At 37.0% G+C, this 288358-nt stretch overlaps 2 long non-coding RNA genes and 1 other non-coding gene across 3 annotated transcripts; 2 read left to right on the top strand and 1 right to left on the bottom strand.

The window, feature by feature from the left end:
- Window positions 1-112117: 112117 nt before the first annotated feature.
- LOC120885000 (uncharacterized) lies at window positions 112118-231087 on the bottom strand. Its single transcript, XR_005727476.2, has 5 exons — window positions 230761-231087; window positions 148975-149105; window positions 147133-147253; window positions 121845-121959; window positions 112118-112926 (listed from the first exon to the last, which is right to left on the bottom strand). It is a non-coding gene; the product is annotated as an uncharacterized LOC120885000 (long non-coding RNA).
- On the top strand, window positions 121388-121460 carry Trnam-cau (transfer RNA methionine (anticodon CAU)). The gene has a single exon. It is a non-coding gene; the product is annotated as a tRNA-Met (tRNA).
- LOC144369398 (uncharacterized) lies at window positions 145769-180478 on the top strand. Its single transcript, XR_013429038.1, has 3 exons — window positions 145769-146034; window positions 152326-152506; window positions 177178-180478. It is a non-coding gene; the product is annotated as an uncharacterized LOC144369398 (long non-coding RNA).
- Window positions 231088-288358: the final 57271 nt, after the last annotated feature.

Raw genomic sequence — 288358 nt, 5'->3', positions numbered from 1 at the left:
CTAAGATACCATCTCACTCCAGTCAGAAAGGCAGCTATTATGAAGACAAACAACAATGAGTGTTAGCCAGAATGTGGTGAAAAAGGCACACTCATACATTGCTGGTGGGACTGCAAATTGGTACAGCCAATTTGGAAAGCAGTATGGAGATTTCTTGGAAAATTGGGAAGGGAACCACCGTTTGACCCAGTTATCCCTCTCCTCAGTCTATACTCAAAGGACTTAAAAACAGCATACTACAGGGACACAACCACATCAATATTTATAGCAGCACAATTCACAATAGTAAACAGTGGATCCAACCTAGAGGCCCTTCAATAGATAAATGGATTTAAAAAATGTGGTATATATCCGTAATGGAATATCACTCAGCAATAAAAAAAATAAAATCATGGCATATGCAGGTAAATAGATGGAACTAGAGAAGATAATGCTAAGTGAGTTTAGCCAATCCCCCCAAAAAACAAATGCCAAATGTTTTCTTTGATATAGGAAGGCTGATTCATAGCATGTTAGGGAGAGGGAGCAAGGGAGGAATAGATGAACTCTAGATAGGGTAGAGGTATTAGAGGGGAAGGGAGAGGGCATAGGGTTAGAAATGATGGTGGAATGTGATGATTATTATTATCCAAAGTACATGTAGGAAGACACAAATTGGTGTGAATATACTTTATATATAACCAGAGGTATGAAAAATTGTGCTGTATATGTATAATAATAATTGTCATGCATTCTGCTGTCATACATAAATTTTAAAAAAAATTAAAGAAACCACCACAGTACTGGATGGGCAGTCATTTATTTATAATCTGACTCTCATCCTGTTTCCATGTTTTAGCCACTCATGCTTGTGGACAGGTGTTCTCATTAGTCTTTTCTCCAGCAGGCTAAATATCCTCATATTTGCATCTTTTTTTTTTTAGTTGTCAATAGACCTTTATTTTATTTATTTATATGTGGTGCTGAGAATTGAACCCAGGGCCTCACATGAGCTAGGCAAGCACTCTACCACTGAGCCATATATGCATGAAAAAAATGTTCATCATCACCATTTGGCCCAGCTATCCCTCTCCTCGGTCTATACCCAAAGGATTTAAAAACATCATATATATGCATCTTCATAAAACTATTTTAGCTCTTTCCATCTTAGTCATTTTTATATAACATTCTAGTGTGACAGCAATCTATTAGATAGACTCTGAATGGCAACTGATAATGAACTTTTTATTATCTTTTAGGCATCCTTCAATATTCACATCTATATGAAACACAGATGAAATAAATGTACCAAATTCAGTTTCCATAAGATCACCAATAACTTGAATGGTATGTCAGTTGAGAATAAACAGTAGTAAACTATGATCTGATATAATGTGTGTACTCTTCATAAATTTCTTGGGGGAAAATGAAAAGTATGTGTACATACATATGCACAAAAAGTGTTGCACTGGATTCTTTGTATGGTGCTTATTCCTCTAAAACCCTATTTAGCACCATCATTGGCCTGATTTCCCACTGCCAAAGCAGGCAAAATTGGAAAGGGAGAAAAGGTTGGCTTTGGCAGGCCCAAACTCTTTTTAGCACCTTCAGCTGTTCCTGGCATCTTTGGTGCCCCACCGACTCCACTGTGAAAGTCAACTGTGCTTTCAGCAAACTGCCTCAGCCCCAGTGGGTGATGGAGGATGGACTACTGGATCCCGACTCCCAGGAATATTTGCATACTACGCAGTCACTACACACAAAACCATTAATGGCATTGATTCCCTCCTTTTAACTTAAGGCATCAGTTCTATAGTGGTCATCAACCGGGTTATTAATTATCTAACCCCAAAATAATATCACATACGATCCCAATAAAAACTGTCCCTGAGATACAATAAATGTACATTTTGATTACAGTAATAAAAGAAGCCCAGTAAAATTCTAGTAATTTAACTTTCCTAAGGTAATTCATATTAATAATTATATATATATAATAATTATATTCTAAGAAAGAAGTTTAGTTAGTATATAAATACTGAGCTGCACAAATCTGTGTGTGTGTATCTGAATAGCGAAAACAAATGTCTGAAATAAGCTGATTCAACTCAAACCCAATGTTGAATAAGATTTTTCCTTAAAATCCTGAAATTGGCAAATAAGCCAAAATCTGAGGGCTAAGAGGCACTAAGTACACAGCCCACATTTTAAAAAGCACCACCAAGGTCCCTCCTCAAGGGACCACAGAAAATGGCTTTACTTTACTACAAGCCTTTAGCACTGCCAGGTTTTGTGTGTTCAAGGAGCAGTTTCTGAAGCCAAATAGACATTGAGGAAGCTAGCTAGGCTGTACCCATTTTGCTAGTGCCCCTAAAAAGTTGTCACTAGGTACACACACACACACACACACACACACACACACACACGAAAAAAAGCCATGGAGTAAATATCAGTGGCATCAATATAAGGTCGGAGATTGGGTAGAAGAAACAGAGTTGGAGACCTAACCACCAAGGTAGGACACTGCAGTGAGAAGGCCCCTCAGGACCCTGCCACAAGGGGCTGCCCCACTTAAGAACACACACATGCGCCATGAGAAACCCACCATCTGAACACCTGCCTTGCAGAGGGTATAGATGGCCAGAGCTTTTGGCCAAAGAAGCAGCATTGACCCGAAGGAAGGAGACTATAATTGTGGCCACTGGTGTAAAGAAACCTCCTTCCTTCCCATCCTAGCACTCTGGACTGCTAGAGGCGAGCACAGGGAGAAGAGGAAGATTACTGTGAATGAGGTACTTAAACTGGATAAAACTATAAAAACTGAAAGTGACTGTGAAGTTACACAATACACTCAACTTCTGTTGAGGAACAGGAAAGGAACAGTCAGAAGATCCTACCTGAAGCCCCATGTCTCCATGTCAGCTTAGGAGCCAGAATTCCTCAATAAACTCCTAAAGTGCAAGAAGTATAATTAAGAATCAATGAATGTGATTGAACCAGATTAAAAAGCTCCTTCACAGCAAAGGAAACAATCAAGAACATGAACAGAGAGCCTACAGAATGGGACAAAATCTTTACCATCTGCACCTCAGGTACAGCATTAATCTCTGGGATATACAAAGAACTCAAAAAACTTAACATCAAAAAAACAAATAACCCAATCAATAAAATGGGCAAAGGAACTGAACTGATATTTCACAGAAGAAGAAAAATGACTGATCAACAAACGTATGAAAAAAATGTTCAAAATCTCTACCAATTAGAGAAATGGAAAATAAAACTATGCTGAGTTTTCATCTCACTCCAGTCAGAATGGCAATTATCAAGAATACAAGTAACAATAAAATGTTGGCAAGGATGTGGGGGAAAAGGTACACTCATAAATTACTGGTGGTACTGAAAATTGGTGCCACCACTCTGGAAAGCAATATGGAGTTTCCTCAGAAAACTTGGTATGGAACCACCATTTGACCCAGTTATCCCACTCCTCAGTTTATACCCAAAGAACATAAAATCAGCATACTATAAAATCAGCATACAATACAAATGCAGCCATATCAATGTTTATAGGAGCTCAATTCACAATAGCTAAGTTATGGAATCAAACTAGATGCCCTTTAACAGATGAATAAAGAAAATGTGGTATACATGCACAATGGAATATTACTTAGCCATAAATAAGAATGATTTATGACATTTGCAAGTAAATATATGGAAGTGGACACTGCCATGCTAAGTGAAATAAGTCAATCTCCAAAACTCAAAACCATTGTTCTTTCTGATATATAGATGCTAACACACAGCAAGGGGCTGGTAGAGGGAAGACTCAAAGTTCATTGGATTAAACAAAGGAGAATGAAGGTAAGGAAGGGGGATTGGCAATAGGAAAGACAGCAGAATGAGTCAGATATTACTTTACTATGTTCATATACAAATACACATCCAATACAAACATAAGAATGGGAAGTCATACTCCATGTATATATAATATATCAAAATACATTCTATTGCCATGTATAACTAAAAAAGACAAATAAGATTGTTTATAAAAATAACAAAATAAAAAGAATAAAGTGACAAAATAAATGGAGATCTTTATTTTAAAAAAAAAAAAAAAAGACAATTCTTGCCAGATACGGTGATGCATGCCTGTAATCCAGCAGCTCAGGAGGCAGAGGCAGGAGGATCATGAGTTCAAAGCCAGCCTCAGCAAAAGGGAGGTACTAAGCAACTCAGTGAGACCCCATCTCTAAATGAAATACAAAATAGGGCTGGGGATGTGGCTCAGTGGGTGAGTGCCCTGAGTTCAATTCCTGGGATCCACCCCCAAAAAATATCCTACTTGAAGATAATAGTAGATAAAATCTTCAACAGCATTTTGTGTTTTCTAGCAAAAGGTTGATAATGTTCAATGAATCATTTACTCCATTTTATTCTTAGTTTAACATTTCCTGACACAAGCAATAGTTAACAGCACAATGACTATAACACAATTTTAAAGGGCCTATTCTTTTTTTTGGCTCTCATTATAGTTAAGTTTTTCTCCATGGTTATTCTCCAATTTTTGTCTCATCACAATCCCTACCAAAACATTTCTGAAATTTCTAAGACAAGAAGGTAAAGGAATCTGAACCCGTTGGTGCCCTAACAATTAGAAGGATGAATTAGGAGAAGGGGAAAATCCATTTGCTGTCTTTGAGGGCCATATCGTTTGTCTTTCCTGTTATACAACCCTGTGACTCATTTTTGTTATTTTCAAACAATATTTAAAGCCATACAAAATACCAATTAAATTATTATATACTTTGCACTATAGGTACATAAAAATAAAAACACAAATACAAAATAGAGGACAAAACAAAAATTTAAAAGATAATGGAACCAAGTGCTGAAGATAAAAGAAGAGAGGTTTTTTGTTTTTTTGTTTTTTCATTTTTGTTTTGTTTTGTTTTTTGAGAGGGGTGGGGCAGGATTCAAGCATCCAGGCATGCTTCCTAGAGAAACATTAAGACTTGTTAAGGTAGTTAATATTTTCCTTAAGTCTGTTAAGCCACATACCTTGATAAATTATTTTAAAAACTAACATTGGCATAGTATGTATTTCTGCTGATTGTATTTCCCTTGAGCCTGAACCAGTTAAAATGCACCAGCAAGGAGACTTAGCTTACACAACAGGAAGAGAAATTTATGAGGACATTTCTACTGAAGAAAATCATTGGGGACTTCAAGCCATGGCATTTAATTACTTCATTTACTACCCAACTTTAACCAAGGAAAGCATTTTATCATGCAGCATAGCTTCTGAAACAGATAAGTAGTATCAGCTCCAGTACTGAAAATTCTTATGGGTTAAATACACCTGAACTGGCTGGGAATGTAGTTTAGTGGTAGAGCACTTGTCTAGTATGCATGAGACCCTGAGTTCAATCTCCAGTACCACAATTAAAAAAAAAAATCTGAACAGATTACTTTTGACTAATAATTTAGAATATTAAGAAGTCCTTGAGTGGATATGTCAATTCAGTACAGCCTGGCTTTTGATTCACATAGATTATTGCTTATGGTAAATCTCATGAGTTGGCTATTTCTTTTTGTTTATTATGGGGGAATATCTTTTTACTAAGATGTGTTTTATCACAATGTGTAATATTATTCTGTCTGTTTTTAAAATTTTACACAAATGTTATTGCATTATAAGTATCTTATAGAAGGATGAATTAGGAGAAGGGGGAAATCCATTATTCTGTCTGTTTTTAAAATTTTACACAAATGTTATTGCACTATAAGTATCTTTTTGCAATTTACTTTTCCACCCATGTTTCTGAATTACACCTCAACAAGTAGAAAAAGAAAGGAGAGAGAAGAAAGAGGCTTTTGTTGTACTTATTATACCTATTTATTTGAGAAAGTGGGTAGGAAGTTAGGAAGAGGAAGACAGAAGGTGGTGGAGGAAAGGAGGAGAAAAGAGTGATAGAGATTTGAAGCAAATATGGTCAAATAATATCCACTTGAAACAAGAGGGAGATGTGGAGGTATCAGTTCTATGATTTATGAATTTTTTCTTTATTTGTAGTACTGGGTAATGAACCCAGGGTCACATATATGCTAGGCAAGTGCTGTATCATTGCACTCCATCTCCAGTCCAGTTATAAATATTTTTATTTTTTTCTATATGTTTGAAATATTTCTTACCAATTAAAAAAAGTTAATATCATTTAAATTAAGCAATGTCATATGGCACAGGAAAAAAATGTTTTAATCAAAGTGTCAATTCTCAAACCCATATGAATAAATGATATTCTAATTAAAACACATTTCTAGAATACTTGTTAAAGCATCGTAGTAATCAACTTTTACTTATCTGAAAACTTATTTAGTACAAGATATGTGAACTTGGAGATAGTAAATTTCTACCCTTTAAAAAGCGCTTCTGGAGATTTCCTCCTCAACAGATTTAGGTGGATCACAATGAATTAGAACACTCAAAAATATTTTCATCTTATTCAATTTAATGGCTCTTTTGTAGAAACAAACTCCATGAAAGCATGCTAAGTGAAAAGACAAGCCTATCTAAAGTGAAATATGCCTCAGATTGAAGCTGTGAGATATTTTCTAGGATTTTTTATCAGGACAATGGCTAATAACTGGTATCTGTATCTATTGCTGATAGACAGATTAGTCATTTAGATATATCTTCAGTGCAAGAACTAGACCATTCCCTTAGAAACCATGTAAAGCATAGCTCCTCTTGCCTCCAATCAATGCGAACAAAAAGGCTACCTTGGAAGAGAAGGGTTCCCTTTCCTACAGACTGAGACTCAAGAACTGCCAGAACTTCCAGACCCCACAAACTACCACTAAACAAAGCATGGCTACACAGCAGCCTGTCTTCACATCCAATGCATTGCCTTCCTCCCTCCAAAATATTAAAACATGCAAAACTCCAATTTGTTGGCAGGCTTGTTATCTCCTTGCTCTGCCTGTGACAATCATGGGCTCCTCTGCACATCTTACTTCTGGCCTGATCTCAGGGCAACAGCCATAGGAGGCCTTATACTATTTTGTCACCTGTATAATGTGACACCTGGTCAGCAGAAGAAGGCTGTACTTTCCCAACTTATCTTCACCATAATCCCACACAGGCATACCAGAATTTCTATAGATTTTAGAATAATTCAAGAAAATAACAACTTAATGTAGGACTTAAACTTATATAACTTCCCTCACAGCTTTTCATCTTACCTGAGGTAGAAAAGGACCTACGATGTTAAAAAAACAAACAAACAAACAAAAAACCTCTGTGGTGGTTCCTTTGTCAGACAAAACAGGCATCTCTTGTCCTTGGTGATCTCTTTCCTGAGATTTTAAACTCTCATTTTCTTATCCAGGAGAATTTACATACACTTTATAGAAGTCCACTGAATACTCAGAGAAATGAATCTCACATCAGGATTCACCCCTCATTCTGCTAGAGATGTATGTCTACAGTAGAAAGAGATCCTTTAGCAGGCTATCAGCAATACCTATTGGTAAACTCCCAAAATAGCTGGGACCAGTGTGCTTTTAAAATTTCATGTGTGCATGCAAAAACACACATACAAACACATGCACACATATGACACATGAAATTCTGAAAGTCAGTACTGTCTAAATCCATAAAGAGTGTGAAAATTATTTCTGTAAATACCTAAAAATTCCCAGTATCCCCCCCTAAAAAATGGCCAATATTCTCATGCTTATTCATCATCATTTCAATTGTACCTAAATGAGAGAAGTGGTTTTGAACCAACCAATGCACCTTTTAACAATGGCTTTCTTAACTACCCAAAGAGAAATCTGAGAAATTTTCAGAAATGCTGAGTGAAAGAGCTGGCTTTGTGCTTGGGTTTAGTCCAGGGAAAGCAAAAGTATTACCTTTCCCCTATAAAATGATGATATATATATACAATCAGGGTTAAAAGATTCTTCCAGGTAAGTAAGTTTCTTTTAATATTATCACCTAAGAAGAGTTTATATCTAAAGCCATAACTATGAGAGCTTCAGTACTCCCTGTATCTCTAAGATCCTTAACATCATGATATAAAATTTATGTTATAATGGAGGGAAGAAAAGCCAAAATATCTCTTCTCAAGTTACTTAAGACTTTTTCCCGTTACTTTGTCAGAACTGGATATTATTGTACTTCACATTACTGTATTCCTCCCTTGGGACAGTGAGAGGGATATGATGCATATATTAGATATGTATTGCAAAAATTATTTTTATTTGAATATGTTGTTGATTAGCATGGATCAAAAGTGTAGCTATCAGACAAGGCTTACCTAAATGATGAATGTAAGCATTCCCAGGTTTATAGCTTGCCATCTCCACAAAGGCAAAAGATAACTGCTCACTTCAAAGTATTCCTAGACTTACCATTTTGTACTATTTCCCTGCTCTCTGTCTGAACCACTGTCATCTGTAACCTGAATTAGTGCAACAGTATCCTTGCTGTTCTCTTGGTATCTGCTCCCAACCAGGTGGCAAAAATAATCCTTTCAAACATAAATCAGATCATTTCACTCTTCTGCTCAAAACCCTTCAACACCTTCCCATTTCACTGACAAGAGCTCAAGTCCTGACTGTGGCTTATGAGGATCTTCCAGATCTTGCTCTTTCTTCTCTTGCTTCCTCCCTTAAGACATCTAACACCACCCTATTTCCCCACTCCAGTAGAGTAGCCTGCTGGCTATTTCTCAAACACTTCAAACGTGCTCTAACTCATCCTTCCTTCTGTAATGCTCTTCCTCAGGGTGGCTGAAGTCTATATCCCCTTCCAATATTATTTAAAGTTTGCTTTTTCAATAATTAATCAATTAATATGGTAAATTCCTATCCTCTATTCCAACTCCTAGTTCCTGGAGTAAGTAATTCCTTTTAACCTGTTCTATTCCTTTCTGCTTTTATGGCACTGACAACTCTCCCACTAAATAAGTTCCATGAAGACAGAGAATACTGTATATTTTATTCACTAATGTATCTCAAGCACTAAAACAAGGCTTGGTTCAGTCAGAATAAGCACACAAATAAAAACTGTTAAGCAAAAGAATGAATTGACAGTCTGCTTGCAGGCTGAGAAATTTAGCACCTTGAACTAACAGAAAATAAACAGTTTCTAAGAGGACTCTTCCCCATATATCTTCCTGGCCTTTTCAGAAACTCCTGTTAGAATGGAAAAGAAAGAGGGTAACTCTACAATTGCATTAAAGTAACCAGTTATCTTTTCTGTGTGTTTGGGAGTTCACTGTTGAAATCTGAGTTCTAGGGAATATACACTAACTTTAGCAAACAACCTAGAGTGGTGGTAGTATGCACCAGATCAGGAGATAAAATTTTGGTTTGGATGTTTTAGATGTAGCCAGCAACAAGGTCACAACCTCTTCATGGAAGAATGGAATACAGAGTAGAAACCTCAGAAGTGACTTGCCACCATGAGGAATTTGATCAAGGAGGAATAAGCTAAATGTAGTTACTGAAAATATTTGGAACATACACATAATCTTAGCAGAATCATATAACCTGCCAAGACCTCTATTTCCGACTAGTAATATTAAATAATTAAGTTAGAAAGTCTCTAAGGCCTCTTATAAGTCTACAAGAACTACAATTGGACTCTTTGAGGCCAGTGGGAAAAAGGATGATACTGAGAAAATGAATTACCAACTTGTGTCACTGGTTTGGTGGATGTGAGCATGCACAAGGTTGAGTAGGGAAGCCTATGATTCAACATCTGTGAGAGCAAAAGGCAAGACTGGAAGGAAGAAGTTAAATTGTGATGCAAGCCCAGTAAAGGCTCAGCCATTCTTTTGGAGATCTCTGAAAGTAGAAAGGCCCTTCAGTCCTGTCTTAAATTGGATCAAGAGATCTGGGATAAATATCTTCTGAAAGTCAATCACTAGAGATAGCTTCATTGGAAAGGAGATATAACCTTGAATTGAGCAGATCTCCCCCACTATAGCCGACTAACAGATGAGGGCTATGTGCCCCAGTACTCCTAGTAAATGACGGGGAGTCTGTCTGATTGGCACCACAGCATCCACTAACGGCCACCTATAGCCTTAATAGCCAGGTAATATTGGCCTTAAATTCTGAGGTAGAATTTAACCCATTAGTCATGGCTAAAAGATATCAACTCTAATGGTAACAGGCACAAGGACAAGATTATAGACATACTATTAAATTTCCAAAATCAAAATTACATTTCCCAAGTTCTAAAGTGAATTAACATTCAAATATTCACAGAATATGTTTATATATTGCCTCTTAAGCTGGTTGTTGAAGCAATAAAATTTGTCACAATATATGGTTGATTCCAGTCTGCATTAATCCTTCTGGGTGGATAAAAAAAAAATGTTCCCTGTGATTTCAGCCTATCTACTGTCATAGACACTGTTGTGCTGCCACAGAAATGTCTATTAATGCAAGTATAAAGCTAAATGCTTGATCACTTTAAGGGGGTTTTACAAGTTTAGGAATGTTTCACTTCCATTATGCTTTCTAAAATATTGAAAGTAGCCTGCCAGTTTCTGTTACTAACTTCAGGAACCTCAACTAGGACTTGCTTCCAGAAATCAGTACAAATCCCATCCAGGTGTGCTATTGTGCAGAGGGTATGAGTGGAGATGAACTTTCTAGGAGACCTGGGGAAAGGAGTTTCTCTGCAATGTCCCAAAGTTATATCACATTCTTCAAGGACAGAAGAGAAAATCTACATCACAACACACTATGATTTCACTAAAGAACACATAAGCTAACTTTTCAATCATCAATTTGTATAGTCAGAAGAAGACAGCACTTATTCCAGGAATCTGTGCCTTTGCTCTATCCTTCCACCTCTCCAAAAAAAAAAAAAAAAAAACCAGCATTTCAAACCTCTGTATTTATTTGATTCATTTGTAAAATATTATTTTCTTTCATGTCGCCATTATTATAGAGGTGGTAAGGTGATAAGGTTTGAAAACCATGTTTGAAGTTCATCTAATGGATAATGATCCTGATAATTCAAAGCAATAGAAACAAATTGACCTGAAGTGTTCAGAAGGTTGACTGGATATGTCATCATTTTTCTCCTTTGTTAGTGGTTCCTCGACTTGGATGACCATTTGTCATCATGGCACGGTTCTGGAAGAGAAATCAGAACCCTCTTTCTAGTTCAAGTTCTGGTGTCAAATAGCTGTGCCACCTTGAACAAGGCACTTAAACTCTCCTGATTTTAGTGTCGTTATTATTCAATATAAGATTAATTTATATAGCCCAATACAGTCGTGCACATCTGTAATCCTAGAGGCTCGGGAAGCTGAGGCAGGAGGATCTCAAGTTCAAAGTCAGCCTCTGCAAAAGCGAGATGCTAAGCAACTCAGTGAGACTCTGTCTCTAAATAAATACAGGGATAGGGATGTGACTCGTGGTTGAGTGCCCCTGAGTTCTTCCAGTATCCCCCCCCAAAAAATATTAATTTCTATATCCTTTTTAATTATAAAGTAATGACCATGCTTATTCTATTGGAGGAAAAAAGTAAGCAAAATTTATCAAGTAAGCATATTTAAAACTAAACTTCATCCTGAATGCTAGCTTAAAAACTGAGGCATTATATTTTCCTTCCATTCACTGCTTTCTGACTGTGCCTATATCTCTCCCACAAGAATTATATTCCATGAAGATAGACTCACTGGGTGTTTTGTTAACTAAAACAAACAAACAAAATAGTAATTACAAGTGTTCCAGGCCTGAAATTCATTTAAACAATTGCATTTGCACTTGGAATACACCTGTTTTGCTACTTCAGCACCCAACTACATTTGTGCTTGTTTATCCTGTTGGTTACAACCTTTAGGAAATTGAATTTAAGATTTTTTCCGTTTACTATAATTGAACTTAGATAATAAAGCATTTTTAACTACTTCTACAGAAAGTTCTTGATAATCTGCCAGAAAAGTATAAAAGTCAATATGTATAAAGTCAATATCCTTCCTAGACTTTCTTATATTGTAATCACAGCCTGTCTGTTCGTCTTTCTCTTTGACTTTCCTGATGAAGACCAATGATCTCAAGTGACTGAGGAGACTGGGCATTGGCTCTTAAATTCAGATGTTCAAATGTGGTGAGCCGTTTCAGCGGACCGTGGTTGCCATTACAAGATGGCGCCGGCTTCCGCCATAGTCTGAGACAAACAACTCCTTATTAGGGAGAGTTGGCGTGTCATTGTTTAACACCCTATGAGAAAGGTCCACGTGGCGGCTTTGCATTGGGGCTTGGTGTGCTTTATTAAGTGTGGGAGGCGCGAGCGGAGAGAGAATGCTTGAAGACATGTCTGAGTAAAGGCCTGAATAAACTGCTGAGAGAAGATTCCTGAGTTGTGTCTTCCTTGCTGGTGAGGGGTCACGACATTCAAAGGTTACATTTCTATTATAAATGTCCCCAGCAGGCTCAGGTGTCCCTCTTGGCCAGCCAAGTTTGGAGATCAGCAACTGCTTTTAGAGGAATAAACACCTGCAGTGGAAAAATTGGGGTCCATTCTGATTAAAAAAAAGTCCTTTATTTAGTATTTATTTCATTCTGACTCAAGATACCCAAATCTTGCCTAAATTTGCTTAGCATCTGGGACTGATTTTTATACCTCTGCTTCTTAAAGAGTATAGTAACCACACTTATGGTACAAAATTAAACTAAAGAAAAAGAGCAGCATGTGTAAACCACAGGATGAAAGAAATAAAAGGTCTTGAACCAGAAATCTTTGTCTTTATAGCAATACAAAAATATTTCACTAAACAAATGTGAGTGTGGACATATCATGAAGTAATAGTATACTGTAAAATATAAATGAATTTGAAAAATTAAACTTGAGGCTTCAAAGAATTTTTATATCAAGTTTTTTTTCCTTGAATGGAATTTGTTGATTTGTTTCTCTTATTAGAAATACTTCAGCAAAAATTTCAAAGGAAATATTACAAATATCTTGTATATTAATAACTCCTCTTGTGCTTCAGTACTTTGGAAGCATTTCCAGCATTGCAGCCTAATTATCTGATTGCTTGTCAGCCCCCAAAGATGAAGTCAAAGTCCCTGAAGGCAAATTCCCCAAGTGACAAGATTAATTACTTATAGTTACAAAATAAAATTCAACCTAAGTTAATGTGTCACTCATACTAAATCAGCTTACTTTGACATTTTGTAGGATTATGAAATGTAATTTTATGTGTTTCAAAGACTATAGTGTCATTTTTTAATAATCTGGTCCTATCACACTTGTATATTAAAATTCCTTTAAATAATGTGATCTTAAATGATGATGACATGGAATTTAAAATTGTTTAACATAGAAAACTATTTCAGAAAAGCAAGCTTCAATGTAAAACAAAACATTTTCACTCAAGCATGTGCTGTTGACAGTGCTGAAGTACAGAAAAATCTCTCACATTTTCTAGTTCCAAATGATCAATCTGGAAAGAAATACTAAAATGAGTGAGAATCATCAATAATAATAATAATAAATAAATAATAATAATAATATATTAGTTCTACTTGTGTCAGTAGAAAATAAATAATATTTTTCTGTTCAAAAGTGAAACTGCATAAAGAATATGAACCATTGCAAAAACTGCATAAATGTCTCTGTGTTTGTCTCTGCCTCCCCACCTCCACCCCCACCCCCATCCCCTAGTACTGATTGAACCAGGGGAGCTCTAATTCTAAGCTACATTCCCAGCTCTTTTATTTTGAGAGAGTTTTGCTAAAGTACCCCAGCTGACCTTGAGTTTACAATCCTTCTGCCTTAGCCTCCTAAGTATCTGGCATTATAGGCAAGCACTATCACACCCAGCTCTCTTCTCTTGGTATTAAAAGAATAGAAACAATCATTGTACTATCATATGTAACTAATAAAAAAAGAGACCAATAAAACTCATATCCTCCAAAAATACACAAAAACATATATAGAGATGAGTTAGGCATTTAATCAAACTATTATATTGTTTTCAGTATTTTTTTGTAGAATTGGCAGCTTTTCAAAATTTGCAAATCAAAGTGGTTTTTATTTTATTATGAATAAATATTCTCTTCTGTGCTTAAAAAAAGTAAAATGGTAGGAAAGTAAAAAAAAAGAATAGAAACAGAAATTTTGCCCTTTTTATTCACTAAAATTTTAACCTAAATGATCAATATTGTAGTTATTTTCTCAGAAAAGAATCTGTCCTGCTGCTACTTCACCTCTGCTTAGTGCATAACTCAGAGAAATGCAAGTTAGATATAAGGAAAATCCTACAGAGCTGTGATTGGGTACTTGAACATGTAACTTAGATGGTAACTATGGCCTCTCCAAGGCATTGAGTTTCAAACCTGATCTGCACATGAAGGACAGGCTGGGATTTATGGTGTCTCAAGTCCAAGCAACACCTATCATTTAGTCATTTTTCACTTTTAGTTATTAGCATTTTCTTTTCATTGTTTTAACAGTACTGGGATTGAATCTGCCTTGCTCATGCAAGGAAGGCACTCTACCACTGACAAATTACCAGATCAAGCATTTTCTTAAATTTATATATATTCTCAACCCTCAAGAATGGATAGCTAGCCAACAGTTCACAAGTTGTTTCCATATTATGTTTTTGTTATTACAATAATGCTTTGACAATAGGAACCAATGAGTATTTGATGTCAGAATATGATGGGTCATATTCTGCTTACTATTGAACTTTTTACTTTCCAATATTCTGATCTCTTCAAGGTCCAAACAAACTATATTTAGTTATTGGCAAGATAACTCATTTTCATGACCTCTTTTGGGGATTCCAGGAACCTCATCTGGAGTTTATGATTTCAAGAGTGACCTTTAATGATGCCAAATATATTTTGTGCATATGTCAAGATAAAAGCTGACAAATAAACCAGGTTACTTTTACTTCCTTGGAAAACTGAAAAAGGCACAATACTGACTCTAAATGTCACCTTCAACAGAAATGAATTGAGGTCATCTAAATGCAGAATCCCCTAAAGGTGAAATATTACATCAACAGAAGTACTTTCTACACCTACACTGAAAAGGTACAATTGGCATATAGGTTCATCAGTGGCCATCATGTTTTGGGAACATCTTATTCCCCTAGAAAGAACACAGTATTAACCTTATCAACCTGTTCACTAGCCTAATTGGGACACAAGAAGGTAGCAAGGAAGTGAGAGGAGAAGGTAATAATTTTCTTATGGAACAATACTGCTAGACAGAGCCTGTGATTCTTTTCACACAGAGGTTCTCCACTGCCAAAATTTACAGTTCCAGTTCACTCCTTCTAGTTGGGCTTATTTAGAACAGAAATTCAGTGAAACTACAGCAGGAAAAAAATGGAAGTCAAACTGGCACCTGGTAGAAGGTTCAGTAAAATTCTAAGGATATTAAGAGCCAGTTTTTATTTTTTTAAACATAAAAATGCCAGCAGCAATTGGCATTAAATATACCATGCTGCAATACCTTCATATGAAATTTAAAACTGAAAATGTACTCTTTAGAAGTTTCCTTACATATATACTGAGTAATTCAATAAGAAACTTATTCAATAGTCTGCAAGTCATAGTCCCTAAAAAGAAAAACAGCATAGAACTATCTTTTATTCAAGGTCCTTAAACATTTGAAATAATTTATAATGCTAGAAGTATCCCATTGTGTGTCTTCAGAAAAAAAAAGTGATGCTAGGAGCAGTTGGCGTCATTAATGTCATAAAATAACAGACAAGTAGTTTGTTTTACTTCACAAGGTGTATCTGCTGTGAGTCAAGTCATACCAGTTCAAGGAAAGTTAGCAAGAATAATTATCAGGATTTCACAACTCAACAGTCTTGCCATTTTAAATAATCATGTGTTCCAATCCACTTAGTTTCTTTAAAATATTTTCCTCTTTCAGAACTTTCATATTTTGGCAATTGTCAATTTTTCCTTCCAGTATGTAGGTGGTGGCCACAGTTTTATAAGCAGTGCACAGCTGCTTTATTCCTCTGCTCACTAACACAAATGATCTGTTGACCAGATGTCTCCTCCTGGATGCCAAAGGTATATGCTGTCCTCAGGATGAGCCTAGTAAAATTAAGTTTTAGCAACCAAGGAATCCAGTAATGCATTCCCCAATTCCTGGTGGAAGACTTCAGGGTTAAACAGAAGAAGTTAAACATTCTCACAGTGTTTATAACAGGGTGAACAAAGTACAGTAGGTTGGAGTGGAAGAAAAAAAATAGTAACAACAGAACTAAAAATGATTTTTAAAAATCAGAATGATAAATAATATAAACAAGCATAGTCATAAAAGATGCATAACATTTTCTTGGTTCTACCCATGGAACTTCCACTGGTGAATAAAGCTCTTACTTGATTCATCCTATATCCTCAACTTCCACATCTAGCAAATCCCCTTCCTCACTTGACTCTATATTCAGGTATCAAGAGAGGCCTGAGCTTGTGCTGCTGATCATAAAATAGAAGTAAAAGTAGATATTTGCCTCATAAACAACTGGATTCCTTTTGGATTTTTGCCAAGTGAGGATTTTTTAAATTAAAAATAAACTATATATGATTTCTTCAGAAGAGCTGTAATTCTGTCTTGCAACCATAGCATATGCAAGAAATGTAAAGGTAATGTGAAGAAAAGGGAGCTCAATTAAGTATCAGGAGTTATTGCTAAGCTGAGTCTTAAAGAAGTATAAAAGGATCAAAGGGGAGGGCAGGACCAGTTAGATAATTAGTGGAACTCAGTGAAAAATAAAAATGCAGAGTCCCTTCCTCAAAAATTATTAAGAACTCGAGATAGAAAGAGCAGAGCATTGAAATGCAGGGCCCATTAAGTGCAAGGCCCTACACCACTGCATACACACGAAAACCCTAAGAGAGGCATCCCAGGTGGGAATATGGCATATGTAAAGGTTTACATTCCCAAAGGGAAAATGGCAGAAAAGAAGGAACCCAGTGTCAGGAAAGCATCCAACTTCACAGAGGATGGCAGGGAGTAATAAGATTCCAAAGGAGATGACTAAGCACACAAGGAGTTTGGCTTGCCAAAACTCCATAGTTGACAGAAATAGATAACAAGGCTCAATGGATCAGAGAAAGGTAGTTTTTAACTCACAGAACAGTAAATAGCAGGAATACCAGCACAACAGCACCATTGATTATTCCACGGTAATGCAAAACGCTAAGAGCCCAGCTATACATAGTACAGTTACTTCATTGTAAGGAAGTCAGGGACTAAGGATTAGCAACTTTTATAGTACTGTAAGCACTACGCAAGCCAGTAGCCCTCCCCCAGGGAAAAGACAGTCATATGTAGTCGTGGAATTGAGGTCACCTTCATTGCCTAACCCACTAACTACAAAAATGGCTCAGGGTCAGAAGGTGGTAGACCTTGTATTTTAGCATATTCAGCAAGGATGCACACCAGGGCCCGTTGGGACTGCCTCTCCCAACACACACAAAGGGGATAATGTGCCCTTGAAGCAGGGTATCTGGTGTGTGTCCTCACCTCTGACACTTGCAAATATAACTTATTTGAAAATAGGGTCTTTGTAGATGTCATCAAGTCAAGATTAAAGTCATAGTTAATCAGTATGAACTCTTATCCAATGACTGGTGTTATTATAAAGATATAGGTGCAGATACACACGTGATGACAAAGAGGCAGAGATTTGTGTGGCTCATCTACAAATGAATAAGGATCAAATACTAAAGATTACTAGAAGCTTACTGAAAACCTAGGAGACAAGCAGAGGACAGATTTTCCCTATATTAGCTTAGAATGCTAAGCTAATATAGAAAATATTATAGACTAGGTGGCAGAAACAACAGAAATTTATTTTTATCAAATTCTGGAAGATGGGGAGTCCAAGATCAATGTGCTTATAGATTCAGTTTCTGGTAGGATTCTCTTCCTGGCTAATAGACAAACATCTTTTGTGTCCTTATATGACCTTCCTTTATAAAGAGAAAGAGGTCTTTTCTCTTTACGGAAGGCACAAGTCCCAGTAGATTATGACTGCATCCTTACTAGCTCATTTAATCTAAATTACTTCCTACAAAACTCTCTCCAAATATAGCCACATTGGAAGTTAAGGCTTCAACATGACATTTGGAGAAGGACACAACTAAGTCCATAGCTCTCCCTCAGCACCTCCAGAAGGAATCCATCTGCCAACACCTTGGACCTCTGCCCTTCATAACTGTGGGACCATAAATTTCAGTTGCATTAAGTCACCAAGTTTGTGGTACTTTGTCAGAGCAGCTTTAGGAAACAGATACAAATGTTGGCATTGGAAAGTTGGATATTGCTAATAACAAATACCTAAAAACTGTGCAAACAGAATTGGGTAAAGGGTAAAATGGAGAGGAATTTTAAGGGACATAATAGAAAATTCCTAGATTGCCTTCAGCAAAATGTTGCTAGAAACAGGAATGCTAAAGGTCCTTCTAGAGAGCCTTAGTTAAAAATAAAGAACATGTTAATTGGACAGTGGAGGAAAGATAATCCTTGTTACAAAGTGGCAGAGAGTTTGGCTGAATTTTGTTCTACTGATGGGTTGGGAAATAGAAATAATAGATGACAGACTTGGAATTTGCTGAGGAGATTTCCAAGCAAAGTATGGAAGTCATGGTCTGATTTCTCCTTGGTACTCATTATAAAATGTAAGAGAAAAAAAACTTAAGTAAAAAGGAATCAGACTTGAAGATTCCTTTTAGGAAATTCTTAGCCTTAATGTAAAATATAATAAAATAGAACACCAGTGCTGTTATGGTATTAGACAAAATTTTGCTGAAAAGATTAGACATATGAGTCATTGTACAGCCATTCAACCATCTCAGTGGAAATACCACCAGGATTGACTGAGGAGGACAAACACAGGACAAACTGAAGAAAGGCTTCTGGGCTTTCTGAATTATATTGGCAGGAAACAGGCCAATAGAGTCACATAGCTGTAGATATGTGCTCTTATTTAAGAATAAGGAAGAATAACACTAGCCTGAGTCAAGGCTGGTGGGACTTCTACTGTACTCACAGGCACAGAAGAGCCAGGATTGCCAACCCCTGCCAAAACTAGGAAAGTGGCATGTAATAGATTCTTTCTTCATGCCTCCAGGAGAAATCAATCCAGTTAATGTCTTGATTCTGCACTTCTAACCTCAGTGAATGATACAGTAGTTTATATTTCTATTATTTTAAGCCACCCAGTTAGTAGTACTTTGTTATGTTAGAAAATGAATACCATTTCCTTCAATATACTGAGAAAAAGGTAATAATTATTCTAGTGTAATGAGATGGAAAATCTCATATCAAGCTTTCTAATTACAACAGTCTTATAGACCTATCTTGGGTGTTTATTAGAATTCAGTTTGCATATTTACTTAGGGACATCCTGGCCTTAACTGGCAAGTATCCTTATACCCTATGGATTCAATGTTTAGAAAGAAATTAAGAGCTGTTGCCAAGATCTCTTCATATCCAGGGGACAGGAATGTCAGAACAATTTAGCATACTTGACTGATTAGGAATACTCTGTAAAGCAAAGAAAACTTCATCAGATGTCTCCTTCTTCAAAATAAATAAGCCAATGTATCAAGAAGCAGAACACTAAATCGTATTTAGAGGACACCATTTAAGCAGTTAGACTGCCCGTCTGACACTTTCTTTTCTGCAAACTACTACTCCCCCTGACAACCTCTGGTAATAGGGTCAGCCTCTGTTGCTGGGCTTCTAGCATATTTTATCAATGCTGAGCACACGAGATGAAGCTAAGATTTAGACCTCTGGCCTGCGTACTGAAACAAATTCTAAGACATATAAACTGAGAAAGGTTGAAATGGCTTCAGAGCTAGCTGGACCAAGGTATAGTGATGGCCAGTGAGGTCCCATCTGTGGCAAAGAACAAAGCAGAGACATTTCTTGATTTATGCTGGCACTCTTGGACCCAGGTCTGATTGTTCTTCATGTTTAGTTGTCCTGCCTTTGTGTTTTTGCAAAATATTTGTTTCTTCAAAATAAAAAATGTTCCCATTATTTTGAGTGAAATTTCTATTTATTCCAATCAGATATCTTATTTCTTTGAATATATATAATATATATGTATATATATATATATTTATATATTTATATTTACATATATCTTGGGTATTTATTAGAATTCAGTATATACATATATATGCATACATGCATATACATACATACACACACACACACACATACACACACACACACACTTTTCTAATGCAATTCAAAAGTATTTTGAATGATTTTGTTTTTAAGGAATGATTCCCTTGAGATAAGCGCCACTATAGATGGCCTTCTAGTGAAGAAGAGAGTGAAAAAATCACTCCATGCTGGCCAAGAGTAAAAGGACCACAGCACCAGTTAAGGAGGTCACCAAGAGAGCCATTGCCAATGGGAAACAGGCTCCAATGAGCTGCTAAGCCAAGGATATCTATTGCCAAAGGAGATGCTGAGAGCAGCACTGCTCCCCACCACCTACACAGGCCATAATATGATGTACAACCCATCTTCTTCAGGGTGAGGAACTCTTCAGGAAGAATGGGAATATGCCCCTTGAGAACTTAAAAGTACAAATTCAGGGGTTATTGCTCTTTGGTTATCTTCCTCACTTGGGAGTGATGCTAACATTGTCCTTTTACAGAAACTGATGCACACTTCAAGGGTGAGAAAACACAAAAAAGGAACACAAACAGCTGAACAACGTTAAGTTCATAGGCTGAGTTGAATTTATGAGATCTTTCCTTTCTAAATGCAAATGAAGAACTAATACATTAATCCATACACATTGAGGCTGCTCCTGCATAGGCAGCCAAGGTTATTCTAGTACTGAATATGCATCAAGTTCACTACAATGAATAGAGTATCACCAGAACTGTGAGCCAGACTCCGCAATTAAGGGAATGTTTTAGTATTAGAACTTGAAATGGGCCACAAAGTAGGAATTCAACACTTAGAAATTCATAATTCTATTGTCTACTGAACTGAGGACAGTTGGAATAATCTGTTCTTTATCAAGATCTTCACTTTTACCAAGAATTATTCATTTTCTTGCTTCTGATCCCAAAACATTGATAGAGCATAGTGTTCTCTGAAATTTAAACCCTGGTCAAGGATCAATTCTAAGGGGTACAACCTGCCTACTCTGTCACTATTTCAACAGAAAACAATGTTTATGTTTTGCTTTTTTCCCAGAGAGAGAAAAATAACCACTATATAAAAGTCCTTTCTAGTTTTTTTCATATAAGATATTTGTTGAATATAACATAAAGTCTGTTTTTCAAGAAGCACATCTCCCAAAAATGTTACTGAATTAATAGGCAGGAACACTTTTCCACAATGCAAGCCATGGACTAAAATCTAAAAATTAAATGGTTCTATGAAGCTTTATACCTGAATTTTTTCAATCCAAAAGCTCAAAATAAAACAATTTTTCACATCAATATGTGTTTATCTAGCACATGCAATTAACAGTATTATTTGACATTTTCCTGCTGTGACTCTCTTATGACAAGGCATTCATTTTTCACATGCTTTTGTATGGATTAGGGGAAAGAAAGAAAATAATGAAAAAGAAATTTTGACTTATTACCACTTCAAATCAAAACCATCATGCAAATAACCAAACAGCCCATTATAAGAAAAGAGTATGTGGGTGGGGCTGAAGGGGAATGCTTCAGGAGTAACTGTAAGCTTCATATTAAATACTCGCTTTATAAAACTAAAGAGAAAATTAAATTATATAAAACTTTGATATTTGGGGGAGAAAACAAGATGAGTTATAGATAATATGATAGAATATCTGGCCTTTTATGTATGTTTTCCTAATGTGCCCAATTAACACATTTTTAAGATTATATTAGGTCTGTGTGTTCCATTGTTTATTGGTCTGAAAACATAAATGCAGGTGAAATGAAGTAAGAGTAGTTAGAAAATCTTAATTGTTAAGATGGTGAAAAAGAAAACAGAATTGGAATACAAATGAAATTCAACAATCCATAACACTTAATGCAGTATAACATTTGAAATTTAACTAATGCCCAAATGCCTTTTAGAGTCACTAAACCTAGACATCTTGGAATGACAGCACTATTCTTACATAAAATGCATCGTTAAAGTCCTAATATTTCAAGAAAGAAAAGGATTGGTGCCCCTTACTGTATAGACAAAACGCATAATTATCAAGTGTATATGTGAAACCAAAACTTTCCTGAAGAGTTAATTGTCCTTTGTATTTTAACTTGGGTTTCTGTAATCTTGACATGCATATACATCAGTCACGAGCAAATGTTATGCTCCATCAAATGCTCACTCCAGATTCTTCATCTATTTTAAGAAGTCAATTTTTTTAAGTGCAGCCTCATTTTTGTTAAATTAAACTCTCTGGAAAGGAATGGTAAGTCTCTATACATAAGTTCTCTTTGTTACGCTCTGTGAAGTATACAGAATAAAGTTAATTCCACTTCCACAGTGAATAAGATCAAATGAGATTTTTCTGTTGTTCTCTTCTAACAAAGAATTTTAATCTTACCTGCATGAAAGAATATAAGTGCCTCTGATAGGTTATTTGTGCAGGGTCAGAAGTAGATAGACTATGGAGGCTGAGCACTTAGGAGGGCTACTGCACTCTAACTTTCACTGGTGAACCCAGCAGCTACCTCACTCCACTGCTACCCTCAAGGTTTATTTAATGATAAGAACTTTGAGAAGAAGTTTTCTTTACCTCTTTGCAGATCAAGTTATGTTCCAGCAACTTACTCCCAGGGTAGTTATTTTGACTAAAGTAGTCCATGCCTACCAAAGGCAAGCTTATTGTTTAAATTTAAGCATCTCTGATTCATAAAATAGACTTTAGAGCTCACCTTTGAAAACAGTTCTTGTTGACACATACTTGAAGACTTAGAAAATTACTATCATCATCCAGTCCCAACTATTTTGAGAAAGAACTTTGAGTCTTCACAGTAAGAAAATCTTTTAGGTCTGTAATTCAAGTTCATTTGCCTGGGATTATCTGTGATCCTAATTTAAAACAACATGGACCAATACCAAAAGCAGGATCTGAATTACTTAGAACTTGGGTACAGACATATAGAATCTTATTTAAATCTTATTTTAAACCAACATATATGCATACCAAAAGTAGGGTCTAAATTACTTAGAATGTGGGTACAGACATATACACAACGTATTACTTAGAATTTGAATATAGACATGCACCAATCTTATTGGTCTGTGTTCCTGTACAGAGAAAGAGAAAAACAAACTTGATAGTTTCAGTTTATACAATTTGAAAATTACTTCTATTCACAAATATCATTAATAACTAAGGAAAAAATATGTATTACATGTCTCTAAATATAATGGTGATCAGTTCAAACTTCAATCTTGATGGTTTTCCGTTTCTAATTTCTTTCTTTCTACCACTCATTCTTTCAAATATGTACTGAGCACCTGACCAAGCCAGCTAATTTTGGTGGCAATAAATAAGACAGATAAATCCTGTATTAATATAGAGCTTGAAGTTTGAAGGGAGACGTTGATAACAAAAAAGTTTAAAGCATAAGTTACTCATTTCAGAAATTAGAGAATGATGTGAAGAAAATTAAGCATAGGATTATGTTGGAGTGTTAAGGGGTGACTGCAGCTAGCCTGGGACTGAGGGTCAGAAACAGTTCTCACAGGGATGGCATTGAACTGAGACTGTAACAGGAAGTAGGCTCTCATGGATTCATAGTGTACTAGGCAGAGAAAGCAGGAAATGCCCTTCAAAAAATGGAAAGAAATTGGCACAAAAAGAAACATAACAAAAAGAAACTTGCAGTGACTATATAGTGAGGGTGGAGAAGAATGACACCAGAAGCATAAGCAGGACAGATTACGTAGGGTCTTGTAAAGTCACTGAAAGGAGTTGGATTTTATTCTAAGCACAATGGGAAGCCATTGGAAAAAATTAACCAAGGGAATTAAATGCTCTGATTTATATTTTAGAATTTCCTTATAGTTTCTGGAACCAGAGTGGTGGTTCAACTAGGTTTCTGCACCAATGGACTGAGAATCCAAGGAAACTGGACCTTCCCTGGACTTGTGTTACCTATGTCCCCATCCAAGTGGTTGGTGTGAGGGTGCCTCATTGATAGCTATACATCACAGGTGAGGCTCACAGCAGCCTGGTTTCTAGACAGGAGATATTTCAGGTCATTCTTTCTGCCACTTCCACATATCATTTCATGAAATAAAGTATAAGGAATGCATGGAAATCTACAGATTGGATAGGATGCAGCTGGACTGTAACAGAAGTTAGACTGTAACAGACATCCATAATATGCCAAAGAAACCTAGTATGCAGAGAATAGGAAGATAATAAATCCTGGTTTGCAGCCTTCATTGATCACGCTAAGAGGTAGCAAGTTAATCTGTACTGAATATAAATGTGAAACAATGGATTGTTGCCTAGCAAAAGGGTAAAATGCTTTGTCACATACAAAATATCTGATTGTTGCCTGGTTGGACTGTTAAGTGACTGATATTTCTTAATGAGTATTGTTTAAAAGGCATATTTTTATGGGCTCTAGTCCTGTAAATGATCTTTCTAATGGTCATGAATTCTCAACAAACTAAAGCAGGAAAAGAAAAACAGATCTCCAAGGTGAAAAAAGTTTACAGAGCCAATCACACAGAGGGGAAAAAGAAGAGAATAATTATAGTGTGTCAGGCACTTCTCACAGAAACCTACCAATAAAGGCACTGTCTCTTTATTAAAAATGGAGTCACTGGGGCTCACAATATTAGGAACTTGCCCACAAGCCAAGCCTCAAAGATGTCTCTTTAGTCACGGCTATCCAGACCCTGAGTCCTTTCTATTGCACAGAGCAAGGTCAAAGCCATCAATAAAGTAAATGGATGTAACATAAAAGGTTTAAAATATAAAAACATATAAAGAAGAAAATTTTATTAAGCTTTAAAATTTAATAAGCTTTAATAACCATTTTTAATATGCCTTACCTTGCATTTAAGCCTTTTCTGATCATTCCAACTGTCTAAATCTTCCTCTCTGCCCTTTAGAACTCCTTCAGTTTATCGACTGTAACATTCAGTTGCTCATAGATTTATTCAACTAATCCTTGACAAATGTCTAAGCACCTAATCTCTAATCATGTTAAATTCCAGAGAAGTAAACAGGAAAGACATGGTTTCTGCCAATAAACAACTTATAATTCAGTGTCTATAATTGTGACTTATTACTTAACGTGTATAACCTGCTAATTTAATAATTTGTGCATTTTATAAGTGAATATTGTCTCCCAAGTTAACTGAACCTCCTTGGGATCAGAAATCATATGCCAAGATGATCCATCACATAGCCACTACTACTTGTTACAATGCTCAGAGGATTCAAAAGGGCATGGAACTGACCTATGTCTTAATATCAACAACTAGTGTTATGTGCTTTCATATCAGACATGCTGGACACAATTCTGCACAACTATAATCCCAGTTATTAGGGAAGCCGAGGCAGAAAGAAGGATTGCAAGTTTGAGACCAGACTTGGCAAGTTAGTGAGACACTGTCTCAAAAAAAAAATTTTAAAAAGGGCTGGTGGTGTAGCTCAGAGTTTGAACACTTACCTAGCATGCTTGAGGAACTTAGTGAAATCCCCAGTACTACCAAAAAAAAAAAAAGCATCACTTATATACTTATATACTCCTATCAAAGAGTACATTGTTGATTTGTGAATATTTTGTTACATTCTATTCTATTTCATGCTAGGTCATTTTCATTAAAAATATATAACATAGTCAAAATTTTATGTAAGGATTACAATTTATATTCTGACCAGGAAGAAATGAAATCTGCTCTGTATTAATGCAGTTTCTGAGCAGCATAAAATAAAGAACTATCTGATCAGACACAATCAAAGGATGAGAAATTAGAGTTAATAGGTAATGTATGTTAACTCAGATCATGTGACTTGTAGTTACTGCTACTTGCACAGTAGCTGGTACACAGTTATGTAAAAAGTAATTACCTGATGAATGAATGATGTTGAAAGCACTTGGGTAAAAAAGGTAGTTATCTGATGAAGGAGCACTGGACTGTGAGTCAAATGACATGGGTTTCAACTCTTCAGATAAGTCCCTTTACTTTCTTGGGCCTTGGTTTCTTTTTATATTAGAGAAGGGCTTATATTACCCAAGATTCAAGGCTTGAATAATTATACAAAGCAAGCACCACAAGTAATATATTTGCTAGGCTCCTCCTAACACTTGAACACACAGATAAATATGCATTCTATATAAGATTTCCAACAGAAAACTGTTAATTGCAATAGTATATACAAATAAACTCTCAATATGTAGAAATATAGCATATCCTAATAAGAGTATTATGAACAAGATTTAGTATCTTTTTAGGTAAAACTTTCATCCCTTTATGATGTTCTCTGTTCATCTAAAGTTATCAGATTATTTTATGAACTAAAAAGTAAATTCTGTGTTTGTCAAAAAGAATATTGTCCTTATGATTTCCAGAAGGACTTTGAGTTTTTACTTAGCTTTTATTTTCTCTTTATTTCATCTCCCCCATCAGCAAGACTTTCAACCATCCATAACCCTTGATTCAGTTCCAGGGAAACAGAAAGCAAATCTAGACATATCTTTGCCATTTGACATTCCTAGATGTACTAGTGAGAACACACAAGTGAGAATAAGACGAATTCCCTACAGAAAAGTGCATATTAGATCACTATGGAAAATCACAGACCCATATTTTTTTTCAAGTAGTCCTCTTATTTCTGGTATCAGGCTTGTTCCTGACCAGATTTCTTATCAATCCACCCCCAGGTTTCCTCAGGTTTCCTGAGCCCCCATACATGGTTCTTGCCCATAGTGACCCTTTTGCAAAAATTCTCTCCCAGCCTGCCTTTTCTGCTTACATTGTTCCTGTTCATCTTTTGGAATGCAACTTAGGTTGAGTACCTGCCCAAGTATGCATTGGGATATCCTCCCATAGTCCTGTGCAAACCTTGTGATTGTCCATCTCCTTTTGTTATTCACATTGGACTAGCTCTTGGAAGTCAGGACCATCTCTTATTTGTCTTCCTCATCCCAACACAAAAGCACAAATTTCAGAAATGATCATTGCTGAGTGATGAATATGTCAATAATAAATGAAAAAAAGATTCTGTGTCAAATATATAAAGAAGAAACTTAAAGAGAATAAACCAGACAAGCCTCAGTATTTTTTTATTTCCCATAGCATTATCTCCAAATAGTGAATTATTTTTGTGAGCATGTCCACTATACTACAAACTTCATGAGAGCAGAAAATTAATCTTTTGTGCATTTTTTGATGGCTTACACAGAATAGAGAGCTTAAATATGATTTAATGAGAATTACAATTTATAACCCTTTCCTCCATGGGCATTTAAAATTCTTACAACGTAAGGCTCTGACCCATGTACATATGACCAACTAGACATTGACCTGGGGTAAGATGATAATTTACCTAAATGCTCTTTCCAAACATGATGCATATGAGTAGCCAAAACCACACATAGAAACACAATCATAGATTTTTAGCACAGACCATAGGAGAGCTTGGAATTCAAACTCTTCATTTCACTCATGAGGCCAATGACACAGGTTTGGGGTGAGTTGTTCAAGACTACATTGCTGGTTAGTTAGAAACCCCAAGTGGAAGTAGCCATAGGGGATTAGCAGCTTTCCCCAACTTAGCTGTGAACAGGACCCTCAAGATTTCCCAAGTGAAGAACCTTGATAATTTTTAATTCCCCTGTTGAATGTTTATTCATTGGTTTCTTAAATCCTGATTCTTTTTCTCAATATTTTTCCAAATTATACACTCAGAGAAGAATAAGAATAATTAATAATAATTCAGATAAAAACTTGGTCTTACATACAAAGAACTTTAGATGATACTTGAACTTGAAGAGTTGTTGGGCAATATTAAGTGGTATGGAAAAAGGTTTATAGAGAGGCTCCAAGAATATTTGTGAAGTTACAGTAGCACCTGCTGTTCTTAGAATAAGTGCAAGAAAAAAAAAACAGGAATCCAGAGTGTTTGAAGTTCCTTCTAATATGAGAATTAAAGTGATATCAGAGGATGACTGGGTTAGCCATGGCCTCAGTAATGCCAAATAATCCATGCTTAGACTCAATAGAATGTAGCAATAAGCTTTCGTTACGCTCATGAGTCTATAGGTTGGTTGTAAATTGGCTGATCTAGGCTGGGCATGTTAAGCAGCTGTTTCAGAATGCAGATCCAGCTAGTCTTGGTTTCTCAGTACAGGCTGGGTGAAAGGGAATGGGGCAGGGATTTTATTCTGGAGCCCACACTGAAGGAAAAGCGGCTTCCTAGGGGATATTCCTCTCACAGTGATGACAAAAGGGCAGGCTCTGCCTCAAAAGCCTTTGCTCACTTTATGCATACTAATATACCATTGACCAAAGCAAGTCACATAGCCCAGACCAAAATCAATGAACAGGAAGTATACAGAAGACTGTGGAGGACAGGTTATGGCAAAGGGAGGACATGAGAAGCACAACTGACCCATTCAGTTAATAATGATAAAACGTCTTAGTTAACCCCAAAGGTGCCCATCCAAATTCAAATGGCCCATGTAGGTGACCCTAAAATTGTATTGGGGTAAAAGTTTGCTAATTATCACCTGTTACAAGAGGACAGAGGCAGGAATGGAAAGATTCAGCATTATTTGTTCTGGTCATGTGTAACTAAATAGAACAAATAAAAGCAAAACACAAAAAGAAAAAGAAAAGAAAGAGCCCAAAGGAACAATGGCATCATCAGATCATATCTGCAAGAAGGAATGAGGTTCCCCCAAAACTTCCAGTGGAGGATTAGCTCCGGCAAAATGTAAAGACCAAGGTGCATTCATATTCATTTCAGAAGAATTTTTTAAAATCCTGGAATAAATTTAACACAAGTGAAAACTAATAATAATTTGTTCTGGACCTAGCAAAACAATGTTAGAAAAATCAATATATTTTCTTTTTCCCATTTTAGACCATTAACTCCCCTTGATGTGACTCTCAGTACCCCACCAGGCCTATCTGCTTCCCACTTTAGATAATATATGTCTTTGAATATGGGATTATCATATCTGTAGATCATCACTGACATTTAGCCTCACTTAGATTTTGGTGGAAACCAATTAAACGCTCATTGTGTTCAGAACTATGTGAAATCACATTAGCATTTTATTTGTATAAGCATACTAATTATTATTTACATTTGTCCAGTTCTAACAACTTCTTTCCCAGTATCCTTGAAATAATTTAACTGCCTTTTGTCAGATTCCACTACAATAATATATTATGCTTATTGAAATTGTTTTCTGGGTCAGTTTTTTGAAATTCCAGAGATGTAGGCATGAGCCGAATTGAGAAACAAAAATCTCTCAAGTGATTTAGGCCTTCATTTGATAAACAATAAAATCTTTAAAATATGATTAATTCTTTCTTTGTTAACCATCCTACTGTCAGAATTTGGTTTTAATGCATAGACTCCACTATTCAGAAATATTTAGACATTTTGTTTCCAGTATGCAAAATCATCAGTATTTCTAGAGCAATATGGTGATAATGATTTTGTCCAATGCAATATAAAATGAAATACACCACCACTCCCCACACCAAGCCTGACTGGTTTTATTCATTTGTTTCTTATGTTATGATCACTTCTTGTTCAATCAATTAGTGCATTGTGTTATCAATCAGATCAAACCAATGATCAGGCAAACCATATAAAAGCAATGGATTACCTACAATATAGACTGAACACAGATACTTTAAAATAGGTTAAAAATATCTACAAGATCAATACTATTTTTTAAACGTTCTCTCCTGAAAGACCTAACTGTTTAGTGAACACACTTCATCTCCCTATTGATCTTTAGACAATGGAGATTGTTTCTATATTCTCTCTTTAGGAACAACCAGAATTTTCCTTTCATTTCCAACCCATTCCAACCCATTCTTTATCATGGGCATGCTTTTAATTTTGACGATAATTTACATTTGATGCTTCAACCATGGTTTTTCTGTTTAATGTGCCTGCAGAACACCAGTTGTATTCTTGAAAAACCATGATGATAAGGTATCACAGGAGAAACCACAGCTAAGTCCAGGAAATGACAAAACAAATTATCTTGTCAATTGAATAAATCAACATTTTATCTATGTGATTAAAGACACAAACAGTCATATCAACTTGTGGTTTCATTATAGAAAAAAAATAACTAACGTTGGCTCTTGTAGCTTGTTATGATTGGGAAGTTGTTGTAAAGGTTACAAGTATGAAATCTAGGACAACTCATTTTTAAATGCTATCTATAAAGCTAGAATCTGATGCTTATAATTAATAGATTGTATCATCATTAAAGAAAAGGAGGACAGTAGGTATCAGGTCCCTAAAATACTCCCGTTAGATTCTCAGGAATCTTGTCAAGACAACAAAAATGGGCAGACTAACTACAAAATGTCTACCTAGTGGTATTTTAAAGAACTTTGACTTTCTCTCATGTGTGCGGGAAAGTTAGTGTTATCTGCAGAAAGATGTTTTCTCTACACATATGCCAGAACAGCTGTTCTTTAGGATGCTGGTCATGAGAACAAAGCAAACTAATAAATTTAATGCTATTGATGTCATTGCTTCTTTAGTTTGACTTATACAATCCCTCTTCCTGTGGTAACTAGTGTGGAATACAGCACCATGGTAGGGAAGTGCTCAGCCAGCCTAAGGCCACTTGAAATTTCCAGAGAAAAACCAGAGGCACTATGTAAAACAGAGGGGTACCTGTCCAGCACATTGCCACTGAACTCTGGTGTAGCAACATCCAACCCATCACCACTGGTATCCTTAGTGAAACACAGGCAGATGCCTGTGGCCACTGGAACTTCCCTATGAGCATTTTCCAATAAACCTTATTATCTCTTACCCCATGCCTAGGTTAGTTCCATAGCTTAGCTAGTGTGAATTGAGCTGGTATCAATATTCATGTGGCTGGGTTACTGCAGTATGCTCATTTTAACTCCTTTGGATATGTATACCGAAGAGTAGGATAACTGGGTCAAATGGTGGTTCCACTCCAAGTTTTTTGAGGAATCTCCATACTGATTTCCAGAGTGGTTACATCAATTTGCAGTCCCCCTAGCAATGTATGAGTGTACCTTTTCTCCCACATCCTCATCAATATTTATTGTTATTTATATTCTTGATAATAGCCATTTTGGTTGGAGTGAAATGATATCTCAATGTAGTTTTAATTTGCATTTCTCTAATTGCTAAAGATGTTCAACATTTTTTCATATATTTATTGACCATTCATATTTCTTCTTTTAAAAAGTGTCTATTTGGTTCTTTTGCCCATTTATTGATTGGGTTATTTGTTTGTGGTGTTTAGCTTTTTGAGTTCTTTGTATATCCTGGAAATGAATGCCATATCTGAGGTGCAGGTGATAAAAATTTTGTCCCTTTCCGTAGACTCTTTTTGCTCTTGATTATTTCCTTTTCTGTGAAGAAGTTTTGAGTTTCATACCATCCCATTTATTGATTTTTTAATTTTATTTCTTATGCTTCTGGAGTCTTGTTAAGTAAGTTGGTTCTTAAGTCAACATATTGGAGTGGTGGGCCTACATTTTCTTCTAGTAGGTGCAGGGTTTCTGGTCTAATACTTAGGTCTTTGATCCACTTTGAGTTGGGTTTTGTGCAGGGTGACAGGGTTAAATTTCATTCTACTACATACAGATTTCCTGTTTCCCAGAACCATTTAATGAATAGGTTACCTTTTCTCCAATGTATGCTTTTGGCACCCTTATCTAATATGAGATAATTGTATTTATGTGGAATTTTCTCTGTGTCTTCTATTTTATTCCACTAATCTTCATTAATGCACACATATTTTAATCATAAGACACTATGGAATCCTAGATAATACAAGTATGGGACAAAATAGTAATCTATGATGTCCCAGAATAAGAAATCTCTATAATCACATATTCTAATTAACAAGTACCATATAATTTTCTGTGTGAGTATGCATAAATGTAAATGTATATAGTAGTTTTTATTTGAATTTAATACTGAATATATAATAAACATACCCAATTCTTTAACCATTTATATATATATCACATCAAAACCTCAAAATTCTGAGATTATCTTAAAAAAAAAACACAATAGGTTCACAGCAATGCAAGATAACAAGTACAGAAAAAATGTGGTATTATGGTTTAGATATGAAGTATCCCCCAAAAGTTTATGTGTGCAAAAATGCAAGAAAGTTTGGAGGTAAAATGATTGGGTTAAATTAGTCTGAACCTAATCAGTGCATTAATCCCCATAGGGATTAACTTGGTAACTGGAGGCAGGTAGATTATGGATGAAGTAGGTGGGTCCCTGGGAGTGTGCCTTTGGGATTTATATTTTTCCTTGTTGAACAGAGCTTGCTCGCTCTCTGCTTCCTAATATGATGTCCTGAACTGCTTTCCACACTCTTTCACCAGGTACTGCTTCACCTGAAGCCCCAGGGAATAAAGTCAGCCATCTATGGACTGAGACCTCTGAAACCATGAGTCCCGAAATAAATGTTTCCTCTTCTAATTGTTGTTGTCCAGTGTTTTGGTCACAATAGTGAAAAAGCTGATTAAAATACACTGATACACCAGCTTTGACCATTAAGTGATGTTATAGCAACCTTTGTTTTCACTCTAACAATGTCCTCTTACACACACACACACACACACACACACACACACACACACACATCATTCTGTTATTTCATGGACTAAATGAAATTTTATAAAAGAGAAGTCTAATGGGTTCAAGGTTTCTTATACTGGTGAAACGTTCCAGAATTAGATCTTGCTGACAGTTAAACGCTTTTTGAATAAACTAAAAAACTACCCATTATATACTTCAAAGGGATGAATTTTATTGTCTGTGAATTATAGCTCAATAATAATGTAATCATTCTTCTCCTTAAACAACATATCCTATTTAATATTTTATACATAAATAAAACATAATTGATACAAAATTCTTATTGTATAAACTATAGATAATTTGAAAAATGACATTTGGGGTTGATAGCAAGAGGAGCAAAGAGTTATATGTTGTTTTGTGGAGGTGGGCAAGGAAAATAGTGCCACATCAATTGTTACTTTAGACGCACCAGAAACCAGGGGCTAATTTCAAAAGGAAATTCAGTGAAAGCACATTAAAATTATAGAAAATTAGCCAAAAACAGATCGCAATAACAGAAAGCAAATCAAATAGAACCTTTTACGGTGGTGACTACAGAAGTAAATGTGCTTTTGCTAATTTTAAAAACCTCACAGTGTTTTCAAAGCAAATCTAATTAGCATGGTGATTGCACTAGTCATCATTGAAAATGATTGATCCCATATATTGGTCCCTCTGAAATCTTTTAGGAATGAAGAAACATCAAGCAAATGTTATCAATTACCTTTTATCAGGTTTTGGTGCTTTCTCATCCTCTCAATGTTCAAATTTGGACCAACTAAACAGATATTATCAAGAACTAAAATAGTCATTTAGTTTTTCCTTGATTTCTTGAAGTAGAGATATCATTGAAAAATTACAAGACTATAACATAAAAAGCACTTAAAGCTTCTATATTGCTTTCCATTAGCTTTGTCACTATGATATAATTCTCCCTTACAACATTTAATAGCACATATAATAGTAGCCACAATTAATCAGAATGTTTTAGGAAAATAGCTTCTTTATTAACTATACTTTTTTATTAATTGAAAATATTTTAACTCCCAAAACTTATGGTTACAAATCTCTATCTTAAAATGTTTGTGTACACTTGTCTACATTGTCATATAGTATAACCATAATTTAATAGTCCTCAATAATTACAAGTAATCATAAAAATACAGTGCATTATAATTATAGGTAAATTTTAATAAATTCAAAAAATTTGAAAGATCTTTATTTAAATATATACATATATAGCTTAAATGAAATTAATTTTATTGCTTTATTATTTTAGCTTATATCTAAATGTGATACATAAAAATAAATAAAAGGAAAAACTAAAGTATAAGAAGTTATTATGACACTGATAGAAAAATGTAAAGGTAAGGTTGTATTATAAAACAAAAAAGAATTATAAGAAGTTGTAGTTCATAGAAGAACAAACTGGTTATAACAAAATATTTTACTTGTTAGAAGCTCTAGTTACAAAGTCAAGTCATAGACTGGAAAAGCACTAGAGATTAGCACCTGCTCATAACTTGATTCATTGGTTCTTAACCTTGAATATACACCAGAATCAAAACTGCTCCCACCTTCATGGGTTGTGCCAATTCCACTCCCCAACTAACCTCTGCCACATTCTTCTCTCTTTCTTGCAAACCCATAACTCAGGGGCCCAGTCATTTCATACAATCATTAAAATATTCAGAGAAGGCTTTAACGCATTTTTAAAAGAGGGCTATATTCATAATAGACTATTTGTAACTAACAAAATTAGAACTGTAAGATCTGAATTATCTTTGGTTGACTAAGACTGCCAGCTTCCTGTGGTTTATTCCATACCTCTATGTTTTGTCCTTGAATAAAAAAAAAGGACCACTCTTCATTGTATTATTGATTGTGTTATCTTTCACATCGAATTCATCATTGTATTCTTTCACAGGATGTACTGTTCCAATTCAAGTCAATTTAATTCATATGACTTTTTCATGTAATGCTATGACACCACATGGCAGCTATATTCTAAGTGTCATATTATTTCAGTTTTGAAAATGCCATCTTCAGTTGTAGACAATTTAATATTTGAAACTGTGAATATTTCAAGTAATGGTAAATTTCCTTTCATGGTGACAGATCATTTCTTACCTGTCTAAATTCAAGTATTCTAGATTTGTCATCGGTTAAGATAAATGCATACTTTCCAGCTGTCTTACAAATAATAAGATGAGTAACTTCTTAAAACCCAACAAGAATACAGAGGCCAGTGTCTTGAAGGACTCTAGTCTGTCAGCTCAAAGAAATAATTATCAGATTATTCGGAGAGTATAGAATAAGAAACATCAACTATTGATTATTTGGGCTAAATCAAATGGGGCGCAGCTCTGACCATGACATCCAGACCAGAATGCAGAGTTTGGAAGTCAGAGTGAAAGAAGCAGTATCCATGACCCCATTCTGGCCTTTCAATTCTATTTACCTGCTCTCATGGCCTTAGGAGGTAATGACTGAAAGTTCAATAAGGCTCTCTCTAATTCTGTGCAACTGAGACTCTTCTTGGTATCTTAAGATTCCTCGTGGTCTCACTTATATCTCAATTCCTCTAGACTGCCCCATCCCCAAATTACCATTTTGACTTGAAAGAAAACCATATAAGGAAATTAAAGCAGATAAATCTGAAGATAATTTACATCCTGTCATTCCTAGCCATGCCCTTCCTCTGAATTTACATATTTTCTATGCTCACCTTTCCATCTCACTTTGGGCTTCCTTATCCATTTGTCCTCCAAGCTTATGCCACTCCTAGACTTTTAAACTCCATTTTCTGATACACACCAGTTCCACTCCACACATGTATCTCATCCTTGGTTACACGCGTGTGTGCACATACACACACACACACACACACACACACACACACACACACTTCTCTATGTAAACCCTCATCTCCACCAAGAGACTACTTTCCCCAATAACCCTCAAAATAGACATTTTCTCCAATTTTCTCAAAATTTAGGCACAGAAACAAGTCAGAATTTTTTTACTTCCTGAAGGCACTGCCACATCATTAGTTTCTTATGTTCTTAGAAAATAACACTTATGCCAACAGAATAAAGGAGAGGGACCAAGGAGAGTGAGGAGGGAAAAGAAAGAGAAAGTATTGGAGAATGAAACTGGCCAAATTATATTGTTATATTATGTACATGTACAAATATGTAACAATCAATTCCACTATTGTGTATAATTATATTGTACCAATTTAAAATACAGCCAAAACAAAATACTTCCAAATTTATACTTGGTTTGGTGCTCCTACCATCTCATTGGTTTTCCTCCCATGACCACTCTGACATGGTTATGGTTTGGATCTTAAATATCTCCGAAAACTTATACATTGAAAGGGCTATCTGGAGGTGTTGGAACCTTCAAGTGGAGCCTAGGAGAGGGCACTTAGGTAACTGGAGGTGTGCCCTTAAAGGGAATATTGGAACTCCAGTCCCCGCCCTTCTCTCTCCCTCTCCCTCTTTCTCTCCTTCCTGGCCACTGTGAGATGAGAAGCTTTGCTCCACCACACACTCTTTTCCAGAATGTTCTACCTCACCATAGGACCAAAACAATGGGGACAATCATTGACTGAAATCTCTGAAACCATAATCCAAATAAACCTTTTAAGATGACTAACACATCCATGTTGACTGAGATGATTGACAGTCTTCAGCTTCGAAAGTTATTTTCAGTGACTCAGACTCCAAGTGAAAGACACATCCATCATTTACCACTTGGACTTCACTGAGTTTCACTTCCTGTTTACCCTGCTCCCAGACCATGGCCCTGAATCTGCTATTTTTTCCAGGATGGCTCTGAAATCTCAAACCCCAGTTCCAACTTCACTCTCAATTCCAACTTCCTCTGCTCTAGATCTCTCACCCATTATCCCACAACACCTATTTTTAAGCTCTTCAAAATTTCTTCCCAGTCTACCATTTCCTTCTACTCTGTCCAGTTTTCACTTCCTTAGTTCCTTTGCTTTACTAGTTCTCCCCACCTACTCTCTCTCCCCTCTCCTTCTCCCTCCCCCCCCTCTCTCTCTCTCTCTCTCTCTCTCTCTCTCTCTCTCTCTATATATATATATATATATATATATATATATATATATATTCCCCATCCCAACAAGTAAACACACATCCTGTTTCAAAAACAAAATATTCCTTATCAACAGCAGGTTCTTACTCACCACTGACAAACATGTATCTGTGCCTTTCACTTATCTCCTTTCCTCCTAAAGTGATAAGGGGTATGTCACTTTACCCATCTAAGGCTACTCCACTCAGCATCACTGACAATCTTAGCCCCTCAGTCTCCTCAGCAAATTTGCTCTATCACTTATTCATTATCTGCATTTTTAGCCACTGTCTGACTACAGCTTTTTTCATAGATAAGCATTTTAATACATTCAATCTCTCTATTTAAAAAAAAACAGTAAAACTTTTTTAATCCTATATTGACTGAAAATGCAATCCTGTGTCTACCTTTACTATGAAATCTAGCTTTCTGTCTCTTCCATACTCCCATTAACTCACTAATGCTCAACAATATGGTTTCCTAGGACTATCCCATTAAAACTTCCCTAATAAAAGTTAAAAATGATCCCCTTTTGTTGCTAAATATGTTGGACATTTCTTCATCCTTCCTTAACTGTTCTGAATCATTAACAATGATCTCCCATCCAGTCTACTTTGACTTCTATAACACAACTCTATTTTTCTCTCTACCTCTCTAAACACACTTTTGTACTTATCTTCCTCTTCTCACCCTTGACATATTTGTTTTCCAAAAAATTACACTCTTAGGACCCTTTTCTTTACATTTCATGGACTTTCATTCCCTTTGACAAACTTCTCAAAATGTATGTTCAAACATTCTTGATTTGGAGCTCTTGATATGTAACCCAACCAATTTCTGGATATTTCTAACTAGATACCAAAGAGGACATGTCCAGATATCAACTTGTCATCTCACACCCCAAATCCCTTTTCCATATTCCTTCTCTCCATGAAAGCAAACTCTACTCTACTATACACATGTAGCTAGAAGCGGAATTCAGGGCCATCACACACGAGTCCACCTCCTTATATGATATCAGTCAATATTCCCTGGAAATACATTCTCCTTGGTATCCCTGGATTCTGACATCATTCTTACCACTCACATCATCACATCTCTCTTAGATTGTGTTAAATTCTAACCCCAGAATTAAATACCATAAAATAGCACTCTGATCACAACATTTCCTATTAAAAATCCTAATCAAAATTTTAAATGAGTAAACAAAAGAATTAATATGACATACAAATACCTCTGTAGATGATCTTTGTTCATCACCTTGTAGCAAACATCTCAAGCATTATTCCATCAAGCAGTTCACCTAACAGTTCAATCTGGGTTAAGAACCCACTTGGGCTATTCATATATACTGTGCTTATAAGTTCAGATAATGAATTCCCATGTGCTGCATAATTCATGGTTTTCTTGACTTTCCTGTCATCTAAAAAGTGGGTCTCTCCAAGGCTAGTGCTACATCATCATTACATTTTAAATTCCCAACATTCAACATAATGACTGGCAGAGAGTAGATAATTGAAAAGCATTTTGTCAATAGACAAAGTGAACCAATATGTTCAATAAACAGTTAAAATGAAATAGTATTTTTCTTATATATTTAAAATAAGTATTTGGAAAGTTAAAAGAAAATAAGTTGGGTAAGGAAACAAATTCTTCTAAGAGGTAAGAGTAGGTGTATTTAAGGACTGAGAAAAGTCCAACATTCTCCTTCAGTTTAAATTGCCACAATGGTAACAAATATGAAGGCTTTATACACATGATTCATTTGGGTCTTTGTTCCTGAATCCTATATGGTTGATCACAGCACAGAATTCTCTTGAAATTCTGAGCCTAGTGGCAGAATGAGCTGGCAGAAGTATGAAATCTTTCTTTTTGCTCCTCAGAACTAAGAATTGTTTGCATTATGCTAAAAAGACAAAACCATTTTGCAGCTCTACTCTTCATAAATATGCACGATACAGACTTGCTGAACACAGCAAAAATATAACATCCCTTTTCCCCTGGATTTCTCTAGAGAAACAAGAACACAAATTTTAAAAGAAGGATTTTTTTAATAGCTGCAGAAATCTTTGGCTTAAAAACAAAGTGTCAGAAAGTATGCATGAAATTAAATCCAGTCTATAGACTAAGATTAAAGACTTGTCAAGGCCACCCTTTTCATGGACAGTTAAGTGATCAAACACAACAGACATCTATGAACTTGGAGCCAAGTAACCTTGATTACATGTCCTTGCCTTGAACAAAGCATCCAAGTTCTTAGAGCTCCAGTTTTTGCATTGAAAAATAGGGATATCCACTCAACCTGACTCACAAGATAATGAAATTCAAGTATTTATCTTGACAAATCCCTTTTAAATGTCACTATTCTCTTCATCAATGAACAGTTATAAACAAAGCAAAGTTCCAGCCCTCCTAGAGCTTATATTCTAGTGAAAAAGACAAGCAGAAATTGAACAAGTAGATGTATTTATACCTTCAGGAGGTAATAAGCACTCACAAGACAAACTCGGGTAGGGGAAAACAGAATAGCAGTGCAATATAGCATTTGTAGAGAAGGGCAGAAGTGAGGACATTCTCTCAGAGAAATTGATTTCTGATAGAAATTTTGAGTGAGGTAAGAAGGCAAACTATGTCAACATCTGTTAAGAAGAACCTTCCAGCAGAAGATCTGGAAAAAAAATGGTTGTTTTTGTAGTTGGCACATATTTAATATTTTCAAGGAACAGTAAATAAGTGGTTAGAGACAAATTACAGAAAGAAAGGAAAAGAGGAAATGACGTTGAAAAGAATTGGGGCTAGATATGATGTTTGTGTGGAAGTATTTTGTAGTTCATAAGGTTGATTCACTCTCAAGTGGCGTTGAGGACTGACATCATCTTCATTTAGCAGTTGCTAAATTCCTGCAGCTTTGAAATAGTGTATCTCACTGCACTGGTATGGATTATGTCACCAGCTGAGGTAGCTTTGTTCACACGTGAGCTTGAGCTTATTTGCACACTTGTGTACACACCCATATGTACAGAGATTGTTTCTACCCTCTCTGTTCCATAATTTTAACAGTCTTGGATTTCTTATTAGATACCAGCAACAATGGTATTAGGAACAGATAGCAATATAGAGACTCCAAAGGTCACTTCTTTTCTTGATTTTATAGCAATAGGCAGACCCTTATAACAACTGTACTCGACTCTTGGTTCCACCATCAAAGAAGAACATTGACAACTTAGAGAGGGGTCATAACAAAGCAGATCCGGATAGAAAGCCATAAATGACATATAAATTAGCTAAGGCAGTCATGGAGAATATGAAGAACCGCAGTGATAAAGAGGGCACACCTCTTCTACAGTTCAATCAGCAATTCCCATTGAATGTCATTTGCCCCCTGTCCTTTTTCCTCCCTCTCTCTCTACCTTTTGCCTTGATAATTCTAGTGGCCTCTCAACATGCCTCTCCCATTAGCCCCTCTCGTTTTAATGTATTTAATAAAATGTTGCCATAGGCTTTTCCAAAGCAGACCTCTAATCAGGCCATTGACCTCCTTGAAAATTCTTTTAAAAGCTCTACATAGCTCAAAAGATAAAAGCCACACTCCTGCACCTGATATTTGAGGCTCTCTCTGCTGGGATCCAAGTCCATATCTTCAGCCCTTTATACCTCTTCTTTTTCCCCTCTACCACTTACTCTACTCCAACCTGAAAAATGGCCCACAGTCCCCTGAACAGGTCACAGCACTTCTCTGCTATTCTTCATGTGCACCACATCATTCATCCAGATTTCCTCCATCATATCCACCTTGTAATGCCCTACCTCTATTCTAAAATCCAATTCAGAATATCACATTAGGGAGTAAGTCCTCAAAAAAATGTGATCTCTCTGATCTGATTCTCAGTACTACTGTAATCATTCATCCAGCAGGTATTTAGTGAGTATTTACTATGTTCAATCATATGTCACTTAACAATGGGGTATGGTCTGAAAAATGCATTGTTAGGCGATTCTATCATCATGCAAACATCATAGAATACACTGACACAAATTAAGACAGATAAAACATTAGGAGGCATTATAATTTTATGGAACCACTGTTATAAAGGCACATCATCATTTATCAAAACATTCTTATGCACTGCACAACTGCATTTAACTCACATCATGGTTTCTTGTTTTCCTCTTTTCCCTCACTCCCACCTTCCTCATACCCTATTAAATTGTAAGCTCACTGAAGACAAGTATCTTGATAGCTTTATATCTTTTTTTTTAGAACTTACCACAATGGCCAACATCTAGGAGACTAAATACATAATTGCTGAACAAAAAATATGATTTATTCCAGTAGCCTAAATGGGAGATGATCTCCCAGCTCTTTTTTAAAAAGTAAACAAATGGCAAGAAGCTGCCATACCCTCTCTCCATCTATGTTAGATTTCTTCTCTCTCAAAATCACATGTGGTATGGAAGGATGTGATCTCCTTCAGATTTATTCTCATTTCCTTCTGTTGAGAATCATTAGAGTGTGCCTGAAAAATGCACATGGATTTATTTGTTCTCGCATCTATTCTAAAGTCATGTCTTAGAACCAAGTCAAATCACAGGGATGCACAACATACAGTGGTCATCTGGTAGGCTCAGGCTTAACAAGGTGAGCAGAATGAAAACCTTTGACTTTGAGCTCATCATCCACTGCAAGATCCATGAGAAATGGAGAAACCATGACTGGTCACCCAAGTCCTAGAATTCTATACTCAATTTCTAACCTCTAACCTATGAAACATGAAATTTGTGATAACAAGAAAGAGAGTACTAAGAGATAGAGATAATATAAAGTTTTAAATATCAGAAAGACATGGAGGGGAGAGAGAGAGAAAGAAACATAAATGCTCATTGGAGTTAAGGAAATTGGATGACCTTTTTGAGAAAACATCAAGCTTGTTCCATCTGTGACTCCAAATCTACCTCAAACTCTAAGAATACTATAAAAATATCAAAGGACAAGTTTGTAAAGAAAATTAGGCAAAACTAGAAATCCATACCAGCAACCAACTTGCAGAGTGATTATACAGCACTTACTAGCTACCTTTCTAGCTGAACTATTCAAATACTCCAGATTTATGAACATTTGATCTTGAACAGTACATAGATATCCTTTTTCTACAATTTAACATGTTCAGGTTATTTTGTAGTCACAGTTCCTGGTACAATGAAAGGTTATTTCCATTTTTCATTGCTGTTCCCTGACTTCAGATATGAACTAAGAGTTAAGAGTAATGAAATATTCACTTAGAATTTCATGTGCATTCCCCTGATTAATTATACTGAAAAGGAATATCTGATGTATCAGGAAGAAAAATCAGTCATGTGAAACTGTACACAGCCTCAAATTTTAGATGAGCATTCTGAATCTTAAAGCACTAAGCTTGATACCCACATGATCCACAGCATGAAAACTTTCTGACCTTCAGATGAAGCTCAGCAATGTTTTACATTTACTCCATAAAGCACCAGAAAGAAAGACACTATACTCTTGCTTCCCTGAGGCTTTCATCATTCTCCAGTGTTTTATGGAAAAATTTGTTTCAATTTCTGAGCAGCAAAGGCAGAATGGTGTGACCAAAAACTATGGGTCATATTTTCTTTGTATTAGAGAATATATGGATTGATCATCTTTTTGTGTACAGTATATATCAGGATGGCAGGGAATGTTTTTCCACTGTATAAAAACTTTCCCTAACAAACACCCTCAGCAATATATAGTTTTTAATACCTACGTAACCCAAATGCAAGCCACACAGAATCTAACAGTTCATAAAGTTCAAACTGTTCAAGAATTTTTGAGTAGTATAGTCTGAAACTATGGCTCACATGGTAAACAGGTAGACACATGTACACATATACACACACAAAAAAAATGTTAAACATTAAACACTTCACCAGTGGATCCCATCAGTAGGTTCTAAGAAGAAAGCAAGGCAAGATAAATCTGTGGGTGTGAAATGAGACGCAAAGGAGAGTCAAAGAGAATATTCTAGAACAGAGGTGATTTAGGAGTAAAAAAAAAAAAAAAAACTATCCATGGGGGGAGGAAAAAAAAAACGGGTAATCAAGTGACAAACTATGCCCCAGAAGGAAGATCTTGCTTGGGAAAAGCCTGAGTGGTGGAAAACTCAGACCTGAGTTCCTAAAACTCAAATACATAAAGCAAGATCACTTCCTCCTATTGGTAAGGAGGGAACTCATCACTATGAAGGCTAGTTACACACAAGGTACTCATTATCACAGCCTAAATGTCCACCCTGAAAAAAAATCATCAAGAAATTTGTTATATCCTCTATAGATTGGTATGCAGCTGTAAACATGTTAAATCTTCCAGTTACATAAGGGAAAGCATACATTTGAATAATAAAAATGAAGATAGAATCTGAACAAACAGACTTTTGCTGAAAATAAAACTATATAATAAAGAGAACTGACAGATAACATCACAATTTTAATTAAGATATAAGTTGTACTGTTTTTCATTGTTTTTGTTTTGTTGTTTCATTTTCTATGTACATTTTTCTCTTATTGTGTATGAATTACTTTAATCATGAAAAAAAGACAAATAAGTCTTGTTTATTTTCTGAGTTATGAAGTAGGAGACAGGGTCCTCTCACAGTAGTTCCTTGATCCAAGCTGAGATGCAGCTGGCCCCACATCCCCTCACTCACTGCCTGTCAGGGAGCCTGTGGGACCTCGCTTTGCCTCAGTTCACTTGGTTTCCCTTCCCTTGCAGACAGCAAGGAGACTCATGCTGTCATAAAAGAGCTCAGGAGTGGGAATCAGAGTTTCAGCACAAAGCTGTTGCTATGCAACCGTGCTGATTTAGGCAAGTCACTTGACATCTGTAATAATAATCATCATTTATTGACCAATTAAACATGTACTTTATATCACATACTTCCCTGGATGCTTTGCCCACATTATTTCATTATTACCATCAATAAAGTAGATAGATCTTGTTCTACAGTGGTGTAGATGAGAAAACTAAGACTTTACAAAATTAAATAACTTCCCAAGATTCATAGCAAATTGTAGAATGAGGAAAAGGACTCTTAACCAACTGTGTCTTCTGATCTTTTCACTTGTAAAATTAAGAGTAAGCTGTGCTTCTCAAACTTTATACTCAGAATTTGAGTTCCCACAAAGTCAGAGCTCTGTTCAGTTTTGCTAATTGTCTGTCTCAAGCACTTAGACTATTTCTTATACACAGTATGTACTCAGTAAACATTTGTTGAATGAAAGTACAGCAAAGACGATTGAACTCACATCTTTCAGAGATCTGGAAACAAGGTTCAAAGTCACTATCCACAGCTAACACATTTTTGACATCTTAGAGTTAACTTAAAACTTTATGTGGACTTTATATTCTGCTTCATAATTCCACAATATGTCTTTTAACTTCAAACCATTTTTTAGTAGTTTCAATAGTTTGAATAGTTTCAAATTATTCAACCCTTAACTAACTCTCCTTTCCCTCACCAAACACCCAAGTAAAATTGGTGTCTATGGAAGATTCAGCATATTTATACCATGGCTTCTGGCCTGCCTGGCATACCTTGCATTCTAACAAGAGTAAATGCACCCAGGCTAAGAGGCATGTATCTAAATGGCCTCTGATGTTCTCACCAGTTTCAAGTGATACATTTTCAGAATGCAGCACAGTTCACCAGATACAACTGAACGAGTAAAATATACAATTGTTCTGGACATAATGATTTTATGTCTCTAGTCGAAGACTGCATTAGGGATTTGGCAGCTGAAATAAATTGGCTCATTTAAAACTTGTAATAAACTAAAAGCCCTAGATCTTTCCTCTAAGAACACTGCAAAATAGATATCCCCATCTTATACTGGCATGTTTTACTTTTTAACCTAGAAGCAATATTTTATTTTTTTTTTCCTTTTGTGGTTTGGATCTGGAATACCCTCCAAAGCCCTTATGTTGAAGCATTGGTTCTTAATGAAGCAATGCTCAAAGATAGATCTTTGTGGAAGTGATCAGATACAAGAGTTTTAACCTCATGAGATTAATCTATTGACAGCTGAGAGATAGTAAACAGCACAGAAAGGTGGGGCATGGTTGAAGGAAACAGGTTACTAGATGCATGACTTGAGGACTATATCTTGCTCCTAGTCTCTTCCCCTTTCTCTCCCTCTATCTCTATTTCTCTATTTATCATTTATGTCTCCATCATCTCTATCTCTCTGCTTTCTGGCTGCCATGAGTTGAGAAGCTTTCTGCCTTCATGATGTTTCTGCCTAAGAGTCAGCCAACCATGGACTGAAACCTTTGAAAGCATGAGTCAAAATAAATCCTTCCTATTGTGAATCGAGCTGCTATAAAATTCACAATAGCTAAAATGTGGAAGCAGTCTAAATGCCCTTCAGTGGATGAATGGATAAAGAAACTGTGGTATGTATACACAATGGAATATTACTCAGCATTAAAAGCGAATAAAATTATGGCATTTGCAGGTAAATGGATGGAGTTGGAGAATATCACGCTGAGCGTAGTAAGCTAATCCCAAAACACCAAAGGCCAAATGTTCTCTATGATAAGTGGATACTGATCCATAATGAGGGGGATATGAGAAAAATAGGGAGGAAGAAGTGGGGAGGGGTATGGGGGCAGAAAAGATGGTGGAATGAGATGAACATCATTACCCTAGGTACATGTATAATTGCACTTGTGGTGTAATGCTGTATCATATACAACAAGAGAAATGAAAAGTTGTGCTGAAATTGTATACATTGAATCAAAATGCATTCTGCTGTCATATATGCCTAATTAAAATTAATTAATTAATTAATTATTTTAAAAAGGAAATTGAATCAGGACTGGGGTATAACAGTGGCTGAGTGTTTGCCTTACTTGTGCAAGACTCTGGGTTCTATCCCTAGCACATAAAAAATTTTTTTTAAAATGGAAATGGATTAGCTTTAAAATAAGTAGACACATTGAACTGGAGTGACAAGTAATGATTCATCAACATGTTAGACACTATTAATTAATTACCTGTGAATTCAGCCATTTCCAACTTCATCTATCTTGTCTATAAGATTAGGAAAGTAATGTAGGTGCCATGAACTCCTTAAATCAAGATTTTTGATAAACTACTAGTAGTTATATTTTTAATGAGGTTAATATGGCATTATTTAGAAAACTTGTACTGTTTCATTATATTTTACTAATATTTCAAAAATAGTGGGAATTTTTTTCTGAAAATTAGTATCCATTTTGTTATTCTAAAGGTCCTGAAATTTACATTTTTCCCATTTTTAAAAAATAGGACTAAGTTTATCTCTCTGTAGCATAGTACTTCTTCCTCTAGATCCCCACCCATACCTGCCCAGCCTTCCCATTCCCACATATTTCCTTCGTATCTTCCAGAGGTCAGTCTCTGCCAGGGGAGCCTGCTAGACAGCTGAGCAGGCCAGGATTTTCTTCAGGGCATCCTAATGAAAAACTAAGTTTGCTGGATTGGAGATACCCTGGCTGATCCCCCCTCCACAAGGCAACATTTTTCAATCTCCCGAAGGACTGCAGATGGAAGAAACCCCATTTCCAACAGAAGTAATTTACTCATCAATGCATGTTTGTTTGCTTTCCTGCCTCCCCTTCTCATCCCTCTACTCTCATTCTGTCCTTTCCCTAAACTTCCCCAAAACCTCCTTGCACCAAAATCATTATCTCGAGCCTGCTTTGGAGAGAACCAAATCTAAGATACTTTATCCAGTCTCCTGACACTGCTCCTTCTGTGTGGTTTTTCTAAAACTACTGAAAGTAGTTGATTGCCTAAGCACATCAACAGTGGTTTCACTACCCATAGATGCAATTTACTTGTACTTACATTTTAAAAATCATTGTAAACCTATGTGCAGTTAATCTCTAACCAGTACTCCATCTCTTTTGTACCTCAATATCTCTTGATTATGTTTATCCTACCTTTACAGTATGAAAGTTATTCTCATTGGAGAAGAGAAAAATAAAGCTAAAGTAGCATTGTCTTTTTCTCTCTTAAGATACTTCAAGACCATGCTAAAGTCTTCAAAAAGGACCTGAAGTTACAAAAAAAATAATGCTTAAACTGAACAATATTCAAATGATGAGTAGAAAATTAAATGAATATCTATAGCTAGTTACCATCTATTTATAACATTCTAAGGGATTAAGCAGTTTGGCAAATGTGAGTATTATGGTTTTAATATCCAAGCTATCTAATTTCCAAGCTGAGATTCTATTATTCTTTCAACAAACACTTTTTTAGTTCCTAGTTTGTGTCACTGTGCTAGAGAATGGACAACCATATCACAGAACAAATATACTCCCCTTGCTACCAAGAAGCCCATATCTGAGAGGACAGAGTTAGAAGTAGGGGCTGGGCAGGAGCAACAATCCATTTGACAACTTCACATCTTCTAGAGTCATTCAAATAGAATATTGAATTTCTCTCTAAGCCATATCCCGTAGGAGCTAAATTATTCTATATGAGCCATAGTGCACAGGAAGCAAATTATTCTGATATCGATATTTAATTCATACCCTAAACTTTTGGATTCTTTTATGGACTGGCATATTCCTCCCCCTGTACTTTATTACCTGAATGATAAAAGCAACAGAAGACTACCCACAGCTCTCAGAACTCCTTGTGGGGGTACCCTCTTCCACTGGGATGTTCCGTTCAGTTGAAAGTGAACAGCACCTCATTACAGGTTCAAGAGAAGAATGTGCTGTTGGCAGAGACATGGAACCTGTACAAAATAACTCATCTTCGTGGGGATCCTACCAGATTAACCTATTACCTCAAAATGACTTTCCTATGGTCAAGAGCATCAGCCTTAGTAAATACAACATGAAGGGCCAATTCTCTGAAGCTGCCACATGCAGAGCTATTCTAATCTGCTTTGTACCAAGCTGCATTAAACCTTATAGGGTTTGTATGGTATTTCTGAGGGAAGCTTTAGGGATAGTCATTTCAGCATGGCTTGTCTTTGGGAGAAGCCTTTTTAGGCTGAACACAAGAATGTTTACCATGGAACACAAATGGGTGAATTTTGTGAACCCATTTGTAATGACCTTTTTTCAGAAAATGTGGTTTACATAACTCATTCTTTTTTTTTTAAGACGAATACAGCAATCTCTCTTTTAGAAAACTGAGCTGTTAAAATATTTGTGTTTCAAAGAAGAAAACCTACTTCCTATTATGTATTCTTTCATTACAGTGAGTCAGATGTATAGATGTATCATTGCAGTTTAAGTAAATTTGTTTAACAGATTTGTTCTAGAAGAAAAACACATCAGAAAACAGTAAGAGTTCTTCCAGCCCTTGCTGTGGAAAAAAAAAATTCTTATCCCATTTTACTCTTCCATTTTGAGTAAGCCTGAGGCATTTATAAGATGATAACCTGAAGAAAAAGAGACTTTGGTTTTCTGCTCCTTAACTAGCTTTCTGGCCTGAAGAGAATCACTTAATACTACTGAAGTTCAGTTTCCTCTTTTTCAAAATGGAGTCTTCAAGGGTTAAAGGAAGTGATACATTTATGATGGCTGACTCACAGCTGGTATGGGTAGAGTAGCTGCTATATGTGGAGTTATAATTGCAATAGCAGCAGTTGTACCCGACCATCACTTGGTACCAGGGCTCTGCTCTGGAGCTCTTGCCCATTTTGTTCCCAGGTTCTGGTAGTCCACAAGTTTGGGATATTTCCCAATAACTTGCACTATTAAATGTACCTTGAACAACTGAATTTTTCATGCATGCACAGTGATGAGAGTCAAGAACAATAGCAGTGTGATATACATTGTGAGTCTGCCATCCTAATGACTTCAGCGTGTCTATATGCAATTCATTATTCATACAGATTTCTGTGCTTAGGTTGTAGGTAAAGGAAAGAGAGCCATGCCTATCCCAGAAAGGTTTCCTCAGGACATGAACTTGTCTGGAGAATATTGTTAATGGTGACATCAATTTTTGCTTATGAAGTTTTATTCCTTGTTCAAAATCTTATTGAAGTAGAAATTGTTTTAAATGTAAGTCCTCTGATGTGGCTGTTTTCTAACAATATTAGATGTTGGGAAATAAAAACCTGTCTTGTCTGGCATACAAAATGTTTGATATACAAGTTAATGCCAAGATATGTGACCCTTCTAAGCCAAGAACCAATGTTTGTTGGATTGTTTTACTTTTCAACCACATAATGGTAAAATATATTGTCAAAAAGCATTTCTTTGAAAGGGCATCCTTTCATTGGCTTGCCTACTTTGGCTCTAACACTAATTAGCTGTGACAATTAACATAGATGTAAGTCCTAAAAGAAATAGGATTAACTGAAATGAAACCATGCCATGCCACATCGTTGTAATAAAAAATAAACATGAGGCAAGCACAGGCAAAATGTTGTACTTCCTCAGGCGCATGGCCACCAAATGCATTCTTTTTGACACCTGTCAGGCAGATAAACATTTTGGGCGCTGGTAGCTTTTTTTTTTTCAAAAAAAACTATGCAAAAGGCATTTTAAAGTGGAAGACAATCTAAATTTATACGTTTATACATTTCAAGGAAAATATTCAGATACTATAAAAGAAGTATTTTTAAATATTTAAATATGCAAAATTCAAAATTTGCAACAAGGAAATCAGTATAAAACCTTATTTGTTTAGTGCCTATGAGTTCCACTTACCAACCATAAGCAGAAAAGAATTTCTCATTCTTTGTCCAAAAATGTAGATAGACTCTAAACACGTATCATAAACCTTTTCACACACTGGTTTCTCTGGTCTAGTCTGTGCAGAAATGTTTCCCTATCTACATAAAGCACTTAGAAAAAATGACAATCTGTTATCTGGTCTTTCTGCACCTCTCAGATCTTTAAAGGGCTGTCTCTGTTGGTTAATTGTTATGTTTTGAGGGCTCATTGGAATACACTGTTTCCTCAGATTATGGATCTCTTTTTTTTTTTGATTAGTGAACACATGAATTTTTCTTTTCTCTTCTGGGATTGAACCTAGGGCCTTGAGCATGCGCTGCAAGCACTCTACCAATGAGCTACATCCCTACTCCTTAATAGAAACTTGAAAGGGTATGAACAACAAAAGATGAGGTTCTACTTGTGGGAAAGGTCATGAATATCAATGTAAGTTTCTTCTTTTTAACCAAGAATTAGGATAAGTTCATGGTGGCTTGAAAATGGATGAAACTAAGCAGAGAAAGTTGTTAATGTTCAACATAGGGCTGTTTTACCAATTTGCAACCCATCTTGGTATCTTATACACATAGGAATTGTCTTCCTTTCACTATGTTCACTATATGCACTATGGTATTTTTAAAGCTACATAAAAATAAGAAATTAAGTTCTGCTATTTGCCCCTGAAGCAAGACAGATGTTGAAAAAGTACAGTTAACTTCAATACATGCAAATATTATTTTTTCTAACAGAAAAAAAAATTGCTAATGATGTTCTTGTAAGTACTAACTTCTCCTCACCTAAGAAAGTCATTTCAGAAGGATTACTTGGTACTCAAAATGAATACAGAATTAGTGCAGAACACTCTGAATTGTTTCTTGAGCATATTACTGTAATGATGGATAAACCTAAGGAAGTTTACTGAGAAAATTTCATTCCAGGAGATTCCAGTGATCAGCTTCACTGAGTAACAACACCCTAATTACTCAATATGCACACTCACTACCCTCCACTTCTGTTCCTAATAAGTTCTGCACCAATTTGGTGAGCATTTTCATTATCTTACTGTGTGTCTTAGAAGTAGGAATTTTTCTAGAAACCATTAGGTTTGAGATATTGTACCTGTTTCAGAAAGATTAGAGTTTTAAGAAAAATAGAATTTATGGAATGAGTATAAATATGGTAACATCAGTACATTGTTTTGATTATCTACAATTTTAAAAAATCTTAATAAAACCCTGAAAGCCTTGTGGAATGCTATTTCAATGTTTTGTTGAGATAGGTCCTGAGTTCATGAAAAAAATAAACTACCAAAGTCACCAGTAGCTAGAAAGTATTATGTAGTAACAGATGGGCCATTAACTTCATGCATGATCTATACCAACATTTAATCCCTGAGGGGCTCAGTGTCACCATGGTACAGGACATGGGGGTCTTAAGATCATTCTTCATATTTAAAGCTAATAAATATTGGGATTATTATCATAAATTTCCTAACACAATAACTTGTTTTTCTATTAATACTTTAAAATATTTATTACAGTAAGAGGATAGTGATATCTTCACATGTAATTAAAGAAAAGCTCAGAAAACTACATTAATAAACAGTCCTTGGACAGAAATATTGTGCATGCATATGGGAAGGGAGCACCAACACTTGCTCTTTAGTCATTTTAATAGCAGCCATTCTATAGGGAATAAGTTGATATCTCTTTGTGGTTTTGATTTGCATTTTCCTGATAATTAGTTATGTGAAGCAAATTTTTGTTTACCTTTGGCCATATGTAAGCCTTCTTATGATAAATGTCAATATATTCATTATAGAAAACAGTGTGGAGTTTCCTCAAAAGAGTAAAAAATAGAACTATCATATGATCCAGTAATCCCATTACTGGTACATAGATAAAAGAAATAAAATCAGTGTATCGAAGATATATCTTTGGGCTGCAGACATAACTCAATTGGAAGAGTGCTTGCCTCACATGCACAAGGCCTTGGGTTCAAACTCCAACACCACAAAAAATATATATACAAATAAATAAAGATACATCTACACTCCCATGTTATAGTAGCACTATTTACAATTGCCAACGTGTGTAATCAATCCAAGTATCCATCAATTCCTGTACACTAGAGTATTTAACAATGTGAGATAGAGTTCAAAATAATTAGAAAAGAGGAAGTTTCCCAACACATAAAATTACAAATGTTTTAGAAGATAAAAATGCTAATTACTCTGATTTGACTGTTACACATTGTATATATGTATTGAGTTATTGAACTATAACTCATAAATATGTACAAATATTACATATCAATGTAAAAAGAAAATATACCATCATCTTTGAGATTAGGATTTCAGTATATGAATTTCAAAAGGACACAAACATTCAGACCATAGCAATATGTCACCAGAGAAGTACACATTAAATCAATGTTGAGGTACCACTACATTCCTAAAATAATGGCTAAAATCCATAATACAACAAAGGCTGAAAAGGATGTAGAGGTATAGGAACTCTCATCCATTGCTACTAAAAATGCAGAATGGTACAGCCATTTTAGAAAATAGTGTGGCAGTTTATTATAAAACTAAATATACTCTTACCATACAATCCAGCAATTGGGCTCATTGGTATTTACCAAAGGAGTTGAAAACTTATATCCACACAAAACCCTACATATGGATATTTGTAGCAGCTTTATTCATAATTTCCAAAACTTGGAAGATGTCCTTCAAGGTGAATAGATAAACACTTGAATATTATTCAGTACTAAAAGGAAATGAACCATGAAGTTATGAAAAGATGTGGAAGAAACTTAATGCATACTACTAAGGGAAAAGCCAATTAGAAAAGGCTACATACTGTGATTCCAATTATATAACATCTGGAAAAGGCAAAATTATGGAGACAATAAAAAGATCATCTTTTTATCATATGTGGTCACCAGAAGGTAGATTGAAGAGAACAAATAGGTGTAGTAAAGAGAATGTTTAGGCCAGTGAAAACACTCTGTATGTTACTATAATGGTGGATATATGTCCTTGTGTATTTGTTCAAACCTACAGAATGTACAACACCAAGAGTGAACTCTAGTTTAAATCATGCACTTTAGGATTATGATGTGTCTGTGTAAGTTTATCAGCTGTAACATACACACCCTTTGGTGTGGGATATTGATAATGGGGGAGTCTGTGCATGTATGAGGAAAGAAAGAATGGGGGAAATCTCTGAACTTTCCTTTCAATTTTTTTGTGAACTTAAATCAATAAAGTATTAAACATTAAGTTAGACTAAATAAAACATGAAATTGCTACCAAATATTAAATCTAATAGTTTCTTCATAATTACTATTTTTAATTTCAAATAAAAAATATTATTTCATAGTTACACTAACACTATGTAATTCTTTTTCAGAAAATATTTAGGTTTAAAACCTTAAGGTTCTCTCCTTTTGGTCTACTTATGTTAATTTCTGCTTAAATTCAAGTCTTATTCACCTCTCACCTCCTTCTGCTTCCTTGGTTTTTCATCAACTCCACTTACTTGCATAGTAAATTAATCATGTTCACGCATCTCCCTTTTCTAGGTCCCCAAGAGACCTTGACCTAACTCTATTTTTTTCCCAAATTCTTAGCATAGTGCCTGGCGTTGGGAGGAGGCTTTGTGTATTTTATTCAGAGAACACAGTATGATTGGATCTATCATTCTTTGAACTCCATTGAAGAACTTTTTATGCCACTAAAAATACCAAGGAGAAAGAAAAAGTTCTATGGCAGATCATAAACATATGCACCTATGGAAAGCAACATTTGAGCTTTGTCAATGGAATTTGTTAACCAAATAAGGCTCCAGTTGCTAAATGGCTATTTCCTTGGGCTTATTGAGTATATTCATATTCTTTGACAATATTCAAGGAATTATATCATCTAAATTTCTTTAAAAATTTTTTCTAGTACAAAATTTTAAAGTAATAGCAATTTAGTAAAAGGTAATAAGTATTGGATGAATGAAAACAGTAAGCAAAGAACTGTAAAATATGTCTTCCTGTACACCATTATTGGGATAAGCATCAGCAAACAGTCCATTTATCACAAGAGGAAGCAGAGATCCAATATTGAAACAAAGGGACAGTTCTTTTGTAATGAGTGGTATTTGAAATGATCCAGGAATCAGAAACATGGAATTCAAGTTTCCTGTTTTATCACCCTCTTTGTGTCAATTTGGAGAACTCACTTTCCCTATCTCTAAAATAATATTTTCAATTCCTATTTATAAGATTATTGGATAGATGCCCTGGTATTACAGAAAAACAGCTCAACTATTGATTCTATATGGACATAGAATGTTATTTTTATTATAGGAATTTCTTCATAATTCCTCTCCCCTGGCCTCCATGGATCAGGCAGAGGTAACATGATGCAGTGAGACTATTCTAGTGAAGAACCACGGGTAAGCCTTCCAGTCCTTGCTCCTCTCCTTCCTGACTAGATATTCTAAAATAGTGCCTCCACCTCTCTTTGCTTCATTTTCCTACTAGAAGAAAGAGCTATGTTCACATGGTCTAGAGATATTTAAAATAATCAAATTTAAAAAATAGTTGCACAAGGGCTGGGGATGTGGCTCAAGCGGTAGCCCGCTCGCCTGGCATGCGTGCGGCCCAGGTTTGATCCTCAGCACCACATACCAACAAAGATGTTGTGTCTGCCGAAAACTAAAAAATAAAACATTAAAAATTCTCTCTCTCTCTCTCTCTCCTCTCTCACTCTCTCTTTAAAAAAAATAGTTGCACAAGACTTTGCAAAGCAAAACATTTTTGTCTATGACAGGCAAATTTGTGTCTTAAAAAATGTGTGATAGAAAGGCTGTATTTCATGCTAGGATTTCAGCTTACTATAAGAAATTAGACTACCAACTAGTCTACCCATCACCTATCTGAATAAACAGAAATGGGGCTGGGCATGTAGCTCAGTAGTAGAGTGCTTGCCTAGCAATCCCAAGGCCTTGGGTTTAATACCCAGCATAGGGAAAAAAGATGAAGTTATTTTGAATAAATAAAAATAAATAAATCTTATACCTTATTGTTCAGAAAAAATATTTATTGCACCCTACAAATAGAACCTCTATTTTCTAATATAAAGAAATAAAACAAAAACTTTTGCTATGCATAAATACATTCATTTGTTTTTATACATCAGACATTTCTGTTCAGTTATGTTTATTATGAAATAAATACATTTTCGCTATGTATCTGATAATGATATCACTGACTACCTCTTCATAGCAACTATTGGTTTCCAGGCTTCATCTCCTTTCTATTAAAACCAAAAACTCTTTATTTCTAAATGTTTCAATATAGTTGCTGTTTTTCCTGTTTATGCAATGAAGATTTTATTTAGAAATTAATACTACATTGTTGCCCAAAATGTTCTTCGGCCAATTAAGGAAACTAGTATAAGTTTCTTGCAAAGTTTCTAATGAATTTATATGTGAATTATTATTGTTTATTTTTTATTGGCTTGGATGTTTTTAAATTATGTCTTACTATAGGATAAATTTCTTAATGTTTTGGAGATTTCTACTGGAGCTCAAAATAAAGGTTTTAAAACACTAATAAATGATGAGAATTGACTTTTTCATGTTAGCTAAACTGTGTTATATTGTGTCTCTTTTGTATTCATTTCTCTTCCCAGGAACAGTTTTATGCATTATTCAGATTTAATATTATGATATACAAAGTGGTTCCAAACAAGATAGCTGATTCTTATTTAAAAACAATGAAATTCAAAATACAACTTCACATTAACACAGTGTGTGAAACATCACTCTATTATGTGATTACTTCCCATGCTATGATTCTGGTTAACATCTGAAAGGAATAGTCAAATCATTACCAGATACTGTTTCAAAAGAGCTTGCCTTTGCCACATTTGGGACAAAACCAATGTTGGAAACTTCCTTTCTCCTTCCATTATGACACTCTCCACTATCACCCTGTACTATGGCTATTTGTTCACATTCTCCTCCAACACTGATCATCAACTCCTTAGGGCAGGGTACACACACAATCCATTTTTATAATCTTTCTAATTATTTTTTAAAAATTGTTTTAACTAGTTATATTTGATAGTAGAATATATTTTGACACATTGTACACAAATGGAGCACAATTTCTCATTCCTCTGGCTGTACATGGTGCAGAGTCACACTAGTAGTATAATCATAATGTACAAAGGGTAGTAATGTCTGCCTCATTCTACTGTCCTTCCCATCCCACAGACCCCTCCCACCAGTCACTCCCCTCTGCACAATCCAAAGTTCCTTCACTCTTCCCTACCCACCCCCACTACTCTGGATCAGCATCCACTTATTAGAGAAAACATTCAACCTTTGTTTTGGGGGGATTGGCTTATTCTACTTAGCATGATATTCTCTAGTTCCATCCATTTACCTGCAAATACCATAATTTCATTCTTTTTTAAGGCTGAGTAATATTCTAGTGTGTGTGTGTGTGTGTGTGTGTGTGTGTGTGTGTGTACACACACACACACATATATATACACACACACACATATATATATAAATTTTATATATTTATAAATATATATATAAAATTTTCTTCATCCATTCATCTGTTGAAGGGCACCTAAGTTGGTTCCATAGCTAGGCTATTGTGAATCGAGCTTCTGTTAACATTGAGGTGGCTGCATCACTATAGCATGCTGATTTTAAGTCCTTTTGGTATAAACCAAGGAGTGGGATAGCTAGGTCAAATGGTGGTTCTATTCCAAGTTTTCTGAGGAATCTCCATACTGCTTTCCATAGTGGTTGCACCAATTTGCAGTCTTCCCAGCAAGATATAAGTGTACATTTTTCCCCACATCCTCACCAACAATTATTATTGCTTGTGTTCTTGATAATTTCCATTTTGACTAGAGTGAGATGAAATCTTAGTTTTGACTTGCATTTCTCTAATTGCTAGACATGATGAACATTTTATCATATATTTGTTGATCCTTTGTATTTCTTTTTCTGAGAAGTATCTATTTAGTTCCTTAGCCCATTTATTGATTGGGTTATGTTTTTTGGTGTTAAGTTTTTTGAGTTCTTTATATATTGTGGAGATTGGTGTTCTATCTGAGGTGAAGGTGGCAAAGATTTCCTCCCATTCTGTAGGCTCTCTCCTCACATTCTTGATTGTCCATCTCTATAAGCTTAAAAGCTTATGGATTTGAGTTTACATGACAATGACATCTTCTATAATTTTATAACTTTTTCCCCTGTATTATTAGTCTCCAATGGGGACTGGAAAAATACCCCAAACAGAATTACCTCCACCAGTCATAAAGGTTTACATGGTCTTCCTCCTTCTGAAGACCCCATACTTATTAGCCCTATCCCCATACTGGCACAACTACATAAACCCTTGCTAGAAAGAACCAAACAATCCCAAAGGTGAGAAGCTAGCCTAACCAGATATACTGATTTTCCAGGTGCAAGCCTTGTCAATATGCATTCTCCTAGAATCCTGTTTAGCTTAGTGAATCCCTTTTACCCTCAAAGCGATCATTCTTTTGATAATAAACTACACAATCTGAATCAAGTGTTATGCTTTAGCAGTATCCTCTTATTTTCTACTTGGAGGAGACCTTGAGGGTTAGTTCTGAAAAAAAAATCATTGGCAAAACCATCATTACATAGGGAGTTAAGACAGCATGACAAGAAGTAGAGTGGGATTTCTTGTTGCTTCTGAATTTTTACATAGGACCTAGAATTGAATAAAGAGATAGAACACTTCATGTTTTAACCATAAGTGCTATGTTGAGGGTCATAAAACTGTGTCAAACCTCCAAATGTATTCCAATATCCCCATGTCATTAATCCAGGCCCTCCTAATTTCCCTAACCCTTGCCCCACTGCCCCATTTGTCCTATAAAACTTAGTGGACAGGAGACAAACACTGTGGGAGTCCTCAGTTACTGCCTGGCAGGTGGTATAGAAACCTGAGTGGAATGTACATTTCCCCCACCAAGAATGAGGAGAGGGCACATCAGAGAATCATTCAGAGAGGTGAGAGTTAAGAAGACAACATGATTTCATTTCCAAAGGATGTCTGCTCATGCAGACAGCTTAGAGATCCTCCCCTATGCCTAAATAACCAGGGCAAGTACACTGGCAAGAGGGCAGGATAAATATGAGAAGGAAATGAAGGAGGCCTGAACCCCTTCCTCCTCAGTTGGCAAGAGTTAGTGTTCTTTCAGGGTCTGTGGACACAAGAGAGAAAAGTTGAGCTTGGACTATCCTGCCAGCACCAGACAAAAAAAAGGCAGAGGTCAGGGAAAGTAGCCTGGCCTAGAGTGGGCAAGGATTGACTTCTAGCATCATATGTTCATGCCATACATATCAAATGGCATCTCTGGGATTCACTAATTCATATCAATGGGCTAATTTAAAAATGTCTGACCTATTGACTGAACCTGGCTGTTTTAATCAAAAAACAGGTAGAACTTTACCGTTTGCTTTCCTAACCAGTTTCTGAGGTCATGCTTTCTCTCCTCCAAATCCATCCCTTAGGCTTGAAATAATTCCCAGCAAGAGGAGGCACTCAACCAAGGGACTTCTCTGCCAGGTAAGCTGACCCCCACCATAAGGATTTTTTCTACCTTCATCTTTTGAATCTGCTTCCCTGAATTTCTGCAGGCACAATATTTGAGAAAAGGAAAAGTTTTCTCATAAAAATGTGGGGCACCCCTCTAGGGAAATGTAGTCTAAGGGCCACATTTGGACTGTCAGAGGATACTCCTTTGATAGGTTATAGTTCATATGTTTCAACAATGGCTCTGACTTAAAAAAAAAAAAAATCCCGTTCCTGTTCCTACTTGATTAGAAAGAAGTTTTCTTTGAGCACTAATACGTCTCCAAGCCAGGCTCACTGTGCATTGGTTCCTGCCAGGCCAGCGGAGTAAAAGGCAGCTGAGCTCAGTCAAAAGCTAGTTAGTATTAAAGCCTTATTTTACAGTGGGTGCCATTAACACTTTCTACTGTCTTTATCTTATTCTTGTTTCTGTGAATCTCATGGAAAGTTCTTTTAAAATTCATGGTTGGTCAGGGTTTACAGCTCTCTTAGTTTCTGACTTTATTCAGGAACATGGAGCACACCAGTTGTTCTTTTCCAGGTTAGGAAGTCCTTTTTCCATGCTTTTCCCACCATTTGACTCACTAATGTTAATTTAATGTACACCTATGTGCCAATCTTCTTGGTCCACCACTGCCCATAATCTCCATTATGAAAGAAGGATCAATAACAACATATGCAAGTAGACTAGCATACATTGAAAAGAAAAAAAATCTCTATACATTTTCTTTTCAACACTTTCACACTATACAGGTAGCCATAAACTCTGTTTCCATGTGGCCAAGCCTTCAACTTTCAAAGAATGATGTCATCTTAACTTTGGCCCAATGTACATACACACCCCTACCCATCCCCATGACCACCACTGCCATTGTGCCAGAGGCACATTTGGAACATGAAATACTAAGTTCTACTACTTGCAAGAAAGCTAAGAAACATTTTGGATAGAAACTCATTTAGCAGAATAAACCACGATGGAAAAGCATGTCATAAAATGTTTGAATAGGACTTTAATCCACAACCTGAATCAATATAATTAATTCTGGTGTTGGAAATTTTATTTGTCTGATAATCTAGACATTCTTCAAAAAGAATAAAAGAAAAGCCAAATACTACCCCACATGCACCCCTAATCTGAAATGTTAAGAATACAGCCAGTCTTCTTGCTACCTCTCTTCCATATCACTCTGTCTTTTTACCACCCCACATAGTCATACTCTCAAAGAAATTTTTTAGAGAGCCAAAATATCTTTAGAAAATTGCAGCATGCAATTGTTACATTGACATGCAAATGTTACATTGACTCTAAATGATATATGGGAGACAAGCTAGCATATAATAGTGTTTTTGATAAATGCTTTGTATATAAATTTGTAGTTCATTATTAAACTGAAACTGAGAAGCAGTTTCTAAATAGCATTTTAATCATATAATAATCATATAATGATACTTACTATGATTCAAATTTGAAGTGTCTTGTTTCAGTAGGTCTTGTTTCAACAGCTTGGCCCTTTTCATGATAATTTTCAATTGTTTACCCTTTTGATTTTGACTAGCAATTGATAGATTCTTATTTGGTCTCTAAAATCACCTGAGGAAACAATGAAAAGATTTGTTTGCACATATTTCAAAACATAATCAAGGTTCTGATAATCTTCTAGGCTGGCAACCCAGAGAGAACATAAGGAAAAAAGGTAATGGATAAGGCATTGTCTCCCTGTTTGATCACATTTTCAACAAAACAGCAAAATTCAGCACTGTTCAGCAGCTTAAAATTTTTTAACAGTTTATATTATAATGGAAACAAGAAACTATTTCCAGAGACCTCTTTTTTTTCCTTTGTTGAAACAATCTGCATGTCTAAGAGCTACACAGAAATCACATTTAGCAATCAACAGTCAAGGATGCAGTAAGAAGTCAACCAAGATCCTTGCTGCAGTGACAGATAAGAGTGAGGAAAAAATTGTCCCCCCACCCCTTGCACTCCCCATTCCAGAGAAAACCCTCTTGTAGTCCAGTTATAAATTTGACAGATGGAATTGTTGATTTGAGAATCTGAGTGAACTCTGATGACCCCCTATTCTAGCCCCTCATTACATATGGAAATTTCTCCTGTAGCATACCCAAACCATGCCTCCCCATATGAAGGGACTATGTTGACTTCCTCCCAGGTAACTCATTCCATTCTGCCAAGGCTCTGAAATTCAGGACAAGCCCACTGGAAATTTTCCATCAATAGAGGAACTTCACAAAGTCTGAATATGAAGCTACTTGAGGTCACACAGGGAAGAAGTAGGGTTCTAGAACTACACTATGCCCTAATTAAGGTGCCTATTACTGTTGGTAGCGATTCTACCACATGCAGATGATGGGCCCTCCAAATAAGCCCATTTTCATCAGATAAGTATGTTAAGGATCAAGGACAGTTAGGACTTCCATCAGTTCTAAGGACTCTAAGAAGTGGTTCAACCTGGTGGCTGAGCCTGATTTTCAAAGTAAAAGAGCATCCCTACCCTCTTTCTTTTACCTTTCTTTGTCTAGTCAATACCTTATTGCCCAACTGGGCATGAAGTTTATGGAGCTCAATCCTAGACCAACAGTGCATACGAAACCTGAGGCAAGGCAGACCTCCTCCACAGTTTTACATCACCTGTGATGAAAGGAAGTTCCATCTGGGTGTCTACATGTACTCAACAAAGGACAAAGTGGAAAACTTGTGTATAGCACCGGTTTTCTTGCCTGTTGACTTAATGCTAAGAAGATTGGTGACTTTATTATTGTCAGTGTACATCAACATATATATGATGATATACAGCTACATCATTTTGTGGTTGAGACTCAAGACTTATGAAAATGAAGAGTGGAATTCCTAACCATGTTTTCATTAAGTTGGGTAAACATTGTCTGCAAGAAGCTCTCTATAATTTTCTAAGTATATTTGTGTTTTCTCATTGCTGGTATCATATGGACAGTTTCATATGAGTCAGTTTTACAATGCTGAATTCCAGATGCTTTGGGAAAAAAAGTCTGCCTTACAGACTTACCTAAACAGATCTAGTCACAATACTTGGCACATAAAATCTACTCAATAAATGTATTAAAGTTTAATTGAATGCAATCACATTTTTTTAAATCTACCATCACACATGCCCTGGGATTGCTTTTTTCATTACTTCTCATTCATTCTAATAAATTTTCTACTATGTTTCACCACAATAACTTGAATCCACTTTAATGTTCTTTTGCATATCTGAAGGCTCTTGTCCCTCAGATCTTGTCATCTTAAATCATCATAAAGAGAATACACCTTAAAGACCCTAGATAGTTCCTTTTTTTTAAACCCATAGTTTGGAAAAGAGCCTTCTCTTAAAAGATGAAAAAGTTTGCAGAGTATAAAATTATTAGCAAAATCTTCTTTCAGTCCAACTATACACTTCTAATAGGGTACCTCTGTTCTTATATGATTCTACCTGCCATGGTTGATAGTAATATTAAACACTGAACTCTAACTGGGCTAATCAAAATAATTCCCCTAGAATTTTTGGTTCTAGTACAATTTTTTTTAATTCAAAACCTAGATGTGAACATATGTGTTCCACATGACCAAGTCTCCAGCCACAACAATGACTTGATCTGAAAGAATGAAAATACACAAAGCAACAAAATATGGAAATACTAACAAAGAGAATCTTGAGGGTATTCAAATCTTTAGCTTCTATCCTATCTAAAAATCCAACTCAAACCCTGACATTTCTGTGGTTTATTTCATTCATTGAACAAATTTAGTAGGCACCTACTATATGCAAGTCACTTTGTTAGGCATTAGAAATGTGACTGTGATCAACTTGGCATGACCCTAACTTTCATAGTGCTTGTGAGCCATTAAATCCACTTCCCCTCCTACTATTATTACTTCTTTGCTGAAGTTAGTTTGAGTCATTTCCAAGAGAATTCTAACTTGCATTACAATTTAAACTTCTGTGTGCTCCTATATGAAATTAATTACCACTATAATTTTTATGATAAAATTTGCTTCCCAAACAACTAAATTACCAACAAATTTTGGATCTTGATTTATGTCTAAAATTAATTATAATTTTCCTGAAGAAAACTAGAACACTAATTTCTGACTTGCTCAACACCTAAGCAATCTCAAAACTTGCTTTTATTATTTTTTAATTCCATGTTTAGGGATACTATAATGCAACATAAAGTTTTGCTTCAAGTAATATTATTCTATTTCCCTACACTAACTATTCTGGAAACAAATTGTAGAGTTCTACCTCTTTTTCCCTACTTGGGTTCTTTTAAGACAAAACATGGAACTTTCTATGCCTGTATTAGATCACATCTTAAAAGCTCTCCCAGTGCTAATATTTGAAGATGGTAATAATGATGATGATATCTATTTTTAATGTACCATAGTACATTAAAAGTAAAATCGGTTCATCTCCTACAATCTGACATTTCCAGATATGAAGAGGTCATTCTCCTGTTTAATGGTTCACAGGAACCCAATTGCCTACAAGATAAAGTTTCAAACCTTCACCTTGGCATGAAGTTCTTTTGTCCATTCTCTACACACCACTCATTCTTGTAATACTAACCCTTCACAACCGGGAGAGTGATGGTCATTTTTTCCTTCCACTTGCAAGAGCCTCCCTCCATTCTTGAAAACCTAGAGAACCTTCTAAAAACAAAAATGTTTTTCCTGTGAAAGCTTCAGTAATCCTTCACACTGATACACCAGGAAGAATTAGTCCATCCTATTCTACCATGATTGGATTTTGTTTGTGAAACTAATGGAGCTTATTTGCCATATTATGTTTCTTCCCTACTAGGCTGGGACTCCTCCAAGACCAGAACTGTGTTTCATTAATATTCTCATTACCGGTTTCTAACTCAATGTCATATACATTGTTACCCACTTAAGAAAAGGGAAAAACCTGGGGAATTCTCTGTGTGACTTCAGATAAGATTGAATCTGGATAACTTATATGATCTGGATGAGAGCAGGAGGCAAACCAAAATTCAACGAATCAGATACAAAACTGTCTCCAAAGGCCCAGAGGGAAATAGCGCATCATGCTGTCTGACCTGGAACTACAACCCTGAGACCTGGAAAGACTCTCATGGTCCTCAGAGAGGTAGCATCTTACAGGGGTTGAAAACACACCTCTGCTTTAGATAATTCAAGTCAATCACAGCTTTTTTACAGAATAACCCTATGATCTTGGGTAAGATATTTATCTTCTCTATGACTTTATTCCCTCATTTATATAATTTGATTGTAATATTAGTTCCCATTATAGGGTGTTAGGTGAAGACTAATGAAACAGAGTATACATAGCATTTAGGTATTACTAGACACTTGGGGAATATTTGATAGATGTGAACTATCATCATTGGCACCAGCATCATCATCACCCTTATTATCAACATTATCATAATCCTCACCTAAGACAGCCTTTCCTTTACAAATGAATAAGTTTTAAAGCAACTTTTCTGAGCATTGGTGCTAACATATTGCAGTCACTATCAACATACAGTAAGTTATTTTTAATGATACATATTTGCTAATATCTGACAACTTTTTATATACACAAAATATTTTCATATGGTTCAACTAGATTTCAAATAATTCTTTTAAAAATACAAATTAGACTACATTAAATATTAAAACTATCCTAATATCACTGCCTCATTCTTAGATTTCTTTCTTATGCCAGTGATTCTTCATGCTGGGACCCACACATCAGTATTGGTAAAGTTTCCCAGGTAATTCCAGTGTGGAGATTTCTTATACTTAACTATGCTTAAGAAAACCCCTGCTTTCTCACATGGGAGGGAAAGGAGGACAGTCAAATAGTGTCCAGGAGTCATTACTGGTTTAGTCCAGTGCTTTTCAACACTGAGAACCTTTTAAAATCACCTGGAGAGGATTTACACACATGAACTCCAGACACCAGCCCAGGATGTGTAAATCATACTAATGAGGAGGTATTGTTTGTCAACCAGCTCATTTCTAAAACAAGCTAAATTCTTTTTCACTTTTATCACTTATGTTAAGGTGAGATACTATTGTGTTGATTTTACTGTTTATATACTTCATGTTTTCTGTGCATTTAAAATGTTTTCTCCTATGTCTTTGAATATATTGAAGACAATTGAAGAGAAGTAATTCAAAAGAGTTGCAAAGATAACATTGCAGATACTAACAAGATTTTTTTCTTCTATATATAAATAAGAACTTATTATTAAGGAACAATATAATATCAAGACCTATCTCATAAATATTCAGTGTCAATGACCTCTAAGAGGAGGCAGAGGAGGAAATAGAACCCTGTCATATTCACAAATATTTATATAATTTTTATATTCACAACTATTTCTATAATTTTATATATATAAATTAAAATTCTAATTTACCCATACCCATTTCAGCATCTAATTAAACAAAATCATTGCTTCTAAGTCCTACATAAATCTCATATATCTTTCTGCTTCACATTAATTCCAAAATTTGGTGTTTATTTTGTGGTTCATTTGTTTAAATTGATTTTCATTAAGAGAAATGTGTAAATAATTTTAAAAGTTTTCCAGAAGTCAAAATTTATCTTAATCAATTCTTACACCTCATGAGGGCTAACCAAGCCTTCATGACCTCTTCAAACCCGAGCTGGTATCTGATATGACAACTGTGCAAACCACCATGAGGACTAGGATCTTAAAACAGATGGCTTTTTCTTTTCTTGTTATAAGACAATACTTTCCTGCATATTTTTTCATAGCACTAGATTGCCTCCTCATCTACAGAATGAAAAAAAAAATAGTTGCAAACTATTCATTCAACAAGGAATTAATATCCAGAGTATATAAGAAATTCAAAAAATTTAACACCCTGAAAACAAATAATTCAATTTTAAAGTAAGCTAAAGGTCTAAATAGACATTTCTCAAAAGAAGACATACAAATGGCCTCTAGATATATAAAAAAAATGTTCAGCACCATTATTCATCAGGGAAATGCAAATCAAAACCAGCATGAGATATTATCTCATGCCAGTTAGAATGGCCGTTCCCAAAATGAAAAAAAAAAAAAAATCAAATCAAACGCTTGCAAGAGGTAGAGAAAGTGGAACTATTGTACACTGTTGGTGGGAATTTAAATCAGTATAGCTGTTGTAGAAAACAGTATGGAGATTTCTTTAAAAACTTAAAGTAGAGGGCTGTAATTGTGGCTCAGTGGTAGAGCACTCACCTAACATGTGAGAGACACTAAGTTCAATCCTCAGCACCACACACAAAAAAAATAAAATCATTAAAATAATGGTATTGTGTCCATCTACAAATTTTAAAATTCTTTTATTAAACTTGTTTATTAATTTTTCTATATATGACATAAGAATGCATAACAATTCGTATTACTCATATAGAGCACAATATTTCATTTCTGGTTATATGCAGAGTATATTCACACCAATTCGTGTCTTCATAAATGTACTTTGATGTCCATCATATTCCACAAAAAAACTCAAAGTAGAACTATCATAAGATCCAACAATCCTACTGCTAGGTAGGACTGAAGGAAATCAAATCATTATACCCAAGAGGCAGCTGCCCTCCCATTTTTATTTACAGCAAAATTCACAATAGCCAAGATATGGAATCAATTAAGAAGTCCATAAATTGATGAATGGACAAAGAAAATGTGGTGTACACACACACACACACACACATTCATTCAGCATAAAAAAGAGTGATATTCTGTTGTTTGCAGCAACCAGGATGGAATGGAAGATCATTATGTTAAGCAAAATAAGCCAGAAACAGAAAGACAAATTCCATGTTTTCACTCATTTGTAGAAACCACAAAGTGAATCTCACAGAAGACTGTAATGGAACAATGGTCACTAGAGACTGGGGAAGACAGGTTCAGGATGACAGAAAAAAATTAGAAAAATAAAAGACCAAAACACAGAAAGGAAGAATTAGCACTGGTTTTTTTTATAGCACAGTAGATTAATGATTGGTTCTGATCTATCATTTATTTCAAAATAACCAAAAGAGTAGAAATAATTTGAAAAGAAGGAAATGCTTAATACCCTGATTTGATTATTATACATTGAGTACATATATCAGCTTACAATTGTTTTCAAATAAATAACTTTAAATAAAATAAATATATTAATTTAATATTTAATAATTTAAAATAAATAAAATAATAAAATTTTAATTAATTATCCCCTAATGGAAGATCAGAGAGAGGAAAGAGTTAAGGGTGAGGGAAGCAATAGATTCTGGCCAATAGTACTCCTAGATGGCAGCAAATTAATTTTCTTCATCACTCTCATCCCACACTCTGATTCAATAAGAGTACTGTTGGTAGATTTATTATTGCTCCAATAGACATTTAATTTTAACTTTGTGATAAAGAAAACACTTACTTGTAACTTATTATCTATTAAAGGATGCTTAGTAGTTATTTGAATGAGACATTTATTTTCAAGTGTTTTAAACTCTGATTTTAGTCATTTTACCAAAGGTGGTCTCTAGTTTGTTGTTGTTGGTGGTGGTGGTGGTGGTGAGTGTTTTTGCAGAAAAAGGAACACACAGCCAGAGTAATTCTCCACACCTCTTGAGTTGGCTGAGTATATTCATTCTATTTATTTATCCATACTAAAAGGTGACCTGTCCTAATACTTTTCCCTGACTTGACAGTTAGGAATCATCAGGAACGTGATCAGAAAACTTCAGAGGTATAGGAGCTAGAATTGAAATGATGATGTTAAGAAATCCAAAAATAAAGTTGATGTTTTAGCTCTTTAATTTTAATGCAACTTGTACTCACTGCTTCATGATTAAAATGTTCCTTTGACCTAAAATTGACTTTCCCCCTCTTTCAGCAAAGAAATCAATGACCAGAGTTTTATTTTCTGTCTGCCCAAATTATCCATTTTCATCATTCCACTGATGACCTTCTAGAATAGTAACACATTCATTATATAGGAAGCTTAACTTCCTATTATGAACTATAGATGGAATATTATGGATATATAAGTCAATAAATAAAATAAATATTTTTACAACCAGAGAAATAAAAGGTTCTGCTCCATTTGTGTATAATGAATCAAAATTCATTCTGCTATCATGTGTAACTAATTAGGACAAGTTTTAAAAAATAATAATAATAAATATAAAAATAACAATATTTTAAAAGATGAAGCAGAGGACAGAGCATTATTTTCTAACTACTATAAAATAAACACAACTCACTCTCACCAGACAGTACTAAAAGTTATAAAAACCTTTTTGACATTTGCCTTGTATTCTCTAAATTTGCCAAATTCGTTTACCTTTCCCTGTTTTACTACTTCTGATTGCATTTTCCTGGTCCTTCAATTGCTCCTTGGATCTCCACCCATATAGGCACTCACATCCACCTCTAGTTTTCAGCTGCACTTTTTATATCTAGTTTTTTCAACCCAGCTCCCTTCATCAATTACCCAGTTGGGACTCACTGCTTAGACTCAGGGATATGACTTTTATCTGTTCTGGATCCCTGAGTATTCCCATAGGTAAAAGTGTGTTCCCTCAGCCCTGAGTATACACAAGTTGAACTGTTCTACCTCACTCACTCAACAAAGTGGGGATGGGAGGACAGATGATTATCTAAGCTTGTAAGGAGCCATAATTGCAAAGATCAAGATGACATAAGAAAAAAAAAAGAAATAAGAACTTAGGAAAGGAAAAAATGAATTAACACATGCTATTTAATACTAATCCATAATGACAGATCTAATTTTTACTCCAAATTAAAAGACATAAAGAATTTGAATAAGTTGCATAGGCCCATGAATATTTTTAATCTTTTTAACATCCTCTGAACCTGTACATTTGAAAAAAAAACTATTATGTTAACACATCTAATTTTCTTATTTGCTAATTTCTCATATCTTCTCCAACCCAAATTGTTCTGCTTCCGAAAGTCCTACAACTCTTTGCTCAATCTTACTTGTTTTATTCACATCACAGTATTTGTGCTTTTAACTACAAAAAATATTCATCATGTAAGCAGAATGTATAATGAGTACTCATGATACTGCAAGATCCTATCCTAAAAGGCAAAATATGACCATTTTTATGTTCTCATGTGCTCCCAGGTGTACACCAGCTCTGTGTGTCTCCCAATATGTTCCCAATATTTTTGTAGTAAAATGCATTAAGCCAGCCAATGTCCACTAACTATTGATGTATTGGTGGAAACATTTTATAATTATAATCATTGCTGGACCAATCATCTTGGTTCACATGAAGACTAGGAATGGTACCTGGATCATGAGGTTAGCACAAGTTGAGAAAATGTCAAATAGTTTTCCAAAGAGTCTTTATTAACATATTCTGTCAATTATTAAGAGAAATTCTCTACATACTTTTCTCTCCTGTCCATGTCTGCATGTGGCTTTGTCTTTAAATTGGTAGAAATTTTGAGCCAGTACAATTTCCTAGTGACTTGAAACTTTATGAAGTAGCAATCTTTTATGTTTCAACCTTTTGCTTTCAACTTTTCATTCTTTTATGCTTCTGGCATGTCTCTTATAAACACACTGCAGCTGGATGCTTTTATGTGATCCGAAATATTTTCTTTTCAACTGGAAAATTTAATCAATGTACAAGTGCTATTATTTCCTCCTTTCCAATCTTTATTCTTCTAATTTATGAAAATATTTTCACAAGTTCTGTATTGGTGCCTTCCTTCATTTTTTTCTCCTAGATCACTTTTGCCAGATGTTTTGCTTATTTCTTAAACTTTTCAAAGGACCGACTTTATTCTTTGTAGATCATCTCTGTTGTGTCTGTTCTCTATTTCATTGATTTTTTGCTCTTGTTGCTGTTCTTTCCTTCATCCTTCTCTCTTTGGATTAAAGTTGCTGTTCTTTATTTAATATCCTATTATATACTAGTTTACTAATTTCAACTTTTCTTTTTATTTATGTAAACATTTAAAACTAAAAATTGTTCTCAAAACATTACTATTTTTGCATTCCATGAGTTTATCTGAACTATTATTATCTTTCATTCCTTAGTAACTATTAATATCCATTTTAACTTGTTTTTGCTATATGAATAATTATTAAATTCATCATTTTCATTTCCAAATATTAAGAGAATTTTTTAAACATCCTTTTGTTTTTAAGCTCTGCTCTGTGGCTAGAGGTTTTGGTTAAAACAATAACTTTGAAATGTGATCGAAATTTGCTTTTCTATCCAGTATGCAATCAATTTTTATAAATGTCATTTATAAAAGCTTGATAAGAATGTGTATTCTCTAATATTATAGAGTTCTGTTATATGTTTGTTAAATCAAATTTTTATATGTCTTTCCTAATTCTGTAAAACATTTATTTTTTCCTCTCCACAATGGGGAGAGTAGATTGAATCTCTCCTTATAATGTGTGGGTTTGGTTTATCAGTTCATATGTTTTGAAGCAATTTTCTTTGTTGCACACATATTTAAAATTGTTATATCTTCTTGATGAAACCAAACTTTTCTTATTTGGTTGTGACCTTCTGAATATATTAAATATTTGACTTGAAATCCTTTTTTTTCTAATTCTCGCCTAATCATACCAGGTTTCTTTCATCAGTCATTGCCTGATAAACCGCAACTCTTTCAACTTCAACCTGTGTGTGTCCTAATTCTTTATATGTGTCTCTCATAAACAGCACTTATCTGAATGGCTTATCTAATTTTCAGTGTCTATTGTTCAACCAATGAGTTATCTTTGTTTATCTTTATTACAATTATTGACATATGATTTTTATATTTTTTTGTTTATCTCACTTGTCTCTTTTTTCTTACCTTTTTTGAGTTTTTGTTTTACTTTTTTTTCTTTAAAGTACTTTTTTACAAATATCAATTTGGAATTTACATATCTTATTTTTATTTTGCTAGGGATTAACCTTAACATTTTACCATGCTGGCTTAAGTTAACCAGTCTAATTTTAAACCACCCATGAATGATAAAAGGCTTTTAAAACACATTAGCATTGATCATCTCCTTCCTAGACTTAATAGGCTACTGTTACCCAGTATTCCAGATTTCTCCTTCCAATTCTATTATCAGACACTGTTGTCATAATTTTATTCAGATAATGTTAGGTGGGGTTTTTTTGTTGTTTGTTTGCTTGGATTTTTTAATTTTTTTCTTTTATTTCTGTCATTGTTTCTGCTTTTTTTGAAACCATTCTAATGGTAAGTGCAATAAATCAGGTATAGAAAGACAAATATCTCATGTTTGCTTGTTTGTTTTGTTTTTGCTTTTTGCTGTTCTGAGGATGGAACTCAGGGCCTCATGCATGCTAAGCATTCATTCTACCACTGAGCTACCCCCCCAACACCCACATGCTTTTTAACTTATATACGGAAGCTAAAAACTTGATCTCACAGAAGTAGAGAATAGAATATTGGTTGCCAGAGCATGAGAAGGATGTCATAAAAGGGAAGATAGAGAATGGCTAATATGTACAGGGGTTTAGTTACATAGGAAAAATAATTTCTAATATTTTATGGCTTAGTAGGATAACTATGCAGAAATAATTAATTGTATATTCAAAACAGCTACTAGGATTATTAATATTTTCAAACAAAAAAAATAATAAATTACTGAGGTTATGGATATGTCAATGACCCTGATTTGATCATTAAACACTGTATACATGATTGAAATGTTACAATGTGCTTCATAAATATGTATAATTTTGTCAATAAAAAATAAAAATATATAAACAATTTTTTTAAGGATACATGAGAATGAGTTTCTTGGCAATAGGTTCCTTCTGTTTTTTGTAATCTGGAAATGTCTTTTGTTAGAATATATTTTACATCATTTACATCATTTTTAATAATAAAAATGTTTCCTCATTTTAATTGCTTTCACCAGGGTTTTTATTTAGGGTAATTTTTCCTTAATACTTGCCAGAGACAGAAAAATTATTCATGAAAACCCTTAAGTATTTGTTTGTTTGTTTAAGGACCTCAAGAAGTAAGATAGAAAATACAGACTTTTTACAATAACTATCATCTTCCACGTGACATAAAAAATGATCCACAATTTGTAGAGCTTGTGTTTTGAATTAGAAACATTTGTACAGCTCTAGCCCAATTAGATGCCCTGTTTCCCAGGTGGCCACTGGCACAGAAAACTGAGTTGGAAAAGGAAAATTATACTCAGCCTTGAATCAGAGCCCAGGTAACTGGCCCCAGATGAACACTAAAGCCAGAGCCTTGGCTTCCTCAGCAGCACATGCTGACCAGCTGTGCCAACTAGCAAAGCTGACTGCCACTAGCAGGTATTTCCTGAAGGAAATAGGCTGATCTGTATCCCAATTTTAACTATAATAAAGATGCAAATGCAGAAGAAAACTTGCTGACAAAGGCAGATCCAAAAACGAAAGCAGGAAAACACCATTTCCTTCACCAATGTAATAAATGACCCAGAAAATAATTGTCATTGGATGTCAAAACAAGTGGTCAAAGGTTCAGAGATAACAAGATACATCTCATAACATTCCACAGATTATATATTAAATGCAAAGACAAAATTTCATTTCTTAATAGAGAAATTAACAGGGTAATTTCACATTCAAAACCTTAATCAAATGTGGAAATTTGGCATTACCAATAGTGAGACAACCTGATGGTTCATTGTCTCAGTGTGATGCAATAAAAAAATACCAACATCATCTATGTGGTATCTTGCCAAAAATGCTCAGCTTGATTCTACTCAGGAGAAAACAATCTAAAAACTTCCAAATGTAGGACATTCTACAAGACAATATGTCTATGCTCTTTAAAAAAATAAAAAGTCAATGTCATTAAAAACCAAAAGGAAAAAAAACAGCAAAATATTTCAGCTTGAAAGAAAGAGACTGGGATAATATAACCAAATGTAATTTAAAAACTTTGATATTACTTTTTAAAATAGTTGTAAAACCTATGTAGAAACATTACAATAGATGATATTTTTGAATTAATATATCTTAAAGTGTGAGGAAAACATTCTAATTATATAGAAAAATATCTTCATCCTTAGGATTTAGGAGCTGAAGTAGTTAAAAGTGAAGTGCCTTAATGTTTGCAACTTTGAATAACAGAGAGAAGAAAAGAAAAAAGCAAAGAAGGAAGGACGGAAAGAAATGTGATGAAATGCTAACAACTGAATGAAAGATATACAGTAATCCCCCCTTTATCCTAAACCTCAGGGATACATTCCAAGACTACCAGTGGATGCATAAAATCATGAATACTATAAATTCCATATAATCTGTCTTTCTTATACATTATATACCTATGGTAAAGTTTAATTTACTAATTAGTCACAGTAAGATACTAACAATAATGAAGTACAACAATAATAACAATATACTGCAATAAGATGGCCAACATCACTACTCTTTTGCTTCAGGGCCATTATTAAGGAAGGATTACTTGAACATAAACATTGTAATATCATGACAGTCAATCTGACAACTAGTAAATCTGATAACCAAGACTACTATTAAGTGACTAATGGTGCATTACATATACAGTATGGATACACTGGACAAAGGAATGATACACATCCTTAGTAGGATGGAGCAGAATGATACAATTTCATCACACTAGTGATAACAACACACAATTGAAAACTTATGTATAGTTTACTTCTAGAATTTTCTGTTTAGTATTTTCAGACTACAGTTAACCAAGGGTAACTTAGAAACCATGGGTAGCAAAAGCATGGATAAAAGACTACTGTATAAATGACCATTTTCTTTAGTCTCAAAATGTTTCCAAATAAGAAGTTGGGGGAAATAACATACAAGACAACATATTTTCTTTCCTTACTTCTCTAAACAAAAAATTCTAATCCTGAAATGTACCCTAAGAGATTTAGATTGATTACATTTCATAGTAAAGGCTAATAAAAACTGAAACAAATTTCTAAACAAGTTGTGGCATCTCCTGTGGAGAGACTGTATAACCTAGACTAGGTATGCTTGTCTAGGATGATTTGATATCACAGTCACTCAAGGAAAATGTCTAGTTGATAGCGAACCTCTCAACGACCCCTCCTGCTTAGGAATCTCTGGTCATTAGCAAACTTCCAGGATACTCATTATCTTGCAATTAGTTAAGAATCATGCAGGAAAATAATATACTATTAATCATCTGTAAAATTATTCAGTTTCAAAATGTGGGGCAGCACAATGATACAGTAGGCCCCCAGTAACTAAGTAGTGCTTCTCAAAGAAATTTAAAATAGAAGCCAATTGTAAAAATAATGGGTCAGGGAAATAAAATTTTCCCAAAATCTAAAATCAATTTCTTGACATTCTGGATTATTGAGCTAATTTATGCTAAAGACATTCTCAGCTGAGATTGTGCATTTAGTGTGCACATTGTACTCTCTTGGAAGAACTAGAGAATTATGAGGTTGATTATAGGATTAATTTTATCCTAAGTACTGGCAATATGTTAGGAATCATAGGAGTTATCAAGGCAACTACATGTTTTGAAGGCATACAATATTGTTGAAGAGTGAGGTGGTTACAAGGGAAATTATGAAACACAATGTGAATTTAAATGAATGTTGATTTTTAATTTTATAAATTCTCATTTACACTGAATACAAACATTAAATGAGTCATTCCTAAAACTACCCAAAATAGCTGCTGTGATTACAATAACTAGTGATTTAAACAAACTACAAAAAAAGTACCTTTAAGTTTCACAGATTGAAAATATGAAAGTTTAAAAAAACCTTCTTGCCTAAATCATTTATACAATGAAGAAAATGCAATTATTTTACTGAGTGATAAATTTATCTGTGACACTTCTTAAATGACCTATGGAGATATTTACTCATGGCTCAAAAGAAGAGCAAATACTTAAATCACTTAAAGAACTTTGATTTTGTTTTTAAAAATCTCCAGGTTGCAGATTTGTCTTTTTAATTAGCACATTTATCACCAGGAGTTTCTTCCTTTTGTTTACACTAGTTATCCTATGATATGGTTTGTTTTTTAAAAAATATTTTGTTAGTTATAGATGGACACAATATCTTTATTTTGGTTATTTAGTTTTTTTGTGTGATGGCTGAGGATTGATCCCAGTAGTGCTCTACCACTGAGCCACAACCCCAGCCCTTCATGATATGTTTAATATTATTTTTCTTGTTTAAACTGAGCAGGTCAAATGATGTACTGATAAAAAAATGATCATACTAATCAACCCTAAGTTATTGAAATTTGCTTTAAAAGGATTCGTCTTAGATTCTGTTTTCTCGATTTCCTATCTTTCTTGCAATAGAATGATTAACTAGAAGACCTGGAAAGATCTTTAAACCACATTATGGTTTAGATATTAAGTTCCCTCAAAAGCTCAGTGGGAAACAATGCAGGAACATTCAGAGGTAAAATGATTGTGTTATGAGATCCTTAGTAAATTAATACCCTGATGGGGTTAATTGAGTGGTACCCGAAGGTGGATAGGTTGTGACTGGAGGAGGAAAGCATCAGAGGCGTGGTTTGGGGATGTTATATTTTGTATCTGGAGAGGGGAGTCTCCCTCTGCTTCCTAATCATCATGTAAGTAGCTTTCCTCCACCACATTCTGCCACCATGATATTCTGTCTCACCTGGAGTCCTGAGGAATGGAACCGGTTGTCCTTGGACTGAGACCTCTGAAACCATGAGCCCCTATTAAAATTGTTCTTGTCAAGTCTTTTAATCTTAATCACAACATTGAAAAAGCTAAAACAGACCAATATGGCCCTGAGAAGCCTTCACAGTTTTCACAAACACACTGTCTCAACTAGCAATCCAGAAAGCTTCCCCAAACACTGTCATTTGCAGGAAAAAAAAAAAGAAAGAATTGAGAATTACATTTGATGTTCATGTATTTGGTTGTTCCCTTTTATTTAATTCTTAATCTTTTCAATATTTTTTATTTTCCTCTGTGGACCATTAATGCTAAAGTTTCTGAAAAAACCATCAAATTTATGGACTGTAAAATTGGACATATGGATATTCACAGGAAATTTATAGTTTTCAAGTGAATTGCTGACCAAAAAGTAATTACAGTAAAATTTATTTGTAATTTATGCCCCAGATGTTACAATTTGGTTATTTAGAAAGCCTTGGTATATAAAACATGAATAAAGAGAATAAAAAAGAAAATTACCACTTTATTGCTTATAAAAATAAGTTCACCAGAGTAATTACTCAGTTTTAATAAAAAAAATGTTTGGTTTTGTTTGTTTTAATAATTTTTAAGTAAACAGTATAGTCACAAAGTTCAAAAATTAAAAAAATATATATGAACATCTCCCTCCCAATCAGGTCTTCATCCATCTGGCCCCCCACCCCTTCCACAACTTCAAATAGGGCAACTGACATTGTTATGTCTGTGTATCTTTCCAAAGAATATTTCTACATTTAAAAAATCAAGTACCAATAAGTATGTGTTTACCTTCTTCCATTCTGAACAAACAGAAATATTCTACACATGTAGTTTGGAATTTTTTTCACTTAATGCCTTGAAATACACATTGAAAATCTTGTAAATCCCTGGCATCCTTTCAGAAAACTACAAGGAAATAACACACATATTCTACTTCTAATTTTCATTACAATAACCTCCTAGAAATTCTCATAAACTAATCTATCATTAAATTGACTGTATTCCTCCAAATAACAATGTTATAATTGGGAAATGGATCTCTAACCAAAAAAGCACCCAAAAAAAGTTATAATTAAGACTCAAATATATTAAATCAAGGGAGAAAAATAACCTTTGAATTAATGTCAGTAGATATTAGTTCCTAAATATCATAGATTATAAATATAATGCAATTTTTCAAATGATTATATAAGCCCCAATGTATACAAACAGCTACATATGTTTCTTGGGTAAGTTTATCTACCTAAATACATATTCACCACAAACATATTTGATCATATTTTTCTTGTCTTCTTAAAATTTGTAAACACTTTTTTTTGGAGGCATGATTTTGATTCCCAGATTCTCCTTTGTACAAAGTCACATGTTTTTTTCTCTTGAAAAATATTTCTATAATATTTGGAAGAATTCAAAATCATTTTAGTGATATCATTCTTTCCAAAAATAGTCATTGAGGCATATTATTAAATCTTCTCAATGGAGAGTGGGAGAAGGAAATTTATGGTTCCTACTGGTAGAAGAAATCTTTCTCTCAATTATTAAAAACTACCTAAGTCACTGTGCAGCACCTTAACCTGGGTAGAAATTATCAAATAAATGGACAAATATGGATGAGCCCTAAAGAAATGTCTGGCAAAAGGACCTGAACTGACACTTCTCAGAAGAGGATATACGATCAATCAATGAATATATGAAAAAATGTTCATCATCTCTGGCAATTAGAGAAATGCAAATCAAATGCAAATGCTACTCTAAGATACTATCTCACTCCAGACAGAATGGCAGCTATTATGAAGACAAAGAACAATAAGTGTTGGTGAGAATGTGGGGGGAAAGGCATATTCATAAATTGCTGGTGAGACTGCAAACTGGTACAGTCAATATGGAAAGTAGTATGGAGATTTCTTGGAAAACTTGGAATGGAACGACCATTTGACCCAGCTATCCCTCTCCTCAGTCTATACACAAAGGACTTAAAAACAGCATACTACAGGGACATGGCCACATCAATATTTATAGCAGCACAATTCACAATAGCTAAACTGTGGAGCCAACTTTGATGTCCTTCAGTAGATGAATGGTTTTAAAAAATGTGGCATATATACACAATAGAATACTACTGAGCAATAAAAGAGAATAAAATCATGGCATTTGCAGGTAAATAGATGCAGTTGGAGAAGATAATGCTAAGTGAAGTTAGCCAATCCCAAAAAAACAAATGGTGAATGTTTTCTCTGATATAAGGTGACTGACTCATAGTGGGGTAGGGAGAGGGAGCATGGGATGAATAGACGAGCTTGAGATAGGGCAGAGGGGTGGTAGGGGAAGGAAGGGGACAGCAGGTTAGCAATGATGGTGGAATGTGATGGGCATCCTTATCCAAAGTACATGTATGAAGACATGAATTGTTATGAACATACTTTATATAGAGAGATATGAAAAATTGTGTTCTATATGTTTAATAAAAATTGTGATGCATTCCTCAGTCATGTATTTAAAAAATAAAAGCAATTAAAAAATGTCTGACAAAATGGAACCAGTGAAGTTTTACTTACCAGGAGTTGCCTCTTAGATATCACTCATAGCCACAAATTACTTATAGTTCTGAATTATTTTTTGTCATTTCTGCTGAAAATAATCTTAAATTACAATCTCTAATCTAAAGACATGAAAATACTCAAAAATACTCATTTTTATTTGATGATGTTAATGTAACATGAATTGATTTTAAGGCTGTGGTCACTACAGCAAAGATCTTAGAATATTTTTTGTTTCCTTTTCTATAGCCAATCTTCCATTCTGCTCCTCTTATCTATTAGTTCTTAGATTCTGCTCCCTGCCAGCCCCAGTACCTTCACACTGCCTCTGGCCCTCCACAGATCTTTACCCAAGACCACCCTGTCTCTAAAAGTTAGGAGCCTCCAAAATGGCCAGCCCATTCCCCAAGACCCAAACATAATACCCCTTATCCTGGGAAAGCTCATGATTTGGTGGTTGGAGAATTTAAAGTAGTCAGGAATACAGGATACAGAGCAAGTGGATGATCTGAAGAGGACAATGACAATAAGATGACATTTGTATTACTTCTACAATTATATGCTACCATTGACTTTAAACATACCGATGATTTGGTTGCAAAGTTGAATTCCTGACACAAAAGTTAAATGGGTGCTGATGGCCACAGTGGTGACAGTAAGCTTAAATCCCTAATACTTCATCTACATTTGGATAATGGCATAAAGGAATTCTCTTCACTGCCAGCTCCAAGGACTGGCCTTGAGTGTGGTTCCCAGAGATTTAGACATGGGTCTGAATCAGCCCTCTCAAAGAATTTTTCTAATACCATTTATATGTCTGTGAATTTGGTAAACTATTCAAGGTGAATTTTATTATTTGCAACTGAAACCTCTCACCAACAAACTCTACCTCATAGACTATAGTGAGGCTCAAATGAGATTCTGTCAGTCATCAACTAATGTAGGTCGATATTATGATAAACATTAAAACCTGTACTCGTAAGAGAGGATAATATTTCATTGTAGTAAGCACAGCTGACTGTATAACTCATTCCACTTTCACTGAATGGCCTCTTTTAACATCGCTCTATACAATTTGTGGCCATTTGGGAATAGTGAACAGTAACTAGATATATATTACATTATTGATTTTGCTATGAAGATCCTGACCCCCTCCCTGAAAAAGAAATCCTAATCAAAGTAATTTTCATCATGGATTTATTAATACTCAGCAATTCTGGCAGTGTTTTCTGGCTGTGAATCTCAAAGATACATGACTATGAGGATCTTAAACACAGGCACCATGTGCCATTCATTATTGTACCAACATTAAGCTTGACATATAGTAGATATTCAATAGATGTTCACTCAAATAAACTAAATTATAATCAGAAGAGCAGTAACCTGAACATTGTATTGATTTCATCACTGTTGGTAGAGGAATCTTGTGCATGTGTGAAGAAGCTTACACTCATCCATAGGTGTTTCATTTCATTTCCCCAGGTAATAATGCATTTTTAAAGTTCCAAATTGGTTAATAAACTCTCTAATTCTATATAAGAATCATGGATAAAAAAAATCATACTGAAAAAAAAGTTTTGTATTAAGCTTTAAAAAAGCACCAAAATTCATCCATTTTCCCCTATGTCTAATTATACATATACAATATGTGCAGCAGCTGAAGAAGAAACTTTTGATGTGTGGACCACTATCCTTCGCTTCTACCTGGACAGACTATTGTTATGGTTTGGGTGTGAGGTATCTGCCAAAAGCTCATGTATGAGACAATGCAAGAAGACTCACTGGAGAAATGATTGGGTTATAAGAATCTTAACCAAATCAGTGAATTAATCCCCTGATAGGGATTAACTGAGTGGTAACTGAAGTGGCAGGGTATGGCTGAAGGAGTTGGGAATTAGAGAATGGCTTTGGGGTATGTATCTGGAAAGTGAAGTCTCTCCCTCTGCTTCTGGATCATGTGATGTGAGCTGCTTCTTTCTGCCACACACTCCACCATGTGCAGCCTCATCTTGAGCCCTGAAAAATGGAGCCAAACTTCTATGGACTGAGACCTCTGAAACTCTGAGTCCTCAAATAAACTTTTCCTCTTCTACTGTTGTTTCGGTCAGATCCTTCAGTCATAGCAGTGAAAAAGCTGACTAAAACAACCATAAAGACAGCAGAAATGCCCTGTCATCCTTACTAAGGAACCAAATTTATTTCTCCTCAGTTGTTGCATTCTGACTCAAGAATTATGGCACAGTGGCAAGGCTAAGGAAGTGTGGGGCAAGGGAAGGATGCTGACTCATCTGTGAAAAGACCAGCCCTTACATAATAATTCTCATTCCAAGGGCCTTTCCCTGCAAATTCTACAGAAGAACATTTGAATGAAATTCTAATGAGATGATTCTGGGTGATGTGAACCATGAAATCACTAAGTCATTGAGTGGAGATATATATATATGACTGTCGCTTCCTTGATCCCCTTATTAGTCATGGGAAGTTATCCAAAAGCAATGAACTGTCCTACACAGATTCCTGTTAAAGACTTTACTTTAAAGATTATTTGATCTGATTATGAAGCAGAAGAAAGCCTAACTTTATTTTAAACATTTACTTTTCCATTTTTTCCAAGTAGAATTCAATTCCTAGCATGCATCTAGTTAGTATGTGTGCACATTTGCGATCTCTAACATTTCAAATAACATGAGGCTTCTGGTATTTACTTCCATAAGGCAGCCAACAGGATTTAGACAGTTTTGAGTAAACTCAAAGAATAGACTACTTTACAAATAAGGCCAGATTAAAGATTATGATTTTCCCACTAAAATAATAAAAGCCAAAAGTAGGTTTAACTGAAAATGAAATAATGTAAGTGATAATGTAGAGATTTCCCAATGTGACAATATGAACCTAGTGTCTTTTCCTTTAAACTCAATATTCTTGGGTATATAGAAATATACATAATTTTAGCATAGCTGAGAAATGGAAAAAAAAAGTTTCTGGTGATAAATCCCTTCTTAATAAGCTGTCCATTTCCTATTCTATTAAAATGCAGATTATTTGGACTTCTCAGACTTCTTATTAAACCAGAACCAGTCCTGGTTGGCCAGTGGGGGGCGGGGGGGAGTCACAATCATTGAACATTTACGCTACAATGCAAACTCTTGCATTTCCTTTATTCCAGACTTTATTCCAGAATGATTTGGGTTTTGTCTAGTTGGTTGGTTAGTTGGTTGGTTTTTTGGTTTTGTATTGGCTTGGTTTTTGTATATCAAAATTAGAAAGTTTTATAATTTAATTTTACTTTTAGTAAGTCAATAACCAGATGCTTCAACTATCACCCTTACTAGCAAAATTGAACCAAGTTTCAAACTCTCTCTCCCCATCAATCAAGACTAATCAATGGCTTCAATGGGCCCTTGACTGATGAAGCCCATCTGCACCATAGAAGCAAGGGGTTACTGGCAATCTGGGTTCTCACTCCTGTAGCAGTAAGGCTACCTTCATTAATTTGGAGACTTTTCCAAGTATAGAAAAAATGACAAAATATAATAGGTAAGCACAAATATAACAAATGTCCAGTACATAGTGATAGGGTTGGACTCTCTGACTCATTGTTCAGAGAGATTAATTGAGGTAACTAAGAGCACAACCAGGATATGGCAGGCTTTCCAGGACATGTTTTTTTCTTGTTGAATGTCAAAGTATCCCAAATTAATACTGCTAAAGAAAATATCCACAAATTAGATAACCAATGGACAAATTCTAATACCTAAAGGTTAAACCACTTACATATTCAATACCTATGTTCTATTTATTCACAGTGGCACATGCCTGTGATCCTAGTGGCTTAAGAGGCTAAGCCATGAGGATAACTAGTTCAAACCCAGCCTCATCAAATTAGCAAAGTCCTAAGCAATTTAGCAACAAGACCCTGTCTCAAAAATATAAAAAAAGGGGGCTTGGAATCTGACTCAGTGGTTAAGTGTCATGTGTTCAAACCCTGTTACAAAAAACAAACAAACAAAAACTCTGCTCTAACCTGAAGACAAAAAATAAAGTATCGATTTCTTGAAGTCATCACATGACATCATTATGTATTACATATCACTACAGCTCAGCATCTACAAAAGATTCAAAACAAGGAATTGGATGGAAGAAAGGATCCATATATAGCCAAGAAACTATAGTCATTGAATAGTTCAGATATCTTGTGGCATATTTGATAATTGTATACAACCAAGACTTCAGTATTCATGTGTGCAGGAATTTTATGTGCTTTATTTCAAACATAGATTGCAACTGGAAAGGAATTCTGTGTTAATGCTGTTCCTGTGGGCATTGGCTATGATTCTTCCTTGGCAGAGAAGAAAAAAGTAAAGTCTCTCTCCCAGTTGTCACTTTCCTATACTTGTCCCAGTTTGCAGGTCTGTTCTTGCAGAACCATTTTTAAAACTGACAACAGTGACAAAGCATATCAATGATGAATATGCCAGGAAGAAGATTTCCATACTACTGAGGCTTTGTAGATGCCCTGACATATGCAGGACAGGCATCTTTTATACTGAATCTTGGAGGTGGAACAGTCCTAAGAACAATGGGACTCAGCTACTTTCTATTAGGTAAATTAGGCTGAGAAATGTAATAGTAGATTTGGGGTCTCTTAAATATGGCTACTATTGTTCTCCAAATAACTTAAATGAAAACTATTTTTACCTACCTAGAATACAAAATACAAATTAATTTAAATAAGTATTAATGTAACTAGTAAAAGACAATTTGTGGTATGTAGTAATTAGGGAGCACAATGATTTTAAAGGACATTCATGCTGAGAATCTAAATGCAGACCATGGGTATCTAAGTCAAATTCCCTCTTAATATCAGTATAAAGAAGATTGGTTCATATTATGCAGAGTAGCTGTTTTTGTTTGACTATACTGCTCTGCATTTTTGCTGTACAGTTATACTGAAATAAAACTGGATTCTAGAAATAATTATTCAGATGACTATCTCTAACTATTCATTCCAAATCCCCTGAAAAAGTTATCAGCAAGTGCATTCAACATTTTTTTTAAAAAAATGTAGTCAAGCACTAAAATCCTTAAAAGGAAAACATTCCATTATCTGTGATTTAGCTGACTAGGGGTCACTTAGCAATTTTTAAATTAAAAAAAACTAATAGAAAGTTTCATGTAAATTTTTAAAAAATGAGCTGTTTGCATCAAGGCATTAAATTTGACCTCTTTATTCTGCTTCCATGAAACCTAGTTGTAAATTAAGCTAGAATATTAAAATTACCAAGAATACCTGGACATTCTTCTATATTTTATTTTGAAAAATCTATTTCCTTTGCAATTTTTCACTTGATCCTAGATTTTTATTTCATTATAGGCCCTCCACTCAGAAAAAAAATTGGAGATGATTTACTGAAAATATTATAGAAAGTGGGAGAGTAAAGTAAAACAGTAGATGAGAACAGAAAGTGCTCTCCATCCCACCAATAGTTAACTTGATCTAACTTTGATTTTTGTTATACTGAATGCCTAAACAAAGATCCAATTTTAAAAATCTTTAAAATCTGTGAGGGGAATTTATTTGCAATCCATACCGCCTTTCCCAGAGTCCTGAAATTTCTCGTCTTTTGCTCTTGCGACCTTCTGTTTATTCATTGGCAAAGAAATAAATCGTAAATGTCTTAAGGCTAAGGAAGTCCTTTTATTATCATTTATTTCTTTTGAATAAAAAATTAAAGCCTCACACATCACAAAAGAAGTCAAGAAAGCGACTTGGCTGGAGAAAGGGCATAGATTTTGTCCATTATTACTGAGTGATTAAAATGAAATAACATTGAGATCTAAGCCAAAAAAGCAAAGAATTCCCAACCACCAGTGATTTTCTACTTTCCTGCATGGCTTTTGATGTTCTTACATTTCACTTTTATGTTCTTATTTTTCTTTATGACCATTAAAAATATCAGTTAAACTCTAAAACTCTATCGGTGAACCACAGTCTAGGATCTGTGCCACTCAAAGATTTAATAAAAAGAAAATTTATTATTCAGAAAAGAAGATGCTGTTCTTATTTATTCTACAGAAATATGGTTGGCAAATTGCAAAGAGTTTATGACAAATGAAGTACAGATTATTGCACTAGATGACATTGGAACCTGGATAGCAGAACATACACCAAGGAGTTGATGGTAGTTCTCCCTGAGTGAAGAGACTTGTATTTTTACTCTTTTTATTAGTAAGAGTTTATAATTTTTCAACAAAAGCATATATTTTGTCAATAAAAGTGACACTTAATTTTTTAAACACAATTAAGATTTTTATCTACAATGGAATTGCAGAGATTCCCACTTTTGTCATTCAGTCCTATGGTCTTGCAGGATGATCAGGATTTAGGAGAAAGTCTTCGCAAGAACAGAAAAATCAGGGGGATGTTAACACAGTGTCATGGTCAGACAGACTCATTTCAAATTGTAGCTCTCCATGTTTAGCCAACTCTGCTAAGCACTCTCAATTTGGCCTCTCCTGCTATAAGATTGTACCAATGATACCTTCCTATAGAGTTCAAGGTTGCTATGAGAATAAAATGAAGAACTATGCCAAGGGGGCTGCAAGATAATATGAGTTTTATAAAAAACAAAAGAACCATTTAGTACTAATAATGATAATGAATACAATGACATGGCTAAAATTTATAGTCCTCACCATGTCGGGGCCTAATCTTAGCATTTTCACAACTTATTCCTCAAATTTTAGCCACAAACCTATGTGAGGAAGGTCATGCTGTTCTCCCTCTTTGTAGCTAAAGCAACTGCAGTACAGAGGGGCTTAAGTTCATGAGGTCCCCAAATTCATAACCACCACAATGAACAGTGTCTCACAAGATTTTCATGTTTGGGTAGTACATAATAATAATTGTATTTATTGATTTTGTTCATAGTAATCATTTTAGATATTGTGTATAGTGTTTTAGAAGCCTAGATAAATAGAAATCTCCTGGCTCTAAATTTTATGTTAATTGAAACATACTTCAAAGGCAATCCATGGAGGGCAATAAAAAGGAAGTTAATTGGAGAGTGTGACAGTGTGATTGATTCCCTAGGGTGGATGTTGGCTTTTCTTCCTGAAGCATTTGGGAGTGGGGTTTGTCCTCATTAAAGAAACAAGCATCTCAGGAGCTGTTCTACAGCCCCTCCACTGAGCATAGCAAGAGACCAACACAGTTTTAGCCTTGGTCCCTTAAACTAATTTGTCTTCTCAGAGTCCCAAAATGCTTCAACAACCTTAAAAGTAGTTCTTCTTTGAGGAGATGAAGTAGGAAAGTTGAATAATAAAATTCTAGAAAAATCTGGTTTGCTTGAGGATAAATGATGGTATTCTGATTTCTTTAAAATTTTCACTTTCTTTTTTTTAAGAATAAATGAACCATATAATATCCCAAATCATAACCTCTGAGTTTTGCCACTCAAATTCTTGTGAAATGTTAAGGAAACAATTCTACCATGTTTAGGTGTGTATAACTGAGTACCTTTTCACTGTGAATTCAGGTAGATGGTTTATTTTTTCTTGGTCACATAAAGACTGTGGATAGTCATCCTCCCTCTCCAAATGAGTGCACTCTGCTTTTCTCTGTAATGCAGAGCCTAATTTCAAGTTTTCTAGAAGTAGATATAAGTTACTTTTTAGGGCCTCAAGACATTCATATGCACCCAGGAAGCAGAATAATGATGATCACTTATGGAAAGAGATTCTTTTACAAATTGCAAAACTTTAATTCTTTAATTTACTCCTCTCTCTTGGAATCTGAATGATGATTGAATTCATAAGCTTACTTTCTCCTCTGGGAAAGTTTCTTACTGATTTATAAGGTGTAGAACTTTCATTCAGTTCTGTTCTTAGGATGATATTAATCAAAATCTAGAAGGAGATGGTTTAGATTAAGCCTAGAACTCCTGGATCTCATTATAGCTCTGCCATCCACAAGGTCATTAGCCTTGGAGGAGTTTACATTTCTGGGGATCAGTTTTATCAACTCTAAAATAAGAAGCTTCGAAGATGATTCCCATAAACCATTTCCAGTTCAAAAATTCCATGGTTTTTAAGAAATTGTTAGTTTCATGTATTTTAGTTCAAAAATGAGAAATCTTGACTGATCAAAGGCATGTAAACATCAAATTTTAACTTTTCAAAACACTAGTCAAATATTTTCAGTAATGACTATTTTGTTTTTTTCTTTTTTTATTGGTTATTCAAAACATTACAAAGCTCATGACATATCATCTTTCATACATTTATTCAAGTGAGTTATGAACTCCCATTTTTACCCCAAATACAAATTGCAGAATCACATCAGTTACACATTCACATTTTTACATAATGCCATATTAGTGACTGTTGTATTCTGCTGCCTTTCCTAACCCCTACTATCCCCCTCCTCTCCCCTCCCATCTTCCCTCTCTACCTCATCTGTTGTTGTTCAGTTCTCTCCCTTGTTTCCCCCCACCCTTTCCCCTCACAACCTCTTATATATGATTTAGTATAACGTTGAGGGTTTCCTTCCATGCAATTTCCCTTCTCTCTCCCTTTCCCTCCCACCACTCATCTCTGTTTAATGTTAATCTTTTCCTCATGCTTTTCCTCCCTGCTCAGTTCTTAGTTGCTCTCCTTAAATGAAAGAAGACATTTGGCATTTGTTTTCTAAGGATTAGCTAGCTTCACTTAGCATAATCTGCTCTAATGCCATCCATTTCCCTGCAAATTCCATGATTTTGTCATTTTTTAGTGCTGCATAATACTCCATTGTGTATAAATGCCACATTTTTTTATCCATTCATCTACTGAAGGGCATCTAGGTTGGTTCCACAGTCTAGCTATTGTGAATTGTGCTGCTATGATCATTGACATGGCAGTATCCCTATAGTACGCTCTTTTAAGATCCTCAGGGAATAGTCCGAGAAGGGCGATAGCTGGGCCAAATGGTGGTTCCATTCCCAGCTTTCCTAGGAATCTCCATACTGCTTTCCATATTGGCCGCACCAATTTGCAGTCCCACCAGCAATGTACAAGTGTACCCTTTTCCCCACATCCTCGCCAGCACTTATTGTTATTTGACTTCATAATGGCTGCCAATCTTACTGGAGTGAGATGGTATCTTAGGGTGGTTTTGATTTGCATTTCTCTGACTGCTAGAGATGGTGAGCATTTTTTCATGTACTTATTGATTCATTGTATGTCCTCCTCTGAGAAGTGTCTGTTCAGGTCCTTGGCCCATTTGTTGATTGGGTTATTTGTTATCTTATTGTTTAATTTTTCAAGTTCTTTGTATATTCTGGAAATTAGGGCTCTATCTGAAGTGTGAGGAGTAAAGATTTGTCCCCAGGATATTGGCTCCCTATTTACTTCTCTTATTGTTTCTCTTGCTGAGAAAAAACTTTTTAGTTTAAGTAAGTCCCATTTGTTTATTCTTGTTATTAACTCTTGGGCTACGGGCGTCCTATTAAGGAATTTGGAGCCCGACCCCACAACATGTAGATCGGAGCCAACTTTTTCTTCTATCAGGCGCAGAGTCTCTGATTTGATATCAAGCTCTTTGATCCATTTTTAGTTAAATTTTGTGCATGGCAAGAGAAAGGGGTTCAGCTTCATTTTGTTGCATATGGATTTCCAGTTTTCCCAGCACCATTTGTTGAAGATGCTATCCTTCCTCCATTGCATGCTTTTAGCCCCTTTATCAAATATAAGAAAGTTGTACTTTTGTGGATTGGTTTCTGTGTCCTCTATTCTGTACCATTGGTCCACTTTCCTGTTTTGGTACCAGTACCATGCTGTTTTTGTTACTATTGCTCTGTAGTACAGTTTGAAATCTGGTATCACTATACCTCCAGATTCACACTTCCTGCTTAGAATTGCTTTTGCTATTCTGGGTCTTTTGTTTTTCCATATGAATTTCATGATTGCTTTATCTATTTCTACAAGAAATGCCCTTGGGATTTTGATTGGCATCACATTAAACCTGTAGAGAACTTTGGGTAATATCGCCATTTTGATGATGTTAGTTCTGCCTGTCCATGAACAGGGTACATTTTTCCATCTTCTAAGATCTTCTTCTCTCTCTCCCTCTGTAGGGTTCTATAGTTTTCATTGTATAAATCTTTCACCTCTTTTGTTAGGTTGATTCCCAAGTATTTTATTTATTTTTTTTGAGGATATTGTGAATGGAGTGGTTTCCTCATTTCCATTTCAGAAGTTTTGTTGCTGATATACAGGAATGCGTTTGATTTATGCATGTTGATTTTATATCCTGCCACTTTGCTGAATTCATTTAGTAACTCTAGCAGTTTCTTTGTAGACCATTTTTGTTCTGTTAGATATATTATCATATCATCCGCAAATAGTGATAATTTAAGTTCTTCTTTTCCTATTTTTATGCCTTTAATTTCTTTTGTCTGTCTAATTGCTCTGGCTAGTATTTCAAAGAACTAAATTGAATAGAAGTGGTGAGAAAGGGTATCCCTGTCTTGTTCCAGATTTTAGAGGGAATGCCTTCAGTTTTTCTCCATTTATAATGATGCTAGCCTGAGGCTTAGCATATATAGCTTTTACAATGTTGAGGTAAGTTCCTGTTATCCCTAGTTTTTCTAGTGTTTTGAACAGAAAGGGATGCTGTACTTTGTTGAATGCTTTTTCTGCATCTATTGAGATGATCATATGGTTCTTATCTTTAAGTTTATTGATGTGGGGAATAACATTTATTGATTTCCATATATTGAACCAGCCTTGCATCCCAGGGATGAATCCTACTTGATCATGGTGCACAATTTTTTTGATATGCTTTTGTATTCGATTCACCAGGATTTTATTGAGAATTTTTGCATCTAAGCTCATTAGAGATATTGGTCTGTAGTTTTCTTTCTTTGAAGTGTCTTTGTCTGGTTTCGGGATCAGGGTGATGTTGGCCTCATGGAATGAATTTGAAAGAGCTCCTTCTTTTTCTATTTCCTGAAATAGCTTGAAAAGTATTGGTATTAATTCTTCTTTGAAGGTTTTGTAAAACTCCGCCATATACCCATCTGGTCCAGGGCTTTTCTTGGTTGGTAGTCTTTTGATGGCTTCTTCTATTTCTTCCTTTGTTATTGGTCTGTTTAAATTGTGTGTATCTTCCTGACTCAATCTGGGCAGATCATATGACTTAAGAAATTTATCAATATCTTCACTATCTTCTATTTTATTGGAATATAGGATTTCAAAATACTTTCTAATTATCTTCTGTATTTCCATAGTGTCTGTTGTGATATTGCCTTTTTCATCCCATATGTTAGGAATTTGAGTTCTCTCTCTTCTTCTCTTCGTTAGCATGGCTGAGGGTCTGTCGATCTTATTTATTTTTTCAAAATACCAACTTTTAGTTTTATCAATTTTTTCAATTTTTTTTGTTTTAATTTCATTGATTTCCTCTCTAATTATTTCTTGTCTTCTACTACATTTGCTGTTGTTTTGCTCTTCCTTTTCTAGGGTTTTAAGATGTAGTGTGAGTTCATTTATTTGTTGGTCTTTTCTTTTTTTGAGGAATAAACTCCAGGAAATGAATTTCCCTCTTAAAACTGCTTTCATTGTGTCCCATAGATTCCTGTATGTTTTGTCTGTATTGTCCTTTATCTCTAAGAATTTTTTTATTTCCTCCTTTATGTCTTCTGTAACCCATTGATCATTCAGTAACATATTATTCATTTTCCAGGTGATGCAGGATTTTTTTCTTCCTTATTTTATCATTGATTTCCAGTTTCATTCCATTATGATCAGATATGGTGCATGGTATTATCTCCATACCTTTATATTTACTGAGAGTTGCCCTATGGCATAATATATGGTCTATCTCTGAGTAGGATCCATGTGCTGCTGAGAAGAACATGTATCAACTTAATGATGGTTGATATATTCTATATATGTCGGTTAAGTCTAGGTTATTGATTGCGTTATTGAGTTCTATAGTTTCTTTATTCAGCTTTTGTCTAGACAGTCTGTTTAAAGGTGATAGCGGTGTGTTGAAGTCACCTATAATTATTGTGTTGTGGTCTATTTGACTCTTGAACTTGAGGAGAGTTTGTTTTATGAATGTTGCAGCACCATTATTTGGAGCATACAAATTGATAATTGTTATGTCTTGATGGTGGATGGTTCCTTTTAACAGTATATAGTGTCCTTCTTTATCCCTTTTGATTAACTTAGATTTGAAGTTGATTTTATTCTATATGAGTATGGCCACTTCTGCTTGCTTCCGAGGGCCATGTGAGTGGTATGATTTTTCCCAACCCTTCATCTTCAGCCTGTGTATGTCTTTTCCTATCATATGAGTCTCCTGAAGGTAGCATATTGTTGGATTTGTTTTTTTAATCCAGGTTACTAGCCTATGTCTCTTGATTGGTGAATTTAAGCCATTAACATTTAAGGTTACAATTGAAATATGGTTTGTACTTCCAGTTATGTTTATTTATTTATTTATTTATTTTAGTTTGGCTAGTTTTTCCTCTTTGGTTATTTTTCTCCCCCTTTATTGAGATACCTCCCACTGTTAGTTTTGGGTGCTATTTTTCAATTCCTCTTCTTGTAGTATTTTGCTCAAAATGCTTTGCAGTGCTGGTTTTCTGGCTGCGAATTCTTTTAGCTTTTGTTTATCATGAAATATTTTAATTTCATTGTCAAATCTGAAGCTTAATTTTGCTGGATACAGTATTCTTGGTTGGAATTCATTATTTTTCAGCGTTTGAAATATGTTGTTCCAGGATCTTCTCGTTTTCAAAGTCTATGATGAAAAATCAGTCGTTAACCTAATTGGTTTACCCCTGAATGTAATCTGCCTCCTTTCTCTCGTAGCTTTTAATATTCTCTCCTTGTTCTGTATGTTGGCTATCTTCATAATTATATGTCTTGGAGTTGGTCTATTATGGTTTTGAGTGTTTGGGGTCCTGTAGGCTTCCAGGATTTGGCAATCCATTCCATCTTTCATCTCTGGGAAGTTTTCTAGGATTATTTCATTTAATAGGTTGTCCATTCCTTTGGTTTGAACCTCTATACCTTCTTCTATCCCAATGACTCCCAAGTTTGGTTTTTTGATGAGATCCCATATCTCTTGGATAGATTGCTCGTGAGATTTAAGCATCCTTTCTGTGTTGACTATATTCTTTTCAAGTTGATAAACTTTGTCTTCATTATCTGATGTTCTGACTTCTACTTGATCTAGTCTATTTGTAATATTCTCGTTAGAGTTTTTAATTTGGTTTATGGTTTCCTGCATTTCTAGGATTATTGTTTGGTTTTTTTTTAATCTCTATCTCCTGGTAAAGCTTGTTCTTTGCAGTTTAAATTTGTTTGTTTAATTCGTTTTCAAAATATACTTTCATTGCTTGGACTTGCTGTCTCATGTCTTCTCTAATATTCTGTTCCATCTGAGTTAGGTATGCCTTGAGTTCTTTCCATGTCCATGTTTCTGATGCTTCTAGGTCCTCCTGTAGATTTAAGTTGTCCTACATTGTTTGTAATCCTTTTTTCCCTTGTTTTTTCATGTTGTTCACGTTAATTTCCAGCTCTGTTTGACTACTGTGTAACTGTTTTCTCCTATAAATTTGTTTTGGTTTTGTGTATCTCTGTTTCCTCTCCTTTGTGGTGGGAGATTATGCCTAGAAATGTTGGGCTTTATTGTACTTTAAAGCTGATTCATTCAATTCATAAAAGGCTTCCAGGTTCTGTATGCATATAGTGATTTGTTGTTTGTTCTTAGGCCTTTATGTTTAGGCTAGGTGCTATAGATGGTATGAGGGTTAGTATGTCTTGGCTACTTTATAGATTGCTCTACTGAAGGGGGATACTAACAGGTGATTGGATCAGTTTTTTGGTATTAGCTAGGTATTTAGGAGCCCTAAAGACAGCCTGGAAACATTCACCTATTTGCATTTAGACAATGACACATAATGGAAGATGTAATGCTAGGGATGAAAGTTGGGGGGTAGGGGAAGGAAGGTGCTCTTAAAAAGAAAGAAGGAGAGATTAGAGGAGAATGAAAAGAACAATAAAACTTGAAACGGGAAAGAAAGAAGGAAAAGGGAAGAAAAGTACAATGAGAGAAGAAAAAAAACAGAAAAACAAATTGAAGTCTTAGAGATCCATTTTCTTCTCTTCCAGTAGGCAGAGCTGTGCCCTCCGAGCCGAGCTTCTGCCCTCTACGTGCCAATAGCAAACCCTGTAAGGCGGACCCTGGGAGTCTCTCAATCTTGTCAGTCCAGAGCCATTTCACTTCTCTGGCCCCTCCCCGCCTTCCTCTTGTCAGCCAGCCAGCCAGGTCCTGTTCACCAGAAGCAGTTCCCCAAAGATCTAGTTACACTTGCAGCCCCTCCGCATGTCCCATTTAAGCCCCAGTGCTGTGGTAAACTGGCGGCTAAGACCTTGGGAGTCGCCGCTGGTGATATGGGGGGTTAGGGGTCGGGAATCCCCTCTGCTTCCCTACAGACACGTCCCCAGAGAGATCCCTGAGGTTTCTTGGCTGCTTGTATCTGGATGGGGTGGGAGTCACACACCTGCTAAAGTGGATTCCGCTGGGAAGGAATTCCGTCGGCCGAATTCTGGTGAGGTCACCTCTCTGCTATGGTGGGCCCCAGGCTCCTTGCCGGAGTGTCTGAAGGGAGGGGTGGGACTGAAGGCTTGGCTAAAGACCTCTTCCTGCCAAGCTGCATCTCGGAGGCTAGCCACCCAGTCACGGTGGCTACAGGCAGGCAGCCATGCCGCAGCACGCGGACAGCGGCTGGCGGGTCTGCCACTATTTTGTTTTTTTCATGCATACTGCCATTCCTCAAAAATAGTGTCTATCCCATGTTAAAAAAAATAGTGTTTATTTAATTGCATTAGGGCAAATATTATTCAGATGAATGAACACAACAAAAAATTTTCCTATAGGGAACATAAATTGTAAAAGGAAACCACGTTTTAGATTCTCTAAATTATTCTGACATTCACTCAGTAAACAGTCAATAGTGTTTCTTGGGTATTTAAGTATCACGTGATGCAGCTGATCTTTTGCTGTTTATATTATGCATTTAATTCTCCTTAAAATCCCAAGAGGTACAAGACTGAATATTACAGAAGTTACTTCTAGCTCCAAAATAAAAAGCTGATAAATGCTGAGATAGAATTTGAATCCAGATTTGTTGGCTCTGTGTCAAATATGTCTGGTCTTGCAGACCCATGGCCCATTCTTCACTACCTCCCCCTGAGCCAAGAGGCTGACCTGTTTGAATTACAAGAGTGAGCCAACAGCAGATTTCAGAAAGAGATACCAGGGAAAAAAAGGAATTGAAGACAAATGAGGTCCTATGTCCCACCCTCCCTCCTTTTAGGTTCACCTTGGTTTGCTGTGTCCCTAACGCACAGTTCAGTGTTCATGCACGTGGACCCTCCATACACATTTTTTTCTTTCCCTGACCCTAGTCAGTCCAGCTATGATAACAGCTCTGAGATCCTGTACTTCACTCATGATCTCTTAGATTCTACCTTTGTTAATGACTGGCACAGTCATTAAGATAGTCTGTTTTCCATTGTGAAAAATGCCTAAGATAAACAGTTTCAAGGAGGAAATGTTTAGTTTGGTTTATGGTTTCAGAGGTTTCAGCCCATGACCACTTGGCCTTGTTGTTTTGGGCGATGGTGTCACAGAGGGAGTAGAAAGAGGGATTTCCATTAATTCTATCAAATAGGCAGGAGTATAGGTATTCTTATATCCTGGCTAAGAAATATACTGGTACACCTCCTTAGTTTTTGTTATTGTTGTTGTTATTTGTTTGTTTTTGTACAGGAGATTAAACCCAGAGATGCTTAACCATGAGCCACATCTCCAGCCCTTTTTTATATTTTATTTACAGAAAGGGTCTTGCTTAGTTCCTTAGGAATTCGCTAAGTTGCTGAGGCTAACTTAGAACTTATTATCCTCCTGTCTCAGCCTCCCAAGCCACTGTAATTAAAGGTGTGCATCACCATACCCAGCCTAACCTTTTTATTTGAGTCAACTAAAAAATAAGCCACAAGGTGCTAGAATTTCTTTGCCTGCAGAAAGAAATGACTACTTATATTGTGGCAAAAATTGAAATGACTTGCTTAAGCATTGAAAAAGAAGTGTCTAGATTATGCATCTATAACTTGGGGTCAATTGATTTGGGTTTCCAAATATGGGTTTCTGGGAGTCTTTGAAAGCACTAAAATATGTGAAAAGGCTTGTGTGCATATACTTTGGATCAAAGAGACACCATTGCATTAATCAGAGTCTCAAATACATTTAAAAACCAAAATTAATACAGGAAGATGGGCAATATATCCACTTCATTGGCCACACCAGGGAAAACAGATTAATAGACAAGGACACTTAGATATTGTTCTAATTCCATACACTCCTCAGGCAACCTTCTGATTTTTGCTTTAATTTTCCACATAGGCTTTTGGAAAGATATATATCTTAACACAAACTTTTGCTTCTCCTAAAAATTAGTGTAATGGATTTGAAATAGATCCTTTGTGTTCTCTTTTTCTCAAAGCTTGAATTTCCCTGAATAAATTACTTATTAAATTTCCAGACCTATAGAACTAGAAGACTAGACCCAGGAAATGCAACAACAAGAGGACACATCTCATGCTGTCTTTAAGATCTTTTTACCACCAGTCATAACCCTCTGACCATATAACCTCTCACTACCACAAGTATAAGCTAGATATTTTAAAAGACCAGTACTAACATATTGAAAAGAACTCACATATTCTGATATTCTTCCCTTATATGTTTGTGACTTTTTTTCTCATCGGAGAACCAACAATGAGCAATTTAATGACTGTAAAATCATCTTTTTTGTGTTTGAAAAATAGAGGTCCTGAGGATATAATAAAGAACAACGTTTGATTAGTGAGAACAAGGTAATAATTGCTCCTTTCTATCCAGATGAGTGGATTTCATTTTTGTGCTATGTGGTAGGATGTAATAATGTATTTGGTCAGCTTTGTCCCCAAAGAGTTATTGACATGATTGTTAAGTTGTATTTTTCCATTATTATGTTCACATAATGGAGTTCTCTCTTCAAAGGAAATATGCAGGAAAGAAATTCATTATGATTCTGTAATGAATGTCCTTCACCAAAGGCAAGATAGTCAAGGCTACAACTCCAATTTTTTAATCTATGCTAGAAAACATTTTGTGTCTCTAGTTCTCAGCACAAGGTGCTCAAGAGCGCTTCCTTTAGGCACTATTTTATCCAAAAGAAAAACTCCCCAAGTTTCTTTCCAACTCTGTCCCCAAACCATCACCCATGCCTTACAACTTGCCATAGCCATTAGTCACTTATTAATCTTCATCATCTTTTTGCCGCTTATGTTTAACTATAGTCACATCCTCCAAACATACTGTCTCTTTGGTCACTGTTTAGCAACTCTCTGTTAGCTTCTTTTGGTCTCCTCACATGTCTCCATTCTTACTCACCCATCTCTATTACTAAACATTCTGCCTCTGTTCTATTAGACACCCAAGGATCTACCCGTGATAATTTTCTGAAGAATCTTATCCACCATCTTTATGTGGCAGCACCCAGATCAATAACTTCATATTAAGCTGCACTGTTGAGTATCTACATCCTGTGTAACTAACTATATTCCAAACAGGCATTCCTATACAGGTACCTCAGACTCATCTGTCCAAACAAGAGACCATTATCTCTACCAATTTCCCTATGGCAAAACTAGTTTCTTCCTCCTTAGCTTAAGACTATCACCACCCAGCCAAGTATTTAAGCTAGAGGCAACTGACTCTTCCTGAAATCTTCACATAAGTACAGTGTAATAACATTTGAGTTTGATCCTAATGAATAAACAGAAATGTACCAGTTTGGAAAGAGCATGAAATAGCATTCCAAGAAAGAAAAGACTTCCAAAAAATCATTAATCTGAGCATGTTTCTTTATGTGTTCTTTAATTTAAAGTTTATAAAATAAATAAAGGACAGTGATGGGATGAATCATTAAATCATGAAACAGCACATTGTGTTTTGAGACTGATAAACTATGTTGGGTTGGATTATAGAGGGTACAGGCATGAGATGAAATTGAAATCAGGTCATAAAGGATTTAATGGATCACGCTATGACTTTGTGCTTTATTAAGTAAGCAATAAGAAATCCCCATATCCTCAGAAAACTCTCCTTTTTAACAATGGCTTGTGATCTTCACATGCCTCCACTGGATTCCAAACTTTTATCATATCTGTCCTGAGCTATTCTTGGGAAATTTCTAATTCTCAAAGAGCCATGCAGTATCTGTCGTTCAAGTTTCATAGGGGTTATAATAGCATATAGTACTACCATTATACAAATTCTTAATAAGAACATTGTAATAAATATCTACCATGTTAGATAGCCATCATCCATTGACCCATCTTTTGGAAATAGAAATTCAATTTTCTTTTGAGGATCACCCTCTCCCACTGAAGTCTGTATGCTTCAATTGGAGGTGGATCTTGTTTCAACTCCTTGATTCTTTTCTCTTCCAATTGGGCCATTTCATCCTTCTGGTCACAGCTATTCTTCAGGGATAGACATGGCTCAATTCAACCCGACAGCAAATGATTATCAGGTGTAGATATCTTGCTTCAACTAGAGAGATGTTTCCTTCTTTATTGAAGTTGAACTTGAGGTATAGGAGTGGAGCAACTAGCAACCAATTTATTCCCACCAAGAGCCTAAGGATGAAATCAGTCTGAAGTAAAACAATAGCAAGAGATGATCATAGCCCTGTTGAATGCTGCAGGGTATACCAGGCAGTAAATATAGGGCCCCCACCTTCAATAAGCTTAAAATATAGTGAGGATACATAATAAACTACAAAAGTAGAAAGAAGAAAATTAGGAAACTGCCTCCCCCTATCCACACTGCAAGGAGACAAGAAAACAAGATAGAACTGCTTGTCTCTTCTCTCCTGAAACACGGAGGAGAGCCTGCCAACCTGTCTGAACTTGAAAATGGGGAGTCTGAAAGAGTGTAATTTAAGTATTTAGGCTTTAACTTTTTTGTTTTTCTTCTTTCTATCAGCTCACATTCCTAAAAATCAATGTGTCAAAAAATTCTTACCCCCTACTCTGCCCTGGCTTTATTATAAACTGTCATAGAACCACATCTTTCTGTAGAAAAGCAGAGGTGTTGGTGTACTAATTTTAGAACAGTTTGACAGGCAATGGAGAGTGAGACTGAGAAATGCTCACGTGATCAGCATATAATCCAAGATGATGACTGAAGAAAGATGCTGAAGAAAAGTGGAAACCAGGAGACCAACTGGCAGAGACTGAAGAATTGAGGAAGAACACAAGGAAATTTGGACATATCAGAGCAAAAAAACATCGGTAGGTAAAACCAACCAGGCATATAAAAAGCAACTAGAAGAGAATTATATTTATATTTTTTATCAAGCTGAGTGCACTTATTTAAGTGAGGGGGCAAAAATAGGATGAGACTCCAAAGGGAGTTGTTTTGAACTGAGCCTAAGGAGAAAACCTGAGACCAAGGTATAGAGCTGAATATCAGAGAGCCATAACTGTCACATTCTGTTTCTCTCTGGCTTGTGCTACAGCTAGTAATGAGGCCATCTGCTTGTAATGCTTGCTCTGTGTGTGGCTGTTGCCCAGAAATCTCCACGCCTTCCAGCAAAGTCATTTTTACACTGTACCTGACAGACAGAGCATGTGTTTGTGCTAAAAACACTGCAGGAAAAGGGTACTGGAGGAATCAAAAGAAGCCCTGACCTTGAGGGAAGACAGTCATGAAATCCAAGGAGGTGGTTTTAAAAAGTTAAGGGCAGTGAAATGCTGAGGAACCCACTAGAGGCAATTTGTTAGACACATTTCACAACATGCTAGGAAAGAACATCTGTTTTGGGTTGCTTTGGGGCAAGACAAAGAATGGTGGCCTCATTCTGTTTTTTAAATTACTTTGTTTTCTTCAGTATATACCTAAAAGAAGTGAAGCCAGCATTGACTTTGAAAACCTTAGTGGAGACGCCAACTGCCGATGGCTAAAGCTCAAATTACCGATCCTGATGCTTGGCAACCTGATCTCAATGTTGCCACCAACCAACCATACCTCATGCCATTTACTTTGATGAGCACCCAAATCTCAATACCTACAAATGTATCATTCCTTTTAATACCTCCATACTATTGAAAATGTAGTTTGTGCTGCCCATAATATGGTTTTTACTTGGCCTTTCCTTGATTCATTTCATTCCAAATGAATCAAGGAAAGGCCAAGTAATTTGTCCATGATCAGACAAACTTTAGTGTAGAAAGTATTATTAAATCTCTAGAAATGGAAGAATCTAAAGGAATAATATTTCATTGAATTGAGATGTTTCTGCAAGATGTCACATGTCATGGGTTGTTCAAGGTATTTCCTACAGTAGAGTACTGAACTTTGGTATGATGGCATCAGCCTATGTGAAGGGAACTACAGCAGATATTTTAAGAAGTATCCTAGTAAAATTTGTTCACCATGTTTCATCTGAGGGTCTTACAAGAGGCACTACACGTTACATTATTCAAGTTTCTTATGATAAGAATTCTCAGAAGAAATATTTTTCTGGTCTCCAGCATTAGAAATAATTGTCCTTCAGCTGGAAAGATGATGTGCATTAGCAGCTAAAATGATTAAAAAAAAATTATGGCCTACTCATTGTAAGTATATAGAATTCTACAGCAGGGGTAGCAAACTTTTGGAAAGGAACAGATAAAACTCAATGTCAAAAAAGCAAATAGCCTAACCAATAAATAGGCAAAAGAACTAAACAGAAACTTATCAAAAGAAGAAACAAAAATAGCCAACAAATATATGAAAAACATGCTCAGCAACTCCAGAAATCATGGAAATGCAAATCAAAACTATAGCAAGATTTCATCTTACTCCAGTCAGAATGGCAACTATGAAGAACGTGAACATTAATAAATGCTGGTGAAGATGTGGGAGAAAAGATACACTCTAAATTGTTAGTGGGGCTGCAAATTACTACAACCACTCTAGAAAGCAGTGTGGAATTTCCTTAAAAAACAAGGAATAGAATCACCATATAATCCAGCTATCCCACTTTTTGGTATTTCCCAAAAGATCTAAAATCAAGCATACTAAAGCAATAGAGACACTACAATGTTTATAGCAGCACAATTCACAATAGACAAATTATTGAATCAAGTTGGATGCCCGTCCGTAGATGAATGGACTAAGAAACTGTGGTGTACAAATACCCAATGGAATTCTACTCAGCCATACATAAGAATGGCATAATGGCATTCGCTGGTAAATGGATGAAAAGGAGAACATCATGCTAAGTGAGATAATCCAGACTCAGAAACTCAAAGGCCAAATGTTTTCTCTAATATGTGGATGCTAGAGAAAAATAAGGGAAAGAAGGCAGTAGGACAGGGGATCTGATGTCATAAAGATACAGGCAAGATCAGTGAAGTAGAAGAACAAGAGTGAGGGAAGGAAGAGAAAAGGGGAGAAAAATAGAATTTAACAAAATCATGTTATATTCATATGTAAAGGTACCAAAGGTAATTTTACCTTTATGCATTGTTTTAGTCGGCTTTTTTCACTGCTGTGACTAAAGGACCCAAAGAGAACAATTGTAGAGAAGGAGAAGTTTGAGGGCTCACAGTTTCAGAGGTCTTAGTCCATAGATGGCCAGCTCCATTCCTCCGTGCATCAGGTGAAGCAGGACATCATGGCAGAAGAGTGTGGTGAAGGGAAGCAGCTCACATGTTAGTCAGAAAGCAGAGAGAGAGAGACTCTACTCTCCAGATTCAAAATACATACCCATAGCCACACCCCCAGTGAACCACTTCCTCCAGCCACACCCCATCTGCCTCCAGTTACCACTCAGCTAATCCCGACATCAGAGATTAATTCATTGATTAGGTTAAGGATATACCCCGATCATTTCTCCTCCAAACCTTCTTGCATTGTCTCATGTGTGAACTTTTGGGGGACACTTCATATCCAAACCATAACATGTATATATAGAAGAAAGGAAGTTTAGCAAAGTAGAGGAGGGAGTAGAAGGAGGGAAGAGGGGGAAGAAAAAGAGGTGGAATAGGGATTGAAATCAAATTCCTTGCATGTATGATTTTATCAAAATGAACCCAAATACTATGTGTGATTATAATGCTTTAATAACATTTTAATCTTTGCAGGCCAAACTAACTTTGTCACAACTACTCAATTCTGCCATTGTAGTGTGCAAGTAGTCATAGAAAGTGCACAGATGAATGGATGTGTTATTCTAATAAAACTTTATAAGAATACACAGTAGGCTAGATTTAGCCCCTGCTGCAATCTGCTGATCCTGCTATGGCACGTTTTTGTAATAAAGTCCCAATCAAGACTCTATTCATTCCTTTCACTTATTTTTCTCCTTCATTCTTACTTTCCTGTATTGATATTACATCACTGTTTTGCATAACTTTGCTGCATTTCTGGTATTTTCTGAAACCAAGTAAAAAATTCTTAAATAAATGTTTTTAAGTTAATTGCGCCTAAGCTTAATTTGTGGTTATAATGAAACATTTCAGATAGGATGGATCATATTAAGAAATCTACAAATCTGAAGATAAGATTTTATTTTTAAGTTTTTCCTTTGTGTATGCACATAAAGAAAAATGTAGAGAAGGCATAGTGGAAGTAAGGATTGAGAGAGAGAGAGAGAGAGAGACAGAGAGAGAGAGAGAGAGAGAGAGAGAGAGAGACAGAGAGAGAGAGAGAGGAGATTACCAGGTCAGAAAAGCCTGGAAGCTGACAGTAGGCCATTCCTCCTTTTGATCTCTTATTTGTAACCGTGATATTTATAGCTTGCTGATTTTTATTAGTGTGTTTTTATCTTTCATGAAATCTATAACACTGCTGCACTCCACATTTAGTTCTACTGTAATTGTTCAAATATCTGAATCCTAAACTCCTTTTTGATTCATCCATTCAATAAATATTACCAAATATCAATAAACCCTAATATTATGTGCCAAGTGCTATTCCAGGCCACATGAATATAACAGTGAAGAAAAGAGATAATGTCACTACCTTCATGGCATTTATTTCCCAATGAAGATAGACAATGAATGAATAAATAATTATTTCTGGCAGGGTAATCTTGACATTGTATTTATCTTGTTGTTTATTTATTTGCCAAAAATCTCCAGCACCTAACGTTTCTGGCTAAGCACTGGATGGGGCAAGGGGAAAGAAAACAAAGAATTGTTGCCACAAGAGTGACTTATGATAGTTTTAAAACTTCAGATAGTCCTAAATCATAATTGATTATATCAACTAAGTATCTTCAACATAAGCTGCTTTAATAAATTAGAGAGAGAGAAGGAAGTTCTGTACTATTATTTTGTAATGGTATGGTAGCAAAAAATAACTCAAAAGTAAAATTTGAAATATTTTTATTACTGCTATTCTCCCTAATTCTGTGATAATATTTGAATTTGTATCATGAAAATTTAAACATCAACTCTAATAAAAATTAATGATTTGGAGGGAAATAGAAGTGGAATTCAGCCATTACATGATGATAGGCAGGTTCTCCCATAGCTAAATTAGCAATCTTGGATAAAGTGAAATTCTAGAAGTACACTATACCATGCCAAACTCAAACTATATTATTGCTTTTATTTTTATGTACCACAATTCCTGTAATATAAAAAAATATTAACTCAATGTAGTCATTTACAAATTTTAATATGAATTTTGGTTTTCTCCTCTTCTTGAATATGGTGTTTATTGTATGTGTGTGTGTGTGTGTGTGTGTGTGTGTGTGTGTGTGTGTATGCATGTGTGTCTTATCACAATTGTACAGGAAAGGCTTACCTCAAATAGAGGGAGAATACATCTATTTTAATTCTAAAATATTACTAGGGTATACAGAGGAAAAGCAGTATGTGAACTCTGTTTAATTTTTTGTCTGACGTTATACACACTTTCAGTTTCTTACAAAGATTGAAAATGTAAACAGTAATGCTAATATGAAATATTTTGAAGAGACAACATTATTCCAAAGTACAAAAATTTTAAAACTACCTCACTCTCAGTCAGCCAATATCTATTGAGTAATTAGGAACTCGGGCTTTTTATGAGACTCCCAAGAGTGTGAGGAAGAGCCCTTACCTCCAAGGTGCTTACATTCTGATCCAAATAACAAGTTTTCCCTAAGCAGAGTGCTACTTTCAAATAATACATACATAACATTGTTATTTGTAAATGTTATATATTCAATCTATAATGGATTATATAACATACAACATATAACATGTATAACATTGTGATGGGATTATATTCAGTACAGCACTTTTCTGCTTTGTATCTCACAGTAACCATTTTCTATCACACCAAATTCAGATGTTTTCTTGTCTTTCAAAAGCTTCCTGTCAAGAAGTTCCCCTATTCTTACCAGAGGACCCTAACTTAAGTCTTTTTGTTTCTCTCCCTCCCCACCAACACACATAAGACTTGTCCCCTGACTGTCTTAGATAGAAGATGCCAGTCCATGGGAGTGGGAAGTTTCTGGCACACCAGAGATAAGGATGAGTTCTAAGTACACAAACACACACCAATGTAGCTGACAGACAGCAGTAACTAGACCCTAGCAACAAAACTTGGGGCAATTTGAATGAGGAGGCCAGGAAAGGATAAAGCCTTTTAAGGTTCCCAACCCCAGTTCATATTAAAGAGAGAGCCGTAATGGTTATCCTGTTTCTAAATGAGGAAAACTGGCTCCACCCCTGCTCTTCCTTAGGATCCTAATTCTCATTTTTCCTTGCGTTGCATCTGGTGTCCAGAACTCACCACCTTCAGGTCCAGAACTCACTCCCAACTCCACTTCAACTTCCCCTCTACACTTACCCATTATCAGCAATGTGAAGATGTACAGGTGTGCTCTAGGAGACTGAGCAACTAGAGAATTATGTCGCATTGTACATGAGATTTTTAGGTCTATTCTAACATAAGGGAAGCCTGTACTGTACGAAAGCCTGTTGTGTGTATAAGTAGAGGCATTAGACTCCAGCACCCATGTCATAATTATTATGAATGTGAATTGCCTGAATATTAGTCATTTTCTTTACTTCTTTTGCAGTTGAGATATATGATTTATCTTTCTTATACAATGACATATTTGGTATTGTTCATTTGAATGTAGTTTTTTTCCTGCAGCATCTTGATGTAATTCATGGGGAAGCATCAGTACCCTCTTTGGCCTATAGTTTTAAATATTTAGGTGGTACAGTTCATGATTATAACCCTTTCTTGGCTATTTTTTCATCCAGTTTCATCATGGTGATGATAATTTTGCAAGGTGAGGAAGTTCTTTATAAAGCACTTTTGAAATAGAAAACTTTTCAATTTTTCATATTTTATTATCTTTATTTACATGCATTATAATATATTAGTAGTATGTTCTAATATAGCTCTCAAGAAATTTCATCTTGATGAAAATTTAATTTTCTGAATTCCCAATCCACAATGATTGGGACAAAGGGTTGGCAAATTATGACTATGAGAGTCTCATTCTGCATGATCAGATGTCTATCTTCAAACCCCCTACAATCTTCTATTCTACAATTGATATGGAAAATGCAGCATAGGAAATTCCTGTCATTTTGTTAAAACCAATTCCTGCTCTTTACTTCAAGACAAAATATTTTTTAGTTTTGGATTAAGATACTTCATTCAGTAGTAAAACAATATTAACTTCAAAATATCTTACTGTGCTACTTTTTATTAGGTCAAGTTTATGGTTTAACTGTAAATTTTCCTAAAGTAATGAGTTTCTTTTTAATTAGAGCATTATAGTTATACACAGCAGTCGGGTTCATCCTAATAAAATCATACAGGCATAGAATTCTATTTCAGTTCATGATCCCCCCTTTCCCTTCTTCTTTCCCTCCCCCTTTTCTCTCCTGTTCTTCCTCCCTCCCCTGTTCTCCCTCGTCTACTCTGCCAGACTTCCTTTCACTCATCTATTTACTTACTTTTGATTTCTGGTCTAATTCCTAAGCCTTCTTTTATTTATACATAAAGGTGAAACTCCTGGTGTTATACATATATATGCACATAACATGATTTTTAGAATTCATCCTGCATCGCCTCCCCTTACTCATTCCTCCACTCTGCCTCTCAATCTCCTTCTTCTAAACTACTAATCATCTTTTAATCTTTATAATGTCCTATGCTTCCCTCCTCCTTTCCTTTTCTCTAGTTTCTGCATATGAAAGAAAATGTTTGACCCTTGAGTTTCTGAGTCTGGCTTATCTCACTTAGAATGATGTTCTCCATTCCATCCATTTGCCAGCAAATGCCATTATTTCATTCTTATTTATGGTGTGTGTGTGTGTGTGTGTGTGTGTGTGTGTGTGTGTGTGCACGTGCGTGCGTGCACACACACGTGCAATGATTTCTTAATCCTTTCATCTATTGATGGACATATGGGTTAATTCCATAATTTAGCTATTCTGGATTGTGTTGCTTATACACATTATATGTGGCTGTATCACTATAGTATGCTGATTTTAGTTATTTTGGAAAATAACAAAGAGTGGGATGGCTGGGTCACATGGTGGTTCCATTCCTAGTTTTCTGAGCAGTCTCCATTTTGTTTTCCATATGGTTACATTAACAATGTAAGAGTGTACCTTCTTCCCTACATCCTCACTAGCATTTATTATTGTTTGTATTCTTGATTATTGACTTTCTGACTGGAGTGAGATGAAATCTTAGTTTTGATTTGCATCTCCATGATTGCTGGAGATATGGAATATGTTCATATATTTGTTGACAGTTTGTATTTCTTTTTTTTTTTTTAGAGAGAGAGAGAGAGAGAGAGAGAGAGAGAGAATTTTAATATTTATTTTTTAGTTTTTGGCGGACACAACATCTTTGTTTGTATGTGGTGCTGAGGATCAAACCCGGGCCGCACGCATGCCAGGCAAGCGCACTACCGCTTGAGCCACGTCCCCAGTCTCTGTATTTCTTTTTTAGAGAAGTTTCTGTTTAGTTCTTTTGCCCATTTATTGATTGGGTTATTTTGGGGGTTGATGTTAAGTTTTGAGTTCTTTATAAATTCTGGACATTAATTTTCTGTTGGAGCAATGACTGGCAAAGATTTTCTCCCATTATGAAGGCTATTTCTTTGCACTCTTAATCATTTCCTTTGTAGTGCAGAAACTTTTGAATTTGCTATCATCTCATTTATTCATTCTTGGTTTTATTTCTTGCTCTTTGGGAGTTTTATTAAGGAAGTTGGTATGGCACGTGTATGATGGAATGTCAACCCTATGTTTTCTTCTAGAAATTGCAAGGTTTCTGGTCTAATTCCTAAGTCTTTAATCCATTTCAATTTGAGTTTTGTGCAAGGTGAGAGGGATGTAGTTTGATTTTTCTACATATAGCTATCCAGTTTTCCTAGCACCATTTGTTTAAAGGCTGTATTTTCTCCAAAATATATTTTTTGCACCTTTTTTAAGTACCAGATGACTGCAGGTATGTGGATTTGTCTCTGTCTCTTCTATTCTTTTACATTGACCTTCATGTCTGTTTGATGATAATACCTTGCTGTTTTTGTTACTAAAGCTCTGCAATATAATTTATATAATTTCAGATCAGCTACTGTGATGCCTCCTACATTGCTTTTTTGATTGATTTGGTTTTGGTTTTGCAAATGCTTTGGCTTTTCTGGATCTCTAAATGCTTCCAAATGAATTTAAGGATTAGTTTTTCTAAATTCTGTAAGGAATTTCATTGGTATTTCAATGAGGATTACATTGAATATATATAGTGCTTTTGGTAATATGTCCACTTTGACAATATTAATTCTGTCTATCCAAGAACATGAAAGATCTTTCCATCTTCTAAGATCTTCTTCAATGTTCTAAAATTTTTATTGTAGAGCTGGTCTACCTCCTTGATTAGTTTAATTCCCAAGGTTTTTGTTTATTTGGTTTGGTTTAGTGTTTAGTTTTTTGTTTTGTTTTGAGGTTATTGTAAATAAAATAGTTTCCATGATTTCTTCCTCTGCTGAATCACTGGTGGAGTACAGGAATTGTCACTGGATTTTATTGAAGGATTTTTATGCATTTATTGAGATGATCACGTGACTCTTGTCCTTAATTCTGTTTAATCGATGAATAACATTTATTGATTTGCATATGTTGAACCAATCTTGCATCCTTGGAATAAAACCAACTTGATTATCATGTATGCTTTTTATGTGGATTTTAATGTGATTTTCTAATATTTTGTGAAGAATTTTTGTATCTATGATCATCAGGGATATTGGTCTGCCATCTTCTTTCCTTAATGCACCTTTGTCTGGTTTGGGTATCATGGTTGTACTGGCATCACAGAATATATTTGGAAGTATTCCTTCCCTTTCAATTCCATGGAGCAATTTAAGAAAAACTGGTATTGGTTCTTCTTTAAAGGTCTTGCAGAACTCAGCTAAGAATTCATCTGTCCTGGACTTGTTCTTTTTTGGAAGACTTTTAATTACTGTTTCAATTTCAATATCAATACTTGATATTGGTCTGTTTAGGTTTTCTATATCTTCCTGGTTCAATTTGAGTAGGTCAAATTTTTCAATGTCTTCTATATTTTCCAGTTTGCTGAAATATAAATATTCAAAATAGTTTCAGAACATTCTTTGGATTTCAGGATGGTCTGTGGAAATATCTTCTTTTCATTTCAAATTTTATTTATTTGGGTCTTCCCTCTCTATTGGTTAGTTTGGCTAAGGGTTTACCAATCTTATTTTCCAAAGAATTAACTCTTCTAACCCCATGAATCAGCCTCCTTATGTCAGAGAAAACATTCTGCATTTGTTTTTTGTGGATTGGCTAACTTCACTTAGTATTATCTTCTCTAACTTCATCCATTTACCTGCAAATGCTATGATTTTATTCTCTTTTATTGCTCAGTAGTATTCCATTGTGAATATTTGTCACATTTTTTAATCCATTCATCTATTGAAGGGAATCTAGGTTGGTTCCACAGCTTAGCTATTGTGAATTGTGCTGCTATAAACATTGATGTGGCTGTGTCCCTGTAGTATGCTGTTTTTAAGTCCTTTGGGTATAGACTGAGGAGAGGCATACCTGGGTCAAATGGTGGTTCCATTCCCAATTTTCCAAGAAATCTCAAAACTGCTTTCCATATTGGTTGCACCAGTTTGCAGTCCCACCAGCACTGTATGAGTGTACCTTTTTCCCCACATCTTCACCAACACTTATTGTTATTTGTCCTCATAATAGCTGCCATTCTGTCTGTAGTGAGATAAAAATCTTAGAGTGGTTTTGATTTTCATTTCTCTAATAGCTAGCAATGATGAGCATGGGATTAGAAATGATAGTGGAATGTGATGATCATTATTATCCAAAGTACATGTATGAAGACACGAATTGGTGTGACTATATTTTGTATACAACCAGAGATATGTAAAATTGTGCTTTATATGTGTAATAAGAATTGTAGTGCATTCCACTGTCATATATAAATTTTTTAAAAAAGAATCAACTCTGTTTCATTGATCCTCTATATTTTTTTAATTCTCACTTTCAATAATTTGGGCTCTCATCTTAATTATATCCTATCTTCTGATGATTTGGGAATAAGTTTGTACTTTTTCTTCTGAATCCTTAAGGTGGAGAATAGACCTATTTATTTGGTATCTCTCTAATCTTTAATGTATGCACTAAGTGCTATAAATTTTCCTCTTAGCACTGCTTTTATACTGTACCATAATTTTTATATACTGGATCTCTGTTCTCATTCATTTCAAAGAATTTCTTGATTTCTATTCTCATTTCTTCTTTGATCAATTATTCATTTAAAAGATTGTTCAATCTCCACGTGTTTATATGGTTTCCGTTATTTCTCTTGTTGTTGATTTCAAGTTTCATTGTATTTCTTTAGTGCAATTACATAGATTATACCGATTTCTTTGTATTTGCTAAGACTTACTTTGTGAGTAAGGATATGGTCTATTTTGAACTAAGTTCCAGGCACTGCTGAGTAAAAGGTAGATTCAGCTGTTTGGGGGTGAAATATTCTGTAAATGACTATTAGGTCCATTTGATTTATCGTTTTATTTAGGTTGTAAATATCATTATTGATTTTATGTTTTGATGACCTATTGCTGATAAGGGTATGATGAAATAATCCAGTATTATTGTGTTGGGATCATTCTGAGATTGATTGTTGTGGAGTTTTTGTTTGTTTTGTTTTATATAATTGGGTGTACTGACATTTGAGGTATAAATACTTAGTATCATTATATCTTCTTGTTGGATTATTCCCTTTATCAGAAATGCAGTAGATTCTTCTGATGAATTTTTGCTTGAAATCTATATTGACTATATTGTCAGATATGAGAAAAGCTACTCCTGCTTATTCTGAGGATCTGTTTGCAAGGAATATTTTTTCCCGTCTTTTATCTTCAGCATTCAGGTGTCTTTGCCTATAAAATGAGTCTCTTATAAACTGCATATAGTTGGATCTTGGTTTTTTTTGTTTTGTCTTGTTCATTTTGTTTTTATCCATTCTGTTAATGTATGTCTTTTGATGAGAAAGTTATGACCATTAACATCCAGTATGAGTTAGGGATATGTTTGTGGCTTGGGGTTTTTTGTTTCATCCTCTCTTGATTCTTATTTAGTGGATTATTATTCTGTTTATCTTCATCTATTTAGGCCATTTAGAATTTGTTTTTGAGTCCTTCTGTGTACAGTACATCTTTGAGTATTCTTTGTAGTACTGGCTTGGTGATCATAAATTCTATTAGTCTATTCTTGTCTTGGAATTTTTTATTTCCCCCTCAAATTTGAAACTGAGCTTTGTTGGGTATGATAATCTTGGCTGGCAGTTGTTCTTTTAAATCTATGTCATTCTAGATCCTCCTTGATTTTAGAGTATGAATTGAGAAATCAGACACAAGCCTTATTAGTTTGCTTCTAAATGTGACCTGATTTTTCTCTCTTGCAACTTTTAATATTCTTTCCTTATTTTCTATGTTAGGCATTTTGATTATGATGTGTCTTGGAGAATTTCTCTTTGATTAGGTCTAGTTAGGGCCCCATATGCCACCTGTATGTGGATGTCTATCTTATTTTTAATATGTGAAAAATTTTTCTAGAACTATCACATTTAAAATATTCTTAATGTTTTTAGCTTGTATCTCCTTGCTCTCTTCTATCCCAATGATTCTCAGGTTTTGTCTCTTGATGTTATCCCAGAGTTCTTGTCTATTCTGATCATGTTTTATCTTTTTTCCAGTTTTTGTTGTTGTTGTTGTTTTTAATTTATTTTTATTGGTTGTTCACAACATTACAAAGCTCTTGACACATCATATTTCATACATTAGATTCAAGTGGGTTAATGACTCCCATTTTTACCTCAAATACAGATTGCAGAATCACATCGGTTACACATCCACATTTTTACATAATGCCCTATTAGTAACTGTTGTATTCTGCTACCTTTCCTATCCTCTACTATCCCCCATCCCCTCCCCTCTCATCTTCTCTCTTTACCCCATCTACTGTAATTCATTTCTCTCCTTGTTTATTTTCCCATTCCCCTCACAACCTCTTATATGTAATTTTGTATAACAATGAGGGTCTCCCTCCATTTCCATGCAATTTCCCTTTTTTCTCCCTTTCCCTCCCACCTCATGTCTCTGTTTAATGTTAATCTTTTCTTTCTGCTCTTCCTCCCTGCTCTGTTCTTAGTTGCTCTCATTATATCAAAGAAGACATTTGGTATTTTTTTTTTAGGGATTGGCTAGCTTCACTAAGCATAATCTGCTCTAGTGCCATCCATTTCCCTGCAAATTCCATGATTTTGTCATTTTTTAGTGCTGCGTAATACTCCATGGTGTATAAATGCCACATTTTTTTATCCATTCATCTATTGAAGGGCATACGAGTTGGTTCCACAGTCTAGCTATTGTGAATTGTGCTGCTATGAACATCGATGTGGCAGTATCCCTGTAGTACACTCTTTTAAGGTCTTCAGGGAATAGTCAGAGAAGGGCGTTAGCTGGGTCGAATGGTGGTTCCATTCCCAGCTTTCCAGGTATCTCCATACTGCTTTCCAAATTGGCTGCACCAATTTGCAGTCCCACCAGCAATGTACAAGAGTACCCTTTTCCCCACATCCTTGCCAGCACTTGTTGTTGTTTGACTTCATAATGGCTGCCAATCTTACTGGAGTGAGATGGTATCTTAGGGTGGTTTTGATTTGCATTTCTCTGACTGCTAGAGATGGTGAGCATTTTTTCATGTACTTGTTGATTGACTGTATGTCCTCCTCTGAGAAGTGTCTGTTCAGGTCCTTGGCCCATTTTCTGTGTACTTAAGGTCCTGTCTCTATTTTCTATTTTATTTTCTATTTTCTATACCAGCTAATCTGTTTGTAATACTTTCAATACAGTTTTTAATTTGATTGTTTCCTTCCTTTCTAGGAGTTCTGATTGGTTTTGTTTTTTTCCAATGTTTCTATTCCTGTATTAAAGTGGTCTTTTATCTCCTGTCTTTGCTCTCTTAATTCATTCCTTAGATATTCTTTTAGCTCATTGAACATTTTAATAGTGCATTTTATAACCTTTTATGAGATTTTGTCCACTTAAATATCGGTGGGATCCTCAGTTGGGAGATTGTGAATTTGAGGAGAAGATTTGTTTGCCTCTTTCCTCATGTTTACAGAGGTCTTGGTTCCTGTTCCATTCCTCTTTTTTACACTTGTCTTTTTGTGTGCAATTATCCTATTTGTTTAGTGACTTCTGTTTTTGGTATATGGGTAAATGTCAAGGAGTGAGACTAGAGGTCCCTCTCTGATTGTTCTTTGTTAGGTTCTGGCTGTTGCTTTAAGAGGCTTGTCTCTTTATGTTTTAAGATGGAATGATGTTAAGGTTCAGGTGGGCTACATTGTGTGTGGGATGAGAATCACTATTGCTTGGTGGAGATGTATTTCTCAGCAGCAGGATTTATACTCTGTGATCTTGAAGTGTCCTAATCTCTTTCTAGCACCTCTTAGTGGAAGGAGAAAGCCAGAATGACACTAACACCAGCAACTAGTAGATGTCTAATGTCTACTTTGACATCTATAACACTTACTACAACCTATATAGGAATGGTGGGATAAGCATTTAACAACAATACCAAAAATTTAAAAATTGTGAACTAGATCAGTATTTGACAGAAGGTATTTACTATGCAGTCCATTGTATTAATAATCACAACAACTTGAATGGGGTAGTAATTACATGATCTGTGAAATTTCTATTATCTAATGGGATAAGTTTCTTAAGTAAGAGAATAGGGTAGGAAGACAAGAGAAAGATTGAAGTGTTTGAAAAGGTGGTCAGAGGAGAGGTGGGAGGTAGGAAGCAGGGTCATCTGTAATGAAGAAGGAATACTAGACTAACACAAAGTAATGCGAAAACGAAATAGAAGAGGTGGGAAAGGGAAAGTTTGGCTGTTGCTGAGGGAAGAAAGTGAAGAAGGGAAGATGAGAGCCCAGAACCTAAGTAAGAACAAAGCAGCAAATATGAGATGCAAACAACTCAAACCCTCATATAATTGTACCCCACCTATGTCTAATCTAGGATAGATAACACACACATGTAGGTGAGAGCTATTAATGTAAAAGTCATATGAATTTATGTACATATATATTCAAACCTATCCATGCAGTGAGAGAATACACATCCACACACTCACATACAAAATCATGAACAAAAGTGAGGGATACTACAATGATAAAACGATGCTTAAAATCGAAAAAAAAAAAGTTTAAAATTTTTAAAGTTAAAAAATAGACAATAGCAGACAAAAGAAATAAGAAAAATAAAAATCTTAATGATAGAGGGTTTGTTTCCACTGTGGTGATCAAATCTGTTGGCAGGTATACATTCTCAGTCTTTAAAATTTGGCTTTGTATTTTTGGCCACTGTCCTTGCATTCCTCAGCTCGCTGCCAGTTAGGTGTAGTAGCCCTTGGCTCTCAGTCTCCCAGTTTGGGGCAAGACAGACGACAGAGTGCTGATGAACTGTGTAAGCCTGAGTGGTGCTGATGCAGAGTTCTAGAGAGAAGTTTCCATTTGTGGGGATTTGGATTTTGGTGGGTTTGGGAACTCTTGTTGGTGAGCTTCCTATCTCTGTGGGAATTCGGGACTTCTGGGGCTTCCAGATAAATACACCTGAAGGATATAGGAACTAAGCCCCAACAGGTTTCACCTTCCCTGCTCTGAATGTGAATTACCCTTTATCCACTCTGGATCGCAGATGGTTTGATGGCCAACAGCTCTTATAGGGAGCCAACTATTATGTTTCTTTTCTCCCTTGAGATCCAGAGGCTGAAGTGTCCGGGTAAAGTCTTCTTTGTCTTTTTGGCTCAGGCATCCTCTGGATTTTTCCCTCCGCTGCTAGCAACCTCCTGGATGAGTTCCCAGTCCCTTCCCCCCATCCCCACAACCCCACACCCTCCCATCCCCTCTCTGTTCACACTTGTGCAGCTTCTGCCCCTGGAGCCGGCTCCTCACCTGCCAGGGCTCTGCCCTCCAGAGGGCTCAGGCCCGCCGCCCGCAAGGCTTTCACCCCAGCAGATGGCTTGCCCTACTAACTCTGCGTTCATTAAAATCGGCCTTCTTCTGGAATCCACAGGTCTCCCTGTGTCGGGTTTTGTCTATTTTTCATTTTCTTCACCCACGGGCCCCGCGTCTCTCTGGTCCGCGCTCCCGCTCCCGCCATGGCGGCCCAGCTGGCGCCGCTCTGAGCTGTTATTTCTGATGCTCTAGTTACGACTCTCTGCAGCTCTAGGAATTCTGTTTGTTTTTCAATTCAGTGTTCTAATGTGTCTGTGAGGTTCCCTGGACACTCACCTCGCGGAGGAGCCGTCTTCCGCCTCGGAAGCCCAGTACCAAGGAGCTGCTGGGCCTGGCCTTGCGGCCTGCTCCGCCATCTTGTCTCTGCCGGGAGCCAAGCGTCCTTCCCGCGCCGCCCAAGGTCACTGCAGCGTCCGTTTCAGAAACTGCTGTTGTCAAGGTCGTTGTTTCACTTTTCTTTCAGAAGGCCTATTATTTCTACTGTCCTCTTTCAATAATCCAGTTTTTTTCTGGTATCAGAATTTGCCCTTCTTATTTTTCCTTAAGAAACCTGGTGATTTTTTTGCTTTCCAATGCATTAGAGACTTTTCTCTCCAGTCTTCATGTTGTGCAACTAGGTTTCATGAAACTTGAATGTTGGAAAACAGAAATGATTATGAAGATGGCCATTTTCTTTTGCTTTCTTATTTTCCATTTGAAACTCTGTAAAAAAATGAGTTTTGATTTTATGTTGTATTCAATCTGGAGAAATAAAAAAAAAATCATCATTTTTCTTTTCATTGTTTTTTTATTACATGGTACTGCCATCTATGGGTCCTATTCATAGAATAATTTTGATGTGAGACCTAAAGAAATTTAGTACTTGAAACTTAAAAACAATCTAGTCCTCACCTCTTGTTTATACATAAGAAATGCAAGACTTTTAAGTAGCTAGATAAATATAAGTACATACCTGGTCCATACTAAGCTAATTAGCATTCATAGTTAATATTTATGCTTGTAAAAGTGGTTATAAGTTTGCATTTTGTGCCTCTTTTACAACTTGAACACGTAAAATATCTGGTTCCTAATACCTGAAGGTGCAAGCCTTTAAAAGTGAGGTAAAGATGACCTGTTCTAAATATATACACACTTAACCACTTAAACATCCTTGTTTTGGCTAATTAATTTACATATTTGAGAATTTCTAAAGAATAAGACAAGCTATCTTTTTTTATAAAATTTTAAATCCCATTACTTTAAGAAGATATTTATGTAGAAAACTTCACTAAAGTGTTATTCAAAGGTTTGAGAAATAAAAATTCAATGTAACCTTTCCTTTCTTTGTGGTGATCTCTAAACACAGGGGGATTAAGGAAGACAACAAAAGTGCAACTGTTATTTCTGACAGTTATTGCAAAACATTTTCAAAGTTTACTTACAAGAAATTCCAATGGGAAACTAAAAAATGTGTTTCTTCCTCCCCCCCCCCACAAAAAAAAGTTCAAATTTAATGAAACACATTTGAGTCTAATGATTTTGAATCTTAAAAAACCATATTTCTACTTCTTTTTTCTGACACCAATCCTCTTAGTATTCACCAGTGTGATGACTCTGATACATTTGCATTTTCAAAAAATCATGACATTTAATCATTTTAAAATAAACATGAGAATTTAAAGTCTGTATTTTAAAAACTGAAATTAGTGGTGGATCACCCCACACGCTCCCACCTACCTACTGATTTGTGACCTATTTTTAAATAATTCTCCAAGTTCATAGTGTGAAACAAGGCAATTATGTGGTAGGTAACTATTTATTCAGAGAGAATAATAACTGAAGTAACTTGAGCTGCTGAGCAAGTCATAATAAAAAGTGCTTCTTTCTATATTTATCTTCTAAGGAGACTTAATGGTTATTTTAATGATCTTTTGGCAGGTTGCAGAGAATTCATTTATTTCAGGAAATTCCTTTACTATGAAAGCTAAGCTAAACACTCTATATAGAAATTAACATTGTGCAAAGAATGGGTCTCAACACTCCCAAAGAAAGCTCATAATGAATGTTTATTGTAAATGGAAATATAAATCATTGCTCAATGGTCTCTATGTAGAATTTGTTTGTTCTCATTTACTAATCACTTTATTAAAAGGTGGGAAATGATGTGAAACTGTTTCAAGTAAATGTAACCAAATTCTACTAGCAGTTGTTAAAAATTTAATAATAACAAAAAACACTTATAATTAACATTAATGGTGTGCTTATTATGTGCCAGAGAGTTTGGCTCCTGAGTTAAATTCTAAAGGTAACATTGTAAATTTGTTTTAGGAGCTGGGGATGTAGCTCAGAAGTAGAGAACTTGCCTAGCATGCGCAAGACCTTAGGTTCAATACCTTACTATTACTAGTAAATTAATTTATTTATACAAAGTGTTGGGTTAGATGCTGCAAGGAATTATAAGTAGAGTAATATTCAGTCTTGATTCCTTGAAAGGTTATAGTCTCTTATTGAAGAAATAATTTTATAAAGTCGTTTTAAAATAAACATGGGAATGAAACACAAAGCAAATCTATTCTCAGAACAGACAGAAGCTAATAGCTATCAAAGTTTTTGGAAGAGATATCTTTATGGATTGAATTTAAAGTCACAGGTTGCATCAGAACAAAAGTTGGGGCTAAGAGTATATTACAGAAAGAAAAAAGTAAATCAAATAAAGTAAGTCAGAAATGTTGAATGTGTTCAAGTGATATGAAGTTCCCTAAAAGTGAACATTAACTTTTAGAAAATAACCTCAAAAAATTGACTTACAAACACTATGAAAGCCTTGTATATTAGGTTACATTTGTAACCAATTTTGTCTTAAAGACATTCTAGATAGGAGAGAACATTGGGGAAGAATGTGCATTAGTTTGAGTGGTTGGGATGGACTGAAGAGGGAAGCCAGAATGATGATAGTAGAAAGAAATGAATGGCCAGTACCAGGAAATCGAGATAATAGGATGCGCTGTGACTTAGCATTCACTGAGTGGGTGTTGGCAGGAGGGAGGAGTCAAATACAACACAAAGTTCTGAGTCAGAAGGACCCAGAAAACAATGCTGACATGAGTAATATGGTAAAGAGGAGGGACACGTCTAGATAGAAAGAAGATAAGTTTCTAACAACAAACGATATTTAACTTGGGGTACCAAAAACCACTCTAATGGATGTCCTAGAATGCAGGCGAGACTACAGTTCTTGAGGTCAGTACTAGAGAAGTTGTATCCACACTGAATTGGAACTGGAATTGCTTAGTTATAATACGGGCCAATGAAAGAACCATTGGGAATCCTTGTTTAAAGGACCCCAGGAAGAAAGGTCATTAAAGGAGGCATACAGAGGAAAGGAGAGAATGAAGAAAAATGCTACAGAGAAAAAAAAAGAGAGAGAGAGAGAAAGTTTCAGGGAGGAAATTGTCCACATTTGTCAAATGCTTTGACAACAAATAAGGGCTTCGAATAAACTATAGATCATCTCAATGATCTTTCACAGAGGATTTTATTAAAGACGCCTTCCAAAATATTAATTAAAGACATGTCTTTTACCAACAGTGTCAGATTGTGTTCTTTGTTCACAATTTTTCATTTCCTCCCCGCTTTTGCAATTTTTTCTCAGTAGGAGGAATATAATTCCAACTCCTCTGACTTTGGGCTTAGCTTTATGACTTGTTTTGACTAAATAATGTGAGCAGACATCTCTCAGGCCACCTTCTAGCAGGAGCATAAATATGCTTCTGTGCTAGGTTCTGCCCCTCTTGTGTGTGCTTACTGCCATGAGACCAGCAGGACCCAATAGACACCTCCTTCAGCCTTGGCCCTGGGGAGGAAGAACCCATGAAGCTAAACCCAGAAAGACCAGCCAAAGCAGTGCAGCTGACCTGAAGCTAGCTTGCAGAATGAATTAGAAATAAATGTTCTTGTAAGCCGTTGAGATATTGGGCATTTCCATTACCCAAGCAAAAGCTAACACCCCCTTTCAAAAACAAACTGTTCAAATTTTTTAAAATTTAAATGATATTTTGTGATGTACCTTATAGTATGCAAATTAAAAATAATTTATCTTACTCATGGGCATCAACCTGAGTCAACATTTGAAAAAAAAAAAAAAAAGAAAGAAAGTAAAACATGCCTACTAACCCTTGTTCGTTTATGTATTTGTAAACAGGTGAATCTTTGTAAACTATCTCCATTCATGTGATATACAAGGAATAAACAATGTTTTCTTTTAATCTGTCTCTATGGGCTCTTTAATAGTGATATAGCCACACTGTCTGTACTTGGATTTACTGAGGAAACTATTTTCCCTCTCAGTTATTGTTGGCAGAAGCTGCATCTTTCTGGTCTGTTCAGAACTCAACATTCTGTGCTGCCAAGTATACTATTACAATGTCTCTTAGGATTTCGGCTCCTTTGTTCTTTGTGCCTCCTTTGTGATTTTGAGTTGGTTTATGGAAATGTAATGTCGCTCTTGACATATAGGTACAACACATTTAAATTATCCTCATTTAAATAAATAATTATCATGTGAATATGCTTAGGCATTTTTAAATGTAGTATTTTTCCCTTTGAGTTGACCTGAAAAAAATAATGGCATAAAAATTAAAACATAGCACATTAGTATATAACACATGCAATTTTTCCTCTACTACTCCAACTTGTGATATTACTAGAAACTAAAATTGTGTCTTTAAAGATAGTGTATAGCTTTACAATAGGAGGGTTTCTGTTGTTAATCATGTATCATCTAAATGTTATCTGAAACATATGGATGCTTGGTTACCTTTTAAAAAATATTGATAATTTGATTCTTCATTTATAGACCATACAATATAATTAAATTCATGCAAATGTATTCAAAGTAAAATAATCAACAGCTGTACATTATTTACCTCTAAGATATTATTCGGGCAATGCTCTCTGGTCAGAAGCATGTGGCTAATAGTAATCTGTTACATCTAAAAAAGAACAAAAATACTTTCCCCTGAATGCGCTGTTACTGGGAATGCAGAGTCTCCTCCATTACCAGGGCTGACTCACGTAGGAGGCAGCAGATGGCACAAGGAGAAGAGCTGTTATGTCCGGGAAGATACAAAGAGGCTGGCATAGAAACATTAGTGAAAAAAGGAGAGGAATAAAAGGAAATAAAATTCAACAGCTTAAAAGACAAGGCAAATTGAGGAGGGAAATCTTTCCACTGGAAAAAACTTGGGGAGATTTGTTTTGAAAAATGTTTTTCATAAAAGAAAATCTGGATTCCAGAACACAGTACATATCCAAAAAATCTCCTTTCCCTGGTTTTATTATGTAAATCTTTAATTCTTATTACACAAGAGTAGTACATGATCATGTCCTCAAGAGTATATTCAATTACAGTTTCTATGTTCAGTGGTCATTAAATCAATATACTATGACATCATGGTAATACTATTAGAACACACTCAAAAAGCATAACCAGCTCAATCCTCAAATTTTCCTTTTTCATTCCCTTGTATCATTCCTTTTGCACTAGTATAGAGAAATATGGCATTTCAATTCCACTGCAATTTCTTCCTTCAGCCATGCAGCCCTGAAGTTTGCCTTTAACTAGGAACCTACTCACTCTCCTAGGGCCTCCACAAAGGCAGCCCTGATCTCTGAGACTCTTGATTAAGCAAGAATCATGCTTCTTGAGCATTTTTCCCCATTCAGCCTCCAATTTCCACTCTTAATTTCACTGTGAAAGATGAAGAAGACATTTTTCATGGAAAACCAAACAGCTTGCATGATACATCTGCTTACACCCTTGCATTCTTACTTCCTTTTCAATTACTTCCTGAGCTCTATAATTTTCCTTCTTGATAATGCAGCTTCACTATTAAAATTTTATATAAAATACTGCCTCTGATTAAAAATACTATAGTTTAGGCACCCAAGATGCTGATAAGTTCTGACTTCTTTAACATCCATGTTTTGATAAAATTCATCAGCAGAGGTCATATAACTTAACAATCAATGAGGTATTGTATGTGTTAGACATTGTCATTATCATTTTACAAATGGGAAAATCTTACCTTAAGTTAAAATTAGTAGGTGGAAACACCAGCCAGGTTTGACTGTGTCTCAAGATTGTGTTTCCTCTCTGGTCCTGTTCTGTCTAGCGATCCACATTATTCCCTGACCTTCCTTCTCACTTCCTGCTTCACCTCTACTTTCCCAACACATGACCATCCCAAACTGCTATGCACCTCTTTGTCTTTTCCCTCACTAATTCCTGCCTGAAAATTCTTAATAATTTTGAGGGGAAAGTACACAACTCAAAAAGTTACCATCCATGTTAGTCAGCTTTTTGTGACTGGCTAAAGTACCTGACAAGAACACTCAGCAACGTCTCCTTATGTTGCCATCAAGTCTGAGGGTATCTCATACTCAACTGCAAGTACAGGACTGATTTCCAGACTTGTTCACAGGGCTGTTGGCAGGTCTCAGTTCTTTGCTGGTTCATTCTGGTATATTTCTTTCTAGTCATGCTTTATGGATCTGTACCCTTTTTCAGCTTTATTCAATAAATATATTTGAGTGCTATGTGCTAGTTGTTGTGTTACATACTAGATGTGTAACATTAAGATAAAGCAGAAGCCTTCAGACAGTTCTCAATCCAGCAAATTATATCAATGTTTAAATAAGTAATGCAATATAATGTGTTAAGTGTGGGGATCTATAGGCCTCAATAAGCAGGTATCCTTCAGGTTGGACTTAAAGGATGAAGAGAGTTCTGTTGGTAAGCACTAAGAGAAAGGCATCACACTGCCACAGTGTAATGGTGTGAGTGAAGCAGACAATGAAGAAGGCAGGCAGGGACTAGCCCTGTGGAAGGTATCACATGCCATGAGAAGGAAGTTGGACATTCATTCCAGATACAATATAAAATCAGAAAGAGTTTTAAGTGGAAAAGTAATCTGATCAGATTTGCATTTCATAAATCATGCAAGGAGCAACAGAAAAAAAATTATTAGTAATGGGGACAGTCCTTGAGACAGTTAAGCCAGTTGAAAGGCCATAGCAAAGATCTAAGCAGTAAGGAAGAAGAAACCACCAATAAAGTCTTTGGTCAAAGTATATCTGTACCACCCTTAAAGGATCAAGTCACAGATATTCCTTCCAAGAAGACTGTCCAGCATTTCTCAAAGTGTGGGTTCTCCTACCCGCATTACACACAGATTCCTGAGTCCCACCTTCTTGAATCAGAGCAAAGCAATCTGATGTGTTAATCAAGCATCCCAGATTTCCAACCCTAAAATGTTTGTGAATAACATTACAATGTTAGCCCCAGGAAGTCTCAAGTTGTTACAATGTAGCTTTCTTTTCAACAGTCTGGAAAAGCAAAGTTAAGAGTCTCTGATCACTGAATAAAAAAGGAGTTCAAGCTACACCTGGGTAGGACTCAACACTCCATGTCCTCCCAGGAGGTTCCAGCTGACAGAGAAGGATTCAGACCATTCAGACTTTACCAAATTGCACCCTAGACAAGGGTAATCTGCTGGTAGTTGAGAGAAAGCATAAAAAATAAAAATTAAAAAACCTAGGAATTTGTTGCTCTGTCTCCTATAATGAAGTCTTCAAGATGTTGTTGATTTAGAAGACATGTTCTCTTAACAAGGTTCATGAGAGGTATTTATTCCTTGCATTCTAAGTAGTTGTCCATGTTATGAACAACCAGATGGCTTTCAATTATCTTTAGAGTAACTGAACTGCTTAACTAATCAGATTTCCTGCTGCACAGAGACCAGTAGAACTTCTAAGTTCCCACCAAATGCCTGAGATTTAAGGGTGTGATCTTCTGAGCTAGTTTTAGTCCTGTTTTGTCTGATGCTACTTTTTTTTTTTTAATCCTTGCCTTTTTCACCTACTTCCAATTTATGTTCTTTATTTTATGTATTCTTGCAAACTACTTTATAGTGCTTTCTGGAACAAAGCATGTTCTAGGCAGACAGATGGTTAGGTAAAAAGATAAATCCTTATGGACGTCATTTTCCTTGACTATAAAATGAAGAATTCAGATTAGGTGCTCACTAATGTATCATCTAGACTAAACCTAAAATTCTATCATAGGTTTTGGTACAACAATGAAATCTCCTCTTAAACGTATCATTTTTCTGATGTGTTATTGCAACATTTTTCTAACCAAGAGTCATAAAAGTGAAGAAATACCTACTTGAAAAGCATTTTATATCTAAAAAATATAATTGGTTTTCATTCTATCTGGTTTTAGGATAGTGTTTTATGACTTTATAAAAACAGTAAAAAAAATAGAAAAATCAGTGTCAGTTAAACAAAAACTCTACTTGATTTTAATCAACTTAGTTTATTCTTCAGTCTTCTACCAAGTTTTTGTTTTGTTTTATTTTTTTAATTTTGTTGTTCCCTCTGTTCCTTTCACTACCAGTAAATGAGGACATGAAATTTTGACTTAGATGCAATTGAGTTTTGATTGTTCAACATTTATCAATATCAAAACATTAACAAATGTCCAAAATTTAAATATTATATATATCTTACCACAATTTTTAAAATTAAAAAAAATAACTACATCAACCTGAAAAAGTGCTACCTTTACTCCTACCCTGAACATTAATACCTTCAAACTATTCTTTTACAACTATTGTTGAGCATATTCAGGAAACTATAAAATTATAGAGTGGATTTATAGATTCTAATCTCCTTTTAATTATGCTGCTATTTAAAGAAATACAAATAGCAGTTCATAAGAATACATCTGTCACAGAATTATCAGGGAGAAATGGTTGTCACCTAAAGAATGTATAACATTTCTGTTATTTATTATCCTTAACAGATTAGAAATATTATACAGTGTGTTTTTCCTAGGGTGTACCTTCACTTGAAAATATTTCAATCAAGCATTACCCTTGCCTAAATGACATAGTAGGTGTTTTGCAGACTTCTATTCAAACAAAACGTAATCACATTTCCTAAGAATATGTGGCCTTTGTTTTAGCTCAAAAAAGAAAGTCATATGTAGAAACATAGATGTAATTGGAGACAGAGATGGACTAGATATACAGTCACATATGCACAGAGAGAACTGTTACTGCCAAATTGAAAAGATGATTTGATAGGAACCAAAAGCATCAAAAAGACAACTTGAAGGGCTGGGGATATAGCTCAGTTGGTAAAGTGCTTGCCTCATATGCACAAGGCCCTGGGTTCAATCCCCAGTGCCACCAAGAAAAAAAAATTGTCAACTTGATTAGGAGAAAGGAAGTAGGAGAAATTTAACCCAATCTTTATGAAAACCTCTTACGTTTTCCTAAGGAGTTTGAAATAAAGTCTCACTGAATTCTCTTCTTCCAACCTCAAAGCAACACCAGCAGTTCAGACAAAGACTTGATTGTCCCTCCCTTCCACCCTTTTCCTGTTATTTTAACTTCCATATCATTTCCCTGGCTGTAATTCTTAGTTCCCTGTGTTTCTTTCAGGCCCCACATTTGACCTCTACTGATATACCATTTGAACCTTCTCTATAACATAGTTAGAGAAAAACTGGCACAACTCATCCTTATCACCTGCTTCCTGCTGATGCCCAAAGGACAAAGACACCCCAACTCCACCTGCCATGTCAGTCTCCCACGCAGGCTTCCTCTTCACGTGCATTTGCTGACAGGAAGTACCACCCAGGGCCCAGACCATATCCATGACAAAGGGAGAACCAGCTCTTTTCTGCCCCTGCAAAAAAAAAAAAAAAAAAAAAAAGACTAATAGAATATTTTGGGAACCATAAAACTAGGAATAGCAGCACTGGTGTCCCAGTCCACATCACAGTAAATTCAAGGATAAAGAAAAGCTTTTCAGACTTGACCTTGGTCCATCCCAGATGGACTGAACATAGGCACAGAGTGGGCAGAGGCTCTTTCCAGGGGACAACCACACAGGAGACCCTCTTACACACTGCTTGTTCTCATGGCCTCCTACCTCTCAGAGTTGGAAGCCCAGGTGCAAACCCTGGTAAAACAGCCCCCAGCCCTCACTTCATTCCTGGCCTATCCTGCTGGCCCAGGTTTGAGATGGAAAGAATGTAGGCACTTTTAAGAATTCACAACTTTGAATAAATACGACTAGTTGTCCAATTCTATTCTATCAAATATCACAGTTAGAAACTTCATTGCAGATACCTTGTGGTTAATTAACAAGTCCATATATTAAAGCTAATACCCAAAACAGAAAAAAAAGAGAGTCATAAGAGACAGGTCTTAAATATATTCAAAAGAGTCTACAAGAACAGCCTCTTCCAGAGTACATTTAAAGTCTTATCGAAACAGTCTTTAATCAATGCAATTTAATTCACTAGCATAATGGCAATTAAATGTTGTTACAAATAGGAAAGATGGGTCATCACATTGTTACAAATAGTTGTTGTTCCTCCTTTTATGTATTTGTAAAATACAAGGTTAAAAATGGTAATTTAATGCCTTTTAAACTGTCACCTAAATATCATGCTTCTTTTAAAATTACAGCCTCTCTTAGTCTTAATGAGTCATATGTCCATTACTGTTAAACCCAGGGCTCTGACTCCAGGTTAAAGAGCACCACATAGCTGATTCACATTTTCCATTTAATTGCTTTTGCTGGGTTCTTTCAGACTTTTAAGTGTGTCATTCATTTAATATATAGTGATTTTACATAGTTAGAAAAGTGAGCCAAGTTTTTTAAATGAAAGGTTAAGTTTTATTTGAGAATGTGCAGAATTCATCTTGGTCATCTTTATAAGGTTAGTGCCTAGTACAGAGCCCGACACAATACAGCAACTAAACAGTGCTGCTGTGAATTGAGAAAAAAATTGGGGGCATAAATGAGTCCTCCATATCTCTAAGCTAACATTGTGTCATGACCATGGCATTGTTGCTTAGTCCTGCCCAGAAAGGACTTGAAACCTTTAGGAGGATTGTTCAGTTATTGTTTGTTTGCTTCTGATTTGTTTGCTTCTTTGTAGTTTTCAAATTTTATTCATAATTGACATATAGTAATAATACATATTTATGGAGTACTCTGTGACAATTCAATATGTGCATACAATGTGTAATGATCAAATCAGAGTAATTAGCATTTCCTTGTGTTGAAAAGTTTGAGCTCCTCTGTGATAGAGAGATATATAATAAATTTTTATAAGCTATAGGCATCATGTTGTACTAAAGAACACAACAGTATCTTCCTCCTACCTAACTGTTCTGGTAACATTGTCTTACCTCTCATTACCTTTCCTCCCCCGACCTTTCCTAGTCTCTACTTTCTGTTTCTATGAAAATAACCTATTTAACTTCCACATATGATTGAGAAAATGCAGTATTTATCTTTCACTCTGTCCTCCAATTTCATCCATGTTGCCAGAAATGTCACAAGATTTCATATTTCTTCATGGTTGAATAATATTCCATCATATGCATGTACCACATTTTACTTATCCACTCATGAATGCTTTGCTTCATTCAGTATCTTGGCTTATGAATAGTGTTCTCAATAAATGGAGTGCAGATACCTCTCCTATTGTTTTCATTTCCTTTGAATGAGATTGCTGGAGGTTATATTTTAATGTGACACATTCTTCAATTCTAATATTCTGTGGATTATAAAGGAAATATCAGTTTAATTATAGCTTTTAGTGTAAATAAAGGAAAAATTAGCTGCCAAAGTAATTCACACATTCATATTATATGTCCTAATCTTATAAATGTTAAAATGTAAAAAAGAAAATTACTATCTCAAAACCAAGTGGCTAAAGTATAATGGTAATGACTTCTCTTGTTGTTATGATTTGTCTTTGTTCTATTTTCCAACCCATGAAATATAGTTAGAATAGGATGTGTGCTTTGACATAATGCATTGGGTTTTCATATCCATACCCTCTCCTTTTCTCCTCTCCTCTCCTAAGAAACAGTATTAAACCAGGAGTTGTGTTTTCCAATGGCCTTTCATTCAAAGTCTATCATACTGTGGATTTCTAAAAACAAGAAAGAGCAAGAATCTCATGTCAGAACATAAAGGATAATACTTGTCAAGCATAGGTATAAAGGTACCTTAAAAGAATGAACCTTTGAATGTGTACACTGAAATTTATATAATGGAAATGCTTCTATCTGAATATGTATGAACCAAATTAAATTTTAAATTGTCCAATTTTTTTCTTACCTATATCCTGGTCTGAATGACTCTATTTTGAAAACTTAAAACATTCACACAATTATCAAAGGCAGGTAAAATAGCCTGAGAGAATAATAAGGAATGGAGGGGAGAAGAAATGAGAAACAAAGATAAACTATAGGCAAAAAGATACTTGAGAACTCTACAACATCCCAATCCACATCACCAATTGCTTTTTGTCCAGTGCCAAATGCCTGCCTTGAATTTATTTCTGAAATTTTAAATGCCCTGAAATTAACATTTTAACAAGAGACACAAAGCACAAAAACCCATCACTGAGTTTCCTAAACAAGATGCTTCATTATACCTGGATGATCTTTAGTTCAACTTTTAATTCTTCCCTGTCATTTAATATGCTTCTGAGTTGTTTCTCCAAAATAAGAGTTTTCATATATCCAGGAAATGAAAGCTAATTTTAGTTCTCATCTAAGCAAATCAAAGAGAAGGATAAACATGATCCTGTAAATAAAATAATGCAACATATTCCAAATTCTAATCTCAATGTTATAAGGCTGCCACTATTTTTATTTGTAAATGTGAATAAGTAAAAGTTGATTATACAGCAATTGAAAAAACAGTTTTTTTAACTCCCAATATACATTTTAATGCCATTATTTATTTATATTTCAACATAATCAGTTAGAATGGCTATGTTTGCAGTAAAAAAAATGATTCTCAATGCTTACCCTCCATAAGTAAAGCAACAATATTTTAATAATGATGATAGTCTCATTAGGACAATTCCCAATTTTTCATTCCAATTTATGATTCTTACAATACTGACTTCATACCAAAGGAAAAGTTACATATTTGTTACTAGCTGAAGATCACTTAGTCTGTCCCCCTGTTTCTATGTTTTAGGTGCAAAACAAATTATAGTTGTATCTGTTCTTAAAAATATTTAGTGGAGATTCCACTGTCATGAACAATAATTACTTCTAGTTATCAATTTCTGAAAAAAATTTAAAGTCAAGTAATTTCTACTCTTGGCTAATCTAAACCCCCTTTGAAATGTTAAGAGCCCAGATCCCAACTTGTAAAATTCCTTGAAAATTTATTTCTCTTCTTAGATATGCTAAAAAAAATTAAAAATTAAAAAAACTGGGACATGGGTGAGGTAGCTAGTGTTCCCTGTGTGTTAGCTTCAAAGGACGGATCTGGTATGTGACCACATCCCCTCTAAATGACTGCAGAGTCCTGCAGTTATGCAGAGCTTCCTATCTGTGCATAATGCTTGCTCACATTCTGGCTTTTTCATGGATTCTTCACTTTAGAAATAACTTCCCAAGTGCTTTGCATGTACTTATTGGGTAAACTGGAAAAGAGCTGCAAAGCACTTACCTTGGTTATCATCCTGCCAATAAGTCAAACAAGACTTGGGAAGACTTGGAGGGAATCATTCTCAGAATTTCTACTTCACCACAACTATTCTCATTTTTTTAAAGAAATGAATATCTATAATTAGAAAAAGTTAGATCATGGGGGCTCTTCTCAATAGTCAGAAATTAAGAGACTACATTAAAACTTCTTTGGAAACAGTAAAACTTTTATTCACTAAGGTAAAAGAGACCAATATCCAGAAGTGACCACTAGGCAAAATTGCCTGAGACTTGAGACCAAATTAAGATAGCTAGATTATTCAGGAGAAAAGAAAATGTTTGATATGTAGTAAAAAGGAAGGAGGAGAAAAAGGAGTGCCAAATATTACCTGAAGAAGTACACCTGTATAAGAAACTGTGTTCCGACCCAACCAGTTCTCTAAAAATTGAAATTACTTAGTTTTTACTTCTGTTTTGTCAATTTTAAGAAAGCTGGCATAACATTTTTTTATTAAAGCAGTTTGTGGTTAATTCTCACCTCAAATTTTCTCTAGTGAGGATTATCAACTGTAATATTCTGCTACCACTATGGCACCACTAAGACATAGAAGCCTCAAGCTAACTCCTAACTGGGAGATGGCACTATTAGAGCTGTAGGAAAGCCATTCACAACAACCTAACCATGTAAGGAGATGTGCATATATAGTCCATTTATAAGTATGTACATACACACACATACATGGAAATTATGTATGTATATATTACATACATGCAGATGTATATATATGTATATGAATATGCAAATGTGCATATATAAATACATATACCACAAATCAGATCATTTACTAAATCACAGCTAAATAAAAACATTGTAAATTGCTCCCATCCTTCATGTCCTATCTTACTAATGGGACATTTTTTTTAAATATTCACAAAAGCATAACCAAAAATGGTATAAAAACTTCTCTTTTATGACACAATTGAAATGACATCTTTAGTCATAAATTTTGGTTGACATTGAATTTTACAGTGTTTTTGCATCTAAGCTCACAACTATTATGTTTTGATAATTTCTTTATTTAATTCTCCTATAAAACTATGTTTTCTCTTAGTATGGGACAGTACTAGTTTTTTAATATTTATAATCTTAGTTTGTTCTATTCAAAATTTTATTTCTTTTGAAAATATTTTGCCTTATTTTCTTAAAATCCCAAGAATATTTTGGAGGGAAAAGTAGGTTTGACCATTTCCAAAATAGGAAAGCAAGCAAATTATTTTTCCTGAGATAGTGAAATATAAGTATAAACCCATGAGGAGGCTGCTGATAAGTTGCTAAATTTTTCATTAGCCTGCAAGATTCATTTAAGAAGTATCATTAAACATGGTATAAATGCAAAGTCCTAGGTTAAAACTATGAATTTTGATAAGAATGCTGGTAAGATTAGCCACTCTCAGGTTTTGGGGGGTAAAACACTTTGAGGTTTTTCCTGTGTTCTGAAAGCAAGACACTGCACTATAAATAATTGTTAAATGGTTAACTTGTACATTTCCTGAATGCCATAATACACCTAGAAAATTTATTGGCTTAAAACATTTACTTATAGAATTTAGAAAATCTACTTAGAAACCATATGAACATGCTACTTTTAAAATGTTCTTATTTGGGCTGGGGATATAGCTCAGTGGTAGAGCATTTACTAACATGCATGAGGCCCTGGGTTCAATCCCCAATATTGTAAAATAAATAATAAAATGAAATGTTGTGTTTTTTTTTTGAAATGTTGTTGTTTAATCCTTACTTAACCATGTCCTAAAAACTGTCTGTTAAAGCATTACACACAGTAAAATAATTGGTTAAGTAGTATTATTCCCCAGTAACTGCGCCCTTTCTGGGGTCCTGGGCTAAAGTACAGGACAACAGTTGGTTTGTTTGTACTATAAGGTATTAGGCTGTATGGTCAGAAAGAATGTTCCCAGAAGAGATAGAAGTCAGGGAGGTAAGGGAGGGGATAGGGATAAGATTTAAATCACAAATCTTGTCCCACTGCAGAAATGTGTTGCCTTTGGGACTTCATTTAAATCAGATCTGAATGTCTTCTTGTAAGCTTTGGAAATCCTGTGATGAACTACATGCTCCAATTAGTACTAAAAAAGTTCCCCTATGGGCTTTGTAATCACCAACATCTTGGTGTGAAGATTATTGCTTAGATTCTAACATTGCTCCCCAATGTCCAGCTAACACAAAGAGTATGTAGATTCTAAAATGTCCAGCTGGATCTGTATAAATGTGCTCCAGTCCCAAAAGGTGGCTATAAAATATTCTAAAATAAAGAAGAATAGAATATTACACAAAGCATCACAAAAGCAGAGTCTCCCAAGGAGAAAAACAGAAGGAAAGGAAAGGTCTGCCTTCAAATATCTGTACATTATAATCATCATGCTTCCATTTTTAGTCCGTTGGCTCCATTCTTCAGCCAGCCCCTCAATGATTCATCCACATGTTATAAGGCCATTTCATGTAAACATACACGTCTCCACCTAGGTACTCAAGATTTATTCCAGTAACATTCTCTTCTCCCTTCTCCAATTACACCATAGCATCTTTCAAAACCATGTAGGAGAAGCCCACCAAGAAATTTTCAGAACATTTCAGTTCATGGTTGATAAACCAATAGAACAGTTATTCCATCAGACATCAGAAGTGTAAGAATTCTGATCTTGGTTTTCCCTCTCATATAGACAAAATACTTAATATTCTGACTTTTCATTTTTTTATGTGGCATGGGCCTTATGCTCTTGATTTCCTCATTACTTCCCTAGTTACTCAGGGCAACAATGTACCTGCTAAACAACCTTGTTTCTAGTCCCTCTCACTTGGTATCATGAAAGGACTAAATGTTGAACCCTAATACATAAGAAGATGTGCTATTGGGCTGAGGATGTCAGGCATCTTAAAAGACTATGATAGAGCTTGAAATTGCTCCTCTTTTGTATTTCTCTTGTTGCTGAGAGAACAAACACGATAACTAGTATACCTGCAGCCATCTTAAACCATGAGATAAGGAAAGAAACCAAACTCCAAGGTGGTGCAGCAGAAACATATAGACTCCTGGCTCCCTCATGGTGGTGGAGTGGCCACCCCATCCCTGAACATAATGCCTCCAAACAACTTCCACTGGAGAAAGAAACTTCTTCTTGGGTAAGCCTCTGTTGCTTTAGTTTCTTTGTTATATATACCCCAGGTCAACTCTATGTGAAACTGGGTTATAATTTTTTTTCAAACTTGAAATTTTATGAAGCCTCCTCCGTATTGACTGTTTTTTTAGATTTTTTTTTAGTTGTAGTTGGACACAATACCTTTATTTTATTTATTTATTTATTTTCATGTGGTGCTGAGGATCAAACCCAGGGCCTTACACATGCTAGGCGAGTGCTCTACCACTGAGCCACAACCTCAGCCACCATATTGACTTTTTGATATAACTATTGTCCAGAAAAAAATATACATTTATTATAGAAAAAGAATAAGTAGTGCTTCTAAAAGCAAAATCTTACCAGACATATTTTTGGTAGTTCTTTGTAAATATTTCTAAGAGATGGTATAACAGAACAGGCATTCGGAACTGTAGATCTTTGTATAACATTGCTTAAATGAAGCCCAAAGCAGAGTTATGAGGTTGATTCATTTATTAATGTATTACCAGGAACTCATTATGTCAACACCTACACTTTTTATTCGTTTTAATAGTAATTTGTCCATTCTGATCTCTCTTCCCTTTATACATTCTTTTTAGATGCCACTTCTATTCAAATTCTGCAACCACTTATGAGTCACAGACCTGACCCCATTAACTCAGCTATGCCAAGGAGCAGGAACACACTGCTCAAAGACCAATTGGTTTGCCTGAGTTTAAGTTCAGAGCCCTTTTCAATAACATTCTTCTCCTAGGAAAAGAGGCACGTTAAGATGTCCCTCTATGGAATGATGTGATAAAGGGATGGGATTTGGACAGAAAGCAGGAGAAAAGAGGTGGTTTGTTAAGAAGTGCTTTGACAATCGGGGTCCGGTGTTATTCTTTCCCTCAAAATCTCTTCCTGCCTTCTAAATGAAGTCTCTAGGAAAAGCACAATGAAGGTCACAAGCCTCCAGAGACAGAGCTAAGGTCTCTCAAGTGTGCAATCACTTGACATTTTGTCCTTGACATCCAAAACAAGAAAATGAGCTTGGTTATTACAGTCTGAGAATTATAAAATTGGTATCATTTTGTATACTTGGAACTTAGGTCATGCTTATCAACCCTATGAAACCTTCACTCTTATTCTAGTCAATGTGAGCTACTTCATCTTAGATAGAACCTTTTCACTGATGTTATGAAAGTACCTGATCTAATATTGGCATCCTTGATGTCCATACCTTGATTCTTTCTCAGATATAGCACGTCTGAGATACCAGTGCTACACACAGCTCCAGATGCCATAGTAGTCAGGATCTAGCCACTAGGAGATATAGATATATATCAAGATACTTACTGCAAGGAATAGGGTTATCCAATTGTGGGTGTGTCGAGGTAAGTCCAAAATCCACAGATCTGACCATCCAGAAAGGCATGCAATAACTCTCAGGCAAAGACTGAAGTCCACCAGCAAAATATGTTCTTTTTTTAGAGAAGCCTCAGATCTGTTCTTAAGGCCTTTGAATGATTGGATTGGACTCATAAAATTATCTAGCATACATTAAAACGCCTTCACAAGCCACTCCTAGATTAGTGTTAGAACAACCTGAAACTGAAGCCTACCCACAGTGACACATTTTTAAAAATAAAAATGAAAACACCCTTCCTTCACAAGCTCTTTGTCTCAAACTCTTAGGAGCAATCTACAAACTCACCCTCAACCCTGGATTTCTATCCCAATCAATAAATAATGATTTAACACAGGCCACACCTATTAGAAATTTTGGTCTTCTGATGGAGATTTGCAAGGCCTTTTCGTTGCAGTTCTCTCTTACTTTCTTAGCTTTTCATGCCTTAATTCTCCACAATTAAAACAGAAAATTAGAAACTGCCTACCTGGTACAGCACCATCTTTACTGAGGTGATAGCAAAGGAAAGAAAACTCCCCGGGTCCTGTGCCATAATTTTCTCAACTATGACATAAGGGGAAATAGGAGAATGAAAAGGAGACATGGATTTTCAGTTCAGCTAATCAACCTCACTTTCCCCAAGGCAAATGTCACCCAGAGTCAAGCTGAGGCAGTGCAGATCCTCTTTCCTCTCCTAGTCCTTCTACTTTGGGGGGATTCATCACAGCAAAAATACACCCATTCTGTCTTGTACCAGCTGTCCCTGGGGCTGTTGCTTTTCCCTCTCCATAGTATCCTAGCAGAATTAGCCAGATATTTTGCACCTTAGGGAAAGGATTAGAGTCCCAAATGAGGATGACTTTTCTATAAATGAAAATTATTTAGGTGTTCAGTTAACCTTCAAGGACTGTGGATGGAGCAGGGAAGGAGGAAAAACATATATATACTTTTTATTTTATATATATGTTATATATATAATAAAGGAGGTCAAAGCAGTGATGTTTATCTTCAAAGACATAGGATTAAGTTAAAAATTTCTTTCATATATTGATTGTATGACCTTTGACAAGTATTTAAACCCACTTGTGCTCAGCTCTCTTGCCTGTCAATAGGGTTACAGACTTAATAATCACTGCATTCTCTTACAGTGATTATCTTTGATGATCAAAGCTCTCTTTGATCTTATGGACATGGATATAGCACAGCATGGAGAAGAGCTGGCCAAAGAAAGAATAGGAGCGCTCTAGTTTCCATATACATGTTGAAGGCTTAGTCCCCAGCCTCTGGAGCTATTCAGAGGTGGTAAAATATTTAGGAGCTGAGCCTAGGGAAAGTGAGGCCATTGGGAACATGCCCTGAAAGGAGATATTGGGGCACCAATTTCTCTCTCCTCCTCCTCCTCCCCCTCCCTCCCTCCCTTTCTCTCTCCCTCCCTCCCTTCCTCCCTTCCTGTACCCTACCACCATGAGGTGAGCAGCCTCTTCTTAAATACAGTCCTGCCATAATTTACTGCCTCACCACAAGCCCAAAAGCAAGGAGCCAACTGACTGTGGACTGAAACCACCAAAGCTATGATCCAAATCTCACACATTTTGTCACAATAAGAGAAAGCTGACCAACATAAAATGTAACTTAAAGAATTAAATGAAAAGGAAAGAAGGAAAAGGAAATGAATAATGAATGAGAGAAGAAAAAGATAGGGTACTTAGGCAAAGTACAGAAACGTAAGTATGTATAAAAATGGAAATATGTGAAGTCTGGCAAATGGGAGAGTTCTTGACCCAACTAAAGAAGGTAGCTACTATTCATCCTAATCCAACAGCTGTCATGGAGAATATAGATCTGATGTCACCAGATTTCAGACTTTTCAAGGGAATCCTGAAAGCTGGACTCTTTATGATATCTTCCAGTTTTAAAATGTGGGAAAATGCGTTCAAATTTATGAAAATAGGATGCAGAACAAATAAAATGCGGTTGCAGGAAGATCATCATTTTAGGATGAGAAAATGGAAGCCCTCACCTCATGCATAATATTTGAGGAGGCACTGAAAACCTCAGTCGTCAAGATAATTGATATTGTATGACATATTTTTAAAATAAAAACACAAAATGCATTAAGAGCAATATATCAAAATGTAAAGTCAATATCTGACCCTGCACTTGCACATCTCACATCTTTTAATTCACCCTAAATCCAGCTCTGCATCCTTTAAAGCCTCTGCCCTAAAGGCTCATTGAGAGGGAGCAGGATGGTGTCATAAACACAGAAAAAAAGAAAGAAAAGCAGACTAGAGGGTGAGGACAATGAATTCAATAGCAGCCATTTGATCTGAGATATCCCTTGTGGGCGTGCTGGTGAATGAGCCTTCAAGCATATGAAAATGGGAAAATGATATCAGCAAATGGAAGAAACATTGATTCTCATTCAGTATCTATTATATGTCAGACAGCCTACATATATCACCTCTGCTACCAAAAATTCTCAGTGTGACTCTTTAATTATGAAATGTAATCTCTAGAGCTTTTTAAGTGGATATTAGATTTGCTGCATCAAGGTCAGATGTATGGTCAATGGTGCAACTGACTTTGTATGACTTCCAGGTCTGTCTGAGTCCAAAATCCATTCTTTCCAGTAAACTGTACTGCCTGAAGCAGGGCACATACATTTGTATGTCATCCATTAGAGGAAATGTTGGAAGCCCAAGGGTTGGATGAGATTCCCAAAGAGCTTAAGTGATCCTTGCTATTAATCAAGCCTGTTTCATTATCCTAATTATACCCTCCAGGATAAGAGCCCTGCCAATCCCCTTCTGAGAACTGGAGTCCTTCTTTGGGATAGAGCCTCTCCAATTATCAACAAACTTCCCCTGCAGTCAACTAGTCTTCAAGTATTAGTAACCTCTGAATTCTGTGCTCTACTCGCATGTAAAGTTACCAGCTTCCCTCCATACTTACTTACTATAGCATTTTTGCTAAAAACCAGTTTCTATACTCTCTGGAGCTTGTTCCCTGACCACCCATTTCTATTAGGATTCTGTCCACCACAGCCACCTGTTGCATGAAGAGTGAGTTCCAGAACATAACTTTTCCCAGTATGCCCCATTCAGAAGCCCATTAACCAGGGAAAACACAGCCAAGACTGTCTTATTTCTTTAACTTCTCTTAAATATATAACCTATTTTTAATGGGCTATATTCTTTTTTGAAATAAATGTTTTGTACTCCCCTCCATACATTTCCTACAGTCATGTCCTTCCTTTGGGCCATCATTTCCCCTCCACTCCACCTGTATGAATTCTATCCATTCTTCGAAGACTAGCTGACAGTCCACCACCTGCTGGATGGTGAAACATTCCTTCACCAGCCAAGACAACCAATCACCCTGCCTATGAATTAAAAATCTTTGTTTCTTTAAATGCTCATTTGCCATCTTTAATGAAAACCTATCAGTCTTACTTCCCAGACAGGATAGTAAGTTCCTTAAGGACAGAGTTCTCAAAGCTTTGAGAATATCCCCAAGGCTTCAAGTATATAAAGGGGCTTCAACAGATACTCACTGACTGATGTGTTTACCTGTCGGGGAATCCTCAGCACACAGGCCTTTTTTCCTAATTTCTCTCACTAAAGTAGGTATAGCATTCCATGAACATTCCAGGAATATTTTAAAGATAGTGCAGAGAATTTTGAAATATCAAATGATTTATTTTCTCTTTAGGTTTCCTTTCCATCATCCTTAAGCATTTTCTGCCCACAGTAAAGGAAAATCAGATCCACCTAAGGAAGAAGAGTATAAATAAAGGAAATCCCTAGCAGACAAGATAAAAAAATAATCGTAAGGTCCTTGCTTAGCATCTGGATGGCCATCATAAGTGACAGCCACCATTGTAAGGAAAATTTTGCTTTCCTGCCCAAGGGCTTTTAGAGAAAGGCTCACCACTCCCTCACACCAACCCAACCCTTCACCACCTGCATTAGGACTCACTCAGCTCTAATTCCTGAGCCTTCCCCATAAAAGTCCTGAACCCCAAGACTGTTTTGCCTCTCTCCATCTATGGAGATATATGCCTTTATTTGTCATCTCTGACACACAAACTCTACCTGATCTCCATCTTTCATATCTCACTTGCCCATCTCCTGGTTCTTTGCTTTCCTTTCAATAATAATAATAATAATGTCCTTCAAACCAAGACAAAAGGAACTAAGTAGAAAGAAATAGGTAGGAGGTTATTTAGTGCTCCTGTCTCCTGCTTTGTTCCCAAGTTACCCTCAAAATCAGGATCAAATTCAAGGGGGAATGATAAGAAGAGCTCAGAGAGGCCAGAAGGCCCCAAAGCAGAGGAATTGTGTCATTTTTTGGAATTATAGTCATAAAACCACCTTAAGGAAGGCCCTGAATGAACATAGAGCAAGAAAAGAGTCAGGATGATGTGATTTGGCCAACTCAGGTAAGCAGAGGATGCAGAACTCCTACCAGGTCCCAGTGAGATGTCAAAAGTGGCAGAGTTCCAGTTTGTGAGCTCAATAATGAAGTCACTCCAGATAGAGGGAAACTGATCCTGTGGTAGAATGCTTGCAGGAGAGATCATTCAAGGAAATGATCAAAGTAAAGTCTCATCTAGAATCTGGGAAACCATGATCAATGAGAGCTGACATATTCATCAAAGAGGATGATTAACCAAGAAAAAGGCTATCATTGTATCCTGGCATGCCAAAGAACAAACCAAGAATCACACCAGCTATCACCCATCAGCAGCAGAAAATAGATAGCAATAAGGACAGACTGTCACCCAGGAGCCATCAAAATAAATCCCTCAATGGGAAATCAATAAATGTTCATGGTGCTCTCCTTCAACTCTACATGGACATGGGTTCTTTCTCCAATATGAGAACTATCTTAGGCAGGGTGAGAAAGGACTTAGACTATTTGCAATCCCCTTTTAAAAAATCGTTTTAAATTGGAAAAAAAATTAAATTACTTTCTATTAAAAAATTAAGTTTTTCTTTTCTCCTAGGAGTCTAAGAGCTTGGGGACAAACTATGTGCTTCATAAAATAAAGACAAGTAGACAATTTTCCTTACATATCTGAGTTATAGTGTGCTAATATTGGCACATATGTACCCTCACAATAAATTTACAATGAATATCTTGTAGAGAACTTTAAGGAGCAACTTACATTACAAAACTAAGAACAGTGAGTCACTATATGTATTTTAATCACTTTGTTTTCCGGACTGACTTAAAGTAGGTTAAGAAAAAAAATTTCTTAACCAAGAAAAGGATAAAGATTATTATGACATGAGACTTCAGTGAAATTCTGCCCTATTAGGTTTTGCTAAGAAGAGGAAAGTGCCAGATGAAGGGATTTCAGAGATGAGTTATTAGATTTTCAAATTAGTGTAATGAAAATTACCAAGGCAGTACTATGAATTTAAATGAGCTGTGTGGCTTTTTTCTTAAGTTTTAATATAAAATAACTGTTCATTTCTTCAAAAAATAGTTAAGGTTGCTGATTCTTTTGCATAAATCAATATGCTATGATCAATAAAGCTAATAGCCCAGTAAAGTCTATAAAATGTAGCAGCATAGCTATCTGCTTCCAGGGCTTTATTCCAGGAGCTAAATAGCAGTTTCTATTTCTAGTCGACTACTGTCTTTATCAAATTACTTCCTTGACTCAGTGACAGCTTTCAAAGACAAATCTTATAAAGGAAAGATTTAATTTTTCATTTTTGTTCTTTATAATTGTTAAAGTAATAGCATTGACCATTATTATATTTAAGGGTATATTTCATAATATTGAAAATAATCATTTACTTATGAAACTAGTTACATAAAACACTACTCTTATGATTATTCATCACAGAAATATACACAGGTCTTCCTAACTTCACTAAGGTTATGCTACCATTCTTCCTAGTCATCTACAATATTAAGTTCTAATATATGCAAAAAAGCAGTTTTGTCCAATGAAGAATTATCTGTATTTTTACCATTGTGCTCTTACTCATGTGGCCTTTCCAAAAAGAGATCCAAAGAAACAAATAGAGCAAAGTATCATTAAAGAAAAACTTCTACCAGGGATGAAGGATAACCATCCTGCAATTTTAGATTATTATGTTACATGTACTTTATTAAACATAAGATGGTAATACTAATAGATGTTCGCCCCTCAGCTTCTTCTGTGGAGCAAAAGCACAAAATGTGTTTTTAATGAGTCTCACACACTGGTTATGTTTATCTGACATCTATTTGAAATTGAAATGGTTTAAAATATTATGTAGAAAGTTTTAACTCTAATAACCCAAAACCACTTTAATCAGAAAACTGCTTTGTATCTAATTACAGTGCAATGTTGCTTATTTTTATTCTAACTCTTTAAAGAGTTAGCAGAACAAATTGTTCATTATGCATTCTGACGCCATGATCATTTAAAGTCCCATAAAACTTAAACCAGATTTTTTTTTTTACTGTTGTGCAAATAAGGAAATTGAACCAGATGATTCTTAGGATTTCCAGGATTCTTAAATTAGCTACTCTGTTTTAACTAATTTTTAATGCTACAATTCAATCAGAAGAACATCGTCTTTAAAATGACTTAAAATATGGAATAGTCACGGCAGACACGCAGACTGTAGGAGCTCAGAGTGAGCTGAGACTTGGATTGTCCCTCTGCCATCACATTTCCTCCCATCCTAAATATGGAGAAGTCTGATAAGCCCTTCAGTTTCTAAGCTAACAGAGGCTGATCTGGGAATGGCAAGATTTAACCCTTACTCTCAGGGATAACCCAGAGTAGTCTTTGTCACAGAGAGTGAGTCAAAGGGACCATCAGTCTTATTTGGACCCCAGCACAGTCTGATTCATCTCCAGATCTGCCTGGGCATCCCAGCATGCTGACAGGGAACTCACCAAAGTGATTTCTGGAGGGAATACTGAAATTATTAATAATTAAGATATTTGTGTTGGTGTGTGCAAAACACATATACACATCCAGAGAACTTAGATCAACTTGTCCACTTTGAGAGTTCCATTTTTAACCTAAGAAATAAAAGGACAGCACTAGATGGTTTTTAAAGCCTCTGCTAGTTCAAAAAATACTATGATTTCTAGTCAAAGCCCATTCTTCCTCTCTTCAAAATACTGATGGAAAAGACACAACATATTTCAATTAAAAAAGAGTATAATTTTAGAATCTCAATGTATAATAAGATTTATTATACCAAGCCTAAAGTTTAAAGGCTTTAGTATTATTAGTTGTCCAAAGGGAGAAATCAATATGAACTCAAGGGCTTAAGTAGAAATATTTGGGGGGATAGTAGAGGATAGGAAAGGCAGCAAAATACAACAGACACTAGTACGGCAGTATGTCAAAACATGGATGTATAACCGATGTGATTCTGCAATCTGTATATGGGGTAAAAATGGGTGTTCATAACCCACTTGAATCAAATGTATGAAATATGATATGTCAAGAGCTATTTAATATTTTGAACAACTAATAATAAATAAATAAATAAATAACATACAAAAAAGTAGAAATATTTTGTTTTATTTCTGTCATTGGAAGTAATTCAGCTCAAAATGTTTGCTCCTCATCAAAATTCATACACACTCCTTTGTGTCAAAAGAACAATGAAATTTGAAAGTAATTCTTCCTATGCAAATTATCATGAAAGTAATACAACATCTCACTGTGGTCAGAAAGGACACTCTCAAAATGTGTGTGATGTTGGGGACAGTTTACAGGATTCATTGGCCACCTTCCAAAGAATCAAAAAAGAATAACTATAGCCAATTGATATAAAATGAGCAATTAAATGTTCATTATAGTGTGTTTTTATAAAAAAGAGGAGTAATTAACATAAAACTATAAAAGAAGTAATCCTACTAAGATAGAATCCCTTTGAGTTAATTTTAATATTGGGAGAAACTTAATATATATGATTATTCTGCTCTATTAAATATATAAAACATGTAAAACTACTGTCCTTCTCCTACATAAATAGAATATACACAAAGAATTTAAGTCAACAGTCCAAGTAATGACAGAAATTGTTCCAAGAACAGGTAAGGCTGGTCATTGCTAGTGGACATACAATAATCAAATGGAAAGATGCCCCAAAGCTAATCAGCACTGCTGTCCATACACAGAAAAACTGGGTTCCAAGAGAATGGATTAGTCTAATATTCTAAAAGGGAAATGTTTTTAGGCAGGCTTCTTCCCTTGTTTCCTAGGAGATGGAACTTCAACGACTTTGCTAATTAAAATAAAGTACTGATATATTATAGGTGTAATTTTCAGTAATGCTTGCAAAGCAGGTCGAAATAAAATCATTTCAGGACAATATATATAATATTCTCTAAGGGGAACTTAACCTACCATTTAGAGGCAAATACCAAGTTCTAAATAATCAAAGCATATGCAAAAAGGACATAGTGAACTTAGAAAGTTCATTACATAGCAGGTTTATTTCTTTCAAATGGAACTCAGACTAAAGCATGACATCTCAGCTTGAGTAATTGCCACCAGATTTCAATAGACGATAATTCAATATCCCAATAAAAAGTAGTTACTTGATAATTCAAAACACGTAACCTTGGAAAGTTCAAGATATAAATCTAACCCTAGGAAGGAAGGCAATTATAACAACAGTATATTCTAAGGCAATAAGCAGTAGACCTAAATCCACAGTCATTATCTCTATAATTCATTTAATAATGAGTATACTAAGTCTTATAATAATTTTGGTAATATATATATCCCTTTATCCTGATTTTAAAATGTTTAAATATTATAACAAAAATCTGATACACAAGCTTTTGATTTTAATTAAATACTTAGGAGAACCTGATGAAACACTTTTGTAATCAATATTTTCATCTCTAAAATTTTAGCAAGATAAATTTGTGTTTTTGCTTTAAGCTTTAGATACAAAGTAAATGCTTTATTTCTACTATGCACATAGGAACTTAAAGAGATGTTGCTAAAACATCTTTTTAAATAAAGGATGATTTGCTATTAAGCTTCAAGTTTAAGATTTTAAATTGTCAAGGAACATGATATTACAGAATAAAGTTTTTATTTTTACCAGACATTTGTGCAAAGTCATTTCTTAAAAGTCACATATTTCATACCTTAAATATTTAAATTTGAATTTGAATATTTAAATTAATTATCCAATTAATTGTTCATTTAATTTAAATATTGGAAATTAGTAAGAGGACAATAAAAATCATAATATCACAATGATGCTTATGCTTCAAATTATTAGCAATAATCTCTATTGATATGCTTTTGTTCATATGAAAATGCATGAAGAATTTTATTATAATTAGCCTTTTCAAAATAAGAATAAATTTGAACCATTAATTTAAAATATTTCAAAAGTCAAAACTGATGATTTCAAATTAATTTTAAAAAGTTTTTCAGGTGAATAAGTCTTCTATGGTCCTAAATTATGTATTTAGGGTCCTATTGTAAGTTACATTCGTATGTTAGTAAATGGTGTCTGCAAAACATGTACATTTCATCATTTGTTAGGTAGACTTTAAATAAAATGTTAAATGAATATATAATGAAACTATATGAATAAGACATAAATTTCCTATGTACATATATAAATATACCACAGTGAATCTCATCATCGTGTACATCCACAAGAAAGTAATTTATACAAAGAATAACTATGGGTAAATAGCAGAAAGATCAATAGAGAGAAGGGAACAGGGGCTAGAGAGAGGGAAGAGGGGGAGAGGTACTGAGGAATGAATTAGAACAAAATATATTCCATGCTTTTATAATTATGTCAAAATGGATTCTACAGTCATGCATAACTAAAAAGAACCAATAAAAAATGTTTAAAAAAAGAAAATGAGCTCTATTCTAATCTTTCAGCCAGTGAATTTATGCAGGCAGTTTGTGAAATCACTTTTAAACGCAAATACTTTCCCCTTGTAGTTCCTTTTATCAACATCTAAAAGGACAGTGTTCTCTGGCTTCCCTCACTGTCTATTATTATTTGTCAAGTATTTTCCCCTCTTGCCTGGATGGAAGTTTCCAACTTGCTAGTATTGACCCCAACAATTTCTATCCCATTCAAAAAATCCATGAAGCAAGAAAAATCAGCTTCCTATGATTGCCTTGAATCTACTCTATACTGTACTTAAAAAAAAAATAGAAGGCTTAACTTTTTTTTCCACAATATGGTGCACATTGTATCATAAATAACCCTCAGAATACAGAATGCTTTAAAATGTTAAATTCAGTAGGAGGAAAAAAAACAGAAAGAGGAAAAATGAGAAGAAAAGAGAAGAAAAATTAAACAGTAATCTATAGAGGGTAAACATTAGAACTAATCAGATATATCATATTTCAATAAACATGTCACTCTACATAAAAACTTAAAAATCTGACACAGAACATATATCTAAAGGGAATTAGAACTGTTTTTAAAAAAAACTGCTAGAAATCAGTTTTTTAAAATACAAACTTTCAATATTTTTTCCAATTTGATGATAGCATCATGATAGACACTTCCTAAAAACATTTTTTATTTAGTTGTAGTTGGACACAATACCTTTAATTTTATTTATTCATATGAAAATGCATCGAATCCAGGGCTCACACATGCTAGGCAAGCGCTCTACCACTGAGCCACAACCCCAGGCCCCTAAAAACATTTTAAGAGGAAAGAAACATGAATGGCTAATGAACATATCAAAAGATACTCAACCTTCTTAGTATTCATAAAAATAAAAAGTAAAATCAGAATAAGACAGTGTTACACATCAAAATACATTTTCAAATTTTCAAAAGTCTGATAATATCAAATTCAATAAACATGTGGATCAAAGGGAATCTTCCACATAAATGATGGCAAACTCTGGATTCAACCTTGACCCCTTTTCTCCTCTCACATCCCATATTTAATCATCTGGAAATACCTTTGGCTCTACTTTTAAAATATTTGCAGAAGTGACCACTTCCCACTCTCTTCACTATTCCCACCCTCTCTCAGGTGCATCACTTTAACCAAACCCATCTCCCCCCCAACCTCTGTCCCATCAGAAGCCATATCCAGTGTTTCCAGTGACTTCCCCAATCATAATAAAAACCAAAATCATAATGGCCTAAAAGGCCTAATGTCAACTGGTTCCACTACCTTTTTAAGCTCTTTTCTACAATCCTACATTGCACATCCAGCCACATTGAGGTCTTTGCTGTTCCTCAAACACACCAAGTACATACCATACACTCACATACACAGGCCTGTATAATGACAGGTACCTCTGACTGGAATTCTTCTCCCCCCAGAAATCACATGGGTAAATTTGTCACCTCCTTATCTTCACTCACATGCTATTTTCTCAATAATGCCTGCTTGTACCAACCTATATAAAATTGCTCACCTATCATTCCAATGCTCTTTACCTTGATCTGTTTTTCCATAGCATGTATCATCTTGTCAAATATTTTATGATTACACTTTCCTATTAGAATGTCACTTTCATGAGTTGACCTGAACTAAAAATGTGTGTGCAAGTAGTTCATTTAAAAGGTGATACTAAGCATCACAGTGAATGATCCTCAGTGAGAAAGGAATCGGGGGAAAGTCACAATGTGTGTTACTGAGCAGTTTACCACTGGAAAAACTGAAGTCCCATCCCACTGGGAAATCTTAGAGGAGAGAAGGAGAGTGTGCTTCAGAATCACCCCATACTGCACTGATTGACACTCACATCTGGGGCACTGATGCTGTACTGCCTGCATGGGCTACAGAATGTTCCTCAGAAGAAAGATGCAGGAAAATGTTTGCATATATGGGAAAGTCTGTAAGGACTTCAAAGTCGAGCCAAAGGGATGTGGACAGGTAACAACGGGCTTCACAACCATAGAGGCCCTTTGCATTGCTATATCCTGAAGGTCTAGAAAAGACCCTAACACATAGTAGGCATATAAAATTCCTGTGTTGATTGTCTAAAATGAATTAAAGATCAAAAAAATCACAAAGAAGCTATAAAATACAACTAAAGAGGAAAATTCCCATAGAACATAAATTGTGGATACATATAAAATAGTACTTTGAGATAAATTAATAGCCAAAGATGCTTATAATACTGAATATGACAGTCTAAAATTTAATAGTCTAAGCTTTCAACTTAAAGCCTTGGGGGAAAAGCAAAGTAAGCACAAAGAATGCCAAATAATGAAGTAATAATTAAGTAGCCGATAAAACTATCATGGAGAAAATGATTCAAAAGTTGGTTTTCAAAAAGAATATTAAACTGATAATCATCCTTTTTAAAATATTAATTTTAAAAAGAGAGAAGGGTAAAGTACCAATAAACAAAATGTGATTAAAATAAGAACACAACTACAGGTACAACAGAGAATAGTACAACAAAAGAACATTATGGGTGATGTTCTACCCACCTGAAAATTCCTTTTGTGAAATGAATTAATTGGTAAATAAGCATCTTCCATATAAAGAAATGCCACACCCAGATGACTGTGCAGGCAAGTTTCTGCCAAGTGCTCAAAGAATAAATGATTGCAATTTTGTGCAAACTTTTACAGAGTACAAAAAGAGGCAATTTTTAAGGAAGCTATTTAGTTATTGCTGAGAGAATTGCTCAGAATTTTACAAGCACAAGTGATTATATGGTGTTGGCAAAGAAAGAGGAAAGAGATTAAGAGAAGTGAGACAGAATCCATTAACAGAATTATGTGACTATGCAAGCATTTTCTATGATGGAGATTAGGCAGAAGGGTAGAAAGGACCAAGAGGGAGACCATGCAGGATCAAATGAGAAAAAAATAAAATTGAATTGAAGGGCATAAATAAAAAGAGCAAAACTTGAAAATATTTTAGAAGAAAATGTCAGTGAATTTCTTTATGAACTCCAGATTAGGAAGAATTTTTTAGCAAGACAAAGAAATGCAGGCCCTAAAGATTAAATAAATTCAAGTACTTCAGAATTAAGGATGAGGAGAAGTCAATTGAAAGATATATAATCTACAAAAGAGGTTAAAAACAAAAATTACAATTTTTTTTAAAAAAGAAAAACCTACTAGAAAAAGGGGCAAAAATCAAGCTTCACAGAAGCAGAAACACAAATGGCAAAATATAAAAAGGAGCTGCACTCATTAGTAATCAGAGAAATCTGTATCAGACCACAAGATTTCCTTTCAAGTCTACCAAAATAACAAAATTAAATACCCAAACAATACAAAGTGCTAACACAAAGGGGATTTTCATTCACTGCTGTGGAGAGTATAGGAAGCTACTTTGCAAAATAACTTATCGCTACCTAGCTAATTAGAATCCACATATCCTAAATTTCTAATTTCTATTTCTATTTCAATTTCTAATCCAAATATTAGCCTAGAGAAAGTTTTGCATACATTTACCAGGAAACACAAACAAATGTATTTAGAACAGCATTGTTTTTAATAATGAAGTAAAGAAAAACTAGAAACAACTGAAAAATCCTTTACCCAAAATAGAAATGAATAAACTACCAAATGTTCAAAGAATAAATGAACAAACTGTGGCTATATGCATCAACATGAATAAATCTAATATAAAAAGTGAACAGAGTGAGTCTTAAAATACTTACAATATGTTTCCTTTCATACAAATGTCAAAAAATGCAAATTTAAGCAATGTATTATTTGAGAACATAAAGAAATGTAAGGAACTGCTAAACACAAAAGAAACACTGGCCTTCTGGACTCACCATGGATCTATCACTCTCCACAAAGCCCTGGGAACTTTTAAATCTAGAAATCTCCCCCTGCTGGATCCCTTCTGATATTTATCACCAAGATAAAGAGACCTAGAACAGCTTCCTACAGATGACATCTTAACCTGACATTTTCTCTGGGGATGTGCAACATATTCCATAGCACTTCAAAAATATTTATGGTATTTTACCCTTTATTTGAATTAAAATTTAAGACTCTTATGTAAAGCACTTCAATGACATTGAACCTATTTTTAGACTAACTCAAAGAACTGGAAGTCAAATTGGAAGCTATTAATTGAGGAAAGGAAAATTGCTACCACAAGGACAGGCTTTAGGATTCAGCTGGGAAGTCCTCACATTATTAGACTAATAAAGAGGTGTTAGGTTTGACAATTTCTTACAAAGTCGAGTTTGGCAGTTACACAGTGAGGCACTATTGCTTATTTGAGAGATATGTAACAGTTTTGTAGACATTAAAATTTATAGTAAATAATAGATTCTATAGTGTTCCTTGTTGGCATAAATCATTGGAAATGATCTGTTATCATCAATGTTCTTAGCTAATCATGAAACTGAAATGCACAAACTTCATTCTATAAAAGAGGGTATTTAACTTAGCAGTGAAAGTTAAAGCAAAGGAATAAAATAAGCATAGAAGAGGAAAAACTAAGAAAGCCTAAATCCTCTAGTTTTATAATATAATTGAAAACAAATTGGTTTCCAACATAGAAATAATTAGTAAAGTATAATAAAATCAATATAGTGGATAAAATTTATTATAAACGTTCTCTTTAAGAGTTAAACTCCTCCCTCTCCTCGGTCTATACCCAAAGGACTTAAAAACAGCATACTACAGGGACACAGCCACATCAATGTTTATAGCAGCACAATTCACAATAGTTAAACTGTGGAGCCAACCTAGATGCCCTTCAATAGATGAATGAATAAAAAATGTGGCATATATACATAATGGAATATTACTCAGCAATAAAAGAGAATGAAATCGTGGCATTTGCAGGTAAATAGATGGCGTTGGAGAAAATAATGCTAAGTTAGCCAATCCAAAAAAACAAATGCCCAATGTTTTCTCTGATATAAGGAGGCTGACTCATAGTGGGGTAGGGAGGGGGAGCATGGGAGGAATAGATGAATTCTAGATAGGGCAGAGAGGTGGGAAGGAAAGGGAGAGGGCAGGGGATTAGCAAGGATGGAGGAATATGATAGACATCATTATCCAAAGTATATGTTCTGAAGACACAAACTGGGTATCAATTTACTTTATATTCAAACAGAGATATGAAAAATTGTGCTGTTTATGTGTAATAAGAATTGTAATGCATTCCATTGTCATTTATTTTTTAAAAAAAATCAATAAAAAAAAAGAGTTAAACTCCTAGTGGCATAAAGTAAGGTCAAAATCTAAAGGCAAAATACAAAACATCAGGTATCTCAACAAGTAATCTTGTATTATATGAAACACACCCCTTTAAAATTGGGTCTGACTTGTTCCAATCCCCTCTTCCACCTCTAGTTGTACACACACACAGAGAAAGAGAAAGAGTTTAGTAAGCCTTTTCAGGTCCAGAAAGCTTAGTAACTGCTTACTGAGAAATTAAGTTACTTAATAAAAGCCTCAGCTTTGTTAACAGGAGACACAGGATTAAGTTCATAGTGCACTTTGAAACTGATCTCATGCTGGAATCAAAAAAGACTGACAATTATTTGTTAGTAGTGACTATCATGTTTGTATGTACTAGGCTGATGTTAATTTTTTTTTCTTTTTCTTTTTTTGAGTGGAAGAGTACTGGGATTGAACCACCCATGGACACTGTACTCCTCAGCTACATCCCTTGCCCTTTGTTCATTTGGAGACAAGGTCTCACAAAGTTGTTGAAGCTAGTCTTGAACTCGCAATCAGTCCTCCTGCCTCAGATTCCAAAGGAGCTGGGATTACAGGTATGTATCACCAAACCTGGTTTGATACTATATTCTTAAAATTCATCACCCTGTGCCACTCTGGTCATGACAATAGATTTGGAAAGAGTTAGAGGTCCCAAAGAGACAACTAGAGTCAATGGATAGATGTTAAAGTCTGCCAATATCAGTGCAAAATGAGGAATTCTAACCCTCAAAGAGAGAAAGGGCTGCCCTAGGTCATTGTGAATCCATGAGTCAAAGCTAACCAAGATGACAACTTGCAGTGTTATTGTCAAGATAAAAAGTTAAGAGCATGTTCTTTTGTGTGACAGGGACTTTCATTCAGAGACCAGCTTCAACAGGGTCATGGAACTTACTACTCAAAGCTTTAGTTCTCTCTTAAGATTTTGGTAGGGACTAAATGGGATTGTATATGTGAAGAACTTACCAGAATCGGTGATACTCAGTAACTATTCATGTTGTGATCACAGGGACTACATTATTTACCGGAAGAACTAGCCACCTTAGGAGGAGATGAGGCTACCCAAGTGGAAAAAATCAAATCCAACCCCAATAGCCCATGTGTCTGCATAAAATGCCTTGCAGATGAAATGTGTATTTTGACGGGTGGTAAAAAACTGGGGTTATTTATTTTATGGTTTACTAATGGCATTTTCAACACTGAAAAAAAATAAAAACGTAGTTATTTTATTTAGTAAGAGAATTATGTGATCAATCATAAGAGGTATTTAATGTTGCTATTTTATCTCAGGCTACCAATTCACAAATCACCTTTCATAGAGCATTATATGACAATTAGTAAATAGTTCATGTCCAAGAGAAGGAAGTGACTCTTGAAAACAAATTGTCTAAGGTCATATCAGTCAGAGGTAAAAATAACCAAAGAATTCTAAATATGCAAATTCTGCTTGAACAAACCTACTCATCCAGTGACAGAGACCAAAGTCCTGTGGGAGGTATAAGACCAGAGGCCTTAGAGGCTCGGGCTAAAGAAAACAAAGAAGCTGGAGGAAGCAGAAAGGCTCATGAGAGCCTGGCCTCTGCCTCTGAAGAGCTTGACCTCAGCCTCAGAGAATGCAGTGCAGCCTCTCTTGGACCACCAGGACAAGGACTTACCTGTTCTATGCTTTGGATTCTCTACAAGAGATTTAACATGATCACTTCGGTTACTTCAGGACATGTTTCATATAATCCAGGCTAGCATTGTTAGATTTTCTTCTCTTCTCCAGGATAAAATCTATTTTTGGAAGCAAACATTTTACTATTTTTCTATATCTTACAGCAAAACTAGCATTATCATTTTTGCAAAATGATTGTGTCTCATTCTGCCAGGGAGAGAGAATCGGCAAGATGAGATTGCTTTTATGTTCTCATTTATAATTTTCTTCCATAGCAACAGAAATTTTTAAGGAGATTTTTTGCAGATAAACATGCAGACCCCAGGCAAACCCTAAGTCTGCAAGCTCACATCCAGCAATCCTTTCTACTTCTTTTGAGAGAGGTTGTTGGACTGTTTCAAATCAACATTGCTCACTCTAATATGTTCATTCACTCAAACTATTGTCATTTGAAATATTTTATTTCTCATTATGGAGCAAGAACTTTAATTTTGGTAAGGGAATATGACACATTGGGGAAGATGCTGCTGTGTATTTTGAAGGTGGTTGTACCATAAACAGGGAACAGTGGCATTCCATCCCTTTACTTTCCTTATAAAAAAATTTTTTTTTGGGGGGGGGGGTTACTGGGAATTGAACTCAGGGGTCCTGAACCACTGAGCTACATCCCCATCCCTATTTTGTATTTTGTTTAGAGACAGGGTCTCACTGAGTTGCTTAGTGCCTCACAGTTGTTGAAGCTGGCTTTGAACTCAAGGCTCTCCTGTCTCAGTCTCCTAAGACGCTGGGATTACAGGCATGTGTCAACGCGCCAGGTCATAAAAAATATTTTTTAATTTAAAAAATTAAAAAGCCATACCCACATTCCCAGGCTGACTGTGAGAGTTCAGTTGTCTTGGTCATTTTAGAGAAGTTATGGGACCAAATCAGAAGAAAAAAGTTGGACTCTTCTTCATCCTATAGCTCTCCCTTGTCTCATAGAAACACATTCCCTTTTCCTCTGAATTTATAAGTAAGTCCTTGTTGGCTTCATGATCTTGGAATTTTAAAAAATGTTTTAGAAGCAGAGTATTTTTTTAAGAAGTACCTTAACTGATCCCACTTCTTCCTCGGCTTAATTGATTCCATTGCCCTCATTCCCTAAGATCTTCAAGAGACTGGGCAAGTACTGCCAATTCTCTGTCCCTTTTATCAACGTTGGTCTGAGTCTCCTCCTGCACTCTGCAGTCCTAATGTCACTTGAAAACAAAGTATCAACTCCCAAGAAAAAGACCTTCGAGAAGAAGGCATCCATTCTAATCATCTCTTTTTCTTTTATGCATATTAAGAGATTCTACTCTGTGCCATGGACTAGTAAAGTTAATAGTGTCTCTTTTCCAAGACTTTTGAACCATCTATACCAACCAAGTCTGTGAAAATTCTGTTTAACATTATTAATAAAGTTTTTTTTAAAAAAGTATTAATTAATTATGGGGTTGGAATTGTAGCTCACTTGCCTTGTACACATGAGTTTCTGCATTCGATTATCAGCACCATATATAAATAAACAAATAAAATAAAGGACCACAAGCAAATAAAATAAAAATGTATTAATAAATGAGGAATGGATATGTAACTCAATGGTAGAATACTTGCCTACCAGGGGTGAAGCCCTGAGTTCAATTCTCTACACTGCAATAATTAATTAATTATTAACAAATGATTAACAAAATCAACTCACAGAAAACTGTTAGCTTATGGACCCTGTTAAATAATAGATTTGTGTTTACTGTATTGTAAATCATTAAGTAAAATCATACACCTTCTAACTTCCTAGTTTCTTGGGGAATAGTTCTCTTACCTGGATTAAGTGGCTGGAAAGAGAAGCAAAATTGAATTTTCCTCATGTCAGGGGAATTCAGAGAAGGTTCCAAATTATGGTGGTATTTGTGTAGCAACACAGCAGCACATTAGATAGATCATTAGAATCTCCTAAGAAGATAAAATCACCAGTGACATTTAGGAAAGAGACTACTTATTTAGAGCACTCTGAAATATTTAATTTGATGGAATTCAAAGAAAATTTTATCCATCTCATCAGTGGACTGCTTTCATTTAAACAGTGCCATGCACTAGCAAGTTCAATCCAGCCACATTTTCAAATTCTCTCTTCAATGTTCAGGCCCACAAAGGTCAAATGTGTCCTACTAAAAGCTAGGCTCATTCCAAATAGATTGAAATAATGGCAGCTTGAAGAGTCAAGAGGTTTCATAAGTGTCTTACATAGAAGATTTCCCATCTGAAGGGAATACATTCTAGGGCTTCCCACAGAACAGAAAGGCTGTAGGTTTATGTGACACTGACATAGAGTTCTTTGAACAATTATACCTCTCTTAGAACACCCTATGTTCCAATGCCCTGTCAGTATTCTGATTGTTGAGGATCAAATATTATTAGTACCATTTAAACTTACTTCCACCAAAGAAAGCATAATCTTACTAAATTAAAATCAGGAATATAAAGTGATAACTAGGAATAGAAGCAATAGAATGAATTGAAGGCACCCAGGAAAACCTGTGCCTTCAAATTCAAGGTATTTTTCTGTATTGAGATAGGGATAGATGTACTATGATAGATAGATAGATAGATACTAAGCATATGGAATCAGATTATTTATTTAGGCAATAAAGATTTATTTCTTCTCAACACTATTAAAGCCAGTACTATTCTAAGCATTTAGAATATATTAGTGAAATAAAGACTCCTCCTCTTATGTAGCTTCTAGCTGGAGGCAAGCATATAGTAAATAATAAACATGATTGATAAATAAACCACATAGAATGTAATAAGGTACTCAGTGCTAATGGGGGGCAGGTAGAGCCAGGGTAGGAGTAGGGATAAGAGTGCTGACTAGGGTATAGCTCATTTAGAAAAGGACTGTTATGCAGAGAGTGGATCAATTTCCAGTCCTTAATAGTAGATCATTCATTGGATAGCCAAAAAGAAATGAAAATTTTAAGATAGGTGTTTGTCATAAAAATCATACATATAAATATGTGTCTATGTACCTGTTTCCTCTCAATGGCAATATAGCTTCAGATGTAAGCATTTTGGCCTAAACACTCTTTATGGGGTATAGTTTCAATCTGATGTTTTCAACCTGACCTTTTATTAACACACTTTTTACTAGAAATATAAAACTCGAATGTCAGTTATTAAGGTTTGATTTTTAGAAAATGCTCTGTAGAGAAGTAAGTGAGGTACAGATTCAACCTTCTCACTGAACTTTTACTGGTCCCAGGTACTTGGCTAAATAGTGTCTATATGGCAAATTCAAAAATATAGGCAATGATCTCAAAGAGTCTGCAGTTTAGTACTATTAACTGTGATACTTATTAGTATACCACAGTTATTATCACTATGTCAGGTCCTGATACAAATGCTTCACTTGTTGGCTCCACTAGCCTCCACAACAAGGTGATGAGGCTGGTACTGTCATTATCCCTGTGTATAGATGAGGAAACTGAAGCCCAGAGCAGCTCAGTGATTTGCTCAAGGCAACAACACTAGTTAGCTGACGGGCCAGGATTGGAATCCAGGCAATGTATTCCTAGAGCTTCTGCACACTCTCCTAAGAGGATATTAATCAGCTCAAAGTGATGGTAGAAAAGCCTTTGCACATGAAGCTTAGGTCTGCCTAAATGGGGCAAGCGTCAGCATCCTCTTTGGCATTCTTGTGCCACTTCTCAAGGGAAGCCTGCATCTCAGCATGCTATTCTGCACTGCCTCTACAGCAGAGGTGGTAAATAAAGCTGGGAAGAATTTCAAGCAATCCAAGAAGGAGAAGGGACTCTGGCTCATATGGCCTCAAGAGCTTCAGAGTCTGCTCTGCCATCCCTCCCAGCAGACATATTCCCACAGGCTGGGACCAGGTCAACTCTGAAGCCATTACCCTTGGAATTGCTCTTGACCCTGATCATGACCTTTGACCTTTGCACTTTTACATGGTTTTTATTTTTCTTTTAAAATGTTTTCTTTTAAAATTCTTCTGGGCATTGTGACTACCTTAGGTATTTAATGAACCATCTCATAGACACAAATTTCCCCCAATATTATTGTTTCAGTATACTTAATGAGAATCGGTAAAGTGGCTTAAAGTTCCAACAGCTTTAGAGGGGGAAAAAAACAGCTATTGGAATTTGCATTCTAAGATTAATATGTGAACACTATTTATTTACCAACTAAAAATTAGTAATTATTTATAATGACAGAGCAGAGCTTGACTGAAGATTAGTAAGACTTGGACAAGGCAGTTACAGAAATAATAAATTATACAATCTATTAAATTGACATTATCCTGTTCTTTTTTGCAATCTGCTACTTAAACTCTGTTATTTAATTACTGCTTCATAGAAGAAAATATCTAATTAGGACCAATTCCAAGGGGCCACATTTGTAATCTAATATGTGTGTATATATATATATATATATATGTGTGTGTGTGTGTGTGTGTGTGTGTGTGTGTGTGTGTACATATGCATATTCATACACGCACATACTTGTTCCATATTTGTTTTCAGATTCATATAAGATTTTAAACAATATTTTTTAAAATAGTCTTCATAGACTGTCTTTAAGAGAGCCTTATTTATATTTTCATAGTAATAGCCAATGCATTTAACAGTTAGACTTTCAGGAATATGAGCCATTCAGGATACATAGGATTCAATAAGGGAGACTGTCATAAAGTCCAGGCAGATTGTTCCATAATGAGATATGTTCTCCTAGCAACTTCTTGGTAGAGGAAAAAAGGAGTATCAGAAGCAAGGATCCTAAAGAGGATAAAATAGAAGAGAACAGACAATAAAACAAACTTTACAAGACCAGCTATGTAGAAACACGTTGGAAAGGTGCCAACAACCCAATTATTTCTTTAAGGACTTTGCAATATAATAAGTAGTGTTCATAATAAAATACACCCTAATCATCAAGAAATGGTTGAATTTTATTCATTCTTCACTGGTTACCAAGAAGAAGGACATCTCTCTTTGAATGGTTGGAAATGTTTCAGAACATGAAGTTTCAAAGTACCAATACTACTAAGCTCCTGTGAATCATTTTCCCCAAGACACAACACAAACAAGATGAACTTTTATGATACCAGGGGAACTGGTCAAAATGCTAATTAGAAATCAAACAACTTGGGTTCTAGGTTCTGTCACTTACACTGAGTGGGCCCAAAGGATCTTGGAAACCCTTGCTTGTCATCTGCAGAAGAGTTAACTAACACCTGTCCTCCCTACCAAAGAAGATTTTTATGAGCATGAAAGGAGTTTTACACATGAGAACACTGTCGAAATTATGAAGAGTTTCCCCATCCCGAAATGTCATAAGTGAGTAAATTACCATAAGTAATTAATATTTTTCATTAAACCAATCAAATAATTTCCTTTTATAAATAAAAATGATAATACCTCATTCCTACCTGAAGACCATCTGGCCCATAGGTACTTGAGAAATACTGATCCAGTCAACAGTGACAAAACACAGAGAAGTTGGCTCTAGTATTGACTGAATATTTATAGTACTCATTAAATGTTATTTGCTCTACCCCTACCCCGTATTTGAAGGTGAAATATCAAACCATTGTCCTTTGTTATGATAAACCTGGAGTGAATTAATCGCCAACTTTTCATCATTTAATGGCAGCAGCTTATGAGATAATCCACCTGCTTTGGCATTTTAATGAAAATGAACAAGTTCCTTTAATGAAAGGAGCTAATTGCAATCCTCCGCCATGCTTGATCCTTTCCCTCAAATTTCCTCATTTTAATCTATATCCCTTTTGGACAAAAAAAAAAAAGGTTTCAGGTTGAATGTACCAATACTCCCAGTCATCCCTACTGTGATTAATCAGAGAGAAGGTCTGGAAATTCAGAATAAAAACTGACATGAAGTACAAAGCCAGAAGGAGTGGAAGATTCTGTGAGGAAGTCAGGGGGCAGTGAGGACTGCTAAGGCAACTTATGTCACCATGCAATAGAGATCTATGAGGAGAAAAGAGGCAAGACAGGATTAGAAGGCAACATGATTGTATAGTTCTTCAATTGCTGCTATAACAAAACATTACATGAGGCTTAATACGCCACACATTTATAATATTGCAGTTCTGTAGGTTGGATGTTAGGTGTAGATTATAAGGTAAAACCAAAGTGTCAGGGGAGCTATTTTTCTTTCTGTTAGCTCTCAAATCCACTTCCTTGCCTTCTTCAGTTACTAGAGGCCACTCACATGCATTGGCTCATGGCCCTTCCTCCAGCTTCAAAGCTAGCAATAGCAAGTGAAGTGCTTCTCACTTCACATCACTCTGACCACCTCGTTTGCCTCCCTTCTCCATGCATAAGGACTTGTGATTGGATAGGGTCTACCTGAATAATCAGGAGAACCTACTCATGTCAACTTTAATCACATCTGCAAACTCCCCTTTGCCATGAGACATGCATAGTCATAGGTTCCACAGATGAGGACATGGAAGTCATAAAGGGAGGGGACACCGTTCTGTAAACCACAGTGCTATAGGTACTGTTTTCTTTCACTCTAGCTCACTTCAGTCAGCCTCCCACACAGTAATCAAAGGGATTGACAACAATGACCATGTTACACAACTGTTCAAGCTCCTTCACTGAATTCCTGACCTTCAGAATAAAGCACAACCTGAAAGATTCTTCATAATTTCACCAATATATGGGAAATGTTTTTTGTACTGGTACCAAGAGTAAGAAATTTATTTTAAAATCATAATTATAGGTGTTATGGTTTGGATGTGAGGTGTCCCCCAAAAGCTCATGTGTAGGACAATGCAAGAAAGTTCAGAGGATAAATCATTGGGTTGTAAGAGTCTTAACCCAAACAGTGAATTAATCCCCTGGTAGGGATTAACTAGGAGGGTATGGCTGGAGGAGGTGGGTATTGAGGCGTGGCTTTGGGGTATATATTTGTATCTGACAAGTTGAGACCCCTCTCTCTGCTTCCCTATCATCATGTAAGCTGGTTCCTTCGCAACACTCTTCTGCCCTGATGTTCTGCCTCATCTCAGGCCCGAGGAATGGAACCAGTCTTCTATGGACTAACACCTCTGAAACCGTGAGGTCCTAAAGAAACCTTTACTCCTCTACACATGTGCTGGTAGGGTCATTTAGTCACAGCAGTAAAAATGCTGACTGAAACAAGAGGAGATATAGACAAGTGTGTCTGTGTCCAGCTCTCAAACAAATACTACTCTTAACAAAATCCTCTGCACTCTTTTCTTTCTTCCTTTTTTCCTGAATCCTGTTTGCAACCAACTACTGAACTATGACTTTCAGTCTGGAAGTATGGATCTGGCCCTGCCTTTTTATCTCCTAACACTGTACTGACCTCCCTCAGAACTGAGTACATTGACCTCCTAATCTCAGAATCCCTGAAGTTCCCCAGAACTTCTCAAGACCCAGTTCCGCACTGTATTGGGTACCTACAAAACTGCCCCTTACTCAGAAAGGCCTCCCAGGCAGCCCCACCTCTAATAACCTCTTTTCCCTCCACAGGATTGTTTTCCATTCCTTATCTTGCTTTAGTTTTCTTTAAAACACTTTAACACTTATTACTGTTTTGCCTGTTGTTCCCTTGTTTCTTCCTCCCACTAGAATAAAAGCTCTGCTGGGATATTTTTTTTTAACTTATTGTCTGATTTACTGAAGTATGAGCCAGGCTGCCTAACACATAGGCAAAACTTTACAAAACTCAGGTAGTAGGTAAATTAAGAAAATGTGAGTGAGAATGAATGAACAAGTAAATTGGAAGAGCTGGGACTATATAGGTTCTTTTTAAAAATTATTATGCCAGGCACAGTGGTGCATGCCTGTAATTCCAGTGGCTTGGGAGGCTGAGGCAGGAGGATAGAAGGTTCAGAGCCAGCCTCAGCAAGAGCAAGGTGTTAAGCAACTCAGTGAGACCCTGTCTCTAAATAAAATACAAAATAGAGCTAGGGATGTGGCTCAGTGATTGAGTGCCCTCATTTCAATCCCCAGTACCAAAAAAAGAGAAATTATTAGTATTATTATATTATAATTTATATAATTATGATCATTGATAATCATCATTTATTGGTTATCTCTACCACGCCAGACTAATGTGCACATTTGACATAAGTTATTTCTAGTTATTGCAACAGCTCTGGGAGGTAGTTATTTTTGCAGAGGGAGAAATTGAAAGTCAGAAAGGTTAGATTTCTAGTCCAGGGTTTACAACTATAAAATGGCCAATTTTGATCATAGTTAACGTCTGTTGTCAGGCACAATTCTTTGAATGTTATGTGGGGATACTGTTATTGTTTCTCATTCATAGGTTGTGAAATTCAGGTATAGGATGGGTTTAAAGTCACAAAGCCATTAAGTGGAGGTACCAGAAATCTAACTCAAGCAATCAGGGACTAGAATGACCTCATGACTGACACACTGGAGCTGCTCATAGTGAGGCCAACAGCAGCGTCACCTAGGGGTTTTTTACAAAGGCAGAGTCTCATGCCCCACCCCAGACCTCATTCCAATGTGGTCCCCAAAGGATTTCTGTACACAAAAAAATCTAGAAAACTCTTCTCTAAACTCTCATGCAGGAGTTTAGGTGCTCTAAAATCTCAGCTGTCCTGACAGGCAGGAAAGCAGAGATGCACAGAAATAAGTTTATGATATTAGGACTACACCATGAATAATATTTTAACTAGAAGTGTTAAATTTAATTTTACATGAATTTAACAGAAATAAAATAAGCTGAAGTAAAATAAAGGAATTGCAAAACTTCAGATAAATGACTCATTACTCTAAAATATTACATTCCTCTTAAGCAAGAAAAAAGATTATGAAGTACATTAAGATGTTGGAACCATTATGTTCTCCTTATTCATAACCTGGTGTTTCAGCCTTAGATTGTATCAACTGCCTCCCTGCTGTGAACAATGAGAATATTAAAATTGTTTCTTTCTTCTTCTTCCTCCTTCTCTTACCCCCACATTTATCTTAGTATTGTACTATTTTTCTTCACTAAGATATGTAATGTTTCCATTCTGTCTCAACACCACAATCCCCCGATTATTTAGTCCTATTCAATGTCTTTGGAATCGATGATCCTTTATCACCTCTTTGTTTCTGAGCTCAATATTTGGATTCATTCTTTGATTGACTTTGCTATTGTAAGGAAGCACTTTAGGGGAACCATAGTTGCCATAATGCTTACCTGTTGCCTTTTGATTAATGAAAACTTGGCTATTATTTTGAGGTTCCACATTCCTTCAGACCTCTGAGATATTGTTCCCTTGTCTCCCAGGGTTAGATGATGGGAAGATGTCTGGTGGCATTCCTAAAGCTCTCCTCTTCTAGATTCTTCCCTTCTGCCCAGAGGCACATTTTTCTCTCTTTCTTCCTGTTTCAATATATTATACCTCAAGCAGAATATTTCTTGATCTATTATATATATATATATATATATATATATATATATATATATATATATATATGACTTCATGCCAGTGAATTGACTTTATCATTTGTCTATTCTGCCACTTGCCGTTTGAGGTATTTTTTTTATCTGCAATGGAATTGTGTTGTCTCTACAATCATCTCTTGCCTGTAATTCTATTGCTTTATCATAATACCTTGGGGCTCTTATTTCATCAAATTCATAATCTTATTGGATTTTTCCAGAGCATAAAGCACATTTATAACATATTCTGTTTTTCTTTGTACAAGGTTTAATTTCAGATTCTCTTCAGCATGCAATGTTCTTGTTTGTTTCCTTTCAGCTATTTTATAATGACATTGTTGTCCTGCCATTTCTCTGCTTCTGCCTTAATCTATGCTGACTTTTTGGAGATTAAGGCAGAAGCAGAGAAATCGGCTTGGCAACCCATGTCCATTCCATAAATAGCTTGAAACGGCATTCCACTACATTGAACAAGGTTTCAATATTGTTTCATGCTGAATGAACACGTTGAGGAATGGGAGAGTGAGCTCAAGTTGAATGCAGTCTTTAACAAGAGAAAAGCACTCAGTTCTTGAGAATGTCTTTACAAGAATGGCTAAAACATAGGTTCATGAAAGTTTAATGTCTTTCCACACATGTATCCACCTTCTAATAAAAGTGGGTTCAAGACCTCACATGATCTCTTTTCTGGTAGCTTCTATACCAGACTTTGTGGTAAATAATTTTACTTCCATAGCTGTATCAGATTGAATTGGAGACTAAGGGATAAGCAGCCCATTCTGTTTTGGAGTATCTTCAGAGAAAACTGGCATAACAATAACAATATAACCCAACCAATCTCATCATCTCTCTGAGGAAGTATAAAAAGTGGTTACTTGAACACAGATAATGACTATTGGTAATGTCCTCAATTTTTTCTCTTTCTTTAGGAACTCCATGGTGTATGTGGTGTTAATTTTGCATGCTATGGCATGTTTTCTTGTATCCTTACATTCATCCACTGTTTAAAAATAGGACTTTCCTGAATTCCGATCTCAGGTCAACTGTTTACTCTCATTGGCACCCTTAAGCAAAATAAATCCTATCCAAGACTCAGTTCTCTTGTCTGCAATCTGAGGTTGATGACACCTACTTGACAGTTACTACAGAGATTATATGAAATAACACATAGGGCATTTGGCATATACCTGGTATACAATAAGCACTGGATATATTGTTACAACTAGTATTCCAGTTCAGAATGTTATAACAAAATACCATAGACTAGGTAGCTTAAATAACATTGATTTCTCACAGTTCTAGAGGTAAGAAGGTTTAAGATCAAGATGTCAATAGATTTAGTGTCTAGTCAGGGCCCAATTCTGGTTTTGTCTTACTGTATCCTCACATGATAAAGAGAGAGAGGGCTAGTCTCTTCCTTTTTGTTAGGGCACTGATCTATCTCAACCTCATCCAAGTCTAATTACCTCCTAAAAACCCCCTCCTACCATTACCATCCCTCTGGGGATTCATACATCAACATATAGATTTTGGGGAGACACAAATATTCACCTCAGCAATTCTTACCTCATATGTTAAGGTGTCATGGAGGTACTGAGGAGAGACACCTTATGCAGATTCTGTTAGGGGCTTTGTAATTAGAAACACTTTCATAAGAAGTGATATCTAAGCTTACTTACTACTACTGCTGATAGAGCAAGGTGAACCAGGAAAGAGAAAGGGACTTCAGATAAAGGGGAAAGTTTCTATTCATTGGTTTATTCATTCATTTAATAATTCTTTATTGAATGGGTACTCTATGCCAGGTCCTCTTCTAGGCCCTGGGAGAACATAGCAGTGAATAAGGTAGACAAAACATTTATTCCATTAGTGGAGACAAACAATAAATGAATGAAAGTGCACTATAATGGCATACCCTTGAAAGCATTAAGAAGAAAATGCAAGGCAAAATAAAGTGATAGACTAATGGGAGGAAGGACCTTTTTTGACAGTATTGCTGCATTTTGAGAAACAAAACTGTGGGAGGGGCAGATGTCATCTATGCAAAGCTGTGTGAACTTTAGCCTGCGCCGACCAAGAACTATTGAACAGTTTAAAGCAAAGGAATAACACAGTCGTCACTTGTATTTAAGTAGGTTACTCTAGAAACAATGTTCAGAGTGGACCTAAAACCATCAGACCTGGTGGAGGTGAGGGAAATCTATTGGGATACTGGAGACATTCAAAAGTTATTTCAAGGTAAAACAAGGATAAGTAAGTAGATGGATTAAATCAGAGTGCCAGGATCAGAACTCTTAAGAGTCAATGATTAGAAGCTTTGAGAGCTGGCCGTTCCCAAGGAAAAAAAATGGAGGGAACATGTAGGTCCTAGGAGTTCATTCTAGAAAAGAATAATAGGAGGAAAACAACAACACAAGGGCCAAGAAATAATAACTGGACCATAAGATTTTAAGCAAAGGAAAATTTAATTCCAAACCCTGTCAGAAGGCAATTCACAATTATTAATATACAGTCATCCTTCCAGTGCTGACCAGAACCAGAATTAGTCTGAGTTTGTCTCTAAATATGGTTGTTTGATTTTTTTTTCTGTCCACACTATAGGAGAGGAAGAGGTGAGGAGAAGCTGGGAGTGGGCAGGGTGGGTGGGGAGCAAACAGAAACTCACACAGACATACAAACACCAAAAAAGACTTTCTTCAGGACCCTTTATAAGTGCATCCCTTTATTGGCATCTAATTTATCCAATTTTTATATGAAAATCACATCATTTTTTTCATTTACCTTGGTAACTCCATGATAGATATAATTCTTTCCCAAGAAATTCTGCAGTTTTTTTTTTCCTGGTAATACATCAGCAGAAAAAGCATAGACTTTAGTCTCAGAAGATCTGGCTTCCAATCCTGTCTCTGCCATAGACGAGTTGCATTACCAAGAGGCCAAGCCACTTCTCCACTCTATATCTCTATTAACTCACCAGGAATACACAGCAGGGTTTCATTGTGTGTTACTGTGCCTAGTGCAGAGCCTGACACATAGTAAGTGTTCCATGACTATTCAATAAGTTTAACTAGAGCTTGGGATGTGTGTGGAGTAGAGGAGAAGAAGGGAGTGAGGAAGGGTCACCAAAAGATATAGATGTCAAACTGAGGCATTGATGAGGAGTTATTTAAAGATTTTAAGAAGGAAAAAAACATAAATTTTCTGGCAGGTGCCAAGTTAGAGCAAGAAAATCATTTAGAAAATATATGTGATCATCCATGCAAGAAATAATGAACTCAGGCTGTGCAGTAGAAGTAAGAATGCTTTCCTTACATATTTAGGAAGATAATTAGCAATAGAAATGAAAGAGAAAGAGGAACCAGGATATCTCCCAAATTCTAACCAGATCCATGATCCTATTTAAAAGATAAGGTACACAGGAGAAGTGAAGAAAAAAAGGAGGAGCTCACTCCTCAGGCATTCACTCTTTTTTTATTTTCTATTTTTAGTTGTCATTGGACCTTTATGTTATTTACATGGGGTGCTGAGAATCAAACCCAGTGCCTCACATATGCTAGGCAAGTGCTCTACCACTGATCTACAACCCCAGTCCAGGCATTCACTCTTGAATGTTTCCAGTCATTCCACAAGTATCAGTGGAGTGCTGCTGTAGCTAGAGCATGGAGCAGTCAGCACTGAACACACAAGGATGATCCCTGCCCTCATAGAGTTTACATTCTAGGAGAGAAGCTGACTCAAGAAAAGTGATCCAGGGGAAAAAAAAAAGTCTTGACCCTGAAAGAAATATCTCCTTCAAGGAAGTAAATGAGGCTCCAACTGAGTTAAGACAGGCAAGGCACAAAATGAGATGGAGAAGCTTCCAGATCATGTAGGACTGGGGGATCATTTTAAGGATTCAGGTTTATTTTTACAGTAGCTAAAGCCACTGATGACATACAGGTAGTAAACTAAAGTACAATCAGACTCAGATTTGGAGATTTCAATCTAGCTTCAGTGTAGAGAATGATTAGAGGACATGGGTATCCATTTGGCAAGCTAGAAGTTCTGAGAAGCCCACCTGCCACAGAACATGGAGATGGTGGATAAAATGGTGCAAGCATACATTTAAATGCATTGCCAAGCTAACAAGAAAGAAAGAGAAAAATTCTTTGCAAAGAATAAAAAATAAGCTTAAACAAGAATGGCAGGCAAACTATGAAGCCAGTGTTGCCCTGGAAGTCAATAGTTTGCTAATACTACAAACCTAGAGCTGTGGGGGTTAATGACTGTGTGGAGGACAGGATCTTAGATCTTTGGGTCATTCAAAGGAGGGCACTAAGATATCTCTTCAATATCTTAGTTTGAGTGGAGATGTCATCCCAGGGTCTTCTTCACATAAATTCTTCAGTGCATCAGGGTAACAAATAGGAAAAACAATCCATGATATATTTCAAAATGACAAGAAGAGTATGGAATTCCTAACACAAAAAAAATGATTCATTGTTGAAGATATGGAAATGCTTATTACCCTGATTCATCTAATGCACATTATACACATGTATTGAATTACCATAATGTACCCTATTATGGTTTGGATGTGAGGTGTCCCCCAAAAGCTCACATGTCCAGAGGAGAAATGATGGGGTTATGAGAGTCTTAATCCTATCAGTAATTAATCCCCCGGTAACTGAGTGGTAACTGAAGTGGTAGAGTATGGCTGGAGGAGGTTTAAAAAAGGGCGTGGCTTTGGCATATATATTTTATCTGCTTCTTGATCACCATGTTGTGAGCTGCTTCCCTCTACCACACTCTCCACCATGATGTTCAGCCTCATCTGGAGCCCTGAGGAATGGAGCCAACCTTCCATGGACTAAGACCTCTGAAACCATGAGCCCTAATAAACTTTTCTTCCTTTATAGTTGTTCTGGTCAGATCCTTTAATCATAGCAGTGAAAAACTAACTAAAACGTACCTTATAGAGATGTCCAGATTTTTTTGAAAGGATGTCTCTTCAAGATCCTGATTTTAATTGTTTTGGATATATACTAGAAGTAGGATTGCTGGATCATATAATAGTTCTATTTTAATTGTTTTAAGAAACCTCCATCCTCTTTTCCATACCTGCTATACTATTTCCCATTTCTACCAACAGTGTGCATGCAAGGGTTCCAATGTATCAACATTCTCTCAAACACTTATCTTTTGTCTTTTTGATTTTTTGTTTGTGGTTTTGATTTGCATTCCTTTAACATTCATAATGTTGACATTTCATATAAATCTCTTGTTCTTTCATATAACTTCTGCTTTGGAGAAATATATATCCAAATCTTTTGCCCATTTTTGAAACTGGTTATTTGGGCATGTTGCTACTGAATTTGTTATATAGTTTGGATATTGACCCCTTATGTTTTGCAGGTATTTTCTCCCATTCTGTGGATTGTTTCTCATGTCATTGACTGTTTCCTTTCTTGTGCAGAGGCTTTTTAATTTGCTATAGTCTCACTTGCCTATTTTTGCCTTTGTGGACAGTGCTTTTGGTGTAACATCCAAGAAATCATTGGCAGGAACAATATCAAGAAGGTTTCCCCATGCATTTCCTTTTAGGAATTTTATAGTTCCAAGTCTTTCATTTAATTAATATGTAATGAGTTGATTTTTGTGCATGGGGTAAGGAGTCCAATTTCATCCAGATTTTGGATAATTTTTCTTTACAATGGAAATATTAATGATGCTAATTTTAGACTACTTTAGAATTTGTAATCTTTATGCTTATTTCTGTTTTCTCCCAAGTTTCAAGCTCAATTTCACATTGCCCTCACTGTAGGTGATATTGCAAGCCAAGAAATTATAGTGACTGCAGGTTGGTTGACAGAGTAGGCCTGGCAGAAATCACATAAATTCTTGAAGTTTGGTGTGTGTAAACTTATTTTATTCTCTAGTCCATAGACATGTTGAAATTCTACTAGGAAAGTTCATATGCTACCCTTTTGACATAAACTATGTTATCTGAAAATTTATTATTAAAATAATCTGAATTTTTTTATAAAGGTTCTGGGAAGCACAAGGACATTCAGGCAATATATAACAGTAGTGATAATACCTGACAATTCCTACATGATTTATGGTTTATAAAATGCTTTCAGAAACAAAGGATGGAGTCATTCTCTCTCCTGGGAAGGCCTGCTCAGCTAATATCAACTCTGTAATCAGATACCACGTGGTCTTTCCTCCATGCTGTCTCCCAGAACAGTTGCTCAGCAAATGACAAGTCAGCTGTACCTTCTGCCCTTGTATTTTTCATGTGGATTAGAGAAATTTCTCTTCTTTTAGAGGTAATTTCCTATTACATGTGTTTCACGTGTTCTAGTATGAAAGAAAATAGGAGCAAATTCTGTTTCATAACATGTAAGTTGTGTGACCTGAGCATATTATTTATCTATTTAACCCTTAGCTTTTCATCTATAAAACAGAGAATAGAAACATCTACCTCAGAAGTGTGCTGAGGACCAAATAACACAAAGATTTTTTGATTCTTACATGGATTTAATTATACTTTTTGCAAGTTTTAGTGTTTGGGGCCTATTCATTATTCAAAAACCAAAGAGATATTCATGGTATGACTGTTCTAGATGTAAGCACATTATTTTTCAGGTTCCACATAAATAGGATTGTTACTTTTAAATATTTCTAAATTACCGTTTTGAATTTTTTGTTATTATTAGCTAACATTATTTTATTACAGTCAGAGGACGTGATCCATATAGCAGCCAGTCTTTGGAATACATTAGGACTTCTTTAACTTAGTATAAGGTCAGCATTCTTAACCAGTTATTCTGTGCTTGGAAAGAATAAGTATTCTCTATATTTTTAAGGAATGGGGACATACCTTTATCTCTGTGCCTTTGTTTCTGTTGATGTATCAGATCAAGCCCGTTAAATGCATCATTATCAAACTCTTCCACACTCTAAATTTTTTTTAGTTATTTGTTTCAGAGAGAACCCTATTAAATATCCTACTATGTTGGTAGATTTTATCAATTTGTCCTTGTAATTCTGTCAGTTTTTAGTTTATGTAACGTGAAATTATGTTATTAAATGTAACTAATAATATCGTGTTGCTATAGCCTCCCAGCAAACTGTTTGTTTTATCCATAATTATTGTTTCTTATGGTTTAGATATTAGATGTTCCCTAAAACTTCATGTGTAAGACAATGCAAGAAAGTTTAGATTGAATTATGAGAGTTTTAATCAATAATTAATCCCCTGAAATGGATTAACTGGGTAATAGCTGTAGGCAGGTAGGGTGTGGTGGAGGAGGTGGGTCTTTGGGGTGTGCCTTTGGGGTATATTATATATTTTGTTGGTGGTGATAGGAGAAGTCTTTGCTTCCTGGTAGTGATAGGAGAAGTCTTTGCTTCCATGTCCTGAACCACTTTCCTCTATCAACTACTTCCACCATGATGTTCTGTCACATCTTGGGCCCAGAACAAGGAAGCCAGCCATCTATAGACTGAGACTTCTGAAACCATGAGCCCCAAATACACTTTTCCTCCTCTAACATTGTTCTTGTCAGGTCTTTTGGTCACAGTGGCAAAAAAAAAAGCTGACTAAAACACTATTTTTCCCTACCATTGGTCTATCACTTCAAATCTTTTTAGTTTGATATTAATATTTTTATATGGTGTCTTTTGGTTATTGTTTCTCTGATATGCATTTTTTCTCTCTTTAGCTTTGGCCTTTCAGGTTTCCCTATGTCTTTTCTAATTAGGACTACAAAAAGTTTTCCTTTCAATCTGGGATTTTATATCTTGTAACAGATAAATTTAATCTAATTACATTTATTATGGTTATTAATACATTTGAATTTAAGTCTTTCATCTTATTTTGTGTTTTCCACAATTTGAATTGGATCTCAAGTTCAAAGAGGTGAGCCAATCGCCCATTTTCAACTTATAGCAATTTATCTTTAGTTTTGCACTCTTTAATTTTCCATTTTCCTTCTTCATATCACTCACTTCATCCACTCTAAGGTGATTGGAATACATTTTTAATGCCTAATGTGGTTATAACAATTGGTAATTGTGTTTGAATGTGCATTTTGCTAACTTAAATAAGCACTATATTTAAATAAATCTCATTCTGGTTTTGTATTTTTCACCCAACACTGTTGTCAAGCTCTATCCACGTTGCTACAGGTACATACATACATGCATCATTTCATAGAACACAGTCAGTATGTTTTACTTAGTCATTCCCAAAGACTGGAAACCATGGTTTTCTTCTACTTTCTGTTTCTATAAACAACACAATGAAAAACATCCCAGGTGGGTCCTCTTGTAAGCTGCAGTAAGAGTTTCTCGAGGACTGACATTGCTGAATAATAGACTATCCATGTGCTTAATTTCACTGAGTGAGAATTATTTTCCAGAATGGCATGAAACTTTGAACTTTTATTATTAGTGTGTGAGTCTCTGTTTCCTTGCAACCCTGATAGCCCTATATGCTAGATGTAGTTTTTGCAATTTGATTAATATAAAATGATATCCAAATATTGACTTCATTTATAATTTTCTGATTATTAATGATTTGGGACATTTTTTCTTTATATATTTATTATTTGGGATTCTCCTCCTCTGAATTACTTATCTGTGTGTCTTGCCCAATTTTCTATGGGATTTCCCATTTTCTTGAGGGCTTGGGTTTTGTTTTGTTTCAATTTTTTTTTTAGTTATATGTGGATACAATGCCTTTATTTATTTTTATGTGGTACTAGAATCAAATCCAATCCCTCATCCAAGATAGGCAAGCACTCAACCGCTGAGCTCCAGCCCCAACCCCTCTTTTGTTTTTAGCTAGGAAATGAACCCAGAAATTCATTTAGCACTGAGCTACATCCCCAATCCTTTTTATGTTTTATTTATTTATTTATTCATTTAATTTTGAGATAGTACTAAGTTGCTTAAGGCCTCACTAAGTTGCTGAGGCTGACTTTGAACCTGCAATCCTTCTGACTCAGCCTCCCTGGCTGATAGGATTACAGACCTCTGCCAGGATTGTTTTGTTTTGTTTTGTTTTGTTTTAAATACATTCTAGGTACTAACCTCATGACAACCACAGACATTGCAAATAAAATTTTCCAGTCTTTTATGTGACTGTTAATTTTGTAAGTCTTTGCTGGAACAATTTATCAATATTTACCTTACAGTTTTTGCTTTCAGGAACTTGTATAAGAGGTCTTTTTTAAACCAGAACACAGAAAAATTCCCCTACATTTTCATCCATTAGTTTCATGCTCATATCTTTCTATCAAGTTCTTTAAACCATCTAGAATGCAGGGATTCTACTTCCTTTTTCTTCAGATGAACTAGAATGGCTTTCTACAAACAAATCAGAAACTGACTGTAATTCTGACTGAGATTATATTGAATGTACAAAATAACTTTAGGAAAACTGTCTACTACATTAGGTAGACCTCTCCTGAAACGTAATCTCTCTACATTTAGATATCTTTTCTGCTTTTTAACTTGGATGTTTTTTTCTATGTAATATTGTGCATACTCTTTAATTTTTAGATACTTTATCAATTTACTTGCTATTATGAAGAGTAGCATATCTTTTTATATTTATTGCTGCTAAAGTTCAGGACTAATATTGATATTGTAAGATGACACTTTATATGGTAACCTTTCCAAACTTTACTGTTTTCAAGATTTTATTTTTTTAGAACAGATTTAGGTTCACAGCAACATTGAGAGGAAGGTTCAGAGATTTCCTATACATCCCCTGAGCCCATGCATGGATAACTGTGTCCTTATCGACAACCTCCACGGGGGGGCCATTTTTTTACATTTCAGGAATGTATGTTGACACATCATTAACAACAAAAGTCCACAGTTCACATGTGGGTTCCCTATCGGTGATGAACACTCTTTGTATTTGAACCAGTGTATGTGATGTGCATCCACCATTGTGGTCACACAGAGTCTTTTCCTTGCCCTAAAAATCCTCACATATGTCCAACCCTTTCTCCTCTCTAAGCTCTGGCAACCGCTGGTCTTTCAACTGTATTCATAGTTTTTCATTTTCCAAGTGGTTATAGGGTTTTTGTTCTTTCTAGAAGTTTTACTTGCTTTTGTAAACCTATATGTTATTTTTTATACCATCAGTACATTTATTATGGTTTCTATTTCTTTATTAAGCTCTATAAGCCCTTTAAACACATTTACTATATAAAACCTTTCAGATTGCTTTATTTGCTCCACTTAATGGGTACTAACTCTTCACCACTAATATCTTAAATTAGGTAATTTTTCTCATAATGCACAATTTTCTTACATAATCTTCACTATGAGCTCATTTTCAGTGAGGGTCATATTTTCTAAGATTTATTAAGGTCTCTGTTATAGAAACATCAATATAGAATACTTGTCTCTGAGGACTTCAGAAATGTCTAAATTATTTCATCCATAATATCTCAACTCATGACTTCAGTACTATAACAGTAACATAATTTAAAGTTGGGGTTTTCTCTTTTGCAACTGACTTTCTTAACCTAATTTAGAGCCCATGGTACCCACTAAAGCTTCATTAGTGCTCCCTCACTTTCCCCAAGTGTCCTTTCTATGGCCGGGGCAGCTGTCCAAACCTCTAATCTTTCTGCAAGAGCTCCCCTCAAAATCCCTGCAGTCTGAGTCCATATTTCTTGTTCTATTATGGATTGGTTTGAGGTTCCCTCTTTATTTCACACTTAAGTATTTTATTTTTCTATATCAGCTTTTATTATTTTTATTTTTTTTATTGGTTGTTCACAACATTACAAAGCTCTTGACATATCATATTTCATACATTAGATTGAAGTGGGTTATGAACTCCCAATTTTACCTCAAATGCAGATTGCAGAATCACGTCGCTTATACATCCACAATTTTACAAAATGCCTTTCCAGCAGATACCTGTGTTTGCATCCTGAAAGAGTACAGTGTACATCAGTTTGGTCCACTTTGGCACCAATAAGGTTTAGTTTGAATGCCTTTTTATTTATTTATATGTGGTGCTGAAGATCAAACCCAGGGCATTAAGTAAGCATTAAGACATTTTAAGACCTTATTCTCTGATCATGACCCCCCAATCTTGACATGAAATATTCCACTCAGTCATTCTCAGTATCTACTCATCTAATTTAAAGATACACTTAGAGAAAAGTTGAGCCGAGCAGTTCAGGTGATCCTGCTGAAATGTTCCTTGAATTCTTTGGGTCTGAATTTCTATGCACCTTTCAATTCCTAAGGTTTTTTTATTTCCTTAAGAAACAAAAGTTATACAAAGAAAGTTACTGTCCTTTTTAGTCAAAAATATATCTTCCTTGAGTCATTCAGTAATACTTTCATTAGGTTTTTATGCATAATGGCTGGATCTTTCCATTTCCTTTTGTGAGATTAACTGCCTAATTAAAAGAACCACAATATCTAATACACAGGTAATGTGTTTTACAGAGTCCAAATGAAATGACCATTGGGGTGTTTCGTTACAAACACCATCAGAAATAAAGATGAAGATTGAATCTCATATGCAAAAGGAAGTTTTGCTGTTTTCAACATTCCTCTAAAATATCATGCCCTTTGGTCAATAGAAGGTGCCATTTTGTGCAGAGTAATGTATTTAGAGTAATTACAACTCAACATAGGCCCCTATAGCAAGGTAATTTTTAATTAAATATTATGAATTATATGGGCTCATCTTCTCCAAATAATTACTAGTATTATAATAAGATCAAATATTATAAATGTATATAAATGCTTTCTTTTCATTTAAAAAATAATTTAGATGTCCTTTTAGCATTTTTCAGCATTCATCACATCCTGCCCTCACCAACCAGTATAGGAAGAGCAGGTCGCATGGGTTTTCTTACGCTTCCTTACTTCCCTAAGCAGGTGCTGAATCATACATGGATTGCTCACACTTACACATTTTTCCACCTGCCCACCTACATGCCCCTTAATAAGAGCATCAGTGCTTCCTCAGATTAATTCCCTCTTATCACTGCCATCAGTGATTTCTAACCTCACCCTTTGGCCCATGCTTTGCCCTGGCCAAAGCAGAAAAGGGATTAACTTTGAACGCATGATTGGATAGATGTTCCAAAATGGGATGAGTAAAAGCAAAACTCAGTCATACAGCACATTATTAATCTCTATAGTCACCCTACGTGCAACAGCACACTAGGACTTCTTGCCCCTGACTAACCCTAACTTAGCACCCACTGATGAAAATAATGTTTTCACCATAAAGAAGTGATGTTTGAAGAGATCAATATGATTATCCTGATTTAAACATTAAGCAATGTACACATGACATGTACCTAAACATCATATAAATATGATTTATGGTGCCCCATAAATATGTACAATGTTGGGGGTGGGGTTGTGGTTCAGTGGTAGAGTATTCACAGACCACATGCGAGGCCCTGAGTTCGATCCTCAGCACCACATATAAATAAATAAATAAATAAAGGTATTGTGTCCAACTACAACTAAAAAATAAATATTAAAAAAATATACATACAATGTTTTTGTTTTGTCTATCAAACAAAATATAAATATATTTTAAATGAAATGACTTTTGGCTTTCTAGGTGTAACTCACTTACAAACTCCCAATGTCTACAAAGATAAAACAGATTCTTAACCTAAACAAAGAGCAAAAATTCTATTGCTCTGATACAGCCCTGATGTTCTATTATTCAACCTTTACGATCTTTCTGAAAGAGTAACTCTTCATATATATTTTCTGAAGGCAAAGAAATTCTCATTGCTGATTTGACAGGTGAAAAACATGATAGCTATTATAAATAATACAAGTGTTCTTATAGACTCAATAAATATACAAGGTAATAAAACTCTAGTTGAAGTAACAAGCCAGAATTCAGCAATCAAATGATATTTCACCCCCTTCAAGCAGCTTGGCACTCATATTGCCGTCTTTGCTTAGAACATCTTTGGAGTTTCTCTTTTAGAATCGCTTTCAGGCCTGGTACACCTAGTTTTAAATAGCTTCTGGGAGCAAATCACCACCGTGGAAAAGTTTACTTTTTACCTTTTCATTTGCTTTTCTCTCTCTCTCTCTCTCCTCTTTCTTAAGGGACAGGTCTATTAACTTTATGGTTATTTTTTTAGTTTAAATTATTTTTTTCTAACAATACATAAAAACTACACACATGAGTGAGGTAATATGCAATATACATTGTCTAATGTTTTCATCAGGGTAACATCTCAAACATTTTTTGTTTCTTTATGGTGAAACATTAAAAAATCCCTTCTTCCTACTTTTTGAGAGCACATTATATAATGTTTATTTGCCTACTATGAATGGCACAGCAAAGCTTCCAATTCCCATTCAACTGTAACTTCCTGAAAGTCACAGTTCAAGTTGGGCAACATGTTAAGTTTTTGCCCGAATTCCAGGTAGTGTAATTATGGGGTGATGGGAGTATTTTCCTAGTGTATGTTATAAACTGATCACAAAACTGTGATGAATACCATAATTTGTGGAAGTGACCTCAGTTTCCCAGCAACAAAAATAAGTAACTTTCATAGTGACTTCTTTGAAGGGCAACGCTCCTCTCATTTAACAGCTTAGGTACTGTTGTATTTCTTGTGTGAAATTACATTTTGCTCATGGTTCATTTCTCCAGTCTCCTGTAGAATGTTTTAAAGATCTGCTGAAAATCTTTGATTTGAATGGGATATTTTTTAAAAATTTGTTTTGAAATGGGATTGGACACTATTTAAGGAAGGTCAATATTTTCTGGGGGAAATACTGGAATATAATCATTTGAATATTTTTTTCACTTTAGAGCAGATTTCCTTGGTTTCATAAAGTATGCAAACTTTTTAAAAATTTTAAGTCTTTTATTAAATTTCTCCAAAACTTATTAGCATGTAATAATGGTATCATAGAAACTTTAAAAGTAGTCCTCTTAAGAATAATGAACACGTTTGCTAAGTGTTCCCATTTAGGATTCATAATTCCATATAAGCCTATTTTGACCAAATTCAGTATTTCTCATTTACATTTTGGGAGCAATATCCACTTTTTTCAGCTTTATTAAGGTATAGTTGACACCTTAAATTTTATATATTCAATGTTTACAACTCAATGCTCTGATAGCGTAAACATTGTGAAATAATTTCTAACCAAGCTATTTAGCACAGCTATCACCTCACATAGTTACCTTTTGTAGTGGAACGTACACTATTAGCAAATTTCAAGTATTTTAATACATTATTTTTAACCATAGTCACTATTCCCATACATTAAGTCTCCACAACTTATTCATCTTATAACTGTGAATTTGTCCCCTTTGACCATGCGAGTATTTGTACAATGCTCCCTTTCCTGAGTCGGTAGGTGGAATGAAGTATAGGAAGAACCAGGGCCTTGGAGCTAAGTATCAATTCTCGTCATAACTGATCTTTTGGTTAAGTGACTTAAGCAGTCTCAGTCTATTGTTCCATAAGTGTGCTTATTGGCCTCTAATGATGGGGATTAAGTGAGGAGACTTTCGAAAGCCCTCTACAATCAGGTTGTAGCAGGAGACATATTCCCAGAGTTGTGGGAAGAGAGATCTTAAAATACTATTATGAACCAATAATTAGGATCCAGTTCCCTCTTAGGCTCTGACCCATCCCCTGAATTCACAGCCTCTTTGGAAAATGCTGAAAAGCTGGATGGGCAGGAGGGGGATTGCTGGAGTATGCAGTTTAAACGGTCACGGCAAGTAACCTAGAAATACCAAGGGTTTCAGAAATTGTAACTATAACCACTGATCATAGTAAACATTACCACCATAAAATTCAGCTACCATATAGACCATGTTGTATAGCTTAGTTTATCTATATATGCATTTTTTAAATCTGAAAATATATGTATTTTCAGGAGAGAGAGGTAATCTGTGAGTTTCTTTTTTCTTTTTGTTTGTCTGTATTTTCTAATATATCTAAAATTAACACATAGGACAATAACTTTGATTCTCATAAAAATAAAATGCTTGGTGTAAATGAGATCACTGTTAAAAAGCAACACTAGAATATAGGTCTACTGTCACTGTCTACTTGTCCCTTAATGGGCTGAACAAACCAGTCTGGCACCTGTGGTTCTGGGCAGCTCACTCTGCTTAGCAAAATTTTCAAATCAGTCAATTGTCCATATAAAAGTTGATTAAAAGACTCATCCATTATGCTGATATCAAGGTCATTTATCCCTGTGCAAATGGGAAAACAATGCAAATAAAATACACAGCCTGCATTCCTCTCATCATTCATATCTGTCTAGGCTAATTAAAAATAGATTTTTTTTTCCATTGTTTTGTACTCAGAAAAATTAAGGCTTTTGTTTGTTCTCTTTGTACTATCAAGAAGTAGCATGCATATAAAGCTTTCCAGCCTTGAAAAATGGTGTATTTAAATCTTAGAAACTGTAGAACTGAATTTAGTTTCTCATTTTTCCAGCCTTATTGTCATTGTTCAATGCTAAAATGTTCTTTGGAAAGTACACAGAAAGACCACATCCATTTCCAATAACCTATAGGAGAGTGGGAATCTCAATGAGCTTTTGCAAAGGGCACAGTGGAAGGAAGTACTTTTGAGTGAATTACTGTGAAAAAATTGCAGTATGTGAGAACTTCTGTTTGACAGTTTTTGACTTGAAAATTATAAGGTATCCATGTTATTTCTTAAGGTATTCATTTTCTTCAAATTAGACATTGGTTCAAATACTCTTTTTAAATGTCATTGCTTGGAGGTATGCATTTTCAGGGGGGAAAAACATACTTAACTGTGGTCTGGCATTATCACCAGCCTAATGGTGTCCATTAGCCTTACACTCCAGAATTTAATGAAAAAGATTTTAGAAAACTTTCAAAGCAACATGGTGAGAGAGGAGGTGGAATGGTAGGTGGAGGATACGGAAGAATAAATGGGACATGCTGCTTCTGGATACTATTTTAGCAGATTTTCCAAAAGAAATTACTTTTGCTCATTCTTAGCTTTCAAGTCATCATTTGGAAAATATATGCTGCCCTTCAGAGTGCTGAATTTCAGACTAATATATCACTCCTTATGTTAGAGCAAAATAAAAATAGCTTGGAGTCTGTAAATACCACATATCTATAAAACTGGTGTTTTTGAGGCCACTAAGCCCAAGAGATCTCACCCAAGGTCACTGCAGTAGGCAAAATTTGGGACCCCATGACCTTGCCCCCTTGTGTTATTCCTGTTCTTATGTTTTGTGCCTCAAAATTACATGGTGAAAGCACTCGCACCTATTCATCACCTGACCTTAAAAGACATTCTCTGGTATTACAATCTAATCACATGAGCCCTTAAAAGCAGAGATCTTTCTCTGCTCCTCAGAAGAGGAAGGTGGAGTTTCAAAGATGAGAAGGATTTTATATGCCATTTTTGGTTTGGGATTTAAGAGAGCCACATGTTAGGTAAATAAGGAGCTCAGTCCTACAAGGGTGAAGAACTGAATTAGCCACCCCTCAAATGGGCTTGGAAGTGAAATCTTCCCAGAGGCTCTACATACATACCCCACCTTGCCAGCACCTTGGTTTCAGTCTCTTGAAGTCCCGAGTAAAGGTCACTGCTGATCTGTGCTTTACCTGAACACCTGATCCACAGAACCAGGAGATAATAAAAGGGTGTCAATTTATGTAATCTACCTCAGCATCTATAGAAAACAAACCTTCAGTGACCATCATGTGGGTCCATCCCAGGTTGTGTGAACCTCTACCTCAATCAACAGTGCAATGCCAAACCACCCTCACACCAGTGGATGAACAAACCCCACCCTCCATGTCCCTGCCCACAGGTGCCTCTCTCTACCAGTGCCACTGTATCTTCTATGTAGCTAATGATATCAGTGCTGCTGACTCCTGGGGGAGCCCACAGTGTCCCACAGCTGAGGACATGAATACCATTTCTCTGCCTCTGCCCCCTGGGGAGCCCTGTGCCCTGAGTGTTGAACCACACAGGCAATGTCTTTGTTGTGTGGTGGGGAGTAGTCTGGACTGTCCATCCAGCCCCAGTGTTGGACATTACAGTTTCTCCAGAGTTAGGCAATGTCTCACTCTGTGTGTCATGGGGGAAAGAATCAGGGCTCTCCTCATTCCAGTCTGGACTCCTTGTGAATTGGGCAAGTTCCCTAACATACCTGAGATGGTGTTCCCATGTATAAAAGGGAGAGGGAAATGGCTCTGCCTCAAAGATGTCTGGGGAGCACTAAATGAAATGTACATAAGTTGCTTCCTGCAGTTTCTGGCATATGATAAATTCACAATTCTGTTATTTTCAAATTTTCTTCCCACCACCCATCATTAGGGATGTTATGCCCCTCCATCTTTTCCTATCACTTGATTAGTTAACACAATGAAAAACTTATTACCTTAAAATGGGTTTCACCTCTCCTTTGATTCAGTGCTTCCCAATCTTACTTAATTTTAAGAAACACCCAAGATATTTGTTATAAGTACAAAATTGCAGACTGTATCCCTAAAGCTTCTGTCTCAAGAGGTCTGGGGTAGGCTCTAGAAATCTATTTTCATCAAGGGCCTCTGGTGATTATTATAAGCTGCCCCAGTTACAGAGTAAGGTCCGTGTAATTCTGGGTGTTCAGTGAATTGATGCTGGATATGGGGAAGATGCGTGTGCCAAGCTGTCTGAGAAAGCTAACAACCTTCTGATACCATGGGCACTATCACAGGATTGCAAATTTTTATAAGGAAAAGACAATTTCCCCACCTGAGGGTAGAGTTTGCTGCAGCAAATTCACATTCCCTTCTTAAGAAAATGCTCCCTCCAAGCCATTCCCTGTCATTCAAAGTAGCTTGTTAAGGTTAACATTCTGTTGGGAAGGCATAAAGCAACAAAGCAGTAGCAAGGCAAATAGTGCCTGGCATAAAGTAAACAGCAAACAATTATTGGTTTGCATAAATCCTGATCCAATGTGTACAACCACATGACAGGATAGACATGCTGCTCTGTCTGCCATGTGATCTGTTGACTGCATTTGGTTAACAACAATTTTCACACATCATGTAAATATGTAGATACCTACTGTCATAGCCAAAGGTAGATTGTTATGAAACTAATTAAACTTAAGCCTCAGAAGGTTATTCATATGGTCATTTATTTTTATAAAATTTCCAAAAAGATGTCTGAACTCTTTTCCCAAAATTCTATAAGCTTCAGATTTTGTAAAACCTGGATTTGCCATCTCAGTTCTTCAAAGGGGAGCTTTGGACTGCTAAGAGCTCAGGAAAGTAGATGCCTGTAACCGCCACCCCACCTTACAATGATGGAGGCTTTCAACACCAACAGGTTGTACTCGGAGGGGACAACACAGTGTGATCCTCTGCCTTGGGCACAGCCAATGCCCTCTCCCCACTCTGTAGGGACACCAGAACAGACTATCCCTCCCTTGCCAGATCCCTGAAGCTAGAGGGAGTCAAGCACAATCCTCCACCAGCCCTACAAACTATGCAGACCCCCTTTTTTTAATCACTTCGGGGCTCAGGATTTCTCACTTCCATCTCCTGTCCCATGTGCCAAATCCATTTTGTCCCCAGTCTGGGCTCAATTACTCCATTTCCAACTCAGTGGCCACACTTCATAACCATAAGCAGCAAGGTGGCAATAAAAAATGCTGATGCCTTTTGCACAACCCCTGCTCTACAAACAGTCTGTGATTTAGTTTGAAATATTTGTTTTATGTAATTTGTAGATTTTAGCTATTGAACTAAGATCACTCATAGAAATAGACTGCAATTTACTGCTGTTTCTCCATTTTTTTATTACTGCATAATTAAAACCTACTGTTGGCACTGTGGGAAAATGTTGGTGTTACGCAGTATGCATTTTAATTGGCTGCACAACCAGCATCCTTTCTCCCAGCAACCCTGCTTCTCTGTAGTGATGTGTGTGCATGATTCTCAGACTCCATTAGGCAGCTGAAATTCATAGCCTTTCAAAGAACCTACACTCTGATTCTCCAGTTATCGACCCTGCAGATGCTTCAGGGTAAAGGGCCATGAACTGAGGGTATGGGGCTTGAGGAAGTTGTATGTAAGGGTAAGCAGGAAATATAAAGAAGCTCTGAGGGGTGGTGTGGTCTTTCTCCTTTGTACTTCTTGCAGCCATGGGGACTAACAACTTTTACAAAGATGGAGATACAAGACGGTAGCTCCCACTTATGCTGTTTCTCATTGAAAAAGAATACTCAGAGGATAATGGAATAAAAAAAGGACTTCAGACTCTTAATAGGAAAACTGCCATTTCATTCTATAGGTTCTTATAGTCAAAAAAACTTAAGACTGCAGAACTTAACACTGGAAAGGCATAGAAATGGATAATTCATAATCACTGTCCTCGTTCTAGTTAAGATAAATATTAAGATTAATAACCATGTCACCACCACAGGTTTTACTAGTAATATAAGGAGCTATTTGATATGATGTAAAGAACATGAATTTTGCAATCAGAGAGAACACGTTTTGAATTCTACTTTTCAATATATCCAGCTCTATCACCTTTGGAAAACTTACTTCATCAAAGGAATGTCACCTCCTTATCTAAAAAATAGCAACAAAACACTCCATTTTATGCATCATGCAAAAGGGCTCATGGATACAAAGAGGAGTGGCTGTTGAAAGTATCCAGCTCCCTCTGGGGTCCTATCAATTCCATTTCCCGCTTTGGGGAGCTGTAGCAGGGAATCCAGTGAGGAAGATTATAAATGACAGACATAAGTATGATGGCAGTATATGATAGGCATTTCATAAATAATAATTGTCACTGATGACAACTATTTCAGAGGTGTCACTGTTGACACCATTTCTTCATGTCCCTAGACTATTTCAATAACCATGGAACTCCAGACTCTCCTCCCCTGTTTGTTCAAATACCTCTGAGGAGCCACATTCAAGGCCACCTTCACTTCCCACCCAACATCGTAGTATTACTCTCTCTACCTTCCTATTTTCTCCTCTCCAATCCATTCTTCAAACAGTAGACAGTCTAGTTTTACACCTAAATCCCATCATGGCACTCTTTTTTTTCCCCCTCAAAGCTTCCAGTGGGGCTCTTCTCCAAGATGAAGTCCAACACTGACCATGGCCTCCAAGGCCCTCCCTGACTTGACCCTTCACACTCTACCCCTTGATCAATGTGCTCCAGCCACACTGGCAGGTTTATGGGTCCTTGAATCCCCAGCTCTTTCCCTCTTTGCCAGCCCCTACTGTCCAGAATGTTCCCACACCTGTCCTTAGCAGGATCCAGCCACCTGCTCAGTCTCCCTGGCTCAGCTCAAGGGCCACTTCCCTAGAAGCCCTCTCCTAATCTCCCACACAAAATCACAGATGGCCTGTTATTCTCCCTCAAATATTAATTAGTATTAGAATATTATATAATTACTGATATACAATATTCTCCCTTTAATATTAATTATAATATATAACTATTTCTTTCTATATTATATAATTGTGTATTTTTACTTAATGATCCTCTTTCTTTTGCAGGGCCAGAAAAATGTGATCCCTCTCCGCCTGAAACAAAAGATAGGTTGACAAGAGAAAAGCATAGCAAGTTTATTTAATCAAAGGCTTGTGTGACACAAATCTCTTTGGAAATGAAGACCCAAAGACCCATAGGAAACTTTCCATTTTTAAGCTTAGGTTCACTGAAGCTAATTGTATAGAAATGTCACTGGACAAAAAAGGAAATGACTGAGGGGGAAGCCCAGCAGTTCTGTCTGTTCAGATTCTTCCTTGCTTCTCTGTGTTGTATCCCCTCTCTTCCAGTATGGGACAAGATCCCTTCTGGAATGAAAGTCTTGTGACCTACTTAAGATAAGGTAGGTCAGAGAATTTCTTATTGCCAGCTCTTATACAGAAAGGCAGGTAAGATTAGAGTAATACTTCTAGGAGTTATGGCTGGGTTCAAAGGAATGAGGTTCCAGTTTCTTGGACCTACCTTGGAGAAGAGGAATTCTCATTTCTGTCAACTGCCTTGAGGGAGAAAAAGAAGCAGGAAGAAGGACAAGAGAAGTCAGAAAGAGACCTGTTCCTGAGGCCCTCCAGCACCCTTCCACTCAAAGTCCTCAACATGCCAACCACCCATATTTGGGATATTGTTTTCTGAGTCCCTACACTCTCTAGATTGGAAATTCCACAAACACAGGGCCATTTCCCCAAGCAGAAATCCCAGAGCCCTGCACAAGCATCTTTCAAGCAGATGCCTCCATGAAGGCTCCTTGAAGCCCTGCCTCTTCCCCCTGCACCCACACTTCAGCTGGGGCCTGCAGACTCCTCCCACACACATCAGTATGAGACAGGGCTTTGCAGTATTTTGTTTCTACATCAATCTCTGCCTACAAGAATGTGAGCTTCCTGACACCAGGGTTATTCCTCTGTGTGATCCTGGCATAGCAGAACATATTCCCTCTGCTTCCCTGTCCAGTATGAAAGATAACTCTTAAAGGTAAAGTGCTCCTAATTCTGTATATTAAAATATTAACAGCCCTGCCTTCAGGTAACCTGGTGACAAAATGCAATCAAAGCTTCACTCACTTCTATGTAGAAAAGGTAGTAAAAGTTTACAGTGGATGTAGGTATAACAAAAGGAAGGTCCATGGAGACATCCAGAAGAAAAGAAAATAAGAAGGACAAAAGGGGTGGTGGTACAAGTGATGAAATATGAGAGATCTGAGAAATATTTGGGGGATAAATCTTTCAGGTTTTGGTGACAAGCAAGACGCAGAGAGAAATAAGATGTCAAACATGGCTCCTAATGATCTGGTTTTGCAAACTGGTGGATGTGGGAGCCATGCACTGAGATGGAGCACCGTGATTCAGATCCTCACAGGGCAAAATGAAATGAAGCAATGGTCAGAGTGTCCTCAAAATAACAATGTGCATGAGTGGCCCTATGTTCTTCTCTTGGAAGAGCCATTTGGCCTGTTTATCTGTGGGTAGGGAGAACAGCTCATCGTCTGAAGGTCATATTTGTCTGTAAAAGACAGTAAAGTAAGAACAATATCTACTTAACCTGCTCTTTCTAACCCAAGGGCCCCCTAGCTCTGACTCCCTTGGCAGCCTGAGACCAGCAAGGGGAGGAAAGCTAATGTTCTAACTAGATGGCCTACTGAAGTAAAGATTTTTCTGTTTTCAAAGAGTATAAGGACAAACCCCATATTCTCTTTGGTAAAGAATCCAAGTAAATTGTCATAGAGATAATCCATGGATATTAACACCATTATTATTTCTAGCTACCTCCACGTGCATTGTTTATCACCTTCATACCTACAGAGTCTGGAAGAAAAATTCAGATGACAAAAGATTCAGAGAGACTTACTTACCTGAGGTTGCCTAGCCACTGAGTAATAGCACAGGGATTTGGACCCAAGTCTACATGAACCTGAGGTCACTGTTCTTTTTAATAATGAATCTCTTTGACTGAGCAATCCTTCAACATTGATGCTCCCCACCTCCATGCAAAAGAGGCATTTCCAGGTGTTAAACACATTGAAGGTAAGGCCTTTGGCCACACAAAAGGAACAAAGTAATTGACCTCTGCAGAGATCAAAACCACAATTCTGTTCTTATTTGATCATTCTGTCACTTGAGTGCTTAAGGCAGACAAACACTAGCAATCAAACAGTTATAAGGTTTTATTTCCCTGCATATTGTATAGGTTGCTTATTTATTAAAACAGACCAGCCTTCCAAAATAAGCCACTGGACAGCAGAGAGGCAAGGGATGCTTCTATAAATTATCAATAGAAAGTATTTTGTCAAAAATTCCCAGGGCTTGAGAAGTGGGAGCTAGATGATGGAAATCTACCTTGGAAATGTGCAGAACCTACTCCCCCATCCAGGTCCTCAGGAATGAGTGGCCTCCTTAGATCTTGCCACATGCTCACACTGCCACCTGCTGGACAGAGTGCACATCTCCGCTTCCCCTGACTCATGTCCATCTGGAAACCCCTCCCTGATATCTCATAAGGTCACCTCCTTTTCATATTTTAAGGTTTGGTACTCAAGAGGAATTTTTACTTCTAACCAAAAACTCTTCTTAGCCTGATACCAAAGAAAGGCAGGTAGAATCCCCTGCATGCACTGATGGTGGCTGAGGAGGCTGTGTGAGGGAACCAACTAGGGGAGGAGGAGGCTGTACAGGTGAGCTGGTGGCTGAGAGAAGCTCTCCCACCAAAATTCCAATTGTGTCATTTTCAAAACTCTCAAGCCTTTTCGACCAAAATTCTCAAGACAAAACCTCCTCAAATCCCTTTTAAATACAGTGAGGAACATTCCCCCCTGTATAGTTCTTTTCTTATAAGCACAGCTTGTGCACCTAATGGCAGGGCAGGTTTCCAGCTTGAGAACATAGCGCCATTATTTTACGAACCCACAGGCAGCAGTCTTTCTTTTAAAAAGAATTTCAATCTTCCCCTTTCATTCACTCACAGCATGAAAATAAATCACTGTGCTTGAGCATTTTAAAAATTAAAGGCTTAGATGGCACATGCTGATCAAAAGCTGATCTTCAAATACCTATTTCCACCAGCTATTACATTTAACTTTTCCTTTTCATTTTTCCTTTTCTTCACCTCTGTGTGGCACGACATAGATGCAGCAGAGTGAATAGTGCATCTCTGTCTTCAAACTAAATAGAATGCTAGACCCTATTTCTTTTGGATAAGTTTAGAAGAGAAAGATGGGCTAGGGAGTATGGGAGGTAAAAGTCATCTACCTAGTAACGTGTCTCTCGTGTATGTAAAGTTCAACCACTCCGCAATAAATAAAACCATCCTCTGATTCCACTTTCCAAAGGAAAACACTGAATGTCTCTCTGAAGGAATCTCACTTGCTCAGATTTATAGAACTTCTTGGTAACTAGAGAGGACCTGGGATTTCTCAACTGCTGGCAAGTTTTCAGGTTTTCTACATCATTCACCAAATATCCTGCTTTCACATGTAGATGTGAAATATCTACAGCCTGTCTCTCCCCAGGTGCTCTTGTTACTCCCAAGGCTTCAAGCACACAGAGTGTTTGTGACTCCCGGGTGTCTGTCTTCACTTCTAAACACTCACCTGAGGTCTAGACCCCATCTCTATGCCCATTCTTTACACCCTGAAAGTCCTACAGGATCCTTTGGCTCATTGTGTCTACCCTCAACTCTCAGCCATCAAGGATCTATCTCACAAACCTGCCCTTAGCCTTCCTGTAATGACCTGGTAAATAGCAAAACAATGCATTCAATTATGCAAACCTAAACTTCAAATACCACTTATGATACCACCCTCTCCATGTAATTGATCACAAAGTTCTATTAGGTCTTACTGCCTGGTGGTAGTATCCCCTTGCTCCAGGTATCCTCATACTTCAGCCTTTCCACTTGGACTGTCAAAAAACCACACAACCCTTCACCTCTCCCTGTGCTTTCTGCATGCCCCCCCACACCCATCTTTCACATTCCAAATATAAAACTGATCATGTCCTTGACACCAAAATTGCAATAAATAAAGGTTTGGTAAATTGGGCTTTATCACAATTTAAAACTTGCTTAAAGACCCTGCTAAGAAAAAGAAGATGAATTATAGAATGTGAAAGGTATTCACAAATCTCATATCTGACAAAGAACTTGTACCTAGAATATACAGAGAACTCTCAACACTTAACATTACAAAAAAAAAAACAGTTAAACAACCAACCCAACTTAAAATATCTTCAAAAGATATGCACAGACATTGCACAGAAAATATAAAGATAGCAAAGAATCAGATGAAAAGGTGTTCAACATCATTAGCCATTAGCAAAATGCAAATTAAAACTCTAATAAGATACAAATCCACCTATCAGTGTGGCCAAAATAAAAACAGTGATAATATCAAGTTCAGGGAAGGGTTAGAGAAACTGAATCACTGGTGCAACCAATAGTGGCAAAATGTGTAGAAAGTGGTTTGGCAATTCCTTTTTAAACTAAAAATAGACTTACCACACAACCACAAAGTTGCAGTTGGGAGAAACTATCCCAAAGTAGTAAAAACGTATGTTCATACAGAAATCAGTACACAGATATTATAGTAGCTTTACTTGTAGTAGTCAAAATCCACCCAAATGCCCTTCAATGTGTAAATGGTTGAACTGTAGAACATACAACTCATAGAAACATACTTAGCAATGAAAATGGATGAATTATTGATTATACACAAATTGTATGAACCTCAAGGATATTAGACTGAGTTTTTTTAAAGGCCTGTCAAAAGGATACAAATTGCATGATTCTGTTTATGTAACACTTCTGAGATGACATAATTATAGAGATGACCAGATTCATAGTTGACAAGGGTCAGTGATGGAGGGAAGGAAGTGCTGGTAGCTATTAAAGGGTAGCATGGGGGAGTCTTATGGTGATGGTACAGTTAAGTAGCTGGATACTACACATGTAATAAAAGTATATAAAACTATAAACACACAAGAGAAACAGTACATATACTAAAAATCAGTGTGTGTATATTTAGAAAAATCTAAATAAATCTTATGGGATACACCCACGTCCATTTCCTCCTTGATTATTAGATACAATTTACGCATGAAGTTCACAATGACATAGGCTGGGTAAAGGGTACAGCAGGCCTCCCCTGCATTTCTTTACATCTTCCTGAAAATTGGTGATTATTTCAAAATAAAGTATTAAAAATACCAAGACTGCTCCCTTGTTGCAGTTATCTGCAGTTTTCATTATTCTAAGAAAAAATATACACACCTCTGCACACCCCTTATAGGGTCCTCCATTTCAACCTTTGGATCCTCTTAAGTATTCTTGTTAATTATGATTTTGCTGTTTTCCATCTCTTTATTCAATAAGCTAAAATGTCTATGATTTTAAAACAATGTTTGCCTTTTCTTTTCATGTTATAGAAAATGTATGCATGCAGCCTGAAATTTCTCAGATTTGCTGGATTTAGACATTCTAAGCATATCCCACAGTGTTAGCAAATCTTGCATGCCCCAGCCAGATTATTCTGTCAAACAGCTCTCCATTTTGGATGCCACACGCTTTCTATAATTTCTCCAAAGGGAAAGAAAAGATAAGGTGTTATGATAAGGGCCCGAAATGAGTCAGAATATGAAAATACATAAAGCACTGGAAGTGTTGAGAGGAGTCCACAGATCTGGAACATCCCCCATTGCTGATAAGTTTGCTCGTTTTGCAAGCCCAGTGCATCAGTTCCTAGGGCTGCAGTAATAAGGTGCCATGAACTAGGTAGTTTCAACAACAGAAACTTATCACAGTTCTGGAGGCTGGATATACCAAACTAAGGTGCTCGCCAGAGTGGATCCTTCTGAGGCTGTGAGAGAGAATCTGTTCTGTACCCCAGCCTCTCACTTCTGGAAGCTCACTGGCAGTCTTCACAGTCTTTGGCATTTCCTGGCTCATAGGATCATCACCCTGATCTCTGCCTTCTTCTTCACCTGCCATTCTCCCTGCGTGTGTCTCTCCATCCAAATTTCCCCTTTTTGTAAGGACACTAGTCATAATAGATTGGGAGCCCACCCTGCTCTGGGATTACGTTGCCATAACTGATCACATCTGCCACAACTTTATTTCCATAAAGGTCACAATCTGAGGTACTAAGGGTTGGGGTGGCAACATGTGAATTTGGGGGGTGGGATAAAATTCAACCCATAACACCCAGGGAGCATGAGTAACCAAGAAAACTCTGCTGCTTCATTTGAAGGAATACAGAGTCTACACTTCAATAAAATCCTAGTCTAAGAGGGCACATGGGATTGTTGTGGACATGGCTCACTGTTTAGATTATTATGCTCATCACCTAAGAAGATAACAAGCCTGTGAGTGTGCCTGACACTCTATTAGCAAATATCTGAAGGCCTGCCAGAGAGGCAGGTTGATCACTTCTACAATCAAGCTCTAATCACATAGTAATCCTATTTCAGGGTATATAGTTGAACCATGTTGAAAGCTGGCTTCAAGTCAGCTTTTTATTGTAAAAAAATAATAATAATACTAGAAACAAACCATAGTTGGTGAATAATTCATTTAACTTTTCTAAGAACCAATTGCTTAATCTGGATATTGTAACCAATTGTGACCGGGCATCCTGAGAAGAAAGGAAACAGAGTTATTTTTTCCAAACTCTGCCTTGCAATTGTTTAATGGATCTTTAGGGTAAAAAAGGAGAATGAATCAGATGCTCTACAACAAAAAAAAAAATCTCTGCACAATCTTCAGTCCCAACAGGCCAACTCTTTTATATGTATTCAGTACAGAAGAGTCAATCTAATGAGTTTCTAAGCACCAACCTTGAAGTTTTGGATAACTTTTGATATCCAGTATCTTCAGACCTTGGCTCCTCAACCTGAACTTTCAATTTAATATCTTGTCTGTCTGTATAGCTTGTAAAACTATACAAACCCACACATAAATGTTTATTTAATTTTTATTTAACTACTTATGAAGAAAATATGAATTCTTTCTTTTAAAATTCATCAGCACTGAAATGTAATATCAGTGTTTGATAGAAGACTGACAGGTTCCCATCTCTGTCCTCTCACATTATTCTGTGTCCTTTTCTCAGGTTTTGCTTCTAAAAGAATGCCTTTCATGTTTGCTAATCATAAATTTTGGTAACTTAACAGTTTCATAAGTTTCTCGCAAAGTCAGGTCAATTAAAATCTGCAAAGTGTTATTTTATCAGCCAGAAAACTTTATATCAGCTGGGATTTCTGATCTTCCTAATAAGTCTTGTCAATCTAGAAGCCACTTAGCCAGAATAGAACTTCATGGATTTTTATTTAATCACCTCGCTTTATTTGGAAAAAAAAATAAAATATGTCTGATAGCAATTACAACACGTTTTCTATTATGAAGTTGCTATAGGTCAGATCTGAAATGCTCCCCAAAACCCATGTATTAAAGGCTTGATAGCCAGCCTGTGGCATTTGAAAAATGATGGAACCTTTAGGAAGTGAGGTCTAGTGGAAGGAATTTATGTCATCTGGAGCAAGCCCTTGAAGGAGACATTGGCATCCCACTGACCCTTCCCCTCTCTCTTTGCTTCTTAGCTACTATGAGATGACCAGATTCCTCTGTCACACCTCTCACCATGATGCATTGACTCATTTTAGGCCCAAAAGCAACCGGGTCAACCAACCATGACTGGAACTCCTGAAATTATGAGCCAAAATAAACTTTGAAAAATTGCTTGTCTCAGGTATTTTGTCACAGCAATGGAAATTATGACTGAGAAGAAGACCTTGAGAAAGAGTAACCAGAGACTGCCAGCTGAAAGAAGCTTCCTAATGAACTCAGACCATTGTAAGATCAGTCCAGCCTTCTGCCTGCCACTCCTATTTCCCTGCCTCTATGGGTTGATATCAACATAGCCTATACTACGTTACCTCTACAGTCTTTTTAACCGCTAAAATTTCAATATTAATGTTTTATAAAAATCATGAGTTTCAATTACTGCATTTCAAAAACATTCTGCATGTCTCTTGTCTTTATTTAAACATTTCAATGATAGTTGAAATAAGCAAAGTCAAATAAGAGGAAACTAAAAGAATCTGGAACAGAGCCTCTTTGAATAGCAGAAACAATAATGTTGCTGCTGCATTTTATTATATCTATTGTTTCTTCTTAAGACTAAATTTTAAGGCTACTCAAATAAATGAGGTTTGACATGAACTTTGTAATATACTTGAAGTAGTAGAAAAAATATGTAAATTTTAAAAGGACCAGAAGGGATCTCTTTTTAAATTTTTTTAAATTTTAGTTATTCTAATTAGTTATACATGACAGTAGAATGCAATGCCTGTCTCATTCCACCATCTTTCCTATCCCCATTTCCCCTCTTCCCCTTCCTCCCCTTTACACTTATCTAAAGTTTGTCTATTCCTCCCATGCTCTCCCCATCCTCATTAAGAATCAACATCCTTATAACAGAGAAGACATTCAGCATTTGATTTTTAGGGATTGGCTAACTTCACCTAGCATTATATTCTCCAACTCCATCCATTTACCTGCAAATGCCATGATTTTATTCTCTTTTAATGCTGAATAATATTCCATTGTGTATATATACCATATTTTCTTTATCCATTCATCTACTGAAGGGTATCTAGGTTGGATCCACCAATTTAGCTACTGTGAATTGTGCTGCTATAAACATTGATGTGACTGTGTCCCTGTAGTATGCTGTTTTTAAATCCTTTGGGTATAAACCAAGAAGTGGGTTAGCTAGGTCAAATGGTGGTTCCATTCCAAGTTTTCCAAAGAATTTCCATACTACTTTCCAGATTGGTTGTACCAATTTGCAGTCCTACAAGCAATGTAAGAGTATGCCCTTTTCTGCACATCCTTGCCAACATTTAATGTCATTTGTACAGAAAGCATTTCTTGAGGTTAAAAAATACATATTTGAAATTGAAATGTATTTTGATATACCACCAAGAAGCAGTCAAAGTAGTTGCCTCAGGTATGCATATTACTGTGATTACATAGAATCCCACAGTTAAGAGATACAAAGCATTCCAAGTAATCATTTAGGTTCCACATTACATAATGGGAGCAAGCACAAAGTGAGATTCCCTGCTTATCTCAGCCAGTGACTAATGCAAGACTCCAAGCTTGTGCTCATAATAAATATATGCAATGTTTATATTCTATTGCTGCTCCTCATTGCTCCCCAATAGTCAGGCAGTAAATCCTAAAGAATTAACTTGACTAGAAGATTTGTAAAACTAAATTAGTGTCACCCTTATAAGGAGTATTTTGCCAAACTTAAAGCATGGGGTTAGGAAGGAAAAGATATACTTTCAAAAGTATCTTTATTCATTCAGCAACCATCTGAGATCCAACTGTGTGTCCAGTGCTTTGCCAGGTACCAGGTTTATAAAGATCCATATGCCATGCATGACCTCATATATGGAAGGTTGTCTTTACTGAGGTCATAAAATTAAGGAGATCTCACTGAAGATAGTTTTGTAAGAAAATAAGAGTACAGTTTTTTTATGAAAAACTGATTAAGATAGGTCTATTTTACTCTTTATTTCTTTCCAAGAAAATTTCACTGCAGCAAGCAGAGGCCCCAGGCCAAGTCATCTATTTTCTGCTGCATTTGATATAGAATTATCTGTGCTTTTCAGAAATACCCTTCACCTACTCCAGGAGTTTAAATTTACATTAAGATGTTACATAAAACATCCATTCACTGAGGACAGCGTGTGAGTGAAAAATTAGAATACAGAGAGGTTTTGTGGGAGATTATCATATGAGATAGAACTGGGCTGATACACAGGAAATACAGTTGCAGAAAGGACAGGAAATGGCATTCCAAGGAAAATAAAGATAATTGTGTGAGTGCAAACATTAAGTCATAAATGTTTGCCATAGGTCCCAGAGCTTCTGAGAATTCCTTGAGGGAGAAAGAGGGAAGCAAACAGGTCCAAGAAGAAAAAGAGAATGAAAATCCAATCAGAAAAAAAAAAAAGATACTACTGATATAGGGGCTCAAATCCAAACCTTAAATCCTCAAAGCAGCAAATCCAGGCTGACAGCAATGTCCTAAAGATTCCTGTCTGAGTGGAGTGACCTGCATCCTTGGCACTATGTGGAGGGCCAAGGTATAGAATAGGTGGTTTACCTAAGTCTGAAAAAGATACTAAACAATTTTTTGTCTTACAGATGGTGGCACACATACATTCCAGATTATGAGACAGAAAAAGTTCTCTCCTAAATGGGATTGGACCACTCACTAGAGAGGTGAATCCAAATTGCTCAAATATTCTGAGATGGAATTAAGAACCTTGAGAAAGGGGCAGGACAACATCAGTATTCTCTAGTACTTGTTTGAGTACTTGTGAAAATCTAACAGCCATTGCCATTGTCACCAATTCACTGCCATCATGATCCTCTTCTTCTTCTTCATCATCATCATCACTTTTATCATAGTGACTAATGCTTGTAGAGCTCCCACCATTCATCAGGTACTGTTTGACATTTTACATATACTATTAACTCCTTTAAATTTCATAAAATTGTAATTGCTATCTATCTGGTAGATGAAAAGACTGAGGCACATAGACATTAAGTAGTTCTTCCAAGATCACCACCTCAAAAGTGGTACCCAGGAATTCAAACCTAGGCAGTCTTGTTCCACCATCACCTGCCACATTCCCCTCACAGACCAACAGCTCCAAGTGTCATGAAAAAGAGAATTCAGTTCAACAAGCTGCATCCTCCCTCTTACCTTTCTGCCTGTAAACCCTGGATTCCTACTCCTCCTTTGTCACTTGGTCTAATAAACAATACTTTGCATATAGTAAAAAAAAAAATACCTTGCAGTCTATAGCCAAAGACAATAAAAGAACTAAGGGCAGAGCTGCAAAAGGATGGTGGGCTTGGCTGAGTCCACCAATTGGGTGACTATATCTCTTTTCTATTTGATATAAATGCAGTAAAAATAGAGGTGAAAGGTCTGCAAGCAGATGGACCCTTCTCTATCTTTTTCATTGAAGATGGCATACTCTCTCCAAGATAGTCAAACAGTAATGTCCTTCCTGAATGAGTAGTCTACTAGGGCTTCCATAACGAAGTACCACAGACTGAGTGATTTAAACAATTGAAATTTATTTCTTACAATTCTGGATGCTAGAAGTACAAGATCAAGAGGTCAGTAGGTTTGGTTTTTCTGAGGCTTCCCTCCTTGGCTTGCCAGCTCACTGCATCCTCTTGGGGAGGTCCTCCCTTTGTGTGCATCCCCCCCACCTTATGTGTCTTCCTCTTCTAAGGACACCAGTCCTATTAGATTACAGCCCACACTTACGACCTTACTTAATCTTACTTTCCTCATAAAGGCCTTCTCTCCAAATGTAGTCACCTTGGAGGTTAAGACCTCAACATGAACTTAGGCAGAAAACAATTTGGTCCATAACACTGCAGTTAACTTGTATGGGAATAAAACAGAATAAAAATAAAACAGAGCTTATAAGCTTATTGCCTTTCAGGAATGACTGAAGGCTCCTCTAGATGGAGAGCCCCAGTGTGAGTCTACTCTGCAAAGGGTTGCTACCATTATACAGACCCTTTTGAAAGGTGATTTTACAAAATTGATTTATTTATGTCATGCTCAACTAAAATGGAGTCAAGAGGCCATGAGGAGAAACATGCAGGTTACACATGCCAGTTTCAGATCTGTCTTGTAAGTTCAGTCCTCAACCATAAAAGCCTAACTATAACTCTGAGATTATATAAATCTTATCTAGCAACAACCTTGGCCAGGCAGAATTCACCTGCTTCAGCAAGCTGCTGCCAGGACCATGAACTTTCTTTCAACACAGTTTGAATAACCTCTTCTTTCCCCAAAAAAACCTATCGTTTTCCTTTGTTCTCTGGGCATACCAAAGATCATCCTGATCTATACGTGTGTCCTGAATTGCAATTCTAGCATTTTATTACCAAATAAATTCTTTGTTTAGAGATTCATTTCTCTGCCATACATGTAGATGAAGGCCAGAGAAAAAGTCTGGGTTCTAGAAGCATACATCCTCCACAAATTCAAATCCAGAGTTCTCCAGCATTCTCCTATATATCTGTGTGTGTCTGTGTGTTTGTCTATGTGTGTGTGTGTGTGTGTGTGTGTGTGTGTGTGTGTGTGTATACACCTATACATATATATTATAGTATGAGAAAAATACCAATTTTATTTATTCATTTTCACTTCATACACACTGGTGTGTTCCATAATATGGTACACAGATATAAAGTAAAAATATGGAAAAATCTGATTCTCACTCTCATAAAGTTTAGAGTTCATTGGGGAACTTGGTCATAACCACTTCACCTAACACATCTCCTTGGCAACCAGCAAAAGAAAAAAGTATATAATCCTCAATATGAAACAATACCTCAAAAAAACTGTACTGCTTACAAAGTATATTTTTTTTCTTTACATGATAAATGTCAACTTTTCAATAGGCTTTCACTGCTTTAAACCCAGAAAGAGAACAGTAATTTGCAAATGGCACTTAATTGATTCAAACTGCATACCCCCTGAATTTCACAACTTTCTACTTTTGCTTCTTCCTACTGGTACCTTAAAATCTAGCTACAGTCATTCCCAGAGGCTGGACACTGGAAGGATGCAGAGTGTGCCCACACAGTAAGCTACAAAGCCAAGCATGCAATGCAAACAAACCTCTGATCTGTGAGGAATACACAGCTTCCTCTCCATTCTCATCTGTTCTCAGATCAATCACAGAGCCCATGAAGGTCACTGGAGATAAGTAGTGCCAACCAAAGTGGCAGTGTATGCCTGTGAGTCGGAAACGGAAGCAAGCAAATGTCTTTAAGATTCCAGAGTAGATCTACAGCATAAACTCCCTTAGGGCTAACAGCAAATAGATGAACCATGGGGAAATTTTTGTCAATAAATTATACATATAGTTAAATGAAAAGCTAACGGGAAGTACCAAGTTGGGAATTCCCAACTTTATCTTCCATATCAGTTGAGCAATTTGACTACCCTGAAAGAACTATTTAGCAATATAATGATTTTAGAAAAATAAATCATCCTAACTAATCTAATTTTCTGAGTTAGAGTTCTTTCAACTGACATGCCCAGTGCTTGCCTCCCCCTCTTCCAATCCATTCAACACATACTGCTGCCAAAGTATTCTTCCAAAAGAGAGTGTCCAAGCACATTACTTCTGAGCTGCCTCTAACACATATAGCACCTTCAGAAAATGAGAAAAATGGCACCCTCTCCTCAAATTAAAACAAAAAATAGACATACAGATGGTACCCAACTTATGATGGTTTTTCTTTGATTTTTTTGAGTTTACAATGCTCCTAACTGATATGCCTTCAATAGAAAACATACTTAAATTTTTAATTGTGATTTTTTTCCCCCTGGGCTGGTAATACATGGTGTGATTCTCTGTCTCAATGTTTGGCAGTGACAGTGAAAGGTGAAAATCAGGCCACCAAGATCAGCAGATGAGCAGGACAACCTCAGGGAACACCAAGAGCCATTGGGACTGGGCTCAGTGCATGCCAGTGGGCACAGGAGGGCTTCTGCTGAGTCTCTCCTGCAGCTCCCATGCTCACCTGAGAATCTGAATCTCCACTCCCACCCACTGCTGTCCAAAAAGTCACCTTCAAGGTAATCAGGACTTTCAAAGGACCACAAAGTCAAAACTATTTTCATCATATTTAAGCATGTTTTTCACTTTCAGTTTTGAGTGTCAAGTGGAAATTTCCAGAGGTTACCTGACATGTGGTGACCTCATCATTCTGAGGACCAATGAAATGTGTGCTCCTGTGTTATGAAAATGTCACTGTGTTGATTTTGTAATACAGTAAATATTGAAATTGTAACCTACATAAAAGCAAAAACTTGGGAATCCTCAATCACTTTAAAGAGTGTAAAGAAGTCTTACATCCAAAATTGTGTGAACCCCTGAGTTTTCTGTATGTCCTCAGTGACTGGCATCCCCTAAGAAGGAGAAATCATGTGTGTAGTTATAATTGCTCTCCTGTTCAAAACTTTCACTGACTTAGGAGTAGTGAGATGGTGCTGAATATATGATCATTTTGGAAACAAACTGATGTACAAATTCTAGTTTGACTGCTTACTGGTTATGTGACTAGGCAAGTTACTTAATCTTTCTGAATACAGGGACCTGTCATGGCTTCAAACAGTATTTAAGTCCTCCCCATTCTCCAACTATCACTCAGGTATTCCCAACCAAAAGAAACACCCAAATAAGAAAAAAAGTATCAGTTTTACTAATAGTTAGGCAAATGTCCAAAACTCCAACTTCATAAGATGTGGATAGGAAAATGAGGCCAAGAGTTCAAGCAAGGCTTCTTCCTCTCTGTTCTATGACATCTTGAATGATCCACTTTCTGAGCAGCCTCCTAGTCTATTTACAAGCTGCCTGGACAGCACTCCAAAGCCAGCCCTCCCACACAGTCACAGAGGACACACACAGGAATGCACAGTGAAGAGAAGGTACAGAGAGCAGCAGAAAGCACTTCAATTCTGTTCCCTAGAGGAAGAAGGACATTTCACACACCGACCATAAGATTAGCTATTCTCCAACAGGGTGAGTAATCAATTAGAGGTAAAAACACCAGCATTGCAATGGAAGGATCTTCCAGTTTCACTAAAACCCCTAATACCTACAGCACCTATCATATGTCAGTCACTCAAGAAGTGATAATGCTGAGTACTCTATGGTGGAATTAATGGAAAAGGAACCTTAAAAAAATAAAAGACCCAAAACTTTCATAACTTCAGTCTTGTTTACGGGAGCATAAAGGACACTGGAAGGTATGAAGTCCACCTTCCCAAGAGAAGGCAAAATCTGTAGCACTTTGTGTACTTGAAGTGTTGAAGCCTCATTCCTACTAATTCCTGTTATTTGCATGGTTTTAGGATTATAACTGAAGAAATGGAAAAACCTTCAAGATGGACAGAATTCATTCAAATACCTATTCATCCTGGTCCTACCAGTTAGGGAAGATGAATAAAAGAATTAAGGACAGACCCAGGCTATAACTCAGTTAATTGTCTCCCAGCTAACGATGAAGCAACCTGGGTAGAGTTCCAGGCCTTCCTCTATCTAGCTAAAACAATAAAGTCAAAAGAGGTCATGCAGCTCCCAAGAAGGTCTCACTTTGAACTCCAGGAACTTAGGTTGCAAAACTGATAGCATTTATAGAAGAGGACTTTTGACAAGGCTCAACAAGGCCGCCCAGGAAAGCTCGGAACATCTGCAGCACTGGCTCTTTCCCCAACCCAAATCTCCAGGTTATCAGCCTTCTCAGTCAGCTGAGAAGTGCCCTAATTCACTCAGCATGGTGGCCCTGTCCTCAGTAGAAAGTCCTTTAATACCCGCAAGACTGAGAGAGGAATAGAAATGATAAAGTAAATGGTGTCAGAAATTTTAAGTTATTTAGAGAATTCAGCATATCAAAGCATCTGACAGATTGATTTATCTGACAATTCCAATTTAAAATATGTGATTGAATAATAGATTTTTAGACATGATTTTAAGTTAAATGGTTTACTTTTCTTGTACTTACTACTAGAATATATAAAAGAAATTGAGGCTTACAATATTTGAAATTTAATTTATTAAATTAACCAGAGCATTTTAAGTAATTAGAGATAAATGACTTGTTCAAAGCACTTAGTTCTTAAGAAAGGCAAATCAATTAAAGTTTAAAATATATAAAGGGCTATAATTAATCAAGTTAATTAGTAAACTCTTCTAATGTTATTGGTAACATTTACTAGATTTATGAATAGAATAGTAATTATGAGCTGAATGTAGTAGGTCAATTAAAAATGTTTTTAGTTCATAATTTTAATACATCAAATTCTAATTTAAAGAAAAAAAAGCAACTGCAAAATATTCTTCTTTGCAAAAGACATCAGCCCCCAACACCACAAAACTCACATGACATTTTTGACCCTGAGTTTCTTTTGATTCTGGAATCTCAGCATTTGGTCTTCTGCAGAACAAAGCCCTAATCCATAAGAAGCCAGCTTTTTAGGAAGAAAAATTTTTAACATGTCAAATGTGAATCTATTTCCTTACTATATTTAATCTCCAGGAATAGATTAATAAAATAATAAAAAGCCTCAATTCAAATTAGCAACTGGTACTTCATTCCATTATCCAAAACCATTACTACATAATTTATTGGCTGGCAGTAAGGAAACTCTTTCTCTGTTTGCCATTCAGGTAAATCAAGTTCTGGTTGTCTGTATCTCCATCCATATTGATCAAAACTACACAGAGGCTCTCTCACTCCCTGTTGCTCTCTGTATTACTTTAGAATAACTGAGACAACTGGTTACAGAATTATCTACAAATATTTACAATTTGGGTTCCATATAAGATGGAAGAGAGAGATTGAAAAGAAAGATATAGAATGTAGTAGAAATGGTAATATCCTTTAGTGAGGGGTCAAGATATATAATTAGAACATTACTGAAACTGAAGAATTAGAAATAGTCTGTCTAGTGTATTATTTAAACTTATAGGCATAATCAATAAAAGAACTGAAATTATAAGTTATACACACATGTACAAATCTGCACTTCTGTATATATCTAAAAACACCATTAGGAAGAAGATAAAAGGAGAGAGCAGTGTGTAAATAACCTTATGTTCATGCTAAAGAGAAAATACACATTATATGTTGTAGATATAATAAATATACTCAATATATTATAAATCAAAAAAATACTATCAAATACATTACCTGAATGGTACTGCCCAATATAGTAACCACGAACCAAATGAGGCTATTGAGCACTTAAAATGTGTTTAATCAAATTGACATGAGCCACAAGTTTAAATAGATTTGAAAATAAGAGAAAAATGTAAAATATTTCAGTAATAATATCTATATGGATTATGTGCTGAAATAATGTATTGGTTGTACTTGGTTAAATTAAAAAGTTCATTAAAATTTGTTTTATATATGTATTTTTATGTGACTATTAGACAATTTAAAATTACTTGACTCACATTAAATTTCTATTAGCATACTAATCTAGAGTTTTGGTATTAAACAACAGAATTAAAAACACAAATGGTCAATCCCAGGCCTTAAATTATAAGGCAGAGCTATAGTAGAAAACAAACAAAAAAATCATGGCATTGGCACAAAAACAGGCAAGAAAACCAATGAAACAAAATAGAAGACCCATAAAAATACAGTTAACCTCATACTAGACAAAGGCTCCATAAACATACATTGAATAAAAGATAGCCTCTTCAACAAATGGTGCTTTGAAAACTGGAAATCCATATGTAGCAGAATGAAATTTAACCCCTATCCCTCACTGTGCACAAAACTGAACTTAACATGGATCAAAGACCTAGAAATTAGACAAGGAACATACTAGAAGATGTGGACTGACACTAGCATATCAGCTCAGGAAATGACTTCCATAACAAGATTTCTAAAGTGCAAGTAATAAATTCAATAATCAATAAATGGGATGGCTACAAACTAAAAAGCTTATTCTCTGCAAAGGAAACAAACAAGAGCATAAGAGAGAGCATATAGAATGGGAGAAATCTTTGGTACCCACACCTCAGATAGAGCATTAATTTCCAGGATATAAATGAACTCAAAAAACCTAATACAAAAAAAAAGAATAACCCAATCAATAAATGGTCAAAGGAACTGAACAGACACTTCTCAGAAGAAAAAATGCAAATGGTCAACAAATATGTGAAAAAAAGTTCAACATCTCTAAGCAACTAAAGCAAATTAAAACTACACTGAAATTTCATCTAACTCCAATCAAAATGGCAATTAACAAGAACACAAGTAATAATAAATGTTGGTGAGGATACAAATTGGTACAACCACTCTGGAAAGCAGTATGGAGATTTTTCAGAAAACTTTTAATAAAATCACTATTTGACCCAACTATTCCACTCCTTGGTATATATCCAAAGGACTTAAAATCAGCATACTACTGTGACACAGCCACATCAAAGTTTATAGCAGTTCAATAATAACTAAGCTATGGAACCAAACTAGGTGCCCTTTCAACAGATGAATGGATAAAGAAAATGTGATATTATACAAAATGAAGTATTATTCAGCCATAAAGAAGAATGAATTTAAAAAAAAAGAAGAATGAATTATGACATTTGCAAGTAAATGGATAGATCTGGAAACTATCATGCTAAGTGAAATAAGCCAGCCCCAAAAAGCCAAAGGTCAAAAGTTTTTGCTGATATGTGAAAGTTAGCCCACAATAAGTGGAGACAAGGGAAGAATAGATGTTCAGTAGATTAGACAAAGGGTAATGAAGGGAAGGGAGTGGGGATAGGAAAAGAAAAGACAGTGGAATGAATCTGAAATAATCTTCCTATGTACTTATTTGACTACACCATAGTGAATCCCACCATCATGTACATCCATAAGAATGGTGTAATAATTAGAATAAGACATATTCCATGCTTGAATAATTATATCAAAATGAATTCTACTTCCATGCATAATTGAAAAACACAAATAGACAAGAATTGACCTCAGGGAACAAGAACTGAAGGAAAGAAATAAACAGGGCTGGAGCCAGCTGCTTTTTATCAGAAATTCTTCTGTATTTTTTGTATTGTTAAACTAGGAAAAGAATTTAAAATGGTTAAACAAATTTAAACAGAAGGAATGGAGGATTGTATGTATAGAAAAGAAACAAAACCATAAAAAAGGTTTAAAACAATAAAGAAATAAATATAACAGGGCATCAGCAGGGGAGGGAGGAAATGTGGCAGGCACTGTCCTCACACAGGACAGAATCGCAAAGGCTGATTTGTGGGTCAGTTTGGCAGCAGTAGGCATCCTTGGGGTCAGGGGATCCATGCCAGTAGCTTTCATGAACTAAACCTGTTCACCCAGTTTCATCTCAGCTGCATTGTTACAAGGCCCAGCCTTAGTCTTCAGTCGTTACTCTTAGATTGACTGGTAACACTACCTTTCTTTGTCTATAGTCCAATCACAACATCTTAGCACTGTCATGGAAATCTCATCTTTTCTAATTTCCAAGTGGCCCTTGACGCCCAAAGTGATCATGAAGTCCAAATTCACATCTTACTCCTACAATTCACCCTCTTATTCCTGTTTTCCCACAGGAAACTCTCTTTTTCCAAAGTGCTTCTGGAAATACTTGCTTACACAACTATAGATAGCTAAGAGTATCCACCTCCAAGTCCACAACATTAGACTTTCTAATGTTCTTTTACATGTTAAACAGCATATCCCAGTGCCTAGGCTAATAAGAAGGTCAATCCATACAGTAAATGTATTTATGCAACAGATAGTTTTGAACACCTATAGGTACTAAGTACCTACAAGTACTAAGTGCTGATCCAGGTACTAGAAATAGCAATGAATAAAACAACATTCTCTGCCCTCTTAGAACTTACATTTTAGTGGCAGAGTTAGATAATAACAAGTAAACAGAAATACATGTATAGCATAATTTTAGGTAGTTATAAGTATTTTACATATTTATAACTATAAGAAAATATGCAGATTAATTGGGTCGATGGCATTAGGGTGGCAGGAAGAGGTGTCTATTTTAGAGATTTCTTACTAAGGAAACAATACTGGAGGGGACACTTAAATGATGCCAAAGACCTAGCAATGCAAAATCTAGGAGAAAGGAAAAAGATGCTCCATGTGAGGTATGGCTTCAAATTGTCATGGACTTGGAGTATTCAAAAGCAATGAGAAGACATGTTGAGCTGCAGAAAAGTGAGTGTGGAAGAGAATAGAGGAAGATGAGGCCCAGTGGCCACCCACCTCTGATGTCATAAGGCCTTGTGAGTCCTGGTAAGAACTTCAATTTTATTCCAAATATGATGAATCCTATCAAAAGGCTTAGAGCAAGTGAATGAGCAGGACTTTTGACTTGCTGACATTTTTACTAATTTACTAATAAGTAATTAGTAAATTTAAAATTCCTTTCTCTTTTCCTTTTTACTTTCAAAGTTAGTTAAATAAGAATAATCAAATCAAAACTCAAGCAGATATGTTTGGAATCACTCAGAATCCAAGGCAACTGACCATTTCTAGGGCCATGTCACTTCTACACTGCTCCATGCCACCTGCAAAAGTACTTAGGTTTCCTATTTAATGTCTTCAGAGTTAACAAATATTTATTGAGCCCTTCCTATAGACCATCTATTTTTATAGCTCACTTCTCAGCCATAATAGCTTTCTTTAGAATTTTCAAAATGAATCTACTTGGAGGTAAATAGTAGTAATTGCTGTCCATTCCTGACAGTCAATTATTAGAGATTCAACAATGTAAGATAATTTGCTTATAATTATGCAACTTGATAGTGACCAAGCTGGGATAATTATTAGATTTTCTCAAATACTCATTGGATCCCATTGTGATCCAATGCCTTTGAAAATTCAAAGCAGAAGTCATAAATAATATCTAAGAATGAATATAAATTTCAAAATAATAAAGGTTAATTAAGCTGTAGATATTTTCACAAAAAAGTATACTAGCATCTGCAAAAATAAGAATGTTCAAAATGATTCCAAAATGGAGAGCAGGAGAGCATATTAGGAAGTAGAGGCAGTAACTGAGTGGGTAGATGGACATGGATAAGCAGGAAACCTGGTACCATCACAGGCTAGTACATCAATCCCATTGAGTGATTAAGGATCCTACAGATTGGTCATTACAACCTGTTTACCAGGGCAAAATGAATTAAATTGAATGGGTATTATCTCATGTTTCACCTGTGATTTCTCAATAAGATTTATGTTATATTGATAAGATATATTGTGTTAATTAGATTTTTGTGATCAAAATATCTGACAAGAACAACTTACAAGAGGAAAAATATAAACTTTTGACCCCACATTTTCAGAGGTCTTAGTCCATGATCAGTCAACTCCATTGCTCTGGGTCCAAGGTGAGGTAGACCATCATAGTGGAAGGGTGTGGCAAAGCTGAGAAGCAGAGTGAAAAAGAGAGAAGCCAAGGGCAAGATGTATTCCAAGGTCATAGCCCCAGAGTCTGACTTTCCCCTAGGCATCCACATTCTCCCTGCCTACAATTACTACCCAATAGTTCATTCAAATTATTGACCGATCAAATTAATTAATCCAATGATGAGGTTGACTCCACAATCTAATCATTGCCTAAAAGCTCTCACCTTTGAACCTTGCTGTGTTAGGACCATATTTTGTTTTTGTTTTTTTTCAAGGGGCATTAAAGTTCCAAACCATTACATGTATCAATCTTGAAAAACTTGGTAAAAAAAAAAAGAGTAAAATATTTTTACTGAGATTTGTGAAAAATAATATATTGAGTATGGCTACTCATACAAGTCCATTCATGCATTGCCACTAAAGTAAATGAAGGGAAATTCTATTACAATAGTCCATGCTTTACTGCACTAATATTTTTCTTTCTACTTAAGACTAGATTGGGAAAAAAAATCTGAGCCCTTCAGGAACCATTTGTTTAGCATTTAATAAAGGCATTGAATTTAACAGGGACCATATAGTCACATACAGTTTTAGAAACACATTGAAATGAGCTTTGAAAGATTCTTTGTCAGTGTTTCATTTGTTCAACTTCTCAATATTAATTTTTTTGATATGTTGCCTAGGCTGACAATGAATTTGTCATTCTCCTGCCTCAGTCTCCCAAACAACTTTGATACAGGCATGTGCCATGACACCCAGTTTTCAATATTAAATTTTTTAAAGTCTTTCTTTCTCATCATCTATCTCAGGTACAAAATAATTTCCTTGCCAATTATGTCATTATTTTAAAATTGCCAACTTACTGTGTTTTTATTTCATACTCCTCTTATAGAATTAAAATAACTACATAAGGTAAACAAATATGACAAAGGGTTTTTTCCTTTCAATTAAAATTAAAATGGATTTAACATTAATGTCAAAAATAACTATGGAATAATTAATAATTTTAAGTGACTTAAGGATTAAGTCTCCTTGTACCTTTTGATATTGTCATCTCTTATGCTTAGCCTTCCACAAAGAGTGTAGAAGACTGCACAATGGACCTTATGACCAACCTGAAAATGGCCCCATATAACTTCCAAACATACTGCATGGGCAAAATCCAGGAACATTGCCCCAAACCAACTGCAAAGGATAATGAGAAATGCTATCTTCCTGTGTGCCCAGAAAAGGAAATTGAGACTAGCAACTCTGTAACATAAAGAAAAAGCTCCAAACAATATAGCAATGTGCTTAGGTTTCCTTCTGTAACATAAAATTCAGCAATTTAGCCCAGAAACCATACACACACACACACACACACACACACACACACACACACACACAAGGGTTTTTTGTAACCTTATGAAGAAAACTCATGACCAGTTGGCATTAAAAAGAGGCCTTTACCAACAGCGTTTTGAGAGAAACATGAACTTTTAACTCTATAGTTCAATTCATCTTCAGAAACATTTTTTTTCAGAAGCTGATGAAGATAGAGTTCTAGATACACTAGACTTGTCTGATACCAAGCCAGGTCCAGCCACAGACAGACAATCCCCACCCCACCCATGACAACCATTCTACAGCTAAATATAGAGAACAGTATCCTAAACAGTATCCTACCTAGCTGATGCAGCCCAGTTCAAAGCCAATTGAATCATTCTAAAAAAAAAAAAAAGACTAAAATAAAGGCTAACCCATTCTCAAAATCCATAATGTTTCTTTTTTAAAGACAATTTGCTTTATATAAAAAGAAGAAAGTGTGAAATGAATCCCACTGGTACACTCAAACTACTCTGATTTATACATAATGTTTCCTCAAACAAGGATACAGAAGCATTCCCATATTTCAATAATCTAATTTTACATTGTTAGAAGAAAACAGGGCTTTTGAAAGATCTTTATTTATTCTGCACCCTTGGATGTTTAAATAAACTTCACATTTCAAACCACTTACAAATCCCAATATCTTGTCGTATTTTCAGGGACTGTCATGGTTATCAAATACATATTTTATTTCTACTACAAATTGAGAAATTATTAAGACAAACATTTTAAATTCCACATTAAAACCAGATGTGATTCTGCAATTTGTAGTTGGGGTAAAAACGGGAGTTCAAAACCCAATTGAGTCAAATGTATGAAAGATGATATATCATGAGCTCTGTAATGTTTTGAACAATCAATAAAAAAATTTTTTTTTTAAAAACTGATTTTCTAAAGTCCTTTCAACCTTTTTTAAAAGAGGATAGGTAATGGAAAATAAGTTAAACTAGTTTTAGAGATTTATTGGGTCCATAAGTGTGATACCTAATTTGCATCTTGTCATATTTTCCAGTGTCACTCTTCATCCCCAGCTATTCTTTATTTTTTATTCTAGTTTGTTATACGTGATGGAAGAATGCAATTGATTTCATGTTACACATACAGAGCACAATTTTCAAGTCACTGATTGTACACAAAGTATTTTCACACCATTCTTGTCTTCATATTTGTACTTAGGATAATGGTACACGTCTCATTCCACCATCATTCCTAACTCTCCTCCCCTCCCTTCCACTCCCTTCCCTTTGCCCTATCTAAAGTTCCTCCATTCCTCCTCCCATGCTCTATCTCCATCGCCATTATGAGTCATCATCCTCATATCAAAGAAAAAATTCGGCCTTTGATTTTTTGGGATTGGCTTTTCATTTAGCATTATATTCTCCAACTCCATCCATTTACCTGCAAATGTCATGATTTTATTCTCTTTTGATGCTGAATTGTGTATATATACCAAAGTTTCCCTATCCATTCATCTACTGAAGGGCATCTATGTTGGTTCCACAATTTAGCTATTGTGAATTGTGCTGCTATAAACATTGATATGGCTGTGTCCCTGGTTTAATTCCTAGGTCCTTGATCCACTTTTGTGCATGGTGAGAGATAGAGGTTTGATTTCATTTGTTACATGTGGATTTCCAGTCTTCCCAGAACTATTTGTTGAAGAGGCTATCTTTTCTCCAATGTATGTTTTTGGTGCCTTTGTCTAGTATAAGATAACTGTAGTTACATGGGTTAGTATCTGTGTCCTCTATTCTGTACCATTGGTCTATAGGTCTATTTTGGTGCCAACACCATGCTGGTTTTGATACTATTGTTCTGTAGTATAGTTTGAGATCTGGTATAGTGAGGCCACCAGCTTCACTCTTCTTGCTAAGGATTGCTTTAGCTATTCTGGGTCTCTTATTTTTCCAGATAAATTTCATGATTGTTTTTTTCTATTTCTATGAGGAATGTCATTGGGATTTTGATTGGAATTGCATTGAGTCTATATAGTGTTTTTGGTATATGGTATATTAATTCTGCCTATCCAAGAACACAGGAGATCTGTTCATGTTCTAAGGTCTTCTTTAATTTCTTTCTTTAGTGTGCTGTAGTTTTCATTATTAGAGGTTTTTCACTTCTTTTGTTAAGTTGATTTCCAAGTTTTGTTTTGTTTTGGTTTGTTTTGTTTTGGTTTGGTTTGGGTTTTTTTGAGGCTATTGTAGATAGGGTGGTTTTCCTAGTTTCTCTTTCTGAGGATTTTCACTGATGTACAGAAATGTCTCTGATTTATGGGTGTTGATTTTATATCCAGCTACTTTGCTGAATTCATTTATTAGTTCTAAGAAATTTCTAGTGGAATATTTTTGGTCTTCTAGGTATAGAATCATATCGTCCGCAAATAGTGGTAATTTGAGTTCTTCTTTTCCTATTCATATCCCTTTAATTTTTTTTTTGTCTGTCTGATTGCTCTGGCTAGAGTTTCAAGAACTATGTGAAAGAAGTGGTGAAAGAGGGCGTCCCTGTCTTATTCCAGTTTTTAGAGGGAATGCTTTTCATATTTCTCCATTTAGAATGATGTTGGCCTGGGGCTTAGCATAGGTAGCCTTTACAATGTTGCAGTATGTTCCTGTTATTCCTAGTTTTTCTAGCATTTTAAACATGAAAGGATGCTGTATTTTATCAAATGCTTTCTCTGCATCTAATAAGATGATCATATGATATTTATCTTTGAATCTATTGATGTGATGAATTACATTTATTGATTTCCATATGTTGAACCAACCTTGCATCCCTGGGATGAACCCTACTTGATCATGGTGCACTATCTCTTTGATATGGTTTTGTATTCAATTTGCCAGAATTTTATTGAGAATTTTTGTATTTATATTCATATTTGTCTGAAGTTTTCTTTCTTTCATGAGTCTTTGTCTGGTTTTGGATTCAGGGTGATATTGGCCTCATAAAATGTGTTTGGAAGCGTTCCTTCTTTTTCTATTTCATGAAATAGTTTGAGAAGTATTGGTGTTAGCTCTTCTTTAAAGATCTTGTAGAATTCAGCTGTGTATCCATCTGGACCTGGGCTTTTCTAGGTTGGTAGGCTTCTGATGTTGTCCCCTATTTGCTTGCTTGATCTGTTAAATCATATATATCATTCTGATTTAGTTTGGGCATATCATATGCCTCTAGAAATTTTTTCAATGCCTTCAATATTCTCTATTTTATTAGAGTACAAGTTTTCAACATGATTACTAGTTATCTTCTGTATTTCTGTAGTGTCAGTCATAATATTTCCTTTTTCATCATGGATGTTAGTAATTTGAGTTTTCTCTCTCCTTCTCTTTGTTAGCATGGCTAATGGTTTATCTATTTTATTTTATTTTATTTTGAAGAACCAACTTTTGTTTTGTCAATTTTTTCAACTGTTTTTTGTTTCAATTTCATTGATTTCAGCGCTGATTTTGATTACTTCCTGTCTTCTACTGCTTTGGGGGTTGATTTATTCTTCTTTTTCTAGGGCTTTGAGATGTAATGTGAGGTCATTTACTTGTTGACTTTTTCTTCTGAAGGAATGAACTCCATGCAATGTACTTTCCTCTTAGAACTCCCTTCATAGTGTCCCAGAGATTTTAATATGTTGTATCAGTGTTCTCATTTACCTCTAAGAATGTTTTAATCTCCTCTTTGATATCTTTTACAACCCATTGTTCATTCAATAGCATATTATTTAGTCGCCAGTTGTTGGAGTATCTTTTATTTTTTATTTTATCATTGATTTCTAATTTCATTTCATTGTGGTCTGATAGAATGCAGGGTAGTATCTCTACTTTTTTGTATTTACTAAGATTTACTTTGTGGCATAATATATGGTCTTTTTTAGAGGAGAATCCATGTGCTGCTCAGAAGAAAGTAGATTTGCTCGTTGATGGATAATATACTCTATATATGCCAGTTAAATCTCAGTTATTGATTGTATTGTTGAGTTTTATAGTTTTTTTGTTTAGCTTTTGTTTGGAAGATCTATCCAGTAGTGAAAGAAGTGTGTTGTGGTCTATTTGACTCTTGAACTTGAGAAGAGTTTGACTAATGAATGAGATGCTCCATTGTTTGGGATATATACATATATTATATATATAATAACTATTATGTCTTGTTGATGTACATTTACCTTAAATAGTATGAAATATCCATCTTTATCTCTTTTGATTAACTTTGGCTTGAAGTCTACTTTATTTGATATGAGGATGGAAAAACCCCTGCTTGTTTACATAGACCATGTCAATAGTATATTTTATCCCAACCTTTCATCTTCAGTCTGTGGGTGTCTTTTCGTATGAGATGAGTCTCTTGAAGGCAGCATATTGTTGGGTCTTTTTTTTTTTAATCTAATCTACCAGCGTATGTCTTTTGATTGGTTAGTTTAAGCCATTAACATTTAGGGTTATTATTGAGACATGATTTGTATTACCAGTCATTTTTGTTTATTTTTGGTATTGACTTGGTTTCTCCTTTGGTTGTCTTTTTCTTTATTGAAGTTCTTCCCTTTAAAGATTTTCATTGTTGTTTTTCATTTTCTCCTCATGGAATATTTTGCCAAGAATGTTCTGTAGTGCAGGCTTTCTTGCTATAAATTCTTTTAGCTTTTGTTTATCATGGAAGGTTTTAATTTCATTGTCAAATTTGAAACTTAATTTTGCTGGATATAAGATTCTTGGTTGGCATCCATTATCTTTTAGGGCTTGGTATATGTTGTTCCAGGATCTCCTGATTTTGAGAGTCTGGGCTGAAAAATCTGCTGAGATCTGAATTGGTCTTCTCTTATAGGTAATCTGATTTTTTCTCTCTTGTGGCCTTTAAAATTCTATCCTTATTCTGTATGCTAGGAATTTTTATTATAATGTGCCTTGGTGTAGATCTGTTGTAATTTTGTACATTTGGTGTCCTATAGGCCTCTTGTATTTTATTTTCCTGTTCATTCTTCATGCTTGGGAAATTTTCTGATATTATTTCATCAAAAAGATTGTGCATTCCTTTGTTTTGAATCTCTAAATCTTCCTCTATCTCAATAAATCTTAAATTTGATCTTTTGATTTGTATCCCCTAATTCTTGGATATTCTGTTCATAGTTTCTTATCATTTTCACTGTGAGGTCAACTTTATTTTCAAAATTCTATAGTTTGTCTTCATTGTCTGAGGTCCTGTCTAACAAGATATAGTCTGTTGGCGATGCTATCTATTGAGTTTTTTAATTGGCTTATTGTTTCTTTCATTTCAAGGATTTCTGTTTAGTTTTTTTCTTTTTTTCTTTTTTCAGTATCTCTCTTTCTTAAAGTAATATCTTGCAATCTGTATTTTCTTTCTTATCTCTTTGTTTGATTTATTTTTGCCTGTATCTGCTGACTTAGGTCATTCTTGAATTTCCAAATCATTTTAGTTATATATATTCTGAACTCTTTTTCTGAAATCTCACCTAGTATGCTATCTATGAATTTTATTGTTGTAGTATCTTGGTTTGTTTGGGTACACTTTTCTCCCTTATTTCTTCATGATATCTATGTGTCTTCCTCTCTTGCAGTGTAGATCCGAGGTATTACAGCTTCTGCCCTATTGCCTTATAGTGTCCCTATAGGTTACCAATACCTCACTTTTAAGGAGAGATCAATGTTACAGCACTCAATGTATCCAATATGCAGCCATATATCAGTTAGCTTCTATTTTTACATTTACAGTTTTGTCACTATAAATGAAATTATGAGTTTGGTTGTCTTCTACCATATAGTCAATAAGTTTAAGTAATGGTTTATAGTTTCTAATGGTAGAAGGGGAGTCTGGGGAACTAGCTGAGGTATTTATGAGGTACGATGTGAGAATATGGAGGTATTAGATTATATGACTAGGGAGAGGGTAATCATAATAAGTTGGCTATTAGTAGGAGAAAAAAGATAGGCAATTCCTTGCAAGACTCCCTGTTACTTCAGCAACAGAATAACTGTTAGCACTCCTAGTAGAGAAACCTCTGGTGCAGCCAGATCCACAGAGACCTTGGTAACTTCTTACTAGGTCCTTATTGTTGTCCCTTAATAGAAGCAGTGATATCCCAGTTTCATGGCAGTGGCAGCCTCAAGCCTATATGTACCCTGATGTTGGGCTGTAGAGCCACACTTTTTCCTCTATCCCAATAAATCTTAAATTTGGTCTTTTGATGGTATCCCATAATTCTTGGATATTCTGTTCATGGTTTCTTATCATCTTCACTGTGAGGTCAACTTTATTTTCAAGATTATACATTTTGGTGAATAAGGAACCCCAGAGTGGTGTGGCTCCCCATGGGGGCACAGGTTGGGCCTCTGTTCAGATCTCCAGGGTGCGGTATGACGGGGCAGGCAGGTGGGTTTTTGTCCAGATCTCTAGCCCAAAATCCATAATGTTTTACCATAATTCACTTAGCAGAAAGGAAGATAATGAGCAGGCAGAATCAGGAAAACCTGGCCCCATCAACAAGACTGTGCATAGTGTCTATAAAAGAGCTTTTTAAAATATAAATATATATTTATTTTTTAGTTTTAGATGGACACAATATCTTTATTTTTATGTAGTGCTGAGGATAGAACCAGTGCCTCATGCATGCTAGGCAAAGCACTCTACCACTGAGCCACAACTCCAGACCTATAAATAGAGCTTTTAAATCTACCCTTAGGTCTATTTTCAGATCATTTCATTGCCTGAGCCCACATGGTGGGCACAATGCTTAGTGGAGAATGGTATTAAATTACTAATTACTACCTTTATAATAAAATGTGCTACACCATTATAGGTGTGCTGCCCCTTCAAGTAATGAGTGTCCCTAAATGGAAGGGATCAAATAGTAAGAACATGGCCATCTGACAGATGTTGCAAAGGGTTTCATTATTGATGTGAAGCCTAATTAGACCATCCAATGTTCAGATTGCAAGATTCCATGCACTGAAGGCTCTGTGTTACTAAGGTAGAAAGGAAGAAAGAGAGGGAGGGGAAGGAGAAGGCAATCCTTCACCTAGCCATACATCCATATCTTTGCTCTCATTGTCCTTGATTCAACAATTGTGTAGGAAAGGCAAAAAATAAAATAAAAACTTGATCTTAAACTACAGACTAGATAAGTGTTTTCTCTTCCCTTGAACAGATTTATCACTTTGTTATAATAAACAAATCCAGAATATGCGATTTAAATATTATTTTTGCTTAAAAATAATATTCTGTTTTGCCACCTAAGGGTATGTCAATGATTATTTATAATAAGAAATGGAACTTTTTAAAAGTACAAGCATGACAAGCCACAGCTCTGGAGGCATGGTTTTCAAATATTATGCTTACAGGTCCACAATTACTGGCAATTTTAAACCTGGGTATATAATTATACACAGATTACCATAGGTCAAATCATCAGGCTTTTAATGGTTAAACCAGGATGGAATGAGAAATGATAGAAAAACTTGATCTAAAATAGAAGCAACCTTAGAAGGCTAGGGACCAAGGATATTGGCATTATTAAAGTGAATAATTCCAGGAGGGCACAACATAACCATGATTGTAAATTAGACATGGTTTTTCTTGCTGACTAAACTCTGCACATTGCAGTTTAAAATGCTTGTTTCTCTTCTAGCAAACATCTGCTTTTTTACACTAAAAGCAGGACCCCGAGGGAAGTAGTGATCTTTCCTGAGGCAACTTGATTAATAGTAGGCTTCCAAATTTTAACTAAGACATTCTGATGAAGCCAGCAGTACTGAGTAATTGTTTCCACAAATAATCTTGATATGCATTTTCTTTCTCTCCAAAATTTTAGACAGTGGGACTCAGAAACGTCTTTCTTCTCCATAGTTTGCACACCTATAGTTACCTGACAAAGTAGTAGTGTTTGCCAAAGATGCACACCTGGGTTCTGTGCTGCAAAACGTCCTGTCCCCTGGTCCCTAGGAGTCTGTGGACAAAACTCATCTGCATGTGGAAAAGGAATAAACAAGTGGACATAATACATAAAATAAGAAATCATATGTTTACTCCACAGACTTAATTGTATTGTAATAAAATGCAAATACAAGAATGGAATTGTATACTCAAATACACAGAGGTAGGAAACTGAAAGCTGGACATGATATAAAAAAATTATCACTGAAGGTAAGTAATCTTTATGCAAGGTGAATGGAAGATACTTCAAGGGCATGCATATTGAAATATGTATCCAGGAAGTAAAGTTAAACCATTTTATGATCCTGAATTATGAAACTACACATAGGGTCCCAATGCTTATTATACATTTCTTACTTCTTTCCTGTATTTGATGCCCCCCTGCCTTTGATCTCAGCTACTCAGATTCCAATGTCTAGAGGACTGTCTCTAGTCTTTATCCCTAAGGGATCTATGTCCAGGATGGCCCTAGTTTTGCAGGGTGACTACAGTCTGGTTGACACTATTGGTTGCCTGAATGGAATAACTTACTTCCTGTCACACTGGAAGATCTTTAGTCTACTCTCATTCAAAGCAAGGTTTTTAAAATTAGATAGAACTGTTGGTGGCTTAAAGACATAAAATAAGCTCTTAGAACACATCAGAGGAGGTGAGAGCAGAAACCAGGGAAATGCACAAGAGAAAGAAAATGGAGGGGGAGGAGGAAAATGAGAAGAAGATGAAAGTTTTCTAAATCAGGAATGAGGAAGTCTGCTGGAAACGAAATTTAAGACAGAAACTCATGTCCCTAACTGCTCCTGGCCATGTGACCTAGAGCAATTCTCATCTCCACCCCCATCATTATAACAGCTAAATGTATAGAGTGTTCACCTTCACACAGCTCACCTCTTTTAATCTTCACATAAACTTTAAAAGCAAGATCCTATTACCCCAATTTATGGACAGAGAAACACATTCAGAAAATTTAATCATCAGCCCTAGGTATTAGAACTAGTAGGTACCAGGACCAAAGGCTTTCCCTGGTTAAAAGCACAAGTGATTTGAAAGCACACACCCTCTCCACAATGGCAGGATACCATCTGAATGTAACTCTCAGTCTCTTCATTTAGAAAGGAATTACCATAATTCTTTCTGCAGTCACAGGAGGATGCATAAAAATTGCCTTTTGCCACAATAACACAATGGCATAAAATAATAAATTTGTTCCCTCTGCTGGATCTATGAGAAGCCTAAGCACTCTGCAAATCTTAGCTGGACATGATGAGGCAGTTGTAATAGTGTCCAGTGTTCAGCAGGGTGTTGGCTGATGTGAGATGGCCTCACTAGAATGAAGGGTTCTAGCCTCTCATCGCTAGGAGGCAAGCCTAGTCTTATTCTCAATACAAAAGCAGGATTTTTGAGAAAGGGAAGCATGGAAGTCCTCTTCTGCCTTAGGGTTAGAACTGTCCTATCCCTTATACTACATTCTATCAGTTAAAATAAGTCACAAGTCCAGCCCAGACTGAAGGGCTAGGGAACCAGAAAACAAAATCACATTCTGAATGGCACATAAATATATGTAAGAGTGAAGAATCAGGGTCATTTTTCAATCAATCTTCCATAGAATGTGTGTAAATATGCTTTAAAAATGGTCACATCATTGGGTCCTTAACTAAAATCCATTCTTAATGGAAAACGCCAGCACTGCCACCCATCCAAGGACAGCTTGTTTTCATAGCTGTCATACCTTCCAGCTGAGCTTGTAGAAAAGAGCTGGGTAATCAGTATATCAGGTTTTTCCTACACACTCAGAATTTAGATTAGGCTTTCCCCTATGCATTTACCCTGACACTCTATCTACCCTACATCTACGTTCTATTAAATTAAGAATTCTTCCAGAATTAAAAATCAAGAGGAAAATTTTCCTAGGTTGGTATAATTTATTCTTGGCCTTTCTGAAACTGTACATTCTATCATTTTTGTTACCAAAGTATCAAGCTTTTTCACTAAAGTAAAATCCCGAGTGCTAAATCCAAAATTGACAGTTTAAAATGCGTTATAGTCACTCTCTGTAAGTCCCTAGGAGACACAGTCTGGAAGGGCATCAAACCAGCACAGGCATTTACATTAAGTCATGAACTTTAATGTGATTTAGACAAAAAGCTGCCATAACCAAAAACTTCAGAGATTTTCACTCTTCTATCTCAGAAATATTTGTCTGTATTTTTACAGTCTTTCATGAACAATACCCAAATGAGCTTGCAAAAGGATGTCAATCCTTATCACTTATAACCTCTTTAAGCCAGTTGTTCTCAACCCTGCCAGCTGCACACTATAATCACCCACAGGGTTATTTTAAAATCTCCATGCCCAGGTAACATCCAGAATTCAATCACTACCAGTGGGGTGAGACACAGCATCGTCATTTTTCAAGCTTTCCAGAAGATTCCAACGTGTTCTCCAGGTTGAGACCACTGCATGAAGCCCTCACTTTCTCTGCCTATAAATGGAGTATTTGTACTAGATTACAATTTTGACTGGGCTACAAATCTATTTCTCTCTTAGAATTGCCAGCAAAATAGCTTGGCTATTTTTCATTAAACTCATTTGGAGCAGTGTAGAGTAGAAAAAATCTTTGGAATCAGAGCTGCCATTAAATCCTTGACCTATTACTTAATAGTCGTAGGACTTGAAGCAAGTTACTTAACCTATTTAGCTTCTCTGAGCTTTGATTTCCTTCTAAATTATATGATATAATATCTCCTATCCAATGTGGTGTTACAAAAAGTGAAATAACTTATACAATTATAAGTAATAATGGTAGTAATATATAGTAATTATTTATTATAATTAATAAATATTCATTTCTTTTCTCCTAAGCATTCTTTTTTTTTTTTTTAGAACTTGCTGGCACATTTAATTTGGTAGTTGAGAAAATAGTTGACTTCAGACAGGCATGGTTCTCATGTCTTAAGCCACTGGGGCTGCTATAACAGAATACTTCAAACTGGGTAATACAAAACAGAAACTTACTACTTTGAAGTTCCAGAGGCTGGGAAGTACACGATCAAGGTAGAAGAAGATTTAGTATTTGGTGAGAACCTATTCCTCATAGATGGCCTCTTCTTTTTTTTTTTTTTAATTGTTGGTTGTTCAAAACATTACATAGTTCTTGATATATCATATTTCACATTTTGATTTAAGTGGGTTATGAACTCCCATTTTACCCCGTATACAGCTTGCAGAATCACATCAGTTACACTTCCATTGATTTACATATTGATATACTCATGTCTGTTGTATTCTGCTGCCTTTCCTATCCTCTACTATCCCCCCTCCCCTCCCCTCCCCTCATCTCTCTATACCCCCACTACTGTAATTCATTCCTCTCCCTTGTATTATTTTTCCCTTTCCCCTCACTTCCTCTTGTATGTAATTTTGTATAACCCTGAGGGTCTCCTTCCATTTCCATGCAATTTCCCTTCTCTCTTCCTTTCCCTCCCACCTTAACATCCAGAATCAACAAATGGGACTTACTCAAACTAAAAAGTTTTTTCTCAGCAAAAGAAACAATAAGAGAGGTAAATAGGGAGCCTACATCATGGGAACAAATCTTTACTCCTCACACTTCAGATAGAGCCCTAATATCCAGAGTATATAAAGAACTCAGAAAATTAGACAATAAGATAACAAATAACCCAATCAACAAATGGGCCAAGGACTTGAACAGACACTCCTCAGAGGAGGACATACAATCAATCAACAAGTACATGAAAAAATGCTCACCATCTCTAGCAGTCAGAGAAATGCAAATCAAAACCACCCTAAGATACCATCTCACTCCAGTAAGATTGGCAGCCATTATGAAGTCAAACAACAATAAGTGCTGGCGAGGATGTGGGGAAAAGGGTACACTTGTACATTGTTGGTGGGACTGCAAACTGGTGCAGCCAATTTGAAAAGCAGTATGGAGATTTCTTGGAAAGCTGGGAATGGAACCACCATTTGACCCAGCTATCCCCCTTCTCGGTCTATTCCCTAAAGACCTAAAAAGAGCATGCTACAGGGACACTGCTACATCGATGTTCATAGCAGCACAATTCACAATAGCAAGACTGTGGAACCAACCTAAATGCCCTTCAATAGACGAATGGATAAAAAAAAATGTGGCATTTATACACAATGGAGTATTACTCTGCATTAAAAAATGACAAAATCATAGAATTTGGTGGGAAATGGATGGCATTAGAGCAGATTATGCTAAGCGAAGCTAGCCAAGCCCTAAAAAACAAATGCCAAATGTCTTCTTTGATATAAGGAGAGTAACTAAGAACAGACTAGGGAAGAAGAGCACGAGAAGAAGTCCTAAGCATTCTTGATCAAGCTGTTCACATCCTCAGGGGGCTGCTATAGCCTGCTAAAGCAAAAAGAAGAAAGGAGAGTCAGTGTGTATTCCAATGTTTTGTACACGGTGATGGAGCCAGTTGTCAACTTTGACGTGCATCAGAAAACCCTGTTGCTAATTCTCTTGGGGCCAATTATCAGTGGCTATCTGCTGGGGTCCACTCCACAAGGGTCTAAATGTCACTTGCTCTTTGTCCAGACACACCACTGATTGGGTCTGTATATTTTTTTTATCCATCAACCTAATGGGCCTGACTGAGATCAGTTATGGGGAAAGGCCATACAGGGAAGTACACCAAGGACCCAGACACCTCCCTCTGCCCTAGACCAGCTCTCCACAAAAGCAAGGGTCCAAAATTGACTGCAGAGTGAGGCAATGTCATCATTACAGGTACACAGCAGCAAAATCATCCCGGGTTAGTGGAATTGTTTTCTTTGTTATTTATAAGTCTCCTGGACAGGTCTGCAAATACATATCTGCATGAAGGAATCTGGTTAAATTGCTGTCATTTTTTTTAAGCAATCTGGTGCCACAAAGCAAAAGTGCCTTTCTCCCTCCTGTTGCTCTCCACATTGGTAACAAATAAGAGATGGATTTAGATTTTCCCCAAATATATTTTTAAATGATTAGACCTGTTTTCTTGGTTCTGGTCATTTTTCAATTACAGAAAATCTTTATAAATTAAGGTTGATTGAACAGAAGCAAAGCAGAAATTATAAAAATATTATTGATTCATTATATGTAACCAAATGCTATCCATTTAAGTAGTAATTTCAAAATGATCAATATCTGTAGAAATGTATCTGCTCTGAGTAGTTCCTCATCCTGTAAGCTGGGACACTTTGTGTTTACTCCCATCCTCAATCCAGTTATGATAAGCTGTGATCAATCCTAGCAAAGCCTGCACCCCATAATAATGATTATTCATGTGTTGACAACAATTTTTCTAATCTTTATTTTATTTCTTATTAAAGTCAAGGATTTCCTTCAACTAATACATTTAGGTTCTATAGCACAAGGAATACCTAGCAATATTTAAGCCTCTATAAAAAGATTGTTTTGTTCAAAAGTAGTAAGTCATTAGTAAGAATTTGATCTCTCATTGATTTTTATATCTCAATGAAATTAGTACTTACTACCACATAAGTATCATATATGCACTTGTTTAAATGTTTATAGAATGTCTCCACTTTCATTATTAGGTATCTGTACACTATGGCTCATGAACTAGAGGCTCCATAAAAATGAACGTTTCTGCTCACAGGAAGGGTGCCACAAATACTCTTTACATAAATAAATTATGTTAAATAAACTAATCATCTCAACCACAAATCTATTTGTCTGGTGCAGGTCCTTAGAAGAACAAAGGAAACCCAGGCATTTGCACCTTATCTACAGACAAAGCCAAAAAGATACTAATGAGACACAAATCTCTAATTTTTCAGCTAAAAAAGCTGTGATCCACAAAACTGGAGTCTCTCAAGGTCAGCTTAAGGAGAGGAAAGAAATACTCTTGCTGCAGATTCATTTTTTCTTTAATTAACAAGGTGCTCTGGGAAGGAAGTCTGTTTCTGAGAAGACGACGTGTTTGAATATATGTGTTTGAATATAACATACATGCAATAATAAGTTACATTGTTTGGAACTTTCAGTTCTGACTTACTCCCTGAAATTCTATAAATGCTCACCACCCCAGTACATTTTCATAAATTTGGTTAGGAAATTATATGCATGCCATATAGAACACAAAGCACAGCTTTAAAGCAAACTTTGTTAATTAAACAGATACTCAGAGAAAGTTCCAGTGCACACTGAATGATTATTCTATTTACCACCTACCTATTTTGACAAGAAAAAAAAATTCTCTATATCTGATATCGCAAACAAGGTACTGATTTGAATTTTCAGGCATCCACCTCCTCCCCAAAATTCAAGACAGAGAATAATTTAATCTGTCAAGTTACACAAAAATGTAGCTCAGGATCACCCAGCACAACTTGGTTTCTGTCTCTTGCCAATGTTGACTGAGAAAGAAATGCTGGGTGGTTTGGTGTCTCCAACATGCTAAGATAACTTTTCTTATATCATCATTTATTTTTCCTCAAAAAGTTTTTTGCAATTCAGTCCAAAGATTGAAGGATCAGAGAAAAATACAAAAAAAAATCAAGGAACAGATATACTCCAGGACTGTATAATCTAAAATTCAGTTGCACCTTATTTTATTTATTTATTCAGTGTCAGGCACTATAATGGACACTAGAAGAAGCAAAGAAGCATTAGACATGGTCCCTGAGCCCCTGAAAGACAGTCATTCTTCCCATGGGAGAGAGACAGGAAACAAGAAGGCACATGAAGTGAGGCTGGTGGGTCTAGGAGATCAATCTTGAGTGCCAGAAAGGATGTCAGAAAGACACCAAGCCAGATAGTCCCTATAGTCAGTGGGGAAGTGGTCAAGAGTTAATGAGGGGAGAAAGGAGTAGATAAAATTCGTGAACATGAAATTACATGTTCGAAGACAAGTGGAAGAGAACAGGACATATTTTTAGGGAGTGAACAGTTCCATGAGTCTGGAGTCCTGAGCAGGAGTTGAGCTGAGAATGGAAGGCTGGGACATTTACGTTTCTGCTATGTTCCGCCTACAACAAGCATCTGCTGATCCTGAGTGCTGAGCTAATCACCAGGAAATTCCTTTTAAGTAATGAAGTTACCCTACAGTTTAATCTTCTATAGACCAGGGACCCCACTGGTCTTCTGGCTTTAATCTTCCATCCAATACAAAAATCTGATTTCAGTACCCTAAACAGAAGATCATCTGGTCTTAGTAAGGATACTTGCAGTGACAGAAAACTTATTGCCTCAGAAAGCAGCTTACTGGAAACTTCTTTATGTCAAATCAGAAACTATGTCCCTGTAACTTCTTATTGACTTCAGTAAGACATGGGCCAACAACTCTATCCCAAAGAAAGGTTCAAATCACAGTAACTACAGCCCAAAGATCACATTTAGAAGATTATGTGGTCTAAACTTGATCAACATAGTGTTCAATATACCACCAACCACATTCCCAGGTGCAATTTACTTATATGGCCCCAAGAGAGCTGAAGTCTTCCTGGGTCAGAACACATCTCCTAGGGAGCTTAGGCATCTGAACCCTGAGCCTTGGGATCCAGGGTGCAAAGAGGACCAGGGAAGCAAGAAACAAAACAAGATATAGACAATGTTATAGCAGTACAATTCACAATAGCTAAAGTTTGGAACAAATCTAAGTGCTCTTTGACAGATGAATAGATAAAGAAAATGTATATATCTCACATGATGGAGTGTCACTCAGCCATAAAAAAAATGACATTTTGTCATTTGTCAGTAAATGGATGGAACTAGAAACTACTTAGTGAAATAAGCCAGTCCCCAAAACCAAAGGTCAAATGTTTTCTCTGATATGCAAAAGCTAATCCAAAATAAGGGAAAAGGGATATAAAATATAAGAAATATCAATGGAATAGATGAAGAGGATTAAAGGGGAGGGAGGAGGAATGGAATAAGGAAGGAACAATGAAATGAATCTGACCTAACTTTTCTATGTACATGTATGAATACACCACAGTGAAGCCCACCATGGTATATATCCACAAGACACTAATTTAAAAAAACTATTAAGTAAATAGCAGAAAGATCAGTAGAGCAGAGGGAATGGAACAGGGGGAGAGAGGAGAGGGAAAGGGGAAGTACTGGCAACTGAACAAATTATATTCCATGCTTTTACAATTATATCAAAATGAATCCTAATGTTATTCACAACTAAAAAGAACCAATTTTAAGTTATAGAAATTCTATTTTATAATTTAAAAACATAAGCAAGTTCTAGAAGCCAAGTCACAGAGCTCCACTGGTAGAAGATAAAGGGAGACAGTCCTGGAAGATGCGCTATCATGATGCAGAGGTTCAGTTGCATGGCTCAGAGCCACAAGGCATCAGTGAAGCCTTGTACAATACAACAGAGACACCAGAAAGGCACTTTAAATTATGAGCAAGATGGGGATAGTCACAATCCCAGAGTCAGAAAACATAATTTTACTCAGCTGCAGAGAGAAGGCAGAATTATTCAACTCTTATTTTCCTTTTATCTTGGTGCCTTTCCTCTTAGCAACTAAAATAAATGATACTGACTCTGCAGAGAGCAGAACACACATGATCAACTACATGAGAAAAGCCAGGGACAGGTAAGAAAACAGTATGGTCCTGCAACTACTGCCTTATGTGAGTTCAGAGTCTTGACCTAGATTCATTGATTCCAACACAGAGAAAGAACCTGCAGATGTTATCAAAGCCCCAAAGCTGCAGATCTGTGTAAAAATATAGACAACTGTGCTCACCATGCCAGGTACCATTCTAGCACTTAATCCTCGGACCAACCCAAACAGCTGGGTGCTATCATTACCCTATTTTACCAATCAGGCATCTGAGGCACAGACTTAAAGTCAGGATTGCATAGCTTATCACTGATAGAGCAAGAATTCAAACAACTACCCAGTGCTACCTTCCTAAGCAAGTTCAAAGGTTGCTGGGAAAGTGACCTTCAAGGAGGAAGCAGAAATTGGGCCAAGTTGAAAGCCAACTTTCAAACTGGAAATTGAGATTGAGGTAGGAATTGACAAGGCAGGTGGAAGTCATGAAAGAGGCTTCCTGTAGGAGCTCAGATGGCATGTTGAGGACAGAGAAAAAATAATGGGATATAACCAGGTCAGATTCAGAGCACTCTGAATGGGACCAGGAGGAGGTTGGCTTCCAGGTCCATTCTCGGGTGCTTACCATTTCATTTAAGCCTTTCAAATTTGCTCCTTGCTTTCAAGATCTCTTATTTCAGGTATTTTTAGTTACAAGTAATTATGTCTCTTCAAACATACATGTGCAAAACAAACAAAGAAATAATGCTAGGAAAGGGAAACTTTATTGGAAAATTTGAAGGTCAGAAATTTCTACTGAGCCAAAGAAGCACCCTGAGTTCAAGGCAGGTGAAGCTCCCGTGAAAACTTTCCATTGGCAGAGTTAATGTGCTTGGTACCTAACAAGACAGTAAGAGCTAGGAAATCTAAGGTTATGTGTGGGTATCTTGTGTCTCCATTTAGACAAGTATTTTCCAATTTTTTTGACCATGACCCACAGGAAGAAATACTTTTTGCACCAAAAGCTAGTCTAGACACATGTATAATCATAAGCAGCGTATTATCCCCATCGGTACAGCCAAGGACCTTTACCCCCAAATCGTTTGTTGGCTGACTGAGTAACCTCTTTATTGGTGGTTACATTGACTTTCTTAGAATCTTAGAATAAATAATTGTAGAAATTCAGAGAAAATAAACCATAGTTAATATTTTATCCAATGACTTTGAAAATTTTTTTAGCAGATGATCATTTTTTTCAAATTATAAATCTTAATTGAAAGTCAATATATAAGGCAGAAATCATTAATTTACTTATACCACACAGTTAAAAGGTGTGACTTCTTTATTTCCCATAATGGAGAAATAATGGAGAAATTTTCCTAAAGCCTCCAGGCCACCAAACTCTTATACATGTGTGTGCTCGCGTCGTACACACACACACACACACACACACACACACACTCAGATACTTCAAACTGGGTAGATAGGGCAGGAAATAGAGAAAGACCCAAAACATGATAGCAATTCCATAATTCAGTCTCATTTTGACTGTTCTGTCTTCTCGTTTTCTTCTCCTTCCCAGGCCCCCTCCAAGATGGTCTCTCTGATTTCAGAGAATATATAGCATTGGAGGTTGAGATGGTGAGGAGAGAAGCCTCTACTCTCCACAACCTCCTTGTGCCAGTTCTTGGGTGTGTCCTGGCTTGCATGCCCATGAGATATGGTTGGTTGATCAGGTCTTCAATCTCACTCTGGGCATTCTGCTGGCTTCCACTGCTGACATCTATGCCAAATACAATTCAGAATATCTCTCTTGGCCTGTTCAGGCCAGGTGTCCTGCCCTTGCCAGCCCCACAGTGCCCCAGTGTGAAGTGTATGAATGCACATGGGGTGGGGACTTAAATAGGAAGCAGCACAAAATCCAAGTTTCCTCCATCTACCAACCCACAATCCCTCGCCGGCTTTGGCCAATTAGGACAAAGAGGAACACATGTGCCCTTTCTTCCCACAGTTCCCCAGAGGAAGGGGCCGGTTTTCTTTCTTCCTCTTTCTCCTTGGTTAGAACATGGCCACATTTTTTCCTCCCCTCTTCCTCTGGAGTTCTAACGGTGATTAGGATACAAAAATAAGGAGAGAAGGGGAGAAGGGGGTAGAGTGGGGAGAGAGAGCATAGTTTTATGTTCATAAAGGGACCTAAATTCAAGTCCTTGTTTCAGAGATACTGTACCCATTTCATATTAAAAAGATAAAAACAGAGCTTCTGCAATTGAAGCTAGGGTGAGGGACTCAGCCCCGTCAGCTCTCCAGGCTATCTCTTGCTATTGTCAAAGCCATAAGGAACTTGTAAGGAATCCTGGTCATTTATTGAAACACATTTGGAAAACCACTGATACAGTCTAGGCTAATGCTTTCCAATAGAACTTTCTGTGACACTGCAATGTTTTATGTCTACCTTGTCCACTGTGGCAACCTCCTCTCTCATCTCAAATATGTTATAAAAATAAATCATCAAAATATATGAAATCTTTCATGTCCTAGGAATAAAATCCCTCTATTAATTTTCAAACTTTCTTATTACTAAACACAAAAATCAAGGTTCCCTGAATATAAAATAGTTAAAATCAAGCAACTTGCATCACATTGTACCAAACATTATTATGCAGTTAACCATTAATTTATACTGATGTCTGTTTTACTAGAAATTCCATATCAGAGTCATTATTTTACTGTTATTTACAAGGAAAATAATGATTCAAAGTGATAGAAGCCAAATTTGTTTGTTGTCCCCCATTGCAGGGAGTAAATGAAAGCCCTGCATATTAAAAGGACACATTTATAAGATGTACAGACACTGACTTGCCAGTAAGTTGAAAACCTTAAAGAAAATAACTTAGGTGTCAGACTTCAGGAAAACTCAAATGCATGTTCAGTTCATTTCTTGTTATCTTTATTTTTTTTTGTCTTATAGAATAACCATAATAATGACACACTATCCTATTATATCCAAAGATGAAATTGCAAAAACAGAGCTTTGGGACACTCTGGTGCCATCCCAAACAAAACTCCTTTGGGCTATGCATATATGTGTGAACCAGCAGGCTGGGGGTCCGGTGCCAATTGGTGTAGAGATCAGAAGAATGGAATCAAGTACTCCTTCCTGTGCCCTCCCATGTCATTCTGCAAATGGCTCCCTTATGGCATTTGCTACGTTGTATTTAATACTTGGATTTCTATTCCATGCCCCACACAAGGTAATCTTATTTGTGTCTGGATTCTGAGCACAGAGCCCAGCATGTGATGGGCAATTGAGAAGTTAATGCTGTAGTGGAAGATCACTAGTCCTCTGGAAACCAGCACTCCAACTCCAGCAGTGTCTTCCCAAACCCAACTCCCTATACATGATTGATCTTGGCTTGACAACATTTACTCCAAGCTATAAAGAAGGCCTAATTCCAAATGTAAACCCAAGGCTTCAATCTCACAAAATACTACACATTAGCTAAAACATAAAATACCAATTTCCTCCCTAACCATGAAATGTAAGATGTTCTCTTTGGGCATTTGGTTTGTAACATCAACAAGAGCAGCATTTGCTTACTCTAGTGACCCAATATTCATCAGCATATCTCCCTGAATATCTGAGATTTTATCCAGAAGCATGCTGAGTATTTTTATCCAATTTGAAGCCCAAATTAATTTATATGAACTTTCAGAGCAAGTTGGACACTGCTTTCTCAGAAGAAAATTCTGAATTAAAGACCTAAAAGGTAAATTCCAACAACAAGCAGCCCCTGAAGCATTAAGTGTCAACACTGATAAGGACTTTCAACTTTAACTAGAACTAGGTGTCTAAAGTAACCAACTGGTCTAGTCTGCCCAAGGCTAAGGGGTTTCCCAGAACACAAAATTTTCAGTTTGTAAAGCAGAACAAGCCTATGCAACCTGAATCTGTTTGCCTGAAACTGAGTGAGTGCTAACACAGGGCAAGTTCCAAACAAACTGGGACCAATTAGTCAACAAATACCCTGAATTCTTGGATATTCACTACATAAATCTGCCCCTTATATCAGCTTGATAAAAGGTTTCTGTTTCTGCCTCAGATATTTAATCCCAGCTAGAGCCCAGAGAGAAGGAATGGAGCTTAATAGTTATTACACTGTTCTGTCCCCTCTAAGAGGTATAAGACTCTACCCATTAATTATACCACACAAATGATCAAAACCAGAGCCTCAAGCATCACTATGAATTTTTTAAATTTTTTTTTGGATCTTTAAATATTTAAATGATTTTTTAAAAAATATATAAGAAAAAGAAGAATAGGGGGATCCAAGATGGCGGGCCAGAGGGAGGCAGCATTCTGTGTTGCTCCATGACCCAGGCCTCAACTAGTGGGAATACTGCTTTTCTGTGATAGAGGACCCCTCCACAGCTGCTCCCACACGGGAATCATGGCCACCATACCGCACAGGGCCCCTGGCCTCAGCATTAGAACAGGACTCCCCACTCCCAGCTACTCGCTTACACAGGGCTCTCAGGTGCCTTAGCGGGATCACCAGCATCAGCACCCACGCAGAATTCCCGGACACCGCTCCCACGAAGGATGCTTAGCTGCTATCCACACACAGGAACTCAGGCAACAACCCCCACGTCGACTACTAACATGGGGCTCCCCGGGCCGCCTCCATCTTGGGACTTGGCAGCTACTGCTATAGTCCCCGACTCTTGGTATCCTGCCTGCACATAGGGATATCACAAGCTCTGAAGAAAGCCAACAGCTGCACAGTGCATGCCACAGAGCTTATCTCTGAATGCATGGCACAACGCCATCCCCCAGCTCCCCCCACCTGACCTGACACCCCATCTGCCTCCATCTTGGGTCACTTCCATCACCATCTTTAGTTGGGGCAACTACCAGTTTGGAACACCAGATAGCCAGGTACCCATAGTTTCTAATTCCTTCCAACCCCTAGCAGCTACTAACTCAGCAAAGTGACTGCCCAATTCAAAGCAGCCCTCTGCAACAGGTGCATGGCCACCAGAGTGCAGCACAGAAGACCCTTGGAGATAAAGGTTCCTGATTAGGAAGTAGAAAGGGAGGGGTGAAGGAGATACACTTTAGAGACTAAAATTTAGAGGGCAGGAACTGAGGTCTCCAAGCAAGATGAGGAGATAAAACCTGGCACTCACATCACAGGAGCAGACCCCAAAAGGAGATCCTTGAGGTGCAGTCTCCCAACGGGATATGAGTGGATGAGGAAGGCGGTGCCATAACCCACTTCCAGGTGCCCTGCCCCAAAAAACAACCCTTACTACACCTTGGTAACCCCCACCATCCCCAGGGAGGTGGTACCAACTAAGAATAGACAGCCCCACCTATTGGATGAGAAGGAAGCAGGGAAGATACAGATCTCCAACCAAAATAATCCTTGTTTCTTCCTTGAGATTTTGTTCTTTCCTCTCTTTCTTTATTCTTCCACCCTCACATCCCCCACATATGTGAAACCAAGTACTTTGCATGAATTAGGATATTGAGGTTTGAGACGACTGAATAGTATATTACAGTTGTGTTGTATATTCTTTTTTTCTTCTTTGCTTTTTTCTCTCCAATTTTTACTATTTTAACATTTTTTATTTTTCTTAATATATTCGTGTGTTTACCTAATATACTCTACTATCTTCCCTCTTACTTCCCTCTACCCAAAATTACTACCTCTCTATTCTCCTGCTACTAATCTTCTTTGGATTTCTCTTTCACACTTCCTAAGATATAATAACTCTATATCCTCATCTTATACCTCCTCAGTGTATCTTCCTACACCTCACCCCCAGTTCTTTGTCCACCATCAGAAACTGTAAGCCCTTTTACAAACCTACTGATTGTATTGTACATAATAATTGAATTCACCATTCCTGTACATTATGACCAAACTATAAATGTTTTAATGACAACTATTTGTTTTTAGGTGGTATTTTGTTTATATTTGGATCTATTAACATTGTCCTTCCCCTCAGAGGTGAGGTACTGGAACCCTACAGGGGCACTATAGGCCTATAGGGTAAGAAAAAAAGATAATATGTCAGATCCACAGAGCTAGAAAGGAAGACACACAAGCAAAATGAAAAGACAAGGGAAGAAAGTGCCCCTGAACAAATCAAGGTACCACATTATTAGAATCCATGGCTAGCACAGCAGAAGAAATGACAGAGAAAGAGTTCAGAATGTATATAATTAAAATGTTCTGTAAATTAAAGGATCACATAAGAGAGTAAAAACAGGCAGCAAAAGATCATTTCAACAAAGAGCTACATAAGCAAATACAGGAAGCAAAAAACTACTTCAATAGGGAGATAGAGGTTCTAAAGAAAAACCAAACAGAAATCCTTGAAATGAAAAAAACAATAAACCAATTGAAAATATCACCAAAAGATTAGACCACTTGGAAGATAGGACCTCAGCAATGAAGACAAAATATATAATATTGAAAAGAAGGTAGACCACACAGTGAAAATGGTAAGAAACCATGAGCAGAACATTCAAGAAATATGGGATAGCATAAAAAGACCAAATTTAAGAGTTATTGAGATAGAGGAAGAGTTCCAAATCAAAGGAATGAACAACCTATCCAACTAAATAATATCAGAAAGTTTTTCAAACATGAAGAAAGAATTAGAAAATCAAAATCATGAGACTTACAGAACACCAAATGTACAAAATCACAACAGATCATCACCAAGGCACATTATAATAAAAATGCCTACATACAAAATAAGGAGAGAATATTAAAAAGCCATGAGAGAAAGGAATCAGATTACATATAGGAGAAAATCAATTAGGTTATGTACAGATTTTTCAACCCAGACTCTGAAAGCTAGAAGATCCTGGAACCACATATATGAAGCTCTGAAAGAAAATGGAGGCCAACCAAGAATTTTGTATCTAGCAAAACTAAGTTTTAGATTTGATAATGAAATAAAAACCTTCCATGATAAACAAAAGTTAAAAGAATTTACAGTTAGAAAGCCTGCACTAAAGAACATCCTTGGCAAAATATTCTATGAAGAGGAAATAAAAAACAACAATGAAAATCAGCAGAGGGAGGTATTATACTAAAGGAAAAGCTAATCCAAGGGAAAAACCAAATCAAATAATAAAAATAAACAAAAATGGCTGGAAATACAAATCTTGTCTCAATAATAACCCTGAATGTTAATGACCTAAACTCACCAATCAAAAGACTTAGGCTAGCTGATAGGATCAACAACAACAACAACAAAAAGACCCAACAATATGCTGCCTCCAAGAGACTCATCTCATAAGAAAAGACATACACAGACTGAAGGTAAAAGGTTGGGATAATATATACTATTCACATGTTCTTTGTAAACAAGCAAGGGTTTCCATCCTCATATCAAATAAAGTTGACTTTAAGCTAAAATTAATTAAAAGGGACAAAGAAGGACACTTCATACTGCTCAAGGTAACCATATACCAACAAGACATAACAATTATAAATATATATGCCCCAAACAATAGAGCATCTATGTTCATCAAACAAACTCTTCTCAAGTTCAAGAGTCAAATAGACTACAACACAATAATTCTGAATGATTCTAACACACTTCTTTCACCGCTGGATAGATCTTCCAAACAAAAGCTGAACAAAGAAACTATAGCACTCAATAATACAATCAATATCTTAGACTTAACTGACATATATAGAATATTTCATCCTTTAGCAAGTGACTTTCTTCTCAGCAGCACTTAGATCCTTCTCTAAAATAGACCATATATTATGTCACAAAGCAACTCTTAGCAAATGTAAAAAAGTAGAGATACTACCCTACATTCTATCAAATCACAATGGAATGAAATTAGAAATCAATTATAAACAATTTTGATGACAACTATAATTAATTTAGAACTTATTCTGTATAAGCACAAAAAAAGAAATAAATTATAAAATAAAAACTATTCCAACACCTGGTGACTAAATAATATGCTATTTAATGAACAATGGGTTACAAAAGATATCAAGGAGGAGATTAAAAATTCTTAGAGGTAAATGAGAACACTGATACAACATATCAAAATCTCTGGAACACTATGAAGGCAGTATTAAGAGGAAAGTACATTGCATGAAGTTCATTCCTTCAAAGAAGAAAAAGTGAACAAGTAAATAACCTAAGACTACATCTCAAAACCCTAGAAAAAGAACAAATCAAACCCCAAAGCAGTAGAAGACAGGAAATAATTAAAATCAGAGATGAAACTGAAACAAAAGAAACAATTGAAAAAATTGACAAAACAAAAAATTGGTTTTTTAAAAAAATAAATAAAATTGACACATCTTTAGCCATGCTAACAAAGATAAGGAGAGAGAAAACTCAAATCACTAACATACATGATGAAAAGGGAATTATCACAACAGACTCTACAGAAATAACAGAAGATAATTAGAAATTATGTTGAAAACTTGTACTCTAATAAAATAGAGAATGTCAAAGGCACTGACAAATTTCTAGAGGCATATGAGTTGCCCAAGTTGAATCAGAATGATATACACAATTTAAACAGATCAATTTCAAGCAAGGAAATAGAAGACATTATCAGAAGCCTACCAACCAAGAAAAGCCCAGGCCAGGTAGATACATAGCTGAGTTCTATAAGACCTATAAAGAAGAACTAATGCCTATACTCTACAAATTATTTCATGAAATAGAAAAAGAGGGAGCACTTCCAAACTCATTTTATGAGGCCAATATCACTCTGATTCCAAAACCAAGCAAAGACACATCAAAGAAAGAAAACTTCATACCAATAACGCTAATTAACATAGCTGCAAAAATTCTCAAAAGAATTCTGACAAATCGAATACAAAAACGTATCAAAAAGATAGTGCACCACGAGCAAGAGGGTTCGTCCCAGGGATGCAAGGTTGGTTAACATACGGGAATCGATAAACATAATTCATCACATCAATAGACTTAAAGATAAGAATCAAATGATCATTTCAGTTGATGCAGAGAAAGCATTCAACAAAATACAGCACCCATACATGTTCAAAACACTAGAAAAACTAGGAATAACAGGAACATATCTCAACATCATAAAACCTATCTATGCTAAGCCCCAGGCCAACATCATTCTAAATGGAGAAAAATTGAAAACATTCCCTCTAAAAACATTCCCTCTTTCACCACTTCTATTTATAATAGTTCTTGAAACACTGGCCAGAGCAATTAGACAGCCAAAAGAAATTAAAGGGATATGGATAGGAAAAGAAAAAACTCAAATTATCACTATTTGCAAACGACATGATTCTATACCTAGAAGATCAAAAAAATTTCACTAGAAAACTTTTAGAACTAGTAATGAATTCAGCAATGTAGCAGGATGCAAAATCAATACCCATAAATCAAAGGCCTATCAGTGACAAATCCTCTGAAAGGGAAACTAAGAAAACTACTGCATTTGCACTAACCTAAAAAAATTTAAATACTTGGGAATCAACCTAACAAAAGAGGTGAAAGACCTTTACAATGAAAACTACAAAATGCTAAAGAAAAAAAAATAAAGAAGACCTTAGAAGATGAAAAGGTCTATCTTATTATTGGATAGGCGGAATTAACATTGTCAAACTGACAATACTATCAAAAGCACTATACAGATTTAATGCAATTCCTATCAAAATCCCAATGACATTCCTCATAGAAATAGAAAAATCAGTCATGAAATTCGTATGGAAAAATAAGAGATCCAGAATGGCTAAAGCAATCCTTAGCAAGAAGAGTGAAGCTGGTGGCATCACTATACCAGACCTTAAACTATACTACAGAACAATAGTAACAAAACCAGCATAGTATTGGCACCAAAATAGACTTGTGGACCAATAGTACAGAATAGAGGACACAGAGACTAACCCACATAATTACAGTTATCTTATATTAGACAAAGGTGCCAAAAATATACATTGGAGAAAAGATAGCCTCTTCAACAAATGGTGCTGGGAAAACTGGAAATCTATATGCAAATAATAATAATAATAATAATAATAATAATAATAATAATAATAATAATAATGAAATTAAACCTCTATTTCTCACTATGCACAAAATTCAACTCAAAGTGGATCAAGGACCTAAGAATTAAACCTAAGACCTTGCACCTAATGAAAGAAAAAGTAGGCTCAAATCTCCATCATGCCGAATTAGACCCCAACTTCCTTAATAAGACTCCTATAGCACAAGAATTAAAACCAAGAATCAATAAATTGGATGAATTCAAACTAAAAAGCTTCTTCTTGGAAAAAAAATCAGTGAGGTGAATAGAGAGCCTACATGTAGAGAGCAAATATTTACCACTCACACATCAGAGCATTAATCTCCAGGGTATATAAAGAACTCAAAAAGCTAAACATCAAAAAAACAAATAGTCCAATAAATAAATGGGCTAGGAACTGAACAGACACTTCTCAGAAGAGGACATACAATCAATAAACAAATATATAAAAAAATGTTCAACATCTCTAGCAATTAGATAAATGCAAATCAAAACCACTCTAAGATTTCATCTCACTCCAGTCAGAATAGCAGCTATTAAGAACACAAACAACAATAAGCATTGATAAGAATGTTGGGGAAAAGGCACACTCATACATTGCTGGTGGGACTGCAAATTGGTGCAGCCAATATGGAAAGCAGTATGGAGATTCCTTGGAAAGCTGGGAATGGGAACCTTAGATTAGGTAGAGGGAAGTGATGGGAGGGGAGGGAAGGGTATGTCGGAATAGGAGAGATAGTAGAATGAAACAGACATTATTACTGTATGTATATATGTGACTGCATGACCAATATGATACTGTAACATGTACACTCAGAAAAATGAGAAATTATATCCCATCTAGGTATGATATATCAAAGTGCATAAATGCATTCTACTGTCATGTATAACTAATTAAAACAAATTTAAAAAATTAAAAAAGAAGAACACAAACAACAATAAGTGTTAGTTAGGTTGTGGGAAAAAAGGCACACTCATACATTGTTGGTGGGACTGCAAATTGGTACAGCCAATATGGAAAGCAGTATGGAGATTCCTTGGAAAGCTGGGAATGGGAACTGCCATTTGGCCCGGCTATCCCCCTCCTCAGTCTATACCCAAAGGACTTGAAAACAGAATACTCCAGGGACACAGCCATATCAATGTTTATAGCAGCACAATTCACAATAGCTAAACTGTGGAACCAACATAGATGCCCTTCAGTAGACAAATGGGTAAAGAAAATGTGGTGTGTGTGTGTGTGTGTGTATATATATATATACAATGGAATATTACTCAGCAAAAAATCATGGTATATGCAGGTAAATGGATGGAGTTAGAGAATATAATGCTAAGTGAAGTTAGTCAATCCAAAAAAAACAAAAGCTGAATGTTTTCTCCGATATAAGGAGGCTGATTCATAGTGGGGTTGGGAGGGGAAGCATGGGAGAATTAGATGAACTCTAGATAAGGCAAAGGGGTAGGAGGGAAAAGGAAGGGGAATGGGGGTAAAAAAGATGGTGGAATGAGATGGATGTCATTACCTTAAGTACATGTATGAAGACACATATGGTGTGAATATATTTTATATACAACCAGAGATATGAAAAATTGTGCTCTTTATATGTAATATGAATTTTAATGCATTCTGCTCTTGTATATAACAAATTAGAATAAAAAAAAACAGCAAAAAATACTATTAAGTGGTAACTCTACCATTAGAGTTTTCAATTATTTCTAAGTTGATACAACATTTATACTTTGTAATATTAGTAAATAAAATGCCATTTTATTTATTTTTTAAAAAAGAATATTGTGAAAAAGCATTATGCAGTCAGTCCTGTTCAGCACCAAACTATTATTATATGTTCAAAATAATCAAGTTGTTTCTGCTAAGAAAAGAACTTGGCCGCAGAAAGCTCACAAAGTTATGCTGATTAGCTATCCAGATAGTTCATTCAAAATGCAACCATTACTCATAAGGCACTCCTCTGACACTGTAATTAGCCTACAAGTCCTAGGATCCCAGAGAAGACTTCAGAGTCTGTGTTTAAATCTCTTACAGCATTTCCCACAAAAGGGAGCTGGAACGATATTTTTAGCGTCTTAAGGGACTAGAGATTCTGGCTACATGCTCAAATCTACATGGATCAAATCTTGGATATTCAGGGAGATAATGCTGATGAATATTGGGTGACTAGAGTAAGCAAATGCTGCTCTTGTTGATGTTATAAACCAAACACATGGATACAGCTAACTCCATTCATCATAGAGTTAGTTTTCTTCCAATTTCAGTTAGCAACCTCATAAAACCAGATTGTCAGGGGCATTTAGCAGGAAACTATTACTGGATTGGACCAATTTTATATCCAAAGAGTAATAGATTAAGTAGTCTGATCTCTTGTTGAGCACTTCAGTCAGTCATATCCTCACCACCATTCTTTAAGTCTCTTGTCATTACAAGGCTCTCTGTGTTTACAACGAGGAAGCTGAAGCTCCATGTATTTATTCACTGGCTTCCAGACCATGCAGCTAGTAAACAGCAGAACCAGAATGAATAGGGGTCTCTCCAGCCCCTGTCCCTGAGTAGGTCTCTCCCTATCAGACACACTGCTCGGCTCCCATGTGAGGCTGTGTTTGTAGAGGATCACATAGCCCATACAGTACATATGGAGACTCATGGAAAAAGGGGACATGTCAAATTACCCTACTAAAAAAGAAAGGAAAGTCTGCCTTAAGAGGGAAAAGTTTAGCACATTCATCAAAACCCCACACGTTAGTTTAAAAAAAAAATAGTAAGCCAATCAAGGCATTTTCTATAATAGTCACAGTTAACGAACTCTGAAACACAATGATCTTAATTTGATCTGCCACTTGGAAATCTCCTTCCCAATTAAGGGTGGTTAATGTCCCAAACTAAGTTGCTACAAGCCAAGGGACAGAACTTCTTGTTCCACTAAAAGTGGTTCTCTAGACATATATATTTTTAGGGGAAATATAATGGACAACTTATAAGGCAGCAAGTGACAAGTATGAAAACCTGGACTGTAAGCTTCCCTGAAAACAAATTCTTGCCTGTAGCTTTCTTCCCCTTTTATTTTTCTCCCTTTAAAAAAAAAAATGAAACTAAAAAGAAACTTCCAGAACTTTCAGCTGGAAAATTAACATTCCAGATTGTTCTCCTTCCCAAGGAAGATGATAATCTGATTTACTGCCTGCTTGCCTGGTTTAAATCAGTAAAGAACATCAAGTACAAGTTCTAGATATTTTAAAAGACAAATTTACTATTGAAAAGGGCAATGCTACAAGCAGCCAAGATTTCAGTGCCCCAGCTATTAATAAATCCCCTTGAGTCTTTTGAAACTTTTACAGCAAGATCATCCAAATAGCAAGTCCTCAGACCCTTGGGATTGAACACTGTGAGTTTCTAACCCAGGGTTCTTGTCCTGTTAACTTTGCTTTTTGTGCATTTGGCAGACATTTCCGCCTCCTTTGCTCCTGAAGCACTCTGGGGATGGCCCTGCCTGTCATCATTCAGTGCCTCACTCTGGTGAAAGTTCCCTGGTGGGTCCCCTGGTGAAGAAAAGCCCTCTGAGGAAGTACATCCAGAATTCCTGCAAATTCTACCACTTAGAGAAGTTATATGACTATTTTTAAAAACAAAGTCTAAGAATTACAAATTTGGAATCAGAATTTCTTAAGAATTTCCTGAAAGCAAGACAGCCTAGGGAGATCTCATACACTCTAATTGGAAATGCAGTTGTACAAAAAGATCCTTTAAAGTTATTTCTCTGATAAACTTTTGAGATGATGAATAACCTAAACATCCTGAGTTAATTATTACAGACATATAAATGTACAGAAGCATCACACTGTGTTCCATTAAAAATGTACCATTGTGATATCTCAATTTAAAAGAAAAATTCCTGCTCTTTAAAAAAAAAAAAAAGTGATTACTTCTAAAAAGTTCACATCAAAGCTTTTAAAAAGCAATTCTCCCCTATCCATTCCAAACATAATTCCCATTATGATGCAGTTAAAACAGGATACCTCAGGAATTTGAGTCTTACAATGGATACTGTACATCCATAAACCTCTCAGCCTGAAAGTCCTTTGTGTGTTAAAACTCATCTGACCCAAATAACCAGAGGAGAAGGGAGCCTGTGTGCCTTTGGGCAGGAGGTGAATGTGCAGCTTCCAACACTCTGATTGGTACCAGCTGCTCCTCCAACTCAAACCCACAGGCCCCAGCAACTGGCTCCTCTCTCCTGCTCTGCCAGCTCATCTTTAGCTCATCCCCTAGCTTATCTGCAGCCCACATCGAGGTGGGCAGAGGAAATGGAACAAGATAAAATCAAAGCAATCATTGCTGCTGCTTTTGAACAGTTCTGATGAAGAACTTACTACATGAGAAAGGCTGTAGTTACCACTATCTGCAGCAAGGATTTAGAATTATATGTGAATTTCAATTTTCCATACGAAACCTATCTCTCTGTAGCCTGACTGCTGTCAAGTCTCCAGAAAAGATAACCTGCTCTTTTCTGAGTCATGATCTCCAACATTTTCAGCCCTTTTTCTTCTGACTTGAGAAAATGCTGAATCACTGGCTTATTTTCCAGGGAAAGAGACAAGCTGGTTGCAAATTTCCTACATCCTGTGGCTCATCCCTTCTATCCCAGTCCAACCAAATGGCAGTTCTTACCTCTTTCTTAATCCGAAGAGAGAGGACACGTTTTCTTTCAAGCACCTTATTAACTGTCCCATCATTCTTTGTTACTAAGGAGTTAATTCCCACCTCTGGTACTAGCTCTTTCACAGGAAAAAAAAAAAAAAAAAGTCTGAGTTAAGGAAAGCTGGGGCTGCCTGGAGCCACACTGAGCCAGCATTCTGCTAGGAGACTGGACTGAATGACAATCAATTACTCCCACTCACTCCCCTCTGCAATGAGGATCCACTCTTTATTCAGATCCAGAAGTTTATAATTATCTACTCAAGGAATTGGGTAGGTCCACATCTAACAATACGAAAAGCAAGCTCTGAAGAGGGATCCCAGAGACATGACAAATGCACAAGGCTGGAGGTCAGAAACTGACACAGTCATTTGTCAAGCAGTGAGGCAAAACTTTGAACTCAAGCCTGTTTGGCTCTAAACCCCATAATTATTAATTATCCTGCTTCTTATGTTAGTAATATGTAATATGTAGTACACATAAACTGTATGCTGAGTGTTTGGGCATTGGTGTACCTGATTTTTACTGTTTAGGAAACTAACTTGGGTAAGTACCAGTGAGTGGTAGTACAATACTGACATTTGAGCCCTTGTCAGACTCTAAAGCCAGCTGTGGCACCCTTCAATCCAGTGATTAAAGACAGGTTGAGATGGAAACAGGGAACAAAAACTGCAAAAGCACTCAGGGCCACAAGGTTTTCTTGGAGCTGATCCAGGACCAAACTGGCTACCCGAGGAAAGTGGTGGGAACAATGTCAGCTTCCTTGCGATGGCAGCTAAAGTCTGGGATAGGTCACCAGTCCCCATGTCCTATGAAAGGTCTTAGGGTCACAATGAAGCAAAGGTAACTTCTAGGGGCTGCAGTGGGAAGGGATCAGAGTAGACCCAATAGGATTAGGATTCAACAGCAGGCAACTATAATCAGGGGCATGAAGAGAAGGTTGTGAGGCTCTAGGTAATATGTAGACCCAGAAGTCCTAGGCAGTGGTCCATAAACACCATATTGTTTAAGGTCTTCCTCCAACAAAACAAACAAGAGAGGTAAAAAGAGAGGCAAATTTCATGAAAGTAAGGCTGAAGGAGGAAAAAAACCTTGCTCTTAGAATCAGATGTGTTACTGGGATGTTCCAAAAAAGAAGGTATGCTTTTACTCAGTCATTAATTTCCTTAAAGGTCATTATCTTGAATATAATTAGAGGATTTAAATACCAAATTATACATAAAAGTCTGCCTAAGGTGCAAATGAGAACAGCATAGAAGGTTAATCTCAATCCTTTTGCCAAATATCACATTATTCGTGGCAATGTGTATAAAGTATTATGATGCATGGTCCAGAGCCCAGGAGACCCACGCAGTCTGGGAATAAGCCGTGGAGGAAACCTCTGCTTTCTTTCCCTTTCTTCAGCCCTCAGATGTCTTCAGCTTGAGATTCAGTCCTGTCTTTATTCCTTTCCCCACTCCCTCCTCCTTAGTCTCTACTACTTCTGATCAGACATCATGGTTGGAGAACAGACATATAAAAAGCCTATATATATAATTTTTTAAAGCAGAAAAGTGAAAGAAGGCAGTATCTGACATCTCTGAGAAATGACCTAGAAACTAATTCAAGGAATATAGTTAAAGAAGCCATCATCCCCCAAAGCAAGGATGCATGCACACTAGCCCAGTCTGGGGCTCATGCTCAAACCTCTTTCAGCAGCAGGCATGGAATTTTGAACTGCAAATCAGCATTTATCCTTACTCTGTGGATATTTGAGAGATTGATTGGACAGAGAAACAAGATGCTATCATTGACCCTGAGGAACACTGCAGTCTTATAAATCTTTATGGGCATTTATAGCCTCAAAAACTTGTCTCAGAGCTGAGGTTCAATGTCAGGATAAGGGAGAAGAAGTCTGGTCATTGCTGAGGGTGGGGGGTGGTAAAAGAAAGCCTAAAAAAACTCTCTTCTCTCCTGGCCCTGCATCTGTGGCCTTGCTTAAATGATATCAAAAAAAAAAAGTTGAAGAAGGCTGAAAGGAAGGACTCAGCCTAGAGCTCACAGTTGTGATCAGGTCACTGCAGCACTGCCTGAGCTCCAGGCCCAATCCTGGTCTTGCTGGGATCCCTAGAGGCCAAGCACCTGAGAAGAATAATGGAAACACTATATTATCATTAAGTCCAAGATACCACCAATTGTAAAGTGCATTCCATCTTTAGAAATAAAATATGAAAGAATGGCCTGTGTGATTACAAAATATTGACTGCAATATACATCCCAATTTCAGAGATTCTAATGTGGAAAAAAAAGTACATCTCAGAATCAATGAAATTCCATAATACCACTTATGGTTGGCACTACTAAAGTATATAAGGTTCTTGTGAAATTATACCCCCATATTTTCTAAAGTTAGGGAAGACCAAGTAACCAGTTTGAGCCAATGAAATGTGAGCAGATTTGAATGTTACTTCTAGGTCAAGGTACAAAACTGTGTGGCTATTCGATTCTCCAGGATTGTTCTCTTCTGATGTCTCAGAGCTGAGGTTCACTGTCAGGATAAGGGAGAAGAAATCTAGACATTCCTCAGAGGAACACATGATGCAAGGAGCAGTGGTATCACAAAAAGCTGGAATCTTATCAGACTGGACCTCTGACAGATTTCAAAGAGAAGAGTTTCCCTGCCCATCCACCTCATTTTGAGCATGTAGTATAAGCAAAAAGTAAACTTTGCTGCTTTATGCAACTGAAATGCTGGGGCTGTTTGTCATCCCAACACAACCTAGCCTCGTCTGACTAAAATATCATCTTATGTTTGAACAATGCGTTGCCTCATTTGGTCTTCATAATTACACAGGAAAGCAGGCAAGGCACGTACTATTACCATTGAAATTGAGACTTGAAAAGTTACCTGAATTGCTCAAAGTCACATAGCTAACATGAGGTGTATTTAGGACAAGAATTCATCTCCTTTAAGTAAAAATTGAGCCACATAAATACTATCCTTGTCATCTCTATCTTGTCTCCAGTGTCTCCTTGCTCCACTGCTCATATGACTACATACACAAACATACCGACCTTCTTTGGGTACATAGATTTGAACCCACTATCTTTCCTTTAAGCATTTGAAAAACAGTCAAGAACTTGGCCAAAAAGATAATTTAAGACTTAGAATTAGGGCAACAGCTCAAGGCTGGCTGCAATTCCAAAGTGACATTTGTAGCTGACCTATGAACTGACAAGTTCGAGAAAGACTAACAGAAGAATGCTGAGATGAAGAACATTTCCATAGTCAGAGAAAGTAATGTGTGTATGCGAGGGGGTGGGTGCAGTTACAAAAACAAGCAAGGGAGAAGGCAGAGAGGAACAGAAATATAAGGAAAATTTATTCTTCTTATTTTGCATTTTAACTCCAGTTGCCTGAACGTGCTTTACGTTCTGACTAGAAAGCGAAATCCAATCCCTGTTTACTGTGAAGTTGCCAGCAATCATGTGATGGCATCTAGGAAATTCTAATCTTTTATTAAGGCATGAAAGGCAAAAGAATCCTTCATGGGAACAGGCAGCCTCCTGGGGTTCCTGACCTATCATTCTCACTCCAATTGCATTCTGTGCTCAGAACCCTCAACTACAGATGAAAATGATTTTTCTGAATCAACACCAGTACTTTATTTCTCAATAATAAAGAAGGTGCCCCGGAGTCCATTCCTAAGGTCAAACTTCGAAACAACCAGCAGGTGGCAGCAACTGGCTCCAGCAGTTTTGCCTTGGGTATTCTGAGCAGCCTAATATTTAAATGCAAATAAATAAAATGAACTTTATCATTTGCTCTATTTGGGGGAAACACTCAGACTTACTCCTCTTTTCCATCACATTTTCTATCTCAGTAGGCTCTGAACTCTAAGCATCTACTCTCGAGGGGATTGTGTTTCATTCATGGTTAAGTACATGGTTCTGAAAATGTCAATCTGAAACTGTCCCTAGGACAGGCATGTTTGGAGCCAGTGTTGTGAGCATGGCCCTGCCAATCCCTCTGAAAGTCTAAGCAAAGAAATGCTTGTAAAGTCCCTAAATCCCTATTTCCCTTATCTGATGCCCCAGCAATGTGTCTCCCCTTCAGTAACTTAGCAAGCTAACCTACCCACTGTATAGGCATTCGTGGGGAAGGCAAAAGTTTTCTGAGTTTCATTCACCTTTCCAGGAATGCATAGGGATTTTGCTAATACTAAACATTTTCTTCTTAGAATGGCAGGCTTTTCAATACTATTTTTGGCAAGATAGAAAATCTGATCACCATGGAGCCAGAGGGATTGTCTGGGATAACAAGAATTAACAGCCGTGTTGTTTCCCGTAGTAAATAACCAGAAGGCAGAAATTCTGCCTAAGAAGATTCTGTACCCCTTCCCTCTTATACAAAGAACTACTTTCCACAGCAGGGTTTTGCTATTGATTTCTTAGGTTGAGTCCAAGACATTTTTCAGCTATAGTACCCTTGAACAATGGTTCTTAACCACTCAGGGGGTTCTGGCCCCTTCGAAATCAGTTGAAGACTCTGTGTACATTTTCTCCAATAAAATATACACAGCACACATCAAGGCTGTTTGTAATTTCATAGCCCATCTATTTCTTCCCTGCTTTGGCCCTGGTCCTGTATCTCCCTCCCACAAAAGGGGAAGTTTATGCAGAAGGTGCAAGCTCACCACACCTGATAAATTTGCTCCCTTTCTCTCAGAGGAGCTTGTTATCTAATCCAAACAAAGGCAGACTCCTTTTAATTCCTCTGAATCTCAGTTCCCTCACAACACAGGAACACAACAGCTACCCTCCCACCTCATGGGATATTGTGGAAATCAAATAAGGGAAGAGATATAAACATATTCTAAATTGTGGATTAAGCGTTGCAGATGTGTGTGATATTAGTGAAGAATGCATGTGTCAGCTATAATGGGCTCTGCCCATTCTGTTTCCAGCCTCTTCCATCTATATTTGCTGAACACACCAGATTGCTGATTTGCTTTTTCATGGAGGGCTTCTGGGGTTCACAGTGCTTACACGTGACTGTGAGGATGTGTGTGAGGGGAACTGCAGGACTGTCAATTCTTTAATGACAGTGTATTGGCACCTGGGGAATAGCCAAACATTGCTACAATCCCAATAATTCAGGGACCTCCATAAATCACCCTGAGGAGAAGGAAAAGCTAAAGCAGGGATATTGCTTTTGCTGCCTAGAAGAGGTTTAAAGGTGTCCTATAGGGGTGGCCTAGTTTCCTGTAATATATTCTTCAGCACCACCATCCTAAGCTGTCCTGTGTAACCAGAGACCTCAAAGTTAGAACAAAGGGAAAAATAAAGGTGACAATGAAAATATTGAAGTACACTTGTATTTGCCTTTTTTTGCATGATAACTCCTATAATAGGTTGATTTGTGCAAATTTATTTGCTAGTATAGGCTAACAACTGTAACAAATAAACCCAACGATGTAAATAACAAGCTCATGTGCAATAAGAGTCTATTTCTCCCTTAGATGAATAGTTCAGGGAATTTTCTATTTGGTTCCACAAAATTGTACAGGGCCCCAGATTAGTGGAGTTTCTGCCATCCTTAACACATGGCATTTGATGTTGTCCCAGCACCAACATGTCACAGGCGGGGGTAAAGAGCAGACAGAATTAGGTTTGGGAGATTTAATGGGGCAGACCTGAGAGTGAGATATAGCTCTTCTCACATTCCATTAGCTCCCACTGAAACTGAGAAATGTAATCTAGCAGTGGACCTAGGAAAAAGAGGAAATGGATTTTTTAGTATCCAGGTCTTCCTTCCCAGAAATCATTTTTTTAAATTAATTATTCTAAAATCTATTTCTGGCAACATTTGGATGAATACTCTTAGCTGGCTACATTACTCACACACCCATTCACTTATTGTTCAATCTTGAAGGACCTACTCCATTTTAACACTCTAGCTTTGAGGATACACCAGTTTTAAGAAAATGGTCTTCATTACCATAAATTTTATGTTCCAATGTGGTCACAAAGATACCAAATAAGTAAAATGTATAAGGTATCAGATAGTAATAAATATTAAGAAATAAAGCAGAAAAGGAGATAGGCAAGGTCAGCGGGAAATGTCTTGCAACTTCAGAAAGGGTAACTGGGGAATATACCAATATCAATATCTTGCACTATTAACTGAACCGTTCTCCTCTGAAAGTCTTTTCCTGAAGTCCTAACCCCCCATGATGACTGTTCATAAACACAGGACCATCAGGAGGTAATGTTAAATGAGGTCACAAGAGCAAGGCTCAAATTCTGTAGGACCAATACCTAGATGAAAGACCATGATCTTAGCCTTCCAGTCTCCAGAACTGTGAGAAAATTAATTTTTGCCATTTAATTCACTTAATCCATGCTGTTTTGTTTGACAACCCACGTTGACCAAGATGTCAGTTGAGTTTGGTTTTAGAAAAAAAAAAAAGGTTCTGATTTTGCTCCTTTAAAAAAAATGCATGAAAAGTAATTCCGACATAAAAAATAAGACATTATGGTTTTTATTGCAATATATGCATTCCCTAAAACCCTCAAAAAATATCACATCTGCTTTGCTTGTCAATGGTCAGATCAGGCTCATGATATTGGAGTCAGCCCTGAAAGTCACAATTTTAAGACATAAAACAATCAGAATACATTCTAAGAGAAGCAACCACAATGCAAAAGAAAGCTGAAACCACATCCATATTCAATTAGCCATTTATATACCTATGACAAATGTATTCCGAGCACTTACTATGTGCCAGGCTCTCTGCATAGTAGTTTAAAAAGACAATAAATAGGTCAATAAATACAAAAGACAACAAAGATAGTAAGAAACACTATGAGATAGTAAAGAAAGGAAACAAAGTAATGAAAAAGAAAGACTGGGAGGGAGAAGACTTAGAGGAATAGTGAGGGAAGACCTCTCCAGAGAGGGGACATTTGAGCTAGAGCCTACATCACAGAGAGGTGCCAACCAGATGGAAACCTAGGGAACAGAGGTTACCAGGTAGAGAGCTTGACAAGTACAAGGCCTGGACACAGGACTGAGATTGACAGGTTCAAGAAACATGTTACAATTTATATATGAGAAGTTCCCCAAAAAGCTCATCTGTGAGAGAATGCAAGAACTTTCAGAGTGAAATGATTAGATTATGAGAGCTTTAACCTGAACAATGGATTAACTAGGTGGTAACTGAGGTAGATAAGCTGTGGCTGGATGAGATAGGTCACTGGGGGTATTCCTAAGTGCTTTATCTTTTATCCCTGCTAAGTGAAGCTCTCTCTGCTTCCTTGTTGCCATGTACTGAACTGCTTTCCTCCACCATGCCCTTCCACCATGTTGTTCACCTTATTCAGGCCCATGGAGTTGGTCACCTATGGACTGAGACCTCTGCAACTGTCAGTCCCCAAATAAAGTTTTCTTCTCTACATTTTTTTGTAATGTCTTTTGGTCACAGCAATGAAAAATCTAACTAAAACATAACAGAAGAAGGAGCCATTCAACTAAAGCATCACAGACAAGAGAGAGATGTAGAGTTTAGGTGGAAAAGACCAGCAGACCAGGCTGAAAAGATCGGACTTGCTATTCTAAGAGTAATTGAAAGTCACTGGATTGTTTGAGCAGGCAATGATGATTGAATGTATTTGTTGCTATAGCAGCAAATTAGTACCAACATGGTAGCTTAAACCAGCACAAATTTATTCTCTTACCATTCCAAGAGCCAGAAGGTCAAAATCAGTTCCACTAAACTAAAATACCAATGTCAGTCTAACTAGTTCCTTCTGGACTTTCCAGGGAAGAGTTTGTTTCTTTGCCTTTATTAGCTTCTAGAAATCTTGGGAATTCCTTGGCTGGTGACTCTGTTCCTCACATCACTCCAACCTCATGCTTCTATTTTGACATCTCTTATTTCTCTCTAATCAAATTTCCCTCTGTTCCCTCTTATAATTCTCTTGTGATTACTTTAAGGCCCATCAATATACTCCACCATGAACCCTGCATCTCCAGATCCTCCATATAATCACATTTAACAAGTCCCTTGTTGGCCATAAAAAGCAACATTCAAGAATTCAGAGATTAGGACCTAGATATCTCTGGGAGCCATGACTCAACCTGCCACAGAGCACCCAAAGAAACTCCAGTAGAGAACTAGATTTCCCAAAATATGTCCCACAAATTTTGAAGATGTTACTAATTGTTAGCATCCAAAAATCTTCCTGAACAAATTAGTTTGAGACAATTGGACTAAGCAAAATTAAGTAGTTTTCTTTAATTCTCCAAGTCTCCAATTTGCCTTTAAAGATGAAACACAGCTACAACTTACATGATCACTGAACCATTTTTTCCCACAGAACATCTCACAAAACTGATATTCCATGAGACAAATTCTAGGAGGTCCTGGCCTAGAAAACCCTCAGGGAGGAAAAAGCTACTTTGAGATATTGAAGAACTGTCATGAAAATGATGAAGTAGACTTGTATATGTGAAAACAGGAACAAATGAGAAAGTGATAAAAGGTCATATTTTTGCTCAATAATCAGCCTTCTAAGAATCTACTACAGCAAGACGGGCTTCTCCAAAAAGAACTAAGTTCCACATCACTAAAGGTGTTCACAATGGACTGTATCAGTACTTCTCAGGCTTTCTAGTCAAGATGCATCATCTCAGGGTCTTGATAAAATGTAGATGCTAACTCTGCAGATCCAGAGTGAGTCCTGTGAGTTTGCATGTCACTCAAAAATTGATAATTATATTGTAAGAGGATGAAAAGAGATTCCTTCTTCCAATACGAAAGTCCACATATCAACTACTATCAACTACTGGAATTAGCAGTGGTTTCCAGATCATTGAAAATTTATCCCCAACAATAAGAATGACATAATGGAACAGTAAAATCTACAGGATGCTTGACATTGCAAAACAGAAAGGATACAAGTCAGTAAGTTGTGTGTAATAGAACAGACTTCTTTCTAGGTTTGTATTAAATTTGAGAAGTTCTCTTCCCACTCACTACCTGAGCAATACATAAACCTAGCTGTAGGTATATGATTTACATGTGTGTATTTCTTTTGATCATTTATGCACTTGGAGACCAGGTAAACCAACTTGTTAGAATTGTATATGGAAGAAGAGTATATCCATTCTGAATTGCACCAAAAATGGGCCTGAATTTATTGAATCAGCCCAAACATAAACTAGATTCATTGAACAAATCATTTTAGCACCTACTGGGTATCTGATACTGCACTAGGGACTAGGGAGCCAGCAGTGGGCAAAATAGGCACGACTTCAGCCTTGTCAGAGCCCTGCAGACCCTACGTAAATAACCACAAAGCTAAACAATAAATTTGAAAAGTGCTATGGATTGCACTTAGCAGGGAGTCCTAAGAGTATATAAAGTATAAAAAAAAAAAAAAGGAAGCCTAGTAGCTTGAAACCCCTCAGTTCTAGCTAACTTTCAAACTTTTCTCAGGAAGTAATGGGAAAAAAATAAAAACCAACCAATCTATTCTTCCTGAGTAAATGTTGAAAGACTTGAGGAAATGTTGGGGGGGGGGCGGGGGGGCGGGGGAATGCAATACCTCTGCCCACTGTGTTGACTCTTTCCACATCATGAAGGAAAGCAATTGCCCATTTTTACTTTCAGAGTTTTCTCAACTGAGGAGACATTGAAAAGTAAAAATAATAACAAAAATACTGAACATTTCTGCTTGAGCACCTACTGTCTGTCTAGAAAAACTTAGACTGCCATGAGTAGAAAGCTTTATTATCATTTCTTCTGTTGTCTGAAGCATATTTTTTGTGGTGTTACTATTTGTAGGTATGTTTCCTTCTAAATTATTGACCATTAATATTTGGTACAGATTTAGAAAACTATGAATGGGTTTGTTGCTTTTGTGTAGGAAAGATGAAAAGATAATTCCTTGATTTTTACCAATATGTATCACAATTTATTTATTCTTGAACATTTAGAGTACATGTATACATATTTTTGTGGGTACATAAGACTAAGAGTGAATTGCTGGGTCAACAGATGTGCGTATATATTCAGCTTTTATACACACAGCCAGTTTTTCCAAGGTGGCGGTACCAATTTATACCTCCTACCTGCAGCATGTCAATGTTGTAATTCAAAAAAGTCCACATTTTCACTGATAATTCATATGTCAAAAATAAAGCATTATGATTGTGATTTTAATTTGCATTTCCTTGTTGATTAATGAATCTGAGTAACTTCTGTTTTGGACATTGGATATCCTGTTTTGAAAAGCGATCTCTTCATGTCTACTTCCCACTTCATGTCTATTTGGTGGTTGGTTTATTTGGTTTTGTTCCTTATTGATTTGAAGAAACATTCTGGGATTTTTGTCAATGAGTTCTTTGTCAGAAATATATATCACAAATACATTTTCCCCTTGATGACCTACATTTTCGCTTTCTTAATGGTTTCTTTCAATGAACAAAGAATCCTATGTGTGTAAGATTATACTCTCTTTTTTTTAAAAAAAAAAAAAACTTTCATTGTTTTTCCTTTCACATTAAAAACTACAATATACCAGGGTTGTCTTTTTTTAAATTTACATAGCTTTGGAAATTTTCAAACATATTAAAAGTTTGAAGAATAATATACTAATCCCCAAAACTCTTTCACCCACTCAAATTGATAGGAAATCTTGTTCCATTTACTTCTCTCTCAATTTGGGACATTCATTGTGAAACAAATATCATATACATCATTTCCCCAAATGCTTCAATATTTTTTCCAATTTATGATGACTCTTTTTAACATACCAATAATATAATCATCAAAACTTTAAGATTTTTAAACTGTTACTATTTCTAAATATCTAGAAAATATTAAAATTTCTCCAATTGTCTCATAAATGTCTTCTGTTAGAGTTGCTTTTCTCAAGTCAGGAGCCAGATAAGGTGCACACTCTTCATTGGACTTATGTGCCTCTAAAATGTTCCTACATTTTATTTGCTCCCCTCTATCATTTTCCTTTAAAGTGCATTTATTGCAGAAATTCCTGTAGCATTTCATTCAGTCAGATTTACTATTTGATAATATAATTTAATGTCTCTCTTTCACTTAATATTTCCTGTAAACTGGAAGTTAGACCCAAAGACTCGGATCAACAAGCTCTGGGTCATCCACACATGGAATTTTATTTGGTTATTTTTAAAAAGAAGAAGAAGTGAGCCATTGTTCATAAAAAGACATAGAGAGAGTTTTGCTGCATATTCCTGAAATATATGATTTCAACTATGTGAAATTATAGAATAGGAAAAATATATAGCCAGTAAAATAACCAGTGATTGACAGTGATTTAGGGGAACCAAGGCCATGTTGAATAAATAAAGCATAAAGAATATGTTTTAGGATGACAAAACTACTCTGTATGAGTCTTTAATGGTAGACACATGACAATATGCATTTGTCAGAACCCTTAGAACTCAACAGCACAAAGAGAGAACCTTGATATAGTAAGCGTTTTAGAAAAATCACTGGGGAGATAGAGGTATCCCAGGATGGGATGTACACTATGTTAAAGAATCTAATTGTATTGTGAAATAACCTCACTAAAGATGGTGGTTGGGGGGGTGCTAAACTAAGTCACTTTGGAAATAAGCAAAATATGTAAGACTAAATGCAAAGGAATTTCACATAATGCTGTGTTAGCACTGTACTCTAGTTGATAAAGTTGTTTCCCAGGGGAATGAGTTAACAATTCTGATACTCCTGTACAGGCCAGAATGATACATGTGGATTAGAATTGGAGACACAGATACAGATTATTACATACAGAAATACTGGCATATAAAAAAATATTTGCACATATGTGCATATACATGTTAGTGCACATACTATGTTTTAGTCAGCTTTTTCACAGCTGTGACTAAAGGACCAGGCCAGCATAATTGAAAAGGAAGAAAAGTTTATTTGAGGGCTCACAGTTTCAGAGGTCTTAGTCCATAGAAGGCCAGCTCCATTTCTCAAGGCTGAACATCATGGTGGTTGAATTTGGTGGAGGAAGGCAGCTCATATCATGATCAGTAAACAGAGAAAAAGACTCTACTCTCCAGATACAAAATATATGCCCTGTAGCCATGCCCCCAAGGAACCACTTCCTCTAGCCACACCCCACCTGCCTCCAGTTCCAACTCAGTTAATCCCATCAGGGATTAATTCACTGACTAGGTTAAACTATAACCCAATCATTTCTCCACCAAACCTTCTTGCACTATCTCACATGTGAGCTTTTGGGGGACACCTCACATCCAAACCATAACACACTATTTATTTCCTGGCCCTGTCATCTGAGAGGACTAGAAGCAACATATCCCAGTAACAACCAGCACTGCCCACACCCAGATCTTGGTTTCTAATTCCATCTTCCAATAGAAGGAACCAGGGATCCTTGAAGAAATGGGAGATTCGAAGACTGGGGAAGGAAATATACATGATTAGCCTAGAATATTACATTGTGCTAGAAAGTAAGTCAGTTCTTAAAAAAAAATGTTGGTGTGAATATATCAAAGGAGCTCAATGAAAGAGCTACCAATGACCAAAGCTGGAACAATTTGAGCAACAAAATACAAATAGTATTGCTATATTATAACCCAAAGGATAAGATAAATATCCATTACTAACAGAAATAAATAATTGAATAAAGAAGGAGGGAGAAGAAACAAATCTCCCATGGAGAAGAATTTCAAATAAGTTAAGTAGAATTATGCTCCCTTAAGGAAGTGGAGCTCCATTCCCCCTCTCCTTACCTCTGGGTTGGACTTAAGGCCTCCATTAAAAGAACACAGCATGGGATTCAGAGGGACAGTAACTTGCCAGAGGAGACCTGACCATTGTCAGGTATCAGCAATGATAATTCATTGTGATAGTGTGCAGCCTTGACATGATATTAGAAGAATGAGAATTTACCTCTGTGGTCTTCCTCCCAAAACACCCATAACCCCTGTCTAGATAAGAGAAAAATATTCCAACCTCAAATAAATTGTGAAGTTTAGTTAATAATAATGTTTTGATATTAGCTCATTAGTTGTAACAAATTTACCATGCAAGTGTAAGATGTTAACAATAGGGGGAACTGTGAAAGCTATAGATTCTACTCTCCATCTGTGAAAGCTATAGATTCTCTAAACCTAAAACTATTCTAAACAATAAAGTTTCATTTTAAAAGATAACCATTCTAATTAATTCTCCTCACCCTTTTAACCTACACTGCTGATTTGACAAGGTCTTCATTTTGGGAGTTTGTTCAGTGGCATGAGATGGGGAAGAAGAGATGAAAGGATCTGAAATCAGTAAACACAGTTAAGCTTTTCATTAACCTAAATTTTCAATATAGAAAAAAATTAAGTATTTTCATTTGACTGCATAACATACCTCATCTAGAAAGCAGTAACTCACAGGTAAGATAAGAACTATGTCTGAAGGCCATACTCATCTCTAGTCTCTTCATTTTGATGAAGTTCTGTTTCTATTTGCTCCACTGGGGAGGTAGTTTCCCATTGTCACCTGTGTTTGGAAAACATATATGACAGCCACACACCAAAAACCCCAAAATGGCACCTGAGGGGCTTCTCTTCCTGCCTCTCCCTTTTCCCCGCCAGCGCCAATTCTCCCGCTGGCCCAATATTCAAACCCTGCCGGCGGGAACCCTTAGCCCCAATAAGAACTAACTTCTTGGGCTCCAGAACTGACATCTGGAAGAACTTACCAATAAACCAGGGATCCATCATTTACCTAAGCCCTACCACCTCTCCTTAGATCTATATAAACTCACAGCCTTTTGTAATAAAGCGGAACCTCTCCGGTGATTTGTGTCGTGTGGTGTCTTCCATTCGTAGTGTGGTGCAGCATCTTACAGTGGTGCCGAAACCAGGGAGATGGTGTGCTCGACAAACCGAGCCCCGCTTCCACCACTGTCGTCACCAACAACACATTTCGCTCTTAGACAAGAGAGCGAAATGTGTTGTTGTGTCTTTTGGGGCGTTGGCTCCCTGCACTCACCATTGATCGGGTTTAGGTAAGTTCCCCCTCCCCGGCTCGCCAACTCCCCAACTCCCTTCGAGCTAGCAGCAGGAAACGTTACCATGATCATCCAGCAGGCTTCTGATGCCCAGTAAGGAGGAGGGAATGCACCCCACTAAGACCTTCACTGGTTGCAGTGGACCCTCTGGCGACCCACTTCCCTTTGGGGTGTGAGGCTTCTGGGTTTACATGAGAGGCTCCCTGGTCTCTTTCTCCTCCGCAGAAGCCGCGGCCCGCTGGAACTCACCCCGCTGGAGCTGTGTTCAGCCCGGAGCTGAACTTCCAGCCCAGAGCTGCGTTCTGCTGGAGCTCTGTCCTTTTCTTTCTTGACTCTCTCTAGTTCCAGTCGAAAAACTTTCCTGATGTCAGGTTGCCCACGGCCTCAACCCTACAGGGTCACACAGACTGCACTTCGTCGGTGACAACCGAGCTGTGCCCTCTGTCCCTACTCGCAGTGGACTGGTCACTTCGGGGATGCCCACGTGATCCTCCATCTGCTCTACACTTCCAGGAAGCCCCTATGGCCCGGGTTAATTCTTTTTCTCCCTTTCCTGTCCCATCCTCCACTCTTTAACTATGGGCGCCTCGTTGTCTATACCCGAAACCTCACCACTCAAGTGTCTCCTTAAGAATTTGGCTACTCTCTTTCTCTCCCCGGACCTCAAGCCCAAAATTCTTATCAGATTCTGTATCCAAGATTGGCCCACATATCCGCTAGATAATGACAATCATTGGCCTCCAGAAGGCTCGTTTGATCCAAATCTCCTCTGGGACCTTTTTAACTATTGCCAGTGCCTGAAAGGGTAGAAGGAGGTTCCCAGGTCTTCCTGTCCTGCCCTCTGCCCTCTGCTCTCTGCTCCTGACCTTCTCTCAGTTCTTTGCTCCTGTCCTGTCTGCTCTCCCTCCGAGCGGTACTGCGTCCCCTCCCCCTCCCTGATGCCACCTCTGCCGCCGCTGCCTGCAGCCCTTTCTGTGCGCTTCCAGTCTGCCTGGCCACCAGACACGTGCGCCCTTCCTCCCTCCCTCGCTGGCTCCCCTCACATGCTTCCCTCTGCAGCCCTGGTTCCAACAGGCAGGCAGAATGGGTCCCACCTTGCTGCAGTGGGTGGGATCTGCGGATCCCTCCGAGCCTCCTCCCCCACAATCTTCTTCCTCTCCTGCTACCTTCATTTTTCCGCCCACCTCTTCCACTGATACCAACTTTCCCCCTCCCCCTCCACCCCTCTCCTCTTCCTCCTCTCCTACAGCCATGATCACCTCCACTCACTTACCCCTCCCTTCTTCTGTGGTCCCACTGATCCCTCTTATCAGATAACCCACAGTTCCTTTGTCCTATCAGGGAAGTAGCTGGTGCTGAAGGGATAGTCTGAGTACACGTCCTTATTTTCACTTCAAGATCTTTTCCAGATTGAAAAACGTCTTGGGTCCTTCTCTGCTGACTCTTCTGCTTATATTAAGGAATTCCGATATCTCTCCCAGACTCATGATCTTACCTGGCACAACGTCTATGTTGTTCTGTACTCTACTCTGACCCCAGATGAGCGAGCCCGCATTCAGCAGGCTGCTCGATATCATGCTGACCAAATTCGTTTAACAGATAACCTAACTGGGACATCAAGATGGCCAACAAGGTTGTTGTCACTGTGTTCACATGGTTCAATATCTTAGAGCAGGCATGCAAGCAGTTTTTAATAAGGTAGTTAACTTCAATAAACTAAGGGAAATTACCCAGAATCCTGATGAAAATCCAGCCTTATTTCTCAACTGCCTTACAGAGACTCTCGCCAAATTCACTAAGCTGGATCTTGAGACTCCCACCAGGGCCACAGTGTTAGCAACCCATTTCACTACTCAATCAGCTCATGATATTAGAAAAAGCTCAAATGTGCTGAGGAGGACTCTCAAACCCCTATCTGAGATCTGGTGAAATGGCCTTTAAAGCAGGCTCCATTGCAGAAAAGAAGATAACACCCCAAACTCAGGCCTTGGCAGCAGCCCTGAGGCCTACATCTCCAGCAAAAGTTTCAGAGGGGAACCAGCATTCCTCTCCACCAGAGGCTTGCCTCAAATATGGATGCGAAGGTCACCGGGCTCACCAATGCCCAAACCCACAGCCTCCTTCCAGGCCATGCCCCACCTGTAAGCAGGTAGGACATTGGAAGATTGACTGCCCCATGGCTGGCCCTTCCTCGGTGCCTCTACGCAGGGGTATGACCAGCAGGCAGTCCCTTCTCCTGAACTTTTGGGGTTCATAGAAGACTGAAGAAGCCCAGATTCAAAGACCCACTCAGCCCTCTCTGAGCCCAGGGTAATGCTCCAGGCAGTGGGTAAGTCCATAACCTTCCTTGTGGACACAGGGGCTACCTATTCTATTCTTGCCTGCCCATTCTAGGCCTCTGTTTCCTTCCCAGGTCTCAGTTATGGGGATTTAATGACAAACCCTTCCCCCTAAACAGAACTGTAAAGCTGGCCTGTGCCCTGGAGGGACACCATTCGCTCACTCTTCTGGTCATTCCATCCTGTCAGTTCCTCTCCTAGGCAGAGATGTTCTCCAATTATTAGGAGCCACCCTCCAATTACACCCTAAGAATACCACCACCCATCTCCTTCTGCCTCTAATTCATACTCTCTCTGACATCTCCATGCTGGTTATAGCCTCCCACCACAAGCCAGTCCGAATCCAGCTGAAACCCCAAACTAAATTTCCTTTGGGTCCCTAAGACTCCCCCTGCAACACTCCCATATTTCTGGTACGCAAACCCTCAGGAGCCTATCACCTAGTCCAGGAACTCCGCCTAATTAATGAGGCAGCTATTCCCATCCACTCGGTGGTTTCCAACCCTCATGCTTTTCTTTCTCATATCCCCCTTTGACCATTCACTTTACTGTCCTGTATCTTAAAGCTGATTTCTTTACAGTGCCTCTGCATCCTGATTCTTATTACCTCTTTGCCTTACATGGGAAGACCTTACATTTTTAGGTTTCAACAGCTGACATGGACAGGCCTACCCCAAGGCTTCAGGGACAGTCCCTACCACTTTGGTCAGGCCTTGACACAGGATTTAACTATTTGTAATTTGGGGATAGCACTCTCTTACAGTTGAATAGAAGCCTTCTCCAGGAAAACTGCTGACACCATCAGAAACTGCTGACACTGTCACCTCAATCCTCATTGAGCAGATTTCCTAGGTTCAAACTTCCTGCCTCCATCCAGTCAGACAACCTTCCAGACTTCACTTCTCAGATTGTTTAACTAGTTTCCAAAGGCCTTAACAGAACTTGGAGGCTCCACATCCCCCACTGACCCCAATCCTCGGGTAAGATTGAGAGGCCTAATGGCATTCTCAAGGATCATCTCACTAAACTTGCTATTGAACTCAGACTGTCCTGGCCCAATCTTTTGCCATTGGCCCTCACCCAAATTCGGGCAACCCCTAGAGCCCCCTCAGGCCTTAGCCCCTTTGAGCTGTTCTACGGATGCCTTTCTTAATCAACTAAAACTTTCCTGTCATTCTTCCTCCCCTTGTGTCCTACCTGCCCTATCTCATACTTCTATACAAACTCCTAAGAGAACAAGCAAACTGGTGTCTTCCTACACCATCTGTTACTTCTGTTCCAGCACAACCAGGAATTAAATCAGACCCTCTTCAACCGGGTGATGCAGTCTTACTTCGAGAGCTACATTCTCAGTCATTGAAACCTCACCAGACAGGACCCCATACAGTCATATTTCCACCGTGCTGGGGCCCACCAAACTCAAAGTTTCTTGCCAACCCTCTCCTGTTACTAATCATTAATCTCTCTCAAGCTTCTATCCCAAACCACAGATAGAGCTTCTACATCCAAGCCACATGGCAACAGGATGGCACCACCCACTCCCAGTTTATGGGTCAAGGCAATTGCCCTTCACTGGCTGTAATTGGGCTCTTAATGTTACTGGATTCAACCAGGCCACCTCATCCCATGATTGGTTTGATTCATAACAGATAAAACTGAGGAATCCTGTAAGCACTGGCCTGACACCTATGGCAGATGCCCTTATAATTCATGCAAAAAACGCTTTCTAGATAAGCCTTGCTATGAGAATCGAGCATACACCAAATTGACCTTCTAACAGCAGAAAAAGGAGATACTTGCTTATTTCTCAGGGATTATATTAATGAACCTGGTCTAATAGAACAAAATGCTGTTAAATTGCAGGAATTATCGACCCAATTGCTCAAACCCACCTCCTCTAATCCCATAACAGGGTTCTTTCAATCCTCTCTTGCCACATACTTGCTACCTCTCTTGGGGCCCCTTATTGGGATGCTCCTTTTTTGCGCTCTCTTGCCCTGCATAATGAAGTTCCTTCAAACCCAATTGCAGAAAATTTCTAATCAAACTTTCAACCAGCTTCTGCTTAGGCACTACCAGCCTCTGATGACTGATGAACCCCCAACATCTTCAAGAGAACAGCTCACTCAGTGCTGAAGCTCACTACCAGGCATGATGGAATGCAGTGGACATCAGACAGCGGGAGACAACAAGCCCAAAGACGCTCTTAATCTGCCATCCTGGATTCTTGAGCCTTTATGTCCTTTTAAGCCTCCTCATGGCCCTTGGCCTCTTCTCTGTCAGTCCCCCAACATGGAAATTCTGCCAAAAACTGACATTTGCTTTAATCTTTATCTTCATCCTGCTTTTGTTCACTCTGATCTTCTTCAGGTGCTGGTAACGCCATGTCAAGGCAACGCTTCCAGTATTTCCTAGAGTCTCTGGTACAAAACCAGTGGCTGATACCAACTATCTCCTCCATCCAGGACTGGTTCGATGCCATTGACGACTTGTGGTTTCAGGGAACTTTTATAGAATTCACCCCTACCGAAGTAGCTGTCTATAGCCACTGGGTTTTATTTCTGGTTGCCATGATATCCCCAAACCTGCCCCCCGAACATTCCTCCACTTCCCCTTCTAGGCCCTATGCCACCCCCGCACAGCCAGAAGCAGCCAGATCTGACCAACAATGCCCCAATTCCTAAGAAAACAAAAAGGAAGGAATGTTGGGAAAACATATAACGGCAGCCACAAACCAAAAACCCCAACATGGCACCTGAGGGGCTTCTCTTCCTGCCTCTCCCTTTTCCCGCTGGCGCCAATTCTCCTGCTGGCACCAATATTCAAACCCTGCCGGCGGGAAACCTTAGCCCCAATAAGAACTAACTTCTTGGGCTCCGGAACTGACATCTAGAAGAACTTACCAATAAATCGGAGACCCAACATTTACCTAAGCCCTACCACCTCTCCTTAGATCTATATAAACCCACAGCCTTTTGTATTAAACCTCTCCGGTGATTTGTGTCATGTGGTGTCTTCCATTTGTAGTGCGGTGCAGCATCTTACAACCTGTTCTGTCACAATATATTGATGCTTGCTCTTTTTAAACAGCAAAAATAAAATTCCATGAGGTGCAATGGCTAGCAGACAATAGACCTTCATATATATATATGTCTCTAAATTATATATATATATATATATATATATATATATATATTATTGCTTGTAATTTTGCTATATTATTGTCTTATCAATTATGAATATTTCACTTAGCAATGAAACAAAACTAAACTAAATAAATAAAAGTACTAGCAACAATAAGGCTTTATTGACTTGCATAGCTGAAAAATCCAGAAGTAGTTCTGGTCAGGTATATTTATTTTGGAACCCACATAATGGCACCCAGAACCCAGTGATTCCCCATATTTTGGTTCTTTGTCTTCTGGCTCCATTTTCAGGTTCCAAGGTGGCTGCAGGCAACTGTCATTCACATTTTCCCAAGTTCAAGTTCAATGCCTAGAGACCTCTATTCTCATCTCACAGATACAGAAAACATCCCATCATATTTTTCTGACTCCAAATGCAACAAGAGTCTGTCTCAGAAGCAGTGAGTGTGGCCAGGAATGAGATGACCTAATTGTCTCCATAGCTTCCCTATAGCGGGAGGTGGGAGGCAGAAGTGATCCCCACCCAAAGCACATCAACTGAGACTCAGAAAGACAGCCGTTCCCTGGAAGAAAGATGGCATAAAACTAATTGGAGCATGGAGAATGGGTGCAGAGTAGCAAACAACAAAGCAAAGCAGGTTAATTCCAGGAAAACCAACAATTACAAACAAGCATAAAATGAACATGAAGAGCCCTATTATACCAACACTCACTTTCAATCATTTTCTGAGTGTATATCCTTCCAGATCCCACCCTGAGCCAAGTGCAGGCTTCCTGGTGCACTTGACGAATCTGCCACATTCAGAACCACTCTATTATGTCTGCTGCACCCACACCATGTACTGCTCCATCCTCCTTGTCTGCTTCAACCCACACTTCTGTCTCATTCACGCTATGTGCATTGACGAGGAGTGAGGAGAAAAATGATCCCTCAGGAATTAAGAATTTATGCTAGGATATTTTTGTGAAGACTTATTCTGGGTTTTCAGTGTCAGAGAGACAAAGACGAATTTCAAAAGACATTCAGGAAAACATGGATTCCAAACCCAGTTTCAACAGGATGTAGTTTTAGGACCTTTGAAATCACTTGACCTCCTCTCTGACTCATCTGTAAGATGGGAGAATTAGGCCAGGTTAGACTAGATTTATAAAGACCTGCAGGATCTAACCAGAGCTAAAAAGCAAGCCCACTCTCTAAACCTCTTATTAAATTTCCCAGGGCAGATTTGTGTGTTTGTTTTGTTCTGTTATCAGCACACAGGAAAGCTATTAAGCAGCACACACTTGTAGGCAACTCTTCAAGGGCAGGGTCTAATTTGCATTATAATAGTGCCCCAGCACCCCCCTTGGTACTTTGCATACAATGAGGGTTCAAAAACTGTTCAAGGATTAAATAATGATAGAAAGCAGAACCAAAGGAAAGGTGGGGGGATAATAATCATAAAACTTACTTCTTTTGAGTTTTAATGCTAACTTCTGATGGGAGGTGTGCATGCACCTGATGCTGGTGACAGAAGTTGAATTTGGAATCTGGGCTAGCATTGTAGCAGCCACCAGAGCGGCCTTCTCCCCTTGGTTATAGATGCTGGCTCCCTCCCAGAATGCTGAAGGATGGGCAAAGCCTTGGTCTTCCTGGGCACTGTGGGGCACACCTGCAATCCCAGCAGCTTGGGAGGCTAAGGTAGGAGAATCAAGAGTTCAAAGCCAACCTCAGCAACTTAGCAAGGCCCTAAGCAACTAAGCAAGACCCTGTCTCTAAATAAAATATTTTTTTAAAGGGCTGGGGATGTGGCTCAGTGGTTAAGCACTCCTGGTTTCAACTCCTGGTCTTCAGATAGTTCACACAGGCTACAAGTAAGGTGAGGAAAGACCACAGGCTCAGGCCTGGATTAGTATCCTGGATAGAAGAAAGGATAGCCAGAAGCTCAGTCTTGATCCCCTAAAATAACTGGATGGCTTAAGTGCTGTGTCATTCTGTCCCCTACCCAGAGTTAGAGATCCAAGGACCTTCAGTGGGGCCTCAGGAGGTTTCTGGTTTCACTGAACTCTCCTCACTCTTTTAATATCACAGACCAGAAATGATTCTAATTAGTTATTTCACAACCACAGGTTCCTAGTCTATTCATCTTCATTCCCTTCACCCAGGCTTCCATGCAGCATCAAAGCCATCCTATCCTTGACCTCCGGCTCATTCTCAACCATCACATCTGATAAGTTGCCAGATTCTGTAGATCCTCCTTCAGTAACATGCCCCGCAGGTTATTTCTTTCCTTCATCTTAATCAGAAAGGTCAATATCCTCATCACTGCTCCTCTGAAGTATTTGCTATCTCCCCCGCCCATAAGCCCTCAGAAAGCCAGAGTTATCTTTCTGAAACAACGATCTGGTCATTCATTGTCACTTGTGAAGGATATGGACAGTAAGCCCAAAAGGAACTTACATTCTTGTTTTCCTACCTGCCCACCTCACCCTAAATGATCTGGCCATCAAAACTCCCATGACTTGGCCCTGTCCCCTGCCCATCAAGAGTCCACGAAAGTCACTACCTCCTCCATGACCTGGTTCTGCTATAAAACCCAGCCCCTCATGGTGGCCCTCCGCCATTTTTCCCCTTAAGATGTGTCTCTCTGCTGCTGAATAAAGCATCACTGGTCCATGAGATCTGCCTCCGTTTTTCCTTTTGTATTTTCTTTCCTGTGCTTTCAACTTGTTTGCTGTGGAAGGGAAGAAGGGAGACAGGAAGGGAGGGAGAGAGGGAGGGAGGGAGGGAGGGAGAGAGAGAGGGAAGGAGGGAGGGAGGGAAGGAGGGAAAGAAGAATGAAAGAAAATGGCTTCTAATTTTTCAGAAAAATAAAGCCAAACTTCTCACCACTCGTTCAATTGCAAACTAAGTACACTCAGGTTTCTTTTCTAACACTCTCTAATGCAGCCTGTTTCTGGACAGTCATCCACATGAGATGACCCCACCATTCCCTGTGCTATCCAGCCTCCAGCCCTTGACTGGACCCTCTCCTCCTCGTTCCACCACTAACCCTACCCAGTGCCACAGTCTGGCTGGGCACAAATAACTGAGCTGCCACAAAGCACTTGTAGGTTCAAAACAGCAACTCTTTATTGCCAAACTCCACCAGCACTCCACACACGCTCCCTGGGAATACTCTCCCACTCCACCTGGCTGCGCACGCACTCACTCTCGGAACCCCACGAGAACTCAACGGGAACTCCAAAGTAGCGGGCACCCAAGGCAGCAAGAGCTGCCCTATTACTGGACAGTAAAGGTCTAATATACAATTGAATACACAGCTTAACATAATCATCTCAATGGCTCACTGGCATCACCTCTCAACCACTCCCTTCTGGAAAAATGCCATGCGTCATCCTGACTCAGCTGTGGCCCTCAACATCTCCCCCCTTCTGTTTAATTAAACAACAAGCAATGTGGCTTAGGGACTGTGCCTGTCTTAGGTTGTCCAATACTACATATGGTCCTTACCCGTCATCAGATGAGCTGACCTCAAGGCATCAGCCTCCTGTCTTAGGTTGGTACCATTGCAATTGGATCTTACCCATCATTGACTACTGGTCCAGCATACAGCCATACTTGTGGATAGGCCTTTGCACCAGTGGGGGGGGGGGGTGAGGTTCTTTGCCTCACCTCTGTTGGCCCCCAAATTTGGCCTTTGCACCAGTGGGGGGTGAGGTTCTTTGCCTCACCTCTGTTGGCCCCCAAATTTGGCCTTAGTGTCAGTGGGGGTGAGGTTCTTTGCCTCATCTCTGTTGACCCCCAATTTTAGACCATCACAAGCAGAAGGGAGGAGGGTGCAACATGCCAGGACACCAAGCCAAATGACCGTTCCTTTTGGAAAAATTGTACCACTGATAACACCATCAGCAAAGATACCCCAGCACTACCACAATTCAATGCACCAACAGATAGTTCACAATGCATACAAGTGATACATAGTCCAGGCAAGTTCTGCAAGCAGTTCAAAGCAGAGGAATCCATCAATATGTCCATTTCCTCCCAAAGTAAATTGACTCCTTGATTGAGCATCACTTGTTGAGTTATTATTCATTGATGCATCAGTTTATATAGTTTACTGTGATAGCTATCGAAGAAGCTGTAGTTTGGTTTTATCTTTGTCTTCACCGGCACTGAGATGAAGATAGGAATTCTGGCAATGATGGCTAAAAAAAAATATGTAACATTCCAGCAGGCACTAAGAAAACAATTTTCTCAACAATTTACATTATCCTGAAGAAAATTATTAAATATAATGAAAAGGAAAGGTGAAAGGAAACAAACAGATCTGTTAACCTCCTTTTTTGTTCACATATTAAAACAATCCTCAACAGCTGTTTACCCAATTTAAATTAAACCATTTAAATCACGTGAATAAAATTTAAAAATATTTGGATCCATTTTTTCATGAGCACTCCTCATATATGATAAATGGACATACACACATGCAGACATAAAACACAAAACAGAAGTGTGCACACATAACATACAATACATAAGACAATAGTAAAGGCCTTGTGTAGCTTTTCACAGGTGAAATCTCCATTGCAATGCTTAAAAACTCCACAGTCAAAAAATAAAACTGATCAGAAAAACATTAACTTAGGTCTGTATGAGCTCAAAAAAATAAAATAGAACTTCATGATGTGGGAAAAGGCAATAATAAAATAGATACTGAAAAAGGCAACCTGGTTACCACCTGGATTTGACTCTTCTTTGGATATCCCATCCTTTTTCCTTTAACTTGGGCCTGAAGGTACTCCCACAAGCAAGCCCCAAGGTTTTTTACATTTGAAATAGGCTTTAATGGTGTTCATTATTCATTATCCTCCAGGTATGGGAGAATCACTGCTGCAGATGTAAGGATATCAGCTGTTATGGATTTGAGCCAAGTCATCTTCTTTTGGGTCTGTAGAAATCACTTTAGTTAGTCTCTCTGGAATCCAAATCGGCTGCTGTTCTCCCTGTGGAAACACACAAACAGACTCCCGACTCCAGACAATCACTGGGTCAAAACCTTTCCATTGTCCTGTTGGAATATCCTTCCAAAGTACCTTAGGCTTATGTACATTTTTTGGACACATATGCCTTTCTGCAGCACTAAGCCCTGATGAATCCAAATTTAAAAAGTTTAGAGTAAAAAGGGTTATTTTAAGTTTATCTTTGGGAGATATATACCCCTTCCCAATTCCCTCTTTTTGCTTTAATAAGTACATTTTAATAGTTTGATGAGCTCTTTCAACTATGCCTTATCCCTGTGGATTATATGGGATTCCTGTTATATGAGTAATGCCAAATGATGAGCAAAATTGCTTAAAAGAGGTAGAAGTATAGCCAGGGCCATAATCTGTTTTTAACTGTTTAGGAACGCCCACAGTGGCAAAATTTTGTAAGCAATGAGCTATAATATCTTTAGTTTTTTCTCTGGCATGAAAGGAGCCCATCAAAAATCCAGAAAAAGTATCAACTGTAACATGCAAATATTTTAATTTTCCAAATTCTGGCAAGTGTGTGACGTCCATCTGCCAAATATAGCTAGGTATCAGTCCTCTAGGATTGACTCCAAGACTAACTTGTAGTAAAAAGGTCACACAATTTCGACATTGTTTTACTACTTGTCTAGCTTGTTCCTTTGTTATTTTAAAATGCTTTTTTAAAGTATTTGCATTGACATGGAAGGATTTATGAAAATTTGTAGCTTCTTCTAGGGTAGAAAAAAATATGTATGTCATGTGTAGTTTTATCTGCTAAATCATTGCCAAAACTAAGGGCTCCAGGCAATCCTGTACGTGCCCTGATATGTCCTATAAAGAATGGATCTTTTCTGTCCCAGATTAGACTTTGTATAGTGGAAAATAAAGAGAAAAACAGTAGAGGAAGGGGAAATCCTACCAGCAACTTCAAGGGATACTATAGCATTAACTATATACTTAGTATCAGAAAATAAATACAGAATCTTTAAACATCACAAAAGCTTGTAATACTGCATTAAGCTCTACCTTTTGAGCTGACTGTTTGGGTACTAGAAATGTAAAAGTTTGATCAGGGGTAACTACTGCTGCTGTACCATTATTTGATCCATCAGTGAATATATTTGGAGCATTCATGATAAGTGTTTTTCTTGTCATTTTTGGAAAAACTACAGGATGTGAAGAGCAAAAAGACAACAAAGGGTTAGATGGTAAGTGGTTATCAAATGAAACATTAGATTTATACATGATTATTGTCCAAGTATTTAACTCATTAGCTAACTCATCAATTTGATCCATAGTATATGGAGAAATAATTTTATTGGGAGAAATTCCAAACACTCCCTTTGCTGCTTTTATTCCTTTGAGTATTAATTGTCCTACAGCCTCAGGATACCTAGTAAGAATAGTGTTAGGAGAATAAGATAAATGTATCCATAATAATGGACCTTCTTGCCAAAATACTCCTGTAGGAATATTTTTTGTTAGTAGTACTGTAAATAATAAAGGCAAACATATCAATTCTATCCAAATACATATTTTCCATATATGTTTCAATGATTTTTAATGTCTTCCTTGTTTCAGGCGTTAACATGTGAGGTGAATTTGGATCTGATGGACCTTTTAGGATATCAAATAAAGGTCCTAACTCTCCTGTTGGTATGCCTAGATAAGGCCTTATCCAATTTATGTCTCCTAATAACTTTTGAAAGTCGTTAAGTGATTTGAGTTGATCTACTCGTATTTGAATTTTTGGTGGACGGACCATGGTTGAGGATAATAGAACTCCTAAATAATTAATTGGAAAATTTAATTGTACTTTATCTATTGCTATCTCTAGATTATAATTTTTTAATAAGTTTGTGTGGCATAACATTCTAGCAATGTGTTTTTTATCTTTGTGTGCTAATAATACATCATCCATATAGTGAAATATTTGTAGTTCAGGATTTTGATTTCTAAGTGGCTGGATTGCTTTGTTAACATAAATTTGACACATAGTTGGGCTGTTAGCCATCTCTTGAGGGAATACTTTCCATTCATATCTCTAATCGGGACCTTCATGATTAAAAGCAGGGATAGTAAATGCAAAACGTGGACTATCCTCAGGATGAATTGGAATTAAAAAAACAATCTTTAATATCTATAGCTAAAACATACCAGGTTTTTGGCAAAGCAGACAATTGAGGAATCCCTGATTGAGCAGGTCCCATAATAACCATCTCATTATTAATGGCTCTTAAATCTTGCAATAATCTCCGGATTTCTTTTTAATGACAAAAATGGGAGTATTATGGGGAGATACAGAAGGTTGTATGTGTCCCTCTGCTAATTGTTGTTTGACCAGGTCATGGGCTGCTTGTATCTTTTCTTTAGTCAGGGGCCACTGAGGAACCCATACTGGCCTTTCTGACTTCCAAGTAATTTTTATTGTCTCAGTGACCCCTCCTGAAAACCCAATCCATGTCGGTGTGTTCCTTGATCTCTTTGTATTGGTGCTGCTATAGCTTGTTCTTGTTCTCCTAATCTTTTTCCTTTCCTAAAACCTTGTCTAGCCATAATAGTGGGTGCATTTGAATTGCTGTTATTTGTTAATGGTAGTCCTAATTGATCTAGAACATCTCATCCCCATAAATTTATAGGAAGATGATACAATACATGTGGCTGTATAATTCCTTCGCATCCTTTAGGATCCTTCCAATCTAATACCATTGCACTTCTATGGGGATTAGTCGTCATTCCTAGGCTTCAAAGCATTTGAGTGGCTTGTTGTAATGGCCAATGTTTGGGCCATTCTTGATGAGAGATAATGCTAAGGTCTGTACCTATGTCCAGTAGCCCATTAAATTCATGTCCTTGAATATTTAGTTTTACCATTGGGCAAAAATCTAAATTTAAAGACAGCATAGCCCAATCTACACCCATGGAGCCTAATCCCCTGGAACCTCTTTCTATAGCACTATTGGAAAATTTGTCATGCAGGCTGGGTATTATTAATAACTGTGCTATTCTATCTCCTGGTGAAATTACTGATATACCTCTTGGAGAACTAGCTAAAATTTTTATTTCACCTTCATAATCGGGATCAATTAGCCCGGGACTTATCATAAGTCCTTTTAGAGTGGAAGAACTGTGTCCTAATAATAAGCCTACTGTTCCTTGGGGAAGAGGTCCTTTTACTCCTGTGGAAATGATTTCAACTCCCATCTCTGGAGTTAGTACTGCTCTGGCGGAAGCGCAGATGTCCAACCCTGTGCTCCCTCTGGTTTGTCTGATGAGAGATCTGATGGATAATGTGTCCTGGGCACTACCCTGATGGTGTTGCTGGGTTCCTCCAGTGCCCCGTATATTTGTGGTCGTGGGCCCTGGAGAATTGGGCCCTCCTGTCCGTTTTTTGGCTATGGAGCCCAATGCCTTTCTCCACGATATCATGGGTAAACACCTGGTCCTTGTCCATTTTTTGATAATGGAGTACCCTCTATGGTGGTTTGAGAATGGCATTCATTAGCCCAATGTCTCCCTCTATGGCATCATGGGCAAATACCCGGTATTCTACCCCTTTGATACCTAGTTTTGTTAAACCCTCCTCCTATGGGACAATTCCTTTTAAAATGTCCTGTTTATTCACAATTGTAGCATGTTTTTGGCCTGGCATCTAAAGCCTGTTGTACTGCAGCTGCCAAGACTTGCCCTTGTTCATTAATGTCTCTACATAATTTAATATATGTGTTTAAATCTTCATGTTTCCATGGTCTAATGACCTCTCTGCACCAATGATTTGCTTGCTCAAAGGCTAGTTGTTTAATTAATGGCATTGCTTGTTCTGTATCCCCCCAAAACTCTGGTAGCTGTTTGAATAAGCCTATCTACAAATTCAGCATAAGGTTCATTAGCTCCCTGTATTACCTTAGATAATTGACCTTGTAAATCTCCATGTCCTTGTAAAGTCTTCCATGCCCTAACTGCATCTGTAGCAATTTGTGAGTATATAGCAGGATCATATCTAATTTGTTGCTGCTGATCCTCATAAGGTCCTTTTCCTAACAACATATCTAGATTTCTCTGAGGATAACCGGCTGCTGCATTTCACCTAGCCGTCTCCGTGCAAAATTTCTCCTTGGCAACCTTCCATAACAAATATTGTCCTCCATTTATCACAGATTTACACATGCTAGCCCAATCTGCTGGCGTCATGTCCAAGTTGGTAATGGATTCGACCATGCTTACAATGAAGGGTGCTTGAGGACCATAGGTTGTTACAGCCTCCTTTAACTGCTTCACTGTTTTGAAATCTAAAGCACAGTGAATCAGTTGCCCTCCTGCCTGCTCAAGTACAGGGCATGCTAATCTTTGAGGTCCTGTCTCAGGATCCCATCTATCAACTACAGGGGTTGGGGGTCCCCCAGCATATGTTGTCTCCATAGGTGGAGCTGTTGCTTGGAAACTTATGCCCTCTGGTGATAGAAAGGTGTTAGTAGCAGCCTCATGTTGTAACTTTTTCCCTGATAGTCCTTCCTCCTTTAAATTTTCTTCCTCTGTCTGACTAGCTCAAGAGACCTTCTCTTTTACTTGATCTAAAATGTCTTCCTCCATAGTCTGAACCTCTAACAATTTACTTAACACTCTTTCGGTTTGTTTTTTACTAATTTCTAATCTACTATAAAGATAACGCAACCCAACAAGACAACACAAAACAAAACTGAAACAGAATGAAACAAAAACGGAAAAAAAATTGTTGTATCAATTTTCCTATTTTCTTGAAATGTATTTTCGTGGTCTATCTCTATCTCTTCCTCAGGGCCAAACAACTTCAAACCTTGAGCCAACCATTTTTCCCAGTTTGCCTGAGAAAGTTCGAGGGACAGGCAGCTTGAAACGAAAACAAAACAAATCAAAACAAGAACACATTGTTTTTTGAAATGGTCACCCATTCTTTGGCTCTCCTTCAGGGGCAAGCAATTTCACTTACCCCCAAGCTTCAAGTGTTCCCCGCACGGGCCACCAAATGCTGCAGTCTGGCTGGGCACAAATAACTGAGCTGCCACGAAGCACTTGTAGGTTCAAAACAGCAACTCTTTATTGCCGAATTCCACCAGCACTCCACACACGCTCCCTGGGGACACTCTCCCACTCCACCTGGCTGCGTGAGCACTCACTCTCAGAACTGCCCCCCCCCAAACTCAATGGGAACTCCAAAGTAGTGGGCGCCCGAGGCAGCAAGAGCCACCCTATTACCAGACAGTAAAGGTCTAATATACAATTGAATACACAGCTTAACATAACCATCATCATCTCAATGGCTTGCTGGTGTCACCTCTCAACCACTCACTTCTGGCAAAATGCCATCATCCCAACTCGGCTGTGGCCCTCAACAATCCAGCCATTTCATCTTCACAAAGCATCCATATTTCTTCTTATTCCGAATCCATCTCATTCTCTTTGTTTTTCTAACCACTTTGCTTTATGGCACATTTAACCATTTGCAACGTTTTCTTATTATTTGTTTACTTCCCTGCCATACAAAGGAAGAAAAGGACTATGTAATCATGATCTTATTATGTCCATCTCATAACCGGCTGGTCCTAAAAGCACATAGACCAAAGAATCTAACTCCATTCCAATTTGTTTCACATGTATTACCTCATTTAGACCTCATAATCTACAAAGCATTATCTTCATTATATCATTGATTTTATAGAGGAGGAAACCAAAGCACAAAGAAATTCAACACCTTGCCCGAGGACATGATATCAATGAGTGACACTAGCCTGTGGAGGCCATTGTCTCCTGCCACATAACAGCTGCCACATAACAAGACATTAAAGATGGCATGGGCCCCCAAAATTAGTGCTAAGTTAAATTTCTATTTAAATATTCCATGAATAATAACAATAGTTCAATTGCAAATTGTCATATAGACCAATTCTAAAGTATTTTATGGTGACTCCAAACTCTCTTCATTGTACCATACTTCATTTGTATTATTTACCTTTCCTGGTTTTCTACTCAAAATAGAGAAGCCAGTCTGGGTTCTCCCTGTCTTTTTTTAAAGGACTTTGATTCACTTCTTTCTTTCTAGGACTTCTTCCCTCTTCCTGTTCCCCACCTAAGTTATGATGCAGCCCCAACAATACAGACAGCCTTAGACAGAAAATGCAGAGACCTCGCATCAGGGAACTCAAATGTATGGGCTCAAGGCCCATCAATAAAGTTCTAGGCCAGAATTTTCCTTCTGTTCAGGTTCAGCTATCTGCTCAAACATACACCAAATCATTTACAAGATGATTGAATAATGACACATTTTTCTCTTTTGTCAAAACTTGCACTGAAATGATTGTGCTCTGAACCTACAGGTGAGTATGTGGATTTTCTCTGGGAATCTAACAAACTAGCCTTATTTCTTTTGTGTGTGGAGCATTTCAATTAAATGTGAGGCACAAGCTCCATCAACTTCAAGCACCAAGAAGAATACACAATGAACGGAATTTCTTTTCTGCTGGGACATTAATTAATCAAACAGAGTTGACAAGGATAAGTGGCCTCACAAGGTGGGGAGCAAGGGTCCTTACTGTTTGCTAAGTGGTCAAACCAAGTACCTTTCCCTGCAGCCTGCTCAGGGGCAGTACTGATAATTTCTTTGGGTGCTAAGTTCCTTCTAATGTTGCCATGGCAACACACATGGTTTGTTGTTTGTTTGTTTGTTTTTCCCAGGTTCTCAGGTGAAACATTTGAAGGAAAAGCCTCTTGTTGTCATTATTGCAGAGACAAGAAAAAGAGGCTTTTAGTCCTTGGAAACACAACAACAGCATCTTCCATTTGTGTCTGTCCTTGTACAGGAAGACGACTTTGATGTGCAGTGTCTCACAAGCCTCACAACAACCCTGGGAGCAAGGGCATGACCTACCACCACTTTACAAATTTTACAAGCAAGAAAACTGAGAAACAGAAAGGGGAGAACCATGAGAAACAAAACATAAAGAAAGCTTCAGAAAAAATATAAAGAGCCTCAGATTCCAAACTAAGGGCATTGAACTTAAAAATATTATAATTAGCAATAGCACTTATAAAGCTACTGCTCACATTAATTTTACCATAGAATGATTGTCTCAGTTAATCCTAACACCATTCTATGTGGTAAAAACTATACTATTCTTAATTTTCAGATGTGGAGACTATGGCTTATAGGATTAAGTTACCACAACCAAGATCAGAGAAGAGATAGGAGTTAGGTCCTGCAGGCCATTTTAAGAGCTGGGATGTGTAGGGAGGAGTTTTAGGAATGTTTTAAGAAGGATATCATGTCAGGGTCAATCTGGCTGCTGTGTTGGAAATAGAGTATAGGTATGCAAGGATAGAGGCAAAGAGAGGCTATTACAGGAATCTGTGCAAGAGATGATACCTCTGGATGGCAGAAGAGATGATGAAAATGATCAGATTCTGGATAGATATTCAAGATAAAACCATATTTCCCAACTGTTCCAACAGGAATTATAAGAGAAGAGACTAGGATAACTTCAAGTTTTTTGGCTTAAAAAAAATGGTCTAATGGATTGCTATCAAAGATGGGGGAAGGCCACAGCTGTTGCAGGTTTGGCAGCAATCAATAGGACAGAAATTCAGTTTTGGATAGTTTCAGCTTGAGAAGATGATTAGTCATTCAAGTATAGATGCTAAGTAAGCAGTTGGATATAAGAATCTGGAGTGTCAAAGGAAAGTCTAGACTGGACATACAAATTTTGGGTTGTTAGAAGATAGTTATATCCATGAAACTAGATGAGGTCACCATGAAAGTGAATATAGATAAGAAAACTGAAGACTGAGCCCTGGAAAGTGCCAACATTAAGAGATTAGGGAGATGATAAGGTACCAGCAAAGGAGTCCAAGGAGGAGTGTCGGGAGGGTGTGGTGTACTGGAGGCCAAGCATGGAAAGTGTATCGAAGAGCACAGAAGCAGCATCAGTGGCAAATGGTGCTAACAGTTCAAGTAAGACAAAGATTAATAACTAACCATAAGCTACAACAACATGGAGGTCATGGGTAACCTTAATGGAATCTGTTTCCATGAAGGGATTTGAAAGAAGTCCTAATTAAGGAGGTTTAAGAGAAATCAGGAGGAAATAAATTAGAGATACTAAGCATAGATAGTTCTTTCTAGGATTTTTGTTGCAATCAGTGCTAAGAAATGGTGCAGCAGCTGGTAGGGAAAAGAGTAACTATTTATAGATGGGAGATTAATAGTATATTCATAAGAATGGTGCAGTAAAGAATAAGAAAGTCAATAATAAAAAGGATAAAGTCACTGTAGTCATGCCCTGAAAGAGAAAGTAGAGCTGGGATTGGCCTTAGGTAGGAAAGGCAGAGTGAGCAGTGCCGACACTGTAGGAGAGCATCTGTGGAAGCCTCTTCCAAAGGCTTCCATATTCTCAGTAGAGTAGAATGCACTGTCACCAGCTCAAAGCAATGTTGGAAGAGAAGGCATTGGAAGTTTGAAGTATGAATTAGTTGTCATTTGGGGGCACCAGGAGGAGGAATCCTCTACAGTCTTTTTAAAAATAAGTACCTGCAAAGGTGGATTACTAGGAAAAGGAGAGTTGATCAGAGTGCAGCTACTTTACTGTGGCCTTAATTTGGCCTTTCTACCAATAACCTGCCCATTCTTTAGCAGGGTCTAAATGTTACTGAACCAAAAACAAGGGAATTTGCATAGCCTTTCCATGTGGGGATTGAAGCAGTATAAAAGAAACAAGCAAGGTGGAAGTCAGATTCTTTTTATTTATTTAATTTGGGGGGTGGAGAGTGACAGCCACTCATGGAAACACTGACCTCTATGGTCCTCTTCCCAGAGGTCACTGAGACCTCAGCACAGAGGCATTGCAGACTCAGGAGCCCCAAGGCCATTTGGCCTGGAGTAATTATAAAGCATCCCTATCCATTCTTCCAGAAAGAGACTATTTCACTCCAAAGAATTATAGAGTGGTCGTAGAGCTGCATTAGTTATGTATTGTTGTGTTATAAATTGAACTAAAACTTAATGGCTTAAACACACATTTCCTATCTCACATTTTTAGTGGTCAGGAATCTGGGTGCTGCTTTGATGGATCCTCTTGCAGTCATAAGGCTCTGATCACCATCAACCAGGGCTGCTATCACTGCAAGGCTCCTCTGCAGAGGATTTGCTTCCAGGCTTATGTAGTTGTTGGCAGCATTTGGTTCCTTGAGGTTTGTTGGATTCGATTCCTCAGTTCCTCACTGGTTGTTTCCTGGAGGCCAGGTGGACCTCTATAGAGTACTTCACACCATGACAGCTAGTTCCATGCCAGAACACGGGTGAGAGGGCAAGTGAGGACAAGCAAGGTGGAAGTCAGACTTTTTTCTTTTTTTCTTTTTTGGTAACTAATTTGGGAAGTGACAGCCATCCATTTGCTGCAGTCTGGATTCTTGAACAGAATCCAGTCACTAGATGTAGTTCCCACATTCATGGCTAGGGTGAGGTGAGATGTGGATTTGCACATTGACATGACATAGGTACGTGGGGATCACTGGGGATCACTGTCTGCCATAATAGTGAACTTGAGAGACAACCAAAAGTAGTTCCTGGAAGACCATTTCATATTGTTTGCCTCCATTCCTAGCTCTGAGCAAAATAAAGCTCAAAACTGAAAGGAGCCAGGTTGTTTGTCTTCTGAAACATTGCTTTGCTAGGTTGTGGTTTAGCCACAGGGGACCATTCTTATCTTTTAAGGCACACAAGCCTCAAGCTGAAGCTTTGGGGGCTACTTTTGGCTCAGAGCTCCTGCTGTACACACTATGTGAGCTGGCAGCTCTCAGCTCAGGTGGCCCCTCAGGATTCACCCTCTCTTTGGAGCTTTAGTTCGTTCATTGTCAGCTGCAGCCATATTTCCCACTCTAACGGCCTCTATCTACTGCCAGAAACACAATGCATTTTGCATCCTGTCCAATTTCCCCAGGAAGGTGAATGAATGGCTCATACTTCTTTCACTCAGATGCTCACCTGTACTCTCTACCACAAGAGGAAAATGGACGATAGAATTCAGCAGGTGGGAGATATTTCAATACACTTTAAATTTCAGTTTTGACACAAATAGTCCAGGCTTGTGTGAAGAAAATTGAAATGCCAACTAATGAAGCACCCTCCCAAGAAATGAGTCGTGAGGAAGTACACTGCACCAGAGAGACAGTCTCCTCCCCGGGCATTATATCTGCCTTATAGAAGGGCAGCTACACCCCTCTGAGGGCTGGGAGCTCAATGGTAAGGCCAACCAGCCACTTTCCTTCCTAGCACCTTCTACAACTGCAAGGGAGGTGGGCTCATGTGCTCTGGTGCCTTGCAAACCTGGGCTTAATTCCCAACTCATTTTCTTATCCACTGGGCAATGCAGGGTGCACAGCTGAATCTTCTATGCTTATTTCACACCCTTGGAAAAAGGATGAAATGGTGCAATTCTCACCAGACATCAGAGACCAGGGAGCTACCTGACTTGGGATCCCCCTGTCCCTGACTTGTCCAAGACTATCCCATCCTCTTAGCTGTGCTCCCATTTTCCTCCAGTTCCTTCCCATAAAAACTCACATTGGGAAATACTACACCAGGAAAACCCCCTCTGAGAGCCCCTTGGATGAAATCAAGCCAGTGAGAGCCTTTATGCTGTGGCAGCAAGACCTGTCTAAGTCTTGACCGAAGGCTATCTCAGTGACCCATCAAGGAGGGCTCTGTGGTTAAATAGCGACATGTTGGAAATACCGTGAAGTGTCCCTCTCAGATGTAATCTCAACATATAATCTTGCCAATTCCCAGTTCCTGCTAAGCCAAATCATCCATTTTATCCACTCCTGTTCAAGCTGTTGAAAATTATAAAAGCCTGATGACCCGTGCCCATTATAAATCTGTGTTATTCAGCATCAGTTACTCTCTAATCCTTTTATTCATCCTTATTAACTGTCTATGCCACTCCATATGGCAGCAATTTTGAACAATTCTACTGTAATCTCCAAATACACCATCCCCTTTTTACAGAGCTTCCTATGTCGCTGAAAAATGTAATGTTCCTTCCTTTAGCTCCCCTTTCTTCCAAATAAGATAACTCCATTACTTCATCTGGCCCTCTGGACTCCCCAGTGAGAAAACAGAAAGGATCAGACCCTTTTCCAGTGCTAACAGTGGACTTTTGATCCCACCCTTCACAGCTCCTCTGAGATGTTGTCACTTTAGTTACCCTCTTTTCTTCTCTTGCAGGTTCAGCACCTCCCTTTCTGTGTTAGGGTAAAAGGCCTTTTCCATGTATCCTTACCTATATCCCCACTTTAACAATCACCCTTCCAACCACTAATGTCCTATACAAATTACCTCCTCCATCCCCACAGTTCTACATCATTTCTCAACTACCTAGAATCATGCTTCCATATCCAGTATTTCACAGAAAATGTTTTCTCCATGTCTCTGCTATCTTTCAAGCACCAACTCTAACGGCCTCATCTCATTCCTCCTTCTGCAACATTTATGCAGTTGTGCTCTACAAAAGCTGCTTTTACATTCTGTGTCTTCTCCTCTTACTTTTTCTGCTGTTTCATATCATCTCCATTGTCCACATATCTCTATCCTCTCACACCTTACATATGTGTTCTGGGGGGCTATCATTATATCGACACTAAACACTTTTAGACCTGCCTCACTGAACTGACCTCCCTGCTGTATGTCAGTTTCTTCTGAAAGTTCTTACCTCAGACCAAACTTGACCCCCAAAATTTACTGCCTTCATTTTTCTAGAATGAAGAACTGAATTCATGAACTGTTCTAGAACTGTTAGAACAGAATTCATCACCTACCCACCAGACTCCAAACCATCTGCTTCACCTATGTCTCCCTTCCACTATCCCTTTACTTATTTTCTCTTCTTAGCATATTTCTATGGCTAGCTTCTTCCTTCATTTCCCTGCAAGACTGAACACCATTCAGTCACCACATCTGCCAATTCTTTTCCATTTCTACTGGCAACATCTTTATCATTTATCACTGGGACTGTATTGCTAGCAACTAATCTTAAATCTCTCCTCCCCAAAAAAATGTGTATTACACAGCAGGAACAGAATCAATGTGACAGTCATGAGGAATGAGATCAACTCACTGGAGAAGTACACTGAGTAGAAGGAAACAGTGAATGGAAGTAAGACCAGGTTCAAGACAGTTGCCATCAGGCACAGGAAAATGCCCCTCAGTGTCTGGTCACAAAGGGAGACACCAGCAGTGGGCATAGCAAGTCACAAACACATATGCTCTTCAATTACTGGAGACTGAGAAAATAAGGACACTAAACAATGCCTTGTCCAAAGGAAAGAGAGTCTCATACTTTTTATTAGACCCACCAGGAAAGAAAATGGCTCTGAAAAGGATTCCGAGAATGCTCATGACTCAAATTCTCAAGGCCATGACCTTGGAATTAGACACAGTATATCAAGGGACACTTTTCTATTGGTAGTCAGAGCTGCCCTTCCTGATTATTACCTTCTCAGGAAAGAGCAACCCTGTCTTAGGTTCCCATGGGACCAGCTCACCAGGGCACTGAAGGGGAGAATAAAGAAGAGATACCTTCTCCCATCACCTTTAGCTGATTCAATGATTCTTGTGACTTATCAAATCATCAAGAGAGATAGGAATATGGTTCTGAGCAAGCATGTTCTTCTATTGGCAAGGAACTTGTGAAGCAGATGGGAAAGGGCAGAGACCATCAGACAGTCGTCAGCCAAGCGAGGCCAGCTTTGCTAACCAAATGATTCAGGCACATTTGTCATTCCCTGCCTTCTGCCTGCAGGTGCTGCATCTTAAAAATTCAGGACTCCTGTTTCAACAACCCCATGTAGAAATGTACAGCCTATTTCCACTTCCCTTCATGTCACATATATCATTTCTTTTCCTAGTTTCTTTATGATTTATAGGAATTGCAGGCAGCAAAGAGTCAGCAATGATTAACTGGAGGAGATACCTCTCAGTCACAGATCAATTCACTTCCTTCTTGAGCAATCTGAAGAAGGCATCTCATTTCTTTGTGATATTTTAGTACCTTTGAATCTCAGTAATAAATGAGACTCCCAAAGCTCATCTTTCTGTCTGATAGTGAGAGAGACACCATATTAGGCATGGTGGACAGCATGGGAGAGAAGATAAATTTTACAATGTGCATCTCCTACCAGGCTATACAATCCAGATAGCTTCACCCTGAAGCACCATGAAGACTCATCTCACTTTATGGACCATCAGAGGTTCTGCCATCACTTCTCAAGTGGTGGGTGAAGAGGCAGGTTCAAGATAGCATATTTCATGACTTTGGCAATGAACACTTGGGAAGGAGTCCTCAGCCCTAAAGTCAACATCATGAAATTAGCTTTTTCCAGATTAAAAAAGAGAGAATAAAATAAATTTTTTAACTGTTACCTATTTTCCAGGAAAAATGTTTCAATGTCCTCCACCAAACTCAAGCTGGTACCAGCACATTAAACCCATTTAGCTTGATCTTCTTCCCCGGCACAACAGAGCAGTTGGTATAAAATGGCCAAAGAAACAAGCAACTAGATTAGGTTGAAGAGAAAGTAGGAGAGGCACAGTTAGCCCATCCTTGTTAATTAGTTCATGAATATTGTAGAGCTGACTGCATGGCTACACTCTAAACCACTGGGAGAGAAGATGCTACAAACTTTAAAATCCAGGGATACCATAGCCAACAAGGAATAGTAGGTTGTGTCCTTTCTCCAAGGCCTCCAGAGTCTTTTTGGCTTGACTCTACTAACAAACTTATCAAGAAAAGGCTGCATTATTATTTTAGTATTTATTAAGTATAAAATTTAAAAATGAAGACAGAATTCCATTTTCATGTTAATTCCAAGAGAAAAATGAACAACCACGCACAAGATTCCTTTGGCTATGTGATTATAACATCACTAAGTAAAAAGCAAGAGAGTAAAAGGGCTATCCAATTTTCTGAATCACCTTGGACCAGTTACTTAACCTCTCAGTTTCTCTAACTATAAAATGGATATGATAGTAGTTCCTACTATCCCATCAAGCAGGGTTTCTCAATATTGTACTATCAACCTCTGTGGTCAGATAACCCTTTGTTGTGGAGGGCTGTCCTGTGCATTGAAGGATGCTCAATAGCATCCCTGGCCTCCAACCACCGGATTCCAGTAGTACCTCTCCCTCCCTCAGGTATGACAACCAATATTTTTCCAGATATTGCTATATATCTCCTGGATGGGTGGAAGTAAAATCATTCTTTATTGAGAAGGGTAAAAGAACCAAGAAGCTATATAAAATGCTAGACCTGTTCCAGGCCCAGAGCAAATGTCCTGTTAATTGACCCAGAGGATAAGAGTTTGAATAGACAGTATGTTCTAGAACAAAGAGGACTCCACTATTCCGATACAGCTCCTAATAAAGTGACACCCTTCTGAACCACCCTTCTCTCCATCCTTCAAAGACCCTGATGAGCTTGTAAGCACTTTCATTATTATCTCTCCCTCTTCTCTATTGAATGGTACAAGCAATTTGTTGGAAATGGTGTTTATTGTCCCGAGCAATACTTGAATGCATGCCCAGCCAAAGACATCATACACTATAAAGAATATTTTATTGGATTTTACAAACAATAAAAATAACCCATCTGGTCTCATCCTTTTTATTTTTGTTTAAAGGCCACTGTGCTATAATACTGACAATTTGATTTCTCTGCTGCATAGAGGGAATTGCTCTTGCACCTCTTTGACCCTTTGATGCCCAGCACTATCCTGGTACTTGACAAATAATGAAAGCAGCCATTGCACTGACAAACATCACTCACTATAGCAACGTGGTATATGTTTACCTTTACCCCAAGTGTGTCTCTCTTCTTGTAGTCTCTCTGCCCATTGTCGGTTAGGTACTAATTGTAAAGCTGCTGTGTGAAGCTCCATGGCCTTTGAACCCACTCACAAGTTCTGCTCCCTTTCATGGTAGGAATCCAGATAGATGAAGATAATGACAATTCCTCAATTCAGGCCTCTCTTCCTGACTAAGGGTACCTAGTTCAGTTTGCTATTTCTCAAAGGTGAGGGTGTCCTGGCCCCTAACCATATTGGTACTTCCTCCTTTAGATTAACTTCAACCTGTCCATGGACTCTCAAAATGAAGTGTGCATACTGCATGCCACACTCCAGGTAAGGTCCAAGCAAAGAACCAGTTGACCTGCAACGAGCCCAAGATGAGGTATCTCTTAGAAGGTGAGGCCTCACAGATACTCACATTTTAAGGCAAAGTTAGACCTCAGCTTTTTGTCATACAAATTCCCCCACAGCAAGTTCCCCCACCCGCAATACTCATAGGTCATATTTTGAACCAAAAATTCATAATTGTCTATTTATCTGTATGAAATCTTGGTGTCCTGAGTAGAGGCCAGGAGGTCAAGATAGTTTTCATTTCCCAGCTTTGGACCCTCTTAAATTTTGACCAAATAAATATTTATCTTCATCTAAAACAGCATATACAAACTCTTGCCAACACCCTGAATCTAGCTACCACCTGTTTTTGTAAATAAAGTTTTATTGTAACACAACCATTCTCATTTGTTTATATATTATCTAGGCTGCTTTCCCACAATAATACCAAAGTTACAATAAACCAAAAATATTTATCCTTTATGGAAAATTTTACCAATCCCCAGCCCAGAATCTTGACATATATAACAGAACCAAGCCAAATCAGGGTTCTATGGGTCTTCACTTAAAATGACTAAGCAGCACCTTTAGGAACAAAGCCTCACACAGCTTTGTATACAGGTTAAAATGCAATCATTCCTAGCATCTATGCTGAGCTGAAAATACACTATGTTCTTGACCCCTCCTAATAATCACATCAATGTAAGAGTAGAATTTTAATTAACTGTTGATTAGTTAATTCAAAAATTATTCTCTTAAAGTAGATGAAGGGGAAAATGGGAAACAGAACAAATAAATTTTGAAGAATAGGAGGCTGGAGAGAAAATTGATTCTAAGAAGCAACCAAAGGCCCAGAACCAAGTGGGGCTTCTGCAGAGATCAGTGGATTTGTTCTGACGGTGGTTAATGCTTCCCACTCACACAGGCCTGGGTTTGTGGGGTTTTAGTGTTGTTCCCAAGACAGGTAACTTGGAAAATTATCATGGTTGCTGCTTGAAACTGCTGCCAAACAGGCTCCCTCCTTGTGGGCCCCATAGAGACAGGTGGTTACTCACTAAACCCAACACTGTATTGAAGTCCAACGGTAGTAAATTCTCCCAGGCCTAAATCCAGGCAACTCAAAGCCATGTGGTCCCTTTTAAACTCCATGTCTGTTCTCATTTCCAGCTAGAAGTTCACACAGCAGTTTCCCAGAGCCTGAGCTTGGCCATGTAGATCACGGAACTCAGGGCTACCTGCTAGGAGGAAATAACAATATTCACATTTGAACACACAGCCACACTCAAAGAACTCTATTCCTAAAATGATTAGGCACAATGCACTGAGCCTGCCGACAATCTGAGAGAGGCTCATTTGCCAGGAGGAGAGAATATTGCCAAGTATTTCAGACAATAGTATCTGGCATACCTGGACTAGAATCTTGATCTGTTCCTGATACCCCCAAGTGTCAGTTCCTTCATTTGCCAAATGGAAATACTAGTGACTCTCCATCATAGAGATGGAGAATCTCAAAAATAAATGATGGAGAATTGCAAGAATAAATGAAACGTTGCACATTGAGTACACAGCATCTGGTACTTAGTAAGCATTCGGGAAACGTTTGAATGTCAATGATTTCTGAGACAATGTCCCAAATGCCCCTCTTTGGGCAATACTGAAATCACAAGCACCACTTAACAAATGAGAAGAAAAGGACAAACAAGTTTAGATTTTTCCAAGGCAAGAAAACAAACACAGATGCTTACATGGAAAGAGTGTTTTCACTCCACTGCCTACCTGTGAGACTCCCATTTAAAAAAAAAAAAAAGTCATTATATTATTAAACAAGCAATTGCCTTTGTTTTATTATTTTTCCAAATAAAAGTCACCCATGTTGAACCTCGAGGCCAACTGTGTAGGCATTCTCACATCCTCCAGCCTTGAGTAACCCTTACCTGTTTTACTTAGTAAGATAAGGTTCACTGCTAAACAAAAACACTGTGGCTCATACAAGGTAGATGTTTATTCCACCCTATGGTAAGAGTCCAAAGGTGACACAGGCCATGTGGAGGCTCACCCCCATAACAGTAACAGGGGTTCGGGCTCCTTCTACTTTGTGGTCCCTGAAGCAGCAAATCGGCATCACCAAAGAACTTGTTAAAAATGCGAATTCTGGGACCACTGCCTAAAGCTACTGGATCAGAAACTCCAGGGGGAGGCTCAGCAACGTGTGAATTAACAAGTCTTCCAGGTACTCTGCCAAATGCAGCCAAAGCAGACTTATCACCCCTTCCATGTTCTCGACTATGGAATGGAGAAAAGGAGGAAAGAAAGACAAATCATCTCCTTTCAAGGAGGTAAAATAGAAATTACACACATTGTACATTCGGTTCATGCTCCATAGGCAAGACATGAGAACAAAGGGACACAACAAGCAGCAAGGCAAATACAGTGCCCATCACCATGGTGATGTACCTGATAAGGCTGAGGGGATTCTACTGTTAAAAGCAGGAATAGATGTTATAGGACAATTAGAATTTTCTACCCAGCATTTAAATGGAAATGGCTTCAACCTCCTACTCTTCACACAGCAGGGAATTCAACATCCCAGTACTTCTCAAAGAGGCTGCTTTTCTTTTCCCTTGACACCTCTAGCTTTCACTCCTTCTTGCCCCTAACTTCCAAAAGACAGTCTTCTAAAGGCTGATTTTTTTTTTCAGCAAAGTTCTTTCCTTCATTTCCCTCATACACTTTCACAAGAGCAGTTCCAAGAACAGTGACTGTGGAGGAAAAATATTGTACAATGAACCACCTAGAATCAAATATACAACACCCTGTTCTAAAGAGCCATTCCCACCAGACCCCTTTCTGGTCAACTTTCTGATACTTCTCTCTCTCTCTGAACTCCTTACCCCAAATTTTCCTACACAAAGGCAAAAATCTCACCCCAACAAGAACTCTGTTACCAGGTTTAAAGCCATACATTTAAACATAGTGGATATAGTACCACCCTGCATTTAGGTCAATCAAATTAAAAGGTCATAGGAGAAGGGAAGGGATTAGGCAATAAGAAGCATTTATTTCACGTGTTTGTTTTCAATTTTTTAAAATGGTCTCTTTGATATTAAATTTTAACTCTGAAATAGCACTGATTTTTTTTGTAGCCTTATTTCTAGAAAAGAATTTCTTTCCATGTCATAGTCTAGTTATTTCCCTTAGTTGCCAAAGGAGTTTAAAATATTTAGTTAATTAAAATCTTTAAATAAAAGAAGTATGTAGAGGCTGAGGATATAGCTCAAGGATAGAGCACTCACTTAGCATTTTCGAGGCTCCTGGTTCAATCCCCAGCACAAAAGAAGAAAAGTAATTTAAAAAACAAGCAAAAGAAAAGAAGTGTGGTTTAAAAGTTGAAAAAGTGCAGGAAGTATAAAGTGAAAAGAAAATATTTCCCTACTTACTGTTTCTTCCCAAAGGCTGCCTTATTAATGATTGCTTGTGCATCTTCCAAGGAAGGAAAAAAGTGGGTATTATAAAGATAAATATGTATAAGGATGCATCAAATGCTAATCCTGAGCTAGATACTTCACAAAGCATTTTGCATGCAAGCCTATAGCCCTCCCAATAATCTTATCTATTCTTAGCCCTGATTTTACAGGGAAGAAAACTGAGGTACTGGAGAAGCCACAGCAATTTACCCAGTGTCACTCATTGAGCAGCAGAGGTGAGAATCTACCCAGACAGGTGGAGTCCATGATCTGAGCTCTTCAGCACCATGTTTAGCGTTATCTTCACACAGTGAGCCACACTTCCCAAAGGAAAGCCATGAAGCCATCCCCTCCTGGGACTCTAATGCATGAGAGATGTTTTCTCCTGCAGTTGCACCTATGTTTGTCATTTGTTCCCTAAGAAATAAAAATGTATATTTAAAAGAAAATTACAAAACAGAAACATGTGGAAATAGAGATGAGAACCAAGCTATGGCCAAAGGATAAGGATAGAGATAGCCCCTTCCCTTCCCTTCCCTTCCCTGACCCTGTGTGACCTTTTCTAAGTGTCATGGGAGAAGAGATGTCTCTGAAGAAGGGCCTGAGGAGTTCCTGAAGAGAAGGGACCAGCGGGGTTCTTGGCTCGTGTGAGTGAAATGAAGTTTAGTACATGCCAGAGGCTTATTTAGAAGGGAGAAAGGGGCAATCTCAAAAGAAAGACAAAGAAAGCAAGGAATACACATTAAGGGAGAATGTGGACTATCTTGAGAGTGAGAGACAGGATTTGGGGGTTCCCAGCTCTTCTTTTAAAGGAAACTTGGTGAGGGGTGGGTAAGGAAAAGTATGTAGGAATCAAGGAATGATATCAGTCCAATGATCTTAACACAGGGCCTCGTTGTCTGGTCAGTCTCTGGATCCTCAGGCTGATGTGGTCTTCACTGTCTAATTAATAAATAATGCTGGGAAGTTCCCTAAATTACTTTCCTCAAGATATCATCTTTCTTTGCCTAATCTACTTATTGGGGGTTAATTAACAGTACACAGGTAGATTTGTGGATTTCCCAGGAATCTGGGAGTGACAGTCCTGGGAGAGAGACTAGCTTAGGAAGTGATGGTCCTGGGAAGGTATACAGAACAGAACTTTTTCTGAATTAAAATCTTATTTCCTTGTTCTTCGTTTATGACTCTTCCCACATTTTTTTTCCTCCTATCCTACCTGATAAGAAGCCCTGGTAGGAGCTTTTCCAGGTACCAGATGGAAGCAGCAGGAACCAGAAGGGGGTTCCTCCAACCTGGAAGTGAAGCTGGTAGCACATCTCCCAGAGTGGCTCCATCTAGGGAAAAGAGGTGGCTCCACAAGGGGTAGTGTGATTCCAGAGCCCCCAAAAGAGAGGATTTGAATACAGCAGTGTCATATACCAGATGGAGTTGAAGAGACAAGGAACACTTTGTCAAGACACCATTATAATAGAGGGGTGGCTCAAACTCATCTCCTGCAAGAAAAGACAGGTGAACTGTTAAGGGCTTGGTGGGCCAGTGCACACATGCTGGAGGACTATGGTAGGCCCATGGCGGGTCAGTGTGAATTGATGCTTATCAAAGTTAGGCTGTACTTTCCCCTCCTGCTCTGGAAGTTAGGGTGCTATCTTTGTGATGATTTCATTTCAAAAGGATGGCTCTAGATCCTGAGAAAGACATTCCTGGCTTATAAAACTGTTAAGAGGTAGGGAGAAGATTTGCATCTCAAAGGGGCAGAGAAATTTCAATGGAAAGTGAAATAAAATAAATGTTCTAAGAAAAGGGAAGGAGGGCCATAGAATCCAGAAGGGGGCTGTCTACAGTTCAGGCAAGCCCAGTAGAACCTCAAGGTTATCTTGGCCAGCAAGGTCCTCCCACATGACAATGCTGGCTGCCTTGCAGACTAGCCCTGGATCCTGATCTGCAGCAGTACTCAGTGCCCACCACTGCAGTTCAAAGCCAGTTTTTCCTTTCATTGTAAAATTAGCTCCTGTTTTTGGAAAATGATTTTTTTCAGCTTGGCCTTTCTTCCCTCTCCTTTGACATCTAAACTGTTAGCATTTTGAAAATCGTTTCAATTAAGGAGATAAAATTTAATAATGAAGCTTTCATAATCATTCTCTGCATTGCACCAATTTAGCTGACTTTGCATTTTGAAAAAGCTGCCCGGCTCCCTGCAGAGGCAAGATAGCAACCATTTAAACACCACTGTTGCTAGCAGGCTTTCTTCTGCTTAATTCAGGGCAGTTTTTAACCTGAATGGCTCAGGTACAGTTCCACTTGGAGACAAGATTCTCCAATGGGAGACCGTTGGCAAGCAAGATGCTGAAACACTGTTGACAGCAACTCATGCAGAAAGAAGAAGAACTTGTATTTAAATAGAATTACTAGGTGCACAGTTCTCAGCCTTAATGTGGACAATACCTGTCTCTATCTTAAAAATGACAAATAAGTGATTCTTTTAAGCCTCTTCAAGGGATACTTTGTCAAAGCTTATTTAATTCCCTTCCACAGGATGTGAGGAGGTTCCTCCATAGCCCCATGGTGTAATCACATTCCCTCTTCATTAGAAAGCTCAGTGTTCACATCACAGCAAAAGATGTGTTTCAGTCCCAAAGCCTGAATCAGCCCCCTACCTTGCCTGTCAGGAGTGAAAGCAATTGGCCACCATAGCCATGGTTAGTCTTGCCCATTCCACTGCAAGCTAATTCTAGCATTAGCAGTAAAGAAGCTGCTTTGGAGAGAGACTGAAAGATTCTACTGTGAAGTCTATTTCTATATCCTTTCAACCTAGTTGGAAAATATACCCCTTTGTATCTCTGTAGGCACCACCGGGTGGTCCTGAAAACAGGTTCAGGGGTCCCCTAAGAGTTAATTTAGACAGGATAGGGAGCAAGGAAAGAGACAATTCCCATTTTATGGACAAAAGTTGAGCAAAGTGCATATACCTCCACAGGCTGTGATCTCTGATGCAGGTAACAGAGCACCTTTCTTTTCCTGAGGAAAACTGCGATGGCCATGTGATATTCACATCTACAGGGAAAAGAAGAAAAGAGCTGTCATTCATTCCGCAGCTCACAGTGAGGCAGAGGCACGGGGTGTCTGACCTCATCCAATGCAGCTTAAGTCTATTGGGAGACAGATCAAATCCATCAACTTGCAGAGCTGTTGGCCCGCCCCTAGGCCCCCGCGATGCCTGACAGCTAGTCTCTTCCTAAGCCAGCTTAATATTTCAGGAAAAAGCTTTCTTGACTGAAGCAGATCAGCTGTTACTCTGCATTCTGTTTTGGGTTTTTTGTTGGCTGGTTAGTTGGTTTTTTAATGTTTTTTACTTTGTATTTTTTTAAAGATCATTTAACTTATCTTCCCCAAGAAAGCCCACATTCAAACTTGAATGCTTTCCTAAATAAATTTGTGTTTCAAAAGTAAATAAATAAGTGAAATACCATTGAACTAATGTTCACAGTACCTGCTGCTTTTCAAATCAGAGATGTTCTCAAATGCAAATAATATAAATCTTAATTACTTTTTTAAAGATAGAGAGAGAATTTTTTAATATTTATTTTTTAGTTATTGGCGGACACAACATCTTTGTTTGTATGTGGTGCTGAGGATCGAACCCGGGCCACACGCATGCCAGGCGAGCGCGCTACCGCTTAAGCCACATCCCCAGCCCAAATCTTACTTTTAAAAATGCATTTGCAAATACTTAATTGAAAATATGTTCTAAAGTGACCAAAGGAATTATCAGGGATTGACATGCAAAATTTCAAGTGAGACACTTAAAATATGGTAGGAAAACCTCCACATCCATGTCACCCCAAAGTGCAACATTTAAAGCCCTTCATGCCTGAATGAGTAAACACCTCAGCCTGTTTCCTCACCACCACCTTTATAGATCCACAATCAAGACCATTAAAATAACATGAAACCATGAATGAAAGGTACCCCAGAAATTTCAAGACAAAGAGAATAGTTTCAATTCACATTCAATTTGGCTCTTAGTTTGGGGGAAAATATGGCAAAAGTCAAGCATCGCAAACTTCATGGCTCATTCATCTTTGCACTAGTATAAGCTCTACTGGGGTCTTGATTCATCCTTCCAGTTTTACAAATAAAGAAACTCAGGCATAGAGAATTTAAGAGTTGGCACAAATTTACAGATATGAACTGAGTCTGAACTTGAACCCATCAGCTGAGCCTTTCTGAATTCCATTTTATATCTTAACATTTCCCTCCAGCTCTCAAACACAGCTCTTCCCTGAACTTAGACAGAACCAAGCAATCCAGTTGCCAGAGAAGGCTCTGGCAATAGTAGGATTCCTCTTTATTGGCTGTTGGGCTGTTGGGTCATTAAGCTGAAGATTGCATATGATCACGTTTATACATGTGCCCACAGGGGTTTTTTTTAAAGGTTCCTAGGAGATGCAAGATGGATAGAGCTGTGCTCTTCCACTAATGAGCTGTGTGCACCTGGCAAAAAAGAGTGATAGGGAAGAAAACTAATGCTCATGGCCAGGCCAGCCTTCTCAGTGCCAGACACTGAGCTAAGAGTATGTGCATGTATTCATTTGATTTCAGATACCTGGACAGCTTGCAAAATGAGCAAATTAAGGGTAGAGACAGCTAAATAGTTTGGGCAAGGTTGGCAACTATTTTTGCAAAACTACAATTTAAAATCCAAATTTGTGTGAGTCCATGGCACAGGCTCTTTTCACAGAAAAATACCAGCTCCCAATCCTACACTGTCCTTCTTCATTTACAAAATGGGGAGGTTGCATGGATTATCAAGAAAAGATACATATACAGATGTCCATACATATATGTGCATATCTGCATGGAAAGGACCATAAGGAAATACAGCAAATTGTTAAAGATGGTGTTCTCTGGGGGAGGAAAGAAACACAGCAGAGAGAGAAGTAAAGGAGGAAGGGAAGGAAGACATGTATAAACCTGAGCCCTTTACAACTAAAACGCATTTATGTATAATTTGTGCAATTAAAACAATAGAGACCAAACTAGAAAATTCCAGAAATCCCTTCTAGCTATACTATGTCTGCTTCTCCTTCCTGAACAGCAACTTCCACTGCCTCCTGTAGATTCACTTTCCCTGAAAATGCAATGTACTTTTATTAACACTGTGGGACAATTCTGCCATCTAGTGCTCACTTTAAAAAATTCCAAAGCACTTTTTTTTTTTAAACAAGAACTTGGCCCATGATGTGTTCAGCATTCAGCTTCGAAAAGAGGAAAACAGTTCAATTTTCATTTAGTAATAATAAGTAATTAAGTTAATATAATAGAATTAATTTTAACTATTATGAATTTTCTTTTTCCCCCCAGGCCAACGCTGTTCTCTGCGATTCCTGTGTTGATGTTCTTCCCTCTCAGTCCATAGATTCACCCAGTGTCACATTCAGAAAAAACTTAGGCACACATAGAATGTGTCCTCCTTACTTCACAGGGGAGTTGTCTGGCTCCAGATTGAGGATACCCTTTTCCATCAACAATGCATGCCACCTCCCAGAACCTCCTCAAGTCATGGAACACCACAAGGAAGTGCCTTCTCACAATGCCCAGCCTAATGGCTCTGGAGCTGCCATCCACTGCTGGGTTAAGAGGCAAGTCACACCAGACAATGCTGACACATAATCTTCTAGAAGCATCCTTGGAAGAATTTCAAAGTGTCATGCCATTAACCTCTCCCATATAACTGATGAAGTATGAATTGAGTTTGCTCCTGCAATAAGATTTGAGATTTGAAACATTTCTTACTGGTTCCATCTTCTACTGGTATTTTTACAAACTGCATTATGAACTGACAGGCCATCATGTCACCAGTCAGCCACTAGTCATCTGAAGTTGAACATCGCAGTCAACTGAAATTCTGAATTTGAAAAATGCATGCAGCAGTGCTGGTCTAGGGAGAAGGGATATTCATCCTTAATGCATCAGATGATGCATTATCTGAAAGGATGTGCGGAAGAGGGACTTTAAAAACACTGCTGGTGACAATGTGGATTGGTATAGCCTTTCCTAAAAAAATCTGGCAACATCTGTTACAATTTTAAATCCCTCATAAGGATATAACCATAAGGATGTTTCTTACAGCATTGATCCTAGTGAACAAAAAAAGAAAAAAGAAAGAAACTAGAAGCAAAGAAAATGCCCAAAGATTGGGAAGTAGTTAAATACACTAAGGGGCTCTGAGGCCACTACTGAAAGTGAATTTGAATTTTTTAAAAAATGAACTTGCAGAAATTTCCATGAAGTATTATTGACTGAAGGGAAAAAAACTATTTCATATAAAGGTCAAAATCTTTATATAAGCACATATGTGTGTTTATTTTGCATATATATTTGTATACTATATGAAATATAAGAAGGATGCATCTAGATTAACATCAGTTAAAGAAAGGATGTGGCAAGGGTGAACATGCACACCAAATTCCCACCATCTGGAAAGATACAGGATAATTTCAAGGGAATGCCAAATAATGTACAAAAGACCCTGAATGATTGCCCTGCCTATGACATCCACAGTAATGTCCTGTTAGATTCTTTACACTGTTCATTGGGCTCTATTGATGAGAGGGGATGTGGAAGAGTACTGTATATTTATTTTATATAAAAAACACATTTTCATACAAACACATGTGCACGCACATACAAAATATGTGACCATAGCTAGAAGGGAAACATTATTAAATCATCCATCTACGAGCTGAGTAATATTACCAACTCCACAGAGTCATTTTGGTGATCAAAAGAAATTGTGCATGTAAACATTGTGCTCCAGGAGAAGGGTCAAGACAGTGGTTTCTTTCCAAGCAGCTCCATGGTGTAGACCAGGAAAAGCAGACAAACGGCTTCTCTTTGAGGTGGATGAAATGAGATACCTTACTGGGATTTAATACTGGACTCTCAGAACTCCTAGGGACTCAGGAGCTTATATACAATAAAATTCAAAAATGGAAGGAAAAAAAAAAAGGAGAAGAACAAAAACAACTCACCTCTGGCGCCTACAGCCAGCCTTGCAAATCCACCACAGGCAAATCAGAGAGGGGGACTAAGAAATCCGCATTTCAGATGGCACCGTGGCATGTCTTGAAACAGAGAAATCAGTACCAAAGACATTGTCAACCTGATCCCCTGGGTGAGCTACACTATATTCTGGTGTGGGAAGGGCGCTGGGCGTCTCCCAGGAGCCCGCGGAGAGTCTAGAGGGTTGCCAGGATTTTCCACTGCTCCGGCAGCCTGCAAGCATCTGGCAAGTGAGGGTTAAACCTAGGCACCCGGGCCTGTGTAATGAATTCCAGCTGGGTCTGAAAATCTGACCTGGCAGAGGTCTGCCAAGCAACCCAGATTATGACTAGAAAACCAGGTGAAATTCAGACGTAGAGAGTGTTGTACCCAGAGGAATTTGGGAAACTCAGACCTGAGGGATCCTGGGGGGTTCTTGTTTTTTGAGTCTTGCAGTTCACAAGGCCATCTGGGGACGATGGGAAACTTGATGGTGCAGAGTGAATATATGCTTTGGGACTGTGCCCAGGAGGCCAAGACAAGGGAGCCACGGAGGCGGAGGCCATCCTCTACTGCTCCAGTGGAACCCAGAGGAGATTACAGCCATTAAGGCTCCCAGCAGGGATTGAAAGCAGCTGGGCTCTGGAGGTGTGCTGATTTAAAAAGCTTCAGTCCAAAGGTCATCCAACAAAGCACGTGGTATCTAGCTTGACCCAATTCCCACCTCTAGGAGCTCTGCCTCTGGAACCCCTTTCCCAGAACCCTACAGCAACCCCTCCCTGAGAGTGGATAGACACTCCCTCCAAACTGCCCCACCTCATACTGCTGAGAAGGGAAACAGAACAGAAAACCTGACTAGCTCCACAAAAATAAGGAATTGACAGCCCGTGACTACTACACTTGTGGGCAATACATACCTCAAAACAAAACAAAAAGTGGCTGAGCACAGTGGTGCATGCCTACAATCCCAGCAGTTTGGGAGACTGAGGCAGGAGGATCACAGGTTCAAAGCCAGCCTTGGCAACTTAGTGAGCCCCTAAGCAACTTAGGGATGTGGCTCAGTGGTAAATCCCCCAATACCGAAAAAGAAAAAAGGAAAGACAATTGGGAAATGACAACCAACATATAATATTATAGACAATTTTTTAACCATCCCAATAGAAACAATTTCTTAATCTTCCATCAGGAAATCTTTTTCCTTAATTTTTTCATGCTGAATGGTCCATGAAGATTTACACATAGACATGTTTGTCTCACTTTTCTTATTCCTTGAAGGTAGTTGCTTTCTTAACTCTGTCTTTTGAGGGTTAGTGCTTTTGATTAGTATATTTTGATTTGTTTTATATTGTTTGTTATATTATTTTTCTGCTATCTATTTCTCTGGATTCTCTTCCTTTTCTTTTGCTAACAGCCAAATTCTATTGTTCTCTCTCTCACTCTTCCTTTAACTTTTTACTACTAATCTCTCTACTCTTCCCTCAGAGTTATTACATCCTACATCTCTTTTGCTTTCTCCCTCTTCACCTTTTTGAAATAGCAAACCCTTTTGCAAACCTACTGTTTCTACTGTTGCAATTTTTAGCCATACCATTTTCTGTTTATACTGCCAGATAACATTATAGATGTCATAATAGGAACTAAGTATTTAGTTTAATATTATATATTGTTTGCATTGGTTGTTGTTATTATTTATTTCCCCCTAAACCAGGAACACTATAAGTTCATAGGGTAGAAGATTCTTACTGGAAAATGGGTAGACATACAAACAGTATGAAAAAGCAAGGGAACAAACCATCCCAAACAAAACAAAATACCTCATTAACAGAATCCAATAACATTACAGTGGAGGGAAAAGATACACTCATACATTGCTGGTAGGATTACAAATTGGTGCAACCACTCTGTAAAGCAGTACGGACATTCCTCAGAAAACTTGGAATAGAATCAATATTTGACCCAGTTATCCCACTCCTCAGTATATATACCCAAAGGACTTAACATCAACCTACTACAGTGACATGGTCACATCAATGTTTATAGCAGCTCAATTCACAGTGACTAAAGTATGGTGCTGGGCTGGGGATGTGGCTCAAGTAGTAGCGTGCTCGCCTGGCATGCGTGCGGCCCAGGTTCGATCCTCAGCACCACATACAAAGATGCTGTGTCCGCCAAATACTGAAAAATAAATATTAAAGTTCTCTCTCTCTCCCTCTTTCTCACTCTCTCTCACTCTTTCTTTAAAAAAAATAAAGTATGGTGCTTTTTAATTAATCACTGGATAAAGAAAATGTAGTGTATATACATAATGGAATATTACTTAGCCATAAAAAATGACTTTATGACTTTTGCCAGTAAATGGATGGATCTGGAGACTATCATGCTAAGTGAAATGTGCCAATCCCAAAAAACCACAGGTTGAATGTTCTCTCTGATATGTGGATGCTAACACAGAACAAGGGTGAGGGAAGAATAGAAATTCGATGGATTAGACAAAGGATGAGGAAGGGAAGGGATGGAGCTACAGGAATAGAATAAACAGTGGAATTAATTTGACAAAGGTTTCCTGTATACACATATGAATATACCACAGTCAATCTCCACATCATGTACAACCTCAAGACTGGGATCCTAATTAGAATAAGTTATATTCCATGTTGGTTTAAATATGTCAGAATATACTCTACTATCATGTATAACTAAAAAGAACAAATTTTTAAAAATAATAATTTTTTTAAAAAAAACAACATTGTGTTTCCAGGAGTGGTATAATGAAGTATCTAGCTAGCACAGTGCCTTGCATAAATCAAGTGTTCAATAAATGTTGGTACTGTTGCTGCTGTTTCATTATTGATAAATTAAAACCAGTGGCATGCAGCTTTAGGCCTAGGGTCTTAGGCTCTCCTCTCTTGCATGTCAGACTGAAGGCATATGATCAGTGGTCACCCACTATATAAAAGATACAAAGAAAGTAGAAATTGAACCTCTTGGAGTCTGATATCTCTTCTAATTCCATGGCTTTATAAGGGTTTTTTTCCTATGATTTAACACATTTTAAAGGGTCCAAAATATCTTAAGTTCTTCCAGTCCCACTCTACCACAACACCTCATAAAAATAATGAACCTGACATCAAATAAAGAAAGACTATACAGGAAGAGGAACCAATATAGCCACAGTTTTTCCCTTTATTGTTTAACACCTGCTACAATGCCTGCTATTTAATAAAAGTTTGTTTAATTAAATAACTATTGGCATTCTTGCTTTCTTTTGTTCTCTGTTCAATGAAGAGCATCACATTTTTCTTGCCCATTGGGCAAAGTGAGGTTGGACATCATAGTTAGTGCCTATCTTGACCTATACAAAAGACATGTGACTTCTACTCATACTCTCAGCTAAAACTAAAGTCATCTACAACTAACCAGCTTTGAATTTGACAGGAGGATTCTTAATCTCTTGCACAATGAATGTCTGTGTCAGTCTGATGAACACCCATAAATCCATAATTAAAATGTATTGTTATATACTTGAGAAACCAGTTATATTGAAATATAGTTCCATCCTGGACCCCAGGTAAGAATCTTGAGAAGAGACACCACAGGTATACTTACCAAAGATCCAAGATGAAATTGAAGTTCTAACCCATTGAATTGTTATTAGTCTCTCACACACTACTTTTGTAACAGGGTCATTATCAGCTTCATGTTCTCTTCTGATTCAGGGAAGACAACATCCTTGAGTAAGCCATCTTTGTACCAATTTTGTTAATTCTACGTTTCAGGAAATAATTGTGCATCTATGGAAGCACAGAAGTTTTACTTCCATTTATCTATTATCCCAGGAGCCTCCCTAGGCACCAGATAGAACATGAATGACTAGGGTCATCATAGCATAACCTCAGAGCAATGACTTGGGAATAAGCCAACACAGATTTTTGAATCTCATTTTTGGTCTAGGGTAAGGAATAAAGAAAGTTGTGTTACAGGAATGGATTAGGCAGGGGGTCTAGCACAGAACTGGCAGATGGTTAGTGTTCCGTAGATGCTGGCTTCCTTCCTCCATACAAGCAATGGAAATAAGCCATGTTTGTACTCCTATTTGCCCTTTCTAATCCAATCCTCACCCATCTTTACCCTGCTGTTTGCTGCAGGAAGTTAACCACTATGGACAGATCAACATGTTCTTGTGCCTGCCCTTTGGCTTCAGTTAAATCTGGACATTGAGAAGCACCAACTGGATACTGGAAGAAAGGAAGAAAGTAAACCAGGTTGGAGTTGCCATAGCTCTTTCTCTACCAGGTTAGCCAAGCTGGATGCCTACCTCAGACAAAAGCCACAGCCCTTCTCAGGCAGCCCTCTTGGTGAAACTCTTCTGAGTTCTATAATCACTTCTCTGTGCTCCTCCTGCCTGGGTAGAAATGTCCCTGAGCTTCTGGCCCTTATAGTTTTCCCTTAATTCTGCCCACACCATTATGAATAGTTCTTTTACAAAAGACTCACTAGTAGGGTTGGTATCACCTACCAACCCTACTAGTGGGGTGGTATCACTGTCCCACTGGAACTTAACTGACTTATTTAACAACAGTTGGCAAAATGAGGAGAGCAGCTTAACCATCCATGAAACAAATGCCAAATTATTCAAAAACACACAACAAACACATGTACACACATGAGCATGTACTCACACACATATACATACACACAAACATGTTCACACACCCTCACATACACATGCATACACTTGCAAGAATGCACTCAGATGCATAAAAATAAGCATGCACATGTATGCATACACCCATGAACACATATACAAACATGCATACTATTATGGTTTGTATATGAGGTATTCCCCCAAAGGATTGACAAGATCTTGAGCTAGATACAAAAATCAAAACTTAAAGGAAAGAAATTGATAAATTGGTTTTCATCAATATTTAAAAATTTTAGTCACTAAATGACATCTCTATGAAAAAGAAAAGAGAGCTGGGCATGGTGGCTCACTCCTGTAATCCCAGAGGTTTGGGAGGATAAGGCAGGAAGATCGCAAGTTCAAAGCCAGCCTCAGCAACAGCAAGGTGCTAAGCAACTCAGTGAGACCCTGCCTCTAAAAAGAAAAAGACAAGTCACTGACTGAAAAAAAAGAACTGTCTGTAAGTTGATCCTTATATCCAGTATATGCAAATAACTTCTTTAAATCAATAAGATGATGATGAAAGACTCAATTAAAAATGTGCATAATGCCTCCAACTGCTAATACAAGCATACATAGCCAAAGACCAATAGGCATACTTAATATCACTAGTCATCAGGGAAATGAAAATTAAAACCACAATAAAATAGTACTTGCTTCAAACTAAATGAATGACAAAAATTAAAAATGTTGTTAATAATGTAGACACACCACAACTTTCATACATTGTTAGTGTAAAAAACATTACAATTACATTGTATGAGCTTGAATCGACAATTGTTGGGTTCATGGAAGATTCTTTACTCTTCCCTCCCTACTTTTGTCCATGTATGAAAGTCTCTAAAATAAAAACTTTAAAAATGGGGAGAGTTTCAGTGAGAAATCTATCGTCAATTGGACTACAGGCCATACATGTTATATTCTGGCAAAGAACTTGCCTACATTTTGCTCACGGCCTGAGACCACATGAGGCTGAATTTAAAAGTAATGGGTGAATTATCTGGTAGAGGAAATTTCAGCACAATATTCAAGGAGATATTGCTATCAGTTTTTATCCAGGTTTACTGTGAGAATCAAGAGCAGAAAGTTTTTTTAAATTTTCAGTTTGACCAGAAAAGTGTGTGAAAAACTGGGGGTAAGGAGGGTGTGATTGTTGAAGAGATTGCAGCCACTAATGATATGCTAAGTCAGTTCTGCAGAAACTATATATGAATGCACAAGTACTAGGAAAGATGCCTTGAGGCTCAGGAATTTGCAAGACCATACCCATCACAGGCTCAAGAGTATAAAAGTAAAAATTCCTTTAAGATCCTGAGGATGCTCACATCCTTGTTTCACCATGCCCAGCCACCCAGGCACTCAGAGATTGCTGCAACCATGATTCCAGAAGGTGCAACTACTACACAAGCTTGTGGCAGATCTTGGCATCATCCATGTGATACTGTCTATGGAAATGCAGGATATCGGAGTTAGGTGGTAGTGCAGACTTCCTCTGAGATTTTAAAGCAAGACTTCAGAGGCCAGGCAAAGTATAGCAGGGTCAGAATCCCTGCATGCTGTTTGTCAGAGGGCAATGCATGAAGCTTTGAAGTCACATGGACTGTCCAGGAAAGCTGCTGGTCAGAAAGACAACCAAGTTATGAAAGAGGCCATGAGCACTACACCTGGCAAGGTCAAAACCTTTTGGAGGGACAATCTCACCACCATGTGCCCCAGATGCTATAGGCAGAACTACAGAAAATGTTTGCTCAACTGGATTTAGGACTTGTTTTGTTCCCATTCCTTTCTATGCCCCTACTCCTCCCTTTTGGAATGGAAATTGTTTACTCTATGCCATTATATATCAGATATATGTAACTTTCTTGTGATTCTTATAGGAGCTCACAGCTTTGGGTCACAAATGAGACTTTGGACTTGGACTTTTGGGCAATGCTGAAAAAAATTAAGACTATGGGGACTCTTGGAGACAAACTAAATGTACTTTGTATTGTGAGATGGACCTTAGCTTTTGGGGCCTAGAAGTGGAATGTTATGGTTTGGATATGAGATATCCCCCCAAAACTCCTGTATTGATGAAAGAATATTTAGAAGTGAAATTATTAAATTCTGAGAGTTGTAACCTAATCAGTCCAACCTATTTGAATGGTCTGAATGATAACTATAGGCAGCTAGAGCATGATTGTATGAGGTGGGTCACTGGGAGTGTGCCCTGGAAGTGTTCATCTTCCTTGCAGCCACTTTCCCATTTCTTTTTCTGCTTTCTGGACACCATAAGCAGAGCAGCACCCCTCTGCCACACCCTTCTACCATAACATTCTCCTCATCTTGGACCCAGAGTGATAGATTGACCATGGACTGAACTTCTGAAACTATGAGCTCAAAATAAACTTTTCCTCCTCTAAGTTGTTTATTTCTGGAACTTTTGTCACAGCAATGAAAAGTTTGACTAAAATGTGATTCTAGTCAGGCAGGCTAACAAAGAGCCAATACAGGTACCACCCATTCCAATCATTTTCTGCTGTCTGTCTCTCTTAACCCTAACTTCCTCACCACTTGCTTGTGCATTGATGATTGGAGGAACAACTGAGTCACTTGCTTGGACTTTCCAATGAGGAAGAGGTTAGAGGCAAGTCTCTGGGTTG

This window comes from Ictidomys tridecemlineatus, chromosome 12 (genome assembly GCF_052094955.1).
Source record: "Ictidomys tridecemlineatus isolate mIctTri1 chromosome 12, mIctTri1.hap1, whole genome shotgun sequence".
Classification (NCBI taxonomy): domain Eukaryota; kingdom Metazoa; phylum Chordata; class Mammalia; order Rodentia; family Sciuridae; genus Ictidomys; species Ictidomys tridecemlineatus.
This window is presented reverse-complemented; position numbering and strand designations above follow the sequence as displayed.